The sequence below is a fragment of the Chrysemys picta genome, chromosome 22 (genome assembly GCF_011386835.1).
Source record: "Chrysemys picta bellii isolate R12L10 chromosome 22, ASM1138683v2, whole genome shotgun sequence".
Lineage (NCBI taxonomy): Eukaryota > Metazoa > Chordata > Testudines > Emydidae > Chrysemys > Chrysemys picta.
Genome location: NC_088812.1, coordinates 6,603,705 through 6,884,028, shown reverse-complemented (window position 1 = coordinate 6,884,028; position 280,324 = coordinate 6,603,705). Strand labels below are relative to the sequence as shown.

Below are 280,324 nucleotides of genomic sequence, written 5' to 3'. Positions count from 1 at the left end.
TTTATTTCCTATCTTTCAACCAGTTACTGATCCATGAGAGGACCTGCCCTCTTATCCCATGACAGCTTACTTTGCTTAAGCGCCTTTGGTGAGGGACTTTGTCAAAATCTTTCTGAAATTTCAAGTCCCCTGGATCAGCCTTGTCCACATATTTGTTGACCCCTCCAAGAATTCTAGTAGATTGGTGAGGCGTGATTTCCCTTTACAAAAGCCGTGTTGACTCTCCCCCAGCATGTCGTGTTTATCTTTGTGTCTGCTTATTCTGTTCTTTACTGTAGTTTCAGATGATTTGCCTGGTGCTGAAGTTAGGCTTACCCGCCTGGAATTGCCAGGATCGCCATCAGGAGCCTTTTTAAAAAAGTAGTGTCACATTAGCTTTCCTCCAGTCATCTGGTCTAGGAGCTGATTGGTAGGTCACATAGTGTAGGCACCTGCTCTGCAATTTCATGTTTGAGTTCTGGGGTGAGCGTGGCCTGAAGGACAGTGCATGGTACTGGAGAGCTGGATTCAGTCTCATGGCTCTGCCACTGACTGTTTGGGTGACTTTGGGCAAGCGTCTTAATCCTGCTCTGTGCCTCAGTTTCCCCATTTGTATAATGACACTGAGCTTTGTAAAGTGCTTTGAGTTCTACTGGGGAAAAGCTCCCCGGATTAGCATGTCTCCGACCCTGGCTCAGCTCTGCAAATGTCTCCATGGTACAGGTGCCAAGCTGAGAGCCCCATGGTGGGTGCCGTGTGCTGCACAGACACACGGTGACGGTCCCTGCCCCAAGGAATGTAGGCGCTAGAATTATGATCCCCATTTGGCAGCTTGGGGAAACTGAGGCACAGAGTCATTGAGTGACTCACCCAGGAAATGGAGATGTGGGAAAAGGATGATCCACTTTGCACAAAGGCGGCACTAGCTGTGCCAATCCCCTCTCATCCACACCTGGGCATTAGTCCCTAGAGCCAGGCCTGAGGCCCCCCCCAGGTACTTAACTGCCACTGCTTCCTGGGGGATGGCGAACACTAGCTGGGCTGCCCCTGTGAAAATGGCCTTTGGTGGGCATCTCTCCTGCTCCCCAGTGTCCCCTTGAGCTTCTGCCAGTGCCAAGTCCCCTCACCTTCTCTCCCTGCCACGGGGCAGGCACACAGTGGGCAGGGCTGCCTGCCAATGCCTGGTGTGTTCTGGGCATGGTGCCCTCCATGCTCTGGCTGTGCCCAATACACACCCCAGCCACTGGGAGGGTGCTGTGCTGCTGGGGTGTTGCCCCACACTACCCTGGCCATACCCCATCCCCATACACACCCCAGCCTGGCACAGGAGGCACTGTGGTTCTGCCCGTAATGCCCTGTCCCCATACACACCCCAGCCTGGCACAGGAGGCGCTGTGGTTCTGCCCGTAATGCCCTGTCCCCATACACATCCCAGCCTGGCACCAGAGGGCACTGTGATGCTGGGGTGCTGCACCCTATAACTCACATGGTCTGGGTCAGCTTTTAGGGGGTCCCTGTGGGCTAACAGGAGCTCTGGCTGCCTGGAAGAACCTGCCCCGCCCTGACGCTCTGTTCCCTGGGGCCCCGCCGGGCCGAGCACCGGGGCTGGAATGTGCCGCCACCCGCGACCCGAATGCTGGTGTTCATGGTGCGTGTAAACAGCGGGATCAGCCCCGGCCTGGGAAACTGACACGCCTCAGCCTCGATGGGGCTTTCTGTGTGTCAGGGCCTGAACACTGGGGCCCATCCTAAACCTGTGGCCAGGCATAGAGTCTCCTGCAGGCTGCAGCCGTTAGGGTGCTCGCCTGGGCCTCAGGACGCCTGGGTCCAATCCTGGCTCTGCCACAGACGCCCTGGCCTCCAGGGGGTGCTGTGAGGCCAATGGGGGTGATTGGCCAGAGCGAGACAAGATTCAGGCTAGATGTGAAGGTTACGGGATGATTTCAGCCCAGGCTGTAAATACCGGGAGGGGGGGGGGACACGGGACGGGGGGACAAACCCTGGCTAATGGGCTCTGTGGTCCAGCAGAGGAACGTCGAACACCAGGCAATGGCTGGAAGTTGAAGCTAGACCAGTTCAGACTGGAAATGAGGCGCAAATGTTTATCGGTGGCAGTGATTAATCAAGGACAACTGACCCAGGGGCATGGTGGGGGCTTCGCCGTCCCTGGCACGTTTTACAGCAAGCTGTTTTCCTGGTGAGCGTTGGGGGGCAGGGCTCTGGCCTGGGTTATCCCGGAGGTCAGCGGAGATGGGCTGGGGACTGAGGGATGAATCAAGCTCTGCTCTAGCTCAGGCCACGGAAGGGATGCTGGGCAGGGGGCCGGACGAGATGCGAGGGACAGTCCCATCCGGCTTCGGGATCTGTGGAAAGCCCCGAAAGCGGCTGCACTGTTCTGGCTGTTCCTTAGAGCCGGGGAACCGAACATGGGGCAGATCTGGGCCCCGGCTCCTAACCCTCCTCAGGACTGAAGGTAAGCGAGGGGCTGGGGCTAGGACTTGCCAGATGTGGGGTCAATGCCCAGGTCTGCCACTGACTTCCTGGGTGACCGTGGGCATCTCTCTAGGCCTCAGCTCCCTGCCCATAAAATGGGGATGATCCTGCCTGCCTCTCTCTCAGTCGGGGTCTGGGCAGCGCCCGGCACAATGGGGGGCCCTGATCTCAGCTGGGATCTGTGCAGCACCTGGCACAACAGGGCCCTGAGCTCGGTCGGGGTCCGGGCAGCGCCCGGCACAATGGGGGCCCCGATCTCACTACTATATTTTGCTGATGGTGAAATGCAGGAGGCTGGAGAACAGCTGTTTCTACGAATGCAGCGCCTCGCTGATCTCTGCCGGCTGGGCAGGGGTTAGCTGGTCAGAGAGGGGAATTGATTCCAGCAAGGGGCTGGCTCATGTCTCAGGGAAGAGACCCACCAGGGGATCATCTCCCTTCTCCCACTGGCCACACATGGCCAGCACCAGCCTCTCCCTGTGTTATTACGGCTCCATCGTGTTGACCTGGTCCCCTCGGTGGCTGTGAGCCCGGTTGGGCAGTTCCACCCAGGGCCAACGAGAGCGGGGGGAAGCTGGTACAAATTACCGGGGCCTGGTGGTCCGGAAGGGGGCCCGGGGCCCGGCTTCCCCCCCCTCTCGTTGGCCCTGTTTAGCCGGTCCACCCTTGCTTCCACCACATTGTTCTCCTCATTCAGCTCCTTGATGACTTTGAAGGGCCCGTCCCAGGCAGCTTGCAGCTTAGTCTTCCTCACTGGGACGAGAACCCTCTCCTGGTCCCCAGTGCCATAGGCTGAGCGGTTGTACCAGACTTTCTGCCTCCCTTGGGCCCTGGCTAGGTTCTCCCTGGCTGGACCCATGAGCTCAGCGAGCGTTTCCCGGAAGGTCAGTACATATTCCACCACTGATTCTCCATCAGGGGAGGCCTTCCCCTCAGATCCGTCCCGCACCAAGTCCAGGGCCACCTTCTGAAAAGGCTCCTCTATGAGAGGCAGGTGACCCAAGGTTGCTTTACCTTTGTCCGGGCCTTTTAAACCTCTGGACAAGGCAGCCCTGGCTGGCAGCTGTCCCGCCCTGGCTGCGGTTCCCCGCACTCAGCTGGGGTCTCTGATCCCCCTGGGCTCAGCTTGGCCCCTGCTGTCCCAGTGAGGGCAGGCAGCGAGCCCACTGCTTTGCTCACAGCATCAGAGCCAGCATGAGGCACCTCCCCGAGTGCAGGGGGGCGGGAAATATCTCTCTGTCCCACTCAGCTCCAGGGCTCTGGTTAGAGACAGGCAGGTATCCTTCCTGGGTCTGACCTCGGAGCATTCAGCATCCCCTTCCACACCATGCACTTCCTGCAGCGAGTCCGCCTGGGCAGGGCTCCTGGGGAAGCCCGAGGGCCCTGCCCCCCAACCCCGCAGTCAGACGTGACTCTCAGCCAGCCAGTAAAACAGAAGGTTTATTAGTCGACAGGAACACAGAATAGAACAGAACTTCTTAGCACAGAAATCAGTGACTTTCAGCCAAGTCCATCTTGGGGAGTCCTGGGCCAGAAGCCCTGGACTCCCCCTCTTCCAGTCCCCCCAAGCAGACTTCCAGCTCCCAGGGACCCGACCTCCGACACCCACGTTCCTCTTCCTCCTTGTCTTTGTCTCGCTTCCCGGGCAAGGAGTCACCTGGTCGTCACCTGGTTGCATCCCCCTCCTGGGGCTCAGGTTACGAAGGGCACCGGTAATAGCACGTGTGCAGACAGCTGGAGCAGCCCCACCTGCCCCAGAGGTCTCAGTCAAAGTCACACACCCCTATTCCCACCACCGAGGTATTGGTGCAGCACACAGGGAAACTGAGGCACAGGCCGTATTCATGCCAAACAGTTAAACTGACATAGGCTCAAGGGAAAATCCCCATTTGGTCACACTGACATCTCCGGATGTTCTTTTTTGCTGCCCTGTCACAATGAGTTACTTCTCACCTTTCTCCTCCTCTGGCCCAGGGGAGAAGGACTGGGTCACCCCTGTCACAATTCGCTACCGTTTGGTAAGCTCTATTTTAAATGTGGACACAAATAAAAAGATATTTTTCAAAATCTGAACACTTTATGGTGGTAACAAGGCCTACAAACAAGAACAACTCACCGCACATTGCAACGTTTTCAAAAACGAGCATCTAAGCGTGTTTTCAGATAGGGTTATTAACGTGTATTTTTGTCTTTGCTGAAATGTACGGCACAGTTAAACTTCTCGGTTACCCATTTCCCTTCCAGCTGCATAATTCCAAGAAAACCAAAATATTTCTCAGAAGACCCATTCGGCCGATGGTCACCTCCTCCTTAGACAAGACTTTTCATAGACTCATAGACTCATAGACTTTAAGGTCAGAAGGAACCAATTATGATCATCTGGTCTGACCCCCTGCATGCTGCAGGCCACAAAATCGTCCCTACCCCTTCCCTGGACTCTGCTGTTGAAGTCCCCAATCCTGGGGTTTAGTGACTTCAATTGGCAGAGACCCTCCTGCTAGTGATCCCTGCCCCATGCTGCGGAGGAAGGCGAAAAACCTCCAGGGCTCAGCCAATCTACCCTGGAGGAAAATTCCTTCCCGACCCCAAATATGGCGATCAGTAAGACCCCGAGCATTTAGGCAAGAGTCTCCAGCCTGACCCCTGTTAGCCATTATATTATTTACCTACCATTGCTTGGTATTCTTTGGCTACTATGTTTGGATTCTTCTCTAGCAACACCCTTCAGTTAGCCACCTGCTCAGGAATCAGCCCTTGGAGCACCACGTGAACTGGAACTGGCAGCCTACCAACACGTCTTTCTCGAGAAGCAGTAACTTGTTCTCCCTTCTCCCTCCTTATCCCTGGCAGCTCATCTCCACTCTCTTCAAAGGTCATCTCCACCCAAGGAACCACTCCCTCGGGCCAGTGCCGCTCTGCAACTCTGGTTCGAGGATACAACGCCATGGCCTTCGCACGTGAGTTGAGAAGTCTCGTGGGTACTCTTCCTTTGATGACATCAGTCAATACATTGGCTGGCTGGATCCCATTAGGTAGGCTTGCCCTAGACGTTGGCTCTACAAGCACTCGAAATCCATTGGTATTTCCTGGTACCCAGCAGCATTAGTCAAGGATCTTCCCTCTCCAGGGAGGAATAATTGTTTTCTGTCTTCCGGCCACTTGAACACTTCCAATCTGCCCCGAAGGGCCCAGGGAATGGTTCTGTCTCTGCTCAAGCCAGTATTCTGCTCAGCACAACATTCTTCTTAGAGTGCCCATGGCGTTCATCCTCCTGGTTCCGTCTCCTGGCAACAGTGATTTCAACTCCCCAATGATATTCATCCCTAGCATCTCTGGGACTCCATCTCCCATATGACTTTCTTCAAATACTTTGTCTCTCAGGATGAAGAGGCATTTTCATGGCACTGTCTGACCACATACTCTGTGTCTTCTTCGAGGCCTCCCCCCACTGGGATGGCCAGTCCATTCGCTGCTGTTAGACGTACAAACCATCTGCTGGCTCCTTGTGCTTCAAATATTTTTGAAAATGCAGTTCAGTGATTGTGGTGACTTCTGAGTGGGTATCAAACCAACAGCTGGGCTTCACCCCGGCGACAAGTACGTCAGCAGTTAGTCTCCAAACACTCGCTCACAGACATCGCTAGATACACTGGCACTGTCCAAGTTCCTTTCAGCTCTGCAGGCCGATTGATGTTCCACCAGGGACAGGCCTAGGAATCCTTCTGCCACTCTTTGGCCTTCTACTGTAGATGGGCCACGTATGCCTGGTGCCCCTTTGGCTCCCTCCGAGTGCCTGGGACTCTGGTCTCCTTCTCATTGGACATTCTCGACTAGTCTGCCCTGGCCTTTCACAAGTATAGCAAATGTACCTTCCCAGCTCTTCCTGCAGAGGGGATCTTCAGGATCCTGGGATACTGTGGCATTGGCGTACAAGGGGAGATTTTACCTTTCATCACCTGTCACCCCCTTCAGCATCTCCCGCTGTTGGCCTGTTTTCTGGACAGCTTCATTTAAACTTTCCAGCATTAACTGTGTTTGGGGCAGGGCCTTTTCCCTGGTAGCTGCATTCCCTAGACCGCCACTTCCTGAACGGGGGTTAGGCTTGTCCGTCTCTGCCACAGGAACTTCCTCTTCTTCAGACCACATAATAGCAGCCTGCATAAGTTCATGGAACTTCTTTCTGGGCTCTTCTTTAAACCTCCTCTTCATTTCACGGCCGAGGGAGTCGTCCCGGAGCCCCACCAGTAACTGCTCTTTTTAGGTCCATATCTGCATCCAGAACGCGTTGTGGGTCCTGATGCTCCACATGGCCCATTCTCTCCCGGTGGTCGTATGTGTAGGCCCGAATGGACCCCCCTGGATTCTGTGTCCGCTCATAGAATTCCTTGAGCCTGGTTCCAATGAGCACTTTGTGTCCCCACTTCTAAGAGAAGCTGAAATATCTTCCCTCCATCTATCTTGTCAGCTGTTGCCATGAACTTCACTGTGGATCTGGCCTGGCCTTTGAGGTGCTCTTCCACAAAATCCATGTGATCTTCTCCGGGTCCGCTCAGAGCTGCCTTTACTGACTTAATCCATTCTTTTGGTGTGATGTCTCCTGGCTTTGCTGGGAAGCCGCTGAACTCAGATAGCTTCCAGTCTCATGGAACATAATGGTAGGAGGCTTCGTCACTGCAGCATCATGCTGGTCTGTCACCGCCTTGGCCAACGATAAAACCTCTCTGCTCAGCTCTAGCTCGTCATAATGCCTGAGCTCAGTCCAATGATTTGCGCTGAAGTTCAGCAAACTGGGCCCGTAGTTCTTCAATTCCAGCCATTGTAGGGTTTTGAGCCAGACCTGAACAGTGCTACCAGAACTCAACCAATAAACCAAAATCCTACGGCTAGGATCCTCTTCGTGATGCCAATTATGTAAGCGGGGGAATGGTCCTGCTATTGTGGGGAACTTTCCTGGCTTCTGCACTGCCCCGGTGGAATTGGATAGCGAAAGGATCCGAGTCCTCGCTCCAACTCCTTTGACCCGGAGTTGTAAGAGACAACAGCCTGTGACCCAATAATGTCCCTTTGACTGGAGAGGTGTTAACAGGCGTTTTAACATGGAATGGTCTCTTACAATATGTGGTAACGGCTTATGATAAACAGATCTATTCCGCCTTGTATTTAGTTAACAGACTCTGACTAACTGGTGACAATCCGGCGTGGGAAGTTTGCACAGTGCGATTGGCACTCGTTTCTCCCGTTAGCGCGGTTCTCTTTTTCCTGTCCCTGCGCTGGCAGGCTGGGGCGAGTTCAGCACATGGATCCAGGACTGTGGCCTTGCGCAGCCCGAAGTTCTGCAGCCACCGCTCCTCATCCTACCCCTGCATTCCGATGCGATCTCACCGGCGGGCGCTTGTTTCTCGGGCCCATGGCTGGAGCTCCCCCATCTGCAGCTGCTCCGTGAATGCCACCACCAAGTGTGAATTGGTTGCCGTTCTGTGCTGCAGCGATACGGTCTGCACGGAATTGACATGTTCCCCGCGTCTACTCTTGGGGCGCCGCAAATACTGCAGGGTCGTCCCCCATGGCCTCGCAACGCTCATAATGATAGCGCAGAGCCATGCGAGCGCCAGGCTTCTTCAGACACGGCAGACAGCAAGGAGGGCCACGCGGGTCTGTGGGGTTTAGGGAAAAGGTGCGAAAATTCTGGGACACGGATACAATTATGGGACGGTGAACATTGCATTATGGGAAGTTGACCCAATGCTCCCAGACACCCCCGTGCGACCCCTTTGGGCCCCACTGTGCATTGCCAAAACTTCCCAAAATACAGGGCGGTGGGTGGTGGTGAGTTGCACAATGGGCTGCCTACCTATGGTGCACCGCACGCTGAATCCATACAAGGAGTGAGTACGCTCACCACCGACCCAAGCGACGTATTAACTGCAGCGACTGTTGAGGTAACTTGAGTGTTCATTATGTTGTGAAGGCTAAAACTATAACTGGGTTAAAAAAAGAAAGCCAATGCGGTCTTGGGATGCATTAGGCGAGGTATATCTAGTAGGGATAAGGAGGTGCTGCTTCCGTTGTACAAGGCGCTGGTGAGACCTCATTTGGAGTACTGTGTGCAGTTCTGGTCTCCCATGTTTAAAAAAGATGAACTCAAATTGGAACGGGTGCAGAGAAGGGCCACTAGGATGATCAGAGGAATGGAAAACCTGTCGTATGAAAAGAGACTAGAGGAGCTCGGGTTGTTTAGTCTGACAAAACGAAGGCTGAGGGGGGATATGATTGCTCTCTTTAAATATATCAGAGGGATAAATACAAGGGAGGGAGAGGAATTATTCCAGCTTAGTACTAATGTGGACACGAGAACGAATGGATATAAACTGGCCGTGGGGAAGTTTAGGCTTGAAATTAGACGAAGGTTTCTGACCGTCAGAGGGGTGAAATATTGGAACGGCCTTCCGAGGGAAACGGTGGGGGCGAGGGACCTGTCTGGTTTTAAGATTAAGTTAGATAAGTTTATGGAGGGAATGGTTTAATGGTAAAGCATATTAGCTGAGGAATACCGAGCAATGGCAGGTAAATAGTATAATGGCTAACAAGGGTCAGGCTGGAGACTCTTGCCTACATGCTCGGGGTCTTACTGATCGCCATATTTGGGGCCGGGAAGGAATTTTCCTCCAGGGTAGATTGGCTGAGGCCCTGGAGGTTTTTCGCCTTCCTCCGCAGCATGGGGCAGGGATCGCTAGCAGGAGGGTTCTCTGCCAATTGAAGTCACTAAAACACAGGATTTGGAGACTTCATCAGCAGAGTCAAGGGAAGGGTAGGGACGGTTTTGTGGCCTGCAGCATGCAGGGGGTCAGACCTGATGATCATAATGGTCCCTTCTGACCTTAAAGTCTATGAGAATCCGATAGGTCCATCAATGGCTATTAGCCAATATGGCCAGGGATGCAACCCCATGCTCTAGGGGTCCCTAGCCTCAGACTGTCAGAAGCTGGGACTGGATGACAGGGGATGGATCACTCAAAGATTCCCTGTTCTGTTCATTCCCTCTGAAGCATCTGGTATTGGCCACTGGAGGTAGACAGGATACTGGGCTAGATGGACCATTGGGTTGACCCACTTATGTTCAGTAAAAGTTACAGTAGATTTTTACCTTTGAAAGGGATTTAATCTGAGATAGTGTACGGCCCTTAGTGAATATTTGGGAAGCAAGCTCTACGCACAAGCAGTGACGTGGAAAAGCCCTGAGGGCTGGATTGAGAGGCGAAAGAACAGTTGAGGAAGGCAATCCCCCACTAGTGGATCAAATGAAAATGGAGACGTTTTGACACCAGGCCAGGAAATCAGTCAGATTGGAAGTCACATGAGCTAAGAGAATAAACTTGCGCTAGAAAAAGAAAAAGGGAAATTTTGATTGAAAGATTCTAAATTAAAACTCAGTAAAAACACAGGCAGTGAGTGCAGTACTAGGAACACAGATGGCATTGCTAAAACGACCAGCAACTATTTACTTTGAAATATGTTGTGTGATGATCTATTCAAACAGAAATTAAATAGCGCCGCGACATCCATCTGCCCAGCGTGAACGAAGTTCAATGATGAAGCGTGATGAGGAATAAAAAGAACATTTTAAAAAGTCAACAATTGGAAGGAGCAAAGCTATCTTTAGAAGGGATGCCAGGCAAAGGAGCTCACTTCAGGGAATCACGGCCGCAGATAAGACAAATGTGGGACTTGCCAGAAGACTTTTTGCGGACAGGAGCTGAGAAGAGATGCTGTTAAGTACTCAGAATGTGTGACGCATAGTGTTTGGGGGGCGTATGGGGACAGACTTTGTCCATCCCCATCCCCCCGGCCCCTGCATTTGCCCCCTTTCCACCCCCATAAACAGCAGGCAGCAGGTTTGAATCCCAAGTGAGGGCAGAGCAAGGGCAGTGGGTTCAACAGATGTTACTGAACATGCTCAGTAGCAACCCAGCAGTACAATCTGCCAAGTAGCAGTTTTGGACACGGCACCTGCGCTTGAAGGAGAGGGCCAGGGCCGGGGCCAGAATGGACTTCACCCCAAAGAGAAGCTGGAATAGCAATGCATGCTGGGAAAGCAGGGAGAGGGGCGGCTGGGCAGCCCTGCACATCCCTGCCCATCTGCCAGGCCATGATTTCCCCACAGGGCACATCTGGACTTGGGTGCCACCCAGCTGAGGGCCCCTCTGCACCCCCCCCCACAGGGCACATCTGGCTGGGCATTGCTGCATCCCTGCCAGGCCACCCCTCCCCCCATGGCTGGGAGCAGAGTCCTCAGGTCAACCTGATCACCCCTAGTCCCGTCCCCCATGCCAGGATTCCCTGGGAGGGGGATTGTAGCACCAGCAGTGACCATGAGTGGGGGGGGAGGCTGCTCAGACCCTAAGGGGGGGGCCTGGCTTGGGTTGCATTCCCCCTCCCTCTTACCCCACCCCTGTCCTCCTTGAAGAACAAAACCAGACTCATAGTTGTTTTGATTCCATGTAAACAGGAGGAGACAGGATACAAGGGGGGGTGGGGGCTGGTACTTAACGCCCCCCCTGGGGCAGGAGCTGGGCACCGCCCAGCAACAGCCGCGCCCCAGCCAGCACACGCGTGCCCTTACACAACACGCTTACACAACTGCAGTCACGTGCCGGTTACAATCCCTCAGCCCCCCACAACCACACCTCCTCCACACCCGCAAACGGCCCCTGCTGTGCAGAGCCACAACTGCACACACGTGTGCTGCTGCCCAGTGCACAAGCGTGTGCTGCTGCCCAACACGCCCCCCGCTGCGCGGCTCCACACCCACATACGCGTGTACTGCTATCGAACCCCCCACCCCGCTGCACAGCTCCACACCCGCACAGCCATATGCTGCTGCCCAAGACGGCCCCCGCTTTGCGGCGCCACACCTGCACACGTGTGTGTCACTGCGCAACATGCCCCCTGCTGTGGAGTTCCACACCCGCACACATGTGCTGCTGCCTAACATGCTCGCCCAATGGCGTGTGCTCTAATCATTCCGTGTCGCCCCCCCCATGACACTCCCCCAGCACGGTCAGGGAGAAGCAGGTACAATCACGGAGGTCCTCACAACCGCACACACTAACGGCACACACACACACGTGTGTGCCCTTACACAACATGCGCGTGCTCAAAGTCACACACTTGCTACAACTCACACTGTCACAGAGGCTGTTACAATCATTCATCCCCTCACAACCACACACTCCTACACTTTGCTGCCCACACAAACACACACACACAGCCTGGCCCAGGAGACAGACCCCCCTCCCCACACACCCCCAGTTCTGCCTCAGCACCCGAACGCCGCCCATGGCTGGATTAACGTGTGTCCCCTGCCCAGAGACTTCGAGCTGGCCAGGCATGTTGTTATGCCCTCTCTCCCCTGCACAGCTGGCTGAGGATTTAGGATGTGCATCTGATTGTGATTGTGAGCATGTGTGCGCGTGTGGTGGGTGGGGTGTATGTTGGCAGGGAAAGGAGTGTGTGTGCATGTGTACAGCAGTGTGTGTGTGTGCGTGTGTATGTGTACAGCAGTGTGTGTGCGTGTGTACAGCAGTGTGTGTGTGTGTGTGTACAGAAGTGTGTGTGCGTGTGTACAGCAGTGTGTGTGTACAGAAGTGTGTGTGCGTGTGCACAGCAGTGTGTGTGTGTGTGTGTGTAAAGTGTGTGTGCGTGTGCGTGTGTACAGCAGTGTGTGTGTGTGTGTGTGTGTGTGTGTGTGCGCGTGCGTGCGGTTGTGGTGGTAGCCGGTTGTTACATTCCCGGCGCGGCGGTTGCACTCGTCTGCGAATGTTGCAGATTTCCTGGCTCACTGTTGCTCAACTCCCCGCTCCCTGCCCCCCTCTTCACTGTTTGCAGTAGGAGACGGACAGGTGGGCACGACCCCCTGGCACCTGTTGGGCGGTGACCCCCTTGGTTGCGAACGCCTGTCCTGGGCTGTTTTCCCATCGGTGTGGGAGGAAAGGCACCAGCGTAACCTTCCCCACAAGCTAACAGCCTTCTTTGGGGGCAGCCGCCAGGGGTCTTTGGAAGGAGTTCAGGGGTTGTGGCGGAGGTGCTGGGAGGGTGGTAAGGAAGCCCGGGTTGCTGGCAGGCGGGGGGGGGGAATATGGAAGGAGGGCCGGGGCGCTGGAGACGGGGGAGGGAGGAAGGAGGCCCGGGATGCTGGCGGGGGGTGAGGGGGGAGAAGGAGGCCTGAGGCATGGGGGAGGGGAAGAGGCCATGGGGGGGAAGGAGGCCAGTGGTGCTGAGGGGGGAGGCCCAGGGCACGGGGGGGGGAAGGCCTGGGGCCATGCGGGGGGGGAGGCCTGGGGCGCTGGGGAGACCCAGGGCCATGTAGTCAATGAATGTAGGCAGTTGTGTCCTGTGGGAATCGGAACGGAGCTAAAATGCCTCCCACGCCGGGGCAGGCGACCAAGGTCACAGTAGGTCTGGGCCCAGTCCCAGGGCCTGCAGCGACTCACCCCACGCCTCTCTCCAGGCACAGGGCTCGAGGCTGCAGGAGCGGCTGAGCAGCGTTCACAGCCGCTGGCTCTCCCCAGAGGGATCTGCTGCTCCCCGGGGCTCCCCCTAGCCCCCCATGTAGACAGATGGGAGCTAGGACCCCTGGGTTCACATCCTGGCTCTGCCACCCCCAGGCGACCTTGGGCAAGTCCCTGCCTCCCTCGGTCCATCTGCTCTGCACAGACTGGGGGAGCTGGGGTCCCCGGGCATGCCAGGTTCCCCAAGGCACTGCTCCCACAATCCCTTGGGCCAAGTCAGTCCCCACCTAGGACCACCTTTGAAATGCAAAACCCCCGGCATGCCCCAGACAAGCGGGCCGCAACCCCCAGGCAACGCCGCAACCCCCCTTCGACAGCCGCTTGCCGTATCTAGACTAGAGAGAGGACGCACATGATACGATTCAGAGGAGTAGCTGTGTTAGTCTGTATCAGAAAAAACGAGGAGTCCTCGTGGCACCTTAGAGACTCGCACATTTATGCCCAAATACATTTGATAGATAAGATTGAACATCATTTTAGGCTGCGGCCGTGGGGCACTGCAGCCCCTGGAGCTGGCCACAGACACCGGAGCATTTGCCAGCCCCATGTAGTGTGAGAACCGGGCAAGTCTCTAGACCCATGAAAAAAAAAAAAGTCCCAAACTGGCAGATTAAACGATTTTTCTGGCAACTGGTAAATCCATAAAAAACCCGGCCAGGCTGGTCCAATACTGGCCAGGTGGGAATCCTCCCCGCCCCCCCACTCTGCAGCATATGGACCGGTCGCCCCCTTTCTGGGCCTGATCCCCAGCTGTGATGCTGGCTTAGGGGTGGAAGCAGCAGTGGGTGGGGGAGGGGCACGGCGGGTTCCTGGGGCCAGCAGGGATTTTCGGATAGGGGTGGGGGGAGCAGGCTGGTCTGCCACATTATCTGGGGTTGGGGGCCTGGGAGGCCAGGCCGGCTCCTTCCAGCCTCCCACACCTGTCTAGGAAAGTAATGGGGTGGGGGGCAGGAACAGAGTCTGGGGGAGAGCCAGGCCCAGCCGGAATTAACTGGATGGGTCTGGGATTTGGGGGTAGGGGGCTGATTTCAATGGGGGTGTCCCATTGCATGGGGGGGAGGGATAAATTAACTGCCTTGAGGCTGGGGAGGGGGTCGCTCAGTCTGAGCTAAGGATTATGGGGGGCTGGCTTGGGTGACCCCCCCCCAATGTCCCATGGGGAGCTCACTCGGGAAACACCTCATCGGTACCAGAGTGGGAACCTCCTAAAATGCCCCAGCCCCACAGTGAGTGAGACTGGGGGGTGGGGGGGGGGAGAGTCCCACAGGGCTGGGGGGATTTGTGTGTTCAGGGTTGGGGGGGCATTTGCAGGGGCACATGGGGAGCGGGTGGATCAGGGACTGTGGTGTCCGTCCACACTGGCCTGCGACTTGCCCAATGTGTGGGCAGTTGGGGGGACAGTGGCCTTGTGCCACAAGGGGATGGGGGGTGTTTGTGCACAAAGGGGTCTCTGCTGCCGTAGCTGGGGTGTGTGTGTACTGGACGAGTGTCGTGGGCTTTCTGCCCAGAGCTCCCCCCACAACCGCCCCTCTGCAGATACACCCCAGCCAAGCCCCTCCCTCAACACCCTCAGCCTTCACTCCCCCCAAATCTTCTCTCCCACCTCCCACAAGCCCCTTGCTGTGTCCCAGCGCCCCCTGCTGGTCACAAAATGAACTCCGCACAGAGAGCTCCCAGGCCGGCCTCTCCCCCAGGACTTGGATTTGGGGCCACAGGAGGGGCCCCCGGACTTTGGCTGCTCGCTCCCGGAACAGTCCCAGGCCCCTATGCTGCCAGAACCCAGGGGCTTTAGTAGCCTCGCTCCTGCCGCACAGGTGAGATGCAGCTGCCTCTGGGGTGGAGCTGGGGGCAGTTTACCAGCCTCACACTGACGGGGGCAGGAGAATCTATGGCTGGGGCTCCAGATCCTGCTAGGGGTGACGGGGACAACCCCCGTCCTGGGGGACGGCAGCCAATCAGAACTGCTGCCTGTGAGCAGGCGGACAGCCTGGCTGGGGCAATGACAGCGCCTCCTGATGGGGGCTCTGAACAGTCCAGCCCCCTCCCCAGCTGCTTCCCCCAGCCCTACCCTTAAGTGACCCCACCCACCTTCTCCCTGCCACCCTGCCAACAGCTGGCAAACCTGTGTTGCCCTGGTCCCAAGGATCAGACACTGCCCCTCAGCCAGGGGGGAGGGCAGCCCCCCACATGGCCCAGACGTTCCCCCCGGGAATAGTCTTGCTCAGGAACAGCACGGGGACCTGGGCAGGCCAAGCAGGGCATAGATGCTCCCGCCCCCTCCGGCCAGGGCTCCCCCCGAGCCTCCCTGCTTCCCACCGCTTGTCCCATTTCCTGGTCTCAGCTGCCCTTGGCAGAATGGGATGTTTGTTCCTGTTGGCACAGACACAACCTGCGTCCTTGTCCATCCCCCGCCCTCTGGGTCGCTGCCTCTCATGCTGGGAGCGGAGTGGGGTCTAGTGGTTAGAGCAGGGGGTTGGGAGCCAGGACTCCTGGGTTCTAGTCACTGGCTCTGGGAGGGGAGGGGGTCCAGGCCAGACTCCTAGGTCCCGTTCCAACCCTGCTGCTGTCCCCGTGGGACCTGGGCATGAGGACGAAGCCTGAGGCGCTGCACGTGGATTTGTTGATGCTGCCCAGGGTACGCGGGGCCTGAGACGCTGGGGTGAGAGAAAACCTCCACCCAGCCGCACTTAGTGCCTCGGGAGCAGCCAGTCTGGGCCCTGCGTCCCCTTGAAAATCCCAACACTCGGCCTCTGATTCCACTTCACACTGTGCTGCGGCAGCGGGGCCCCCTCGGACCCAGCGGCTCCAGCCCAGCTCCCTTTGGACCGTTAACTGGCGAGACGGGACTCTAGTGCCAAGGGACTGAACGACTGAGGGCAGGAGCTGTATAGCCTGAGACCCCTCAACCCAGCCCCGCAGCCTCCTGCAGCCCCCAGCCCTGTCTGCGTCCCCGCCAGGTTGGTCATAGAGGGAAGGCGGTGGCCACCCCTTAGACTTAGTCCAAGTCTCCACTGACTAAGGTAAGTGGCCAGAGCATTCATGTCTTGGCTGAGTGGCCCTTCGCTGGCTGTGATTATTATCCCCATCAGTCAGACAGACGGCACCCGTAGAGACGAACTTATCGGCCTTAACTGCTGGTAGGTCGTGAGGGTGTCTGCTGAAACGGAGAGGCGCTCGCCGGATCTCGCACGGGTCTGATAGGGAGACGCCTAAATTGGCTGGCTTCGGCTCTGGCTTGCAAGGTGAAGCTCCGATTCATTACCATTTCCATGAGAAGCCGCACTCTAGACGTACAGGGAATCGGCAGCAGTCGCTTGGGGGAGTCAGCCCCAGATGACAGACACACTCTATACAACTGACGGGTCCACCTGAATGGCACCAACTTTCTTGCCCTTCTTGAAGGGTGGATAGTTCACAGGATCTCTACTGAGTCCTTCCATCCGAACAACCGCCTGGCCAATCAACCCCCCCCCCCATCTGTGCTGGGAATTGTCCAGTCCAGCCAGGCGTCACCCCCTTAGACATCCAACATACCAGCCCCATCCCACCGCCTCCCGTATCGCCTTGATCCAGAAGCCAGCGGGAGCCTTCTTGCGAGCAGAGGCAGATGGTTTATGAACCCCTGTCCGCGCTCTGCCCCGGTGAATATCGTGCACCAATCTGGGAGAGAAGTCGGCACACACATCTCGGTGATTTGGAGCCGAGCTCACGCACCTGTATCGTTAGTGGTTGTCTCAGCCGCTCGTTAGCGTGTAATTTGTGTGTGTTGGCTCATACGCTCGCCCCCCAAACGTCGATGTGCTGCTGTTACCCGTAGTGCATGGAGGGCTACGATGGAGGAACACGACCTGTGCACGCAAGGCTGACAATGGTTCCCATGGGACCGATAAACTGCCTGCCTCCAGCAGAAAACACGGACCCCTGCAGCTCCTGCTGGCGTGACACGGTTGTCTTCGTGACATCCTTTTCCTGTCCATGCGCTCATGTCCAGTGCTGCCGGCCCAGCGCCAATCGCGGCAGATTGGGGGAACCAGCTACGGCCTTGCAGAGCGGCAGCAGGTCTGGGATGGAGAGGCAGGTGACTGCGGGCGGCGATGAAGACGGGGTGCAGACCACCGGAGGGTGAACTGCCACACCGGGCGGCCCTCAATGATGCAGTGGAACAGACATCAGCATGTGATGCATATGAAATTCAGGGGAGGGATAGCTCAGTGGTTTGAGCATTGGCCTGCTAAACCCAGGGTTGTGAGTTCAATCCTTGAGGGAGCCACTTAGGGATCTGGGGCAAAATCAGTACTTGGGCCTGCTAGTGAAGGCAAGGGGCTGGACTCAATGATCTTTCAAGGTCCCTTCCAGTTCTAGGAGATAGGATATCTCCCTTAATTTAATTTAATTTATGAAAGCAGCAGCTCTGCTGGTGCCCCTCACTCCTGACCCACAGCCCCCAGCTATCCCAGCCCTGGGCTGCCTCTCCTCCCAGCTCTGCTAGTGCCCCTCACTCCTGACCTGCAGCACCCAGCTCTCCCCACAGTTTTTATAGTGGGGGTGCTAAGAGTATTTTAACCGAACTGTAAATCCTGTATATAATGGAAACCACTTAAAGCCAGAGTTCCAGCCCCTATGATCCCAGCCCAATGAGGGGCACACTTAGTGCTGTGAAAGGCAATGAACAGATACCCCCCTTTAGCCCAGAGGGGGCAGCCACCGGTGCAGACGCCTGTCCAGCAGGAACTTGGCTGAGGCCCATGTCCAGCGGCAGCAGCGTCCAGCCCCTGCCATCCCGGCTGGACCGGAACCAGCGACACATCCTGGCCTGGGACATGGAGTCCGTGTGCCAAGTCCTGGGGTCGCCTTCTGGGAAGAGTGAAACCCATGGAGCGCAGCCTGGAGGTGGGGTGGGGAGGTATCGTGCCAGGTCGACACCAGGGATCTAAGGGGCTGCAGCAGGCAAAGGAGGGGGCACTGGAGTTGGGCGAGAGGCAGCCTGTGGCAGCGCAATGCTGCCAGCTCCAAGCCCCAGAGGCAGGGCTCCCTTCCCCTGCTCGCCCATCTCCTAGGCGAGAGGGCTGCAGCCCGGCTCAGTGCCTGGGGCAGGAACCCTGGGACAGGCTCCAGCTGGCCTCATGCCCCTGACCTTGCCTAGGGTTTAGGTGTTTATATGGTCAGCAGCCCCCATGCCAGGCAGGGCAAAGGGGCCCACAGGGGTCTTCGTCGGCAGGGCCAGAGCCTTGCGACGCCAGCTGAAGCTGGGGGAGGGGGGTTAGAAGAGGATTAGCCCAGGTGGAGCTGGGCCAAGGCAGCAGGACTCACCCACCGGCTTGGTGGGAACACCCTGGGGGATCATTTTACCACCCCTGGGCACGGCTCTGGCTCTACCCCTCAGCTTAAATCCAGAACTACAGCACCACCCTGGGGTCAACACTGACTGCCAGGGGAGAGCCCCCCCCCGCTGAGCCCTCCACTCCCTGCAGCACAGCGCCCCCTAGTGCTGCACTGGGGTCAGCACTGCCAGGGGAGAGCAGCCCCTGCTGAAGCACCACCACCTGGTGTCTCCTATCCAAGCACTGGCCTACTGTTAGCCTGACCGCTGACTCCAGGGAAGGCCGAAGTCGCACAGCGGAGCAGCCACTGAAGGGATACATGTCCAAACTCCCCGGAGAAAACCAGGCCCAGGGCAGCTGTACGAGTGGCTCTGAGTGCAGACTCCGGGGCGAGGCAGCTCGGGGTCTGCTCTCTTCCACTGACAAGGAACCTGCTGCTGACACCGAGGAGGCCCCGGCATTGGTGGGGGCCGGCATTGAGGGGGCAGGAACCGCCAGCCGGGAAGGACGCTCAGCCTCGCCTCGGAGCCTGAGGCAGGGGTGTGTGCGATGGCTGAGCTGGGCCCGCCTGTTGTGCCCCCTGGGAAGGATGCTCTGATCTGACCCTTGCAGAGGGAACTGCGAGTGGGGGGGACGGGGGCTTTGGTACTGCCTCCCATTGTGCCCACTGCCCAGCCCCACAGCACGACCAGCCCCCCCAGTGCCCACCCCCTGCCCCACAGCTGTAGGCAAGCTCCTGGCTGCCCCTGACCCAGCTCCAGACACGGCCCCCACAGACATGCGGCTGGTTGGCTAGAGTTGATATATGTTTATGTTAAAGATGCTTTACAGGTAAAATACAAAAATAGGACCTGGGAGGATGGGGGTCTGCCCCTCGTCAGCAGCTCCCAGGGGACCAGGGTTCAGCGTAGGGGGTCACAGCTCACTTCCATCACAGCATGAGGGGGGGCGCAGGGGCCTTGCTCTCTGGGACTCCTGACCCTGACCAAGCCCTGCTCAGCAGGGGGGGGGGGGGGTCACTCTCCATGCTGGGGGCCTGGAGCCCCTCGCAATGAAACCACCCCCTCCAAGTCCCTTGCTTTGCCCACTCCTCTGTGAGCCGGGGTCCAGGCCCAAGCACCAGGGCTGGGCTTAGTGTCGTGGATACAGTAGGTGCCGGAGGGCTGGAGAGTGACTGAAGAAGCTAGGGGACAGGGAGCAATCCTGGGGCTCCCAGCTTGCACCCCAAGACAAGTGCCAGGAGGGGATATAAATATTACAGCACGTGGCGCTTTACAAACATTGCGCATCCTCACGCCCGCCCTGCGAGGTAGGTCAGTCCGATCCAGAGTGAACAGATAAGACAAGACAGAGAGGGGAGGGGACATGCCCAAGGGTGAGAGGTGGCGGCAGAGCTGAGAACAGAACCACGAGTCCTGTCTCTCCCGCCCCTGCTCTAATGCATAGGGGCCCCCCCACCTCCCAGAGCCAGGGGGAGAATCCAGGAGTCCGGATCCAGCCACTAGACCCTACGGCTTCTTTAAGAGAAGGATCTCAAAAAACTCCAAGCCCGCCCAAGGGGACCCCAGCCCTGCAACAGTGTGTGTCAGCTCACCGCCCCCCCCTCAGAATAAGGGGTGAAGAGGAGGTGTTAGGCCTAACCCCACATGGGGCACTGCGGAGGGGGATGTGGGGGACAGTGTTACGACAGGCTCAGACTGGTGAAGGAAACACCCCCCCCCCCCCCAACGGGCTCCGGGAGCAGTTAATCATCATAAAGTGTAAACGCTAGGAGAGATGATTAACCCACCCGCCTGCCTTATGGATGGGACACTAGGGCCAGCGCTGGGGCCTGGCACTGTGGCCTCCAGCAGCATGTGGGGGAAAAAGGGAGGAGGGTGCCCCCCGACAGCAGACTAGGAGGTGACAATCTCTTTACACAGGAAGCCAGAGCAGCGTGAAGCAGGTAGGGGAGCCTGGCTGAGTCCAGGGAGGTGGGGGGAAGCCCAGATCAGCTGGAAAGCCCACAAGACCCATTGGTGTATACAACCTGAAGGGCCTGGTGCACCTGCCCCCCCAGGGGGGGGGGGGGAAAGAGTCAATTCAAACCCCCCCCAGGGAATGGAGAGTGGAAGTGGGGTGGGTGGGAGGGGAGGGAAGGTGGGCTGTGAATAGAACAGGCCCCTGACTGGCACAGGGCTTCTGCGTGGCCTGATCGTTCAGGGTGGTTTTTAGCAGGAGGTAGGAGAGGAGGCAGCGGATGGATTTAACCCTCTGACCACCCCCCAGGGCTGCGATGCTCCGGGGGCAGCAGTAAGGGTGGGGGCTGCCTGAGAGCTAAGGGACATGCCCCTGTCCAACTCACCCGCCGCCTGCAAGCCAGGAGCAGAGACCAGCTGCTGTGAATGTGGGGTGTGAACAGCACAGCCAGGGGAGCGCAGGGCTCCAGCCTCAGGAACAGATGCGTGACAAGAGCCGCCCAGTTATTCCTGAGCTGCTCCAGGGGAATGCTGCTGCGCCCTGTGGGTCTGGGCTGGAGCAGGGACCCACCCCCTGGCAGGGCAGAAGCAGACCCCAGCCTGGGCCCCGGGGCTATTCCACTGTGGTAGGTGGGGCAGGGCCTTTCTGGCAGCAGGTAAGCGGAGGTGGGGTCCCAGGGCAATGGCGCTCAGCTGTGACAGAGCCTGAATGCACCAGACAGCTTCTGCCAGCAGGGGGCGCAGTGGGGGACAGGAACTCTGGCCAGGGGGGAGCTCCCAGCTACCCCAGCCAGGCCTCTGCCAGCAGGGGGCATTGCAGGCTGTTGATTCCTTTCTCTGGGGCAGGGGGGGGGTAACAAGGGGAGCAGGATGAGGGGATGGGAGTGAGCTGTCTCCCCTCGAGTTAGCAGCAGCTCCCAGTCTCATGCTGCCTTTGAGGGGAACAAGGGATCCTGGCATTGCTCGGGGCTGCAGCCTCACACGCTGCCCGCCCCTGCCAGCCCCTCGCTGCCCAGGGCTCCATCGCGGGAGGAGGAAGGATTAAAGCAGGTGAAGGGAGAGGGCAGTACAGTACCAACAGAGCAGCAGGGCGGGGGGCTGGAGTGAGCTCGGGAGGAGTGAGCAGGCTGTTGCGGGCACTCTGCCAACCGCAGCCCGCCCGGGGCGGCCTCGCTCCCGTTAGTGGTTAGATGGGTGCTGACAGGCAGCGGGGTGGGTGTACCATAAGGGCATGGGGGCGTCTGCTGGCAAACACCCACACGTGGAACACAGGCACCGGGGTTAGTTTCAAGGCACCGGGGTTACTGCCCCGGGGGAGGCTGCGCCCAGGCAGAGGTACAGTCGAGGGACGCCCCAGCAGCGGCCAGGAGGTTACCCTGATGACTGAAGAGGGGTGCCAGGACACACCCTGCTCCACCCCAAGGAGCAGTGCAGCTGGCCCCCCTCACTCCCCTACTGCCCCCCAGGACTGGGGAGGGAGCACCCCAAGGGCCTGGCCAGTCCCCACCTCCCTGCAGCCTTCGCCAGGGGCACACAATGGCTCAGCTTATTGCTTGATAATGCCCAGCAGCTGTCCCCTCCGCCGCCTCTAGTACTGGGGGGAGAGAGGAGAAGAGCCCAGAGCCCGGCTCCCATGTGGCTCCAGGTACAGTCAGGAAGGGCTGGCCATAGAGAAGTGCACCCAGGGCCCTAGGTGAAGGGGAGGGGCGAGGAGCCGGAGCTGGAGTTTTTGCCACAGCAGTGCTGGAGCCAGGCACAGAGCCAGACCCGTGGTGTATCCCTTACCCCCTGGTCCACATGAGGGCAGCAACCCAGCACTCCCTTGCCCAACCCAAGGGCACAGCAGATCCAGGGTGGGCAGAGCAGGGCAGTCCCGCAGAGTCTTAGTAGCGCCCAACCTTGGCATCGCCAATGGCACCCCACACGTCAAAGACGAACTCGTCGGGGAAGGCGAAGTCACCCAACCGCTCATCCAGCGCCTCCGCGAACTCATCCGGGTTCCGCTTGTCCTTCCCCAGCTCTACCATGGTGGCAGCTACAGAGAGCAGAGATGGGCATGAGGGGGAAGTGAGGAGCATTCACTGCCATGTTACCTGGGGCAGGACGTGCCAGCTCTAGTGCTATCCCACTGCTCCCACCAACAGTGCCAATGCTTCGCGCATCACGACAGCACTGCCATGCCATTGCCAGGAGCAATGGACGCCCTGAGCCCCAGCACTGCCAGCGCCAACACGCTGCTCTTGCCCACAGCCCTGGCCGAGGAGGCATGGCAGCTGGGAGGTCTGTGAGCTGAAGGGCTGATTCGCTCTCTCTGTGCCCAGCCCTGCTTCCCAGAACACACTGACAAGCCTGTCTCTGCCACTGCCACAGTAACCCGGGAAATGCTGCTGTGTGCCCTGGGAAAGCCCTGCTCACCTCTCAGAGAGGGGAGACTTCTCCCCTCACACTAAATGCTGCACACGAGGGATGTAGGCCTCTGGGCCACTAACAGCAGGGCTTGCACTTAACTGCTGGGGAGCGTCCAGCTACTCCAGTCCCAGCCCCTCCCAGCAGGGGTTGCTGCAGGAGGCGGGGCAGGAGCGCTGGCTGTGGGGGAGCTCCCAACAGGGGGCACTGTAGGGAACAGGGGAGGAGCGCTGGCTGTGGGGGAGCTCCCAGCTACATCGGCCTGGGCCTCTCCCAGCAGGGGGAGCTCCCACGCTGCCCAGCAAGGATTCCTACGCTGGCTGACCATGACACAGCCCTTCCCCCAACACCCCGATGCTTTGGGCACCGAGCCCCGGGGTGACTTGGGAGCTGCTCGGTAGGAGACTCACCCAGCTCCGTGTCGCGGATGCCCATGTAGCTCTCCAGCAGGTCGTCCACCTTCTCAATTGCCCTCTCCTCAAACGCAGACAGCTGGGGGGCAGGAGAGCTGCTGAGCAGGAGACGGAGGCAAAAATATAGCCCCCCTCCCACTCACCGCCTGGCCAAGAACCATGGGAAAAGAGGGGCCCCCCCTCTTCCAACGCTCCCCATTCCTTGGCAGAGGTGTGGGTGTTGGGGGCCAGGGCTGGGATAGCAGGGGGCTGCAGGTGAGGATTGAGGGGCATCGTCAGGGCTGTGGGAGAAGACTGGGAAGCAGGTGCAGTACAAGGATCGTAGTGGGGGGAGTGGCCCCATATGGAGGACCTGTCCCCTCCCCAATCTTGGGACAGCTGGGACCTCAGCTCCCCTCTCATTCCCTCTGGGAAGAGGTCAGGGCCCAAGCGAACATTCAAAGGGCTCCCGAGGGCTGTCAGGGGAAGCTCCCCAGGGCTGGCACCTACCTGCTCCTCCACGGTGGCCGGTCCCTTGGCCCGTAGCCGTAGGGTCCCTCTGCCAGTGCCCAGCTGGGAGCTACTGTTGTGCTTGCCCCCTGCGGCCCGCTGGCTGATCATATCTGAAACACAGCAAGGGACGACCCAGTGAGACCACGCCAGAGGTGGGGCAGTCACATGCTGGCCTCGCAGCCCAGAATCCCAGCAGCCAGCCCAGGGCACCGGTGCAGCCAAATTAACAGCCACACTCCAGCAGGAAGTGGGGCCAGATATCAGACACCACCACCTGGGCACAACGGGCAGGGTGTGCTTGGGAGGCAGCCAGGGCCGGGGTAGTGCGTGTTGTGCTGATGCCTCAATCCCAACTCAGTGTGTGTGGATAGCTGGGGGCTGGGATTGAGGGGCACCAGCGGAGCTGGGGGAAGGGAGCCCAGGGCTGGAATAGCTGGGAGTTGGGATTGGGGGGTCCAGCAGCAGAGCTGTGCAGGGAGCCCAGGGCTGGGACGGCCGGGGGCTATGCACAGGGGCCAGCAGCAGAGCTGCGTGGGGAGCCCGGGGGCTGGGACGGCCGGGGGCTATGCACAGGGGCCAGCAGCAGAGCTGTGCAGGGAGCCCAGGGCTGGGACGGCCGGGGGCTATGCACAGGGGCCAGCAGCAGAGCTGCGCAGGGAGCCCGGGGGCTGGGACGGCCGGGGTCTATGCACAGGGGCCAGCAGCAGAGCTGCGCAGGGAGCCCAGGGCTGGGCTGGCCGGGGGCTATGCACAGGGGCCAGCAGCAGAGCTGCGTGGGGAGCCCGGGGGCTGGGACGGCCGGGGGCTATGCACAGGGGCCAGCAGCAGAGCTGCGTGGGGAGCCCGGGGGCTGGGAGGGCCGGGGGCTATGCACAGGGGCCAGCAGCAGAGCTGCGCAGGGAGCCCGGGGGCTGGGACGGCCGGGGTCTATGCACAGGGGCCAGCAGCAGAGCTGCGCAGGGAGCCCGGGGGCTGGGACGGCCGGGGTCTATGCACAGGGGCCAGCAGCAGAGCTGCGCAGGGAGCCCAGGGCTGGGCTGGCCGGGGGCTATGCACAGGGGCCAGCAGCAGAGCTGCGTGGGGAGCCCGGGGGCTGGGACGGCAAGGTGAAGATGCTGCATGTTGGGACTCAGGGCTGTTTGTAGTAACATCCATCCCAGGAAGCTGCGGGCTGCCTTCCCCTCCGCAGCTGGTTCCCACAGACTGGGGCTTGGACACATGGGACTCGACTGCATCAGTCTGACAACACGGGACAGCAAAGGCACATGGAGATCAGCGTGTGGGACCAGAGAAGGGGTCCCTGGCAGTCACGCGCAGGGCCCAAGGCAATGGGCGCAGTGCGAGAACCTCCGTTAGCCGAGGCAGCGCAGCCCGTGGAAGGTCAGGTCTCCATACTCCACAGCAGAGGGATGTGCCGGCTCTGGCAGGACTGAGTATCTGGGGTCCCGCTGACCTGCTCCTCTGCCTGGATCTTCCTACCTCCCCATGCACATTTCTCTTGCTCCTGCTCTGCCGTCGGCAGTGAATGAGTTTGAGCTCACAGAGTCCCTGGCTGGATCCGTGCTGGGAGGGAACGGGCAGAAATCGGGGATCGCTCAACCTCAGCAGCTCTATTTGGAGTGCAGGACGCTGGGCGCTGGCAGCGCCGAGTGGTTCCTGCCCTCCGCGGGTTTCTCGCCGTCCAGTGTTATCTTCAATGCACTGGTCCAGGCGCTCCCTGTACCTCTAACCCCCCGGGATTGGATCTAACGGCCGGGAAGGTTTCATAGCAGCACAGAACTAAGTTAAGGACGTGTTCCACCTCGGCTTCGAAAAACCAAGTCCCTCCCACATAGAGGTATGTGAACTGCCTTCAGAGGGCAGCTTTCAAAATGCAGTTGGTACGGCCCTGCCGTCAAGGGCAGCTGATTAAAACAGGAGAGAGAGTTTAGTAGAAGCAGAGAGAGGCAGGACTCTCTCCCTGGCTCTGGGTGCAAGCCTCATGAAACCTCCAGGCCTCTCTGTCCGGTGGGGCGGTCTAGTTCTTGCCAACAGCATTGCGGGATCCCACAAGCTCCTCTTTCCTCCAGTACGTAACCGGTTTCTTCCTGCCCTTGGGCAGCCTGGAATCCCCAGAGAAGCCGTGGTCCATCCTGCAGCAGCTCCCACGCCTGCAGGGACCTCTGTTCCCAATGCACTTCCGGAGCGGCCAGCGTTTTCCTGGACAGCCCTGTCCCCTCGAGCTGATACAGGGCACTGGGCACTCTGTTTCCTCTCCCCACGAGGGACAGAGCCGCTTCAGCATCATCCCATTAAAACCCTCACGGGACAACCAACCCAGCTGCTGTGTTTCCAAAATACACTCCTTCTCAGGCCAGTTACAACAGCAGCTGCCTGTGATGCGCCTCTCCAGCCAGTCGTTACTGTGTGCCGGGGGCACAGAGCCATGAAGATCCAGCCCCACTGACGTTTCCCACAGTCCCACGGCATAAAAATAATCTGGGAAAATCTCATCTGATCAGCCACTTTCCTGCTTCTGGCGTACGGGGGAGGGGGGCCCGAGCCCATTCCCTAAAACGCCCACGCCAGACACAGATGGCAGCAGGAGTATGGTATAAATGCCTAGGCACAGGCTGTGTGTTGCTCAGTCCCTGCCAGAGGGGGCACTGGAGCATGGCGGGCTGCTTTACTTTTCCTACCCGCCCCCTGGATCCATTGCTTCGTGCTAGCCATGGTCTCCTCTCTGCCCCTCAATGACATTCCCACAGCCCAACTGCTGTGCCAAGGAGGTGCCCAAGGGCGGTGGGGCAGCCTGGGGGCCCCCGCTTTCTTGCTTGTTAGAACTGTCTGGAAGCGGAGGCCATGCAGCTGGGGTGCCGGCCATGGGAGCAGAGATCCTATGTGCGGAGCACAGATGCTGGGGCAGGTGCAGGGCAAGAATTATCCAAGAGGGGCTCCACTCGCAGGGTGCTGGAGGTCCCATCTTGTCCTAGGCACTTCAGAGTCTGCTTCACTTGCAGTTTGTCCTTCAGAAATGGGATGAGAGGCCCTGGATGTGTCGAGCCAGAGGGCGAGGGACGGCAGCGGGGGGGGGGGGGGGGGGGGAAGGAAGATGGGGACACATGCAGCAACAGGGCTTCCCGCACTTCACTGCCCCATCCCAATACAGCAGGCTGTACACGCCGCTGCAGGAGCCCCTGTTTATTTCTGCATGCCATTCCAGGTCATGCTGCCCTCACACTCCCCAGGGGCTGCCTGCACACAGCTGTCCAGGCAAAGCTTTCCGAGGCAGCAGGTGCTATGCCACTTTTCCACCTCCCCACGCCCTTCAGGCAGAGGGGACAGTAAACGTGGAGCAGGGGAAGGCCTGAACTCCTCATCCAAACCTCAGCAAGGGCTGGCTCCTGCTACCCGGTTCGCCGCTGCTGCGGCCAATGGCCAGCCCGATGAGTCTGCCAAAGCCAGCAGCAGTGAGACCAGTAACTATTGCAGTGTCCTCGTTAGACGGCGGCGACAAACGAGCTCCCGTGTCAGGCTGCCTGCAGACTCAGGCAGATGTCCCTGCTAGCGGGTAGGCTCGACAGCCGTGGCTGTGAAGAAACCCTTCAAGAGACTTTGGTTTTCCCCTCCCCCATTGCCCCCCCCCCCTTTTTTTTTTAAGTTCTGCAGCAGATTCAAGCCCAGACGACTCTGTGGGTGCACTGCTGCCAGGACGCACGGGGGAAAAGCTGGTTATTCACCCTCCCACGTCCAGGCGAGGGGAGCAAGCTGAGGCAGACGCGCCCCTGCTCTAGGGCTGATGTATTGCTCATTCAGTGCGGAAGGCAGAATGCCACGTTCAGTTCTGGCCCAGGGCATTCATTTTGGAGTCACTTCTTCCCTTGATCTACAGATCTCCCGCTGGCGTCACTGGGAGGGACGGGGACAGTCTGGCCTCTGTGGCAACTGCACCGTTGGGGATTGTATATTCAGTACTTGATTGCCATGTTCAGCGAGAAACGCTCTGCCCGGTGCTTCTCTCCTGTCCCCATCCTCCGCTCTCTGCTTCTCTCCCTCTTCTTCCCCCAACCCCCAAGTCCCACTCCGCCTCCACCGCGGAAAGTTAGCGCGGAGACAAATGCCAGGGCTGGCAGTTGCAGACGACACCACCGGGAGACTGAGGAGTGAGCACTCCCCTGCACCCTGTTAGCCGTAGTCTCAGGCTGTCAGCAGAGGCAGCCAGCAGTCACATGAGAGCTAGAACCCCCTTTGGGGGGGGGTTTAAGAGGAGGGAAGCAGATACTGTGGACAATGTGTCCAAGGGTCACAAGTCTCTCAAGAGGACCAGATACAGACCGGGGGCCATATGCAACTCCTCCTAGGACTCTACCTCCAAGAGGGGATCCCGTGGCCCTGCAGGGGCGTGGATCCCTTAGCACCAGGGACACTAGAGGATACAGGCTCCCCCGACTGCTTGTAAGGTGGCTAGCACTGCTCTGCCTGGTGCATTGGGGTACAGGAGTTTCATGGGGGCACGCACTGCTTGGGTATTGACAGTCCTCATGCACCTGTTCCCCAGCTCTCTGGCGCTGGCTCTAGCAGCTGCTCCCTGCCCCTCCAAGCACACACCAGGGTCTGTCTGCTACGGAAAACGCTGCTTCCCTCCCCAGGTTCCAAGGAGGACTCCTTGGAGCAGCAGCAGCTGGGCTCGAGGAGCCATGACACCCTGCCCGCTCCCAGTGTGGTTAGCACAGTACGGGCTGCGGGAGAGGGAAATGCCCTGGACTCAGACACAAATAGCCTCCAGCCACATCAACATGTTTGGGCTGGAGCCGCAATCAGAGGATGGCGTGGCAGGCAGGCACCCCACCCTGCCGCGTGTGTGCCTCATGCACCGACGCCAGGCCAAAGCCCGCAGGCAGGCTCCCAACCGATCACAAACCACGAGACCTCCAGCCCCCAGCTACACGAGGGCGAGAGATGGTGCAAAAAGCGATTGGCCCAGAGCCTGCATAACCCCTTGGGTCCCCACACAGCCACTGTCCCAGCAGCCCCAGGCACTGAGCAGCGGGCTGGCCGCAGCAGCCACTGTTCTGCTGGGTGGATGCTGAATGCCATTAACATCCCTGGGAAGCCCGGCTACCATACACCCGCAGGGCAGGGTGATAGGGAGGGGCCATCATCATCATGTTCCTATCACGCCTCTGGCGTTTAGGGCTGTGACGAAGCGCCTCCACTCCTGTCTGTTTCTGGCAAGTCTTTCGGCGGTTCCCCAGTTGTGCCCCGGGTTTCTCAGCTCGGCTGCCACAGCTCTTCGCCAGGTTGTTTTCGGGCGGCCTCGTTTTCGCTGGCCTTCAGGTGTCCATCTGATTGCTACTCCGGTGATGGAATCCGTTCCCATCCGAAGCACATGACCGATCCATCTCCAACCCCTCCTGGCAATGATGGTGCTCAGATACTCTTGGCTGCACTGTGTCAATAGATCTTGGTTGGAGATTGTTCTGGGCCAAAAGATACGGAGGATTTTTCCCTTTTGGGGCTATCGTGGGGGGGGCTATTCAGACCCCACCCCCCATACATACATACACCCCCCCCCCCTATTCAGGGGTGAAAATAACACAAAAGACTTACCAATACGGGGCCCGGCTCCAGGCCCCCGGAAGGGGCAGGGCCCTTGGGCGGAAGGGGCGGGGCTGGGGATCAGTCTCCAACAGCCAGCTCATCTGTACTGCCTGGCTCGTGCCGCCTGGGGCTCCGGTAGTGATTTAAAAGGGCCCGGGGCTCCGGATGCTGCCGCGGTAGCAGGGGCCGGGAGCCCTGGGCTCTTTTAAATAGACGGGCCCCAGGGCAGCTGCCCCTTTTACGTCCTCCCTGGTGGTAGGAGCCTATTGGCAGGGCCACCAACAGGGGGCGGAGGGCAAGGGGCAGCACATTGGCTGCATATGGGCTGGTACCAGCGACCACTTCTTACCGGTACACCGTACCAGCCCACTTTCACCCCTGCATCTATTCCCCCCCAACATACAGAGAGAATCACTGATCCAGAAGCCATGGGAAGAGCGGTCACTGGCCCCCAGGTCAGCCTGCCTCAGCCCCCCCCGTTAGAGCCCTCACAGGGCAGGGAACAGCACTGAGAAAGACTAGCCTGGCCCCAGCACAGAAGCCCAGTTGTTCTGCCTCTAACGGGAACGTGGGCTTGGCTCGTAGTGGGGATGGAGCTCAGGTGTTCCTGGCACTGGCATTTCTGAGGCTGTCATCCCCCGCACTCCCCCCAAAGCTGGGGGGGGGGGTGGCGGTGTTAAACTGGGAATGCAGAGGCACTGCCCTGCCTTTCCAGGAAAGCTTGGCTCCTTTCAGACAGGGAGGAGCTGTTTGCCCCACATGGGGAGGCTGGGGTTCTGGCCTCTGCCCTAGAGCTTGCAGCCAAGAGAAAGAACAGCCTTTCCAGTCATGCCACAGCATAGCAGCGGGCAGGACAGGGCGCAGGGGCGGGGAGAGCAGGGCATGTCTGCACCAAGACTCCAGCGCTGGCAAAGCACGGAGACCACAGGAGCCGCAGAAGGTCACATGACCAACATCGACTAGTAAGTGCAAGACTGGAATAGCAGGGGCACTGGCAGAGCTGTGGGGGGGGAGGGGCCACGGCTGGAGAAACAGGGGGTCTCTGAGTCAGGGGATATTGGCAGAGCTCTGTGTGAGGATGTTGAGGTGCACCAGCAGGGCTGGGGGGGGGGGGGGGGGGGGGAGCCCAGGGCATCTGCGGATGGGGGCTGAGGGGCACCAGCAGAGCTGAGGAGCAGCAGCAGGGCTGGAGAAGCAGGGGGGGCTGTGGGTGGGGGCTGAGGGTAGCGCCAGAGCTGTGTGCGGGGAGAAGGTGGGAGGTGCTGCAAAGAGGACTGAGGGGTGTGGGCACAGCCACGCGGCCTGTACATTAGTCTCACTCAAGAGCATTGAGGGAATGCTGTGATTAGGGTCTCCCCAGCTGGGGCAGGGCGCTGGCCCCTCCCTAGATCACAGGGAAGGTCCTGAACACTCTCAATGGGGGAAGATAACAGCCACTTAGCCCGGGAGCTAGAAATAGCCAGCGGGAGAGATTAACACAAGAGGCTGCTCCAGGTTGCCCATAGAGGGGAAGAACCGAAGCTAGCTGGCCTAGAGCTGTTCCCCAGAAGCCAGCACTTTCCTTATCAGCAGCTCTCCCAGCGATCCGTCCAGCACTGCACACTCCAGGCTTGAGCGCCAGGGCTGGCGCAGAGCCCAGCGGGTGGATGCCTCTGCGGCGGGTTTCTACAAGAGGTGGGAACTGAACAGGGCCAGCACACGATGAACCAGTCCCCCACCTCCCTGCTTCGATCAGAGGACAAGAGGCTGCTTGTGCAAAGAGCTGGTGATCTGGGTCCTCGGCAGGAGCCTATGAGCTGAGCCATGGCCCTGCAGCAGGAAACAGCTGCCCAGAGCAGTAAGGGGGACGCGGCACGAGTAGAAGGGCGCCCCCAGGGAGAAAGACCCGTCACTGATGCTGCACAGTCCCGCGGACCAGGCTGATGGAACACAGAACATTCCTGCCCCCCCTGGAATCAAGCACGACCCGCAAACAGGTTGGAACACCCATGTTGGGGTGCACCCACTGCTGGATGCTACCAGCTCTGCCCAGGCCCTCCCAAGTTCCGTCTCCCTCTGGCAGCTCCAGAGGTGAAAAGACCATCTACTCTTGGCAGCTAGCAGAGCTCTCCCTGCGCGCTAGCAGCCGGCATTCTGAGGGAACAGCGTGGAGCTTTTCTGTCCGCGGCCCTGGTCAGAGGGTCCAGCGCACCCTGGAAGGCAGGGCAGGTTATGAGGCTGGATTGACCCACCAGTGAGTTGTGGGTCCAGGCAGCAGAGCACAGGGCTGGCAGGACCGAGCTAAGCTTAGCATTCTCAGGTTTGCCTGCCACCCAACTGGCAGGTGGCTTCGCCAAAGCAGAGCCAGCGAGCATTGGCACCTGGTCTCTCTCCACCACGGACAAGCAGAAGAGCCTAACGTTCGTACACACAGCCAGCACCATGGAGCTGTCACTAATTAGCATGGAACGAACTGCAGGGAATGAGCAGCGGCACGGATGCTTGTGCCAAGGCTCCCAAGGTGCCAGAGATGAACATAGGCAGCTGGTAGAGGGAGGGGAGAAGGAAGTTACCAGATTCCAGGAACCAGGGACGTGTGCGCGGGCTGAGAAGCATAAGCCAAGGAGGAAATAACTTCAAGTGGAAAATGATCTTCCTTCCCAGATCAGAGGCCAGTGAGTCACTTAAGGAGGAAGGAATTCGTGGTGGCAGGCTGGCCTTGCGGATGAATGAACTGAGACACCAGCAGCAGGGAACGCGATGCGACTGGGAGCCAGGACTCCTGGGTTCTATCCCTTGCTCAGGGAGGGAGCGCCACCTAGTGGTTAAGGTTGGCAAACCAGGACTCCTGGGTTCTACTTCCGCACTGCTGCTGCCTCGCTGTGTGATCTGGGGCAATGTGAGGGTAGCAACACTGCCCCAACCCGGGGCTTAGTGCAGCGTTCGAAGAAATGCTACCAGCAGCCAAGGAATCTGGATTTGAGGACTCTGAGAAGGCTGCACACACAGCAGAGGGCGAGGATGCACCGTGATCAGAGGCAGTCTGCCCGGAACAGAGCTGGAATCCCCATCCCTGGGGTACGGTTGGGAGCCACTGACAAGGCCACTGCTGGATAACAAGCACAGGGGCTGGAACAGTCCAGCCCGGAACCAAGTTGTCTCCCCCGGCCTTCAGCACCATCCTGGGGACCTCACTTTCCCCCAGGCTCCACTCAAAGCCCTGCAGAAAGCCCTGCGCTTTGAGGGATCGGTAGGGAGAACTCCTTCACCTTGCCAGCTGCTGGGTCAACCCCAGGCCTGTCTGCTTAGTGACATTTAGGACCGCGAGCACAGACCCCTTCCCTCAAGCCACCATAGAGATTGGGGGGGAGGGGGGGAGGAGAGGGAAGAGACAAGCAAGGCAGAGCCAGCCCCTCCCACTTGTCCTGTGAGCAGCCTCCTCTCATCACTGAGTACACAGGGGGTCATTTGCAGATACCTTGGCAGGGCCACCTAACCCCAAGTCCAAGCAGAGATGGGGCAGCTTTACAGGCCAGCTGCCTCAAGGCCCACATGCAGGCTCAGCTGCTACCGGAATCTCCAGATCCCACTTGCCTTCCACTGCAGAAGCCTCCTTTTCCCTCTCCCAGTACGAGGAAGGCTTCCCTGCAGTAACACGGCTGGTAAAGCCCTAACCTGAAATTAAGCAACAGAACTGCCCCACCTCTCAGCCAACCCTGTGGTTACACCGCACAGGTCAGAGGGCTAGGAGCTGCAGTGAGGTTGCAGTGCCACCTGCTGGCCACCACGCCGCAGGACAAGTCAGCAAACCCCACGCTCAGCACCTCAAGCAGCGGGTCTCACCCTTTTCTTGGCTCAGGACCCATTTGTAAGTGTCGATGGCCTGTGGTGACTCAGCACATTAGCCGGGGTGGCCCTGAAGGAGGTTGCAAAGCCCACCTTGCATTCACCTGGCAGCAGCGGCACCAGAGAGGCGAGCCCTGCCAGACCCACGGGACCAGAGCCACCTTGCGGGCCTCAAACATTCCGGCGACCCACAGATTGGGAAACCCTGACGCAAAGCCCCTCCCCATCTCCCATTTAATGGCTGAGTAGGACAGAAGATAATGGCTCTTCGTGCCCACAGCAGCCAGCAGGGCCTTTGGGCTAAGACGAAAGGCGCTCTCAGATAAGCACCCAATGCGGCTTCTCACTGAAGGAGAAAGGACAGAACGTGCAAAACAAAGCCCAGCGTGTTCTCTGCTGGACTGATTGCCCTGGAGGCTGAAGGTCTCAGCAGGGCCAATGGCAAACATACCGCCCCCTGCTGCCATGCCCCTCCCCCCCGCCCAGGAACAAGCCCCTCTAGAGAGATGGAGGAGCTCAGTCTCTGTGGCCTGTTTGATACTTTCTGCTGTGGCTGCCAACAAGGGGAGCCAGTTACTTAGCCAGGGACTCCTGCCCTACTATGACCTGGACTGAGACCCACCAAGCTCGTTTTACACGTCAGGTGGAACCAGCTTGTGACCACAGGGACTGGTGACAGGCCTCATGCTCCAACCATCCTGAGCCTGCCAGTGACCTCATCTGCCCAGGGCAGTGCGTGGGGCTCACTCACCGAATGCCTTCCGGGGCTCTGTTAGCTTCAGCGTGAAGGTGCGGCCTTTGGGCAGATCCTTGAGCATCTTGGCAACCTCATAGTGCCGGCAGCCGATGAGGCTCTGCCCATTGATGGACTCAATCATGTCGCCCACATTGATGACCTGGATCCGGTCTATGACGCTCCCTTCCTTGATCCTCTGCAAGCAAGAGACAGGACGGTTGGCTCACAGCACAGATGGCAGGTCCTGGGGCAGTTTCCTCCCCGCAGCGCCCAGATAAGAGAGTCTGAACAGCAGCACTTTCTCTGCTCTAACACCATTCAGCTCAGGGTTGTGCACAACCCTTTGTATTCAGCAAAGCTGCCCAGAACCCCACAAGACAGGTCAATTGAGACTGAAGCACAGACACATCTCCAGGGTCACAGAGCGAGTCAGCAGAGCAGGGAACAGAACCCAGGACCCCCGGCTCCCATCAGGCCACGGGGCCTTCCCTTTGCAGTTAGTCTCATGCACATATTTTTGCCCAGCCGAAGCTTGGTCCTTCCTTAGCACGTTAATGGTGACTTATGTACCAGGGATCAGGATTTGATCACATTTATAAAATACAAACAGAATGAAATCCAGATCAGGGAGATAAATACTCGGTGCTTTAGAAGGGCCGGTTTCACAAAGCTGAAAAGAATGATAAGCCACATCAGCAGAGAGGAAGACTGGGTGTGTTTAAGAACATTACTAGATGGCCAAAAAGCCACAATCGAGGGAAAAGACTGTATTGGTTAGAAAATGACCTGCTTTGGTGGGGAAGAGAAGGCAGCTATAAAAAAATAAAGAAATAATGTAACAAATGGAAGAAAGGAGAAAAGAAAGGGAATATAAGTCAGAAGTTAGGAACCGCAGAAAACTGAAAATGGAAAAAAAGAGAGACACAAGGAGACTATCGCCAGCAGAGTTAAGGACAAGAAGGAGTTTTCTTTAGTGTATTAGGAACAAAAATAATTCTCAATGATATTGGTCTATTACTAGATGGAAATGATAGAATTATCAATAGTAATGCAGCACACACACAAGAGAACAAATATTTATGTTCTGTATTTGGGGAAAAACAGATGATGTATTCATATCATAGGATAACACTCTTTCCCCTGCACTAGTATCTCAGGAGAATGTGAAAACAGCAGCTACTAAAGTCAGACATTTTAAAATCAGCAGGTCCAGATAACTTGCATCCAAAAGTTTTAAAAGAGCTGCTGAGACGCTCGCTGCACTGTTAATGTTGATTTTCAATAAGTCTTGGAAGACCAGCAAAATTTCAGAAGACTGGGTAAAGGGTGACATGGGTAGTTATATGCCCGTCAGTCTGACATCGATCCCGGGCAAGACAATGAAGCAGTTGATATTGAATTTGCTTAATAAAGAATTAAAGGAAGACAATATAATTAATGCCAATCAACGTGGGTTTATGGAAAATAGACCCAGTCAAACTATCTTGGTTTTTTAAATGAGATTACAAGTTTGGTCGATAAAGGTAATAGTGTTGACATAATATACTGAGCTGCCTACGGTATCTGACTTGGTACCGCATGACATTTTGATTTAAAAACTAGAATGACAAAATTAATATGGTGCACTTTAAACGGGCTAAAAGCTGGCTAATTGATAGGTCTCAAAATGCAAGTGTACATGGGGAATCATCATCGAACAGGTGTGTCTCTGGTATGGTCCCACAGGGATCAGTTCTTGCCCCTATATTGTTTAATGTTTTTATTAGTGACCTGGAAGAAAACAAATCATCACTGACAAAGTTTGCAGAGGACACAAAAAATGGGGAATGGCAAATAATGAAGAGGAGAGGTCATTATCACAGAGTGATCTGGATCACTTGGTAAACTGGGCTCAAGCAAACACTGTGTTTTAATGTGGCGAAATGAATATATTTAGGAACCAAAAAAAAAAAAAAAAAAAAAAAAAAATGTAGGCCATACTTACACAATGGGGGACTCTCTTAGGAAACAGTGACTCTGAAAAAGATTTGGGGGTCAAGGTGGATAATCAACTAAACATGACCTCCCAGTGCAAAATTGTGGCCAAAAGGGCTAACGCGCTCCTGCGATGCATAAACAAGGGAATCTTGAGGAGGAGTAGAGAGATTATTTTACTTCTCTATTTAGCACTGGCCTGACCCCTCCCTGCTGGAATCCTGGGTCCAGCTCTGCTGCCCACAATTCAAGAAGGAAGTCGAAAAGTTGGAGGGGGGGGCAGGGAAGAGCTGCGACAATGATTAGAGGATTAGAAAACCTGCCTTATAGCGACAGACTCAAGGAGCTCAATCTATTTGCTTAACAAAGATAAGCTTAATGGGTGACTCAATTACAGTCTGTAAATTACCTACGTGGGGACAAATATTTGGTCATGGGCTCTTCAGTGTAGCAGCGAAAGGTCTAACACCACGCAATAGCTGGAAGTTGAAATTAGACAAAATTCAGACTGGAAACAAAGGTTACATTTTTAACAGTAAGTGTATTTAACCTTTGGAATAATTTATTAAGGATCCTGGTGGATTCTCCATCACCGAACATTTTAAAGTCAATACTGGACGTTTCTCTAAAGGATCTGCTCTGGGGATTATTTCGGGGCAGTTCTCTGGCCTGTTATACACAGGAGGACAGACTAGATCACAATGGTCCCGTCTGGCCTTGGAAAAGACGGTTACTCACCGTTGTAACTGTTGTTCTTCGAGATGTGTTGCTCATATCCATTCCATTAGGTGTGTGCGCGCCGCGTGCACGATCGTCGGAAGATTTTCTACCCTAGCAACACCGGCGGGTCGGCTGTGGAGCCCCCTAGAGTGGCGCCTTCATGGCGCTGAATATATACCCCAGCCGACCCGGCGCCCCCTCAGTTCCTTCTTGCCGGCTACTCCGACAGTGGGGACGGGGGGCGGGTTTGGAATGGATATGAGCAACACATCTCGAAGAACAACAGTTACAACGGTGAGTAACCGTCTTTTCTTCTTCGAGTGCTTGCTCATATCCATTCCATTAGGTGACTCCCAAGCCCAACTTAGGTGGAGGGGTCGGAGTGAGACATTGCTGTGTGCAAAACCGCTGATCCGAAGGCAGCATCGTCCCTGGACTGCTGCACTAGTGCATAGTGCTCTGTAAACGTGTGGACTGATGACCAAACCGCAGCTCTACAAATGTCCTGGATCGGAACTTGCGCCAGGAAAGCCGTCGAGGAAGCTTGGGCCCTCGTGGAGTGAGCGGTGAGGTGCGGTGCTGAGACACCTGCCAGGTCATAGCAAGTCCGGATGCAAGACGTAATCCAGGAGGATAGGCGTTGTGAGGAGACCGGTGAGCCTTTCATTCGGTCGGCCACTGCAACGAAGAGTTGCGTCGTCTTTCTAAAGTGCCTTGTGCGGTCAATATAGAAGGCCAGTGCCCTGCGTACGTCCAGAGAATGCAAACGTTGATCCTGGCGAGTGGCATGTGGTTTAGGATGAAAGACCGGGAGAAATATATCCTGGTTGATATGAAAAGGGGAAACCACCTTAGGGAGAAAGGCAGGATGTGGACGAAGCTGCACTTTATCCTTGTGGAAAACTGTGTAAGGGGGCTCGGATGTAAGCGCCCTGAGTTCAGAAACGCGCCTTGCTGAGGTGATGGCTACGAGGAAGGCTGTCTTCCAGGATAGGTACAGAAGTGAACAGGTGGCCAGTGGCTCGAATGGAGGACCTGTGAGCTTGGAAAGAACCAGGTTGAGGTCCCACGTCGGAACGGGCTGACGTTGCTGTGGGTACATCCGGTCTAAGCCCTTGAGGAATCTAACGACCATCGGGTTAGAGAATACCGAAGACGCGAGTTCCCCTGGGTGAAAGGCCGATATAGCGGCCAGGTGAACTCTAATTGAAGATATCGCCAACCCTTGCTGTTTTAGGGAGAGGAGATATTCCAATACGAGAGGGATAGGTGCCTGTAACGGGAACGTGGCTCGTTGTTCGCACCAACAGGAGAACCGCTTCCACTTGGCCAAGTATGTGGTCCGTGTTGAGGGCTTCCTACTGCTCAGCAGAATCTGTTGGACAGAGTGCGAGCACTGCTGCTCTGCCTGGGTGAACCATGGAGCAGCCACGCCGTGAGGTGGAGTGATTGCAGGTCGGGGTGACGCAGGCGACCGTGGTCCTGAGAGATGAGATCCGGGCATAATGGAAGCGGGATCGGTGTCTGAACCGAGAGTTCCAACAGCGTGGTGTACCAATGTTGTCTCGGCCACGCTGGGGCGATCAGAATCACCTGTGCCTGGTCTCTGCGCAATTTGAGCAGTACCTTGTGGACCAGAGGAAATGGAGGGAAGGCATAAAACAGGTGGTCTTTCCAGGGAAGGAGAAACGCATCCGAGAGGGAGCCCGGAGCTCGACCTTGCAGGGAGCAGAACACGTGGCACTTCCTGTTGTCTCGAGATGCAAACAGGTCTATCTGGGGAAACCCCCACTTCTGGAAGACGGAATGTATGATGTCCGGACGGATAGACCACTCGTGCGTCTGGAAGGACCTGCTGAGTCGGTCCGCTAAAGTGTTCTGGACTCCAGGGAGGAACGATGCCGTGAGATGGATTGAGTGGGCGATGCAGAAGTCCCACAGGCGAATGGCCTCTTGGCATAGAATTGACGAACGTGCTCCTCCTTGCTTGTTGATGTAAAACATGGCCGTGGTGTTGTCGATGAGAACTAACACACATCGGCCACGTAGGAGGTTGAGAAATGCCTGGCACGCCAGGCGCACCGCCATCAGTTCCCGAACATTGATGTGCAGGGCTATCTGGGATGCAGTCCACAGGCCCTGGGTATGGTGTTCGTCGAGATGGGCTCCCCAACCCAGAGATGAAGCGTCCGTGACTAGGTGCAGAGAGGGTTGTGGGGCGTGAAATGGCATCCCCTCGCAAACCACGTTGCGATCTAGCCACCAGGTGAGGGAGGTCAGGACCGAGTTCGGTACCGTGACCACCATGTTCAGGCTGTCCCGATGTGGGCGGTATATTGATGACACCCAGGTTTGAAGTGGGCGAAGCCGAAGTCTGGCATGCCTGGTTACGTACGTGCAGGAAGCCATGTGACCCAGCAGGGTAAGGCACGACCTCACCGTGGTAGTTGGGAAGGCCTTGAGTCCTTGAATGAGGCTCGTGATGGTGCAAAAGCGGTTGTCTGGCAGGATGGCTTGTGCACGTCTGGAGTCTAGGACTGCGCCGATGAATTCTATTCTCTGGGTAGGTTCTAGAGTGGATTTGTCCTTGTTGAGTAGGATGCCCAACTCGTTGAATGTGTTCACTATTAAGTGGACGTGAGCTCGAACTTGCTCTTTGGTGCAACCGCGTACCAGCCAGTCGTCTAGGTACGGGAACACCTGTATCCCTTGCCGACGAAGGTACGCTGCCACGACAGCCATACATTTCGTGAACACCCTTGGGGCCGAAGATAGGCCGAAGGGAAGGACTGCAAATTGGTAGTGCACCTTGCTTACCACGAATCGCAGGAAGCGTCTGTGAGGCGGGTAGATTGCAATATGAAAGTATGCGTCTTTCATGTCGAGGGCGGCGAACCAGTCTCCAGGATCGAGGGAAGGGATAATGGCCCCCAAAGAGACCATGCGGAACTTCAACTTTACTACGAATTTGTTGAGTCCGCGCAAGTCCAAGATGGGTCGCAGACCTCCTTTGGACTTGGGAATGAGGAAGTAACGGGAATAGAATCCCCTGCCCCTTAACTCCACTGGAACCTCCTCTATGGCCCCCATAGCAAGGAGCGTGGAAACTTCGTGTATAAGAAGTTGCTCGTGAGAAGGGTCCCTGAAGAGGGACGGGGAAGGGGGGGAGGAGGGGGGGATTGAAGAAAACTGGATAGCATATCCCCTGTCCACCGTGCGAAGAACCCAACGGTCCGAGGTTATAAGGGACCAGGCACGGTGGAAATGGGAAAGGCGATCCCGAAAGGAGGGGGCTGGATCCTGGGGGATGACTGGGGCGCCGTCCTCGACCGCACCTTCAAAAGTTCTGCCTGGGGCCTGAAGGTGGTCTAGGTGGCCCCTGGTTCTGACCGGGTTGAGGGCCGGTCCACCTTCGTCTACCACCTCGCCCTCGCCTCCGGGCCGAGTCCTGTCTCTGACGAGGCGGGGGGGGTAGAAGCGCTGAGGCTGAGGCCTAAATGGCCTGCGCTGAGGGCCCACAACATGCATCCCCAAGGAACGCATGATCGTCCTGGAGTCCTTGAGGCTCTGCAGGCGAGAGTCCGTCTTTTCAGAAAACAACCCTTGACCTTCGAAGGGTAAATCCTGCAGGGTTTGCTGCAGTTCCTGAGGCAGACCCGAGACCTGGAGCCAGGAGATCCTCCGCATAGCGATACCTGAGGCCAGGGTTCTCGCAGCAGAGTCCGCTATGTCTAAGGAGGCCTGTAAGGAGGTCCGAGCCACCTTCTTACCCTCCTCTACCAGGGCTCCAAACTCCTCTCTGGACTCTTGGGGAACCAACTCCTTAAACTTCCCCATAGAGTTCCAGGAGTTAAAGCTATAGCGGCTCAAGAGCGCCTGCTGGTTAGCCGCTCTAAGTTGCAGCCCTCCGGCTGAGTAAACTTTACGGCCGAATAAATCGAGGCGCTTAGCCTCCTTTGATTTGGGCGCTGCGGCCTGCTGACCGTGGCGCTCCCTTGCGTTCACTGATGCCACCACCAGTGAACACGGCTGGGGGTGGGTATACAAGTACCCGTAGTCTTTAGACGGGACAAAGTATTTCCTTTCCACCCCTCTCGCTGTGGGCGGGATAGAGGCAGGAGTCTGCCATATCGTAGAAGCATTGGCCTGTATCGTGCGGATCAGGGGTAACGCCACCCTCGATGGGGCATCCGCTCCGAGAATATTCACGATCGGGTCGTGCACCTCCACTATCTCCTCCGCCTGCAGGTCCATGTTACGGGCCATCCTGCGCAGAAGATCCTGGTGAGCCCGAAGATCTATTGGAGGTGGGCCTGTGCACGATGTGCCCGCCACTGCCTCATCCGGAGAAGAAGAGGAAGATGCCTCCGGTGGAACAGGATCCAAGGGCTGGTCCTGTTCTCCCTGTTCCTGGGCCGGAGCATCACCTGCGCCTGGGTCCAGGGCGTCAGGTGGTGCGGACACAGAAGCCTCCATGCCCCCTGGCGGAGGCCGAGAAATGGTGGACTCCGGGGCCCTTCTGACGGAGTGACCGGAGCGAGAGGTCGAAGCAATTGGAGCCCCTTGCGCCTGATGGTACGCCCACGGGGTCCAAAACGACCAGTGAGATGGGCCATGAGAATGGTCCTCTGTCGTGTCCTGCCAATGTCCCAAGTCCTGTTCCTCGGCTTGCCCCTGAGGGGGGTATGCCGATCTCGAGAGGTCCTCCGAGGAGCGGGACACCGATCTCGATGGCCACGGCGGTGCCGAGAGCGTCGAGACGATTCCCGTGGGCTGCGGTGCCGCACGGTGCCGGTCCGGAGATGATCTATCTCTACGCGGTGCCGGCGATCGGTGCCGGGACCGCGACCGGTGCCGATGACCTCGTCGGTGCCGGGAGTCGGATCTGGACCTCGACGAGGACCTGGAGTATGCCCGGTGCCGGGAGCGGCCTCTCGACGTCGAGCGTCGACCGTAGCGGTGCCGAGAACTACGTCTCGACGTTGATCGGTGCCGACGATCATAGCGGTGCCGAGACGTAGAGCGGTGCCGCGAAGAAGATCTTGGCCGCGAGTACGACCGGTGCCGAGGCGATATTCGGTGCCGGGACTGCGAGCGGCGTGGGGACCTGCTTCGGGACCTGGATCGGTGCCGAGGTTCCAGCCCTTGTGATGGAGGGCGCATCAAGGCAGGTTTCCCCCTCGACTGGACCGGGCGAGTCAACGGTGCCGTCGGTGCCGGTGGTTGGGGCGGTGCCGGCTCCGTGAGAGCTATTAAGTCTCTCGCCGCCGCGAAGGTCTCTGGAGTCGACGGGAGGCACTGTATCACCGCCGGCCTCGGTGGAGACGCTATCTGCACCGGACTCAACGGCTTCGGCGCCGGAGTCGACGGTGCTGGAGGCACCTGTTTCCGGTGCTCCACCGGTGGACGCGGCTCTACCCCCGGCACTGGGGGAGCCGGCGTCTTCGGCACGGAGGTCCCCGTCTTATGGGCTTTTTTATGCCCCGGGGATAATGACCGGCGCCGAGGCACTTGCTGTACTTGCGGTGCCGACGAGGTCCGGTGCCGGGGAGGCTTGTCCGACGCCACTCGCGTGGTCGTCATAGCCGGTGCCGCCGGGGCACTGCGCACCGAGGCGCTAGGTGCCGGGGCCTGACTTGTAGATGGAGCGTCCGGACTAAGTGCCGCCTCCATCAGGAGTTGCCGGAGCCGAAAGTCCCGCTCCTTCTTGGTCCTTGGTCTGAAGGCCTTACAGATCTTGCACTTATCTGTTTGATGGGACTCTCCCAGGCACTTCAGACAGGAGTCGTGCGGGTCGCTCGTGGGCATAGGCTTAGCGCAGGAGGCGCACTGCTTGAAGCCGGGAGCGTTGGGCATGAGCCCGGCCCCGCGGCCTTGGGAGAAAGGGGGGAGACGACCCCCCTAACCCCCTGAACTACAATAACAACTAAAACAACTTTAAACTATTTACTATAAACACTAGAACTACAACTATAACTATAACTGCGAATGACTAACTAAGCTAGGGAGAGTGGAGAACAGCTAAGCAGCGCTCCACAGTTCCAACGACCGTCAGGGGCGGTAAGAAGGAACTGAGGGGGCGCCGGGTCGGCTGGGGTATATATTCAGCGCCATGAAGGCGCCACTCTAGGGGGCTCCACAGCCGACCCGCCGGTGTTGCTAGGGTAGAAAATCTTCCGACGATCGTGCACGCGGCGCGCACACACCTAATGGAATGGATATGAGCAAGCACTCGAAGAAGAATCATACATCTCTTCAGAAGGGCCTAGGAACCCAAGGCCTCCCACTAACAAAATGGCACCATGAGACAAAAGATCATGGCATTAGGAGGCATGATGATGGACAGCCCTTCTGGTTTTACCAGCTGGAGCTGCTGCAGAGTCTACACATCTTGTGTATTAACTCAATAATATTGAATTAGGCTCCCTTGTACCCGTCCCCCTGAAGGATCCCAGAGCACTTGAGACTCTGTTTATACACGAGTCCCTTCAACCACTGCTGAAATGCAGCCACCTATTGGGTGGAACATGGCAGCTGCTTAACAGCCATGCTTCAGTGATTTAGACTCTGGGATTAGAGCTTCTTAGGGAATGTCATTAGCTGAAGAATTAGCGAATGCACCACAGTACCAGGGGATCTTTTGTAAGATTCCAAAGAGGATTTGTGTTCTAATAACACAACCCTGCTCTGTTCTTTCAAACAGATCCACTAGTTTGGGCCTCTCTCATTTACTTGGGGGTTTAGAGTCTGATCAGGGATGTCACTATCACTGTGCTATGGGGGCACAGAGGGGTCTCTTAGTCTGAGGGAACTGCTGCAGCTCCTAGCACCTGGGGAAACCATCCAGGACACAGAGCATGTGAGAAAGTGACAAGGCAGGAGAAAGGACCAGGGCAGCCTCAGGTAGGAAGGGATGGGTGCGCTGATCCCCTAGCTCCCCCAAAGGAGAACGACTCCAAGTGAGGTTAGGATCAGAGCAGGGGACGGGAAGTAGGAAAAGCTGTAAGCTGAGTAAGAGAGGCAGTTAGAGGCCAAAAGCATCCTTTAAAAATTGGAAGTTAAATCCTACTGAAGAAAACTGAAAGAAAAAAGTTATCAGGTCAAGTATAAAAGTAGAATTAAGGCCAAAAATGAATTTGAAGAGCAACTAGCAAAAGACACAAAAACTAACAGCAAAAATTTTTTTAAGTACATCAGAAGCAGGAAGCCTGCCAAACAATCAGTGGGGCCACTGGACGATCGAGGTGCTAAAGGCACACTCAAAGAAGACACAGCCATTGCAGAGAAGCTAAATGAATTCTTTGCATCAGTCTACACTGCAGAGAACGTGAGGGAGATTCCCACTCCTGAACCATTCTTTGTAAGGGACAAATCTGAGGACCTGTCCCAGACTGAGGTGTCAATAGAAGAGCTATTGGAACAAATTAAACACCAGGACCAGATGGGATTCATCCAGGAGTTCTAAAGGAACTCAAATATGAAATGGCAGAACTAACTGTGATATGTAACCTGCCACTTAAATCAGCCTCTGGACCAGATAATTGGAGGACAGCTAATGAGACATCAATTTTTGAAAAAGGCTCCAGCGGCGATCCTAGCAATTAGAGGCCAGTAAGCTGGACTTCACAACCAGGCAAACTGGTTGAAAACAGACACAGATGAACACGATACATGAGGGAACAGTCAACGTGGCTTTTGTAAAGGAAAAAATCATGCTTCACCAATCTATTAGAATTCTTTGAGGGGGTCAATAAGCATGTGGACCACAGTGATCCAGTTGATCTTTTAGAAAGCCTTTGACAAGGTCCACACCAAAGGCTCTTAAGCAAAAGTAGCCATGAGATAAGAGGGAAGGTCCCCTCATGGATCAGTAACTGGTTAAAAGATAGGAAACAAAGGGTAGAAATAAATGGCCATTTTTCACAATGGAGAAAGGTAAATAGCAGGGTCCCCCAAGGATCTGTACTGTTCAACATTCATAAATGATCTGGAAAAAGGACTGAACAGTGAGGTGGCAAAATTTGCAGATTACTCAAGATCGTGATAATATTTTAAGTCCAAAGCTGACTGTGAAGAGTTACAAAGGGATCTCACAAAACTGGGTGACTGGGCAACAAAATGGCAGATGAAATTCAATGTTGATAAATGCAAAGTAATGCACATTGCAAAACATAATTCCAACTATACATACAAAATGTTGGGGTCTAAATTAGCTGTTACCACTCAAGAAAGAGATCTTGGCGTCATCATGGATAGTTCTCTGAAAACATCTGCTCAATGTGCAGCGGCAGTCAAAAAAGCTAAAAAGAATGTTAGGAGCCATTAGGAAAGGGACAGAAAACAAGACAGGAAATATCATAATGCAACTATATAAATCCACGGTATTCCCACACCTTGAATACTGGGCGCATTTATGGTTGCCCCATCTCAAAGAAGATATTAGAATTGGGAAAGGTACAGAGAAGGGCAACAAACATTATTGGGGGATAGCACAGCTTCTATACGAGGAGAGATTAAAAAGACTGGGACTGTTCAGAAAAGAGACAACTAAGGGAGGATATGATAGAGGTCTATAAAATCATGAACAGTGTGGAGAAAGTGAACTGGGAAGTGTTATTTACCCCTTCTCATAACACAAGAACGAGGTGTCACCCAATGAAATTAATAGGCAGCTTGTTTAAAACAAAGTTAACACACAGTCAACCTGTGGAACTCGTTGCCAGGGGATGCCACGAAGGCCAAAATTATACAGGGTTCAAAAAAAGAACTCGATAAGTTCATGGAGGATAGGTCCATCTATGGCTATTAGCCAAGATGGTCAGGGATGCAACCCCATGCTCTGGGTGTCCCTAACCCTCTGACTGCCAGAAGCTGGGACTGGACGATGAAATGGATCACTTGGAATTGCCCTGTTCTGTTTGTGCCCTCTGAAGCATCTGGCACCAGCCACAGTTGGAAGACAGGATACTGGGCTAGATGGACCAGTGGTCTGGTCCAGTAGGACTGTTCACATGGCTCAGACAGAGTCTCTGGGACTAGGAGCTCCATGTGATCAAGTTTGCTGCTGGGGTTTCTACTCCCCCAGTAAGACCCATAGCATGGCTCGTGCTCAGGGGCTCACACTGCAGCTCTCTGGGGATGGACAGACAGATAAGAAGGGAAGGAGCAAGACAAGATGCCACAGTGTGTGTCTGGGAGGAGCACGCCTCCTCTAAAACTGTGCACCCCACTCACAGCACAATTAGCCAGTGACAGGGCCTCCTGGGCTCTAGGATGGTGTGAGCAGAGCTCAGTCATCTGTACCTTAATGAATGCGTAGCCAGCTCCATTGTCAGTGATGGTCAGGCCCAGGGCCTCCTCGGACTTGAAGACCTCCACCTCCTTCCTCTGGCCCTTTGTGTGTGCAAAGATGAAGTCCTCCAGACCGATCTGGCCACCCAACAGCTTGTCCATGTCCACTTTGTGGGTGTTTAAGGTGCAGAACATCACCTGGGAGGTGGGAAGAGAGATACAGAGTGAGGAACCCCTGGACCACAGCTTCCCCCACTGCCCCTCAGCATCTCTGCTGAGAAGGCCCCATATTACCTCACCCACCTTGTCTCCCTAAATCATAGAATATCCGGGTTGGAAGGGACCTCAGAAGGTTATCTAGTGCAGCCCCCTGCTCAAAGCAGGACCAATCCCCAGACAGATTTTTTGCTCCAGATCCCTAAATGGCCCCCACAAGGATTGAACTCACAACCCTGGGTTTAGCAGGCCAATGCTCAAACCACTATGTCAGCATTCTAGCACCAGCTCCACTGGGCTCAGCCCAGTTGGGCATAGACCTCAGGGGGCATGTAGCCACTGAGCCCAGAGTCACTGACTGGCAAAAAGCCAAGGGCACAGCACAGCCTGACACAGGGTGCTGGTCCACGAAGCCAGAGAAGGCACCAACGCCAAGGGCCCACCCCACTGGCTGGCTAGGCGCTGCCATGCAGAAGGGAATCCTCTCCGAGCTCCCCACCCTGCAGCCTGGGTGCTCAGCGCCTACCTCAACTGGCGGGATCTTGAAAGCCTCTGCAATTTTGCTGTACAGCTCCTTGACATTGGTGAAGCCCTCGATCCTGCCAGTGGGACTGCCATGGGCCAGCTGAGTGTGGAACACCAGTCGAGGGCGGAGGCTGGCAGGAGGTGGTGGCAGGCCGGGCTGCAGGGCTGCCACGCTGCCGCCACTGCCCACCTCCACCCCACCCAAGCTGCCACGGATGGGCTCAGCCTCCTCATTCTCCACCAGCGGAGGGGCCTTCTTCCGGCGGCCTAGTCCGAGCGGCATGAGGGAGGAGTGGCCAGACAGCAGGGAGTATCAGTCACCCACGGGAGAGACCTGCAGGAAGCAAAGGGGAAAGACTGTAGGAAACCGGCAGTGGAATCAACGACAAAAGCCAAGCGGTACTAGGGTGTCCAGGAATGGGTCATGGGCCATCCCCCTCTAGGACATCAGCTCTAATCCAGCCTTAGGACAGAGGGCGCGAATCTGGGGAATGGGACATGCAGCATTCCTCCTCTAGGAATCAGCTCCAATCCAGCCCCAGCTCGGGGAGCCTGACAGGTAGGGGAGTCACACTTGTGGCGCGACAAGGCCTATTTTAATTCTGATTCATCTGTACAGCTTTAGCCACTTTTAACATTAACCAGAATAACGTAAAAAGGAGTGACAGCTTTGGAAACTTCCTGCCCCTTGCCTGCCTCCCCCAAGTCCTACTGTACAGCCCCAGATCAGTGCTCTCCTGCTAGGAGACAGCAGTCAAGTGGCAGCTCCTGCCAGACCCCATACATAGCTCTAAGTTATGGAGAGAGAAGCAGTCATGGGTATTTCTAGCCTGCTTTGGAAACACATTTAGTACAAAGCTCTCTAATGAGTAAGCATCTAGTGATCTCAGGGCTTGGCAGTGGCCCTGCATCTCCCCTCCACTAGCCGACACAGGGGAAGCAGCATGTCTGATACCAAAGCCCCTCCAGTGGTGCAGGGCTGTTCACACGATTCCTACTGCTGCAGCAGATGAAGTCGTGGGGTATGGGCAGAGAATGAAAAGTACACTCCCCCCCCCCCGCCCCCCCGAGTCCTGCCCCTCAGGACTGAGCTGCTGTGGAGGCAGGAAACACCCACCGGGCCTGACCCCTGAAGGATTTAAAAAAACAAAACAAAAAACAGTGTAGTTGCCACCTGGAAACAAAGTAAAACCCACAGGCCCTGCTGGCGAGCAGAGACTCTGACAGAGTACTGCAGAGAGCCAACCACAGGGAAATGCCAGCCCTACTGCCTCCCAGACAAAGGAAAATCCACGCCAGGCCCACAGAGCTACACACATACTGACCCTTCCACTCCAAGAACACTCCCAGGGGAAGTAGGATTCCAGGGGGGCTCAGCAGGATTGATGATCCTGGTGCTGCTGGCTAGGAGTGCCCTAACCCCTGAAGCAAGGACATGGAGGAGGAAGGGGCAGCCTCAGCGGGAGTCCTTCCAGCCCGGGAGCCTCCGACGTCTCTGTTCTGGAATGAGGGTGGAGCGCACCCTGGCAGGCTGATTCAGAGCAGAGAAACCGGCTACAGGGCGTTCCTCAAAGGGTGTAATGGCAGAGGAACTCAGCCAACCTTGTCAGTGATTACTCCATGCCGTGAACCTGCTCAGTCCAATGGATCCCCAGCATCACCCAGGGCAGAAAGATGCCTCCAGAACTACCACCCACCATCCCCCTCACCCAGCCCAGAACCCACAGCTCCTAACGGCACTCCCCAAGAGAGGATTCAGCTCGTGCCGTAGAACTTCTCCACATCCATGTTCTCTCCCTACCTGCCCAACTCACTCAGGATCCTCCTTATATCCTATTCTGTGCCAACATCGGTCTTTCCCCCTACTCCCTCCCTTCCCGCTCTCCTCCTCTTCCTTCTGCTTACTAGTTTCACCTCCAGCTCTATGCTTCCTGTCTCACTGTGTCGCTCACTGACACAGAGCCAGAACTTACCCTCGCCCTCTTTGCCCATTTTAAACCTTGTTTCATGGGACATGGTTCTTCACTTCCTGGTGCTAAACAGCCATTTAGCACCACACCCCTTTGGGGATCTTGAGACACAGCTGAGACCTCCTGCTCAGACAAATTCAGACTCCGCACTAAACGCCTGTCTTATTATGGCCAGGCCTACCATAACTAACTCACTCATACTATTCTAAAGAGCAGCAAACAAAAAATGCAGGAGGCCAAGTTCTTACAGGACCCAAGTGGCCAGATAAATTGACCACCTATTTTAACGTTTCAACTTCAGAGTATTACTCACATAAAATCAATTTAGGGCTGCTACCTCTTTATGCCGAACTTTTGCACCTGCCAGAACTGGCAGATCACTTATTTGTCTAACACACAACCTACAGTTGTGGGGCAGGCAGGATAATACTGCCAGTATCTGCTCCACAACTTCCTTGTACAGCTATTCCTGTCTTTGCATTTAGGGAGGAACTAAATTTCTGTTTGCAGCTATCTTGACCAGCTTTTGAAATGCTAATACCATAAAAACATTATATAGACACTTGTTTTGTTTGTGTGCATATAGAGTGAGCAGCTGAACAACTGTTATGCTCCACCACAGAAGTGGCTACATTTTCAGCAGAGGGTGAAGCTATTCCCTTCTAGATTGCAGGGCGTTTGCTAAGGAAATACAGAATTGCTAAGGAGGATTTGGAACTTTAGGGCAAAGTTGTTTAAAAAAAACAAAAAAGGATTCACAATTCAGATGAATAAGGAAATTTGATGGCTGGAAATGCTCAGGGGGCTTTCCCCAGCTGCTGGGTCTGAGGCCATCTGCTGCCAAATGGAAGGAGATAACAAATGGTGCTGCCCATTAAAGTGGCAGCAGTTTCCTGCCCCAGGAACTTGTGACCCCTCTGTGGTGACAGAGCTGGGTGTGGGGCCTGGAGACATCGGAAGGGAGAAAAAAAAACAAGGATTTTCAAATTGCCCAGTAAAAGTAGGGCACTGTGTGCATGTTTGTATGTCCTGACTGATCTTGTGGCTAAAGCATAGACATGAGACTCAGGAGATCTCAGTTCAGATTCCCAGTTCCACCCTAACTCACTAACATGCTGAGCAAGTCACTTTCCCCTCACATACATCCCCCCAAAAGGTGCCTCCGTTTCCCCCCTTTGAAATTGGAGAGCAATACTTCCCTACTTCTCATGTGAGGCTTAGTTCAGCACCACCTAGCAATTCTGGCATTTGAAGGGCAAAAATGACAGTTTCGTTCATGGCTATAGAGGGAATTCTGTGCACTCAGTGACTGGGCACTGCTGCTCAGTCACGCATATCAAACAAAACCTCACCCCCCCCCTAAACTGCAAGTGCTGCAAACACCAGCAGTCCCTAATGCCTTCTTGTGGCAGTGAGAGAAAACTAATCCCCTGGCTGACAAGAGATTATAACGTGATCCGGCAGAGCCAGAACAGCAGACACGGGGAAGGAGCAGCACCCGCTGCCTTCAGTGAACATACCTACCCAAGCATTCCCTACCATTCTTTGGGAGCCTGAATGACCATGGGGTGGGATTTGATTTGGGGGATAATTAATTCAGTGGTTTACCACCTGTAGCAGAGAGGCTGCTATGTGTTTCCCCAACTCCTCAGACAGTAGAGGTTGTTGACCTCATTTGAGGGATGATCAACACTGGGAATGATTATTCCTTTTGTTTTGTAGCATTTGCGTGTCTTCACGGTGCTGCCCTCATGCCTCACGTCACACTCAGCGGAGAAACAAACACCTAAAAGGGTGATGTTAATTCCTGTTGGTACACTATGCGCCAGAGACTCCTCTGGAGAACTCTAACCACCTGCCTTCATTAGATGGGACAAGGTAAAGGGAGGACCAGGCTAAAAGATACTAAATAGACAAATAAACAAGAGGAATTTTCAGTAGATTTTGCACAGCAAACTTTGAACTTAAGTCAGGACCTTTTGGTCTTTCACATGGGGGGGGGGGGAACTAAACCAAACCCAAACCTAATTTACAGGGTGCTGCCCGACCCCCTGTTCTGCATAGGCATTTGGAGATTCCACGCTGCCCATGTCGATATTAGAATCTCTGATCAGCAGAACTCAAAGTGCTTCAGACAGACATCAATTAATCCTCACTCACCCCACCAGGCTCCTGAGTCTCTTTATCCCTATTTTCCAGATAGGTAAATCGAGTACAAACAAGACTTTCTGGTCACACAGGAAGTTGGTGATGGCACTGGGAACGTAACCAGGAGGCCTGGCACCCAGTTTCCTGCTTTAACTGTTGACCCTGGTCTCCAAGGACAGCCCATCACCTCAAACATGCATTGTAGCCGACACAAGACTGCAGTGCTGGGACCCCTATGCATTTGCACAAGGGGAGGGAGCCTTATGCGGTGGCTATTATACTATTCCCAGTCCCACTACTTCGGAGCCACACGTACCATGAGCCTCCGCCCCTCCCCAAGGCCCTCTGTGGCATAAACCCCACAGGGGGCACCCCCATCCTTCTGTGCCACCAATACACCACACATACCCCCCCTCAAGGGCACAGTAACGACACCCCCCCCCAGAGCTTGAGCCCCCTCAAACACACTCCAGCTGGAACCCCATTCCCAGCAACAGCATCCCCTTCTCAAAGCAGGAGCAAGGGGACCTCCCCTCAAAGCTGAGGCCACCCTTCTCCTCCCACAGAGCTGGGCCCTCCCATTTCCAACCCCCCACCCTAGGGCACCGCCCTTCACTCCCACCCCCCCTCAGAGCTGGACCCTCCCCCTCCCATCCCCCACCATAGGGCACCTTCCCCACTCCCTCAGAGCTGGACCCTCCCCCACCCTAGGGCACCTTCCCCACTCCCTGCCCCCCACCCCCTCAGAGCTGGACCCTCCCCCACCCTAGGGCACCTTCCCCACTCCCTGCCCCCCACCCCCTCAGAGCTGGACCCTCCCCCACCCTAGGGCACCTTCCCCACTCCCTGCCCCCCACCCCCTCAGAGCTGGACCCTCCCCCACCCTAGGGCACCTTCCCCACTCCCTGCCCCCCACCCCCTCAGAGCTGGACCCTCCCCCACCCTAGGGCACCTTCCCCACTCCCTGCCCCCCACCCCCTCAGAGCTGGACCCTCCCCCACCCTAGGGCACCTTCCCCACTCCCTGCCCCCCACCCCCTCAGAGCTGGACCCTCCCCCACCCTAGGGCACCGCCCTTCACTCCCATCCCCCCTCAGAGCTAGACTCCCCCGCTCTAGGGCACCTTCCTCCCCTGCCGGCCTGACTCACCCCGTCCGCCTCCCCACAGCGCCAGTCCCGTCCCTCCACCAAACTCCGGCCGGGCGCAGCCGGGGCCTATCGCTCGGGGAGGGAGGGCAGGCAGGCGCATCGCCGCGCCCATTAGCCAATCACAGCACCTCGCGCCGACCCGCTGGCCAATCACAGCTCGCTCTGCTGGCCGGGGAGGGGAGCTGGGCGGGCAGACTTCGGAACCATAGCGCAATGGAAGCGTCCAATCCAAACAGCAGGGGAGATACCATCCCAGGAGATGGGGGGAGGGGGGAAGAAGCGGAACGAAGGGAGATACCACCCAGAAGCCCTAGGGAGAGTGGGAGATACCATTCAGAGGTGGACTAGCAAGATACCATTGAAGAAGGAGGGGAGCTGGCAGGAAATGCCTACTAACCAGTTCTGCCCCGGCTGCTTCCCCTGGCCAATCACAAGCAAGAAGGTTGAAAATAGCCAATCAGAAATTAGCAGGCAAAGGTATCGGTGGAGTACCTGTACCAGGTGTATTGTCCCCTCTCCCCGCAAAATGATCAGGGTCCCCAGCCCAGCATGCTGACCAATTCTGTCTCATTGCTTCCTTGTTTGCAGTGTTGTAGCCATGTTGGTCCCAGGATGGGAGGGACAGGGGTGGGTGAAGTAATATTTTTACTTGACCAACTTCTGTTGGAAGAAGCGAGTTTTCAAGTTTCCACAGCGCTCTTCCTTCGGGTTATTGCTTCCCTGTACTTTTGCCTGTCTGTGTCCATCTATCTGATGTTTGGCTCTTTGGGGCAGGGACTGAGTGTTCAGTGGGTGTACAGCACATAGCACAATGGGGTCCTAGTCTGTGGGCAGGGGCTCCTAGTCAAAGATCCCCTGAGCCAATGGCTCATCCGGCTGATGCAGTTAAGGCATGTAAGTTTCATAGGCAACAGTACACAAGGGAGCGATTTGGCTAGGCCCATGTTCACCTGCCTTTGCCTGCCTAACCTGATGGAATAGGTACCCATTTTGTGGCTGGGTGAACTGGAGGCTCCTAGGCACTACTCTAATACACACGAACAATTGTACTGTTTGCAAGCTAGTAAGGGAGGTGTGCATTTGACATTCCCTGTTTAGTAGCTAGTGCCTTTTGTTCCACCAGATATGAGAAACAGGTGGGATGCAGTTATTCAGGGTTGTGACATGTACAGTTTTGCATTTCAAATCTTACCATGATGCGTACTTTTAATACCTGACACTTTTTAATAATGAAGTTTAGCTTTTAGTGGATTTTCTGTGCTTGAATGCTGAGTGGTTGTTTGCTCCAACATTCTTTCCCCTCCTGTTTTTTCACCTTAGCTTTACTCCACACCTGCACCTCTTCTCTCCTGCCCTCACCCCCCCCTTCCCATCCAGCTGATCCCCTCCTAGCTAAACCCACCCAAAATAAAAACTACTCATGGAACTGATATGTTTGCTGTTCTCACATAGTTCACTCTGCTTGTTATACTGCTTCCTCCACCCACTGTATGTGGTTTGTCTGTTTACAGTGTAAGCTCTGCAAGGTAGATACCATCACCTACTGTTTGCACAGTGCCTAGCCCAGTAGGTGATGGTTCTCAATTGGCCCTTAAGCACTATCATAATAAAATAAACACAGAAAGCCCGGTGCTTCCCTATTTTGTACCATTGACTGGCTGAGCTAGGGGGTTGCTGGGAGCCTGAGGACCATATCTAATCTGGGTGAAATGGACCATATTACAGCCACCTTAATTCTTCAAATATAGGTGGAATCTGATACAATAGTCCCCCAGTTGCAATGCTCTTATGATGCATTAGGCTAGCATGCATTGTATGCTGGTTCAGGTAGTTTCCATGGGTGTGCAAGCCTGGTAATGGCACATGAGCCTTATTAACAGGGGACAATTCTTATGGGTCAGTTGTTTATAAAATGCTTGTGGTGTGCTAGACAGCAGCAAATTGTATCTTCTGCTCTCTGACCCTTCACCCAAGAACTTATGCCAGGGAGCCCCTGGAATATACAGCACACTAAAACATTTACACATACACATCTACAGAAAGTATGAGTTGGTGAATCCCTACATTGTGAAACTCTCTATTGTAGATGACGAGGCCACACTCAACGGAATGGGACTGGTCATCGCCCAGGCATTATCCGAGTACAACAGGCAGTACAAAGATAAGGAAGAGGAGCACCAGAGTGGCTTTTTCTCAGCCTTAACCAATATGGTGGGCAGCATGTTCATAGCCGATGCCGATGAGAAAATCTCCGTCCAAACGAATGAGGCAATTCTTCTGGCCCTCTACGAAGCCGTTCACTTAAACTGGAACGACAGGATTTGGGTTTGTATCATTTCGTTGCAAAAAGTTTCCACTCATGAAGGAAGGCTGAGGGGAGAGACGATTGAAGCCCAGCTTAATACAGGCTCCTTGATTGACAGCCTTAACATATGGAAGCTTGGGACATGGACATCAGATTGTGACATGGAATCCCCCATAAAAACCATGGCCTGAGGGGTGGAGTGAACGAGCTCTGAACACTTTAAAAAAAAAAAAAAGGATTTGTGCTGCCCCTAACATCCCTGTCTCTCTCCCCCATTTGTCACCCTAGCAGGGAGTAGGGTTTTGTTTTCTAGCTGTACAGGGTACAAATGAGGTCATACTGCTGTGCTAGAGCAAGTTCTCAAACATATTCATGGAAGAGTTGTAGGTCACACCGCTTCCTTTTAAAGTACAGCCAGTCACTTCTGTACAAGGAACACTTTGACACAAGGGGCCAGTCTAGCTATATCCAGCAGGGGTTGCTGCACTGTAGGAAGAAATATAAGCGGCTACTAGGGCCTACAACTGAGGAGGAGGACCAGAACTAGCAGCTATTGAGGAAAGGCACCAGACAGTGCTAACATCAAGCATCCAGTAAAGAGCAGGTGATGACAGAGCAAGGCCGACTATTGAAAGAGAAGCCCACAAGGCTGTTAAGAGAGCAAAAAATGGTGGATCTTGACAGGAAAAGAAGAGGGGAGAAACTGCCAGCTGAGATACATAAATACCCCCCTACTCTTACTTTTCCAGTGCTGTAAGGGAGACAGGGATACTGGATATTGCAAACAGGAATGGAAGAGGAAGTTCTGCATAACACTCTCTCTAATAAAATGATAGTAGTAGTAGTAAAGTACAACCAATTCCCCTTTGACACCTGATTTTTTCACATGAAGCTCACGTGCTCTTTTACAAGTCCATTAGAGAAGGGGTTCTCAACCTTTTTCTGAGCCCCCCCACCCTTGATATGCTATAAAAACTCCAGGGCCCAGCAGAGGTAGGGAGCTTAGGTCAAAAAGTTTGAAAACAGCTTAGGGTGTAGGGGGAGTAGTTCAGGGCTGTATGCTGACAGTGGGTAGCTCAAGGTGCAGGGAGAGGGTACCTGGGACTGTGTGCACACATGGGGTGTCTATGGGTGCAAGAATGGGGGTGGCTAGGGACTGGGAGTAGGCAGGGGGCAGCTCAGAGGGCAGGGAGGGCGTAGCCTCAGGCTGTAGGGAGAAGGGTATTAGGGGCTATGTGCTGGGAGGGCTCCCCTGCGGTCCCTGTTCCCAGAGGGGTCTGCCAGCCCCTGAGCTGGGTCTCCCTACCCAGGGGGCACTTACTGGCTGCCTCTGTGGGAGCAAAGGGGGTGGGGAGCGGAGATGCAGCTTCAAAGCAGGGCAGCAGAGGAGGGAACACTGTCTGCTCCATGGCACCAGCTACAGCTGTCACACCGTGCCCCGACCAAGGGGTGAGGAGAGGAAATGGGAAGGTATGGAGCTGCCCCTGGGACTGCCCTGCTCTTGTGCTGCAGGGTTTTTTTTGTGTTTGTGTGTGGTGGGGGGGGGGGAGGAGAAGAGAGAAGGAGATGAGGGGAAATACCCTCCATGTTCCCAACTCTGCCCAGGGCCTCAGGGTTTCTGCCCACAGGGACCAGGGCTTTAGCCCCCCAGGGGAGTGTTTACGTAATACAAGTAAGGCTACAATTTAGTCACAGAATCTGACTTCCAGCTACGTCTGTGACTTCAGCCTACACTGGTCAGGAGCTGGGAGCTGCAGGGTACTCCTGTCACCTCTAGTGGTCCCTGGAGGGCCAAGCTGCCACAGTACGATCCTGTAGTGCCCCTGCATGTGGCTCCTAGCCCCTGCACTGCTGACCACTTCAGGCAGTATGGGGAGCCCCAGCTCCCCATTTTGTCAGGGATATTTTTAGTAAGAGTCACAGACAACTCACAACTTCCATTTATTTTTCTTTACCAGTGACCTGTCTATGACTTTTACTAAAAATATTCCTGATAAAATCTTAGCCTTAAATAGAAGCAAGGTCAGTAAAAGGTAGTAGAAACAGGCAGGAGGGGAGTAGTTTTAAATAGCAGTAGCATTGTGATGGAGCACTTTGGCTGTAGCCCTTCGCTTTTTAAGCCACCACAAGTATTTAAGACATCCACTTTGAAATGGCATCCTTCTTGGGGGGAGAGGACAAGAGAAGAGATGGTGGTAACTTGCCACCACTCAGACAACTGAAGCAGCATGGTGCTAGCATATGGGAGCTCTCCCATAGAAAAAAAGGTATAGAACACCCTCCCAAAGTACATTTGTGACTCAAGCCAGGAGGCGGCCTAGAATGCATGGACTAGTTTGACAAGAATTCCTAGCTTCCGCCCCAGCCCTGGCTCTAAGCTTTATTGTGCAAGTTATGTGTGCCATGATTCTAATGAAGCCATGTGTACACGAAGATTTTGCACCACCCTTGGTTCCAGAGTAGTGCAGCTGTTCCATGGGTGGTAATACTGAAAGCAGCATAAGGAAAGTAGACAGCAGTAGAGGGTAAAGACCTAGGCCCCAGCCCAATGAGCACGGGGTGGTTGTACCAGTAATTCCACCATATGCTAGCTCAACCAAGAAAAGCGCTAGTGCTAATACACTCTGCAAAAGCTGGGTGGTTATTGACTAAACCAATATTCAACAAGAGTTAATCCTAACAGCATTTTCCCAATTCACTGAAGTTTAATGACATGTTTTAATAAGTCCTTCATTCCAGATACCCAATCCTGCCCCCAGACATGCCTAGATCTTTTCCTTCAGTTAAGGAGACTTTAATTGTGATACAGCTCTTTGACAGTCTGTCATCATGGCAGTAACATTCCAAGTTAAGTTTCCAGTGCATTCCAGGTTCATGCTTCCCCATTGGATTAAGAGAGCATGTTCTCTCACAACCCCCTCATGAATCTTTATCAATGTACTTAATCCTATAAAATACAAGATGCTTTACTGCATTACACACACATCAACTTTACACAAATGTATACAAAAAATATATAATATATACAGGAAGTGCCACAGTGTTCCTGTATCAGGAACAAAAACCCTTTTTATCAAAGGATATCTCTGGTGGTGCTACCAATTCAGAGGATCACAGTCCTTTGAAAAAAGTCCAGAGTCCATTAGTGTACTGAATAAGTCTTTAACATAAGTCTTGACACTGACTCTGCATGCAGGATGATGAATAAGAGACTCAACATCCTGTTTAGATACAGTGTACCTGGAATGAGAAATGGCTGCCCCCTGTTTGTTCAACCCATGACCAGGAACCAGGCTGAGAGACCTTAAAATGTCTGTGCGAGGGGGAAGACTTTCATAGAGGGAATGATTCAGAGTATTATACTTAAGATCCATTTTCCTTCGCATATTTTTTCTAGACCAGACCTTGTTAACATTGGTAGGTAGGTTTAAAACTCATCATACATTGGCTAAAGGCTTACTCATTCAAGCTCACATTCTGAAAGACATTAGGACTTCTGATGTTTCCAGAGTAATAGATTAAGGTCAAACAAAGGGTGCCTTCCTTAAGAAAACCCTTAGCAAGACATTGACAACTTACAGGAACTAAAAATAGTTAAGAACATTTAAGAGAGTGTCCCAGCAGGAAAGTCCTTCAGTGTAGGAAGTGACAAGGGACACAACACAGTACAACAGCAAAGGCAAGATGTTGGAGATTGTTTTACTTGCAAGTCCAGTTTTAGATTTTTGTTTCACCCTTTCCAATGGAGGAACTACAGGTCTGCACGAGATGAAATGAAACAGATGCCCAGTCTATGGGTAACCAGTTAAGGGAAGGCAGCACATTGAGCACTAGGGTGGAAACTGGTCACCAGAAGAAAGGTTTGACCATGAGATGTTCTTCAGATTCCTCCCACAAGCAGCTGCTCATTGATGTAAATACTTCAAGTGATGATCTGGGACTAGAGTCACTGAAAAGTGAATGCACAATTTTGAAGAGGATACTCGTGGGGGGGGAAAAATACTTAGTGTGAAAGTCAACAACCTCCACTAATGAGAAACCCTGAAGTCCTGGTTATGGTCCAAAAACCTTTTGCTTTGGAAAAGTGTCCTTATTTCAGTTCTCCGTGAGCAGCCTTGCTATATTGGAAGGATCTGCTCTAGGACACTTTTGGAAGCCTGTGGAATTCTGTCTGGAAACTTTACTTCAAATTCTATAATAAGGTCCCCTCGCTGGTCTGGATTCTTGGGATATGGGAGGCCCTCTCCAGGGATTCGCCGCTTTATCCCAGGTTTAATGATATCTTTAAATACCATTGGAATGGTTCTGCCATCCAGCGTTGGCACATTCACTGTGCAACCACACAGGGCCTAAGTATAAAAACAGGGCAATTAGAACACTGTCTGCATACACAATCTCTAGCAGATTTCCCAAACACCCACAGAGATTTTCACTGTGATTCTCATTTCATCTGTTTATTCTAGTTAGGCTCTTCTGAATCCTGCTGAGTTAATCTAATAAATAAATATATGAAGATATACCTATCTCCTAGAGCTGGAAGGGACCCAGAGAGGTCATCAAGTCCAGCCCCCTGCCTTCACTAGCAGGACCAAGTACTGATTTTCCCCAGATCCCCAAGTGGCCCCCTCAAGGATTGAACTCACAACCCTGGGTTTAGCAGGCCAATGCTCAAACCACTGACCTACCCCCCCCCCCATATTAATCTGATACAGACACCAGATTAATAGCACTAGAAATTGTACTAATATACCACAACAAACAGTTGTGCAACCCTTCCTGCTGATCCATCAATGTGGGTCAGTTTGGATGTTGAAAGTTCACCTTCTCAAGAAAGTAGTTTGCCTCTAATCTGCCATCGCTAATGGTGGCTTATGACAAGGAAGTATCCTGAGGCTAACAACTTATTTTATACAGACCAGAGAGCAGTTAGACAGGTGACCTATTATGGATTCAAGCCAGATACTGAACAAAGTGTAGGGGAGAGAGAAGATCTCAGTATTCCCATTTGTTACTCCCACTATCTAAAACTCAAACCAAGCCACCCACTAGAGTCCCATACTGAATCGGGCACCTTTGCTTACCTCACGGAGGCTGATCTTAGCTGGGAAAATAATATCAGACCCATCTCTCTTAAAGACATTGTGTGGCTTGTCCTTTAAAACAAAGACAATGTCAGCTGGAATGTTGTTTGCTGTTTGGTCTCCCTCTTTGGGAAAAGTAATCTTTGTTCCTTCTTTCCACCCTCGTTTGACTTCAATGGTCAGAATCTTGTCCTCATTCCGTGTGGTCTTGCCATCTGTATTGAGTCGTTTGTGAGAGATTTTCATTTTCTTGGTGCAGCCAGTGTATATCTCCTCCAACGAAACCCTCAGATCATGAATGACAGGAGGGTCTTGTTTTTTGCGTATACTTTCATGGCCCGACCGGGAGCGAGGGAAGCCCATGTTACTAAAGCCCCCCATCTGAAAAGTGGAGAAAGGGTCATCAACATCCATGTCTTCATCTCCATTCCTTTGTACAAAAAAGGTATCAAATGGGTTCCTCCCACCAAAAAACTCTGCAAACATAGCATGAGGATCTCCATGAAAGGTGTAGCTGAACGAGTTACCACCATTGGCACATCCACCACTGCTGGGACCACCTCCCTTTAGTCCTGAAAAACAGAGTAAATATAATCCAGTAGTTAGTCATAAAGCTTGAGTTTACTAGGTTCTTATCAAGAGTCCAATCCCCCATGGCTTTGTTAACTGCAAGACTCTCCCCCACCCTAAGACCTCTGAAAAGAGATTTTTATTTATGACTAAGGTTGAGATGCATCACCAAAAAGAGGTTTGCTGTCATCTTAAAATGGTGTCAAGATTCAAACCTCCCTAGTCAGAAATTAGAGCCATGTTTAAGAGCTCTCATCTCCCTCAATTACTGAGTCTCCTAAAGTAGTAACTTATTCAGAGCAATTTATTTTTTACAATTGACCCAACTGTACCCCTTAATATGGCAGCAAACCTAGCTGGCCTATAAACGTCCCATCTCTATCTACAGAGAGTGATTTACAATCACTACAGGCAAAAATAATTTAATCTGAAGTGCTTGGAGACAGCAAGTTATATTCTTCCTACTTCAATGAAACACTGTTACTGAGGCAAGTTTCATAACCTAACATACACAAGCAAACAAATGGACTAGCATCTTCTAGTGACAAGCAAAGCCATTCTCTAGCCATGTCTCCGCCTCTCCTAGAAAAGCAGCCTATCAGTATACTACGTTTGCGCCACAGCTCAGAGAGAGCCGAGAAGCGATAAGGCATCAGCTCTTAAGGGGAAATCACTAAGAATTTACAGGAAATGCAAGATATAAAACACAGGAAACTAGCAACTGAAAAGCAGATCAAACTCCACTTTTGGGAAGTAGTTTAAGGACAGTTATTTCCAGCTAAGAGCATTGTAGATATCAACTCAATTGTTTGAAACAAATCCTTCTCTTCTTCCAGTTTCAGCTGAATACAAATATTGAGAGTTGAGTTAGCCAAGCTAGCAGTGTTTGAGAAAGTACAAAACAAGCTCCCTTGCTTGAGTCATCTAAAATGTATGAGACTGCACCCTAGAAAAAACAATCTGGACTAATGTTAAATTAGAAATTTGATGCAGAAGTTTAATTCCTTAATCTGGAGGAAATCAAGCAGGCACAATGCCTCCAGGCTTTGCACATGGACTTCAGAGCAGGTTTCCCAAAGAGTCTGACACTGGTGTTTTATTAATAGTTTTAACTTGCTATGTTATTAATGTAACAAGACGCTCTCCAAGATAATAAAGACACTGGCCAATTCCCAAATCCACTTACAGACAATAGGAACTAGTCCTACTTTCTTTCATAACAATCCCTGTACCAGATCTCCCTGTTCCTAGGAGTCTCCTCTAGTTTGTTGACAGTCATTTTCACAGCCACTTAGCCACCCCATGCCATTGACAGCATCTACCAGCTGAACTGTCAAATTGTGTCCCTTCCTGTACACACACAAGCCCAGGATTCAGTACTGTTCCCTGAAAGTCAACTAGATGCACCCCTCTCCAGACTTACAGACAAAACCAAATAATTTCAGGAGCAAGGGTAGAGAATAAAAATAAGAAAGTCCAGCTACTAGTGAATACTCTACTTCTCTGTCACTCCCAGGGTTGCCCCAAGAGAGCCTCTCCCCATTATCCCGTGTGTACAGGGGATACAAGGTGCAGAGGGATACCCAGTTCCCTCTCCAGAAAGTTCAGGTGTGCCCCATTAGAGCATAATAGCCCTCTTCCCCAAACTCAGTACTGCACCTCACTTCAGGGAAAGCACTTACACAGGATACCCATCACCATGACACCCAAAACCACCCCATACAGGTGGCCTAGTACAGAGCTGCATCAGAATTTCCTTCTCCCCATGGATATACTGTCTTCCCCAGCTCTCCTCCAAAGAGTTTCTCCTTTCCCCACAATAGAGGCTCTGCCCCCCAAACCTTGACACCTCATTCCCCCTTCTTACCAACCCACCCCATCCTTAACTAACCACCACTGTCTTGGGTTAAGTGAGCCACACCCTTTACTTTAGCCTAAAAGCAGTACCCTTCTTCCCCCAGAGCCCCAGCTTTTCAGGATTCACCCTTCTATCTCCCCCACAGCACCCCCCCCCCCCACTTGCATCAAGTCATCACCCTCCACCACACCATAACTCTTCAGGGGCAGCCCCCCTGACACTCAGCTATCCCCACTCCCCCAACCCTCTTCCCCACTTCACCCCTCCTGCTCCACACAGCCCCTTGCCCAACCCCCCCCAAAGCTTTGCTGCAATCTGCCTTCAGCGCCTCATCTTTGTACCCCCACCCCCTTGCCACCCTCCTCAGCGCCCCCTCACACCTACACCCTCCAGCCCCTTGCCACCCCCTCCAGCCCCTTACACCCCCACCCCTTGCCACGCCCAGCACCCCTCCCCACCCCCTTGCCACCCTCCTCAGCACCCCCTCCCACCTACACCCTCCAGCCCCTTGCCACCCTCCTCAGCGCCCCCACCCCTTGCCACCCTCCTCAGCGCCCCCTCCCGCCTACACCGTCCAGCCCCTTACCACCCCCTCCAGCCCCTTGCCACCCCTCCCGCCTACACCCTCCAGCCCCTTGCCACCCCCCCCACCCGCTTGCACCCCCACCCCTTGCCACTCCCAGTACCCCTCCCCCACACCCTCCAGCCCCTTCCCCCCCTCATCCTCCCGCCCCTCCCCCACATGCTACAACCCCCCCTCACCTTCCTCGCCGAACTTGTCGAAGACCTCCCGCTTCTTGGGGTCGCTGAGCACGTCGTAGGCCTCGGCGACCTCCTTGAAGCGCTCCTCGGCGTCGGGGTCCTTGTTCTTGTCGGGGTGGTAGCGCAGCGCCTGCTTGCGGTAGGCCTTCTTGATGTCGTCGTCCGAGGCGCCGCGGGCCAGGCCCAGCGTGCGATAATAGTCCTTGCCCATGGCGGCTAACTGCGACACTCAGACACTGTCCGTGGCGCTCTTCACTCCACCGCCGCAGCCGCCGCCTCCCCCCATTTATACGGCGGGTGGCGGAACCTTCCAGAGCTCGCCACCGCTCTCCAGAACCTTCCTCCGCCCCGGCCCCCGCCTCCGCCAATCAGAGCGCGAGGCCTGCCGCTCTCCGCCTGTAGGGACGGGGGGCTGCGTCACGTGACCGCACACAGCCCCTCCCCTCCCCTCCCCTCCCCTAGCGCTTAACCGTCGCTGAGGCCACGCCCCTCTCCTGCCAGCAACCGTCGGGTGGGGAGGGGGGGGACAGAGGCGGGCGCTGTGCGACCAACGGTCGCAGCCCATCAGGGTCCTCCCCGCGGGGCCGGGCTCGCGCTGACAGGACCAATGATTGCCACCTCTCCGAGCGTTCTCGCCACGCCCCCTCCTCGGGCGGGGCTGAGTGCGCGCTGAAGTCTTAAACGTCAATGCCGCTGACTACGCCCACTCGCGAAAGCCACGCCCCTCATGTCACCCTGGTCGGGGAGGGGTCCCTCTCGTAGGGGCAGAGCCAGGCTCCCGGAAGGAGCAGCCTGCAGCCCCTCCCCCCCAGCGCACCCATCACCCGGGTCCCACAGTCCCCCCTCCTCCCCCAGCGCACCCATCATCCTGGGTGCCACAGCCCCCCTTCCCCACCAAGAGCACCCATTGCCCTAGGTCTCACAGCCCCCCCCCCAGCGCACCCATCACCCTGGGTGCCACAGCTCCCCCCCAGGGCACCCATCACCCGGGTCTCACAGCCCCCCCCAGCGCACCCATCACCCTGGGTGCCACAGCCCCCCTTCCCCACCAAGAGCACCCATTGCCCTAGGTCTCACAGCCCCCCCCCCCAGCGCACCCATCACCCTGGGTGCCACAGCTCCCCCCCAGGGCACCCATCACCCGGGTCTCACAGCCCCCCCCAGCGCACCCATCACCCTGGGTGCCACAGCCCCCCTTCCCCACCAAGAGCACCCATTGCCCTAGGTCTCACAGCCCCCCCCCCAGCGCACCCATCACCCTGGGTGCCACAGCTCCCCCCCAGGGCACCCATCACCCGGGTCTCACAGCCCCCCCCAGCGCACCCATCACCCTGGGTGCCACAGCCCCCCTTCCCCACCAAGAGCACCCATTGCCCTAGGTCTCACAGCCCCCCCCCGGGCACCCATCACCCGGGTCCCACAGCCCCCCCCAGCGCACCCATCACCCTGGGTGCCACAGCCCCCCCCCCGGGCACCCATCAACCGGGTCCCACAGCCCCCCCCAGCGCACCCATCAACCGGGTCCCACAGCCCCCCTTCCCCACCAAGAGAACCCATCACCCCAGGTCCCACAGCACCCCCCCCTCCAAGGGCATCCATTGCCCTAGGCCACACTGCCCCCCAAGGACACCCGTCACCCTGGTTTCAAAGCCTCCAACCACCCCCCACCAAGGGCATCCGTGGCTGGATCCTGTGTGTTTTAAGGTTATAAAAGGACTCACGGAGGGGATAGACAGGCACAGGATGTTTGGGAAGGGGAAGGCCAAGGTTAGAGTAACCGAGCTTGGCAGAATGCTCCATGTTACATCATACTAGCCAGAAGGGTCTTAGAGGGGCTTATAGGACTCTGAACTCAGCCCAAAGGGTGCTGCAGAGCAGTGAGGAAACTGAGGCAGGGAAATGCATGCAGGGCTTGTGATTTTGATATGGATCTGTGTATTTCTCAAGTGATTAAGTGAAGACAATGCTGCATACAACCCCTGTGCAAAGTCTGAATGTGCGTTTCATGCTTTATGCCTGGCACCTGCCCCCGGAGAGAGTTACACGGTGAGCCGGTAGGCTCACGCCTTCAGCTGGAGTTCTGCAAGATGGTGTGTTCAAGCCCCAGGAGGTGAGTCCGAGGGGTATGGACTAAGCTCTCGGGACAGGGTGGTAGACAGAGGGTCTGTGCACCAAGAGTACGCCTAGGGACTGCAAGCCAGGGTCACTGCCTGGACTCTGTTCAGACCCCAGAGACTTAAAACACATAAGTTCCAGCAGCTGGATCCCCCCTCCCCAGCAGTCCAGTGAGTAGCCAAAAGGGAACCTCTGACAATTCCTTTGAGAGGGTAGAAGATAGATCAGCTACTGTGGCCCAAACAGACATTGGCCTCTCTGCAAAGATTGCCAGCAAAGGGCCAGTTAGTACCAGTTGTGATGGGAGGGGACTCTACCCGCTCGGAAATGGAAGGAGACCCCCAAACAAGGGCCACTGAAGGGCCATCGGAAGGGAACAATTTATGGCCCCTGCATAGGGCTGCCATGGCACCTCCGTCCCTCACATTTCCACAGATCCATTTGTCTCAAAATTTTTCTAGACATAAGTCCTGATCATTTTCATGCACTTTTTGCTTCGTGATCCCCTCACCCCCCTCTTGACCGTTGGCTGATACCAAATAAGCAACAGGAGAGCTGGCAAAGACTAAACCAAATGTGGGAGGCAGCATGGCCTGTCAAGTGGAGCAGGGGATCGGGAGCAGAACTCCTGGGTTCTGCTGCTGATTGGAAGGGATCATGGTGGTCTAGTGGTTAGAAAACCAGGATTTTGGGAGTATGCTTCATGGTTAGAGTAGGGTTACCATATTTTGAGTGTCCAAAAGGAGGACGCTCCACGGGGCCCCGCCCCCAGCCCCGCCCACGCCCCAACTCCACCCCTTCCCCAAAGTCCCCGCCCCAACTCCGCCCCCTCCCCTTGATTCGCGGGAAGCCTGAAGCAGGCAGCAGGTAAGTGTGTGGGGGGGGAGGCACAGCCCAGTCTGCCCCCCCCCCCAACCGAGCAGCTCCTTCCGGCCCCAGCCCCCGGCCCAGTACCCCCAGCCCTGCACCGCCAGGCCCGGCCCGGCCCTGCACCCCGGGCCAGCACCGCCGGCCCCGGCCTGGCCCGGCCCCGCACCCCGGGCCAGCCCCCGGCCGAGCACCCCCAGCCCAGCACCGCCGGCCCCGGCCCGGCCCCCGGCCCAGCACCCCCGGCCCAGCACCCCCAGCCCAGCACTGCTGGCCCCGGCCCCCAGTCCAGCACTGCCAGCCCCGGGCCAGCCCCCGGCCGAGCGCCCCCGGCCCAGCACCGCCAGCCCCGGCCCGGCCCCCAGCCCAGCACCTCCCTATTTTCCCGGACATGTTCGGCTTTTTGGGATTTCCCCCCGGACGGGGATTTGAGTCCCAAAAAGCCAGACATATCCAGGAAAATCTGGATGTATGGTAACCCTAAGTTAGAGCAGGGGACTGGGAACCAAGACTTTTCCCAGTTGGGCTGCTGGCTTGCTGTGTGACCTGGGGCAATCCGTATCACCTCTGCCTCAGTTTGCTTGGCCATAAAATGGGTGTAAATGTGGCAAGAAAGGTGGGTGAGGTTTGTGTAATGTGTCAAGCACACTGTGATCCTCTGATGAAAGGCCATGTGTCATGGCCTAGTTGTGTGCTGGCTAACCAGCCGGACGTGTGGGGTAAAACAGGTGTTAGCCCACTTCACTAGTGGTAACACTGGTAATTCCTGGCTCTTATCGAGCTTCTCATCAGCAGAGCTCAAAGCATTTGACAAAGGCCTTCAGCATTATGAAGGGGCATTGCAAGGTGCTGCAGTCCCTCTGGCTCGGGCAGATTTGGACAGGCTTTTCAGACTGCAATGATCTCTTTGGGACAGAAAGCATGGCCCAGAATCTGAGCTCAGTTACACCAGGGCAGAGCCATTCATTTGCACCAGAGTAACTGAGCTCCGAATCTGGCCCCCTGTTTTTGTACTTAAGTGGCTACCACATCCTCTGTCCTGCAATACAGGAGCTGACCTGCCTCAGAGTGGGGAAGGAGGAGCTGGTTGGCAGAAAATGTTTAGAAATACAGGTTCTGCTGCTAAAAGATGACGCACAGTGATTTCATCTCCAGCTTTCCAGGATGGAGAAAGCCTGCCAGGAAGGATTTGGTCTGGTCTCAGGTTACTGCAGGAAGAGCTGGAGGAGTGGCAGGCAGGGAAACAGACCATTTGGGCCTAAAGAGGGTAACTCATGCAAGAGCAGTCTGGTTATTGTGGGGAATGAATTGCTTGCACGTGCCCTGGCCTAGGGAAGCACTGGTTGATCACCAGGACAGCAGGTGAGGAGAAGGGGCCATGCTTGCTCTGGGAATGGCATGTTCAATGCAAGATTAGAGATTCATAAATTCCAAGCCCAGAAAGGACCATTATGGTCATTTAGTCTGACCTCCTGTATCGTACAGGCCAGAGAACTTCCCTGGGTTTATTTCTCTTTGAACTAGAGCAGATCTTTGAGAAAAACATCCCAAGCTGGAGGCATGTAGGTAAGTATAGCGGTCAGTAGGTTTCCAGTATAGGGTGATGTTTATGTGACCGTCGCTTATTAGCACCGTAGTGTCCGGGAAGTGGATCTCTTGTGTGGACTGGTCCAGGCTGAGGTTGATGGTGGGGTGGAAATTGTTGAAATCCTGGTGGAATTCCTCAAGGACCTCCTTCCCATGGGTCCAGATGATGAAGATGTCATCAATGTAGCGCAAGTTGAGTAGGGGCGTTAGGGGAAGCCTCAGGGATGATCCCTCACTCTCACAGCTACACTTACCTACATGCCTCCAGCTTTCATCCAGACCACATCACACGATCCATTGTCTACAGCCAAGCTCTAAGATACAACCGCATTTGCTCCAATCCGTCAGACAGAGACAAACATCTACAGGAGCTCTATCAAGCGTTCTTAAAACTACAGTGCCTACCTGGTGAAGTGAAGACACAGATTGATAGAGCCAGAAGGGTACCCAGAAGTCACCTACTACAGGACAGGCCCAACAAAGAAAGTAACAGAACGCCACTAGCCGTCACCTACAGCCCCAACTAAAACCTCTCCAGCACATCATCAAGGATTTACAACCTCTCCTGAAGAACGATCCCTCACTCTCACAGATCTTGGGAGGCAGGACAGTCCTCGCTTACAGACAGCCCCCCAACCTGAAGCAAATACTCACCAGCAACTACATACCACACAACAAAAACACTAATCCAGGAACCAAACCCTGCAACAAACCCTGGTGCCAACCAGTACTGGATTTACCATGGCGCCACTGACGACGGGCCCACGGTCCAAAGGGGCCCTGGCCCAGCCCGCTCTTCTCCTCCCTCCCCACTCTCTCCTTTGGGGGCAGAAGCTTGATGCTGCCGGCTCTGGGGCTCCTGCTGCAGTAGGGCAGGGCTCTGCTGGCAGCCAAGCTCCTCCCCCACCTCTTCCCCTGGCGTGCTACCTTCCCTCCCCTCCTCCTCTCCCTGCCGCCGATCAGCTGTTTGCCGGCAGGAGGAAGGGGGAAGAACAGTGCCCCTGCAGTGAGCACCACCATGACCCCAGCCCACACCCCCAGGCCTCTGCCCACCTGACCCCTGCACCCCCTCACACCCCCCAGCAACCTCTCACACACGCCCAGCCCCCTGCCCTGACTCCTGCACACCCCTCATGCCCCCATCCCCCTGCCCTGACTCCTGCACGCCCCCAGGCCCCTGCCCTGACCCCTGCACCACCTTCACACCTCCCCAGCCCTGACTCCTGCACCCCCACGCATACCCACCCCCCCACACACACCATGCCCTGACTCCTGCACCCCCCAGATCCCTACCCCCATCCTGAGCACCAAATGGGAGCTCCTGCACCCCCCCATTCCCACCTGCACCTGCCCCAGGTAAGCGCTCCACACCCCAACCTCCTGCCCCAACCCTGAGCCCCCTCCCTCACCCTAGCTCCTGGACAGACCCCGCTCCCCAATGTTTTTTACAAGATCATTAAGTGGTCCATCGAGACCCTCTGTGATTGTCAAGTGGTCTGTGGAAAAACAAGTTAGACTACAAGAACAATCAAGGTACCTCACTTTATTTTCATTTACTTGCTATTACTTATAGGAGGAGGCTGAAGAAAAAAAATGAAAAATGGGGACGGGGGGGAGATAAGAGAGAATGTTATTTTTCTTGGCTGGGTCCCAAGGAGGGGCCCCAAAAATGAAGCTGAGCACAGAGCCGGGGGCCCCACTAACTCTAAATTCACCACTGACGGTCACGTCATCTGGGCTGAGGATACGGCCCTGGCCTTGGCCCTGGCCCACCCACTACTTGCTTACCATGCTCCCCACCCCCACTTAAGGCTTAGCCCTCTCACTTTTAAAAATGAGTCACTACAAAACCTAGTTTTCCCCTGCTGATATTCACACCTTCTTGTCAACTGTTTGAAATGCACCACCTTGTTTACATTGGCCTCATTAGCACTACAAAAGTGATTTCCACCCCTTCTTGTCAACTGTTGAGCATAGCCCACTTCCACCTTAATTGAATTGGCTCGTTAGCACTGACCTCCCACTTGGTAAGGCAACTCCCATCTTTTCATATGCTGTGTATTTATACCTCCCTACTGCATGTTCCACTCCATGCATCTGATGAAATGGGCTTTAGCCTACAAAAGCTTATGCCCAAATAAATTTGTTAGTCTGTATGGTGCCACAAGGACACCTCGTTGTTTTTTTCTGAGATTTAGGGACACCTGAAGCATGGGGTTGCGTACCTGACCATCTTGGTCATCGATGAACCTACCCTCCAGGAACTTATTTAATTCTTTTTTGAACCCAGTTATGGCCTTCATGATATCCCGATAGCATGCTTCACATGCTAACTGTGCATTGTGTGAAGAATGTTTGTTTTCAATCTGCTGCCTAGTAAGGTTGTTCTAGGTTCTACACCTGGCTCTGGGACAGGAGTCCTGGGTTCTATCTTTGGCTGTAGACAGGGCCGCCTGGGGGCGGGGGGGGGGTAAGTGGGGCAATTTGCCCAAGGCCCCAGGCCCCGCAGGGGCCCCCACGAGAATATAGTATTCTATAGTATTGCAACTTTTTTTTTTTATGGAAGGGGCCCCCAAAATTGCTTTGCCCCAGGCCCCCTGAATCCTCTGGGCGGCCCTGGCTGTAGAACGGGGTATATCTGATGGTTAGAGCAAGAAACTGGTCATCTCTACAGCTCGAGTTAAAGAGATCAGATACCATAGTGATGGGCATGGTATAAGAACTGAGGAGAGGAAAGAATTGGTGAGTGACGTGTTGAGGTGGGTAATTTTGACCTCATTGCTCTGGTAGTTGGAAAGCACAGAGAGGATCTTTGGGTTGCAGGCACCTGGCCTGCAGACCCAGACATCTCTGCCTTCCCAGGGCGATCCCTGCAGTGGGTTGTAGATTTTTTTTCCTCGTCTCTTTGCAATGCACAAGCTTGGCTGTCATGCACCCAAGGTTTTCAGCATCTCGCATGTGGGTGCAGAACTGCCTGCTGCATCTCCAGAGGGTGTGGGCTGTATGCACCAGGGCTTGCAATCTTTCACCAGCATTAAAGTCGCTTTGAACAGAATAAAGAAGAACAGGAGGACTTGTGGCACCTTAGAGACTAACAAATTTATTAGAGCATATGCATCCGAAGAAGTGGGCTGTAGTCCACGAAAGCTTATGCTCTAATAAATTTGTTAGTCTCTAAGGTGCCACAAGTCCTCCTGTTCTTCTTTTTGCGGATACAGACTAACACGGCTGCTACTCTGAAACTTTTGAACAGAATGTGACTGGGGAGCAAAATGCAGAAATGTGGTTGGGGGGGAGGGGAAGGGAAGGAAGGTGAAGCCGCAGCAGCTTGGTTAAACAAAACACATTTTTAAAAGTGAAACTGAAACAGAGACAGAGACTAGAACTCATGGGGTGAGAAAGTGATCCTTAGCAAACTATAATATTGTCAGCATGTAGTTCCGGGTAGTCTCTCTGTCCTTGGTCACTTTATCTGACTGACTCCCCCCCCTGCTGCTCTAACCCCTAGACACCACTTCCATCCCAAAGCTGGAAATGGAACCCATGAGTCCGGACTTCCAGCCGCCTGTTCTAATTGGGCCTGGTCTGCACTAACCCCCCAATTCGAACTAAGGTACGCAACTTCAGCTACGTGAATAACGTAGCTGAAGTCGACGTACCTTAGTTGGAACTTACCGCGGTCCAGACGCGGCAGGCAGGCTCCCCCGTCGACTCCGCGTACTCCTCGCGCCGAGCAGGATTACCGGACTCGACGGGGAGCACTTCTGGGTTCGATTTATCGCGTCCAGACAAGACGCGATAAATCGAACCCAGAAGTTTGATTGCCTGCCGCCGAACCAGCGCGTAAGTATAGACAAGCCCTTGGACACCCTGCCCTACTATTAGGCTGTAAATCCCAGCCTCACCATCTCTGTTTGTTTGATACAAATGTTACAGTGAAACAAACAGACATGTGGCTGGGCACATGTCTGAAAACAGTTCTCTGGTGCCTTGGGCGGTTGCCTCCATTGTCTGCAGCAGTTTCATACATAAAGGGATTTGATCACTCCTTCTGTTGAGCCTTACCAAGCTTGGCCACCCATTGGCTTCAAGGAGATCTGTGACTGTCTTTGGATCCCCTTAGCACTGTCCAGTGTAACCGTCTCAATCAGTTCTTGCTCCTGTTAACCTTATGGAGCCAGCCCAGCTAGGGAGAGTGAGACAGATGCTACTCCAAAGCAACAGATTTGTTAACCAAGGCCCAGACCCTCAATGGGAGTTGGGCCCCTAAATCCCTTTGAGAATCTGGGCCTCAGGATTTGCCTACGTGGGGGATTTATTCTGGAATAAGACAGTGTGTCTATAGCGATCGCTATTCAGCAACAGCTGGCCATGTGGACACTCTCATTCTGGGATTATTGAGTCTGCAATAGAGAAGAATGAGGGGGGATTTGATAGCAGCCTTCAACTACCTGAAGGGGGATTCCAAAGAGGATGGATCTAGGCTGTTCTTAGCGGTGGCAGATGACAGAACAAGGAGTAATGGTCTCAAGTTGCAGTGGGGGAGGTCTAGGTTGGATATTAGGAAACACTTTCACTAGGAGGGTGGTGAAGCACTGGAATGGGTTACCTAAGGAGATGGCGGAATCTCCATCCTTAGAGGTTTTGAAGGCTGGCTTGACAAAGCCCTGGCTGGGATGATTTAGTTGGTGTTGGTCCTACTTTGAGCAGGGGATTGGACTAAATGACCTCCTGATGTCTCTTGCAACTCTAATATTCTATGATTCTGCAATAGCTTTTCCCATCCATTTCCCCAGGCAGACAAACCCTTAACTGCAATCTTTGTGTGAAAATCCCTGTGGACAACAGGACGCTAGAGGGGTCACTAAGAGCACAATCTGAAGACAACAGCGCTGCATGTTATTAAATCATGACGGGATCTGCTCCAGTTCATCCAGGAATTACTCCGGGGCAAGTCTCTGGCCTGTGTTATACAGGAGGTCAGACTAGATGATCACACTAGGCCCCTCTGGCCTTGAAATCGATGAACCCCAAGGATTTGCATTCCTGGCAAAGATGCAGACTAGCCCAGCTTGACTCTCAGATCCCAGAGTTAGTTTATGAGGTCAGAAATGGAAGTTGGCCCTGAAAATTGGAGCCACTGAGGCAATAAACGCGGAACCCCTCGAGGGCAGCTTTAGAGTCACTGTGCAAGGCAGGGCTGTGCTGTCGCCTTGCAGATTTGAATCTAAAGGCGGGAGTGTGACAATGCGGTTCTGGCGGAACCCAACTGAGAGCGCCAACTCAGGACACATTGCTAAAATAGGGCAGTTACAGCCCAAGGCCGGGGTTTTTCCACCTCTAAGGCAAACCAAACCAGCCAGACTAAGACTTCGGTCTCACCCCACTGGCTAACCGCAAGTCTCACAAGCAATCTCCTTAGACACTCCAGTTTCCCAGTATCACCACCAGTGCCACACGTTATGGGGACAAATGGTTATAAAAACCAATACCCCAGTAAAAGAAAAAGGTTCTCCTGATCCCAAAGGACCAAGCCCCAGACCCAGGTCAATATACAAGTCAGACCTTACCCACAAATCACGCTACTGCCAATCCTTTAGAATCTAAAATCTAAAGGTTTATTCATAAAAGGAAAAAGATAGAGATGAGAGTTAGAATTGGTTAAATGGAATCAATTACATACAGTAATGGCAAAGTTCTTGGTTCAGGCTTGCAGCAGCGATGGAATAAACTGCAGGTTCAAATCAAGTCTCTGGAATACATCCCCAGCTGGGATGGGTCATTCAGTCCTTTGTTCAGAGCTTCAGTTTGTAGCAAAGTCCCTCCAGAGGTAAGAAGCAGGATTGAAGACAAGATGGAGATCAGGCATCAGCCTTATATAGTCTTTTCCAGGTGTAAGAACACTCTTTGTTCCTACTGTGGAAAATTACAACAAAATGGAGTCTGGAGTCACATGGGCCAGTCCCTGCATACTTTGCTGAGGTACAAGGCGTGTCTGCCTTCTCTCAATGGGTCCATTGTATAGCTGATGGTCCTTAATGGGCCATCAAGCAGGCTAGGCAGAGCTAATCTCAGCTTGTCTGGGATGTCACCCAGAAGCATAGCATAAGTTTGCCATACAGACAGTATAGAGCCAATATTCATAACTTCGACTACAAAACTGATACATACCTATAGACAGCATAATCATAACCAGTAAACCATAACCTTGTCCTAGACACCCCATTTGACCCCCTTTATACAAGATGTGGGTGCCACTACAGGACCTTGGTTGCAACAATGATCTATATGGTCCCAGTTTATGTCAATAACGTCACACCCCCAACGCAAAATTGATGCAGGAAGGGATGACACAAACATCACTGACTGCATCCCAAGAGCTCCCCATCCTGGGTTCTGTCTCACTACAGCTAGTGTTGGGTTAGAAGCCGTGCCAGTGTATAACAGAAATGGTTTATCAAAATCATGTTCAACCACATGATTGAACCTCTTTACAAACTCAAGGTAACACTTAGTTAGAACAATAGTGGATTGGATCTGCTCTGGCAGCATGGTTCCTGTATGTGCCATGTGATCTTGCCAAGAGCTAAAGAAAACTGCTACTTTATCCATACAAGCTCGGGCAAATGTTTGGAACCCAATTAACATCGAATAAATGCAGATATTAATGTTCTTCATAGTCCAGGAATCTTGGCATTTAGCCATGAAAGCAATATGGTAGTGTGCCTCAGTCTTCCTTTTCATACAGCACATTAGGTCTGGAATGTCTTTTCCCCTGTGAAAAGTTCCCATATTGTTTATAGGCATTACCTGTGAAACCCCAGTGTAACAAGGCCTTTTAACATAATGTGTGTTTTCATGTATTCCTTTTAACATGTTCAAGGGATTCTCCAAAATATTAGGCACATTGTTAATTACAAAATTTAGTAATAACAACAAGTTCATTGCAAGTGTCCATCTACAGTCATGTTTGTCATGCCACACCTTTGGCTCAATACCATTGGAGTTTGGGCATTTTAGGGTTAACCTGTGGCTTCCCTTTGCAAAATTCAGTGTTCTCTTTCCTCCTTGTCCTGCAGGATCAAACCCCGATTTCTCTTGCTTAACAGAATTCACTGGCTGATGGGGTGGGCCCTCTGTGCTAACAGCTATTAGCAAGTCCTTCCTTTCCCAGCCAGGCAAGTAATTTGCACTACCCCAGACCAGAGCCAGTCCACCAGTTTTCATATTCGTAACTGCTATCATCTCCAAGGCTGGACTCTGTCTTAAAGAGATACCACACAAATCCAAAGAGTCTGCGGGTGAGAGTTTGCTTGCTCTCCCCCGCATGCTCAAGCATTTAGCCATAAAACTGCTCTGCTCTGACACATCAGTAACCAAATCTGTCCTCAAACCCTGAAGCACAAACTGCTCATTTAAAGAATCAGAAAGGAGACATTCCTGTTCCAACACCATTGTCTCCCCAACAAGTTGGTCCCACACAGCCACTTGGTTATAGGGATGCCTCAGTTCCTTAACAACTTTTACTTCCTCTGAGACCTTCTCAAAGCTACCCACACTGGATCTTTTAAAAGGAAAGTCAGAGGATCCATTCACAACAGACATTTTTTGGCTGCTAGGAACTGAAACTTCCTTGATTAAATCACTCTCACACCCTTCAGTTGCAGGGAACTGCTTGCACCGAGTACCATGAGGATTCCTTTCTCCAGGAGCTTTTCTAAGCAGCAATTCACCCCTCACAGAAATTCTGCCCTTACCCTCTTCACCTAGGGCTTGCTCTAAAGGCACACTTTCCTGAGCAACAACAGACTCTGTCTGGGTCTTACTTACATTCAGGATCACCTTTGGCCCATCAGGCAGATCTCTACACAATCCCCTTTCAGGCGAACCCATAGACTTCCTAGATAAAAGGTTAGAAATACTTCCCTTCTCTCTGCCACACACCAGCTTAGGAATTTTTTCCTTTTTGCTACAAGTTGTTAAACTGTCCGTAGGTAACACAACCAAATTACCTTTCTGCTCTCCTTGTGCCCTGGCTAGGGTATCACCCTGATCAGACAGAGTTGTTACACCCTTCTCCAACCACACATGAGCAACAGGCCCAATACAAGCATCAGAATTGTCTGGTCTCTGGGATTTTGCTAAGACACTAACTGGATGCAACCCAGTTACGGTGCCATTCTCCCCAGCAGATGCAAACTTAGGACCATTCCCTTCCTGGGCTTTAGTTGAATCCAGAACCAACTCTGAGACAACTAAATTACTCTCAACCATCACAGGCCGAAAGGCACCTTCTGTCTGCTCCACAGACAAAAAAGAGTTGGAGACGCATTTTCCTTTACTAGACATACAGTTTGGGATTTCATTTCCCTTGTCCCAGCACACCGGGCTGTTCACAGACAACTGCTTGGAGATTGGGGTAGCTTCCTCCATAGGCAAGTCAATACCCCTGACAGACACAGGCACATTTCCTCCACTGTCACTATTCTTCGCACAGGAAACAGATAAGGTATAGGGACACTCATCTTCCATTCTCCTTGCCTTCCCAAACTGCTGACTAGATAAAGCCATCAGCTCACAAGACTGCCTAGGCTCATCCAAAATCTCCTTGTTCTCCTCTCCCTTCGCTTGATCTAATTCCAGATTTACTTCTGAGACATTAGATAGATATTCAGAAACTTCATTCACAGCCAAACAGCTACTTTCCAAAGACAAACTTTTGGAGAAACCCTCCATAGGCACAACCTTAGGATCAATCCTCTCTTGTGCCTGGTTTGTATTAACTTGACTAACCATAGCTTTAATATCATTTCCAATCATAATATCCTTAGGGATTATGTCTTTTACTCCCACAACCATGGTGCCCTCCAATCCCTTCCATTTCAGGTGGATTTTAGCCAAAGGCACCCTGACAAAATACTTAGATAAGGCTACAACAGTTACATCTTCACCTGGCAAATAATCTTCCTTCCTGACAAGACTTGCTTTAACCAGAGTAATATCTGCTGCGGTGTCCCTCCATGCCATACACCTCACTCCATTCACTTCTGCACTGCTAATAAACTCTGCATTATTTCCCCCATATTTAGCTCTAATATGAGTTTTAAGGTCAAATTCTTCCGAGACCACAGAAACAGCATTTGCACACAGGGCACCAATGCTGGGCTCTGTGTGGCTTGCCTGTGAGTTTACAACAACAGGGTTAGCATTGGCCGTGGCATTTGGGGTTGCTGGTTTTGGGCCGCCCTTCAGTGTCGGGCAGTCTGGTCTCATGTGGCCCAGCATACCACAGTGATAGCATGTAACCTGTTCCGTTCTGGGATGTGAGTTCCTACCCCCCGGGCTCCCTTGAACTCCTTTAGAAGAGTCAGGTTTAATTTTAAATCCTTCCCTCCTCTTGAACTGGGGAGAATGGTGATCAGTTTTCCCTGGGGTTTTACACCTTTCTCGAGCCCTGTTTTGGGTATGGGCATCCGCAATCTCTGCTGCCCGTAGGACTGACTCAGGGTCCCTGTCACACACAGCTGCTCTCACATTGTCCGGCACAATGTCTAAGAACTGTTCCAAAGTTATTAAATCCAGCAGTTTTTCAAAACTCCCCTGAACCTTGGCTCCCATAACCCACTTTTTAACAAAACCCATCAGCTTATGAGCACATTCTACAAAAGTACAATCCTTAGACATTTTAAACTCTCTAAACTTAACTCTGTAAGATTCAGGAGTAACCTTGAACCGCCTTAACACAGAATCCTTAAACCGCTCATAATCTAAGGCTTCTTGTTCCCCCAAGTCATTAAATACCTCCCTGGCTTTTCCAGTCAGTCTGGTCAGCAGGACAGGCATTCGCTGACCCTCAGGGATCTGGTACAGATTGCAGAGGCGTTCAAAGGTAGACAAAAACTCCTCTATATCCTCAGTATCATTGTAAATGGGACACATCCTTTCCCAGTTTTTCTCATGGTGGGGGGGAAGTGGAGTACCAGGTGGGGATGACTTTCTCCGCTCTTCCATTACTTGGAGCTGAAGTCTGGCCGTCTCCTGTTCCATCTTGTGAGTCTCCTGTTCCATCCTGTGAGTCTCCTGCTCAGCAGCGAGCAGCTCTAGACGTCCCTTACGAGCTCTCTCTTCTCTCTCATCAGCCTCCTTCTTTCTTTGATCAGCCTCTTTCTCTCTCTCAGCAGCCTCTTTCTCTCTCTCTCTTTCTAACTCTGCTATTTTTTGCTTCTCCAGCAATCGAAGCTCTGCTAGCTTCTGTTCATGCTCAAATTGCAGTTTACTTGTCACCCTTTGCATCCTAATTTTTTCTGCATCTTCTGCAGCCTCAGGTAAGGGCTGTGCTCTTGCCCCCTGATCACTGGCTATTAACAGATTTCTCAGTTCTTCCTTTGTAGCTTTCTTTCTAAAGCATATCCTCTTTTCTGAACACAAATTTTCCAGGGCTTTTTTGCCAAGTCCCTCATATGCTCTTTGCTCAGCCATTGCAGCAGCTCTTTAACCAACAAAACTCTCAATCCCAAAATTCAAATTTGGATAGCGTGGGGTTCTGACCCAAAGCTTAATTGACCTGGTTCTGTGGATCCAAGCACGACTACGCCACTGTGACAATGCGGTTCTGGCGGAACCCAACTGAGAGCGCCAACTCAGGACACATTGCTAAAATAGGGCAGTTACAGCCCAAGGCCGGGGTTTTTCCACCTCTAAGGCAAACCAAACCAGCCAGACTAAGACTTCGGTCTCACCCCACTGGCTAACCGCAAGTCTCACAAGCAATCTCCTTAGACACTCCAGTTTCCCAGTATCACCACCAGTGCCACACGTTATGGGGACAAATGGTTATAAAAACCAATACCCCAGTAAAAGAAAAAGGTTCTCCTGATCCCAAAGGACCAAGCCCCAGACCCAGGTCAATATACAAGTCAGACCTTACCCACAAATCACGCTACTGCCAATCCTTTAGAATCTAAAATCTAAAGGTTTATTCATAAAAGGAAAAAGATAGAGATGAGAGTTAGAATTGGTTAAATGGAATCAATTACATACAGTAATGGCAAAGTTCTTGGTTCAGGCTTGCAGCAGCGATGGAATAAACTGCAGGTTCAAATCAAGTCTCTGGAATACATCCCCAGCTGGGATGGGTCATTCAGTCCTTTGTTCAGAGCTTCAGTTTGTAGCAAAGTCCCTCCAGAGGTAAGAAGCAGGATTGAAGACAAGATGGAGATCAGGCATCAGCCTTATATAGTCTTTTCCAGGTGTAAGAACACTCTTTGTTCCTACTGTGGAAAATTACAACAAAATGGAGTCTGGAGTCACATGGGCCAGTCCCTGCATACTTTGCTGAGGTACAAGGCGTGTCTGCCTTCTCTCAATGGGTCCATTGTATAGCTGATGGTCCTTAATGGGCCATCAAGCAGGCTAGGCAGAGCTAATCTCAGCTTGTCTGGGATGTCACCCAGAAGCATAGCATAAGTTTGCCATACAGACAGTATAGAGCCAATATTCATAACTTCGACTACAAAACTGATACATACCTATAGACAGCATAATCATAACCAGTAAACCATAACCTTGTCCTAGACACCCCATTTGACCCCCTTTATACAAGATGTGGGTGCCACTACAGGACCTTGGTTGCAACAATGATCTATATGGTCCCAGTTTATGTCAATAACGTCACAGGGAGATCCACTAGCAGCGTTAGCTTGGCTGCATATCCTGGTCTGGATTACTGGTCAGCTAGTCACACGGGTGACTGAAGGTGACAGAACACTCCCTCTCCTTTTCTCCACTACACTGTAGCCACTGGCGCTGCCTTGTCTCTCTACTGAGAGTCAGGACTTGTGGGTTCTATTCCTGGCTCTGGAAGGGGAGTGTGGTTTAGTGGTTAAAGCAGGGGGGCGTCTCAGGAGTCCTGGGTTCTACCCCTGGCCCTAGAAGGGAGTACAGACGCTCCCTGACTTACGCAAGCGTTCTGTTCCGGAACGCCTTGCATAACTCAAATTTTGTGTACGCTGGAAACATATCTCTGACCATTACGCCCCCCCCAACCCTCCTATTTCTAGCTTACGGAACTTTTTCCATAAGCTCAGATTTGCATATGTCGGGTTTCCGTAACTTGGGGAGCGTCTGTCTACTGGTTAAAGCAAGAAATGGGAAAACCCTGCAGCTGTTTTTTATGCCCAGTTTAGGAGGAGCATGTGTTAGTTTACAGGGGAAAAGTAGCCAAGGCTGGTGGCTCTGTCAGTCACTCCCTGCATGACTTTAGGGAAGACATGTCGCCACTCTGTGAAGTTTCCCCATGGGGACGTTTCCCCATGAATACAACTGGGGTGTTTGTGAAGCTGACTAAATGATTGAAAGGCCATTACGGAGCCTTGTCGGTAAGGGGTTATTAAAGAGCTACGTATTATTCCATTGTAATCCCATTGTGTGGCATGAGTCACCGAGGTGCAGTCTCAGGAGTGCCGCATCAGCTGAACTAGACAGACATTTTGCAGCTCACTAGGTCAGCAATTCATTAATAAAAACTGTAGGGCAAGATAATCCCAGGAAGGTGCTGACTTTCCGACGCTATTGCTGCAGAGAGAAAAACACATTCGCTCAGGCAGAGGAGAACATTAGCTCCTCCTCTAAGTCGCCACCAAACAGTCATGTTGAAAATCTAAGCTTGACAGAATTGGATTTCTATATAATTTAGATGGAAAATATTGATGTTTAACCGTAAGCATTTTTTTTAGATTTTTATCAATTAATGTTCACAGTTGTGAGAAATGATGGGCAGGTCAGACAATTATTGAATGTCAGTAGACACAGATTCAAAAAGTGAAAGTTGTATAGATGGTTAAAACACAAATTGTCACCATCGCATGTCAATATATACAAAGACAATAGTCTTAAGTCAACAAATAATACCTGCTTTTGCTAGTCATTTATAACAAGCCTAATTCAGAAGAATAAATCGCTGGCTTTTGCCTCTAATAAATTCTCAAGCAGCCTTTGTCTTACTTTGCCCCTCTGCCAATTTCAGTTATTAACAATGGAAATATTTTTTGTAGGTTTGTGTGTCTGGTAAAATTGCCATTTACCAACAAAAATCGAATCCTCCCAAGGCTCTGACTATAAAGAATATAGAGATTTTCATATCATGCTATGATCTGAGGCACGAAAGGGGGTAGGCCAGGTCTGGGATGGGGACAAACCTCTTATGGCTGTTGTGAATAAAGGCATCTGATAGGCAGTAGGAGGCGCTGGGCTGCTGGAAACCTCACATCCTGCCATCCTGTTTATATTTAACTCCCAAGAGTTGGGTTGTTAAACATTGTTTTTGCTGATTTCCAACAAGCCCATTTCTGTCCCACCACCCTCAATTTCCCCCAGTGGTTTCAAAGGGATAGAGAAGTCTTCACTGCTTGTGGTGTTGCTGTGCACTTTTAAACAGCTGTTGTGGCCCTAACCAAGAGGTGGCTGCATTTTGGTGACTGCTGCAAAGCATCCTGGGAGAGAGAAGAGCATATGCCTTGTTTTTTCCAGCTGTCACAGGATGGAGTTTTGAAGTTCAGCAGCAAAGAGCAAGCACCCAAACTGCAGACCATGGATTTAAAAATCAACAGACACATCTTTAGAAAGACAGTAAATGTAAGACCCACGCATATGTCATTGCATTCTTCTGCCTCTCTCCTCTCCTCCTCCACCTCCCCAAAACATCTGAGTTGTTCATAGGATCTCAGCCAGACGCTGAGCAAGTGAAATTCCTTAGAGGTTAGTGTAGAACTGGATTGGGTAACCCCCCCGCTGGCTCATTGCCTTCCAGATGTTCCTGCAATGAGCTGAACTGGCTCAGCAGCCCCCGCCCTCTCCGTGACAGCCCCCAACAAGCTGGAGTTAGCTAAAGCTTGGGGGGCCTGGGCAGGCGAGGATAGGAGCATGAATAACCAGCAAGTTCAGTCCTGCACATGGGACCACATGCATTTCTGGGATGCTCCAAACACAGGATTAGACCTTTGCTGCAGGCCCAAGGCAGGAGAGGGAGGCAACACTTGGCCAAGCACGAACACCTGGCACAGCTGCAGCAGGGACACAGGGCTGGTAATGGAGGTGGCCCAGTCCTGCCTTCTTTTAGGGGTTGGATTTGGGCCAAGGTTAACCAGGTAGGGCTCCCACTGGGTCCTCTGAACCTTTCCTTCCACTACTGGGGCTCCCACTGGCCGGAGGGATGCTGGGATCCTTGCCCACTTCCGCTAAACTTCCAGCTCTGGCTGTACTGGGGTGACTCTCACATGGTAATTCCCCCCAGACACACCCAGCCCAGCACCCATATGAGTCACCGGGCTGCCGTGATGCATTTCTTTCAGGGTGGATTTGATTTAAATCACTAGTCAGGAAGACTCGATTTAATCATGGTTTTCTACATAAATGTGCATTCTTGTTGGTTGTTATAATCTTAATACATATTCTTCACAGCTTAGAGATAGATGTAGGTTTCATTTTTAGAAAGTACACACTATACATTTTTAAGTGACTTATTTTCAAAACTTTTCAGATGAGTTTTACAGCTATATCAGAAAATGACTGTTTGGTTATTTCATTTACCAAAGGTAACTGAAGCAGATATTTATGAAGTCATTGGGAGGTGAACTATCTCCAATTCAACAGGTTAATCATTAATATTTGGAGGATTTTCTTGCCATGCTATATTAGGAGGAGAACATCACCAGACAGACATTTAAATTGTTTTATTTAACTAAAACAACGTTATGTATTCTGGATATTTTTTCTCCAACAGCAAACATATAATATTTTAATAAAACAAGCATATGAATTTTTGAATTTAGTTAAACATTCAAGTTTTTTAAAATCAGGTTTGTTTTTGTTAGAATTGTAAAAATAAAACAAAAATTAAATCAACTATGTCAGCCAGGTCAACATGAGAAACTCAAAATATTGGCTTCTGCAGCTAACTCAGTCACCTTCACCTTTATTTTCCTGTTTGTTCATAATCTGGAAAAGAAAAACAAGCTTTCCTGCTTTTTCAGGTGCCAAACGATTTCTCAATTTGGAATGAATTAGTCCAAAGGAAGAAAATGTTCTTTCTACACCGGCAGAAGAAGTTATTGCTGTTAAAAGTGAGATTATCACTTCAACAGTCTCTGAATCCAAGTGCTTAAGTGATTTCCACCAGTTTACTGGTGTGACTTTCTTTAAAAATAATCAGCAAACATTTCTTAAATGGTTCTTATTCCCAAACTGGGTCTCTTTTACAGTCTGCTGCCATTATAGGTTTGCTCTTCTAGTGAGAAAATGGTATGGTAGATCTCAAATCAATGAAGGCTACACTCAGAAAGACCTCCTGACTTCTGGAATTTGCTGTTCAAAACAGTTTCACTTTTGTTTCTACTGCCTGTTCCTCCTTTCTCACATTTATCTCCAGACTTCTTCTCCTTGTCCAGATCTCTTCCGCCCCCAACAATCTTCTATTCATTGAACTTTTTGAAACTTTGCACTTTTGTAGAGAGGTAAGGGACTGACGCTGTGTACACAAATTTGCAGAGGACAATAGGGTTGAGGTCTGTTATTTCTCACCTCCATATATTAATTTATTTATTTTAAAAAGTTTTTGCTGTTAACAAGCATGTTATCTCTGGAGACACAAATCCACAGTTTGCGAACTGTTAAACTAAGCATCTCTAATGGTATTTTCTAGACTGATCACTGAGTCCCTGTGCGTAGATAGAAAGATTAACCTAAATTATCTATACAGAAGCCCCTGAAACCCCGTAAAATTGGGTCCCTAATCCATGAACTATTGGAATTTATTTACAAAATTTTTCTTACAGATTACATGAATATATCGTCTCATACTATAGAATTTATAATCCCTATTCCATGATGAGATATCTTTGAGCTATAATGTATCTATCTTTAAATAGCTTTTTTCCTCAAACAGCATTTTATCCAAAAAATCCGATTTAAATTAAAAAAAATCAGATTTTTATCCACCCTGATTTCTTTGCCTGTCTCTGCTTCCTCTGCACCTTACCCACCCGCTGTCCCCATCAGGTAGCTGAGTCTCAGGGTGTCCCTACAGCAGGCTACGCCCTGCGAGAGCACAGCTCAGCAGGTGACTTAGTGCTGGCTCAGACAATAGCAGGAAGGACCAAGTTCCTGGTTCCCAGAATCCTGCCAATGCCCTCCTGGCCCCCTTCCCTTCCCTCCCCACCCCAAACCCTGCCAATGCCCTCCCGGTCCCCTCCCCCAAACCCTGCCAATGCCCTCCCAGCCCCCTCCCCACCCTCCCCCAAACCCGGCCAATGCCCTCCCGGCCCCCTCCCCACCCTACCCCAAACCCTGCCAATGCCCTCCCAGCCCCCTTCCCTCCCCACCCCAAACCCTGCCAATACCCTCCCGGCCCCCTCCCCCAAACCCTGCCAATGCCCTCCCGGCCCCCTCCCCACCCTACCCCAAACCCTGCCAATGCCCTCCCGGCCCCCTTCCCTTCCCTCCCCACCCCAAACCCTGCCAATACCCTCCCGTCCCCCTCCCCCAAACCCTGCCAATGCCCTCCCAGCCCCCTCCCCTCCCCAAACCCTGCCAATGCCCTCCCGGCCCCCTTCCCTCCCCCATCCCCTGCCAATGCCCTCCCGGCCCCCTCCCCTCCCCAAACCCTGCCAATGCCCTCCCGGCCCCCTCCCCCAAACCCTGCCAATGCCCTCCCGGCCCCCTCCCCCAAACCCTCCCAATGCCCTCCCAGCCCCCTCCCCACCCTACCCCAAACCCTGCCAATGCCCTCCCGGCCCTTACAGGCCCTTCCCTGCTAATGCCTTTCTGACCCGCATCCCACGGTGCTGCTACGGGGCCCCTTGGGCCATAGGACCCAGGAAAACGACCCCCTGGGGCTGGGGCCAGGCGGGGTGAGGCCAGGCCACCCCCAGGAACGGACAGGGGCTGGTCCAAGACCACGTGGGGGAGTAGCGACCCCTTCCCTGTAATTGACTCCGAGCCTGTGTCTCGATAGGCTCCAGGCGGGCAAAGCTCTGAGGGGATTGGCGCGCAGATCCGTCATTCCCGCCCACCTCGCTGGCTTGCGATTGGCCGGAGCCTCGTCACGCGTTTCAGTTTCCATGGGGACGCTTGGGGCGGGAAGTCGAGCCCCCCCCAAGCTCTGATTGTCTGGCTCTCTGCGGCCTGGCTTCTAGGATTGGCCGCTCCGACTGGTCGGACCCCGCCCCCCAGGTGAGACTGGGGGCGCGTCACGTGAGTGGAGCGGGTGCCAGGCGGCAGCGGCGGTAGGAGCGCGAGGAACTATGAAGCACTATGAGGTGAGGAGGCGGCCGTGGCCCCGCAACGCTCGACCGCAGGGGCCACCTTCTGCGGGCCTTCACTCAGCCCGACAGCCAGAGAACCGGCCCCTTAGCGCTCCGCCCTGAGAGGCGGTGGGCGCCCAATGCGCATGCGCCAGGCCATGCTAGAAGGCGCTAATGCGCATGCGTGGGATGAGCGGGCGGGGAGCGCATGCGTAAGGCGCGAAGACCGTGACGGGGAGGCGAGAGGGCGCATGCGCTTAGCTGACCTAGGGACGAGCTGGCGTTTGCACATGCGCTTAGCGAATGGTGTGGGTGGGAGGGGTGAGAGCACGCATGCGCACATGGTGGAAAAGGGGCAGGTGGGCATGCGCTGGATGGATGTATTTATATCGCAGGGAAGGGGGGGGGGGGCGCTGGCTAGGGGGGCAGCCCCCCCCTTGCCCTTCCCAGGCTGCTTGCCCTTGATTGTTGCAGTTGCTACCAGCTTCCATGCACGTGCCCCGCTCTGCACGTCCCTTCCCCCAGCAGTGGCATCCCCAGAGTCACAGGTTCCTGCTGGCTGCACCGCTCCTTGAGCCTGTTTTCAGTCACGGCCCAGCTAACTCACTAACAAGGCACGTGCATCTCTCAGAACCATCCTCGGCCTGTGGCAGAAGTTAGTGCTGGCTTGACAGCACTGGGCGCCCCTGACCCCTAAGCAGGGGCAGCGCTGGCAGCCTCCGCGTTTCCCCAGTATCTTCCCTGACCAGCGTAGAGGGGGATTCGGGCTCTGTGGCTGTTTCAGGCCTTGGGGACACATCAGATGGTAACTCGCCATCTCTGTTGGGCTGGATTCCTGCTTACGTTCCCTTGAACCATCCAGTGTCTCAACCCGGTGCCCTACTTCCCCCCCCGCCCTCTTCAAATAAAAAGTGGGTCTTTCCTCAGGAAGAGGAGCAGGTTTCTGTAAACTACCTGAGCTACTCCCGTAAAGAGAGGCTGCTGAAATCAGCTCGGACAGCTATGGGGAGAGGAGGTCACAGCAATCCTTGCACCTGTCTTGTAAACAGATATATATACCCAGATATGCAGGGCTATTAATATTGGCTATAAGTACAGCTCCCACAGCAAGCTCAGCAGTTTGTCAAACGCTTCACATGGCAAACTGTCCCACCAGAATATTGAGTGTAAGGCATGAAGTAGGGGAAGATTTAATAACCCCCACATCTGCTCTTTTGAGCTGGGAGGAGAATCTGGAGTGCGGCAGGCCATCCTGCAAACTGAACATTGTACTCCTGACCCTTCCCGTCCTGAAGGACAGATGTGTGTGCACAGACATGCTCTTCCTGATTCGCTGACCAGGGCAGAGCTGGTTACCTCATGCAGGTCAGCTAATGTCATCTGTGGTCTTAACACCCTCTCTTTACCTCTATTGGCAATGGCAGCTGAACCTTTTATGCGCATTTAATGATCCCTGGCAGTTGTACTAATAAGGATACAAGTATTTGAAAGCTGTAGGCACACCTAGAGGTGAGATGACAACCATATGGTGAAAATTAAAAGTTACATACAGAGGTGTGGGATTTGTGCTGCTCCTAGCAGTCTGGGCTGCTATCTGCATGCATATCAGAGAGGACAAAGGTCTCCTGCATCAGACCTGTGTGGACAGTTCTTTCTTTGCTTGTCTTATTGCCTTATCACAGCTCTGTGCCCTTTGGGTCACCTCCCTGAGCATAGAAAAGGGAAGATCTATCCGTTCCCCAAAGCCTGGGGTTCTGGGATTTCCCTGGCAAGGAGGACTCCCCCAAAAGACAGCTGTATTTTCAATTCAGAAAACAGGTACCTGTGCATCACTTTCGGCCTACCCCATGGAACTAGTTCAGGAATCCTGGCTTGTGTCCTCAGACTCTAGATTGTCTCAGTGGGATTGCTACTAAACACCTTTTTATGTGGCTCCCAGCCTATGTTAATGGGCATCACGGAGCCCAGCAAACATGGAAGGGAAGTGCAGGGACCTTTGGCACATGGAGTCTATCACAGCTCTTCCAATGGAAGGATTCCACACCAAGGGAGAAGTAGCTTGAGGCGCCCTCTCTGTCGCTGTATCTCACGTATTTGTCAGTCTCTAGTTTCTAAGCCCTGATTTTCCTCCCACCACAGAGGAGTTGGGAGAAAACTTGGAAAGCTGGTTGGATTGGGTGTGCCGTGTGATCTGACTAATTGGACCAGGGCCTCTAAAGATAACATGCAAGCTCCCCGTTGCTTTGCAGCCCTGAAAATGCTTGTCACTGTTCTAGTCTAGTGAGTCTTGTACTCCCACTCACTGGGAGAACAAGGGACTCTCCCACCTGCATGTTACAGCTAGCAGAACATTCAGTAGGGGAGTGATAATGGAATATGGAGTCTTGTGCTCCTAGGTGACTGGTTTAAATCCAGCCCTGGTTGGTAGTGACTGAAAAAATCTTATTTACCGTCTTACCGGCTTTCAGTGACCCGTGTGTGAAACAAATTTGTTGGGTTACAGTCCAGTTCCCACTAGTCAAGCATCCATGTCACTGACCCCCATACGGACACTAACTGGTGCCTTAGCTGACAGCCTCAACAGGGACAGCAATGACCCATAGATTCCAAGATCTGAAGGGGCCACTGTGATCCTCTAATCTGCTCTCCTGTAGAACACAGGCCAGAGAAAGTCCCCAAAATAATTCAAATCAGCTGCAGAAAACTGACTTCCCGTCTCGTCTCAAAGGCTGAGGATGTTTCCAGGAGAGGGAAGCTTACACTGCCAGTCCTGTTCAGAACATATTTACAGTAGCACAAAACGTGCTTCATTAATAATTGTGGTTTTAAAAACCTCAAGGTTCCTTTACTCTTGGTCTTAGTCAGCACATGGCTGTGGCTGGGAGGATCAGGGAAACCCACAGAAGCCAGTTAGCTAATGAAACCTCTGAAACACCAGCTCAAACTAACTTTTTTGTAAGAGAGGCAAACTTTGAGCTTCCCTGAGAATGCGGAACTTGCAAGGTTATTGTGAGCTCTTTGGAGCTTTTAGTTCTGTGTTTGTGTAGCACCTAGTACAAAGGGGTCCTGGTCCGGGAGGACTAAGGTTGCGTGGTCCTGCCACAGTATAAATAATGTGTGGTTGCTTTGAGCTGAGGGGATGTGTGGAGAGGGAGAAGAGCTCTCAGAAATGGTCCGTTTGTGAGGACTTGCACTGGGTAATCAGTAAAACAATCTGTATCACTGGTTACTGATGAAATTCTTGAAATATATTGAATCTTGCTTCCTTCTTCAAGGTGACCCTTCGGCACATCTCACTCACGCTGCCTGTGTATAAATGGCGTAAAGGGATCCCGCCGGCTAGCTTAGATTTTGCAATAAGCGTTCTTTCTCTCTCCTGTTATTGCTAAGAGTGGAGCAATATATAGAGGTGTGGTAATTGCTCCATAATTAAAGTTGCAGCTGACTTTGCATTTTTGGCCTTGCCATTAAAATCTGCCAAGTAACTTACTGTATGGGGCCAATGTGACTTTAAGTATAACTTTTCTACCAGACTGGCAGTGAATTGGATGGGATTTCTGTGATAAGGAGGTGCTCAGAGTTCAAAAACTCTTAATGTTTTTGTGCCACTTTGTAGCAAAAAGCAGGAGAGAAATAATTTGGCTTGCTGGAGTCTCCTCAGTGAGACCTAGTGACCAAATCAATTGAGTTGATTTAAAATCTACTTTCAAGGGATTAGTAAGCTCTTACTCTTGAGTGTGCAGCTTTCTATAGATAGCTCGTCGCCAACTTTGGTCCAGATCATTCAGTGCCTGCTGGAGAAGACTTAAGCTTTTCATTTTCTTAAAATGTCTCTAGCCCTTTTTCATGCCAAGGCAACTCAAAATGTAACCTAATCGCTAAGGGAAGACTTGTCAATGGAAACGAGGATTTCCCACCCAAAGGCACTCATGATGGGGAGACTTCCCATCTTGGCCAGGGGTGTGTGTGTGTGTGTGTGTGTGTGAGAACTGGGCGTGTGGGGTGGCTTGTCAGGCCTGCAGGAAGGGAGATGGCCCATTGAGCCTTGGGAGGGTTGTTATGCATGCACACTTGAGCTTTAGTTGACTCTATAGCCCCCTTGTGAGCCTTCTGATGGGAGACTCCTCTTCATGCTGGATCGCCTGCTAGGATCAGCTGGGCCTATCTCACCTAATCAAGAGAGACCAAAGTGCCTGTGATGGCAGCAAATTGGTCTCCTGAGGACTGAAGTGCTTTGGTCTAACTGAAATCACTGGGCTCAGTATTGAGGTATCTGGGTGAAATGGAATAGCCTATGCTCTCCAGGTCAGACTGGATGATTTAATGGTCCCTTCTGGCCCGAAACTATGAAAATCTGCCTGGTCTGTGCCTTTAGAAGACAAGCTCTTCAGGACAGGGAGGCTGTCAGTTGGGCACATCAGACCCACTGCCCAGTTGGATCTAGCTCCAGGGAATTATAGTGGTGAAGCTGCCTACGTGACCTTTACCAGCTAACATTTCAAGTCTTCTGGAGCTAACAATCAATGCATTATCTCCCACTTCTGCATACTAATGTACTGCTGGCTTCACCTCTTTGAGACAGTGTAAAGTAATGGCTGTTGTGGTAAGACTGTCAAAGCATATGGGAGTCAAGTAGTGGGGGGAGGAGCAAGAGGGGAATCGGAATGATGTGACTTCCTTCCACCTCTAGCTGGTCATGAGGCGTTAACCTTGGAAGTATCCAATCTCATTTGAAAGCTGATGGTCTGGGGATCTCAGCTTGCAAACAACATAAAGCACTTGTTACTAGGCCTGAATGTAGCAATGTATATAGAGGGCCAAAAATTAGGTAGGACCGCACACTTCCAGGAGGACAGCATATCCAGTATATAATGAGCTGTGGTAACAGATACTGACCTCCACAGTCTTTGGAGTCATTAGTTAGATAGCTAAGTTTAAACTCCCCAGCATGCCAAAGTCCAGTGCTTGGGTACTGGGAATCTTGGCACTTCCTGCAAGAACTTTCTTTGCTGAGCAGCCTGGGAATTAAAGTCCTGGTGAATCACAGTGAGCAAACAACTGTCAAACAGTGTCACTTTAACAACAACTGATGGCCCCTTTGCCTTTGTATTCCTCAAACAACCCCTCCCCTAATGCAAGGTTCAGGGTGCATGGAAAGAGTTTTAAAAATCTTTTAAAGAAAGAAAAACTGTTTAAGACGCCAAAGTATTAAGTGTGGAATTGGGTGTCTAACTCTACTCCAGATGAAAGAAGCAAAGGGTCTTCCAAACATTGACTCTATTCTCTCTTTGCTGCTTTGCGGTGTGTAAAGGCCTGGAAGGTCAGGAGGTTTTGTGTTGGGGTTGGATTTTTTTTTTTTTGAATACTCTATTACCTTTGAAATGTTGGGTACGTCTGTCTGGTCTCTCCTGGTTTTGCTTGAGGACTCACTGGTAGTCCCAGAAATGGGGAGCTTGAAGATTCCTGTGTGAGGGTTTTAAGAGACCAACAGTCAGAATAAAAATCACTGCCCCGATTAGTCAGTTGGGATTCTCTTTTTTGGTCTGTGTAGTGTCTTCATCTGCCCAGTTCCCCACTTCTTAGTACCCGACCTAACTTGTAATATTAAAACCCGACAGAGCCTCTCTACATCCCAGAGAAACAAAGGGAACACACATTTCCCCCCCTCTTCTCTGGTCACCTTGACAAATGCTCTGGAGGAGGCAATTTTAATCTTTTCTGTGGCTAGAACATACTAATAATTCTGGGATTTCTCGATGGAAGTGCTGCTTGGTAGCCTCTCCCTAGCTACTCCTGCTAATGCTGCCGAAGGATTAACCTGCTTGTGGGTTGTAGCATTTGCCTCAGCAATACAACTTCAAAAGCCGGTGCAATGCCACTGCTCATGGAGAGCCGCTGATGAGGCTAGAACTAATGTGGTAAGTGGCCCTAGGAATGCAGTAGAGTGATGAAACATTTAAAGACAAACTCACAACTGGTATTATTTCTCCCAGAAGCTTCAACCAGCGTCTCTGTCCTATTGTTAGTGTAGCCAGTTAGAAACTGTGCAGACCAGTGTGGAATTTGAGATCAGGCACCAGACTGGGAGTCAGGAGACTGGCTTTGCCACTGACTCCTCATGTACCAGTCACTTCACTGTCTCCTTGCCTCCATTTACCCATCTGTTAAATGGGGATAACAATACCGATCTTTGTAAAGTGTGCTGCGATCCCAAGATGTAAAGCCCCTCTAAGTGCCAAATATTAATAGAATTTGGTTGGAGTTTTTGGGGTGGGATTGTCAAAAACTCCTGCTCTAAAAACTAACTCTTAAATCCCGCACTCCTCCTGTATCCAAAAAATTGATAAGCTCCTCAGGGAGAGGAGCAATGCACAATGGATGGGATCCCACCTGGGCAAACACAGGGTTTTGAGTTGAATTGTGATTCCCCAGGTGCTTCTTGGAAATCTACAAGGAGCAGGGTGCTTGTGAATATCAGTGCCCCGTTCATGGGTGCATATCGGTCTGATGGAGCAGGTCAAACGTGGTGCCCACAGCCAAACACGTTTGGTTGGCCTGGCTTACATCTCTTTGGCGGGTGCTATTCTTTTAATGCCATTGCCCCACAGCAAATAAAGATCAAGTGAGGTCCTTTTCTGTGGTTGCCCTCAGTGCTCTGCTCCTGTCCATGCTTCATCTCTAACCCTTTTGCCGACACTGGTACTGCAGGCAGAGGAGGTGGGTGCCTTGTGAATCAACCTGCCGGCAGGGGGTTGGTAAACTTCAGGTGCTTGTTCCTAGCAGAGAGGCCTTGAATTTGGCAAATCAAAGGGACACACTCTCAACTGTTTTTTTTTTAAATAGGGACTGTAAACAGAAAGGTCTTTTCCTCGTTGGCATTACTTCCCCCTGGAACAGTTAATTAAATTGCACTTGTCACTAGTCTGTTTCCTTTGCATTTCTTGCTGCTCAGACAACAAAAGTGATTTCAATCAGTTTGTGCAGTGCATATGGTCCCTTTCACCTTCAGGTGGTTAGTAGCAACGGCTGGGTTGCAAACACCACCGGTGATGCGCATTCTTAAAACAAAAAGAACGAGGAGTACCTGTGGCACCTTAGGGTACGTCTATACTTACCCGCTGGTTCGGCGGCAAGCAATCGATCTTCTGGGATTGATTTATCGCGTCTTGTCTAGATGCGATAAATCGATCCGCGAAAGGAGTAGGTGGAGTCGACAGGGGAGCCTGCCTGCCGCGTGTGGACCCGCGGTAAGTACCTTTAAGTTCGAACTAAGATACTTCGACTTCAGCTACGTTATTCACGTAGCTGAAGTTGCGTATCTTAGTTCGAACTGGGGGCTTAGTGTGGACCAGCCCTAAGAGACTAACAAATTAAAAACTATTTCCCCATGCTAATTTTCCCCCTACTGTTCCACCTTCTTGTCAACTGTTGGAAATGGGCCATCCTGATTATCACTACAAAAGTTTTTTTTCTCCTGCTGATAATATCCCACCTTAATTGTTAGAGTTGGTATGGCAACACCCATTTTTTTCATGTTCTCTGTGTGTGTATATATATATATCTTCCTACTGTATGTTCCCCTCCATGCATGTGATGAAGTGGGTTTTAGCCCACGAAAGCTTATGCCCAAATAAATTTGTTAGTCTCAAAGGCAGGGGTGGGCAAAACTACGGCGGCCCGCGGGCCCATCCTGCCCAGCCCCTGAGTTCCTGGCCCAGGAGGCTCGCCCCTGGCCCCTCCCTTGCTGTCCCTCCTCCCCCGCAGCCTCAGCTCGCTCACTCCGCTGCCGGTGCAGTGCTCTGGGGTGCAGTGCTCTGGGCGGCGGGGCTGTGAGCTCCTGGGGCCTGACCCGGTCTCTGTGCTGCATGGTGGCGGCGGCGGCGCAGCTGTAGCACCGCCAGCCACTGGTGCTCCAGGCAGCTTGGTAAGGGGGCACGGAGCAGGGAGGGTTGGATAGGGGGCAGGGAAGTTTGGGGTGGTGGTCAGGGGGCAGGATAGGGGTCGGGGCGGTTGGGGGGTGGAATAAGGGGTTGAATGGGGGCAGGAGTCCAGGGGGGGGCAGTCAGGAAAGAGGGGGGGTTCGATGGGGCAGTCAGGGGACAGGGAGAAGGGGTGTGTGAATGGGGCAAGGGTCCTGGGGGGGGGGCACCACCCTCTCCCCTAACCGGCCCTCCATACAATTTCTGAAACCCGATGCCACCATCAGGGCAAAAAGTTTGCGCGCCCCTGCTCTAAGGTGCCACAAGTACTCCTCCTTCTTTTTGCTGATACAGACTAACACGACCGCCACTCTGAAACCATTCTTAAAACAGTTATTTGCACTTTAAAAGAAAATGTTTCCATGTTTCTGTAAGTTATATAAAAGCTTGTTGTTATCATTGGCTGTTTCATAAGTGCTCCAGGCCAGGGATTGTCTCTCGCTTGTGTCTGTAGTGTGCCTACCACAGTGCGGGTCTTATGTACTACAGCACCAACCAAGAATATCTCTACCTTGATGTGATGGGAAGGTTAGTGTGTAATTACTTCTCAGATCCAGATGAGGGTGTTGGAGTCCCTTTAGCACTTGGTCATCCATGTGGACGCAAGAGGGTGCTGTTGGCTGTTTGATGCCAATCAGATGTGTTTTGATTTATTCTGTTTTCAGTTAAGTCCTATCCTAACCTATTCTGGTTTTCATACCCCCTGAAGCAGCTGCTGGCTGGTGAAATTGACAACTGACTGGCTGAGCGCATGTGCCTATCGGGAATACATCCCGCCCGAAAGCCTGTTACATGTTAACCTGCTGCTCTCTCCCATCTGAGACCCCCCACTTCTGCAAGTGTCCTTGAGCCAGTCCTCTCCTGTCAGCAGAGTCCAGTTGGAGAGGCAGGCACCCTTTTCTCTTGCCTTGCCATGGTGCCCACTGAAATCATCCTGAGCATCGGTGGTCCAGCGGTGGCAGGTGCTAGCCGAGAACTTTGGAGAGCCCGTTTCATTTCCTTGCTCTGCTGCTGACTTTCTGCATGACCTTGGACAAGTCACTTAGTCTCTCTGTGTCTCAGTTCCCCATCTGTATAATGGGGATGATGGCACTGCCCTGCCTCACAGAGGGACTGTGAGGATAAATAAATTAAAGATTGTGAGATGCTGGGGTACCATGGTAACAGGGGCCACATAAGATGTCTCCTCACCCCTTGCTTACCATGGACTTCAGGACTCTTTCCACAATCAGTTATGTGATTGCTCAGAAAGACCCTCTTGCCAGAAAATGTCTCTGGCTAAGGCTTGTGCTGGGGTTTCCATCATTGCTGCCCTCTGCAGAGTCGTGTAACCGTGCTTTGCTCCCAAGCTCTGCCAAGACGAACACCTGTTGCTTGCTATAAATTGAGAGCCCACACTGCTATTAAATAAACGTCAGAAAGCGCAGTCTAAAAGAGCGGCCACTGCCACGTCACTTCATGCAAAATCAAGCTCTGCTGTCAGTTGCAATAACCACACGGCAATTTAAGGGGTTGGATTAATGACTTATTGGGAGCCAGATATATATAGGGCTGGGAGCACATTGGGTGCTGAACTCTGGCCTGTGGTCCTGTAAACTTTGCACACGATGTTTTGTGCAGCTAGAAAGATACAGTGCAACTCTGAGGGCCAAATTCTGCTTGCTTAATCTGGGGTAACTGCTGGGGATGATGGAGTTGCACCAGATTTTGCAGGGTGTACATGAGAGGAGAGTCTGGCTCTAAAAAATAAGAAGCTAAGACAGTACAGGACAGGACTTCAGAGGCAAGGAGACTGAGGCCTTGGCTACGCTTGCGAGTTACAGCGCTGTAACACCTCCCCCAGCGCTTTAACTCGCTCCCCGTCCACACTGGCAGGGCACTTGCAGCGCTGTATCTCCCTGGGTACACCGCTGCAGGTACTCCACCTCCCCGAGAGGAATAACAGCTGCAGCGGAGTGGCTACGACTCACGGGTGTGAATGTGGCCAATCCTCTCCATTGTTGTGACCGGCTGCAGGAATGCGGAAGTGCCGGTTTCAAAGCTCCTACCACAGAGAAAAAGCAAACAGTTTGCAGCTTGCTTTGAGTGAGTGAATGAATGAGCAGAGGTCCGGGAGTTCGGAACTTGCAAAATAGAGAGCTGACATGCTCCAAAAAGCACTCTCTCTCCCCCCACACTCCCTTTCACAATCCACTCCCCCCCTAGTTTTGAAAAGCACGTTGCAGCCACATGAATGCTGGGATAGCTGCCCATAATGCACCGCTCCCAACACAGCTGCAAATGTTGCAAGTGTGGCCACACCACTGCGCTGGCAGCTGTCAGTGTGGACAGACTGCAGCGCTTTCCCTTGCTCAGCTGTACAAAGACAGGTTTACCTCACAGCTCTGTACAGCTGCAAGTGTAGCCAAGGCTTTAGTGACAATGATTGCGAAATGCTCAGGGAGGTTAGAGAGACCACAAAAGCAGAAAGTGTAGTAATAATGGGTGACTTCAACGAGCCTCATATTGACTGGGTAAATGTCCCCTTCAAGCATGATGCAGAGAGAAAATTTCTAGACACCATGAATGATGGCTTCCTGGAGCAGCTAGTCCTGGGAACCCACAAGAGGAGAGGTAATTCTTGATTTAGTCTTAGACCAGATCCTGTGATCCACTTAAGCGGCTATATCTGAACCGCTTGGTAATTGTAACCATAAAGTGGTTAAATCGAACATCCCTGTCGTGGGGATGATACCAAAAAATCCCACTCCGGTAACATTTAACTAGGGTTACCATATTTCAGCAAGCAAAAAAGAGGACGGGAGGAGCCCCGCCCTAGCTCCGCCCCTGCCCCTCCCACTTCCCGCCCCCCCAGAACCCCCAACCCTCCCCCCGTTCCTTGTCCCCTGACTGCCCCCTCCTGGGACCCCTGCCCCTAACTGCCCCCCAGGACTCCACTCCCTATCTAAGCCTCCCTGCCTCTTGTCCCCTGACTGCCCCAACCCTTATCCACACCCCCACCCCCAGACAGACCCCTGGGACTCCCACGCCCCATCCAACCACTCCCCACCCCCTGACAGCCCCCCCCAGAACTCCCAACCCATCTAAACCCCTCTGCTCCCTGTCTCCTGACTGCTCCGATCCCTCTCCCCACTCCTGCCCCCTGACAGCTCCCCCCCAGAACTCTCAGCCCCCCACCCCGCTCCTTGTCCCCTGACTGCCCCCTCCTGGGACCCTTGCTCCTAACTGCCCTCCAGAACCCCACCCCCTACCTAAGACTCCCTGTTCCTTGTCCCCTAACTGCCCCCTCCTAAGACCCCCCCCAACTGCCCCCCAGGACCCTACCCCCTACCTGTACCCTGACTGCCCAAAACTTTCTCCACTCCCCCCAAAAAGCCCCCCCCCTGTTTCTTGACTGCCCCCTCCTGAACCTCCCTGCCCCTTCTCCTGCCCCCTGGCCCCCTTACCCTGCTGCTCAGAACAGGGTGTTGGGCTCTGTGCGAGCCGGACACGTGGCTGAGCTCCCCAGCACAACAAAACCCGGTCCCTGGCCCGGACCGGGCTGCAGGGGAGAGCTGCCCTTGTATCAGCACAAAGTGCTCTCGCTCCCGTTTTGCTACGCTGCATGGCAGAAACCGCTCCCAGTTGCAAAAGGGGAGGGCTGCACTTTGTGCTGAGACACTTGCTCAGAATGCAGGGGGGAGGTCCTCTACAGCTGCTCCGGAGTCCAGCCCGGGACTTTCCTGCAGCCCTCCCAGCCGCTCGCTCTGCTCTGCCGGGGGAGGGGAGAAATCCCGGACATTGTGAGTGCTTTACAAATTCCCCCCGGACGCTATTTTTAGCACAAAAAGGAGGACATGTCCGGGTAAATCCGGACGAATGGTAACCCTAATTTAACTTTAAAAAGGGGAACTACAAAGAATGAGGATGCTTGTTAGAAATTCAAAGGAGCTGTCACAAGGGTTAAATGCCTGCAAGCGGTATGGGACTACTTAAAAACACCATAATAGAGGCTCAGACTAACGGTATACCCCAAATAACAAAAGACTAAGAGGACCAAAAAAATGCCATCATGGCTAAACAGCGGAGTATTGAAGGCTGTTAGAGGCTATGGGTCTGTCTAACTGCAATTAAAAACCTGCGGCTGGTTCATGCCAACTGACTCACGCTCATGGGGCTTGGGCTAAGGGGCTGTTTAATTGCAGAGTAGATGTTTAGGCTCGGGCTGCAGCCTCTTCTCTAGGACCCTGCAAAGTGGGAAAATCCCAGAGCTCTGGGCAGCCTGAGCCCGGAAGTCTACACCACAAACAGCTCCATGAGCCTGAACCCTATGTGCGCGAGTCTGCTGGCACAGGCCAGCCGTGAGTGTCTAACTGCAGTGTAGACTTGCCCAGAAAGGCACCTTTTAAAACTTGGAACTCAGATCCTGGTGAGGATAATGGGAAGGAGCATAAACTCTGGCAGGGTATGTGTAAAAGTAGAAGAAGACGGGAAGAAAGAATTTGAGAAGCAACTTGCTAAAGATGCAAAAACTGACAGTAAGAATTTTTGTAAGAAACAGAAGCCTGCCAAAAAGGCAGTGGGGTAAGGTGACCAGATGTCCCGGTTTTATAGAGACAGTCCTGATTTTTGGGTCTTTTTCTTATATAGGCTCCTATTATCTCCCAACCCCATCTTGATTTTTCACACATGCTGTCTGGTCACCCTACAGTGGGGCCACTAGATGACCAAGGTTTTAAACGAGCATTCAGGGAATACAAAGCTAAATGAATTCTTTGCATTGGTCTTCACCACAGAGGATGCAGGGGAGATCTCCACATCAGAGCTCTCCTTTTTGGGCGACAGATCTGAAGTGCTGTCCCCACATTGGTGAGTCAATAGCAGAGGTTTTAGGACAAATTGATAAATAGTAATAAAAGTCACCAGGACCCAATGGTATTCACCCAAGAGTTCTGAAGGAACTCAAATGCAGAATTGCGAACTACTAACTGTAGAATGTAAAACCTATCACTGGAACACGCCTCTGTACCAAATGACTGGAAGGGAGCTAATGTAAGGCTGATTTTTAAAAAGGGCTCAAAAGGTGATCCTGATAATTATCGGCCGGTAAACCTGGCTAATTGGTAGAAACTATAGTAAACAACAGAATTCTCAGATGCATAGATGAACACGATTTGTTGGGGGAGTCAACGCAACTTTTGTAAAGGGAAGTGATGACTCACCTGTCTATTAGAATTCTTTGAGGGAGTCAACAAGCATGTGGATAAGGCTGATCCAGGGGATATAATGTACTTGGATTTTAAGAAAGCCTTTGACAAAGTGCCTCTCCAAAGGCTCCTAAGGAAACTAAGTAGTCATGGAATAAGAGGGACGGTCCTGTCATGGATCAGTAACTGGTTAAAAGATAGGAAATGATGGGTAGAAATAAATGGGTCAGTTTTCATAATGGAGAGAGGTTAACAGCAGGGTTCTCCAAGGATCTGTACTGGGGCCCATGCTGGTCAACATATTCATTAATGATCTAGAAAAGGCAGTGAATAGTGAAGAGGCAAAGTTTGCACATGATACAAAATTATTCAAGACAGTTAAGTCCAAAGTTGAGTGCGAATCGTTACAAAAGACTTGATCAATGTCAAAACTGGGAGTAGAACCCCGCAGTCTTGACCCCCCCTCCTGTACTTTAGTCCGAAGCTCATCCCTTCCTTGTGCCCTTAGCAACCAGGGTGGATTTGATTTAAATCACTAGTCAGGAAGACTCGATTTAATCATGGGTTTCTACATAAAAGTGCATTCTTGTTGGTTGTTATAACCTTAATACATATTCTTCACAACTCAGAGATAGATGTAGGTTTCATTTTTAGAAGGCACACACTATGCATTTTTAAACAGTGATTTATTTTCAAAACCTTTCAGATGAGTTTTACAGCTATATCAGAAAAGGACTGATTGTTTGGTTATTTCATTTACCAAAGGTAATCGAAGCAGATATTTATGAAGTCATTGGGAGGTGAACTATCTCCAATTCATCATTAATATTTGGAGGATTTTCTTGCCATGCTATATTAGGAGGAGAACATCACCAGACAGACATTTAAATTGTTTTATTTAACTAAAACAACAACGTTATATATTCTGGATTTTTTCTTCAACAGCAAATATATACACCTCTACCCCGATATAACGCTGTCCTCGGGAGCCAAAAAGAATCGTACCGCGTTATAGGTGAAACTGTGTTCTATCGAACTTGCTTTGATCCGCTGGAGTGCACAGCCCCCCCCCCCCCCCCCCCCGGAGCACTGCTTTACCGCGTTATATCTGAATTCATGTTATATCGGGTCGCGTTATATCGGGTCGCGTTATATCGGGGTAGAGGTGTAATATTTTAACAAAACAAGCATATGTCCCTCACTTCCCACATTTATCTCCAGACTTCTCCTCCTTGTCCAGATCTATTCCGCCCCCAACAATCTTCTGTTCATTGAACTTTTTTAAACTTTGCACTTTTGGAGTGACGTAAGGGATTGACTCTGTGTAACAAATTTGCAGAGGGACAATAGGGTTGAGGTCTGTTATTTCTCGCCTCTGTATATTTATTTATTTATTTAAAAATATTTTTGCTGTTAACAAGCATGTTACCTCTGGAGACACAAATCCACAGTTGGAGAACTGCAAAACTAAGCATCTCTGATGGTATCTTCTAGACTGAGCACTGAGTCCCATTGCGTAGATAGAAAGATTAACCTAAATCCTCTATACAGAAGCCCCTGGAACCCCATAAAATTGGGTCCCTAATCCATGAACTATTGGAACTTATTTACAAAACTTTTCTTAAACATTACATGAATATATTGTCTCATACTATAGAATTAGAATTTATAATCCCTATTCCATGATGAGATATCTTTGAGCTATAATGTATCTTAATTAAAACTATCTTTAGATAGTTTTTTTTCTCAAAAAGCATTTTATCAACAAAATCCAATTTAAATTAAAAAAAATTGGATTTTTTGTTTTGTTTTTTTAAATCATAGTTTCTGACAGGGTGGATAAAAATCAACCTGCCTAACCGTCAAAAGACAGGCTAATGGGCTAGATGCAGCATTGGCCCGACCCAGCAGGGCTGTTCTTCTATCTATGTTCTTTTATAAAGATAATTCCAGCACAAGTCTTTTCTGTATCGGGTCTTTTCTCACAAACCCCTTCCTCACTCCCCTGGCTGATGATTCTACTGCTACGTCTAAAAATAACTTTCTTTTCTCCTGTTTTAATGGACGAGTTTTCAGAACGAACGTGGGTGTCTATAGCTCTTCCTCCTTCTACCCTGCTGCTATTTCAAACGCACCCACAGGGGATGGGAAAATAACTCTCACTGCCAGTATATGTCTGGGATAAGTGCCATCCACCTGCCAAGATATAGATCACTGCAAGTCCCCAAACACCTCCAGCGTGCTGTAAATCTGACCCCTTGATCTGATCCCAAGTACCAAGTTTGTCCAGGCTGCGTGTGTGTAATGTGGGCCAGATTCTGCTGTCACTTATACAGGTGTAAATGCAGTCTAATCCTGCAGGCTCCGGTGGATTTGCAACGATGTCACTGAGATCCGAGGGTGGTCGGCGCTTTCCACATGTGGGCTGAGCACAGGGGGAGGAGAAGCAAATTTGAGTCAGAGTGAAAAATGCTATCGTGGGCCCTGAGCGAATGGAATGCAGCACTGTGCTGCTCGTAACACTTCACAAGGTGGAACAGATTACAGGGTGATGTCTGCCTTGGAAACAGTCCCCGGGCCTTTGCTGCCAGCGCCCCTCTGCGCAGGGGAGGGGATTTCTGAGGTTCAGAAGTTCAAGGAGCAGCTGATGGCCATGCACAGACTGAGGCTGTTTACGTTCCCAATTAGCAGGAGTTAAGGGATAAAGTTCCCACATTCCAGTGCTGTATGTGGTTACCCTTGAAGGGGGGAAGGGGCTGAGTCTGCCCCAGAAGAGGTCTCCGGTCTCTGAGCTCACCCTGTACAGAGGGAGTGGCCCCTGCTGCAGCTCTCTGCCTTGTGGGCTGTGACTGGCTCTCACAGACAAGGATTTTTGGTGTGTGTCACTTCCCTGCTTTCTGCTCCATGCCCTTTGGGGCTTGTGGATTTTGCAATGCGCGTCCCATTGGCATTAGCAAAGGCTAGTAGGAAAGGGCTGAAGTCCAGTGGCCCTTCCTTTAGTGCTTTGAAGGCTGCAGCGCCCACTGTTTGCTGGCATCAGGCCTGTACTAACATGGCCATGTTGTAGGAGCTTTCTTATAAACAGCTCCGCTACGTCCACCTGGCAGCGTTCTTCTGATGAGTCGCTTAACAGAGATCTGCAAGTGGGGATGGTTGGGAGGGAGTTGGGCTCGTGCCTTTGAAAGTTTAAGTGGGAAAAATAACTTGTTAGATAGTCTCCTCCCCCCTCCCCCCAAATATCATGACAATCTAGCCTTCTCTTCCTGTCTTATGCTGCAGTCCTCACAGAGGACCAGAGAGCTAACCTGGGAGCTTTCTCAGCCCTTCATTGAACAGGTTGGGGTTTTGGATGAAGGTACCAAACAGTTACCAAAGAACGTTACTTCCCACGGTTTGTTAGGCTTTCAGGTTAAATTGCTGTTGCGCAAAACCAACATTTTCAGTGGGCTGAATGCAAATCACTTCTCAGTGCTCAGGTTTCACGTCCTTGGTGCTTGTGATGTAGTCCTCTGTCAAGTTCTCCATCCATTGGGTCTTCCAGGAAAAGCTGGTAGATTAGACCCAAACTTCTATTGTTAATTTAACACCCTGTTTTTTCCTTTTAAAGAAGCCATGTACCCCCAGTCCTTACTTTTCCATCCTCCTTTTCGATAATGTACAGGATTCGTTGTCTTCTACAACTTTTGTTCTCTCCCCTCATTTGATCTGATCTTTCTGGGGTCCCTGCTAGTGGAGGAAAATATTAGGGTTTGCACCCTCACATTCAGCCTTCAGAGTTCTCCCTGTATCTGCTCTTCAGTTTGGAGCATGGTCTTTGTAGCCCCTTAAAACCAGATTCTTACGGGACAGGTGCAACCAGTGATAAAATGAATCGAATGGTGGAAGGATCTGTGCAAGGGAGGCTTTGGCATTAGAGGCTAGGGAATCGAGCATTGCATGACTCCACTGCTATCCAGGAACCTAGAGAAGGCTGATTGCGGTGTAAGTCCCTTTTAGGGTACTGGCCTCTGAACAACTCAAGGACTGCTGTGACTGCTTCTGGAGGGGCGCCTTGACCAGCCCCCCTTGCTGCCAGGAGGGGTGACATGGATGATGGCGCTTCCAAGGCAGGGAGAGCTGGAGACTCCTCCAGAGGGGATCTGGCCTCCACTTAATTTATCAAAAAGTGTCTCCTGAACCCAGCACTTTATATAGATTGGTCATAGCGTCTCTGGTTGGTTCCCGCTGCTAAGGTCTGCCCGCTGCTACAGCTAGTGAGGTGACTCTGAGCGGCAGCACTAAAGCGACAGTGGCTGGCTGTCTCTCTCCTCGTTAGAACACTCTTTCTGGTAGCTGTCAAGGATGTCCTAGAAACAGCAGCTCCACAGGTGCTCTGCAGTCAGCCTGCCAAAGCAGGGCTTACCCGGTGCTGGGTTTCCCATGGATGGGGCCCCTTCCATTCTGGGGTCGCCAGTTCAGTGGAACTGCCTCTGGGACCCTCTGCTCTAGCAGATCAGGGTAAATGAGGCTTTGAGATGCAGCTTCCTGATGGCCAAACAGCCCCATGCACGGGCACTGAGTGTGCACCACGCTCCCTAACCTAAGGGGACATGGGGTGCTAAAAGGGGTCGGGGCGAAGTGGTGTTTCAGCGGGGAGAATCTCCTGCCCTTTGGTAGCTATACCTTGTACTGACCCCCACTAGCTGCTGACGTTACAATCCTCCAGCAGAAGGGTTCCTTCGTTGTCCAGCCCATGGTACCCAGCAAAGGGAATGCTGCTCCTTTAGGAGAACTTCCCCTGTGTGGATGAGACTGTCCCTATATTAAAGCCCCCACATGCACTGGCCAAGTCCCTGCACCTTTCACCAGTACGGAGACGGCTCATGCTCCTTACAGGAATATGATCAGCTCATGTCCTCGTTCAGTGTCGACTAGAAGAGAGCCTGGTAAATGGGGAAATAGAACTCCCTCCCCATCCCGGCTGTGTCCTGGGCCTTGGGGAATAGCCCCAGTTCAGCAATTGGCGTAGCTGACCCTTAAGCACAGACAAGAGCATGCTGAGCTTTGCGTCTGATTCTGAGACTACACATGGACTCTGGGTTCTGCTCCCAGCGTACACTGAGCCGCAGCTGCCTGACGCTTTACCACATGCCGCGCCCTCCACTGCTGGCCAGTCTTCCCCGAATAAACACGGTTGAGGCAGCCCACAGCTTCCTGAGGGCTTTGGCTCTCTGCCCTGCAGCACGCACTGTTCCAGACGCTGTGTGCCGAGCCTATGATCCCCCTGCAACCAGTGTCCGTACGAATGCCCCGGCCTCTCCCCAACCATCCCTGGATTCTGTCCTTCCCTAAGAATCTCCTTCGCTGGGTCCTGGGAGGATTAGTATTCAACATACTGAGCATGCTGGCTGGGCCCAGCAGCCAATCTCTCTCAGAAGCCCACATACCAGACGCTCCCTTCTAAAGCATGTGCCAGTTCTGCTGTCTCCATCCTGGTAGGGTTACCATATTTTCAGTGTCCAAAAGGAGGACACTCCACGGGGCCCCGCCCCAGCCCCGCCCACGCCCCCAACTCCACCCCTTCCCCAAAGTCCCCGCCCCAACTCCGCCCCCTCCCCTGTTCCTGCGAACATTTGATTCGTGGGAAGCCTGAAGCAGGTAAGGTGGGGGGGGAGGAGGCGCGGCCCAGTCTGGCCCCCCCGGCGTCTCCAGCTTGGGTCGGCTCGGGCCCTGGGGTGCCAGCCCCGGGCCAGCCCCCGGCCGAGCACCCCCGGCCCGCCCAGCACTGCCGGTCCCTGGCCCGGCCCCCGGCTCTGCACCGCCGGCCCGGCCTCCGGCCCCCGGCTCGGCCCGGCCTCCGGCCCCTGGCTCAGCACCGCCGGCCCGACCCCCGGCCCCCGGCTCGGCACCCCCGGCCCGCCCAGCACTGCCGGTCCCCGGCCCGGCCCTCAGCTCGGCCCGGCCCAGCCCTCGGCTCAGCACCGCCGGCCCGGCCCCCGGCCCCCCCGGCCCAGCCCCCCCCGGCTCGGCGCCCCCAGCTTGGCACCGCCGGCCCGCATGTCCTGATTTTCCCGGACATGTCCGGCTTTTTGGGATTTCCCCCCGGACGGGGATTTGGAGCCCAAAAAGTCGGACATGTCCGGGAAAATCTGTACGTATGGTAACCCTACATCCTGGGGAGCAGCAATGTTTCCAGTGGTTAGAGCCAGGGGTGTATGTGTGGGAGATCTGGGTTCTGTTTGTGGCCTCGCCCTGACGGACTGTGAGACCGTGGGTATGGCATTTTGTGCCTCAGTTTCCCCCTCTGTGAAATGAGGATAATGATACTGACCCACCTTTGAGATTCTCAGATGAAAAATGCTGCCTAGGTGAAAATTCCTGTCTTCACTTGTGGGGCAGCTGGCTCCGCCCCAGACACCTGTTTGTCCTTCCTAGTCACCAGCCTGGACTTCGGCGTCTGAGTCATCGTGTCAGCTATGGAAAACCGCAGTCCATCTGTACAGTAATGGCCTGTGCCACTTACACCAGAACAGCTTCACCCTACCCCCGCCGATGGCCTCTTCAGCAATGACAGCAAACGGAGTTTTAGGCCCTGGGGTCATGATGTGTCTGATTATTGGCAAGTGAATAATTGCTTGTGTCCCTCTGGTGTTAAGAGGCCAACGCAGGTGGCTTGATTTCAGATGGTGCCTGCTTGCTTTCTGATCCGCTCCAAGCGGGCTCTGTGACCGGGGAACTCTAGGGAGAAGTTGTGCAAAAAAAGAAATAACTACAGGTGCCCAATTGATCCTGCTAGCAACATTTTAGCCCGTCTCATTGTTAGGGATACGTACCCTGCACACGTGCCTGTGGCTTTTCATCACATGCTGTTGCCTCTGTCTTCTGCTAGACCTGTTTCGAGGTTCTTGCAAGGAGTCCAGGCTCAGGGTAAACTTCTCAGTACCCGGATTGGTGAGCCCAATCTATGCAGCGTAACCCAGCCTGACTGTGTTACAGTTAGCCGCTTTTCCTCTGTAGCACGGAGTTATTTTAGCAGGGATGTCCCTTACCTTTCTGTGCCCAATGGGCTGCTCCACTGTCCCTCTGCTTTGCTCTTGAAACGAGCATGGTTTCTCTCCAGCTCCGTCTACAGTGGAGAGCCTTTTCTGTCCCACGGGGATCCCATAGGGGGCCTGCAGGGTCGTGGTGGTTTGAGATCGATTTCTCTGATTCCAACCACGTGCTGATCCAAGACCCCCTTCTGGTGTAAGTCCCCCAGTCTGTCCCTCACGTCCAGTGTCTGCTGTTTGCGTGTTCAGATATTGACTGGCTCAGCAGTCTCTCTCCTGCTGCTTCCCCTGCACGAGATTCCTGTTGTTTCCAGGGTTTAGAGGCATATGATAAACCACCCTAGCCTCTAGAGCCCAGCTTCTATTAATACACCTGCTTGGACTCAGTCCTTCCAATCTGCTGAGAGTGCAGAACACGCGCTCCCTGCCCCCTGCAAGCAGCCATGGGCCGCATCCTTACAGAGCGACAGCTTCACGGAGACCCATCAGGAAGGAGAGAGGCTTTCTCCCCTTCTGTTTGTGGATGTGGCTGGGAAGGGGGTTCTGAGGGTGGGTGTGGGTACGCAGGGGAAGGAAAGGATGAGTTACAGACACATTTGCTCACGTGCACCTCTGTGCCGTTTTGATCTGATTTTTGTGTAGCTTTCCCCTTGAATTTAAAGCCTTTCCAGTCCATGCATCAGGGCCCCTGAAGCACAGACTTGTGTGCTGACAGGTTTCAGAGTAGCAGCCGTGCTAGTCTGTATCCGCAAAAAGAAGAACAGGAGTACTTGTGGCACCTTAGAGACTAACAAATTTATTAGAGCATAAGCTTTCATGGACTACAGCCCACTTCTTCGGATGCATATAGAATGGAACAGGTATCTCCTCAATATATGCTCTAATAAATTTGTTAGTCTCTAGGGTGCCACAAGTACTCCTGTTCTTCTTTTTGCAGACTTGTGTGCGTTATCTTTGAGACAACGAGTTGTTCACACGTTGGGGAGCTCCTGGGTGCATGTGACACAGTCCCTGTCCCTTTCTTTCTCCGTTTGTCTGGGGGCAGTTTTCGGGAATCCACAAGCTCAGGAATTTGTCACCTTCTCCACTGCTTCAGTGCAAAGTGAAAATAATCCCAAGTGTCCCTCGCAGTTCTCCGGGGAGAGCCGCAGGAAATGGCACTCTCTGCCCTCTGAATTCTGCAGATACCCAGAACTCCCCCCGACGGCTGGGAGAGCGCTGACTGAACACCCCCGCAGCTGTGAACTTTGAACTGTTTCATAACAATTAATGGTTCAGAATGGCAATGAACAGAAGCAGCAGGAGACGGAGAGAAACTGTCTGCTAGTTTTTGTAATCCTGTCATCTTTGCACAGGCACTTAAGGCCTGTTTTTTTCCTGCAAGTCTGGTCGAAGTCAGGGGGAGCTGAGGCAGATTCAGAACGACTGCAAATCAGGCCCTAAAACCTTTACACCCAAGTACATTGGCTTATTCTTATTTGTGTCTATAGCACAATGGAGCCCTGATCTCAGCTGGAGCCTTTAGGCTCCAGCTGAGATCAGGGCTCCATTGTGCTAAACCATGTACAGCCACTGAGGCCAGGTCTACGCTATGAACTTACATCGGTGTAACTATGTCACTCAGGGGTGTGAAAAATCCACACCCCGAGCAATGCAGTTATACTGACCTAACCCATAGTGTAGACAGCACCCCGTTGTCACAGCTACCGCTTCTCACGGAGCTCGATTAACTATGACAGGAGAAGCTCTCTCACATTGGCGTGGTAGCATCTCCACTGACGCGCAACAGTGGCCCAGCAGCACTGGTGCAGCGTTTTAAATGTAGACCTGCCCATAATAAGACACCTCCTCTTCCCAGCTAATCTATAGACCAGGCAGACAGAGGGAGGGAAAACAGGCCCAGAGATTGGAAGCGACTGGCCCATGGTTACGGAGCAGGTTGGTGACAGAGCAAGGAGTAGAACCCAGGTCTCCTTGATGGCTGACTTCAGACCGCGGTTGTAGTACTTTCCCCAGGGGAGAATCGATAACGTGACCTCTGCTCCGGGCTTCCTGCTGCGTTCACTGCTGATGATGCCTTTTTTGGTTCAAGGCTGTTGGGAATCCTTCCTGCAGCTACCAAAGGTAGAAGGTCCTGTACTAACCCATCGCTGTGTTCCAAGGAGACCTGCCTAGATTTTCCCTATTCACTGCCACCTCCTTAAGTCCCTGAGAGATGATCTGCAAGTTTCCCAGCTACTCCAACAGAATGATTGAAACTTAACGGCTGGACAAAACCCAAGATCTGAAAGCTCCCGCCCATCCTGGAGCCCCAGTTCCCATGCTGCGTGCTCTGAACTCAAACCAGGCCTTCTGCAGCTCCTTTTAAAAATGCAGTGTTAATTCAAGTGTGAACCGCCCACAGACTTCTCACTCTTCTGTGCAAGCCAGTTCTAACTTTTAGCCAGTTCTCAGAAGTTTGCCTAATTGCCTGGGGAGATGGTGGGGCATGTTTCATATGATAACGGCATTTCGTTTTTGCTCTCCGAAGAGCAGTCCCTGTTCTGTTGCTCACAGACTGTGTGTTGCAATATTGTAGGCATCTGTGCTCCTAGCAGGCAAGTCTCAGACTGGCTGGCTAATTGATGCACAACGTCATATCCCGCACCCTTAAGAGTAGGGAACAAGTACTACTTCTTTTGGGGAAAAATCCCTAACCGGGCTTAGCTTTAGGAAAATGCCTTTTTGCTTAAGCCAAGGGTCAGCGTCACCTCTGTTAGCAGCACCAGAGCCCTAGTGGAGATGGATTGTCAGCTGGTTTGGGTGTGTTTTAAACACCATCTCTTCTAACTCTGCTCAGAGGAAGTCTAAGGTGCTTAGTGATGAAATGTCAGTGGCAGCCCATCCCTGCAACAGTGGTATTGCTATAATATTTCCCTGGTGGAGTCGAGGCTCTAATCTGTCAGTACAAAGCTTCCAATGCTTTGATTTGTTGAAGGTCTGGGTGGGAGGCTGCATTAAGAACAGGTGGGGAGAGAATAGGGAAATCAGGAGAATGCAGTTACAGTGAAAAAATATACTGCATTTAAAATGTAGTGAGAAGAATGAGCCAATGGTCCTTCAAGCAGAAGATCTCCCCAAAGCCAGGGCCAAGCTTGTCATGTGTGCACCTGGGAATTCAGGAACTGCTGGACTGAGACAGACCTGGAGTCCATCTAGTCCTGGGTCACGTCTCTGAAGTTGGCCAGTGCTAGCTGTCTATACTGTACCTACTGTAATGCCATTTCCTGGTGACGAGGATGGAGATGTCTGTGAATGCAATGAGCAGCTTTTGTCTTCAAGTGGGAGGTTTTATCTTAGCCACTGTAGTTTCAAAGACAAATCTTATAAATGCCTAGCTGTGTATTTTAAACCTGCTGGCCCCTTTGTCTCAATTATATCCTGCAGCAGAGAGTTCCACAGATGAATTATGCATGTTATTCTTTTAAGTAGCAGAGGGAAATCCATCAGTCTGTGGGGCTTATTCAAGCGAAACCATTACCGAGCACCATAGGGGAGATGACCAGGGCCGCCCAGAGGATTCAGGGGACCTGGGGTCGTCGGCAGCAGGGGTCCTTCCGCTGCAGGTCTTTGGGGCACTTCGGCGGCAGGGGTCCCGGAGCGAGTGTAGGACCCGCCGCCAAACTGCCATCGAATACCCGGAGCGGAAGGAGCCCTCGCGGCTGAACTGCCGCCCGCAGCGGAAGAAACTCCAGGTCTTCGGCAGCGGGTCCTTCACTTGCTGAAGGACATGCCGCCGAAGACCCGCCGAAAACTCTCGTGGGGGCCCCTGTGGGGCCTGGGGCAAATTGCCCCACTTGCTCCCCCTCCCCCCTGGCGGCCCTGGAGATGACTGGTTAGTTCCTATCTGTATAGCACTTAGCACGATAGATTCTCTTTCCAGATTGGGCCCTCTAGGCATTGCTGTAATACTGACAGATAGATCTCACAGGAACGCAAACTCTTGCTGCTGTGAGATTAGCACCCGATCAGCTCCTGGGTGCTTGTGAGTATTTCAGGACAGAGAGACTTTCACCAGGCTGGGTATGTTGTAGCCTGCAGTGGCCCATTTAACAACTGCAAAGTCTGAATGTGACTAACAATCCGGGTGAATGAGTGTGTGTGTGGGGGGGGGGGGGCGTTTATCCCCGGGGTAATGGCAGTGCCTTTAAAAAGCTCCCTGGTAGGAGCTGCTTGCTTGTGAGCAGCTAGGCTCAGTTTTATATTTAGCTGGATACCGTAGTGATTCACCTCCCTGTGCTATCAGGTTACGCCTGGGAATCGGCCTGCAGAGCAGACCTCTGCTCGCCGGGCTGGGTCCCTTCATGGGGCGGCCCCTGGAATCCTCCCAGAGCAAGGGGAGATCTCGCTGAGCCTTGGAGAAGCAGCTCCCTTAGGAATCCACTCACTGGGACAGCCAGGACAAAGCTGCAGGGTCGAGTCCCAAGCTCCACACGCTTCCTGGGGTTTGCTTGTAAAACTCGTGGAGAGGCATGGACACGAACGTGGTGCCCCTGGAGGGGGGCCAGCCCCTCCTGATGGGTCTGAACGGCATCGAGTTCAAGCGTTACCCCAAGGCCACGAAATCTAAAAAGGCTGTTCTTTTCTTTGAGGTGGAGATCCTGGATGCCAAGACCAGGGACAAGCTGTGCTTCCTGGATAAGGTAGGCCCCTGCCCTGTGCCCTGGGGGCGGGGAGGGGGGTGGCTGCTGTGGTTATTGTAAAGATGCCCCCTGGGCCCTGAGTCATTTCTCAGTGGGGGTGGGGTTGTCCCTTCCAGAGTGAAGCACGTTCTCCCCTCCCTTAAAACCATCCTGAAACTCCCAGGTTCAGAGACCTTCCTCTGCCTCCCGGCTACAGCCCCAAGGCATGTGGTCATGAGCGATGGGTGCCAGAGCGTGACACCGTGCAGCCAGGTCTCAGCCTTTGGCTTCTGAGCAGGGAGGTTTGGCCACCTCGTCCCAGCAGAAGGAAGATCCTTTGGTGCACCAAGGCCCTTGTCTTTGTCCCCTTATGTGCCTTGAGAGGTGGGTGCTGCCTCTGCTCAGGGCTGGGAGCCCCACTGCCTTGCTGAGCAAGGGCTGGGGTTTTCGGTGTGTTCAGAGCGAGCCAGCAGGGGTAGGGACGGTCTTTCAAGCGAGCCAGCAGGGGTAGGGCGGAGGGCTCAGGGGACTGACCGTGGGGGATACAGACGGTTTGAGCCCTTTGCAGGCTGGCAGTCGTTACGCACCTTGGTTGAATTTGCTGGGTCTGGGCCGAGTGCCTAGCAGACAGGCACCAGCATCCCAAAGAGCTGCCAATGGGAGTGGCCCTCGCTGGCAGCCTTAGCAGAGAGGGAGGGGATGTTGGCGTGGGAACAAGCTCCACTCTGCCTGCTGCCCTGGTGCTGCCCAGGCTGTGAGTACACACAGGCTTTCAGGGCTGTAAATCCAGCATCTTTCGTCAGCCTTAACGTAACACAAAATACTCCCATCTGGTGCAGGCTCAGATGCAGGGAGCCCCAGCCGTGTGGCTCTGGCACCTTGGCCACATCCGGGGCTGAATTCTCATTCTGAAGAGGAGTAAATACATTCCTGGCCTGCCTGACTTTGCATGCAGTTCAGGCCTGACCTGTTTACACACACGTGGGTTAATTTGCACTGAGCTGGCGGTGTGTGTTGGGGGTTTTCTTAGAAAGAGAACAAAACACAAACTCTCGGTTTCTTTAGTTTAACAAGTGCCTGCAGTCTGAGGTGCTTGGTGGAGTTACAGCGGCCACACAGAATGTAGCCTAGCCTCGTGCAGTGTGGCCGTTTGTGCTGATTCCACCTGCAACGTGCCGTCCTTCAACCACTTTATCAAATGAGATGGGGAGCCAGCGGGATCTGATGGCTAGAACCTGGGAGGGAGACTGGGGTTCTAACCTGAGCTCTGCCAAAGACTTGCTGTGTGATTTTGGGCTAGTCCCTTCCCCACTGTGTGCCTCGGTATCCCCCCCATAAGATGGGGATAATGCTACTCGCTCGCCTCCATAAAGTACCTTGGTCTGTGCAAAGGTCAGTTCCTCGGAGCAGGGAAGCGCCTTCCTGGGTGGTTTGTACACCTAGCACAATGGGGGCCTTGTTCCTGATTGTAGCCCCTGGGTGCTGGTGCAACACGAACAGCAGTAACGATGGCAGGCACGTGTTTTTAGCAGGGGTTCGCCACGGAACCAGGCTCCCGGGGAAGGGGGGGATTCTCTGTCTCTTGGTGCCTTCGAGACAGGCTGCCTTTCTGGACGATGCTTTAGCCAGACCAGTTCCTGGGCTCAGTGCAGGGTGACTGGCTGCCAGTCTGTGGCCTGTGATAGGCAGGAGGTCACATGAGAGGATCCTGTGGCCTTTTTTGGGCCACCTGCCAGGAGGGCGTATGGAGTCTCCTCTCCAGCCCAGCTACTAGAAAGAGGTAACTGGCTGTGTGGTCCATACAGAGGGCTGGGTCCGTGAGACACTCCTCTACCCAAGAACTGCCACCTCACACAGCACGCCTAGGAAGGAGGCCCAAAGGTGCCGTCCACTGCACTTGTGCTGTTGTTCCCTTCCCAGCCTGTGGATGCCCACACGAGCTGCTGCGGCAGCAGCCCAGGTGTAAATACCTCTTCTGCCCCATCACCAGATGCAAAGAGGCTGCAGCGTTTAACCAGACATGCCAGAGCTAAACTTACTGCCATTCCTGTGTGTCCTTCGTAGCAGTTGGTGGCAGCTGCCCAGCATCAGAGACCAGCTCTCCCAGATCCTGTGAGACTCACTTCTGTCGTGTTTCCCCCCGCCCCCCATTCTGAGCTGATCCCTTTCCCTCTGGAGACCAATCTTTCTGTCCTGCCACTGCAGAGCTTCTCTGTTTCTGCTGCCCACCTAGGTGCTTCCCATTTCAAGCCCCACTTCTCTGCTGGCACCCTGACGGGTGTTATCCCATCAATCAATCAATACGGATTGATATCACTGGTGCTTGCCCTTACCAAGCTGAATCCCAAAGCAGGGAGCAGCCTCGTCCATGCCCCCAAATCCTAGCTGAATGGACTGACTGCCAGAGCGTCAGCGACGGCTTGGAGTTCCCCAGGGGCTGCCCCTGTGACACCTGCAGTTGCACTGACAGCCGCTGCTGGGGGAGAGATTTTCCCCTGCCTCGGGGAGGGAAGGGCTTCGGTCAGAACTAGAGCCATCCTGCTGGCCGTGCTGACTGAATGTGTCACCTTGATGGGGTGTCTCCTGGTTGCTGGCTGCCATCTGGGGATCACCAGACACAGCCAGCACCACGAACCTGTGACTCCGTTAGCGTCGCTGCTTTGAAGCGAGCGTCCCCTCGTGTTTTGCAGCATCTTCTCTGCTCAAGCAAAGGAGAGATTAGTTCATGAGCTCGAGCGCTCTCCTGCCTTTGATGTCAGGTGCTTTGGCTAGCTATTGGGGAGGGCTAAAGAGGAAAGATTCCCCCTAAACTCAGCAGGCTTTGAAGTGCAGCAGTGCTGAGGTCAGCAACTGTGCACACAGCACCGTAGGGCCCCCATGCCAACTCTCTCTGGGCCCAATCCTGTGGGCAAACTGGCATTGGTGGTTTAACTTTGTGCCTGGGTGGGTATGATGCCCCTCTGAATAAACCTGGTGTTAGTTGTAAATCCGTTCAGACTGGCAAGGAGGAAGTGGGTAAACTAAATATAGAGACGTGATTAAAATAATCCTGCGATGGGAGTGATCAGAACTCCTTCGTGTGCCCAAGAGGCCACCAGGGGCATTCAGCAGCAAGGCCTAAATCTCTTCCCTCTGCTGAGCTCTGGGCTGGGCGGTGGCCCTTGGGAATTCACTGCTCCCTTCGCAGGTCACCCACCAAAGCTGGGAAGCGCTGAGTTTCAGACCTCGCTCTGTCATGCCTGCATATGTGGCAACATAGCAGGGCTCAACAGTCCAAGATCTCCTGTACCATGCAGGGCACCACACCTTGCAGAGGCGCAGTGCCTGGAATCCCAAACTTGGCTTTTTGTGGGTCCTCTAAAGTGCAGTTTTAAAAAGCGCCCCACAAAGGGAAATGGGCAGGACCCCTTTTCTCTGCTGCTTTCAATGAAAGGGTGTCTCTGTTCGGTTGAATTATGGGTTAAAAGATTCAGATCTCATCCACTCTGGGAGACTCTGGCTTACTGGGGGTCTGTGGGCGTTGTGACAACCCAAGTACCAAGGAAGTGAAATCTGCTTAATGGAGAGGGGAATTAATTCCGAGACTATTTAAAACTCTTTGGCTTTGTGGATACCTCTTCAGTGGAGTCACTTAGGAGAAATAAAATCTCTTCCTCAAAGATTCAGCAGCCCTGGCTCTTAAGATTAATTGATATTAAGGCCAGCAGGGAGCATTCGATCATTTAGTCTGACTCCCTGTATAACACAGGCCAGGGAATGTCGTCCAGTTCTCTTCATAGGACTGGTCCACACTAACCCCCCCAGTTCGAACTAAGATACGCAACTTCAGCTACGTGAATAACGTAGCTGAAGTCGAAGTACCTTAGTTCGAACTACAAGGTACTTACCGCGGGTCCACACGCGGCAGGCAGGCTCCCCCGTCGACTCCGCTTACTCCTCTCGCGGAGCAGGAGTACCGGCGTCGACGGCGAGCACTTCCGGGATCGATTTATCGTGTCTAGACAAGACGCGATGAAGATCGATTGCTCACCGCCGAACCCGGAGGTAAGCATAGACGTACCCATAGTGAGCTCAGTCAATTTGTGTCTGACTAAAGCATCGTCCAGAAAGGCCTTCAGTTCTGATCTGAAGAGATGGAGCATCCACCACTCCCCTTGGGAGTTTCTTCCAATGGCTCCCCCGCCCCTAGTGTTTAAAGTAAAATGGTGCCCCCTTTCTAATATGGGTTTGTCTGGCTACAGCTTCCAGCTGTGGGGTCTTGTTCTGTCCTAGGCCGTTAACTGGGACTTGCCGCAAAAGCAGACTTGCTTCACCTCATGTTTAGCCCGTCAGATACTGCCACCTTCCGAAGTGTCAGGCTGCTAGGGAGGGTGGGGGTCTCCCATGGATTACTGTTTTCACTTGGCATGTGGGTGCCCTGGATGTGACCCTGGCTGTACGGTTTGGGGGGGAGGGTGGCGTCTTGCCATCTTTTGCAAAGGAGCCTAGTGGTTCCTCCGCTTCCCAGCATCTCTGTGAGCAGCACAGACTTGAAGCAGCCCGGCACTGGAAACTAAGACAGGGGAGGACGGCGTCTGAAACTTTCTCCAGCCCGCCCTGGACTTTCCACAGGGCATCGTGAAGTAGCAATAGTGATCCAGCAGGAACATCCTGATGCTGTGAAGCCATCAGCCGCCTCCAGAGAGAGAACTCCAAGCAGGTCCCTGCCAGCAATAATGATCAGCCCTCCTGCGAGGAGCCGATCTCCATGTTACAGTGGAAGAACCGAGGCACACAGAGGAGGTCGCACAATGAGTCAGTGGTAGAGCTAGAGAAAGAACCCAGGAGTCCTGATGCCCCCCCAGTCCACTGCTCTCTAACCACTAGCTAACCTTGCCCTCAAAGGAACTGAGGAGTAAATCTTAGTGTTATTTAAAAGGGAGGCTCTGCTCTGAAAATTGGCTGTAAAAATGGCCTTTCCGTACTGCACAGCGCTGTTCCCTGTGTGTGTGTATCGGACGGAGTCAGAGCTCCTGCCAAAAATAAGTTCTGGTTGCTTCTTGCTCCTCTTACCCCTGGAGAGTCAACACAGCTGCGGGAGAGGCAGCTGAAGTCTATGTCTTGTGCATCGTCACCAGCACTGTTCCAATCATTCACGCCTGGACAAACCGCTAATGCGTTGGCGTGGGCGTTGCCGAGGGCAGTCGCAATGACGACTAGTGATGCATGAGAAGGAAAGAACCAGCTTGATTCTCTGATCCCAGGAGGCAGGGGCTAAAGCCATCTTGTGCTGTGAGCCTGTTGGACCTAGAGTCGCTGAGAGATGGCGGCTGTGCGGCTGCATGGGGGCCATCTTGCAGAGTCCCTTTTCAAAGCAGAACTGTCCTTTCTGTGGGTGTCAATCTCTTACTGACCTCAACGGCGGTCCTGCCCACAGAACTAGGGCAGGAGAGAGCCTTATAGCGGAGCACTCTGGCTCAGTCCTCCAGCCAGTGCCCCGTTTACTTGATTTCTTTTTTGCACTGTGCCATGTGATTGAAAAGGCGTTAAGGAACCCAAGAGCTCCCACAGCACATTCTGCCTTGCGCTGAATGTGGCTTTATTTTACTTGTCCTGATCGTTGTGTGCCCCCTTTGGCTGGATACACAGAAGTCAATCTCAGGCAGCCGTGTGGCCTAGGTACAAAGGGCAGGGCACTGCCACCATCTCACTCTGTACCTGCTTCCCCTCCCTGTGTCTGTGTCCCAGTCGGTGACATGTGGCTGCTGACACTGCCCCACCCAGCTCCCAAGGGTGCTGCAAGGACTGATTGACTAATCCCCGGTTGCAGACGGGGTGCGCTGCAGACGTGCTGAGCGTCCTTGTTCATGTGAGGAGGATCTCTGATGCTTAGTCACTTTGCTGACTTGTAAATTTCATTAGCCTGGCCGAGTCTAATCCCACATAAACTTTCAGCCAGGCTGGGCTCTCGCCATGGTCGCAGGATGTAAACCCCTGGCCCACGCTCTGGAGTACTCGCAACACAGTCCCGCGAGGGCCAGAATGACTCCTCCTGGCCCCGCAACGAAACGCACAAGTCCAGTTCTGCTCTGAGCAGCTTCTGTTTGTTTGGGTTCCTTTGATTTACACTGGCTGGCTGAGAGCTTTCTCAGGCGGGAGCCAGGTCTCCCCACTGTGGGAGTGGCCGTCCGCTGTTGTAGACACCCTACACCCGCACCTGCTTGGGTTAGCTGGGTTTGCAGTGGGCACAACCTCCTTAAATGAAAGTGTCTGGTCTGGCGGTGATTCACAGAACACCCTTCAGCCCAGCACTGTCAGCATTTTGGGATCCGCCCAGGGAGGACACTGGGACTGAAGGTGGGAGGGGTCCTAGAGGAACAGAAGGTTCCCAGGAGCTGTGTATGAGAGCTGTCCCTCTCAGTGAGGGAAACGGATGAACCAGCGCGAGGTGCAGCAGAGTGGTCTGTGACCAGCTTCACCCAACTGCTGATGTGCACAGTAATACGCAGCACTGCCTCGCATCCGACCCACTGGGGAGCGGGACGTGGACTCCATGCCTGCCAGGATCAGGCCCAGACCTAGCGTGGGAGAACAGCCCTTCCCTTTGAAACCATTTTCCTAACTCGGAGTCTTGCAAACCCTGAGAGCAGCTGTGCTTCGACCGATGTACAATGACTATCAGAGCAATGGCCCGGTTAGTCCGGTATCCCAGCTGCTTCAGAGAATGGAGCAGGAAACACCCCAGTGGAATTACTTGCCCTTGAAAGAGCTTCCTTCCTGAGCCCTGTGAGTTGGTGCTGACAGCTATTAGATGTGTTATGGTAGCAGCGAGAGGCTTCTTGTATTAATTTACACGGAATAAAGGGGCCCAAAGAATCAAAGGTGTTAACATGACCTGTTATTGTCCAGCATTAAACAATGTTAAACAAGGGGTGGGATTTGGCAGAGACTTCAGCCTGCATAGTACCCTGGCAAACCCACCATTAACAATCCTTTTAACGTTGTATTAAAGATAGAGAAAAGAAGGAAAAACAGTTAAAGCATTTGAAATGTAAAGTAGTAAGCCAGGCGTTCATTTCAACAGCATCCCTTGTTCCCTTCCCCTTTAGCGGGACAGTTTTTAGGAGGAAAAACCCTCTGGTCTGACAGTCACTTAGTTGGTATCAAAATGGTGATAACTGTCCTTTGTGGGGAAAAGAGAAGAAGTGAGTTAAGAATGGGCTGGAGCAGCTGGTGAAGGCCGATTTCATTTCCTTTACACCAAAACAAGACAAACCCACAAAAGGGGAGAGAAAAGAATAGCAAAGAGAGAAAATGCAGCTTCGGTCTCTGGGGTTGGCTCTCACTTGTCGCGTCACTGCTGGAGACACACGGGCCCATCACACGCTCTGATTAGCCACTCAGAGACCTGGCAAACTTGTACCAGCATCAGGCAGTTCAGGGCATTGTGTTTAGTTGCCTCTCTCTGGTCACAGACTCATAGTTGTGTTGCAGAATAAGCAGTTGTGGCCAGCTAAGCCAGACTTTTATTAGACAGAAGGCAAAAGAAGTAAGAGGGGAAAGAGAAGAAATAAGGTGGGGAGGGGGGACAAAGGGTCACAGCCCAGGTGGTATTTGGGATTCAGCCAGAGCTAGTGGAATTGGCGATGTCGTCTGGCTCCTTCTCTCTGGCGTGGTCTAGTCAGGACATCTCTCAGGATCCGGAGTCTCAGGAGATGGTGCAGGTGACAGCTCACTCAATAGCCAAATTTTTCTCCCCAAAATCTTTCTTTGAGGACCCCAAAGGGAGTGGTGGGTGGAATAGCCCAGCCCCTCATTATTTTGTCCACCGGTTAGACCTGGTTTGTTCACTGAATTCTGGTCCACCACTTTTTGTGTTTCCCAGGCTGATCTTAACTGTCCTTGAGTTACCTCGGGAGGCCTTTTTGTTTGGATAACTCAGTGTCTCTCTTTTTTTGCACCTTTTCCCATCAGCATATATTGTTGTAGGTTATTGTGACATCTTATGAACTTTTTGCTCCCTTTTAGAGAGGAGCTCCCAGTTAGGCCCAATTATTACAAAAGGCCCCAGCTGAGATCAGGGCCCCATTGTGCTGGGGAGAGAGTCCCTGCCCCAAAGAGCTTCCAGTCTAAGTAAACAAGCTAGGTTGGGTGAGGAGGAAACGAGCACGGAGCGGGTAAGTGACTGCCCAAGGTCATATGGCAGGTCAGCGGCAGAGCTGGAAATAGAACCCAGGTGGCCTGTGTCCCCACCCTGGTCACTACCACGCGCTGCCTGTACCACGCTGCAGCTGGAGGAGAGCTTGTGTATCTGTTTTCTATATACAGAAGCTCAAAGCATCAGGGCACTCCCCAGCCATATCAGACCCTCCCCTGGGGAGCAGTTTGCTGCTGAGCCGTGCCTGGCTGCTGCCACTGGGATCCCTCTAGGGTTTTATTGCTTGCTTTGGATTGGCGGCCAGGTCGAGCTCTTTCCGGCTTGCGCACCATGGTCCAAACTGTTAACCACATTCCGACCGCGGAATCTCTATTCCTGGGGCAGTGCGAGGCCCAGGGAGAGCTCGGCTCGACCTGCGAAGCTTGCTGGCACGGGCAGCAAAGAGAGCAAACTATGAAACTGAGCCCGTTGTATCGGCACGCTCCAGGGGCAAACACAGGGACCCCAGTGCTGCGCTGTCCCTTTGGTCAGAGCCCTGAGGGTCGAGCAGAACCTTGGCAGAGTTCACGGAGTCTCCTCCCAGACCCCAGGTGTAAGGTTATGGGGGCTGGGAAGTCTGTGGCCACGCTCCTGCTGATGTCCGTGATAGAGGATCGGGCCCTCACTCTGTGCCCCTGGGTCTGTGGTCACTGCTGTCTGCTTCTCTGCAGGTGGAGCCCAATGCCACCATCGCCGAGATCAAGAACCTCTTCACCAAGTCCCGTACGTATGGCGTGAGCTTGCTTGTGTCGGCCCTCCCCCCCCTCTTCATCAGACTCCCACCCTCTGCTCACTGCCCCCTCCGAGTGCCGACCTCCATGGCAGTTGAGGGTGCTTAGTGCCCTGCAACACTGGGCCTTTGCACCCAAGCTGCCTGGCATGTCCCAGGCGCTAGAGCAGAGCCAGGGCTCAGCTGCAATGGGCGTACGGAGGGGGCCCTTTCTCGAGGCAGCTGAGTACAGACAGACCTTGTGGTTCTCCTGACCTCGCCCCTCGCCAGTGCTGTCTAGTGTCGGCCCACTGGGCCCCAGGCCTGGCCTGTGCGGCGGTGGAGCAGGCTGTGCTGTACGCCCCACGAGCGCAGGAAGGTATCGAGTATTCGGAATAGGAAGGGGAAGAAAAAACAGGTTCTCACGGGAAGCCGCCACTTCTCCTGAAAAAACTTGTTTAGTCAAAAATCCAATTTTCCGCCGACAGCCAGTTCATGAGGGCAGACTTTGACCAGCTTTCTAGTGGGTGGTGAGAAACATCTGCAGCCTGCAGCGTTCGTAGCATCCTCTGGCATTTCGGTGCTTGGCCAATGGGCTTGGAGACCCATCAACAGCGGGAGCCACCAAGGCAGGAGCGAGCCTGTCGCCTTCTGCCCTTAGCAAGGTGCCTAAGGCCCAGCTCAGCCTTGTGAGTCTCCACGGGGGTGGACTTGTCTCCATAACAGCAGCGTGGTTTGGTGCTGATCAGTTGGCACAGTCAGGGATTTTGGAGCCACAGGGGTGAGGCCATTGTCTCTGCTTTTCTCTCCGCAGATCCCCAGTGGTACCCAGCCCGACAGTCCCTCCGCCTTGACCCCAGTAAGTTAGAGCGCCATGTGGGTTCTGACAGCTGTCGCTGCGTCTGTTCCCAGGCGCGCCTCTCTGCTGCTGCTGATCGGGTGCCCCATGGGTGGGGAAAGCGCCTGAGGGGAACACGAGCCACAGGGGCCTGTGGGGCAGGTGCTGACGCTGTTTCGAAGGGCGAGAGATCTGATCCACCACCAAAGGACTAGGGCTCTAGGAAGACCCAGATTTCTGGGGAAGGGCCCTGTGGGCTTCCCAGCTTGTACACGGGGGAGAGCGAACCTCCGGGATCACAGTGCTGTGCCCTGCAGCAGGGGCGGTGGTTCATTCTCCACATGGCTTTCATGGGGGTGTCACTGTGCTGCAGCGAACAGGAGAGCGCGGCCGTGTTTCAGGGGGCTGGGGTCACTCGGGCACATTGCCATGGAACCAATGCCAGGGTAGCAGATTGCATCGGCATCCCAGTTGGCGCGGCCCCCCCTCCCTTTGCCCTCTCTGAGTCTCCGCTCTCCTTCCAGAGGGGAAGTCCCTGAAGGATGAGGACGTGTTACAGAACCTGCCGGTGGGCACCACGGCCACACTGTACTTCCGGGACCTGGGTGCGCAGATCAGCTGGGTGACGGTGAGCAGTGGCAAAGGTCTTCCTGAGAAAGCCCCCCCTGCCCATAGCACCCCCCTGTGCTCACAGGGCGCTTTGCCTTTCAGGTCTTCCTCACCGAGTACGCTGGGCCCCTGCTTATCTACCTGCTCTTCTACTTCCGAGTGCCCTTCATCTACGGCCCCAAGTATGACTTCACCTCCAGCAAGCACTCGGTCGTGCAGTGAGTACCCGTGACTGCGTCTGCTTAGCCCGCACTGGGGCTATGCCCTGGGATCTGGGTCTTCTCCTGAGCTGTTGGGGGCAAAGACCCTGTAGAAAACCTGAGCCCTAGGACAACAAACAGATGGGATGTGGATCCCGCTCCTGGAGGGGCCCTGCCTCCCGGGCCAGGCCTGCAGCCCCCGGGTTGGCCTCCTCTCCAGAGCGGGATGAGTGGGGAAGAGAAAATCTCACCCCTACAGGGACCCGGTGCTGGTCGGATTCCCTGCTGGCCTCTTCAGGCAGTCTGGGACCTGGCCGTCATGGCAGCCACTGGATATTCAGAGCATGGACAGGCCACGGAGAGGGACTGGGGACTGCCGAGTGCTCTGAGCTGTTGCACCGGAAACCCAGTTGATTCCTGGCAGGAGGGAACAGTTTAAGATCCCCAGAGCATCTCCTTGTGGCTCATCAAGGGAGCTCTGCTTTAGACTCCAGCATGGCCCCCATCTAGCCCTGCTGGCGAGGAGCCTTCGGGGGAGCTGGCAGGTGCTCTCTGTTGGGACGCAGGGGACTTGCCTGCTCAGAAAAATTCCCTAGTGGGGAATGTACTCCCAGCCCGTATCCCGGGGGCATTGGTACCCACTTGCACCTTTGTGCCTTCCCTTCCAGCCTGGCCTGCATCTGCCACTCGTTCCACTACATCAAGCGCCTGCTGGAGACCATCTTTGTCCATCGGTTCTCACACGGGACGATGCCCTTGCGCAACATCTTCAAGGTGAGCGGGGTGGAGGGGCAGCACCGGGCAGACAGCAGGGCCTGGGGGCAGGTGAAGTGAAGTGAGGTTCGGGGGCTGGGGCAGCGGCTGCCCGGGGGATCCCTTTGACTCGTCTCGTTAGTGGAGCCTGTATTAAAAGAGCATTTCCTGATTTGTCTCTAGAATTGCACATACTACTGGGGCTTTGCAGCCTGGATGGCGTATTACATCAACCACCCGCTGTACACCCCGCCAAGTAAGTGACCCCTCGCCACTGCCTTGCTGCTCTCTGTGCCCTAGAGGGTGCTGTGCGATTCCAGCCCTTCTCTCTGACTGACGCTGTCCTTCCTTTTCCACTGCCTTGCTTCAGCGCCTTCTCGTCCCCCTCCATGAAAGATGTGCAGGTATCCCACAATGCACAGCGGCTGCTGCACAACACTCCGTTTTCTCACAAGGCAGTGTGTCTGCATGGCAGGTGGAAACACTGGGATTCTACCCACCGTGCACCATTCTTTTGCTGATACAACCATGTGGTCACAAGGCACCAGCACAAGCAGTCGAGTGTGACCACATGCCGCAGAGATAGTTGTGTCGCAGCACTGTGCCGGCAGACCTGTCCCTGGCCCAGCGTCTTAGCATAGCCAAGGTCTTAGAGACATGGGGCAAGTCCAGGCTTCAGGCTTGTCTGGCTTGTGTCTCTGCAGGACGTAGTGGTGACTTGGAGGTGCGGGTTGGGAGCACTGTCAGCCCTGAATGAAGGGGGCTGCATTGTTAACACAGGGGTTTTCTCCCAAATATGCTAATTAAATAGTTGAGTTACAGCAAACACAGCCCAAGCCGGGATAAATGGCTGGGAGCTGAACTCAGCCTGGGAATAGGGTGCAAACGTTTAACCAGGGGGGTGACTGTCCCTTGGAACGACTCGCTCAGCGGCACGTGGAGACTTCAAATCGTGGACAAGTTTCTCAAAGCTCCGCTGTAGCTCGGTCACGAGTTCTGGGCCAGGTGCTGGTGCAGGGGGAGGGTCTCTGGCCTGGGCTAGGCAGGGGTCAGTCTGAATGGGCAGAACGGTTCCTCCTGCCCTGAAATCTGAGACGTCAGTTTTAAACAAGTGGGCGAAAAATTGTTTCCCTCTCAGTCTCGTTTCCTTGGCATCTCTAGTCGTAAACTCCCTCACTCCCCAGCCGTCCCCAGAGCCCCCCTGGGGATCAGATCTGACAAGCTGCAGCCAGTGTTTTGTTTAATTAAAGGCCTTTTGTCCCTTCCTGCATCGTAAAGGGTTAAAAACCCAAATGAACAAGCCCACTCTCTCCTGCTTCACATGTCACCTTCCATCGAACCTTCCTCCACTCCTGCAGCAGCCCGTGACCTCGATTCCTTCCCTTCATCTCCATGCGCTGATATGAGTGTGGTCCAGCCGCCCCACGGCGTCTTGTACCGTACCCCCTGCCCAGCGACTTCACCCCCCTTTCCTCGTTCATGTCCATTACTCTAGCTGGCTCTAACCCTGGAAGAAGTGCCCCCCCCCCAGGACTGCACTGCCCTCACCCTTAGAGAGGAGGGGTGAGCAGGGAAGGTCGCCACGCTGCCCAGCTCTGGATATGCACTGGCCCTAGGGGTGTTCATCTGGTATCTTTCATGGGCACTTAACAGATCCACCCCACCCTTGCTATGAATTTTTGTTTCTTTCCGAGCCATTATTGCAGTAGGGCCTACGAACACCAAAGCCGCGCGCTCCCCCTGCTGACCATGTGCTAGCATGTTCCCTACGCAGACACCAGGCTCTGACCCTGTAAACCCACCCCTAGCGCCCCGTGAGATGAGTGTTCTTCCCCCCGCCCCCCGTGCCAGGCTAACCTCTGCCCTTCCCCTCCCCCGCAGCCTACGGAGACGAGCAGGTCAAGCTGGCGCTCATTATATTCCTGGTAAGAACTGCCCGTGGCAGGGAGGGGAGCAGGGAAGGAGGCTGCTCAGATGGGCTTGGGCAGGAGTGCCAAGGGGGGTACTCCGGGGGGTGTGCCCACTGGAGATGGGCGTGTGTGCAAAGGTGGGGGGTGCCAGAGTGTGGGGCTGGGGAGAGGGAGGGATGAGGGTGCCAGGAGGATGGGTGGTGGGTGGCACAGCTCTGCGCTGCCACTGCAAGTGTGCTGCCAGCCAATGCCCTTCCAGGCCCACGCCCCTCTGAGCTGATGGGGGATCCTGCCACTGCAAGGGGGGTTGAACCCCCAGCCAGGGGGAGGGAAGGGGGTTGCTGGGACCCAGGGCACTGATCGCTCCCCTGCTTCCTCCCCAGTTCTGCCAGCTGGGGAACTTCTCCATTCACATCGCTCTGCGGAACCTGCGGCCGGCGGGTGAGTGGGGGCGGGGCCCCGCTGGCCCTCCAGGGCTTCAGTTGCTCAGGGGTGACCGGGCAAGGATGGTCAGTCCGAGGGCAGCCCGAGGGTGGGGGCAGGGCCTGCTTGTATCCCTGGCTGAAGTATGGGGATTGGGAGCGCGCTCGGGGTCCGGGGCATAGTCTGAGTGAGAATCTATCCCCCCCCATGCCCCTGGCTCCCGTTCACAGAGGGTTCTCCTCCTTGCTCTCCGTCCTCCCACCTCTCCAGAGTCTTGCTAATGCTTAATGTAAGAAACACAGGAGAAAACCCCCTCTCTTCCTCAGACCCCCTATAAGCATCCTAGGGGGCAGAGACGGGCAGCGATAGACAAGTGTCTCGCTAAACCCCCACGGCTTTCCCGGGTTGCGGAGGACACCTGCGTTCCCAGTGCAGACGCCTCCGTCTGGGTGCTGGTGGCTCCAGTGACTGGTTCATAGCAGTGTCTGGAACGGCCTGGCTGGCAGATCCTCGGTCTCCAGGCACAACCACCATGGAGGCCTCAGCCTCTCTGGGCAGGACGTGGCACCCTGACTGAGATGTGGCTGTCCCAGATGGGTGTAGTCCCAGCAGCCGGGGAGGGGGTGGGGGAACTTTCTGAATGAGTCCTGGCCAGCCTGGCACCCTGCCTCTTTACTGCCCCATCAGCCCCACGTGTCAGATCAGCCCCGATGATGCCCAGTGCAGCAGGGCAGGGATGGGGGAACATGCCGTTGCCTCAGGCTCCAGTGGGCTGCAGGAAGCACTGGCCTGTGTGTGAGTGGAGATCTGCCGCACCACACCGGGGAGCTGCAGCAGCATCTCCCAGAACGGTGTCTGACAGGGCTGTCTCCCCAGTTCCCGCCGAAAGCTGATCCCACTCCCCGGGGGGGTCTCATTGCTCATGCGAAATAAATCATGCTGGATTTCTGCTTCTCTCCCTCCCAGGCTCCAAGACTAGGAAGATCCCATACCCCACCAAGAACCCCTTCACGTGGCTCTTCCTGCTAGTGTCATGTCCTAATTATACCTACGAGGTGAGCCCCGCCCCACCCGTCCCCCCGCCAGCAGCAAACTGGCGGGTTCCCTGAGCCAAGGGCTGCCTGGCACCAGCCCGCCCTGGTCCACAGATCTTGTTCCTGGTCTCCATGAGCGGCAGCTGCCTCCCTGAGACAGGCAGCTAGAGAGTGACCTTCTATCTGCCTCCTGCTTGGTGTTAATTAATAACGAGCTTGTGTTCCTCATCCACATGGGGGCCCCAGACTCCACAAACTGTCTGTGTATGATCTCCGCTCTATTGGAACATCACTGTTCATCCCAGAAATGCAACCGTCTCTGGGGTGGAACTCAGCAGCGGCTTAACAGCCACACAGCTGAACCCGTTAGGGCAGGAAGCCAAGGAGAATGCCCTTGTCTAACTGAAACTGCAGGGGGAATTCAGAAGGTGGCAAGACTTGAATTTGACTGGGAAACCGGGAGTTAACGGCCCTGCTTTTGGGAAAAGTGTGTGTGATAAGAAATAGCTGGGACCTCGCACCCCTAGTGCTATGCTAAGACATTGGGGTCAGCCCTGACTGAGAAGGGAGAGTGCCCCCTACTCATCTTCCCACCCCACTCCCTGCCAGACGGCCCCCCCTAGTGCTACACCGGGGTCAGCCCTGACTGAGAAGGGAGAGCGCCCCCAGCTGAGCTCCCCGCTCTGCTCCCTGCAGGACGGCGCCCCCTCGCACTGTACTGGGGTCAGCGCTGACAGAGAGCAGAGCGCCCCCTGCTGAACTCCCCGCTCCACGGCCTGCAGGACGGCGTCCCTATTAAATCAGCAGCAGCCATTAGCAATCCCCTGTGCTCTGCCTGGCCCAGCCCTGCATAGCTCCTGGAGTTAATGAGGCGACATGGCAACAAATGCCCAGCTTGGCACCACCAACAAAGCCACGGGCCTGAAGCCAGCTCCAACTCGGCAGTGTTGGTGATGCTCACAAGGGGTTTGGGTGTTCAGGGGCTGTATCTTCAGCTAGCCCTGGGCTCCCGAGAGCGCGTCCCTTTGCTGGAGTGCCACTCACCCACCAGGAAGGGACCTTTCCCTGCCCAGGCTGGCAGCCGTCTCGTGTGTGCCCAGTCACCCCTTCCTCCAACTCAACTGCTGCCAGGGCTGGGGACTCCCCCTGATCTCCCTCCCGACTGCCCTGATCCCTGGTGTAGGTGCGGGGGTGAAAGCTCCCCCTGCCAGTCCCATCATCCCCAGCACCCTTATTCCTGCCCTAGCGTCTCCCTCCCCATAGGGGGCACAGATTTCCCTTGGGAACTGGCCCCTTTGACTCCACTTTCCTTCCCTGGGCATTAGGTCACCCTTCCAGGGGGGCACCCGCACCCCCAGTGCTGGACAGCCCCTCCCCATGAGGGTCTGAGATTGCTCAACTCTCAGGGGCTGGGCGGGCCTGGCCTCCCTGCCATTTGAGTCCACGTCAAGGAAGGCACGACAGGCTCCTCACAGAGCTGGGCCTGTGCCCATTCGGAGGGAGCCCTTCCCCGGCTGGGCCGGAGTCCCTGCCTCCCACTGCCACGTACGCTCTGGGCATGCGGCTTGGGGCTCTATGGGTTAATAATGCGTGGTGGCTGGGGGCATTGCTCTGTGTCACAGGGTCTGCACAACAGCCCAGGTCTAGCAGGGGGTTGCAGGTCAGGATAGAGGGGCCCTGGCAGAGCTGGGCAGTGGAGGGAACCCAGGGTTGGGGTTGAGGGGCACTGGCAGAGCTGGGGGAGGGAAGCCCAGGGCAGGAGCAGCAGGTGGGCACTGGAATGGGGTTGCCTAGCTGGTGACGTCCTGCTTGGCCGAGGCAGCAGGCTGAGGTGCCCTGCTGGAGCCCAGGATGTGCCTGTCACAGGCCCCGGGCAGAGGCCAGTCGATCTTCCCACGGTCATTTTCCCTGCCCATGAAGGCGTCAGAGCTGGGGCCTGACAGGGGACCTTCGCGTGGAGGCGAGTGCAGGGGAGTCTTTGCGGCCGTGTCACCATGCCCCTCCCCCATGTGCACAGCTCAATTGTCTTCCACCCCCCCCCCCCACCCCCTCACTCCGGCTCAGGTACAATAAAAGCCCCAACATGGGCTGCTGAACTGGGCGCCCCTAGTGGGTGGGTAGATCTGCTGTTGTGCCGCAAATGGCTCCGTGAACTGGAATGAGCGCCCCCTGTCTGTGAGTGAGCGCCACTCGCCAGGCCTGGCCTCCCCTGTGCCATGCGGGGGCGGGTTCTGCCCAGCCCCTGGCTTCCCCAGCGCTAACTGCAGCTGCTTCTCTTCCAGGTGGGCTCCTGGATCGGCTTCGCCATCATGACTCAGTGTCTCCCAGGTGAGTGCGGTGTGGGGGAAGGAGCCAGGGCACAGGGACGCCACATTGTCTCCCCACAACATCTGGGGGGCATGGGCCAGGCGGGTCTTGCCCTCTTGCTGCCAGGGCCACCTAGCCCTGTTCTGGGGGAACAATAACCCCCTACATGGCCAGCGATATGGCTCCCAGCATGTCACAGAGATCATCTCCCTCTCACAGGGGGAAACCGAGGCACAGGTAGGCCAAGGCACCTGCCTGAGTCGTTGTCGTAGACGGGGAATAGAATCCAGGAATCCTGACTCCCAGCCCTGCCCACTTGACCACACTCAAGGAGTTTGGTGGGTGTCAGCCCAGTTCCTGGCTGGGTTCACAGCCCACCTCCCCAGGCTCCCTGCACTCGAGGCTCGTCCTGGTGCCCAGCACTGAGGGACCCGCCCCGCTCTGCAGGGAGTAGGCGAAGCAAAGACTGCAGCATGAGCTGCCCTGCAGCCGAGGTGTGAGCTGCTTTCCCTGGCATCCGCTGGCTGCCTTTTCTCGGGAGTGGCACCGCCCAGGGGCCTCCAGCCTATCAGGCGGGAGCCCCCTGCTGCTTCCTCGGCGAAATGCAGGTACCTCATCTTGTGCAACACCTGGTTCTTGGTCCCCTTGGAGGGAGGGGGAGGGGAGCCAATGGTGGGGGCTGGCCCAAGGGGGCAGCTCTCATTTTAGGCCCGAGCCGAACCAGATCCAGGCCCAAGTGAGTCGAGTCCTTTTTCCAACCTGACGCTACGCCCTGAACCTGAGTCAGTGTCGCTGCCTCCTCCAGCCGGGAGCGGGAGAGGTTGGCTCTCAGCTGGGCCCAGGGCACTTGGCACCATGACTGTGAACCTGGGTCCTGCCAGCCGTTACTGCAGTGTGAGAGGTGCTGTGACTCGTGGGTGCCCGCACAGCACAGCGAGGAGCAGGCCCCAGGGCACGCAGTCATGCCAACCCCCGTGGCAAGAGGAGAGCTGACCCGCAAGGTCCTATTTACCTACCCAACCCCTGGGGGGGGGGCAAGGGAGTGCCCCCCCCCTAAATTCCTCACCGCTTTCCTCTCTGCCCACAGTGGCCCTGTTCTCTCTGGTCGGCTTCATCCAAATGACCATCTGGGCGAAGGGGAAGCACCGCAGCTACCTGAAGGAGTTCCGGGACTACCCACCCCTGCGCTCGCCTATCGTCCCCTTCCTGCTCTGAGCCGCGGGGGCTGCTGGGGCTTCGTGTATCTGTGCAGTCCAGGGAGGAGCCCACCCCCCACATCTGGCCAGCTGGCACAGGGCTCGGGGGAAGCTGCCCAAACTCACCCAACTCCTCCCTGCTGGGTTTCTGCAGCTGCCCCTGTGCTCCCTTGGGGGGGTGTCCCCACCACCCCCAGGGAAGCCAACACCCAGCCCTGCTCAGAGTCGATGCTCTCCTCCCGCTGCGCCATGCACCCAGATCTACAGCCCTGCCTAACTGGAAATGAACCCAGGGAGAAGCTGGAGCTGCCTCGGGCTGGATGCAGCCACTCAGAGCTGTGGCCTGGAGGGAAGGACCCTGGCCCCAGGCACCTGCCATCGCAGCCTGATCCCAGAGGGGCTGAGCGCTCGTGCCCACGGTGGAGCTGGTGGGAGTGGCAGGTGCTCAGCCCCACCGGAGACCAGGTACCAGCTCAGGATCAGAGGTGCCTCATTTCCGGCTCCTGAGCAGGAAGAGAACTCCTTTCCTGGGTCACATCTCCGTGGCAGGGCCTCAGGGGGCGAGTCCTGGGCTGGGGCATGGGCCCTGTTCAGCACCCCTCTCCTTCGCAAGCTGCCCAGGGGCGAGTCCTGGGCTGGGGCACGGGCCCTGTTCAGCACCCCTCTCCTTCGCAAGCTGCCCAGGGGCGAGTCCTGGGCTGGGGCATGGGCCCTGTTCAGCACCCCTCTCCTTCGCAAGCTGCCCAGGGGCGAGTCCTGGGCTGGGGCATGGGCCCTGTTCAGCACCTCTCTCCTTCGCAAGCTGCCCAGGGGCTGCTGCAAGACACAGCTGGGCTCTGGCTTCTGCCCTGCACCCCACGCTGAGGCTGGCAGGGTCTGGTCAGGCCCCCAGCCCCAGGCTGCCTTTCCCATGTGCCCTGCTGGCCCAGCTCTTAAGGGCATCCGAGCCCGAGCAGGCCCCATGGGCAGCGAGTTTGCAGATGAGTGTTTAGAATGGTGCTGGCACAAGTGGGAGTCGGGACTGAGGCATGTTGGGGGAGGGGGGGTGAGCCAGGAGTGGGGTGATGAGAGAAAGGGGAAGGGCACTAGCCCTGTGTAGGGAAAGCCAGGGGCAGCAGGTCAGGATTGGGGGGCACTGGCAGGGCTGAGGGGGCAGGGCTACGTGGGGGAGCTCAGTGGGCAGCTGTTTGACTCAAGCCAGCGCCATTAATTGTAAGCACAGTAAAGGTTTTTCTTTTGTACCATTCTTCTGTTCCGTACTTCCCCGGGCCGCTGAGCGGCCGCCCTGGCCCATCATCCCAGGCTGGAGCTCAAGCCTGGCTGTGCCGGGAGGGCAGGGGGCAGAGCAGGCTGTTCTAATAAAGACGGGGGGTGAGGCCCTTCCGGGGCCCAGCCCAGCTCCCTCCTTCACGGGCTCCTTGGCAGCTTCTGTGTCCTTTGCTCTTACTCCATGTGACTGTGGGGAGAGAGGGGTGGCCCTAACTTCCCTGCCCTGGGGGCTTGGTGCATGTTGGACAAGGCCTAGGCCCCGTGGGGAGGGCTGGGCTAGGTCATCCATCACTGGAAGGAGTCCTGGGGAAGGCTCTGGGGTCCCAAGGAGAGAAACCAAGGGGGCAGGGAGGGCAGAGACTGGCCATGGGCCAGGCTCTCCTCTCTGAATGGCTATCCCTAGAGCTCGGAGTCTCCCAGGGGGGCTATGCCTAGGACAGGGGCCGCCCTGGGTGCCACCACACCTTTCACTGCAGCATGAACACATCACTGCCCCCGTGCCCAGGATTCCCTGCCGCTGAGCCAGGCTCGCTTCCTTGGGCCGCTGTTTTGTCTCTCCATGGTTCTGATTTGGGCAGCTGAAATAGTGTCTTAGCTCCAGCTGCACCCCCCCCCCCGGAGCAGCAACCGCTACCCAAGTAGGACTGAGAACGGCCCTGCCCCAGCACAGGAGCTGCAGTGAGCCTCTGCCCAAGCGTGTCCAGGATCGTTCTCCCTGTCCAGCCACGTCTCACTGCCCCCCCCCACCTCAACAGAGGGGATCAGCTGGGCTCCAGGTGTGTGGGGTGCTCTTTGCATAGCCACTCTTCCGTCACTGAATGGCAGGCACTGCACCCCACCTAAGGGCTGGTGCCATCTATTGCCCCCTGCCATACAGCACAGCTGGGGAGGGGCAGCTCTGGTTTCTTTGTACACAGCAGCGACTCGTGCCCATTGCCCTAGCCACGCTGCACTTGGGCTGAAGCAGAACTAGCTCTGCCCTCTGCTGCTGGCAGACGTCTCTCCAGCGGGTGTGGACGCGAGCAAGAAAACAGCCCCATGGGCAGGTGCAGCACACCCTAGATTCTCCAGCAGCTGCCCCCAAAGGGCAGGGGTGTGACAAATCCTTCCCCCCCCATAGCTGTGCCAACCTAACCCCCGTTGTGGACACAGCTAGTGTGACTAGCACTTGGCGAGATGGGTGCTGTAAAACCCTTCCCTGGCTGTAGCGCGTGTCGCCGTTACAGGGCCGAAGCTATGCCATGGCCTCAGCCCAAAAGCTCCCCCGACGGACAGCAGCGAGCACGAGCAGGTTCCCTGCAAGGAGAAGGGGCAGCGGGTAGATTCCCAGCACTGGCTGCCAGGGCAGGAACGGAGCCAACCGCCCGTGGGAGCTGGAACTCTCAGCGCGTCTGGCGCTGTCTGAGCCCAGCGGAGCTCGGCCGTGCTGAGGGCCAGAACTCGGCAGCCATAGGGTGTCGCAACCGCACACGCTCCAACCCTGGGAGGGAGCCGAGCATCACCCCGCTCACAGACGGGGGAGAAGGTGGGGGTAGCCCAGGGACACCTGGCTCTAGTCACTAGACCCTATCCCCCTCCCAGAGCAGGACCACCACCCAGGAGCAGTGTTCCCTCTAATATTTTACATCCATGTGTGGAATGAATTGTTATGTGCACCAATATAGAGGTGATTGGTGCACATGACAAAATTCATGTGGGGGTGGGGCCAAGAGGTTCGGACTGTGGGAGGGAGCTCAGGGCTGGGGCAGAGAGTTGGGGTGTGCAGGCTCTGAGGTGGGGCCAGGGATGAGGGGTTTGGAGTGGGCTTAGGGCTGGGGTGAGGGCTCCGGCTGGGGGTGCAGGGTCTGGGGTGGAGCCAGGGATGAGAGGTTTGGAGTGGGCTCAGGGTTGAGGCAGAGGGTTGGGGTAGAGGGGGGTGTGGGCTCTGGGATAGAGCCGGGGATGAAAGGCTTGGAGTGAGCTCAGGGCTGAGGTGTGCAGGCTCTGGGGTGGAGCCAGGGATGAGGGGTTTGGGGTGCAGGCTACCCCCAGGATGTGGTGGGCAGAGAGGACTCCACCCAGCTCTTTCTTGCTGCAGCAGCCCAGGGTGAGGCGCCTCTCCCCAACTGCAGCAGCTCCGGCAGGGCTGGGTTGGGCAGGGCCGAGGGAGGGGCACCTCCCCCGGCCACAGCAAGTTCGGGGCAGGTCTGCGCTGGAGCCGGCAGGGAGGGGCACCTCTTCCCACAGCAGCCCTGAGCAGGGCTTAATAGGGAGCTGCACGGCCACGCAGCTTAATGGGAACTTAGCCCAGGAGTCCTGACTCCTGCTCTAACCACTAGGAAATGCCACCGCTCACTGCTCCCCATAACTTCAGGTCCAAGTCTGAAGAAGCTCCGAAGTCGGTCCAGTAAGAGCAATTACCTCACTCACGCTGGCTCCCCATCGTGCCCAGCACCTGCAGTGATGGGGCATTACAGCCTCAGTGCAGTACACGCTCATGCCCTGCCCACCCCACTCCAGTCACCAAGCGCGATCCAGACGCAGACGAGCCATTATTTATTCCCTTACATACAACACAAGGAGAGGATTTCTCCAACCCCTCAGGTGGATGGGGACACAGGGCTTTGCTTTGCTCTAGCCGCCGCCTTCTGCTCCAGCCTCTTCTTCCTCACCAGCAAGCGCCGCTCCCGCTCAAACTCCTTCATACGCATCACGTAGCTGGGGCGAGAGGAGACATCAGTCACGGGGGTCCACCTGCATCTCCAGCAGGAGCAACCCCCCCCCCAGCATGCTGCACCCCACCACTCTGCATTAGGTACAGGCCGAGCTCAGAGCTGTTGGACTGTCCCACTTTCCTGGAGGGGGGGCTCACTGAAATTAAATTCACTGCTTTGAACCAATCGTTAGGCTATCTGGCCCCTCCCCACAGCTTCCCCCTCCAGATCCCTCCTCCACTCCACAATCCCCACGGTGACACAGCCGGGCCAGCCCCATAACCACGTTCCACCTAGTACCCCTCCCTTCACTCTGGGGTCTGCTCGGCCCAGGGCTTGACCCTCTGTGGGAAGGGCCCTACACGTGTTTCATCACCATCCTGCAGGGTTAGCCGCACCAGTGGGGCCCGGGGCTCAGCCAATGGCCCAGAACACTGCTTTCTGAGATGCCTTCTGCAAAGTAAGGGGGGGGGGCGCGCGTTTATTTCTGTGCTAAGTGCCCGCCGTAGCTGGTTACTGGGGACCATCAGCACATTCTTAGGCTTAAATACCCTATGTGGGAAGGGCAGGTGCCAATCACACCGAGCTCCGGCAGCACCTTTCATCAGTAGACCTCAAAGCACCGTGCAAAGGAGGCCAGTTGCCCCAGGTCACCCAGCACACCGGTGGCAGAGCTGGGAATAGAACCCTGGTCTCCTTTGTGCTCTCTCCACTAGGCCATGCTGCCCCTCTCTACCCCTAGGGCTGCCACCCCCAGCTCTGTGGCCCTAGGAGCGGAGTAGCCTGTGAATGGTGCCAGGAGCCCCCCAGCACAGGCAGCCTCGTACTCAAGGTGCTGGCAGTAATCCCAGTCGTGCTTCTCGTCGTCGCAGGCCAGGAAGTTGGGGAAGCTGTCGCGCTTGCACTTCAACAGCTTGATCAGGTAGTGGGCGCAGTAGTCGCGCATCTCCAGGGGCAGGTTAGCGTCATTCATCTGCTGCTGCGTCGCTACCATCACTGTGGGGGACACAGAGGAGGGGCAGAGGTGAGGCTGGGAGCAGGACGTGGGCGTGGCACACCAGGAACTGAACCTGGGACCTCCAGAGATAAAAGCACTAGTGGCCCTCTACCTCCTGGGCAAAGAGCCAGGCTCCGTTGCGGGGCCGTAACGACCGCAGCGAATGTGGATCGGGCACTGAGTGGGACTCTGAACACCCTATACATGAGCCCTTCTGATGAAGCTCCATGGAGAAACTGAGGCACAGGAAGCAACTTGTCCAAGGTCACAGAGGGAGAGCTAGGAATACAAGTCAGAAGGTTTTGGCTCCAAGCTCTCTCTCTCTCTCCATTTCAATTACATGTGTTATTATTTACACTTGTCTCAGGATCTATACCTCTACACAGGACAGGGGTTCGACTGCCCTCTACTATGTCATGATCTTGGGTTTACACAGTTCCTTTCAACGCAGAGCACTGACTGACCCTCGTATAGACAGTTCAGACACTCTCAGAATCATAGAAGATTAGGGTTGGAAGAGACCTCAGGAGGTCATCCCCTTGCTCAAAGCAGGACCAACCCCAACTAAATCATCCCAGCCAGGGCTTTGTCAAGCCAGGCCTTAAAAACCTCTAAGGATGGAGATTCCACCACCTCCCTAGGTAACCCATTCCAGTGCTTCATCACCTGCCTAGTGAAATAGTGTTTCCTAATATCCAACCTGGACCTCCCCCACTGCAACTTGAGACCATTACTCCTTGTTCTATCATCTGCCACCACTGAGAACAGCTGAGCTCCATCCTCTTTGGAATCCCCCTTTCAGGTAGTTGAAAGCAGCTCACAAATCCCCCCTCATTCTTCTCTTCTGGAGACTAAACAATCCCAGTTCCTTCAGCCTCTCCTCATAAATCATGTGCCTCAGCCCCCGACTCATCCAGTGTTGAAACATGGCCACCTCTGGGGTGGGACAAGGCAGCTGTTAAACACCCACACAGAACAAGGGGTGAAGGAGAATCAGCTGAATCTATAGGCTCAATGGCACCAGCCTCCACCACAGCATTTTGCAAGGAAAGAACCATGTGGGAGGCTCCTGCCCCAAACATAAGGCCCTAAATTGGTGACATCGGCTCCCTTCTCTTGTTCCCCATGTTCAGGGCCAGTGCAGGCCTGTCCCCCATAGGCTATTCCCAGCTTCAACGCATCAAGCAGTGGGCTCTCAGCCTGGGGGTGGGAGGGGGGGGGGGAAGGAGGGCGGGGGCAAAGCAGGGTTTGGGGTGGAGGCTGACAGCTCACAACCCCCCATGTAATAACCTCATGACCCCCTGAGGGATCAGGACCCTCAGTTTGAGAACCCCTGTCTTAGAAGCCCCAGCCTTGACCAGGCCCCCAACACACCAGGCGCTGCGCAGAAAGAGCAGAGACAGTCTCTGCCCCACAGAGCTTCCATTGATGTGAACTCCCCACCCCCGGGTCCCTGAACCAACCCATGGGGTCCCTGATTCACCCCCCTCGCCACTCCCCCCGGGGTCCCTGAACCTCCCACTCCCCCTGGCTCAACCCACGCCCCTCCCCCTGGGGTCCCTGAACCTCCCCCCCCCCCCGGCTCAACCCACGCCCCTCCCCCTGGGGTCCCTGAACCTCCCCCCCCGCCCCCCGGCTCAACCCGCGCCCCTCCCCCTGGGGTCCCTGAACCTCCCCCCCCCCCGGCTCAACCCGCGCCCCTCCCCCCGGGGTCCCTGAACCTCCCCCCCCCCCCGGCTCAACCCGCGCCCCTCCCCCTGGGGTCCCTGAACCTCCCCCCCCCCCCGGCTCAACCCGCGCCCCTCCCCCTGGGGTCCCTGAACCTCCCCCCCCCCCCCGGCTCAACCCGCGCCCCTCCCCCTGGGGTCCCTGAACCTCCCCCCCCCCCCCCCGGCTCAACCCGCGCCCCTCCCCCTGGGGTCCCTGAACCTCCCCCCCCCCCGGCTCAACCCGCGCCCCTCCCCCTGGGGTCCCTGAACCTCCCCCCCCCCCGGCTCAACCCGCGCCCCTCCCCCTGGGGTCCCTGAACCTCCCCCCCCCCCCCCGGCTCAACCCGCGCCCCTCCCCCAAGGGTCCCTGAACCCCCCCCCGGCTCAACCCGCGCCCCTCCCCCAAGGGTCCCTGAACCCCCCCCGGCGCTCCCCAGTCCCCTGGGGTCCCTGAACCCCCCCCCCCGGCGCTCCCCAGTCCCCTGGGGGAGGCAAAGCCCCGAAGCTCCCGGGGAGTCTCTGAGATTGAGGAGCCCGGCGGGGTGGGGGGGTGGAGGAATCTGAGCCCCGGGGGGCGGGGCCAGGGTAAAGGGGCGGGGCCTGGCCCGGGCTCACCCCGCTCCTTGCGCTCCGGGAAGCCCAGGTGCGCGTCGAAGGTCGGCATGCGGAGCGGGTCCGGCTCCACCTCCGCGTCGATCAGGTAGCGCCGGACCAGGTGCGCCCCCATCGCCGCCTCGGTCACCTCGGGGCCGCGCCGCCTCGGAAGCACTTCCCCCCCCCGGAACCGGATGTGAAGGGCTGGCTCGGCCCCCCCAGGACCATAGAGCTCACAGGGCAGTTCCTAGATAGGCCAGAAACCAGCAATCCTCCTGCCTATGTCATCGTGGGGGCGGGGCCTCTGTTCGCCCCGCCTCTTTCCTGGGCTCTCTGGTCATCAGTTCAAACTCTACTGCCCTGGCCTCAGGTGACCAACCATGTGACCGAACCTTTACATTCCCCGGGAATTTAAAAAATCCCCTTCCTGTTTGCTCAGCCAGGCGTGGCGTGGAGTGCTATAGGCGAATCTTTCCAGGTGACCATGCCTCCACGCGCCAAGCGAGCCCCAGCATGGAGCAGTGGCGAGTTGCTGGACCTCATCAGCATTTGGGGGGAGGAAGCTGTCCAGTCCCAGCTGCGCTCCAGCCATAGGAATTACGATACCTTTGGGAAGGTATCAAAGGGGCCATGACCGGGACGCCCTGCAGTGCAGGATTAAAGTCAAGGAGCTGCGGAGTGCCTACCGCAAAGTCTGCGACGCAAACGGCCGCTCGGGTGCTCCCCCCGCGACTTGCCGATTCTACAAAGAGCTGGATGCGATACTTGGGGTTAACCCCACCTCCACTCCGGGCACCACCATGGACACTTCAGAGCCGGTGGTGGGGGGGAGGAGGAGGAAAACAGGAGTGATGGTGGTGGGCCAGATGGAGACACCCTGGAATCCCTGGAGCCATGCAGCCAGGAGCTCTTCTCAAGCCAGGAGGAAGGTAGCCAGTCGCAGCGGCCGGTACTTGGTGGAGGACATACAGAAGAACAGGTTCCTGGTAAGCGTTTTTTTTTTTTCAGGAAGGAATTTTTTCGGTGCGGGCTCTTTGGGAGAGGACAGTTAGGCAGGCATGCCTAGATGCGGAATAGTGCGTTGATGTGGTTTATCACATCGCAGTAATCGACCTCGGTAATCTCCTCGAATGTCTCATCCAGAATGTGTGCGTTTGCGCAGGTTTATCGGAAGAGCCACCATGATCCTTGTCCCAGCCAAGCTAACGTGTCCGCGCCACTGTGCCGCGAGGGGCGGGGGGACCATTGCTGCACACAGGCAAGCTGCATATGGGCCAGGGCGGAAGCCACATTGCAGTAGAAGACCCTCCCTTGCTTCCCAGGTCACCCTCAGCAGCGAGATATCGTCCAGGACGAACTCCTGTGGAAAATGTTGGGACAGTGTTCAGTGTAGGTGCCCCCTGAAGCTGTTGGCTCTCCCCAAGGCACAGAAACCCAGAGAACAGTGCAGCCCTGAAACAATCAGTCCCCCTTACTCACCATTTTGAGGCTCCCGTGGGATATGTGTGCTCTGTTTCAGACGGGAAAATTATGCTATTGTGTAGACCCTGTGTGTTTTCTACTCCTTAAGTGCCGGGGGAATCATTACTCTGTCTGGTATAAACAGTGCTGCCTCTGTTAAATGTTGCATTTTGCCTGTACAGCTGCATCAACCTTGAGACCTCAGCCGTCCCTCTTATCGCCTGCTCAGAGACTGCAAAGACTCAGGAAGAGACCGCGAAAAAGCAAAGAAGACATGCTGCAAGAAGTGATGCGGCAATCTATTAAAGAGAATGAGAAAGCACAGGACTGGATGGAGAGAGAAAGCAGGATCCGCCAGGAAAACGCAGCGCACCGGCAGCAAAGCACTGATAGGCTCATAAGCATCCTAGAGCGCCAAGCAGACGCTCTCCAGGAGCTGGTAGCCATGCAGAAAGAGGAGCAGTACCGCAAACGCCACCCCCCCCCCCCCACAGCCCTTGTCCCAAAACTTTCCGTTGTGCCCCACTGTCACCTCCAACCCACTTTCCCCAACTTCCGTGTTCTTCACGCCACCCGCTGCCTCCAACACCAGTATCTTCACCACCCAGCCCTGAAAACCACGACCCTTACCCTCTGCACTCAACCCCCATCACCATGCGGTATAGCTGTCCTGAAGCGCAGCAGTCACTGCACAGCACACCAGACAGGACATACACGAATCTGTGATTGTTCTGTTCCCCACTCCACCCCCTTGTTTCTTTTCAATAAATAATTTTTTTTTCTTTTCAATAAATGGATTCTTTGGCTTTGAAAACATTCTTTATTATTGCATAAAGTAAAAGACTCCTTAGCCCAGGAAATAAACAGGCACTGCAAGTCTGCTTGTCTGCTAAGCAGACACTGATTCCTAAAGATTGGAACTACTGCACTTCACTCCTGTGCAGGGCACCAGATATCACTGCTGGTTTTCAGCCTCAAATTGCTCCCTCAAGGCATCCCTAATCCTTGCAGCCCCGCGCTGGGCCCCTGTAATAGCCCTGCTCTCTGGCTGTGCAAATTCAGCCTCCAGGTGTTGAACCTCAGAGGTCCATGCCTGAGTGAAGCTTTCACCCTTCTCTTCACAAATATTATGGAGGGCACAGCACGCGGATATAACCACAGGGATGCTGTTTTCGGCCAAGTCCAGCTTCCCATACAGAGATCGCCAGCGGCCCTTTAAACGGCCAAAGGCACACTCCACAGTCATTCGGCACCAGCTCAGTCTGTAGTTGAACCGTTCCTTGCTGCTGTCAAGGCTCCCTGTGTAGGGTTTCATGAGCCACGGCATTAACGGGTAAGCGGGATCTCCAAGGATCACAATGGGCATTTCAACTTCCCCTACCGTGATCTTCCGCTCTGGGAAAAAAGTCCCGGCCTGCATCTTCCTGAACAGCCATGTGTTCCGAAAGATGTGTGCATCATGCACCTTTCCGGGCCAGCCTGTGTTAATGTCAATGAAACGCCCACGGTGATCCACAAGCACCTGGAGAACCATAGAGAAATACCCCTTCCGATTAACGTACTCGGATCCTAGGTGGGGTGATGCCAGAATAGGAATGTGCGTCCCATCTATCGCCCCTCCCATTTGTGCAAAGCCATCCACTATTTGCTGCATGTTACCCAAAGTCACGGTTCTTCTGAGTAGGATACAATTAATGGCCTTGCAAACTTCCATCAACACTATTCCAACAGTCGACTTTCCCACTCCAAACTGGTTTGCAACCCACTGGTAGCTGTCTGGAGTTGCCAGCTTCCAGATTGCAATAGCCACCCGCTTCTCCACTGGCAGGGCAGCTCTCAATCTCGTGTCCTTGCGCCGCAGGGTGGGGGCGAGCTCCTCACACAGTCCCATGAAAGTGGCTTTTCTCATCCGAAAGTTCTGCAGCCACTGCTCGTCATCCCAAACTTCCATGCCGATGTAATCCCACCACTCGGTGCTTGTTTCCCGAGCCCAAAAGCGGCGTTCCACGGTGCTGAGCATGTCCGTGAATGCCACAAGCAATTTTGTGTCGTACGCGTTACGCGTCTTGATAGCATTGTCGGATTCCTCACCCTCACTCTCACTGTCACTTTGGATCTTAAGGAATAGTTCGACAGCCAAACGTGAGGTGCTGGCGAGACTCGTCAGCATACGCCTCAGCAGTTCGGACTCCATTTCCCGCAGACAGATCGCGCTGCACAGAAAGCGTTGAAAAATGGCGCCAAAGGTGGACGGAAACAAAGGGATTTCTGGGATGCGAAGCGATGCATCACGGGGCATTGGGACAGGACCCAGAATCCCCCGCACCCACGCCCCCTTCCCACAACCCACGGCGCCAGAATGGGAAGAGGTGCTCTGTGGGATAGCTGCCCATAATGCACCGCTCCCAATAGCACTGCAATTGCCGCAAATGTGGCCATGCCAGTGCGCTGGGCAGCTGTCAGTGTGGACAGACTGCAGCGCTTTCCCTACTCAGCTGCACAAAGTCAGGTTTAACTCACAGCGCTGTACATCTGCAAGTGTAGCCAAGGCCTGAGTAAAGCATTTGGTCAGCTTCTTGAGAAATGAGTGTGCAAATTAAGTGCTCAATCAAGAAACACTTAATTGACAATGGATTTTGGGAGACGCCAATCCACATCTGAGCTTTCCTGGAAACATTCAAACTAACATGTAAACAGTGGCATCGGCCTGCAAATTGAGTCATGCATGGACATGTGCCTTGCCCATGTGACTCCAAACTCCATTTTGCTGTAATTTTCCACAGTAAGAACAAAGAGGTGTTCTTACACCTGGAAGAGACTATAAAAGGCTTATGCCTCATCTCCATCTGGTCTTCAATCCTGCTTCTTACCTCTGGAGAGACTTTGCTACAAACAGAAGCTCTAAACAAAGGACTAATGACCCATCCCAGCTGTGGATGTATTCCAGAGACTTGATTTTGAACCTGCAGTTTATTCTATCTCTGCTGCAAGCCTGAACCAAGAACTTTGCCATTACTGTATGTAATTGATTCCATTTAACCAATTCTAGCTCTCATCTCTATCTTTTTCCTTTTATGAATAAACCTTTAGATTTTAGATTCTAAAGGATTGGCAACAGCGTGATTTGTGGGTAAGATCTAATTTGTATATTGGTCTGGGCCTTGGTCCTTTGGGATCGAGAGAATCTTTTTTTTCTTTTACTGGGGTATTGGTTTTCATAACCATTCATCCCCATAACGAGTGGCACTGGTGGTGATACTGGGAAACTGGAGTGTCTAACGGAATTGCTTGTGTGACTTGTGGTTCGCCAGTGGGGTGAGACCAAAGTCGTCTTTGTCTGGGGGGTTTGGTTTGCCTTAGAGGTGGAAAAACCCCAGCCTAGGGCTGTAACTGCCCTGTTTTAAGCAATTTGTCCTGAATTGGGACTTTCAGTTAGGTCCCACCAGAACCAGCATCGTTACAGTGGCGTAGTCGTGCCAGGATCCACAGAATCAGGTCAATTAAGCTTTGGGTCAGAACCCCACGCTATCCAAATTTGAATTTTGGGATTGAGAGTTTGGTTGGTTAAAGAGCAGTTGCAATGGGTGAGCAAAGAGCATATGAGGGCCTTGACAAAAAAGCCCTGGAAGATTTGTGTTCAGAAAAGGGGATAAGCATTAGAAAGAAAGCTACAAATCAAGAACTGAGAGATCTGTTAATGGCCAGTGATCAGGGGGCAAAAGTGCAGCCTTTACCTGATGATATAGAAGCTGCAGAAACAGTTAGAATGCAAAAGGCAGCAAATCAACTGCAACTTGAGCGTGAACGGAATCTAGCCGATCTTCGATTGCTGGAAAAGCAAAAGATAGCTGATATTGAGAAGGAGGCTCGTAAGGAGCGTATGGAACTGCTGGCTGTTGAGGAGAAAGCTCGACAGATGGAACAGGAGATGGCCAAACTTCAGGTCCAAGTAATGCAAGAGCGGAGAAAGTCATCGCCACCGGGTACTCCACTTCCCCACCGCCACGAGAAAAACTGGGAAAGGATGTGTCTCATCTACAACAATACTGAGGATATAGAGGAGTTTTTGTCTACCTTTGAATGCCTCTGCAATCTGTACCAGATCCCCGAGGGTCAGCGAATGCCCGTCCTGCTAACCAGACTAACTGGAAAAGCCGGGGAGGAATTTAATGAATTGGGGAACAAGAAGCCTTGGATTATGAGCGGTTTAAAGATTCTGTATTAAGACGGTTCAAGGTGACTCCTGATTCTTACAGAGTTAAATTTAGAAAGTTTAAGATGTCTAAGGATTGTACTTTTGTAGAATGTGCTCATAAGCTGATGGGTTTTGTTAAAAGTGGGTTGTGGGAGCCAAGGCACATGGGAGTTTTGAAAAACTGCTGGATTTAATAACTTTGGAACAGATCTTAGACATTGTGCCTGACCATGTGAGAGCAGCTGTGTGTGATAGGGACCCTGAATCAGTCCTATGGGCTGCAGAGGTTGCAGATGCCCATACCCAAAACAGGATTTGGGAAGGGTATAAACCCCAGGAGAAAATTAATCACCATTCTCCCCAGTTCAAGAGGAGGGAAGGATTTAGAAGTAAACCTGGCCCTGACTCTTATAGAGGAGCTCACGGGGACCCAGAGGGTAGAAACTCTCACCCCAAGAATAAACAGGTTACATGCTATCACTGTGGTGTGCTGGGCCACATGAGACCAGACTGCCCGACACTGAAGGGCAGCCCAAAACGAGTAACCCCAAATGCCACGGTAAATGCCAACTCCCCTACTCTGAGCACCCAGGCTGAACCATGCTACAACAGCTCCGCCTTGAGTCCAGGTGCGAGCACAGCAGTGGCTAATGCCAACCCCATCGTCTCTAGTAGTATGGGGGGAGGTGATGAGCTCACCAGGCCTGAGGCATGGCGAGGGAGTGAGAGGTTTATTAAGGAGGCAAAGGTCAATGGTGCTGAACGCACGGGATGGCGAGATACTGTCTCTGATGTGACTATAGTTAAGGGACATCTGGTGAAGCCAGAGGACATGTTGCCAGGGGGGTAGGTGATGGTAGTGGCACTATCTGAGTATTCTGGAAACCCGCCGATGGCTAGAATCCATCTTGAGTGGGATGAAGGCTGTTGTCCGAGATTTAATTCTGGCTGATGTTTTGATAGGAAATAACATACTGAAGGTGCCTGGCTGAGTTCATGTGGTAACCAGGTCACGAAGAGAGTTTGGGGCTGTGGCAGTGATGGGGACGGCAAACAGACAGGATGGCTCAGGCACGGGTTTGTCTGAAGTATCAGAGATGGTTCTGAATTCGAATGAAACCCAGAAGGAATTCATTATGGCCCAGCAGAGGGATGTGTCACTAGAGAGAGCCAGGAATGATGCTCAGAGTCAGGTCCCAGCTAGTGAAGAGAGAGGCAGGACGGGCTGTTGCACAGGGAGCCTCCTAGGGGAAGGAAGAATTCCCAAGCAGCAGTTCGCAAACTGCTTTGATTTGTTGAAGTTGACGCATGATGATCCATTTGCAGGACATCTGGGTATAGGCAAAACATGCGACAGGCTAGAGCAAAATTTCTCCTGGCCTCACCTCTTCAGGTCAGTGAGAGAGTATTGCAGGAGCTTTTAAGTGTGCCAGAAGCATAAGGGGTTAAGGGGGCCTAGCAAGGTGCCTCTCCAATCTCTGCCCATTATTGGGGAAGCTTTTGCCAGAGTGTCTGTGGATATTGTGGGACCACTCCCCAAACCTTCAAGGAATGGGAAGAAATACATCCTTGTTCTGGTAGATTTTGCAACTGGATATCCTGAGGCTGTAGCATTGGCTAATACTGAGGCGGAGACAGTGGCAACGGCCTTGTTCTCTATTTTTATCAGGGTGGGTTTTCCCAAAGAAATATTGTCTGACCGTGGATCTAATTTTCTGTCTGTGGTTTTCAAGCAGTTGTGGGAGTTAGGTGGGGCACCTGACAGCCACTCCCTACCACCCCCAGACTAATGGTCTGGTGGAAAGGTTCAATGGAACCCTGAAGTCAATGTTGAAAATGTATGTGGACAGACGCCAGAATGACTGGGATGTTATGCTGCCGTATCTATTATATGCATACAGGAGTGTGCCCCAAGAGTCTACAACAGGGGTCGGCAACCTTTCAGAAGTGGTGTGCCGAGTCTTCATTTATTCACTCTCATTTAAGGTTTCGCCTGCCAGTAATACATTTTAACATTTTTAGAAGGTCTCTTTCTATAAGTCTATAATATAGAACTAAACTATTGTTGTATGTAAAGTAAATAAGGTTTTTAAAATGTTTAAGAAGCTTCATTTAAAATTAAACTAAAATACAGAGCCCCCCGGACTGGTGGCCGGGACCTGGGCAGTGCGAGTGCCACTGAAAATCAGCTCGTGTGCCGCCTTTGGCACGCGTGCCATAGGTTGCCTACCCCTGAGCTAAACAATTGACCCATTGAGAGAAGGCAGACACACCTCAGTAAGGCATGAAGGGACCTGCCTATGGACAGAACTCTAAGGTTTTTCTATGCAGTGTGCTGGATAGCGTGTCCTTGGGACAAGGAAAGCAAAGACCACACGGCAAGAGACTATAAAAGGTTGACGCCTCATCGCCATCTTGTCTTCAATCCTGCTTCTAACCTCTGGAGGGACTTTGCTACAAACTGAAGCTCTGAACAAAGGACTGAATGACCCATCCCAGCTGGGGATGTTCCAGAGACTTGATTTGAACCTAGTTTATTCCATCATTGCTACAAGCCTGAACCAAGAACTTTGCCATTACTGTATGTAATTGATTCCATTTAACCAATTCTAGCTCTCATCTCTATCTTTTTCCTTTTATGAATAAACCTTTAGCTTTTAGATTCTAAAGGATTGGCAACAGCGTGATTTGTGGGTAAGATCTGATTTGTATATTGACCTGGGTCTGGGGCTTGGTCCTTTGGGATTGGGAGAACCTTTTTTCTTTTACTGGGGTGTTGGTTCTCATAACCATTCACTCCCATAACGAGTGGCACTGGTGGTGATACTGGGAAATTGGAGTGTCTAAGGGAATTTCTTGGGTGACTTGTGGTTAGCCAGTGGGGTGAGACCAAAGTTCTCTCTGTCTGGCTGGTTTGGTTTGCCTTAGAGGTGGAAAAACCCCAGCCTTGGGCTGTAACTGCCCTGTTTGAGCAATTTGTCCTGAATTGGCACTCTCAGTTGGGTCCCACCAGAACCAGCATCGTTACAGAGGACCAAAAAAGTGCCACCGTGGCTGAACATAAAAAAAAGAACAATTAGAGGCAAAAAGGTAACCTTTAAAAAGTGGAAGTTAAATCCTAGTGAGGACAATAGAAAGGAGCATAAACTCTACATAACATAAGATGGCAATATTGGGTCAGACCAAATCTCCCTCGCATTCTCTGCAGTGAAGACCGATGCAAAGAATTCATTTAGTTTCTCCGCAATGGCCTTATCATCCTTGAGTGCTCCTTTAGCATCTCAATCAGCCAGGGGCTCCACTGGTGGGTTAGCAGCTTCCTGCTTCTGATGTACTTTTAAAAAAAATTGGTGTTATTTTTTGGCCAGCTGTTCTTCAAATTCTTTTTTGGACTTCCTAATTATATTTTTACACTTCCCTTGCCAGAACGAACAGAATGTTGCGAATCATTAAGAAAGGGATGGATAATAAGACAGAAAATATCATATTGCCTCTATGTAAATCCGTGGTATGCCTACATCTTGAATACGGCATGCAGATGTGGTCACCCCATCTCAAAAAAGATATATTGGAATTGGAAAAGGTACAGAAAAGGGCAACAAAAATGATTAGGGGTATGGAATGACTACCGTATGATGAAAGATTAACAAGACTGGGACTTTTCAGCTTGGAAAAGTGGCAACTAAGAAAGGATATGATAGAGGTCTATAAAATCATGAGTGGTATAGAGAAAGTAAATAAGGAAGTGTTATTTACACCTTCTCATAATACAAGAACTAGGGGCCACCAAATGAAATTAATAGATAGCAGGTTTAAAACAAACACAAGAAAGTATTTTTTCACGCAACGCACTGTCAACCTCTGGAACTCCTTGCCAGAGGGTGTTGTGAAGGCCAATACTATAACGGGGTTCAAAAGGGAGCTAGATAGATTCATGGAGGATAGGTCCATCAATGGCTATTAGCCAGGATGGGCAGGAATGGTGTCCCTAGCCTCTGTTTGTCAGAAGCTGGGATTGGGTGACAGGGCATGGATCACTTGATGATAACCTGTCCATTCCCTTTGGGGCACCTGCCATTGGCCACTGTCAGAGGACAGGATACTGGGCTTGATGGACCTTTGGTCTGACCCAGTCTGGCCGTTCTTATGTACTTGAAGCAGGATGTTTGGTTTGAAGCGTGTCAGAGATTCCCCTGGGGATAACAAGCCTGGTACATATCAATTTCTTTGTTAAATTGATGAACTCATATGAGCTTCCAGCGTCCAGCGAGCATAACTGGACACTGCAAGAGGGAGGTTCCTAGGGTTGTATCTGGGACTGGAGATGTTGGCTAGTGCCATGCGGCTGGCCAAAAGTGCTCACTCATGTAGCTGGGAGCAACTTACAGGCCAGAGGCTGTGCGTGAACAGCCTGGGAATGGGGGTTCTCACAGCAGAGCAGGGTGAGGCTGGCTCCCAGAGTTGAGGATTGGAGTGACCTAGCAAATCACCGGTCCAGATAACACCAGGGAAATGTCACAACCTAATAACTAATGTACAGCACCTAGCACAATGGGGCCCTGGGCGCTACTGTAACACATCTAATAAATAACATATGGGGCCTAGAACTACAGGGCCCTGGGCACTATCGTAATACAGCTAATAAATAACATACGGGTTCTAGCACTGTGGGGTTTTGGGCTGGACACTGTTTGTGGAAAAATGCCTCTTCGTGCATTGAAACGCAGCCATCTCGGATCCATTACTGTGGCTACCACACAGCGCCCTCTAGTGCCATGCTTCAGCATTGGCATCTGGGTTCACTAGACAGAACCTCACCCCCATTAAGTCATCTGTGTTGCCCCCTTCCCAGCACCCCGCCTGTCCCTGGGAGATTGTAGATCTTTAGACCCAGCCTTGTGGGATCTGATGAGCTCTCAGTCCAAGATGGGGGTGGCTACAGGCCTTTTACCAGTTTGCATCCCCTCCCCCCCCCGCACCCCAATCCTGCTGAGAATATCCCAATGCCCACACCTCAGGCCTGGTTTCCAATGAGCTGCACTTGTTTTGCAAAACAGGCGTTTACGCAAACCAGGGTCTCCCCTCCACTGGAGCATGGTGGCTGCAGCTGGTGTGGTTTCTATTCTGGTCCTTGTGGGTGTGTTTGGCACCTGCCAGGGGCTCTCAGAGAGGAACCTTTAAAACTCAAAGCCGGTGAGGATGTGGTAATATTTGAAGCTTTGTAATATAGTTTGGGAGAAAGAATTTTACCCAGAGGACTGGAAGAAAGGTGTGATCTGTAAATTACCAAAGAAAGGCAACTACTTGGTGTGTTTCAGAGTAGCAGCCGTGTTAGTCTGTATCCGCAAAACGAACGAGGAGTACTTGTGGCACCTTAGAGACTAACACATTTATTTGAGCATAAGCTTTCGTGGGCTACAGCCCACTTCATCAGATGCATGCAGTGGAAAATACAGTAGGAAGATATATATATATATATATTTGTGTATATATATAATCTTTGTGTGTGTGTGTGTATATATATATAGACATATATATATATATATATACACACACACACAAAGAGAACATGAAACAACGGGTGTTACCATACACATTATAAGGAGAGTGATCAGTTAAGGTGAGCTACTATCAGCAGGAGAGAAAAAAAACTGTTTGTAGTGGTAATGAAAATGGCCCATTTCCAGCAATTGACAAGAAGATGTGAGGAACTGTAGGGGGGAAAAATAAGCACAGGGAAATAGTTTTACTTAGTGTGTGATAACTGGCCAGAAATATCATTATTTTCAGTACTTGGAAAAGTGTTTGGTAGTGTACTGTTGGACAAAATGAAATTGGTCATAGATGAAAAACTGTAATGAGAGTGCAGGTTTTAGAGCCCAAAGATTTGCCCTGACACAATTTAGAAAGGGCTTGCTTGGCAGAGAAAATTAGTCTTGAGTTTCACAGAGTGCATCAACATTTTTGACTGCATTCATACAGAGTTGCAATGGAAGATCTTGCAACAATATGGCTTCCTAGAAAGATAGTATCACTAGTTACGATGCTGTACAAAGGATAAAATGCTGTGTAAGGACAGAAAGTGGGGAGACTGAGCTGATTATCATAGCTGGAACGCAGCACGGTCGCATCTCTTCACCCCTTCTTTTCTGCGTGATGATAGATTACGTGATGCGAAAGTGAAACGCAGCATCAAAGGAAGCTACAGGAGTTATGTCAAGCAGAGGAAAACTTCAAGATCTCGATTTTGTTCCATTGGACACAGATGATGATGCTATAGAATAGAACAGGGTTCAGCAACCTTTCAGAAGCGGTGTGCTGAGTCTTCATTTATTCACTCTAATTTAAGGTTTTGCGTGCCAGTAATACATTTTAATGTTTTTAGAAGGTCTCTTTCTATAAGTCTATAATATATAACTAAACTATTGTTGTATGTAAAGTAAATAAGGATTTTAAAATGTTAAAGAAGCTTCATTTAAAATTAAATTAAAATGCAGAGCTCCCTGGACCGGTGGCCAGGACCCAGGCAGTGTGAGTGCCACTGAAAATCAGCTCACACGTTGCTTACTCCTGGAATAGATCCTCACCAAAGTCAAACATGAGGCCGCCAAAGTAGGATTAAGAATTAGCCAAAAGAAAACAAAAGTTGTGTTAGTTGAAAGAGGAACCAGCAATGATGGGGCATCTGTGATTGACAGTGAAGAATATGACATGGCTAACAAGTTTGTATATCTTGGAAGCACAATCAGTGTTGATGGCCAAGGAGGTGGAAGTAACATCTAGAAAGGGAAGCGGAGCTGTTCTGAGACTGGCAAATATATGGGAAAATAAGGAGATTGACACAAGACCCGAGATGAAGATGTACAATATTGCTGTGATATCCACAGTGGGATATGCCTCTGGCACTTGGGAAATATGGGATGCCCCCAGTAGGAAACAACACATTCCAGCAGAGACGCTTGCAGAGAATAGTTGGCATCCACAGGCTGGAAAAAGTAACAAACATTGATGTGTCACAAAGGCCTGGCCAACAGCTGTAAAGCCAATGATTTGAGGAAGAAGGCTGACGTGGTTTGGGCCCGTTGCATGGATGCCAAAGAAATGTGTTCTTAGACGAGCCTTTGACTGGATCCCACTTGGTAGAAGATGACAAAGAGGACAACAGCGGCCATATAAGAAATCCCTGCAGCCCAAGCATCACAGAGTGGGACTCCCCTTCAGTCACTCTGTTTTCTGGCACCTAAAGGGCAAGGCTGTGGGCTGGGTTCCTCTTCTGCTAATCGAGCCCACAGCTGGGAGTCGGGCGTGGTACGTATGGTAACATGGGCAGTGACCCGTGGTGGGGCTGGGGGAGGAAGGAAGTTACATGCATGCGAAAATCACAGAGCTCCTGACAGAGCCAGGCTGTTGCTGGTTCCCTTAGACGTCCTTCGAGTCCATCCGCGGGGGATCGGCATGGCTCATCTGACCGACTACGGGAACTGGATGGGTCATTTGCAGTCAAAGGGCAAGAAGCCGGCGGAGCGCAGAGGTAAATGGCCAGTGATCTGAGTGGGGGACTGGCTACCAGGCCTTCCAGGGGCTGTCAGCTTGATAGATCTTAGCTATTCGGATGGGAGGCCTCAGAGGAAAACCCAGGCTGCTGCCGGGAGCATGGTGGGGAAATTAGTAGGGGCTCTCTCCCTTGCTAGTCTGTGCTACCCCGATGTCCTGGCATAGTGCTAGGTGATGCTGTGTTGCAGGGTGGGTGCTTGCCCACCCCGTCAGGGCTGGCCCCAATGCCCCAGCGTGGTGCTAGAGGGTGCAGGGCTGCCTTTCCCACAAGTTGTACACCCAAAGTCTTGACCACATGTGGTTGTTAAAGATCCTCTGGCCCCTTCCATAAGAGTCAGGGTGTTACCCGTTGTGTCCTGGCCAAATTCCAGCCCAGGCAATTCCCACTGTCCCTCCAAAGCCCCATTGTGGTTTCAACTGAGAACTGGATTAGTCCTTCCCACCCTGCATAGCTGTTAAATAGCCCCCAGTGCTCCCACCCCAGAGATGGCTGCATCTCAGTGCTGGGTGAGGATCCCTGTATTAACAGTCTCTATGCCACTCCCCAGAGGGAGCATCATCTCAGCTCTGGGTGAGAGAACCTTGTATAAACAGCTTGTGTCCCACCCCAGAGGTGGCTGCATCTCAGTGCTGGATGAAGGATCTCTGTGTGTAAACAGCCCTACACCCCACCCCAGAGCTGGCTGCATCTCAGTGCTGGGTGAAGGATCCCTGTATAAACAGCCTCTATGCCACGCCCCAGAGGCAGCATCATCTCTGCGCTGGGTGAGAGAGCCTTGTATAAACAACCCTGTGTCCCACCCCAGAGGTGGCTGCATCTCAGGCATGAGTGAGGTGATAGATCAATAGAAATACACCCAGAGCCCATGAAGTGCCTTGGGATGAAAGGGAGAGTCAAGAGACTGTATCAGTGTGTGTGTGTGTGTGAGTGGGCATGCTCCCTCCCTGGGTGAAGCAGCCCCCTCCTCCGGCTGAGCCAGCTCGTCTGCTGCCCAAAAAGAGCCCCCACCCTCCCTCTTCCTTCCCACCCAAGGGAGGGTTTGTGACCAGCCAGCCTCTCTTCCCATGGCTAGCTCCCTCCTGTGGAGATCTCCCGTTCCCGCCATGCTGGCCCAGCCTGTCCCGGTGAGACTGAGTGGCTCTGTAATCTCCAGGTGTGGCCGCTGAGTCTGACAATGATGACGACTACGAGAACGTGTCCCTGGAGGACTGTCCCAAGCCCCCACCCCTGCCACGTGGGAAGAAGGCGAAGGCGGCCGCACCGAACCGGAAGGACAAAGGAGGAGCAGGTACCAGGGAGCCCCAGCTGCCCCGCTCCGCAGGGATCACTCCTGCCCCACTGCTCAGAGGCTGGGGAGGGGGTGTCAGCGCAGAACTCAGCATCCAGCTCTGAGGCACCTTTGGGTCCATGGGAGCTGGTGAATCTGGGCCTGGCTTGGCTGCTCACAAACTGGCCTGGCTGGGAATGGCTGGGCAAGCCCACAATGGGTGGTGGTAGCACAGAATGAGGAGGCTGGTTAAATGGAGAGGATGCCCGGGCCTGTGGCTCACATGCGGGCAGGTGGATTCAGTTCCTGACCCCTGGGTACTGCCCAGGTCCCTGCCCACAGATGCAGAGATTCAGGCACCCGTCTCTGTTAGGCGCCACCAGCCAGACTCACCCTTCTCTCTCCTCTCCAGGTCCGGCAGCGACACCAGGCAGACCCCCCAAAACTGGTGAGAAACGTTCCAGCTTTTTGCTGGGGAGCAAGTGAGGCCTGGGTACAGAGCAGCCCCCCCCCCCCCCGTCCAGCTGCTGGTCCACGCAGCTGAGAGCTCGTCACGTACGGGCAGCATCGGGGAACAGAACTCGTGACCTTCTGTTCCCACGACTGCTGGTCTAACGCAGCTGTGACATGTCCCAGCCAGCAGGGGGCAGCGCTACATACCCGAGCTGCTTTGACACGTCCCAGCTGTGCAGCCCCCCATCCCCCCCATTTCCAGGGCATCACAGGCTTTACCTCCCCGCCCGCAGCACCCCCCGTTTCTCACTACGGCACTGGAAGGAACATCCTCCACCCCAGAGTTCGGGGCTGCCCCTCCCGCACACAAACCCCCATCCCCGCGCTGGGAGCTCGCACGATATAATCCCTCCTGTTTCCTTTCAGACCTGGCCATTTCAGTGATCTCGGGGAACCCGGTCCTTAGGCCTTCCAAGTTCGGTGAGGACTCGGAGCTCTGCTCGGCTTGCGGCAGAATGCCCCCTGCTCTCCCCACCCCGGCCCAGGGCCAGGGGCAGCGAATTGTATGGGCCTGTGGTGCCCGGGCTCCACCAATATTCAGGGCCCGGGGCCCGGCTCCACCAATGTTTGGGGCCGGGTCTCTCTCCCAGCCCTGCCTGCCACCCCCACGTGCCTCCCCCGGCCCCCACTTGCTGCCCCTGAGCCTGCCCTTCTGCCTCAGACCCTTTCATTTTCCAGCGGGACCCTCCACCAGCACAGGGGGCCCCCTGCCTGCAGTCACTGCTCCTGCCCCACGCAGGGCAAGGGGCAGCCCCACCCCCAACCCCAGTGAGGCTACAGTGAGGGGCAGCAGTAGGGGAGGAGGAGTAGGGGAGCCCCCCCCCCGCAGCACCCACCAGAGGGGAGGTGAGGGGGCTTCCTGTACCTGAGAGGGGCCCTAGGAGCATGGGCAGTGACAGTGGTGTGAGGGGAGTGTGGTGCAGGGGGAAAGTGGGGACGGGCCCCTCCCCCAGAGCTCACTGCTGCCGGCAGGGAGAGGGCTGGGGGGAATCCTCCTCTCTGGCCCTTGCCCGGGGGAAGCTGTCTGCACCCCAAACTCCTCATCCCCAGCCCCATCCCAGAGCCCTCACCCCCTGCACCCCAACCCTCTGCTCCAGCCCTGAGCCCCTCCCACACCCCAAACCCCTCATCCCCAGCCCCACATGCCAACCCTCTGTCCTAGCCCTGAGCCCCCTCCCACACCCCAAACCCCTCATCCCCAGCCCCACATGCCAACCCTCTGTCCTAGCCCTGAGCCCCCTCCCACACCCCAAACCCCTCATCCACAGCTCTCACCCCTGCACCCCAGACCTCTGCCTGAGCCCCTCCCACACCCCAAACCCCTCACCACCAGCCCCACCCCGGAGCCCTCACATTTTTCATTATTTTAAAAAATATACAGTAACTCCTCACTTAACATTATAGTTATGTTCCTGAAAAATGCTACTTTAAGTGAAACAATGTTAAGTGAACCCACTTTCCCCATAAGAATTAATGCAAATGGGGGATTAGGTTCCAGGGATTTTTTTTTTTTTGCCAGACAGAAGACTATAACATATATATAATACACACACACACACAGAGTATAAGTTTTAAACAAACAATTTAATACTGTACACAGCGATGATGATTGTGAAACTTGGTTGAGGTGGTGGAGTCAGAGGGTGGGATATTTCCCAGGGAATGCCTTACTGCTAAATGATGAACTAGCACTCGGCTGAGCCCTCAAAGGTTAACCCATTGTTGTTAATACAGCTCACACTCTACAAGGCAGCACAAATGGGGGCAAGGCATGGCAGAGAGAGACAGAGACACACATCCTGTGTGTGAGAGACTTTGAGACAGCAGCTGCTGCCAGCAAGCTCCCTCCATTCTGAGTCCTGTCGTGTCCCCCCTGTTCTGTGGAGATGGGGGGACCCTCTTCCCATCCTCTTCCCTCCCCCGCACAGCAAGCAGGAGGTTCAGGAGAGCAGCTCCAAGGCAGAGGGCAGGAACAGCACACGGCCGGTGGGGAAGGACACCTGAACTGCCCAGAAACTGATAGTCTGCTGGGCGGCAGCCGCACAGGGAACTTAGGGAAGCTGATAGGGGGGCTGTCGGTCCACCCTGGTTCCAAGCCCCCACCACTAGCGCTCCAATGGGCTGCTCTTTCTGCAAGCAGTGGACAAAGCAGGTGGCTGTCAAACAACATTATAAGGGAACATTGCACAACTTTAAATGAGCATGTTCTCTCATCATTGATCAGCAATGAAACAACAAAACAACATTAACTGGGATGACTTTAAGTGAGGAGTTACTGTATATTGGCTTACAAGGCAGGGGTGTGTGTGTGGGGGGGGCGGGACTTGGACCTGTTCTGGGCACCACCAAAAATTATACAAACCTGCCACCCCTGCCCAGGGCAGGATCCGTCCCTCCAGTCTGTTCCCTGGGGCTATCAATCCCGGCTAGTCGATCCCTTGGGGGCCCAGTTGCTTCCTGGGGTAGCTGAGCGCTGGTTGGTGGGGAGATGCGGGGTCCCAGCAGGAGCACCCCAGTAGGGGCCCAGAGTGGCCCAGAGCAGCAAGCCAGGGTGGGTGGGGAGGGTGAAGCCCAGGAAGGTAGGGGCTGTGTGCGCCCTCCGCAGCCCAGGATGGAGAGTAGGATTTCGTGGCAGAGCTGGCAGATTTAACGCGCTTTGTCCCCCACGCCCAGGGCTGGACATGTCGTCCCCAGCTGTGGCAGCTGCCTTCCAGCCACCGGGAGGAGGTGAGTAGAGTCTGCCAGGGCAATTCCATTTCCTCTCCCTGGATTCCCCCTGGCCTGTCAACCGCCCAGGGAACTCTCCTTCCAGCTGGGCCCTAGGCTACACAACTCTCCAATGGCCGCAGCACTCCACCCCAGAGGTGGCTGCATTGAAGTGCTGGGAGAAGCGATCCCTGTATGGACACAGCTGGGCAGAGGGAGCTGGGGGTCCGGCTTCTTGCTCTTGCCAAATGGAGGTGCTCTCTGTGGAGTTACCCGGCTATCTGGTGGGATGCCCCGTAAACCTCTCCTTTCCATAACCCCATTTGTACCAGCAGGTACCTCCTGCCGACATTTCCCAGTCACCCACTGGAGGGAGAGTCCTTCACTGTAATCCGCCCTACTCAGCCCTCCCTGCTTAGCTTCCCCCTGTCCTGATACCCTCTCCCTTCAGAGAGCTAACTGCTGCTGTTCCCCATAGATCTTCCCCTCCCTAAACCCGCCTCACGGAGAGGCTGCCCTGGAAGGTCTCTGCTGATCACCTACATCCTGCTGGGGGTTTGCTTCCTCATGTGCAGCGTGTTCCTCATCCTGGCCCTCATGAAACGTGAGTGTGGGGCGGTCCCGGGTGTGTCAGGACAGCTGCAAGTGGGGTCACGCGGGCTGGGCTCTCCGTGCCAGGAACAATTCCTCACGGGGACGGGGCTGCTCAGGAATTTTCCATTGAGACTCTGGGCCAGAAAATTGCGGGTTTGATTCAACAAAATTTCATGAAAAGGGGTCGGTTTCCACAGACATTTTTTGCCGTTTTGAAAGAAAAACCAAACACCGGAAAGAAGAAATATTGTGATTCAGAAATGCTGCCATGGTGCCTCAAAGGAGCTGAGTTCAGTTACCACGTGTCTCCATTCTCCTCTCTGGGCTTGGCTCCTAAAATGGAATACACCTCCCAGAATGCACCCCTGCCAGGGATTCCCATGATGCACCGCCTCCAAGAGGGGAGACTGCAGTGCATCATGCGAGAGAGAGACCTCATGCTCCTAGTCACTGCTCTAGGGAAAGCTCCCTGGTTGGACCATTAACATCTCACGTGGTGTGTGATGGTCTCCCCTCCTGGAGAGGGCAGGCAGTGCATCATGGGGCCCAGTGGTGGTGCATCATGGGAGATGAAGTCTGGGTGGGGAGACGAGTCCCTACTGGGGAGGAGGGCATGAGGCATCCAAACTACAACTCCCATGAGGTGCCAGGGCAGAATTTCCAAATCAAAGTTTTTCGGTATTTGGAGTTCCACCATAGGAAGAAAAAAGGACTTAAAAAACAAACAAACCAATTTTAGTCAACAATTAAGGGTTTGTGTGTGTGTGTGTGTGTGTGTTTGTAAAAAAGTCTGTGGGACAAGTCTGGCATTTTCCAGCAAGCTCTGTCCACAGGCAAGGCCACCCGGACTTGGGCTTCACCAGGTCTGAAGGGGGTGGGGGATGAATCTCCAGCAACTCTGCATCTCGGGAGCGGAGGCTTTGCCCCTGGAGCGAGAATTCGTACCCCAGAAGTGTTAGGCTGTGATTCTGCTCTCACTGGCCCTGATGAAAATCAGATGTCACTAGGGTTACCATATTTTGTGCCTCCAAATGGAGGACACTCCATGCCCCCCGGCCCCGCCCCCAGCCCCGCCCAACCCCGCCCCCTCCCCAAAGTCTCCGCCCCCTCCCCTGCTTCCCGCGAATATTTGATTCGCGGGAAGCCTGAAGCAGGTAAGGGGGGTGTGGGGGGAGGAGGCGCGGCCCAGGCTGGCCCCCCGGCGTTTCCAGCCTGGGTCGGCTTGGGCCCTGGGGTGCCGGCCCCGGCCGACCACCCCCGGCCCGCCCAGCACTGCCGGCCCCCGGCGGCCCGGCGCACCCCCCGGCTGACCCGGCTCCCCGCGGGCCCGGCTGACCCGGCTCCCTGCCGGCCCGGCTCCCCGCGGGCCCGGCCGACCCGGCTCCCCGCTGGCCCGGCTCCCCGCGGGCCCGGCTGACCCGGCTCCCAGCCGGCCCGGCCGACCCGGCTCCCCGCCGGCCCGGCTCCCCGCGGGCCGGCTCTCCGCCGGCCCGGCTGACCTCCCGATTTTCCCGGACATGCCCGGCTTTTGGGGATTTCCCCCCGGACGGGGATTTGAGCCCCCAAAAGCCGGACATGTCCGGGAAAATCCGGACGTATGGTAACCCTAGATGTCACTCCGCTGAAATCAGTGGAATAGCGGTGCCCGGAGTGTGATTGGAATCCGGCCCAGAGGGCAGGATGAGTCCTTGCTCCAAATCGAAGAACCCGAACCTGCAAGGGAAGCACTCAGTAGAGCCAGACCCTCAAGGATCAGCACCCAGGCTAAGCAGCAGAAGAGCAAAGTGCAGCAGAAGGAGCTGTAACAGCAAGGGAGTAACTCTGGATTTACTCCACTCAGCACCTGATCTATAAACGTGAGGAATCATCACCTAAGAGTAAGGGGATGATGTTAATAGTGCTGCCAACCCTCACTGTATTTGGCGTTTTTCCTTAAAGCCCCAGCTCCCGGAGTCCTGGGATGATGGGAGACACTTAGCTCATTTCAAAACAAACCAATAAATGCTTAGCCCTCATGGCTGGGAAAGGAATAGCTGGAGAACACAATCCCTAAGGCAGGGCCGGCTCCAGGGTTTTGGCCGCCCCAAGCAACCAAAACAAAAAAAACAAACAAACAAACAAAAAAAGCCGCGATCGTGATCTACGGCGGCAATTCCGCAGGAGGTCCTTCGCTCCCAGGCGAAGCGAGGGACCGTCTGCTGAATTGCCGCTGAATACCTGGATGTGCTGCCCCACTCTGGAGTGGCCGCCCCAAGCACCTGCTTGACAAGCTGGTGCCTGGAGCCGGCCCTGCCCTAAGGGGTCTTGTGCATTAGACCCTTTCCCCCTACTCTGCGTCTCTCTTGGCTACTTAGATCATTAGCTCTTCAGGGCAGGGACTGTCTACTCCGTGTTTGTGCAGTGCCCAGCCCAACAGGGCGCCGATCTTGGCTGGTCCTACGCACTGCCTTTGTACACGCGATTACTAATAGCTCAAGAGACCAGAGGGCAAACAAGAAGAATCCCCAAAATAATTTTTAAAAGATTAACAGGGTTTTTTTTTGGGAGGGGGGGCATGATTCATAACTTTTTGAACACCTGGCATTGGAAAATCTGTCACTGACAGCACTAAGCGACTCCCCTTCCTCCCCATCAAACCGATTCCCCTAGCCCGGGAAGTAACCAAGTCATTGGGGGCTGGAGCAGTTTCTAGTGTAAAGCATGCCCCGGCAGATCACAGCTCTGCTGTTTGCTCTTTGTTCATCTCCCAGGCCCACAGCTGCAGCAGGAGTCAGAGGACCTGAATTTCCACCTTCCCCAGAGGGCAGCTAATGGTAAGTAAATACTCCCAAGCTAGACCTGCATGCTTGTCTCTGGGTCAGCATAGATGCTGGCTGGCTGGGGGCGCTGTAGCTGATCATTTTATTACAGTGATTTGTTTAGCAGCCTGCAATACCAGGCCAGATTCTGATATGTTACAGCCATGTAAATCTGGAATAACTCCATTGACTGGCGTGATGGAGATCAGAATCTAGTGCAGGGTCAGAAGGCCCTGTCTAAAGGCTATAGCTGTAATTAGCACCGGGTGAGGTTTGGGCTTTTAATGTAAGTTACAAAAAAACGTGAAGTCTGAGTTTTGAAATTCTCACTGGGTTTCCAAAAGACACAGACGGGTGGGTTTTTTGTTTCCGTGTTAGTAGTTTTCCCGTCAAGGTGTTTGTCTCTCAGAGGTTTTTTAGAAACTAAACACACCCACACTTTCCAAAGCCAAAAAGTTTTGATTTTCAAAAAAAAGTGTCATTGGGGAGCTACCGTGGCCAGTCAGACGGGAGAGAGTAAGAGACACCATTGGGGGGGGGCATGATTCATAACTTTTTGAACACCTGGCATTGGAAAATCTGTCACTGACAGCACTGAGCGACTCCCCTTCCTCCCCATCAAACCGATTCCCCTAGCACGGAGGGGAAGGGACACATGGGCATGTTCACACCAGACCTCAAGTAGCCAAAAATGTCAGTGTTTCCTCAAGTTTTCTACTTTTTAAGGCTAATTTTCATTAAAGAATCAAATGAAAACCTGTAACCGGCTCTAGCTGCTATGAGTGCCATCAGCCGTAGTAAATAGCTCTGTATCCCAATTCTCCCCATCCTAGACCCAAACGCCTGACTCTCTTACGCACCGCCCATAAGCCAGCAATAACCTTCCCTCCAACGGCACCATTTGATCACAAACCTCTACATAACTCCTGCTACTCTGAGAGAGATCAGACTCAGTTTGTATCCCTGTGACCGGGGTCCTAGTGCGGAGCCAGTTGTGGTCACTCAATTAGGGTGAACTGCAAAGAATGGGGCAGCCAAACCCCCAAAAGTTGGTGGATATTCCAATACTTAGATTGACCAACCCAGCATAAAACAGCTTCTTTATTACCTCATATGTGTAACCCTTCTGCCAGGTGTTGCCAGCAGCAACAAGGGTCCAGTTCAGTATCTAGGAGTTCCTTTTCAACAATATAACACAAAACTGACTCGAACTCCTTGGACAATTACACATCACCCCCTGGGTGCCTCTAAGAGGCAATACTTCCCCTCTCGCAAGCACAGAGTCTGAGTGTAGCAAAATCTTAATAAAAGGAGGGAATTAACTCAGCATTAATTGGGGAAAACACCACAACTAGGGTTCATAAACACAAGCCATGAGCAAAAGACCCACCCCCAAGTAAGTTGGGCAGTGTCCTTTCCCCTCAGGGTCTTAAGTCCAGCAACCCAAAAGTCCCTTTAACGTGCCTGTCCCTTCTCCGTACCCCACTCACAGTTGCTGTCTTTGGCCAGTGCAGCCCCAGAGTTCAGAGGTTCATCCGCAGAGTTCACCTCCCACCCTGTGTGGAAGGTGGGGGAGAAGAGGTGGGGCAAGAAGGCACCTTACATACTGCACTACTTAGGCACGTGCTCATCACCCCAATAGCCGATTGCCACGCCTCTGCAGGGCTCTGCTCTGACCTTCTCCACCAGCTTCTCTGCTGGCCTCTTGGCACGCCTCTCCACCAGCTGCCCTGCTGACCACGCCTCTCCACCAGCCACCCTGCTGCCTGCTTGCTGTCCCTCTCTGCCAGCCGCCCTGCTAGCCGCTCGCCACGGCTCTCTGCCAACTGCTCTGCTGGCCACGCCACTCCGCCAGCCTCCCTGTTCGCCACTTGCCACGCTTCTCTGTCAGCCTGCCTGCTGGCCACTTGTTGTGCCTCTCTACACTTCTCCGCCAGGCACCCTATTGGTTGCTTGCCGCACCTCTCTGCCAGCCACCCACCATGCCTTTCCACCAGCTGTCCTGCTGGTCACTCATTATGATATCTTCAGCCCTCTCACCCTTCTTAACACAGCCCTGAGCTACTAGTGGGAGAGCCTCACAGCTGGTGCATACTGGGTAGTCTCTTACAACAGAGATGCTGTCCCAAAGAAGGTCTAATACTTAGACCTAGGAATCAATGATTACAGCTCTGCAGCATATCATGGAGAGAGAAAGGATCAAATGGTATCCAAGGTCCCACCAAAGCCATCTGTCACCACCTTCTCCCACCTCATTGGACTCTGGAACCCATGTTCCATGCCTAGTGAGTGACATTCCGTTGAGGGTGAATCCCTCCATTGGGGTGTGCTAGGTACAGTTCTGCTGCCCTTGGTTCACACAACAGGAATAACAACGCTTTATTACTCCTGCCCCAATAACAAGGAGACTGGGGAGCCGACACCAGCCACAAGTGATCATTTGGGCAAGCAATCCCATCATTCCAAGCACCTAGGCAGGGTGGGTGTGTCCATGCAAACAAGATTGGCTTTTGAAGTCTTTTTCCACAGCTCACCACTAGATGTCAGGGGAGAGCTTATTCAGACTCTGTTTACATCTGTAAATACATAAAAACACAAACAGTATCTCCCCACCTGTCTTTGAGGGTTATTTATTTTGCAGGCTGTTTAACCCTTTCTAGTCATGCATCACAATCCCCATGGCACCTTACCCAGCATGCCTTGCCAGCCTCTAACTCCCATGTATCTCTCTAGACTAGAACTCTCAGAATCCCTCTACTCCGGGCAGCAACCAGGAATGGGGCGGAGCTGGACCTGAAGCCTCTCTTAAAGGGCCAGCATACCATGAGCTGTTCCCATTTGCAGTAGATTTGCTGGTCATTTGTAGCTGGGAGCTGCAAATCAATCCTTACGCTGATTCCCATGGCATTTAGGGTTACCACCTGTCTGGTTTTTACCCGCACAATCTGGTTTTTGGCTTCTGTGTCAGGGGGCTATTAAGGGTTGTCAGGTGACTGATTTTCAGGACCTGGCAACCCTAAATGGCAAACCAAAAGCCTGGTTATGGCAGGGTGCAGGGGCGGCTCCAGGCGCCAGGGCAGCAAGTGCATGCCTGGGGCGGCCTGCCGGTCGCTGTGAGGGTGGCAGTCACGCTGCCTTCGGCGGCATGACTGTGGGAGGTCCCCCAGTCCCGCGGCAAATCGGTGGCAATTTGGCGGCGGGACCGGCGGACTTCCCGCAGGCATGCCGCCGCAGGCTGCCATGCTTGGGGCGGCAAAATACATAGATCCGCCCCTGGCAGGGTCGGGGGAGGCGCCGGGTCATTAACCCTCATGAGCCCCTGCTCAGCCAGCACCAGCCCCTCCTCATCTGGGGCAGTCTCCTATCTGCAGGTGGGAGGACCCAGCAAGCGACAGGGGGCGGGGGAGGGAGAGGAGCGAGTTATGGGGGTGGGGCCTTGGAGAAGAGGCGTGGCAGGGGCGGTGCCATGGGGGTTCAGTTACCAGCAATTAGAAAGGTGGCAACCCTAATGGCATCCCTCAGGCTTTTGACTGGCTGATGTGGGGTCCCAGTATGAAAACGGCCACATTGGGAACTCACACGGATCCGGCCACGCACCAGCTGCCAGTCAGCAACAAATCCCTCCATTACCAACTTATTCCTCTCCGTGGAGACAGACCATCCACTAGCGTTACAGGTGGGCTCCCCTGTACAGCTGTCACCCTGTTACAGGTGGGCTCCACATGGTCACTCAGGACACCATCCTGGTTGTGGCGACCTTTTCCCTTTCCTGATCCCAAGGGCGTTTCTGTTTGCAGTATCCCAGAACCTGGTGGATTGGGAGAAGATCCGAGCAGAGGTTGCGGCACTGCAGAAAACAGTAGGTGAGAGAATCACAGAGATACTTCTAACTCTCATCAGTAGTAAGAGTGAGGGGCTGTGAGGTCGGGGTTGTGGGCTCTGTATCCACCTGGGGCTGTGGACTTGGGTAAGTGTTTTATTAGGTGTATTATGGTAGCTCCTTGGAGCCCAGTCATGGCTCATGACCCCAGTGCGCTAGGTGCTGTACATAATTAGGTGTTTTGCAGTTGCGCCAAGGAGCCCCAGCCTGTAGAAACACAGACCAAAATGCTTCCAGCCTAAGCAAGTCATGTCTCTGGACCCAGGTGGCCATGGCATGAAGAGTCTGTAGCCACTCAGGGCTCTGTGGCTGTTCCCAGCCTGCCCAGCTGGGGCTCTCAGAACACTGCAGGGATGATGCAGAGAAGGTCTTTGACTTTCTCTGCTTGGGCGATGCAGGAGCCAGCCCAGATGCACAGAAGCCCGCCCTAGCCCCGCCCCAATCCACTCCCTCCCACTTCCCACCCCCTGAATGCCCCCTCAGAACCCCAACCCCCCCTGCTTCTTGTCCCTGACTGCCCCCTGCTGAGAACCCCCCACCCTAACTGCCCCCCTAGAACACTACCTGTCCCCTGACTGCCCTGACCCTTATCCACTCGCATGGGTGGCAGGGTTGTAGAAATTTTGGTGGTGCCCAGAACCCTCCCCACCTGCCTAAGGCTCTGGGAGGGGGGTTGGGTGGGGGGAGGAGGTCTGGGGTGCAGGTCCTGGGCTGGGGATTAGGGTGCAGGAGGGGTGCAGGGTGCAGGTTCTGGGATAGAGTTTGGGTGCTGGGTGCAGGCTCTGGGCTGGGGCAGGGGGTGGGTGTGCAGGAGGGGGTGAGGGGTGCAGGCTCTGGGATGGAGTTTGGGGGTGGGAGGAGGTGCAAAGGGAAGGGGTGCAGGCTTTGGGAGGGAGTTTGAGGGCAGGAGGGGGTGTGTGGGAAGAGGGGAGGGGGTTTGGGAGGGAGTTTGGGGATAGGAGGGGATGCAGGGGTGAGGGCTGTGGGTCTGAGGATGGGGGTTCATGATGCTGGAGGGGGCTCAGGGATGGAGCAGAGGATTAGTGTGTGGGGGGATGAGGGCTGGGGCTGAGGGGCTTGAGGCGTTGGAGAGGCTCAGGGCTAGGGTGGAAGGGCAGGGTAAGGGCAGCCTGTCTTCCCATTAGTGGATGGGGGACGCTAGGACCCGGGGGCAGCAGACAGCAGTTGCTGCTGGCTCTGGCAGTACAAGCAGACAAGGGAGAGGCAGGCAGAGAGGGGGAGTCCACGGGGGGGGACAACACGCAGAGGGGGGGGTGGCAGGTGAAGGCTGGGGACCCATTCAACACTCCCCCGCTCCCTGACTGCCCCCCCGGACTCCCCTTACCATTCTGGCTCCACGTGTTTGCCAAACATGCTGCCCGGTGGGTCGGTTTGTGTGTTACACAGGGCTGCAGACAGAGGGAGGGGGGAGCAGGGGAGGGCTCTGGCTGCTGGAGGCCAATGGGAGCAGGTCAATCGGCCCAGCCGCCCAATCAGCAGCCGCACTCTGCATGGAAGGGTGGGAGGGAGGCGAGGGAGAAAAAACCCCTGGACATTTTAACCTTGTTACCAATTCCTCTCGGACGGCTATTTAGAGACGCAAAAGCCGGACATGTCTGGGGAAATATGAACGGATGGTAACCCTACCTAAAGGGACCGATCCTGTGTCACACCGGGCCACACTGGTGGTGTGAAGGGGGTGGAAATTGCCCCTGCCCTAGGCAGGGGGGAATCCCAGGTTAGTGTGGAGCTGGCATCAGAGCCCTGCCCCCTCCTGGCTTTCAGCCCCTGGTGTAAGGGACGGATCAGGGGCTTGGCTGGAGTGCGCTGCACCATGGGTATTCCCTGCTTCCCAGAGGAGGCAGAGAGTGAGTTAGAGCAGCCCGGAGGCTGCTCTGACTGTCGCCAGGGGCCCAGGTTCCAGGCATTGCAGAGACTTCGAGCAGGGCCCGTGGCGTCTGTAATTGGCCCAATGTTGGGGACCGTGTAGGAAGCTCTGAGATGACCATGCTGCGCTTTGGCTGCTAACCTCCTTTCCTCCACCAATCCAGACGCTGTCCATCTTTCGGTGTCTGGGGAGCTGGCCGCTGTGAAGGAGTCTCACAGTAAAATGCAAGAGCAGATCACGGCGTTACAGAAAACAGTAGGTGAGGAGCACAGTGCCAGCTGCCGGGCCCACGCTAGGGCTGCAATCAGAGGGAGGTGGCAGCAGACACTGGCCCGCAGGGCCAGATGCTCAAGGGAGCTCTCAGCACATGGCAGCTCCCATTGCGGGATTCTCTGTTGTTCTCAGTGGGACCTGCGGGGTGGGGGATTCTTTGAGCCAACCCCAGGCCCACCGAGGCTGCTGGCTACAGCCATCCCCTGTGGATCTGTCTCCATATGTCTACACTCGTCCTGGGAGGGAGCCTCGCACCCGGGTCGACAGAGCGGGGCTAGCAGGGCTCGCTCTGGCATGCTAAAAAGAGCCGTATGGCTATTGCTTTGGCGCCGCGGCTGGGGCTGCACTCGGGTCCCTAGGCCCTGGAGGGGAATGGGGTTAGAACAGGGGGCTGGGAGTCAGGACTCCTGGGTCCTTTTCTTGGCTCTGCCAGATTCCCTGCCTGGCCCTGAACTGGGTTATTCTGGGTTTTGCTTCCTAGATTCTGTCTGCGGCCATTGCCCATGGGGCTGGGCCTGGTTCCAGAGAACCTGTTACTACTTTTCAGAGTCTACCAAAATCTGGCGTGAGGCCAAGCAGTTCTGTTTGGATTATGGGGCACAGCTGGTGATCATTAACACCAAAGAGGAGCAGGTAAAGCCTCCTGCCACCCTCCTGGCGTACCCCGACCAGGCCAGGGAATCGCACAGCTACCCAGCAACAGCTGCAGGTTTACCCTGGGAATTCCTAGCGGGTGGGACCCAGGGGACCAGGGAGCAGGTGAGACCGACTGGGCCTGGCTCTTAAAACACGGCTCTTTTAAGAGTCACCAGGTTTTTCCAAAACCACATGCGGGCTTGGGTCTCAAAGGGAGCCCGGCACTCTGCAAACCAGCACACGCAACGTGCCGCGTGTTAATCAACCCACCGTGAGCGCGGAGGCCACCCCGGGTTAATATTCCCAGCAGAGGAATATTGATGCCTGAGCATGCCAGAACAAAAGCCTAAATAGCGCGGCAAAAACCTGCGAGAACCGGAAAATACAAGCGGGGGCAGGGTTTGAACTGGAGAGTTGTAAGAACAGGCTGGACTCCCCATGGAGTTTTTGCCAGTTCTGTTGGGAGGGGCATTGCCGGGATGTTTTCAAGCGATCAGCCAGACAAACCTTCAGTGGCTCTGCCCTGAACCCCTGTATCTTCCCCCAATGCCAGTTCATGTTTCCTCCCTGCATCCATCCCTTCCTCTCCAGGAGCTCAGGCCCCACACCCCTCCTTCAGGCCTCCTATTGCTTGGATTGAGAGCTGGACTGAGACCACACCCACTCATTCTACCCACCAGCCAGGAACAGCCCTCAGTTCCTGCTGGATTTGAGGTGGGGATACATCTATGGCATTTAAGGTCCCCCCCCCCAGCATATCACACTCTTCAATGTTGCTATCCTGCTAGCACCCTCAGGGGCAGAGCTATTATTCAGTTGGGGGAACTGAGGCATAGAGAGATGCAGGGACTTGACCAGGGCCATGCAGGGAGTCAATAGCAGAGCTGGGACTTGAACCTGTGTCTCCTGAGTCCCAGGCCAGCACCTTGCCCACCAGGCCATCCTTCCTGGCATTGGCAAAGCATGTGGCCTATCCCCCACTCATTCACCCCCTTACTCTGTTCTTGTCTATTGCAGGTGTTCTTGGTGAAGAACCGCCCAAAGTCCCGGGCGTACTGGCTGGGGCTGAGTGACAAGAAAGTGGAAAATCAATGGCTCTGGGTGGATGGCTCCCCTCTGAAACTCAGGTACGTGGGGTGAAAGGCTCCATGCCCCCCTGCACCACCCCTTGCTCCCCGCTGTGCTCTCCATGGGGCTTTGCTCTTCTTCACAGCTTCTGGAGCAGCGGGGAGCCCAATGACTCCGGCGACGAGGACTGCGGCACCATGACGCTCGATGGGCGCTGGAACGACATAAACTGCTACATGACCGACTACTGGATCTGCGAAAAGCCTTGGCTCTGCTAGAGCCTGGCTCGACCGCCGGCTCACGCCCTTCCTGAGCCACGGGCTGACCAGCGGGACCAGGCCCTGCCTCCTCCAGATCGCCCGTGGGACAGTCACCCCAAGCTGTGTTCTCTTGGTGATGCTCCCCGTCGCACAGCTCTTTCTGGGGGCTAGGAGTTGTTCTGAATCCCTGGGGAGGGGGGGCTGGAGCACAGCAGATGTGAGTTCTCTTCCCTGCTTCATCCTGGGACCTTGGACAACTCCCTTCCCCGTGCCTCAGTTTCTCCTTGGAAGGGCTCAGGCTGTATCACTTCTGAATTTTGGATGATTGTATGTCACAGTACCACAACATGACTGGGTCATGGAATGCCTACGTGTGTGTGGATGCCCCAGGAGGTAGCAGGGTCGGCATGTCTCTGCCAGGCCAGATACAATGGGGACGGACCAGCATGCAAGATTACGTTAAACACCGTGGGACAATGAGTTTCCTCTGCCTGGGAGATGCCGCTTTCTGCTCTTGTCCAAGGTGAGGGAGGCTTGGAAGTCATGGAAAGTTACCAAAAGGCAGAACAAAAGAAGCAGGAGTTTAGAAAGGGACACCTGGGGGGAGCTTTCTCGGGGACAGAGCCACCTTGCACCAGATTAAGGGCTGGTCTACACTAGAAAATCAGACTGACCCACCTACATGGGTGAATAATCCACCCCCTGAGCAATGTAGTTAAGGTGACCTAACACCCAGTGTGGAGAGCTCGGTTGGTGGAATAATTCTTCCGTTGACTTCGCGCTACCCATCTCGGGGAGGTTGATTTCCACTAGCGATGGGATAGGGCCTCCCGGTGCTGTACTATGTGGCTGCCCAGAAACTGGTCCATTGTTGAACCTTTCTTCCTCTACTATGTGATCACTGGCTTTTAGCAATAAACCTGACTGATCTTGATTGTTTGGTCTCTTGAATATACTTCATAACGAGCCAAAGCGCGGGCAAGCAACTGACTATACTATTGAGCGTCTGCTTTTAGGCTGTTTTATACGTGTCTTGCTCGTTTTTGCCAATGAACTCACACGGAAAAATGATCAAAGGCAAAAACACCGTATCACCCGTGTGGGAACGCTTTTCTCAAAGCGATCGCTCCATATCTGACCTTTCCATACTTGTCCTCAAAGGCAAACGGCACAACGCCTTCAACAGGCGAGTCTGCTAGACACCAAAAGCCATGGACTTACCAGGGACACTGGTTTTATGGCTCCTTACAACAGTTCGTAACACACCATGTTGCCCACCTCAAACCCTTTATGCATTACACTCATTTCCAGTGACCGCCTCCACCACGCATGACCCCTTCTGCTTAACAATCTGTGCCAATTTGTCTGTCTCCTTCCCCAGAGCTGAAGAAGAGCTCAGAGTTGCACGAAAACTTGTACCAGAAGTTGGTCCAGTCAAAGATATTACCTCGCCCCCCCTTGTTTCTCGTTGCTTTGTGTGAGTTGTGCTCTCCTGGGCTTCAGGGCCGGCTTTAGGCCGATTCAGCCGATTCGGCTGAATTGGGCCCCGCGCCAAGAGGGCCCCGTGCCGCAGCTCTCCACCCCGCCCCCAGCTCCCTTCCCCCTCCTCCCCTCCCCTGCTCGCTCCGCCCCCTGCTCCTCCCCCGCCCCTGCTTCCGGCGAATCAGAGGTTCGTGGGAAGTCTGAAAAGAAGCAGGGGCGGGCAGGCAGCACTAGATAACCCGGGGTGGTGGGGGGCGCGAGGAGGGCTCCAGGGAGGCACGGCCTAGTCCGGCCCCGGTTCTGGCCAAGTGCGCTGGCCTGCGGCGCGGCTCCGGCCCAACCCGCAGCGTGGCTCCGGCCCCTCCGGCCTGGCCCCCGCAGCGCAGCTCCAGCCTGGCCCCCGTGGCGCGGCTCGGCTCCGGCCGCCAAGGGGCTCTGGGCCGGACCCAAGCCCGGCGAACACGGCCGGAGTGCAGCTCGATTCCTGGGAACCCATCATTCAAACCTTGCTCCAAGGGTGTAGGGTGAATGGGGCAGGACGGGGGAGGGGGAGCCACGCTCCAGGGTGGGGAGGTGAGTGGGGGAGCTATGCTCCAGGGGTCAGAGGACAGGGGAGGAGGAGCCGTGCTCTGGGGGTCGGGGGGGGTGAGTGGGGCAGAACAGGGCAGGGAGAGCTGAGCTCCAGGGGTGGGGGGTGATTGGGATAGGATAGGGGAGGTGAAGCCATGCTCCAGGGGTCAAGAGGTGAGTTGGGCAGGACGGGGGAGAGGGAGCCTTGCCCCCTGGTTGGGAGTGAGAGGGGCAGGATGGGGAAGGTGGACCTGCGCTCTGGGGTTGGGGGTGAGTGGGAAGGACAGGGCAGGGGAACCCATGCTCCGGGGATTGGGGGATGAGTGGGGCAGGATGAGGGAGGGGGACCCATGCTCTGGGGGTCGGGGGCTGAGTGGGGTAGGGCCTAGGAGGGGGAACTGCACTCTGGGGTTGGGGGTGAGTGGGGCAGGATGGGGGAGGGGGAGCCACACTCTGGGGGTTGGGGGCTGAGTGGGGCAGGATGGGGCAGGACGAGGGAGGGAAACCCACGCTCCGATGGTCGGGGAGTGAGTGGGGCAGGATGGGGGAGGGGGAGCCGCGGTCGGGGGTGAGTGCGAAGGACAGGGCAGGGGAACTCGTGCTCTGGGGGTCGGGGGCTGAGTGGGGCAGGATGGGGGAGGGGGAGCCACGCTCTGGGGGTTGGGGGCTGAGTGGGGCAGGATGGGGCAGGACGAGGGAGGGAAACCCACGTTCCGATGGTCGGGCAGTGAGTGGGGCAGGATGGGGGAGGGGGAGCCGCGGTCGGGGGTGAGTGCGAAGGACAGGGCAGGGGAACTCGTGCTCTGGGGGTCGGGGGCTGAGTGGGGTAGGGTGGGGGAGGGGGAGCTGCATTCTGGGGTTGGGGGTGAGTGGGGCAGGCTGGGGGAGGGGAAGCTGCAGTCAGGAGGTGAGTGGGACAGGATGAGGGAGGGGAAGTTGCGGTCAGGGAGTGACTGGGGCAGGACGGGGGAGCCGCCAGTACCCCGCTCCCCCGTTCCCATATGCGTCTCCAGGTTTCAGCAGCTTCTGCTCGTCCTGCCCCCAGTGGTGGTGGCTGCTTATTGCGATGAACTGGGCTGTCAGTGGCTAGTCAGCGCTGCTGGCCGGACACTGCCAGGTTCCCTTTGCGACCGGCCTTTCCGGTTGAAAACCAGACACCTGGCAACCCTTATTCAGACCGAGGCTCTTTAATGCGTCTCCTGCGTCTCTTTGCAACACGTGATATAAAACACGGTGTGATCGAATTGTGCCCTTCTGCCAGCTGGAGTCGGCAGCCACCAGGGCCGGGTTTAATATCCACAGCCTACACCCAGTAATCTGGGAAAATCAATCTCCACGAGTGCCTGTAAGAGGCAACGCTTCCCCTTTCACAAGCACCGAATCTGTGCGTGGCAGAGAAATCATTTAATAAAAATGGGGAAGGAACCCGGCATTAATTGGGGGAAACCCACAACCGTGATTCGAACACATCTGACCATGAGCAAAACTCCCACCCCAGAGGACATTGGGCCGTGTCCTTTGCCTCCATTTTTCACTGTGGTGTGAAAGTCCGACAAACAAATGTCCCTTTAACATGCATTCCCCTCTCCGTCCGCCACACCCCACTCACAGCTGCTGTCCTTGGTCTGTGAAGACCCAGAGTCCAGTGGTGCCTTCACGTGAGTTCACACTGGGGAGGACACATCGAGCAACGCCTTCACTGCCTGCTGCTGTGTGTCGTTCCCTCCGCTGCTGTTGTTCGTGTCACCGGTCACCGCACTGCGCCATCCTCTGCTCCGTCGCCTCTGGCCCTGTGCCGTCCCCTTCTGCTGTCTCCTGCCTACTGTGACCTCAGCGGGAGAACCTCACCGCCAGTGCAGGCCGAGCCGCCTCTTCCACAGAAATGCTGTCCCGCAGCAGATCTAAGCAGCCCTTGGACCTGATGGAGTCTAGGTACCTCTATCTTTAAACTGAACTGGCCTGGCCCGGCCTGGCCCTTCTCCCTCCCCACTGGGCTCCGGCATCCGAACCCCGTGCATTGTGAGCTCAGTTCGGCTGAGGGAGACCCCGTCAGTCAGGGCCGGCTAAGCACAGTTCTGCTGCCCGTTCCTCCCACCATCAGGATAACAACATTTCAATCCCTGAGTCCTAAAGTGATTTTTAACCCAGCACCCGCCAAAACGGATCACGTGGGCAACGCAGCTCTGTCTGCTGGATACCCAGGCCGAGCAGGTGTATCTGTGTAAAGACCGTCTGGCCCTGAAACCTCCTCCCCACCCCATGCAGCTCATCACACGCTGCTTCAGACCTTGCTTCCATAATTATTAACCAATCTAAGCTATTAACTTACCGGGATGCTTTTACTATGTAATTAACCAATTGTAGTTGATAAAACAGTGATACTTGGTCAGTCACTGTGTTGTGAGAATACATATATGTATAAAACGGACGTACTGTTTAAATATGATCACAGAGTCCTATAGTAAATGAAACAATGAATTCACCCTACTGTGACTCTCTTGGTCAATGCTGATTGCTAATTTGGCTTTTGAACCCCTGAGGTCTGAGTATCGCTGCTTCAAGTCCAGGGTTTGATCCTGACAACCCACCCGGTTATGTTATCTTTAAAACTAGCCTGGGGAGAACAGAGCTGCTCTGGGACGATGGACCAGATGGGACCTAGCAGGGCTCTTCCCTCTTTGAAGGCGTGACTCACTCAGGGTCACCACCGCCCTGCGCAGGAGGCAGGGTGTTGGGCGGTGCTCTGACATTGCCCACGCAGGCGGCACCACGGGAGCACCTGAGTCACTGCGTGTATAAGACACCCCCTTATGGGGCAGGAAGCCCAGCGGGAGCTAACAGCAGAGCACACGGGGCACCCACCCAGCCCGCTACCCTTGGCCCCAAAGGGGAAGACGCCTGCACGACTGAGAGATCTGAGGGGACCCAGAGCAGATGCCCAGCCCACCTGGGGAACCTCAGCAGGACCAGGATGACCCAGGAACACGGGCTGGGGTCTGTCCCCTCTCCGTGGTGAGACAAACCAGCTCCTTTGCTGGCTAATGAGGAACCTGCTGCTCTGTGTGTTGCTTGTTTCCTGTGCATGGCAGTCAGTTTCCTTCCCTTTTTGCTCCTTTGTGGTGTTGGAAGAAAGTTCAAAAAGCAGTTTAGTTTTTCCTCTTTTCAAAAACAGATCAGAAATGGGGGGTCTCACCTAGCCTGCCATCCCTGGAAGCCCCGGAGGTGACTGGGGAGCTGGCAGGACTGACAGCGTCACACCGTGTGCAGGGGAAAATTCACTGCCTGGCAGGCGACGTGATTATTTTCCTCCAAAGGTTTGGAAACTACTTGACCCAACGTCTGCTCCCATTTACACCCGTGTGACTCCTGAGTCGCACTGTTGCCTTCAGTCTAGATTTACACGGGTGTAACTGGGAGCAGAGTTTGGTCCTTTGGCTTCATCCTTTTCATGTTTGCGGATGTCCATTTAACTCAAATGCCTGAGACGCAGTGGGGAGAAAAGCTCTTTTAGCTGAAGATGCTACACACAGATCCCTGCGCCTTTAATTATTGTCAGGCTTGATCGAAATTGTGTCCCATTCAGTGCTGGGGGTGGAGGTGGGGTAAGATCTAGGGTGTGGTCAGGACAGGGTTATCAGAGCCATTTCCCCCCTTTCCAGATCGCCACTCTCACGAACCGGCAGCTGGTGATCCCCACCCTGATCATCATGGCTATCAAACTGCTCCTGATGACCTTGGTCCTCCTCTACCGTGAGTATCCACCATGACCTGGGCCCCCTACCCCCACCAGATGAGATCTGGTGTGTGCTAGGCACCTTCTGAGACAGCATGGACTAGTAGAGAAAGTACGGGACCAAGCCTTAGGCGACCAGTGTTCTATTCCAGCTATGTGACCTTGGGCAAGTCATAGCAATGCCCCGTGCCTCAGTTTCCCCATCTATAAAATGTGGCTTATGAGCCTGACCCCCTTCGCAAAGTGCTTTGTGTGCTTTACTGATGAGAAGGGGGGAGGCATTATTATTATTAGGGTTTGAGATTCCCCCCCTCCCCAAATCCTGCTCATCCCTGCACGGAGAAGGTGAGAGCCCCAATGGGCCGGGGGAGCCCCACCCAACTACAGAGATGACAGACCAGACTGAGAAGCTGTCAACCCACCCACTGGGAGAGTCGTGTGATGTCCCTGAGGCTCCCACGGGGGCTCTGCTCAGTTTCTTAGATGGGATGTTTAGATTATTAGACCTGCGGTACTTTTCACAATGAACATCAGCGGGGGATCAACTGGGAGTTTAAGACTATTTGGAAAACAATTTTAGAATAACATTCAGTGCTGTGGTTTAAAAGAAAAAAAACCTGTTAAAACTCACAACTTAGCAGCATTCAGTGTTTAAAAAAAACCAATTCTAGGAGGGATACAAGTTAAGAATGTTGAAACGGGAAGATGTTCTGCTTAGTTACCACTTGGGCAAGGCGGTGTGCTATGGAATACTTGCAAGATTTCACTGTAATGTTTTACAATAGATAGCAGCGCAATGCTGATTCCATTGATATTGTTGAGCAATTCACGCTGATTTTATTTCAGCCCACATCTTAATCGTTTTGAATACAAGCTCACAATTTTCAGCTCAGTTGGTCTGAACATGCAGAGCTTTAAAATTGCTAAACTCTAAACTGTATATTAACTACAATTTTATAAACCTGCATGTCAGAGAACTGTGTGCCACTACTACTAGACAGTGGCACAAGGCAATTCAGTGTGAATCACAAAAATGTAGGACTGGAAGGGACATCAACAAGTCATCTAGTCAAACCCCTGCACTGAGGCAGGACTGAATAATAACAACTAGACCATCCTTGACAGGTGTTTGTCTAACCTCTTAAAAAACTCCAGTGACTGCTATTCCATAACCTCTCTAGGTAATTTGTCCAGTGCTTAACTACCTTTATAGTTAGGAAGTTTTTCCTAATGTCTAACCTAAATCTCCCTTGCTACAATTTAAGCCCATTGCTTCTTTTTCATGCTGAGTGGGACGGGGGTGAGTCCAGGCAGTGGGATTTGGGGGAGGGAGGTCGAGGGAATCGGTGGGTGTGTGGGGATGGATGGGGGAAGCAGGATGGAGGAACTGAGGGGGACAGGACTGGGATGGGGGGGAGTAGGGTAGGGGCTGAGGGGAGCATGAATGGAACAGGGTAGAGAGAGCTGTGTAGAGTGGGGTGGGGTGGGGCGGGGCAGGGGAGACAATGGGGCTGTTCTGGGGAGGGTTGCGGGGTTGGAGAGAGGGACAGGGTCTGGAGAGGATGAGACAGAGGGGAGCAGTACTGGAATGGTGGGAAGTTGAGGGGGTGGGACAGCAGGGGGAGCGATGGGGGTGGGATGATGGGGGAGGCTGAAGAAGAGATTTGGGGTAGGGCAAGGCTGAGGGCAGTGGGTTGGGGGGAGCAGGGGGACTGTGGGGGAGGCTGTTGGAACGGGGGCAGGGACAGAGGGCAGTGGGTGCGGGGTGGGAGGTACAGGGGGAACTGCGGGGGAGGCTGAGGGAACAGGGTCAGGGTGGGGGTTGAGGGCAGTGGGGCTGAGGGGAGCCAGGTGAGCCCAGCAGTGCTTACCTGGAGCGGCTCCCAGGAAGCATCCAGCAGGCAGGTCCCTCCCAGTCCCTCTGGCTCCTTCCTATGGTTGGGTCGGGTCAAAGGGAGGGGGGCAGGGGCGGCGGGTGGGGGGGGTGTCTCTCTGCCCGAGTCTACAAGCCCTGCCCCGCTGCAGGACGCAGGGGAGCGAGACCTCCTCGCTGCCTCTCTGTGTGCCGGGGCAGGGGCAGGGCTGCGCTCTGCAGGCTCCGGGCGGCCGGGCGGCGGGCCCCGTGGGCTGACACCACCACACTGGGAGCTCTAAGCTGCGCGATGCCCCAGGGAGGAAAGGTGAGTGGCACCAGCGGCGCCGGCTTGCCGCGGTTCCCCCAGCGCGGCTGCCCTGTCAGCGCTTTTGGGTCTTTAAATAGCCGTCCGGGGGGAAATCCTGGACATTTTTAGCTTTTTACAAATTCCCCCCGGACGGCTATTTAAAGACCCAAAAGCTGGACATGTCCGGGAAACCTGGACATATGGTAACCCTAGGAGGGATGAGCCCCTCGTCGGCACCTGGTGGGGCAGGGATCGGCCCCCTGTCGGCACGTGAGATGAGGTAGATCGGCTCCTCATCGGCGCATGTGTGGGAGGGAATCGGCCCCGCTTCACCACGTGGGGTAGGGCCATCGGCCCCTCATGGCACGTGGGGCAGAGGGATCAGCCCCTCGTCGGCATGTGGGAGAGGGGATTGGCCCCTCGTCGGCGAGTAACGGGGGAGGGGCTCACAGCTGTGTTGTCTCCTGCAGGCGCTCCCCGGTGCCAGTCGGGCTGGGACCAGAACCAAGGGAGGTGCTACCTTTTCTCCCGGACTAACCAGTCCTGGGAGGCAGCGAGACACTCCTGCTTAGCCCAGAATGCTGATCTGGTGGTGATCAACGACCCAGAGGAACAGGTATGAGGCCTCGGCCCAACCCATCCCTGGGGTGTAATGACCCCTGGGCAGAGGGCCGGCATGAGGCTTCGGCGCTGTTTGGACCTGACGGGAAGAAAGGAAGGGTGGGAGTTCCCAGTGCAGGGCTGGAGCAGGACTCCAGCAGTGATAAGGCCTAGCCCTGGCTCCCACACAGGGGTGAATTTTGCCTGGATGGGGCAGGAGGGGCTTGGGGAAGCTGCACAGAGAAGGGACCACGTGGAGCAAACAGTGGGGAGGTTTGAGGAGGGCTCAGAAAGCAGAGCTGCTTGGCAGATAAGAGAGGTGGTTACCCGGCAGGGTTGTCAGACTCCCTGAGGTGCTAGGAACACGAAACTATCTTGCCAGACTGCAGAGCCCATAGGTTACTGCTGGGAGAGAAGAGCCAGGACTCGACTGTAGTGCCACAGGTGATGACTTTAATTTTTCCAGGTGGGTGCTCCACCCCCCTCGGCCCCGCCTCCACTCCACCCCTTCCCCCGCCTATTCTCGCCCCCGCCCCTTCCCCCAAGACCCCACCCTTGTCCTGCCTCATCCCACCCCTGCTCCGCCCCCTCCCCCAAGCACCTCCTACCGGCTGTGGAACAGCTGATCGGTGGCGGGGTGGCCAAACAACTGATGGGTGGGTGGCTGGTGGGACCTGAGAGCCCCAGGGCACCCACAGAGTCAGTATCTATGGTAGTGAATGTATTTCCTTTGGTTAGTGCTTTCCAGCACCAGGAATGGGCCAGCACCGTGGCTGGTGCACTGCAGCCGTCATCGGCGCGATCCCGGTTGACGTCAGCTGGGGATCTAGCCCAAAGTTCCTGCAACAGGAACTTGGTGACAATTCTGCTGAGGCCTGAACCAGACCAGGTCCTGGCTGGCTCTGCTGGGCATATGGGAGGGAAAAGCAGGAACAACTTAGGTTAGTCCCTGCAGCCAGCAGCCCTGGCTCTGATACCCACAGGGATGAGGAAGCCCGTCTAGGGGCAGGTTTTTTACAGTCACTTTCAAAGTGGAACAGCCCTTATGAAAGAGGAACTCGGACGGCGCATTCGTAACCCTCACCCTTATCTCCTGCTGGATCCTATCGTAATAACTGGCCTGACAATTTACCCTCACTGTGAACGCAGAGCTGTAAAAGTGTGAGCGTTCCTGAGATGGCACAATGACCGAGAGTAACCAGGGTTGATGGGAAAAGGTCCCAAACGGGAGTTAGTCCAAATGAAAGAACCTCCTGCTGTAACTCAAGGACTGGGTTCAGATCACGCCTGGCAACCAAGAAACGTGTGGAACCAGAAAGGAGTGAATCCAGTCTTGGAGATTAAACCTACTTGGTGGCCAAAGGAACAAGGGGATGGGCTGTTCCACCCATCACTCCCTTTTGGGGCCCTGAAAGAGACATTGGGGAGAAAAATAGACTCTGGAACGAGCTTCACCATCATGGCTCCTCCCTCCCCCACATCTTCTGGGACCCCAGACCTTGGTCATCCTGAGCCTGAGACATCCTGACCAGACGGGGCCAGAGAGAGGGACCCAGATGATGTCACCTCTACCGGCTCAAGCTAATCCCAACCACCACCTGGGATGAAACAGGTCGGACTGTAACAACAGCAGCCGCTCCAGCCTGTCTCAGCAGCAGGATGGTTGTTACCAGCTCTGACACCATCTAAGAGACAGTGCCAGGTTTACAATGGCACCGGGCCCACACTTAGAAGGGGCCATGGCACCCGGACTGTGGCCCTGCTGTCACGGAGTCACAGGTCATGCCCTCTCTTGGCCCTGTGCAGTCCCTGGGGGGATCCCCCTTCAGTGTGACAGCCCTTCTCAGGGGTCCACTTTCTCTTGGGGGTTAAGCCCCTCCACCTTCTGGAATCGCATTTCTCTGAGCCTTAGCACGTGGGTGCCCTCAGGGAGTCTATTTGCCCTGGACCCCCAGGGCCTCCACTCCTAGAGGGAATAATGCAACCCTGTTCTCTAGACCGGAGCCACTCTCAGGCTCCTAAAACAGGAGGCTTTATTGAGCATCTGAACACAGCACAGGAAACTCTCAGGGCCTTGGGCCTGGCCTCCCTCAGCTCAGCACATTCAAGTCTCCCCTGCATCCAGGTGGGCTCTGCCTGCTCCCCCTCTCCAGCCCAGAGCCCCCCTGCTTCCCAGCTGGGCATCCGATATCACCTCCCCCAAGCCCCACCTCTGTCCATTGTCTTCTCTCCAGGTAAACAGGGTCGCCTGGGCCTCCTCTCCTCTCCTCTCCTGTCCTCTGGCTGGAACCGGCTGGTCAGGTCACCGGGGTCCTCTCTTCACAGCCCATTGTCTTCCCACTGGCCAGAACCAGCTGGACTCCTGAGCTGGGTCTCCCGGTGACCACAACCCCAGGTCACCAGTTGCTGGGGTGTCCATTCTCCGGTCCTCTGTAACAACAAACTCCATCTCCCATCACCTCATTAAACCAGTAAAACCCAGGGAAACTGAGTCCCACCCCCTCTGCCTGCAAATCATTGGAAAAAAAAAAAAGGAAAAACCAAGAACCCACCCCCTACTTCATCACACCTGCCCCCTGTGTTCCACCCACATTTTGCGCCAATGCCCCACCCCTACCCGGCCTCTCACTGTGGCCCTGCCTGCCACTCACTCCTCTCCGCTCCCTCCCAACTGTGCGAGCGGTGGGCGGGGCCTTGGAGGGGAAGAGGTTGAGCAGGGGTGGGGCCTTGTGGCAAAGCGTGGGTGGGGCGGGGGACGGGGGCCACAGTACAGGTGCCAGGGCTCACAAATGATTAATTTGGCCCTGCTAAGAGTCCGTCACACAAGGGGAGCGGATTCCTTCTATAAAAAAAAAAAAAAAAAAAAAAAAATCTGTATCTCAAAGGGGACGGGACCAAGGGAGGCTGGTGGACTGAAAGCCTGGCTTAGTGCTTTACAGTTCAAAGGCTTTCCCTTGTTTTTCCGTCTTCCCTTTGTCTTTGATCAAAGGTTAAAAGGGTTTTTAAGGGAACTGAGCAGGCCGGGTTAGCGCTGTTTAATGTCGGCCAACGACTGGGTTCTGGTAACATCTTAGGCCCGTATATTCCAGCTAAATTAATACACCAGGCCCTCCTGGACTCCCTGTGCATTACCTTCCCCAGCTGAGATGTGCCCAAGTTTGACTGCAGGGTTGGGATCTGTTTGGTGGGGTGTGTGGGTGATCTATGCCACAGCCCCCACTGCAGGACCCAATACCCCCCCCCCCTTCCAACATCCCCAAGGCTTGGGGCCTCCTTTCCCCACCCCAGGCTGAGACCATCGCCAACCCCTGATCCTCCTACTGTCTCTCCATCCCCCCCACCCTCCACTGGAAGGAGAGGAGAATCGGGCTCCTTGCCTCCTCCTCTGACATCTGCAGCACCGAGCGCACTCGCTGATGGGCCGAGTGCCCAGGCCATCCCTTGGGGTTAGTTCCTGCCACGGGAGACGCCTCAGGATCTGGCTTCAGTTCTAACCACCCCATTCTCTGTGTCATCCTCTCTAGAATTACGTGGCTATTAAAGCCGGTTCCATTCGTCACTGGATCGGCTTCACCGACCAAGGGACTGAAGGCGTCTGGCGCTGGGTGGACAATACTCCTGTGGGATTTACGTAAGCATGGGGCAATCCTCTGCTCTCCCCTTCCTGCCCCTGGCCTTCCCCAGCTCCCCCTGCAGGCGCTTTCTACCTCAGGAGCTGCAAGGCTGAGGCCAGGGATGGATCCACTTGGGTTTGATTTAATGCGCTGAGGACTGAACGACTCGAGGATTTATCGGTCCCCGGAGGTCACTGTTTGCAATCTGGCCCAAGTATCTAGTGACCAAATGGCATTGCTGGTGGGTGACCGCTGTATGAAACGAGCTTGCCGGGTCTCAGCCCAGTTCCCAGTGGGAAAAGCATCCACAGATCACACTGGGTGCTCGTTGGCTATCACAGCCAATGAACCGAGGACGGAATGGGTCCCAGGGACAGAGTGTCCCTCTCAGCCTACAAAGGGGTCTCTCCAAGGCTGGTCTGGGCTGAGACATTGTGGTGAGGGGAAGCTTGTGCTGCCATGGTGTGTGTGGGTAGCAGCCTCTACCCCTGCACCAGGGCCTTCAACAGCGCAGCCCTCCCCCACTTACTCCATTAGCTGGTAGTAGGTTCTTATCCTCTAGTGGTCCAATCATGACACCTGCCCTGTGAGCAGGTAATGCTGACTCTGGCCCCACATTCATGTGGATACTTCAGAATAAGAGATCTGCCTCCTCTAGGGGGAATGTCACAAACCCTTGAGACTGGGGTGCAAATGGTTAACCCCGACACGCCCCATGCAGAGAGTATTCAGCATCATGGGCAGCCATATTGGTCCCTCTACTTGCTTTAATCCTCCCTAGCTCTGGATTAAAATAATGGAATGGGAGTGACGGGTTTAGTCACAGAAACCTCCTTGGGACTGTCACCTGATGTGCTGAACTCATTTTCTCTGTAAGGTTGGGCCTCCAGAACCCTGCATTGTTCAGCCAGACATGCCAGTCTGCTCCAACACAGGCCCAGGGTCTGAACCACATGCCACAAAGATGCAGACTTAATTGAAAACATCTTAAGAAGAGACCCTGTCTCCAGCACCCAGACACCCAGCTCCCAATGGGATCCAAACCCCAGATGAATCTGTTTTACTCTGTATAAAGCTTATACAGGGTAAATTCATAAATTGTCCGCTTTTATAACTCTGATAGAGAGATATGCACAGCTGTTTGCTTCCTCAGGTATGATTAATAAGCAAAAGTGATTTTCTTAAGCATAAAAAATAGGATTTAAGTGGTTCCAAGTAATAACAGACAGAACACAGTAAGTCACCAAGCAAAATAAAACAAAACACGCAAGTCTAAGACTAAGACATTAAGAAACTGAATGGAGATAAAATCTCACCCTCAGAGATGTTCCAATAAGCTTCTTTCACAGACTGGACTCCTTCCTAGTCTAGGCCCAATCCTTTCCCCTGGTACAGTTCTTGTTAGCTCCAGCTCAGGTGGTAACTAGGAGATTTCTCGTGACTGGAAACTCCTTTATTCTGTTCCACTCCCTTATTTAGCTTTGGCACATGGCAGGATTTTTTTGTCTCTCTGGGACCCCAGCCCTCCTTCTAAATGAGAAAGTCCCAGGTTTAAGATGGATTCCAGTACCAGGTGACAGGGTCACATGTCCTGTGAGACCCCAAGCCTTCATTCTGCCTGGCCTGACTCACAGGAAGGGTTGCAAGTAAACAGAGCCATTTACAACCAATTGTCCTAATTGATGGGAGCCATCAAGGTTCCAAACCACCATTAATGGCCCACACTTTGCATAATTACAATAGGACCTCAGAGTTACATGTCATATTTCTAGTTTCAGGTACAAGAATGATACATTTATACAAATAGGATGACCACACTCAGTAGGTTATAAGCTTTGTAATGATACCTTACAAGAGACCTTTTGCATGAAGCATATTCCAGTTATATTATATTCACTCATTAGCATATTTTCATTAAATCATATGGAGTGCAACATCACAATGGGCCTAATACTCCATTGCTTAAGGGGCCTTTAAACTGCTCTGGCAGAATCAAGGGATTTTGAAGGAGATTTAATCTCCTCCCCCACCCTTGCCAGGATATAAGCAGCATAAAGGGGCTGGAGAAGAGCTGGCACAACAGCCCCTGGTGCAGGGGTGGGGCTGCAGCCCTTCTGGGCTCTGGCTGTTCTAAGCTTCCCAGAAGCTCACCAGGGCCTGAGCATAAGTTAAGAACCCTGAGGCTGCTCTAGGTTACACTGAGGGTGGGGCCCAGCTTACGGGGAGTGTATCTCCTCTGGGACGGGGAGTCGGCGGGCTAAGGGCTCATCTCTCTCTTCTTGTTCAGGTACTGGAATGAAGGGGAGCCCAATAACCAGCTCTCGCACGAAAACAGTTACGAGAACTGCGCCCACCTGTTGGACACCAGCCTGTGGAACGACGGACCCTGTAAGAGAAACTACAGGTGGATCTGTGAAAGGGCCACCACTGTGTAAACAGCCCCCTCATCCCCCGGCTCTGAACACAGGCTGAAATTCATCCCCCCGCCATGAGGCCTGGGCACGGCTCACGGCCTGCGCATTAGCCCGTTGTGCTCTTGTGCTGACCCGTTGCCCAGGGCTGAATCTCACACACATCCTTGCTCTGCCCGAGGTATCCCGGCCCCTCTCTCCATTTGCTGCTCCCAGTGAAAACACCTTCCCCGCTGCATTTTCCGGTGCCTGGGTCGGGCCCCCTGTGACGTTCCCCTCTGCTGTTATCTGGACCGGTGATCTGGTAGGTCACTCCAGTCCTTGAATCTGGGAGCCAGCCTTACCCTGCTCTGCTGTAAGAATCCCCACTCCTGGGCTGTTCACGCACAGCCTCCAGCATGTAAGCTGCTTGGATTGATCAACCAAATGACAGTAGCCAATATCTCCAATCCCAGACACAACCCTAGGAACCTCCCTCTTGCAGTGTCCAGTTATGCTCGCTGGAGGCTGCCAGCTTATACAAGTTCATCAATTTAACAAAAATTGATATGTACCCGGCTTGTTATCCCCAGGGGAGTCTCTGACATGCTTCAAACCAAACACACTGCTTCAGGTAGAATAAACAAACAGATTTATTAGCTACGAAGATAGATTTTAAGTGATTATAAGTCAAAGCACAACAAGCCGGATTTGGTCAAATGAAACAAAAGCAAAACACATTCTAAGCTGATCTTAACACTTCCAGTGCCCTTACAAACTTAGATGCTTCTCAACATAGGCTGGCTGGTTGCCATTTAGCCAGGCTCTCCCCTTTGATCAGCGCTTCAGTCGCTTGGTGGTGATGTCTGTAGATGGAGGTGGAAGAGAGAGGAAGAGCATGACAAAGTCTCTCCCTTGTATCATGTGCTTTCTTCCCTCTTGGCTTTGCCTTCCCCTCCCGCCCCCCCAGAGTCAGATGAACATTACCTCATCACAGTCCCAAACTAACGAAAGGAAGGGGGGGTGACTCACTCAAGGGTCCAACAGATTCTTTGAGGTTGCCTAGGCCAGTGTCCTTTGTTCCTGTGAGGCTGGGCTGGGTTGAGCTGAATAAATTTGACCCTGGTGAAAGGTTGGGTTCTGCTGGAGTGTTCAACCAGGCTCCAGTCCCTAATGACTGTATTGGACCGACTGTAACAAACTCGGTGCCTCCTGCTGCTGAGAAAGGGGCCCCATTTCAGTGTCACAGCCAGGCCCCAAATCCTGGTGTGTACGGTCTGTACACAGACACGCCAGGCTGAGCTGCACACACCCGCGGCTCTGGCTAGCTTCTGGCAGCTTCGGACACACAGAACATGGTGAGTGTCACTCAAGACTCCCAAACTAAAGCAGGGGTGGGCAAACATTTTTGGCCCAAGGGCCACATCAGGGAATAGAAATTGTATGGCGGGCCATGAGTGCTCACAAAATTGGGGTTGGGGTGTGGGAGGGGGTGAGGGCTCTGGTTGGGGCTGCAGGCTCTCGGGTGGGGCTGGTGATGAAGAGTTTGGGGTATAGGAGGATGCTCTGGGCTGGGATAGAAGGTTTCAGAGGATCAGGACTGGGGCAAGTGTGCAGGAAGGGGTGCAGGCTCTGGGGTAGGGCTGGGGATGAGAGGTTTGGGTTGCAGGAGTGTGCTCCAGGCTGGGATCGAGGGGTTTGGAGAACGGGAGGTGGATCAGGGCTGAGGCCGTGGGGAGAGGCTGAGGGGTGCAGGCACCAAGCGGCGCTTACTTCAAGTGACTCCCGGAAACAGTGGCATGCCCCTTCTCCGGCTCCTACACAGAGGTGCGGCCAGACGGCTCTGCATGCTGCCCCATCCTCAGGCACCACCACTGAAGCTCCCATTGGAGTACTGGAGGGGCCATTGGAGCATGTAGAAGCCGGAGTGGGGCCATGCTGCAGCTTCCGGGAGCTGTGTGGTGCAGCCCACGACCCAGCCGGACTGGGGCCGAGCTGTGTGGTGCAGACTCCAACCCCGCTCCCCAGCAGGAGCTCGTGGGCCAGCTTAAAACGGGCCAGCTTTAAACGGGCAGTAGTTTGCCCACCCCTGATTTAAAGGGATGCGACCCAGTTCCCATACACCACGGAGAGTTTTGTTTCCAGTGTCCAGGGATCTGGCCAAAGCGAAACATGACAGAGATGACATCAGGGCCGAGACCTACAAGATCCTGGATAACGCACAGAAAGGGAACAGTGAGATGCACGCCAGCCTCAGCTCGCTCTTCACGGCAGGGGGACCGTTTTCTGTTCTGTGTCTGTACAGTGCCTGGCACAATGGGGCCTGATTCGGGGGGGGCAGCAGCTACAGTAATACAGATAATAACTGAATAATTCTCCTCCCTTCACGAACATTGGGGGCCTCCATATTCATTGAAGCCATAGGGAGTGGGGGGTCTGTAGGGGGCGCTCTTCCCTTGCAGTGAGTGCTGACTACAATCACCCAGCACGATCCTAGGGGGCGCTCTTCCCTCAGAGTTATATGAAGGATTGTGCTGTAAGAGTCCATTTAATGTTTCCAGCTGCTGTGACAAAGCTCCGAGCCTGTATTGGTGGGTCCCACACTTCCAGGTGGATTCAGAAGCCTCAGAAGCTCGCTAAGGCCCTCAACCTGACCTCCCTTTCCCAGTTTAGCAGCAAAGGTCACCACTTATTGAGCTACTTTCATCACAGGCCAACATGGGAGGTGGGAAGGTGGAATACTCACAATCTCTGTTGCTCCTTAGAGCTCAGTAGGTGCCATTTGGCCTCCTGCCTGGGCCAAGGTCTACTTCCCCTCTCAAAGGGATCTCTGTAGAGCATGGCAGGAAGGGGGGATATGGGGGGGGAGGTATAGCTCAGTGGTTTGAGCATTGGCTTGCTAAACCCAGGGTTGTGAGTTCAATCCTTGAGGGGGCCCACTTAAGGAACAGAGGTAAAAAAATCTGTCTGGGGATTGGTCCTGCTTTGAGCAGGGGGTTGGACTAGATGACCTCCTGAGGTCCCTTCCAACCCTGATATTCTATGATTCTAAGGGGGGAACCTGGGCCTGCCCTCTACTCCAGGTTCCAGCCCAGGGACCCTAATGGTAGCAGCTGTTGGCAGCTTTCTCTTCCCCACTGACGCTGCTTATTCCCTGGGCTACTTCCCCATAGTTCCCTTTTCCAAGCTTCACCCTTACCTCAGGATTCAGCAATGCAATGCTCCACTTCTCTGGCTCCTTCCACCTTGGCTTCTCTGGAAAAGAAGTGGAAAGGAGAGCTTTTAAGCAGTATGAGTGGGACTTGAATTGGTTCCAGCTGTCTCCCTTAGCCTAACAGCCTTAACTGACCCTTTGCCAGTTAATTGAGGTCAGGTGCTAGCATTAGCCTAATGACCTTAAATGGTTAAATTGGCATCAGGTGTCTTGATTGGCCTGGAGTCACCTTTGTTTGGCTATCCAGGGAACAGGGACCTGCTCATTCTGAGGCTGATCTCATAGACTTTAAGGTCAGAAGGGACCATTATGATCATCTGGTCTGACCCCGTGCATGCTGCAGGCCACAAAACCCTTCCCTGGACTCTGCCGTTGAAGTCCCCAATCCTGTGTTTTAGTGACTTCAATCGGCAGAGACCCTCCTGCTAGTGATCCCTGCCCCATGCTGCGGAGGAAGGCGAAAAACCTCCAGAGGTTCAGCCAATTTACCCTGGAGGAAAATTCCTTCCCGACCCCAAATATGGCGATCAGTAAGACCCCGAGCATGTAGGCAAGAGTCTCTAGTCTGACCCCTGTTGGCTTTCAAAGCTCCATTTCTGACAGCTGGCTGCTTATCTGCTCCAGGACAAAAGAACCATTACTGAGGAATGCGGCTTGCTTTGAGTGAGAGAGAGAGAGGTGGGGGGAGGGAGGTCTGCTGCTGTCTGAACTTACAAGTTCACTGACATGCTCTCAGCCCCCCCAAAAACCACTCTCTTCCCCCACATACACACAACACACTCCCTGTCGCACTCCACCCCACTCCCCACATTTGAAAAGCATGTTGCAGCCACTTGCATGCTGCGATAGCTATCAAAATGCACTGCTCTTTGTGGCGTTGCAAGAGCTTCTAATGTGGCCATGCCAGTGCGCTTCCAGCTGAGTGTGTAAGCACTCGACAGCGTTTTCCCTGCTGCGGTCTCCGAAGGCTGGTTTAAGTCCCAGCGCTCTACAACTGCAAGTGTAGCCATGCCCTTAATGGGGAGCTCACAGATCCTGTTGTAACTGATGCATTTTTTAAAATGTTACATTGAGGGCTTCTTAGCTGGATAGAACCATACAGAGTCCAGGTTTTTTTTTTTTTCAACTCTTTTAAGGATCAGAAAATCTACTTTTTCATTTCTTTCAACTGCATTTTGAGGGAGGTCTTTCTTGGACTGAATGAATGAAAGATTATTATTCAATCTCCAGATTGGTATGTAACAGCTCAGCCATCCAGGTCATCTCCCTCCAAAGGAGATTACTATATCTGATTAGATTATTTGGAAAAGAAAAAAAATATCCCCCTTCAGCCAAAATTCAGGAACATAGGAATTGCTATACTGGATCAGGTCTGTGGTCCATCTAGTCCAGTATTCTGTCTTGGTCAGTGGCCAGCACCAGCTTTTTCAGAGGAAGGTGCTTAAACAGATGAATCTCAAGTAGGAAGGTTATTTTACCTCTCTATTTGGCACTGGTGCAACCACCACTGGAATACTGTTTCCTGAATTGTGGGCACCAGAGCTGGAAAGATGTTGATAATCTGAAGAAGGTTCAGAGAAGAGCCACAAGAATGATTAAAGGATTACAAAATAATGCCTTCTAGCGATAGACTTAAGGAGCTCAAGCTATTTAGCTTAACAAAGAGAAGATTAAAGAGTGACTTGATTACAAATATCTACATGGGGAACAAATATTTAATAATGAGCTCTTCATTCTAGCAGGAAAAGGTGTAACAATGCAATTGCTGGACATTCAAACTAAAAATAAGGCATAAAGTTTTAACAAGGAGAATAATTAACCATTGGAACAACACACCCAGGGATGTGGTGGATTCTCCATCAGTGACAATTTTTAAATCAAGACTGGATGTTTTTCTAAAAGATAATCTATGAATTATTTTGGGGAAGTTCTATGGCCTGTTTTATACAAGAGATCAGACTAGATCATCATAATGGTCCCTTCTGGTCTTGGAATCTATGAAACCTTGCATTAGGCAGATGTGCAATAATCTGTCACCCACGAAGGCCTCACCTTAACCGCAAAAGGAGAGTGGTTTAACCCCAAAGTATATAGTTTCATATCCCTTGCAAAACTTTCTTTAAGCATTAACCATAACTCTGGATATTTTTGTTATTTATGTAAATGATCGATCCTTCTTTGAACCTTGCAAGATACTTTGCCTAAATGGAATCCTGTAGCAAGGAGTTCCACAGTCTAACTAGGTGCTGTGTGAAAAAGTATTTCCTTTTCTTAGTTCTGAATTTTCCTCCTTTCAATTTCATTGACTGTCCCCTTGATCTTGCGTCACGAGACAGGAAAAAAGAGATACTCACAATCTCCCTTCATTCTTTTTTCATGTCCCCTCTTACTTGCATTTTTCTAAGGTAAACAACTCCTATCTCTTCAATCTCTCTTCATGTAACAGTTTTTCCATGCCCCTAATAAATAACATCTTTTTTTTCCCCTGAACCTTCTCTAATACTTAAATATCCTTTTTGAGAGGCGATCAGTAGAACAGATAGTATTACAGTAGGCTGGACCATCGATTTATATAACAATTGACTTTGTTGTTGTGATAAACAGAGAAAAATGAATCGGGCTTTCTGCTTTTTGATGTTGACCTTCTTTGTGGTATACTCCTCAGATGAGAAGGAGGAGAGGCAGCAACAGCTTGGGTCTTTTGGTTTGGGTAGGAGGAGGCCACTGAAGAGGATGAGCTCTGATAAATACAAGGAAGATCTGCAGGCAGTGGTTTTAGGAAGCGACAAAGAAGGGAACCTTCCCTATCTGATTTGGATGGTGCCCTTGGACAGGAGATTTCTTGATCAACCTCTGAAAAGAACAAGCCATTCAAGTATTTCCATCTCAAATTTAAGAGACAGGCCATTGAGGATCAATGAACTTGCCCTTAGGTGGCCATCAGGGGGAAAAACAGTAGTTTTGGAGAGATAAAGAGTAGGAACTCCCTTGGATTGCAGGTGCTGGTCCTAAGGATCACCACTGGAAACAGGGTATTGTCTCACCAGTACATTTAAAGCATTTTCTCCATATGTCATTAGCCATCTGAGAAATTTTCCACATCCCACTGGGGTAGGAGGCGGCCTGTGTGTGTTTAAAAAAAAAAAAGCTCTCCTGGGCCTCTACGAAGAGGCCATACTTCCAGACTTCAGTAAGTAGGAAAGCTGCTATAGAGAGCAGTCTTTTGAAGTGCAGCTGAGCCTCTGTTGTGCTGAAGCACAAGAAGAAAATGCCACTGGATCAAGGATTTTCCCCCAGGCTGCTCTTAGAATCCCTTCTAAAGAGTTCCATATTTTTTTTTTAGGAATTATGGGAAGGAGAGAAGAAATAAAAAAAACCTACAAAAGAGGCTCTCAGAAACAGCACTGAGAGAAAATTGCGGTTTTCTAGCACAGGGACATTCAGCTGAAGACTCACAAGGAAACAATACAAATATGACAGCAAGATCAGCTGGAAAGCATAAGACAAAAAATAATTGAAAAGGTCTGCATGAAGTGGTTTCTGGATGCAAGACAGGTACTCAGCATTCATGACCAGACCAGTATGAGAAGTTCCCTGTAATCGTGAGAGAAGTGAGGTTCTGGAACATCCTTCAATAGGCGTAGAGGTAGCATATAACCTAACTGGTTTTAATATGGATCTTGATAAACTTATGAACAGGAATTTATGACAGGGTTGCCTCCGATAGCGACGGACTGAACTCTATGACCCAGGAGTTCCATTCCAGTCCTATGCTTCCAACAGATTCTGGAACATTTGCAAAGTGGATCTGGTAAGCTGGAAGTCCTTCAGTGGATAGAGCTGTTAACTACAAAGCTAACATAGCGATAGATAATTAAGGATTAAAATTTTACAGGAAAACTATGTCATTTTCCTACTGTACATGTATTTGGGTGGATTTTCAACTCTTTATAATAATCTTTTAGAACCAGATATTCTAAAACAGCAGATATGTTCTATATACTTATATGATCTTTTATAACATATATTCCATTAATGTAGTCTAACTGAGCTGACACCAGAACAGTCATGAGGAAGGAACAAATTGGCAAATAGACAAAATTATTAAAAGCTCACAAAAAATTATGCAAAATTCGTACAAAAAAATCTTATTACACACTGTGTAATTCTGATTATATAATCAAACATTAATATTAATATTTGTGATGACTGGCAATCTACCTACAGTGAACGGCTTGATAAAACAGCCTCCACAATTATATATGCCTGCTGAGGAAGTTACTTCTCTTATGAATAAATATCTTATAAATATGGAAAGGGTTACTTAGTAGTTACTGTGAGTTTTTGAATTGCCTAGGTACATTCCTATTCATGGTGTGGTAATGTACAAAGGCCCTGAAGAAGAATCTTCTGTTAGTAAATACCTATACAGCAGATACCAAATCTAGTGATAACTATATTATACTAAAGAACAAAGCTCCTTACCCTCAGGACACAAAATATGTTCATTAATCTTAATATTTTAACCTGCATTACTAGATCTCCCTAGGGAACATCTAAACATTATATTAAAAGTGAGAGCACACTTTCCAGTTCACATGAAGAAATTAAAAGCCACTTAAAGATGGCTCAAGTATCGTTTCACAACACTTAAGTGAAGTATCCATTAAAAATTTTAATAGTAGAAAAGAGTTATGGTTAATAAAACTACTCTCATGCCTAGGAAGAATATTGTAATATGACAAATAACGAAATGTAAAATTTTAATGTGTATGTATGTAAAGGAAAAAGTATTAATGGCTATTCCCAGCTTATCTTTTAAATTAGATCATATACTTCTATTTCAGCAATTTTTTTGTATCAGTCTGACATATGTACTATGCACTATAAATCTTCATATAGTTTGACAAATGGTTCATTGCAAACCTATTGATGTGATCACTAAGAGGACAGGATGGGAGAACAATCTGCAGTCAAGTTTAAACTGATTCACAACAAAACAAAACTAAACACCACATACTGGAGGCCTGTCAGGACGGCCCCTTTTTCTCTTTCCTTTGACTTCTGTTTCTTCAAGCTCACTGCCAGCATCTGAATGTGCAGTAGTTTCATTTGTTGAATCCTGTAACACTGGCAAATGCCTTCCACTCTTTTGGGATTGTCCTGCTGGCCGGTTGCCCTCCCCAGCGGCTACTGCTGCTGTGGGAGGACCCTGCTGGTATGACCCTCAGAGGGGAGTGCGAGGCCCCACTTTTGCCATCATTTCTGGGGCCTCCCCTGGCCGGGTTGCTGCTGCCCTTGCTGCTGGGGAGCTGTTACTGCTGCTGGAGCTGAGGAGGGAGTAGAGGAGGCCTTGTTTGGGGGAGGGGGTTTGTTACATCCTTGCTTCTGTGGTGGTAGGTGCCTTTGCTGTGGGGAGCTGGGGGAGTGGCCTGGAGCCCTCCCCCTAGTCCACCCGCTCCCCTACTGCCACCACCACTGCCCCCTTCACCTTTCCACCTGGCTTCTGGCTCTGTTCTCTGCTCCCTGGCCCAGCAGTTTGCTCTGCCCGTCTAACCATCCAGAGAACATAGCGGCAGCAAAGGGGCATTTGTATTTCAGACGCCCATGGGTGCTCGTTTCCTTTCCCCTCCCTTGGTTTTGTCCTCCCTCCCCTGCTGCATTTGGCCGGTGGGCCCCCTTTTCCTCTGCCTCATCCACTGTCCTGTTTTTGCAGCTCTTTGCCCCCTTTCCCTTTGCTGCCTGCCCCGTCCGTCCCCCTTCTACTGCCCTGTTTGTTCTGGTTTGCCCTGCTTTGTTTTCTGGTCCTTGATTGCTTTGTTTGTCCCATGGTGCAGGCGTGGTTGCCAGCCCCATTTCTCCCTCTTTTGGTTTGGTTGTTTTTGAACCCACCCTGTTCTTTTTTCCATGCCTGAGGCATATCTGATTTAGCCCTCCCCTGCATTCCGCCCCCTTGCTTCTTGCCCTCCCTCCAGGTCAGCCCTTATTGCCTGCGTGCCCACGTTCTGCTGTTAGCGTTTGAGATTCCCCCCTTCCCCCCCCCCCCCGCTTTTTTCATTGTTTCCTTCACTGATGCACACTTTCCCATGATGTTTTAGTTTTTCCCTTCCTTTCCTTAGTGCAGCCGGGGGAGCCGGTTTCTTTTTCATCTTGTGCTGGAATTGTGTTCCTTGTCTTCTTTTGTCCCTTTCTGTTGGCGCCCCTCCACCCTGCTTTCAGCCTAGCGGGTGGGGTGTGGTAGCCGTTCTCCCCCCCTCTCCCTCCCCCCCTTTCCATTTCCCTGCCCTAGTGGCCGTCCCCTTCCCTCCCTTTCTGTGGTGGGTGATTCAGGGGGTGGGACTTGCCTGGACGCCCCTGCAGTTCCCTTCCAGTCCCCCTCCCCATACCCTCCCTTGCAATGGCCGCCTCGACTGCCGCTGCCGGGCTGCCTGCCGTCGCTGCCATTGAGGTGCCGTCAGGAACGGATAGGGGCTCCCGAGACTCCGCCGTTGCTGCTGCCGTGACCTCAGCTGCCTCCACTTCTGAGACCGTTCCCTTGGCTGGTGGGAAGGGCCGGGGGATGAAAAAGGGCAAGGGCCCTGCCCGGAAGGTGAAACCCCTGGTGACAGTGGTTCCTCCTCCCGCTGCGGCCCTGTTAACAGCCACAGCTCCCCTTTCTCCCTTGCCCGTTGTTCCCTCCACCAGCTCTGGGGGTGCCGCTCCCTCAGCCCCCAGGGCGTATGCCTAGGTTGCTGCGACCCCTCCACTCGCCACCTCGCCATCTGCTCCAGCCGCCTCCCGGAATGCCATTCCCGGTGGCCGGGGCCCCTTTCCCACCCTCACCAGGGAGCACGGGGTGCGTTGCCTCCTGGTGCCGGCCCCACCCCATGTAGAAACCTACATGCGGGTGTTGGCATGGGTGGTGGGGCCCACGGCTGTGGTGGCGGCCTCAAAGATGTTTGGGAAGGTGGTGTTCTTCCTGGCGTCAGAGGCCGCTGCCCAGGAGGCGGTGGAGAGGGGCTTGGCGGTGGGGGGCATTCATGTCCCCCTCGAGCCTTTGGAGGACCTGGGGGTACGGGTGGTTTTCTCCTCTGTTCCTCTCTTCCTCCCCAATGCCACCCTTCTGCCATTCCTCTCCACCCTGGGGAGGCCCCTGTCCGTCCTCAGCCCCCTTTCATTGGGCTGTAAGGTCTCCGCCCTCTGCCACGTTCTGTCATGCCACCGGTAGGTGCAGGTTCAAGTTCCTCCAGCGGCATGTGGCGGGGAGGCTCTGGAGGGGTCCTTTCTCGTGCCCCATTGAGGGGCCCAGTACCGGGTTTATTATTGTTCGGGGGTGGCCTGGTGCTTTCTCTGCCAGGCGACAGTGCACGTCCGCAGGGACTGCCCCCTGGCCCGGCTTGGAGGGGCATCTGGGACCCCTGATACGCGGAAGGGCGTCAGCTCTATTATTGCCGGCGGCCCTGATCGCCCGGTCCCTGGGGTCACCCCTCCTCCATCTGTGACCGTTGTCAACTCCGCTCGGGTCTCAGGGGAGGCCCCACCAGCGTGCTCAGATGAGCGTGCGGGCCCCGCTGCTGAGGTGGGTAGTAGACCGGGGCCCGCAGAGGTGAGGGTGGCAGGGCCGGTAGCAGGACTCGAGCGGGGCTTGCCTCAGGGGGAGTCTGTCCCTTTCCCTGTTGTCCTGCCCTTGTCTTCCCCTACCCTCCCGTCATTGCCCTCGCTCCCAGGCCCTGACCCAGCTGGCCAGCCCCCCTCTTCGGGGAGCTGGGAGCTTGTGCGGGGGAGATGCCGCAAGCGGGGAGCTTGGGCCCAGCACCCCCCCACCCCCCATTGGCGATGGGGAAGGGAGCCCCCGTAAAACTATGAAGGGGGTTGCTGGTGCTGGGCCTTCCGTTGACTCCCCTGCTGACGTTTATCGTTTGGAGTCGGCCGAGGTCGCTGCAGCTGAGGGGGCGGGTAGTACCACCTCTCCTATGGAGTCCCTCCCTGAGGGGGTTATGAACGGTGCCCCCGCTGCTCCGTTGCCATCTGTGCCCCCTGTAGGCGCCGTAATGGCTACTGCCCCGGCTGCTGTTGAAGGGGAACCTGTAGAGGCGGGTGGGGACTTTGCCTCTATTTTTGCTGAGATCGAGGCCCTGGGCTTGACCCCAACCACTGAGGGAGTGGATGACCCCTGTTCGAAGGGCTTGGTAAGGGTGATTGCTCTCTGGTGCCCCCCGCCTTTCCTCCGCCTCAGGTGGTTGTCCCCGTTTTGGTCCCTGCAAAGCCCTGACCACCTGCCCGGCCGTGATTGGTAATCTGGCTGATGCCGCCGTGCCCATTGTGGCGACGGCCCACACCGAGCGGCCAGGCTCTGAGCCCATGGGTGCCCTACCCCATGAGATAGGGCCGCAGCTCTCGCCTCCGCCCAGGGCTGTAATCGTGGGTGCCTCGTTTAGTGGGACATCTGAGCCTAGCGCTGTGGAGGCGCCCCACTCCCTTGCTGCCCCTTTAACTACCGTGTCGGGTCATGAGGCTCCGTGCCCCGGAAGCTATGCCACTCAGGCCCTAGATTTTGTCCCCGCTCCCTGCCCCGACCCTGCTCCCGTCCTAGATCTGTGTCCTGTCCCTTTCTCTGACCCTGTTCCAGCCCTTGTTCCTGTCCTTAACCTCTTTTACCTCCTCTCTCCTGTTGCTGCCACCCCTGGGGTTGCCTCATTTTCTTTTTATGGAGGCCCCCGGGAGGCGGTTTTTGTTTTTCCCTCTTCTGGCCCATCAGGGGCTACAGTTCTCCCTCCGCCACTGTCCCAAGGGCCGAGTGTTGTGTCGGGTGGCGTAGTGCCGGAGGGTCGGACACCACGGCGTGGCTCTGATCCCTGCGTGTCCGTCTCGCTGGGCCACGGGGCTGGCAGGGGGGTCCAATCAGGGGACGTCCCGGGGTCCGTGACCCCGGTCCCTGCCACGCAGAGGAGCGAGATGCGCTCTTTCTTGGAGGACACTCGTGGCTCCACGAATAGAGTGCATCTTGCTCTTCAGCACTGGGGCGATTTCCATCTTGTTCTCCAGAACGTGAGGGCCATTATGGGGAAGGGCAAAGGGACCGGGAAGCGGGATGCTGCGGCTTACCAGCGGGCCCGCGGCTTCCGTGATGCCCTGCTGGCTTTCAGGGTTGGTCACGGTTTGCTGCGGGGTCCGATGGGAGCCACTAGCACCCCAGACCGTGAGGATCATCCCCAGCCCTCCTTATGTCGCCGTCCATCTTTGCCACTTTGAACATCCGCGGCTGTAGGTCGAGTCTCCGCAGGTGCCAGGTGCTCTCCTTCCTTCGGGAGGGGGGGTACTCGCTTATTTTCCTGCAGGAGACCCATGCGGATCCAGCCGCCGAAGCGAGCTGGCGGCTGGAGTGGGGGGACAGGGTCTACTTTAGCCACCTTTCGGCCAGTCAGGACAGGGTGGCGACCCTGTTCTCCCTACACCTACAGCCCAAGGTACTGGGGATTCCCGAGGTCGTGCCGGGTCGCCTGCTGCACCTCCGGGTTCGGATGGAGGGGCTAACGTTGCATCTTGTCAATGTCTATGCCCCAGCGTCCGGCCCGGTGAGAGCGTGCTTCTTTCAGCAGGTGTCCGCCTTCCTCGGTACTTTGGATCCTCGCGAGTGCCTGGTCCTGGGCGGAGACTTCAACTGCACCCTCGAGGAGCCGGACCGCACGGGGATCGAGCCGAGCCCGGCCGCTGCAGATGTCCTCAGGGAGATGATACTCCGGGGGGAGGGATAGCTCAGTGGTTTGAGCATTGGCCTGCTAAACCCAGGGTTGTGAGTTCAATCCTTGAGGGGGCCACTTGGGGATCTGGGGCAAAATCAGTACTTGGTCCTGCTAGTGAAGGCAGGGGGCTGGACTCGATGACCTTTCAAGGTCCCTTCCAGTTCTAGGAGATGGGATATCTCCCTGGTGGACGTCTGGTGTGACCACCACCTGGACGATGACACTACGTTCACTTTTGTCCGGGTGGAGGAACAACGGTCGAGCCACTCCTGGTTGGATCGCATCTATTTCTCTCGTTGTCATCTTTCGCAGGCCCACTCCTCCAGCATTTGGCCGGCCCTGTTCTCGGACCACCATTTGGTGGCCGTGACGGCCTCCCTTTCTTCAGAGAGGCCGGGGCTGGCCTATTGGCATTTCAACAACAGCCTGCTGGAGGATGTGGGATATGTGGCATCCTTCCGGGAGTTTTGGCTGGCCTGGCGGGAACAGAGGCATGCCTTTCCCTCAGCGCGGCGGTGGTGGGTTGTGGGGAAGGTGCGCGCCCGGCTCTTCTGTCGTAGCCACACCCGGGGCACCAGCTGGCGGAGAGATGTGGTGATAGAGCAGCTGGAGCGGGAGGTATTGGAGCTGGAGAGGCGTCTGGCCGCCAGACCCGGAGATCCACCCCTCTGTGGAGCATACCGGGAGAAGTGGGAGGAGCTCCGGGCCCTCGATGATCTTCAGGCCCGGGGTGCCTGCGGGAGAGGGATCACGGCTTCCACTTCTTCTACGTCCTGGAGAAGAAGAGGGGGGTGAAAAAGCACATCCTCGTCCTTTTGGCAGAGGACGGCGCCCCCCTCACGGGTCCGGTGGAGATGTGCGAGAGGGCCAGGGCCTTCTACGCTGGCCTTTTCTCCCCAGATCCAACCGACGCCGATGCCTGCGGAGTGCTTTAGGACGGACTCCCGACGGTCAGCACGGGCGACTGGGACCAGCTGGAGTTGCCTCTCACTCTGGCCGAGTTCTCGGAAGCTCTCCGTCTCATGCCCACCAATAAATCTCCGGGCATGGACGGGTTGACCGTGGAGTTCTACTGCGTGTTCTGGGACATCCTTGGCCTGGACCTTGCCACCGTCTGGGCCGAGTCCTTAGAGAGCGGGGTCCTCCCTCTTTCGTGCAGGCGAGCAGTGCTCGCCTTATTGCTGAAGAAGGGGGACCTCCGTGATCTTCGGAATTGGCGTCCCGTCTCGCTCCTCAGCACGGACTATAAGGTCGTGGCAAAGGCCATCTCGCTGCGGCTACGGTCCATGCTGGCAGACGTGGTCCATCCAGACCAGACCTACACCGTCCCGGGCCGTACCATCTTTGACAATCTTTATCTGGTCCGGGATCTCTTGGAGCTTGGGTGTAGGGGTGGTCTGTCGTTCGCCCTCCTGTCCCTGGATCAGGAGAAGGCATTCAACTGGATGGACCACTGGTATCTCCTGGGGACTCTGCGGGCATTCGGCTTTGGACCCCGGTTTGTGGGGTTTCTCCAGGTGCTGTACCCCTCCACGGAGTGTCTGGTCAAGCTCAACTGGACCCTGACCACACCTGTCAGCTTCGGGCGAGGGGCGCATCAAGGCTGCCCGCTGTCGGGTCAGCTGTACATTCTGGCCCTTGAGCCCTTCCTTCATCTCCTTCGCATGAGGTTGACGGGGTTGGTGCTCCATGAGCCGGAGCTGTGGCTGGTCCTGGCAGCGTACGCCGATGACGTGCTCCTCGTGGTCCAGGATCCGGATGACCTGGTGCGGGTAGAGGCTTGTTAAGCTGTTTATTCGGCGGCCTCCTCCGCCTGGGTCAACTGGGTCAAGAGCTCTGGCCTGGTGGTCGGGGCCGGGTGGCATCAAGCCATCTGGTGGAGCGTGGGTCCGCTGCTCTATCTTGGCATTTATTTTTCTGCCACGCATCCGTCTCCGCCGGAGAACTGGCACTGTTTAGAGGGCAGGGTGACTGGGTGCTTGCGGAGCTGGACAGGACTGCTCCAGTGCCTCTCCCTCCAGGGGAGAGCACTGGTGCTCAACCAACTGGTCCTGTCCAGGCTCTGGCACCAACTCAACACCCTATGCCCGCCCCCGGGGTTCCTGGCCATCTCCAGAGGTTGGTTCTGTTTTTTTTTTTTTTTTTTTTTTTTTGGCCGGGACTGCACTGGGTCTCTGCAGGGGTTCTCCATCTCCCCCTGGAGGAGGGCGGACAGGGCCTGACATGCATGTGCCCGCAGGTCCATGTCTTCCACCTCCAGGCTCTGCAGAGACTCCTTTATAGTGCAGGTGGCTCAGCGTGGATCACGTTGGCGCACACCTTCCTAAGCCACCTGCGAGGGCTCCGATACGACCGGCAGCTCTTTTTTCTCCATCCGAGAGGTCTTCCGCGAGCCCTCTCGGAGCTGCCGGTCTTCTACCAGGACCTTCTCCGGACCTGGAAGCTTTTCTCGGCGACCAGGTCCACTGTGGCCACCGAGGGCGCGGATCTCCTCGCGGAGCCCCTGCTGCACGATCCCAATCTCCGTGTGCAGGTGGCGGAGTCACCCTCGGTGAGCCGGAGGTTGGTCCTGGCGGAAACCACCAGGGTCGGAGACCTCCTGGACTACACCAGGGGGGACTGGGTGGATCCCCGTGCGCTTGGCCGGCGCATGGGGCTCTTCACCCTCGCGACCGCTCTGCCTGTACTCCAGGAGGTGGGCGCTGCATTGTCGCCTCCTGCTCTCAGCTTCCTGTGGTGGGCCCTGCAGGAGGGCGCTCCCCGCCCACCCCTCACCCCGGGCCCTCCGGAGCTTTTTATCGGGCCCCTGTTCCGTGAGCCCCCCCCGGCTCCCCTGCTCCCATAATCCGAGCCGGCTGCACGCTCTGCAGCCGGTCCGGTTTCGAACCGCGCCCAGGGACCATCTGTACACGCTCGTGCTCCACACGTTGCATCTCCTCACCCTCGTGTCCCGCCCCGACACCAAATGGCGGGACTATCTGCTACCTGTGGAGGGTGAGGAGCCCCAGTGGGCCAGCCTTTATTCCACCTTAGTTCCAAGGCCCGCCGGGGACATTGGTTGGCGGCTCCTTCACGGAGCCGTGAGCATGGGCATGTACCTGGCGCGGTTCACCCCTATTCCCGAGGCCTGCCCATTCTGCGGCGTGAGGGAGACCCTGGCGCACGCTTACCTCGAGTGCGCCAGGTTGCAGCCCCTGTTCCGGCTCCTCCAGAACCTCCTGTTGAGGTTCTGGCTGCACTTTTCCCCACACTTGTTCATTTATGCACACCCTGTCCGTGGCCCCACTAAGTCACGAGACCTCCTCGTCAACCTCTTCCTGGCCCTGGCCAAACTTACCATCTATAATACCAGGGAGAGGATGTTGGACGAGGGGGTGCTCTGCGACTGTGGGGCCTACTTCCGTACCTCCTTGGTCTCACGTCTCCGGGCGGAGTTCCGCTGGACAGCGTCCGCTGGCTCCCTTGCCACCTTCGAGGAGCAGTGGGCGCTGTCCGGGGTTCTCTGCTCGGTGTCCCCATCCGGTTCCCTGATTTTGAACCTTTGACCGTCACCTCGCTCCCTGTTTTTTTTATTAGTTGTCCCAAGTAATCATTTGGTGCTGGGTCCAGTGGTCCCTCCCGCTAGGCTGGGGGAGGGGCCTTTAGTAGTGGGCGGGTGAGCCCGCCCACTTCCCGGTTCGCCAATACCGACCAGGTCCTTTGTGGCCACCGAGGGCGCGGACCTCCTCGCGGAGCCCCTGCTACACAATCTCCATCTTCGTGTGCAGGTGGCAGAGTCCTCCTTGGTGCGCCGGAGTTTGGTCCTGGTGGGAGTCACAAAGATCGGAGACCTCCTGGACTATGACCTGGGGGGCTGGGTGGATCCCCAGGCGCTTGGTCGTCACATGGGGATCTCCACCCTTACGACCCCCCGGCGCGTACTCCAGGAGGTGGAGGCAGCCCTGTCTCCCGCGGCTCGTTTTTTCCTCGAGTGGGTCCTGCGAGAGGGTGCGCCTCGCCCGCTCCTCACTCCAGGCCCTCTGGATCTTTCCATCGGCCTCCTGCCCCATGAGCCTTCCTGGCCTCCCCCCCACATACCTTCAGCCGGCTGCATGTTATGCAGCCAGTTCGTTTCAAACCACGCCAAGGGACCATTTGTAAGCACTCGTGCTGCACACGCTTCATTACCCCACCCTCGTGTCCCGCCCAGACACCAAGTGGCGGGATCTTCTACTAGCAGTGGAGGGTGGGGAACCCTGGTGGGCCAGTTTCTATTCCACCTTAGTCCTGAGGCCCGCCGGGGATATCAGTTGGCAGCTCCTTCACGGGGCGGTGAGCACGGGCGTGTACTTGGCACGGTTCACCCCTCTCCTGGACATGTGCCCCTTCTGTGGCGTGAGGGAGACCCTGGCGTGAGGGAGACCTCTTATTGAGGTTCTGGCTGACTTTTCCCCACACTTATTTCTTTATGCACACCCAATCCAAGGCCTCACGAAGTCGCGGGACCACCACATCAACCTCCTCCTAGCCATGGCCAAGGTGGCCATTCGTAACACCAGGGAGAGGAAGTTGGCAGGGGGGGGGGGCTGCAACTGTGGGGCCGTTTTTCCTTCTTTCATCTGTAACCAGAGTCAGGATGAGCTCTACCCTGACATCTGGTGGTGAATTATGGCGAGTGTGGAAAAGAACTCCAGGGGCTGATCTTATTTGCATAGCCACACCCACTCGCCTGGCATGAAACTGAAAGTGGTTACTTTGGCTGGTGTGGGATCCCCAGTTTCTCTGTTATTGGGGCAGGAAGAATAAAGTTTTGTTACCTTGATTCTGTGAATCAAGGCCAGTGGAACTGTTGTATGACAGAAGGGCTGAGTGAGTCCTTCACCATTACCTAAGTAGCACTTGCTTGACAAGGGGCATGGGTTACACAACACAGTGAAGAGAGAGAAGATAGGGGCTGGAGTACTTGTGGCATCTTAGAGACTAACAAGCTTATTAGAGCATAAGCTTTTATGGGCTATTGCCCACTCTGAAGAAATGGGCAGTAGCCTACAAAAGCTTATGCTCTAATAAATTTGTTAGTCTCTAAGGTGCCACAAGTACTCCTGTTCTTTTTGCAGATATAGACTAACACAACTGCTACTCTGAAAGATGGGGACAGGTATCTGTACCTGATGGTACAGGGGGCCCCCCCCTGAGGGCTTGAAACACCAATTGCACTACTGCCTCTCTCCACTGTGGAATGTCAGAGCTAACTTTGATTCTATTAGGAGTCTAGTTACAGACTGCTGAGCTGAATTCACTTTGGGCCAATGGTGCACTAGCACTGGGGCTCTCCTACTATGAGCTGAAATCACAGAAGAGCTGAAGTTATTAAGAGCTGAGATGACTGAGACTGTGTTAACTAGTGGGGGAGCCTGAAGCTATATTGCTAAGCAGCTGGTGGAGCAATTTGTGGGGACGACTGGAGGAGCAGTGAGCGGTGCGGAGCCTTGTGGGGCTGGTTGGAGTGGCCCAAGGAACAGTGAGCGGAGCTGTTTGCGGGGACGGCTGGAGCGGCTCACAGATTGGTGAGCGGAGCAGCTCGTGGGACGGCAGGAAGTGGACTGGCTCGTGGTGAAGGCTGCGGTGAAACCCCACGGAGAAACGGCCGGCCTCGGATCATGTAAGGTGCCTTTTAACACCCTGCGTGGCCTCCCCCTTTTACTCTGGGGCTGCACTGACCAGGGACAGAGACTTTGGAGTTTGTTGGACTTTTGGGACTTTGGGTGGTTGCTGGACCCAAGAGACTTTGGGGGTGTTGGACTTTGGGGACTCTGGGTGATTTTTGGGTTGCTGGATTCAAGAACCAAAGGGAAAGGACACAGCCCAATTTGCTGGGGTGGGTTTTTTGCTCATGGTTTGTGTTATGAATCCTGTTTGTGGTGTTTTTCCAATTTAATGCTGATGTCGTTTACCTCATGTTATTAAACATTTTCTGCTACACTCAGACTCCGTGCTTACGAGAGGGGAAGTATTGCCTCTTAGAGGCACCCAGGGGGTGGTATGTAATTGTCCCAGGTCACTGGGTGGGGGCTCGAGCCGGTTTTGCATTGCGTTATTGAAACGGAACCCCTAGATACAGAACCTGGCCCTTGTTGCTGCCAACTTAGATGGGCAGAAGGGTTACACATCCATTCACGTATCCTGGCAGAGTTCCTCTGGGCAGCGTCCACCAGCTCTCTCGATGTCTTCGAGGAGCAGTGGGCGCTGTCCGGGGTTCTCTGCTCAGTGTCCCATTCTGGCTCCTTAGTTTTGGCCCTTTGACCCACACACCTGTTCCTGTTGTTGCCTTTGTTGTCCCCCGAACTCAGTTGAGTTCCAGGTTTACTAGCCCCTCCTTAGGCTGGAGGAGGGGCTTTCAGCAGTGGGTGAGATAGCCCACGTCCCGATACTCAAAAGGACTCTCTTATATCCTTCTGGCCTGAGTCCGTCACACTGCTTATTAAGCAAAGTCTGTCATATCTACCTATCCATCTCTCTTCTCATTAGCTTAGTGTCTACAAACCTGCTGGCAAGCTCAGAGTAAATAGTGATTTGTTCCATCGGGAAATGACTCCGAATATCCTCCACATTTGGAAGAAGCATAAATGGGTGAATAACATTCTCCCAGTGACCTTTCAGCTGAGCACTTGCTGAAATGCTTTCCAGGGGCAGGGCCTGCTTGAAGGAAGCTCCCGCGGTACCTGGCAGCTGCTGAAGGCATTCGCTGGGTTTATCCAAGGTGGGGAGCCCCTCCTGCCCATACCTCCCTAGTCACGCGCTGGCTCTGCTGTGTTCTCTCCGACAGGCACTTCCCGGTGCCAGCCTGGCTGGGAGCAGTACCGAAGAAGGTGCTACCTTTTCTCCTTGACTGCCCAGCACTGACAGGCAGCCAGCAGCTCCTGTTTGAGCCAGACTGCCAATCTGGTGGTGATCAACGATCAAACGGAGCAGGTACGACCTCCCGACTTCCCCCATTGGGTAAAATGCACCCATGCAGAGGGCCGCCATGTGGCCTAGCTTATGCTCCAGTTCTAACCACCCAATCCTCTGTCATCCGCTCTAGAATTACTTGGCCATTAAAGCTGGTTCCTTTCGTCACTAGATCGGCTTCACCAACCAAGAGCCTAAAGGCGTCTGGCAGTGGGTGGACAACACTCCTGTGGGATTTACGTAAGCATGGGGCGATCCTCTGCTCTCCCCTTCCTGCCCCTGGCCTTCCCCAGCTCCCCCTGCTCCTGCAGGCGCTTTCCACCTCAGTAGCTCCGAGGCTGAGGCCTGGCACAGCACCACTCGGGTTTGATTTCATGTCCTGACGCCTGCCCGACTGGTGGCCCAGTGGATAGAGCCCTGCTCTGGGACTCAGTAGTGCTGGCTTCCATTCCCGACTGTGCTGCTGGCCTGCTGGGTGGACTTGGGCAAGTCACTGCCCCGCTCTGGGACTCAAGTTCCCCTTATGAAAAATGGCCAAATGATGCTTTTGTAAAGCGCTTTTCTCTCCTCTGAGGAAAGGTACTATGTCAATGCTACGCATTATTGAGACAAAGGAGCAGCTCCATTAACTGGTAGTAGGTTATCTGCTAGTGGCCCAGTGACGAGGCTTGCTCTGATAGCAGGTGACACTTTCCCCAGCCCTGCGTTCATTTGGATAATTCAAAATAAAAAATCTGTCTGTTGCAGGGGGGGAGGATTTAATGAACCCTTGAGTTTTGGGGTGCAAATGCCCCAAACCCCCCTTCAGGGAGAGGGCAGCCTGTGTTCCTTGGAGGCCATGTTGTTCCCTCCATTTTTCTGACTCCCCTTTATGCAGCTCCGGTCCCATCAAGGGGCCATAAAGGGAATGTAATCTCCCACACGCACACTTGCCCAGGCTCAAGGGCCTGGAGAAGAGCAGAAAAGCCCCATACGTAGGGGTGAGGCTGGAGCATGGCTGGGCTTTGGCTATTTTTGGCTGCCCACAATGCCACAGGGGCCTGAGCATAAGTTAGACCAACCCTGAGGCTGCTCTAGGTTATGCTGAGGGGGGGACCCGGTTACCAGGCAGCACATAGATGGGAGCATCTCAGCCAGAACCGGTGGCCCAGTGGCTTGAGGGATCTTCTCTTCCTTCCCTTTCAGGTTTTGGGCCACAGGGGAGCCCAATAACATGTACAGTTTTCACGTTAGAGATGAGGACTGCACCCACCTGCACGAGAATGGCCGGTGGAACGACGAGCCCTGCAACTTGCACTACAGGTGGATCTGCGAAAAAGCTACTTCTGTCTAAATGGCCGGAGTCCCGCCCTTGCTCTGAGCACCGGCTGAAATGTACCTGGCCCACGAGGCCTGTGAACTGTTCCAGCCCCATACCAGTCCATTAGGGATACCAGCTTTCTAATCGCACAAAACTGAACCCCCTTGCCCTGCCCTGCCCCAGCCCTGAGGTCCCGCTCACACAATCCCCCCTCCCTCCACTGCTCGCTCTCCCCCACCCTCACTCACTTTCACCGGGCTGGGGCAGGGGGCTGGAGGGGGGGAGGGCTCCAGGCTGTGGCCAAAGGGGTTGGGGTGGGGGAGTGGGTGGAGGCTTCGGTTGGAGGTGCGGGCTCTGGGGTGGGACCAGGGATGAGTGATTTGGGGTGCAGGAGTGGGATCAGGGCTAGGACAGGGGGCTGGGGTGCAGGAAGTGGTGTGGGCTCTGGGAGGAAGTCTGGGGTGTGAGCTTCGGCCAAGCAGTGCTTGCCTCAGGCGGCTCCCAGAAGTGGCCAGCATGTCTGGTCCCTAGGCAAAGGGCAGTAGCAGATTTACCTTGGTGCCATGGCACCGGGCCCACACTCGGCCCCCCGCTCTCTCCTGTGGGGGGCAGAAGCTTGGTGCTCCTGCCACTGGCAGTAGGGCAGCCAAGCTCCCCCTCCCCTGCCTCTTCTCACAGCTTGCTCCATTCCTGCCCTCCCCCTCCCTGACGCCGATTAGCTGTTTGCCGGCAGGAGGGCGGGCCGCAGCATGCTCACCTGGGGAGAGGAGGCAGAGAAGAGGCGGGGTGGGGCCTTGGGGAAGGGGGTACCTACTCTGACTGCAGAGCTGCACAGCCAGGCTGAAAAAAGAAGGTGCTGCTCATCTCCCGGGACTTTGCAGCTGGACACCCCCTTCTGCGTCCTAGTGCTGGTTGAGCTCCCTTCTGTGTGCTGGGAGCCATCCTTCATCTTGTACAACAGTGAGTGCCCGCGGTGGGCAGGGCTGGCTCTAGGTTTTTTGCTACCCCAAGCAAAAAAAAATTTGTGGCTGCCCCCCCAACCCAGCCCTGGGCTCCCCCCTGTACCTCCCTGCTGCCCCAGCCCTGGGTTCTCCCCCTGCCCCCCCCCACACACCCTGCTGCCCCAGCGCTGGGCTCCCTCGTTTTCCCCCCTACCACTGACCTCCCCCCACCCTCCTGCCGCCCCAGCCCTGGGTCACTGGTAACTCGCTCCCAGGGCGGGTCATTCAGCAGGAATTTTAGATGTGCACAGAACACAGACAGGATTGGTTCCCATATGGTTCCAGAACTGCCGTAAAGTGGAACAATTTTCAGCTTGTGTGATTGGAGGATATCTGGATGCATATTATAAGACTGTCCTACATAAATGAAGAAACCTTGAGGTGCCTTTATTATTCTCTTGTTCCACTCTTTGTTTCTATGGGGAATTTGCCAATGCAACATCACGGTCTTCCTTTTAAACAAATAAAACCAAAAAAAAAGGCAATGGCTGTTGAAAATAGCAATTCCAGTCCTAATAACCACTGGGAAGCATTTCTTGCTCAATTTTATCCTACTTTTTCTATAGCAAGTTACAGTGGATCAGTATATTTGATTTGGGGGAAATGAAGTAACAGCTGCCCAAATTGAGCTTGAGCACTCCTGAATTTGGAGGTGTTCAAATCCGGAAGGCAGGTGCTAGATTCCCTTTCTGAATATTAGCTATATCTGGAAAGGAAAAGTCAATTTCTGTTTCCGTGACTCAGAAATGGAAATCCTCCTACGTGCCTGGTACTGTATCTAAAGCTGCCCAGGTCCAGAGCCTCCCCTCCCTTCCTTTTCATTTTAAATTCTAGTGGGATCCACGTACCTCCCTTGCTAGGCTTCAGATAGAGAGGGGCACTGTCCATTTAGTCCACCCAATTCCTTCTTTGGGGGCTGCAAGGTGAGGTCCCACCAGTATCCCTAATCCAGTATGGGGATGTCTTCTGAAGGGGATATCTGGAGCAAAGCCTTCTACTCCTTGGGCACACTTGTTCCCTATTCACAGTGCCACCCCTTTCGACTCACAGCAAGCGAGCATGGCTCAGCTACCTCACTCCCTCCCCCTCCCCCTTCCTCTTGATAGCTGCCAAGGGATTGCTGGGAAATGTAGTTCTTTCCCTGCTCCAGGGCTGGCTCTATAGGCAGGGAGCTAGGCAAGGAACTACAGCTCCCAGGGTCCCGTGGGTTCTCAGCTCCCATGCTGGATCCCCAGCTGCTCCATGGCTCCGCTTCTGCAGGGTTGTGTGAGGGGAGGGGAAAAAAAAAAAGGATGGCCCAAATGCCGCCCCCTGCAAATGTGCTGCCCCGAGCACCTTCTTGTTTTGCAGGTGCCTAGAGCCGGCCCTGGTGGTGGGGCAGGAAGGGCAGGGGGACAGAGGCAGTGGGGAAGGAAGGGGGTGGGATGGGGAGGAGATGGAGTGATGGGGAAGGGGCATAGGATGGGGCAGAGAAGGGGATAGGGGAAGCAGGGACAGGGAGAAAGAGGCAGTGGGGAAGGAAGGGGGTGGGAGGGGGAGGAGATGGAGTGGTGGGGAAGGGGCACGGGATGGGGAAGAGAAGGGGATAGGTCAGGGATTGGCAACCTGCGGTACGCGGCCCGCTAGGGTAAGCCCCCTGGCAGGCTGGGCTGGTTTGTTTACCTGCCCATCCACAGGTTCGGCCAATCGCAGCTCCCACTGGGTGCGATTCGCCGCTCCAGGCCAATGGGGGCTGCAGGATGAGGGATGTGCTGGCTGTGGCTTCTTGCAGCCCCCCATTGGCCTGGAGCGGCAAACCACGGCCAGTGGGAGCCGCAATCGGCTGAACCTGTGGACATGGCAAGTAAACAAACTGGCCCGGCCTGCCAGGGGCTTACCCCGGTGGGCCGTGTGCCGAAGGTTGCCAATCCCTGGGATAGGGGAAATGGGGGTCCAGCATGCGGATCCACTTGGCAGCAGCTGGGGCTCCCCTGTTAAGCAGGCCCATCAAACCCTCACCCTGACAAGCCCCATCTCCCCTGCATCTGTACCACCCCGATGAGCCCCCTCCCCATTGAGCCCCTACCACCTACACCTGACCCCACCCAAATGAACCCTGTAGATAAATCTCTATATTAAGCATCTTCTCATAACTTTCATATGACTTTGTATTATGCCTCTGCATATAACCCTGTATTAAGCTATTTTCATACAACTTTGTATCAAGTCCTTTGATATAGGAACTTTGTATCAGATCCCTATGTGGAAAAACTTATAGAAAACTTTGTGTTAAGCCTTGGTATAATGTTATAGCCCCTAAGGATAGTTAAAGTAGAAGAAAAATGTCTTTTTGCTAGGAGTAGAATAAGATCTCCCCACCCCCTTAATCAATTGCTGTGTTGAATGAATGAGGTGTGAATGAGGAAGGTGTGGAAGGCAGCACCTCCAGACAGCTAGTTGGAGCAGGGATGGAAGCCAGACCCAAGGACAATAAAACCTGTCAAGTAGGCTCACTAAAGAAGAGCAGACATATTGACGGCCTTGGGGTTAGAAGCAAGCACCTTCTCTTGGAAACACCCTCTTTGAACAGCATTGGGACAACACCCAGAAGGAAGCAGCACTAAGGACCAACGGACACAGACACGGATTTTGAAGTTGGTACAGATTTGCATGAGAGGGAAGCTGCCATAAATGTGAGGTGTCTTGCAGAGGACCCCGGGTCTCGTCTTGTCAACATGGGAGCATCGATCCGGATCGGCAGAAGCCCGGCTCCACCCCTCCCCCATCTAACTCATCTGGCCAGTGAAGCTAAGGGGAGCAACTAGTTGGTAACAACAACAAGGCAGAGTGTGTTTGTGTGCGTGTATGTGAGTGCATGAGTGTAATATATCATATGCATATGATACAGTGTTGATTGATGGGCCTCAGTCTTCCTCTGCTGTAAAATGGGGATAGCAACGCAAACCTCCCCCATGTGACAATCTGATGGTGAGGGTCAGACAAGGGACAATGTTATAAGACACACAAAACCCTATCCTGGTTCCCTGAGCAACACACACTAGCACTAGTGGCTAGTCTATATATGCATCTACTACTACTACTAGCTAGAGGAGTTACTCCTTTAGCTCGAGTGCTAGAAGCTTGTGCTATTAGTTCTGAAAACCTTGGGTTCAAACCTCTCTGGTGAGCCTTGGGTTCCCTGAGGCACATCCTTGTCCTACTGAAGTCAATGGGACCAGAAACTGGCTGTCAGGGTGGTGGCTAGGAAGAGGGACATGGGCCAATTGCTGGTCTCTAGGTCTTGGCCAGTGAAGGGAACTCCAGCCCCAAGGATCCAGCTAGGGCAGAGGCTGAGCTCTTTGGCCTGAGTATAAAACGATGAGCCGCTTCAGCTGTAGTCGACGGCACCTGCATCTGCCCGTGGCTCTGTCGGCCACAGCACCAGCAAATTCAAACGCAGCCGTCCTGCCATTAGCCTCGCTGTGCAGGGGCTGCGCTTACGGCAGCTCCAATAAAAGGGGTCAGGAGCCCTGGAGAGAGAGCTCAGAACCGGAGTGCTGGCTCTTAGCTGGGGGGGCAGAACGGGGCGGGGGGGTCTGTCTGTTAGACTTACCCCAGCCCTGATGATGTAGGACAATTCCTTCATGGCCAAAGAGCTGTCCCAGCTTCTCCTGGTGTCCCAGGAAGCACAGCCTCTGGAGAGAGGAACTTCACCTCCCTGCCTTCCAGAAACAGAGCTACAGCCCTGAGGGAACAGAGCTAACCAGGACCCCTGCCTCAAACTGAATATCTGGCAGCTGGGAAGGAGAAATCCTCTTTGTGCATGTGACAAGGCTGCTGTCAGCCACTTCCCCATCCAGGTGCCCACTTCCTCCCTTCAGAGACTGCCTCAAAGGGCAAATATTTAACCATCTGCCAGGGCGGGCTGCAGAGACATGTTTTATGTTCCGCTGCCCCTCAGCAGGGGGGTGCTGCAGTGAGCAGCAGGAATCCCTGCTGCCCTGAGGCCGGCTTCAAGACAAGTGCCCTCCAGATGCGAGAAGCACCATACGCAGGCCGTTAGCACTTGGTTCAAAGCCCCTCCCCATCGCCTGGAGAATTAGCTGAGATCAGCATTCTCACTTCCTTCACCCCTGTAGAGAGGATCAGTGTTGGGCCTGCTGCACCCTCAGCAAGGGGGCGCCGGGAGGCAAAAAGGACCATCTAAGCCGTGCAAGGGCCCAGTGACCGCTGGGTGGGAGGTGGTGGTCGGCGGGAAGTTAGTGCCCAGCTGGTTTAAGGATACCGGTGTGCAGCCAGGGTGGTCAAGCTGCCCCACTGCCCTCTGCATAACACAGGTCAGCACCTGCATCCGCTGCGGACTCCTGCAGGATCTGGGGTTTGAATCTTAGGTACAGGGATACCCGTAAATTGGGAAGCAGGTGGGAGGCGGGTGAGGCATGTGGAAGGCTCACAGCCTGTGAGCCCAGGACAAACCTGCCCAGGGAGCCGCTCCAGCTCCACTCAGGGCCGTCTCACACAGAGGGAGGGTGCGGGGATTGGGCCAGGGTATGATCTCCTGTGGCCACCGCTTCACCCCACTACAAACCACTGGTCTCTGACTGGCATCCCAAGCCAAAACAGGCCAGCGCCTGGCTTCTGACCCGGGCTCTGGCACCGAGCTGCCAGCCCCAGGTTGATCCCAGCAGAGGGGTGTGGTGCCCATTAATTTCCGTTTGGGAAGCCCTGGGTGACGCTCTGTGGCAGGGAGGCAACGTCTAACTCCTGAATTCAAACTAGTCTAGACAAAGCCCTGCAGGGATCAGTCCTGCCCCAGCCCCAGAGGGCTGGATTAGATGGGACCGGCGGGCCCTGTGATTCATTCCAAACCACCCAGCCCCCTTCGCAGGCAGGGGCCAGAAGCAGACTGCCAAGGCTTTTCGGGGTGCAGGGTTTGATGGGGTGTCCATTAGAGCTTTGTTTGCAAAGCCACATGGACCCCGGGCACCCGCCGCCGAGCCCTGCCCAGCCCCCTGCCCCAGAGATGGATCAGGGAGCGACCCCCCAGCAAGATGGGATTGCGGGGTCGCCAGAAAGCTCTCCCAGGAGCGGCGATTCGGAGCAATCCACTGCCCAGTGCCCCCGGTGCCTCTCCATCGGCAGTTTAAAACCCGCCTCTCTGCCGTCCCTAGGTGCCGGGGCTTTCCCAGCCGGCTCGGGGCAGCTCTGCCTGCAGACTATGCAGCAATGCAGCGACTGCAACCCCCCCCCATTTGCAACCCCGGGCTGCCTGCATTCGCGCCGCTCGCTCGCCACACGCCAGGGGCTGTGCCTGCCCCTTCAAATCCGCCGCCCGCCAGCACCTTGGCCAGGCAAGTTGCTGAGCTCTTGCGTTTCGCAGGAAGCACAGGGAAGAAAGCACCGCTTGGGTGCCGAGCCAAACGCGCTCCCAGGGAAGGGAAGCATCGAGCTTCCAGGCAGAGCCGCTGCCTCGTGTTCTGCAGCCAGCGCTGCCTAGACCCCTGAGTCCAGGGCTGCAAAGGGGTGTGTGTGTGTGTGTGTGTGTGGCGTGTGCAAGGGGGGGCACGTGCAATGATGGGGTGGCATCTCTGCAGATTTTGCAAAGAAAATATTTGCAACTTCCTCCCCTGTGGGATTTTTTTTTTTTTTTTGCTCGTTTCCTGACACGCCTGGTTTCAAACGAGGCTAAAACCAACGGGGGAATATTTCCCCCCCCGGCTGAAGATCAAATGTGATCATCAGAAAGGAAGGAAAACTGGGGGAAATCCGGCCGTTCCCCACCCCAACCACGGGATGTGCCCCCAGGGGACACCGCCCAGCTTCCAGCTCAACAACGAGCCACAGTTTCAACTGGAAAATTGCAGAGTGCAATGGGGGGAGGGGGGGGAGGGTCCACCAACCCCACCTGACAAGCACAGGCTAGGCTGCAAACACCTCACCTGGCCCCCAGCACCGCGACCCCCGGAACACACACGGGGGGCTGTCAGGGTACCCCTCCCGCACACACCGCCCTGCTGGAGCTCAGGCCGGCTCTGCCACCCCCCCGTTCCTTGTCACCCTGTTGGGGTTACTAGGCCTGCCTGAGCCAAAGTTCTTCCATGTTTAAACTCTGTCCTTCCATGTTTAACTCTAATCGACTTCAAAAACCAAGGACAGGTATTGGAATGTGTAAACAGCCAGTTAGCAATTACGACCTTGCTCATACCAGGTACCAAACGATAATGATGAGGTTTGCATGTTCCTAGCTGGGGAAGGGGTAATAAACTAAGGGTAAACAGAACCAAATAATTGTTTAGAGTGTTACTAACAAGCTAGATTTATAGCCTTGGCCCTGCCTCGCCTCTTCCCACCCCCACCCCACCCCTTCCTGCCCCCCCTCCTCCCCCTCCCCCCTCCTGCAGGCCGCTGAACAGCTGGTCATGGCAGGCAGGAGGCGCTGGGAGGGATGGGGAGGAGCTGATTGGCGGGGCTGCTGGTGGGTGCTGAGCACCCGCGCTATTTTTTTTCCATGGGTGCTCCCCCAAGGCAGCTGGGGAGGCTTGATCCAAAATCATCCCGCTCAGTGCTGAGGGGTTGGGGTTAAGAGCCAGGGTGTGGCCAAGACAGGATTATCAGAGCCATTTTCCCCCTTTCCAGATCCCACCACTCATGAACTGGCCACCTGTGAGCCTCACCCTGGTCATCATGGCCACCAAATTGCATCCAACAGTCCTGGGCCTCCTCGTCCATGAGGGTCCAGTATGAACCAGGATCTTGAGATGTTCTGGTGAAGGGCTGAGGACTTCATGAGACCAGACCGCCTTTGCAACGTGATCTGAAAAGCTAGAGATTATTATGGGGTGCAGGGATCTGAGGTGACATCCCCTCCTCCCCAAATCCTGTTCTTTCCTGCCCCAAAGAAGCAAGAGCCCTCCCCCATTTGTCTAGAGACCAGATGGGCCATGGAGAGTCCCCCCCACACACAATGGGATTCCTGCCCCAATCCCAACTACAGCAACAACAATAATACACCAAACTGAGGTGCTGCTTGTTGAACCGTGACGTCCCTGAGGCTGACACTGGGGGTCTGCTCAGTTACACCGGTGGTCCCCAGCCCCACACCCGACAGGAGCCTAATGGCTAAGATCAGGGCCGGGCAGTATCCTAAATTGCATTTTGGTATTGTACCTAAACATTGCATTTCAATGGGGGATTCAACTTCCTTTGTAGGAACAGACTCCTGAAACTCTGACCAGTCCACATTAGTGGTCAATAGCAGCCCGGCTGAGACTGTTCCCTGAAGGCCAGACTGGGAACGCACTGGGGTGAGAATCCCTGGCACTAAAGGGTTAATTGGCTTCCCCCCATTCAGAATGGGGCCCCTGGTGCACACAGAGCCCTGAGCGCAGGCTCCGGGGGTACTGGCAGCATCCCCGCTGGGGTCCACAAGGGTGGGGCTTGGCCCTGGGTTTCCTGCCCTGGTGCCTCCATCTCAGGGAACGAATCACAAATGTCGCTCGCTCAGGATGGATCCGGTGTGGTGGGGATCCCAGACTGCCATGGCCACCCAGGGCTGGGATTCTCCAGCCCCATCTCAGCTTCCCGCTGCTGTTCTCCTCCCCCGCATCCTCCACACTCCGCCAACCCTCGCTTCTGAAGGAGCTGTGAGTGGGACCCTGGGAGGAAGTGGAGACAGAGCTCCCCGGGCACAGAACTCGCTGGAGGGGCAGCTGTGGGGATTTCTGAGCGAGGAACCTAGCTGCTGCTGTTAGTTCCTGCCCTGTCCAGTGGAACAGGACCCCGATTAACTAAACAAGATCACAGTGAGAACAGACATGCCTGAGAGCAGTGTTTGCTCCCCCTAACGGGAACAAACCCAGCAAGGCCTCCGATTTTGCCTTGGGCCAAAAGGGTAACAACAGTAATACCAACAAACGGACACCTGGGAGTAAGCTGAATTGTTACCATTGGCTTTGAGCACGAATTGATCAGTCCGCATCTGCTCCAGCTCCTCGGACATCTCTGCGTCTAGAAAATGGGGTAACCTGGCTGGCATCTGACTTAAAGGACCAATAAGGGGACAAGATACTTTCAAATCTTGGGGGGGGGAGGCTTTTGTTTGTGTTCTTTGTTTGGGAGAGTGTTCGTTCTCGGGACTGAGAGGGACCAGACATCAATCCAGGTTCTCCACATCTTTCTAAACAAGTCTCTCCTATTTCAAACTTGTAAGTAAATAGCCAGGCAAGGCGTGTTAGTTTTCCTTTGTTTTCTCAACTTGTAAATGTACCTTTTACTAGAGTGTTTATCTTTGTTTGCTGTACTTTGAACCTGAGACTAGAGGGGAGTCCTCTGAGCTCTTTAAGTTTGATTACCCTGTAAGGTTAATTTCCATACTGATTTTACAGAGATGATTTTTACCTTTTTCTTTAATTAAAAGCTTTCTTTTTAGAACCTGATTGATTTTTCCTTGTTTTAAGATCCAAGGGGTTTGGATCTTGATTCACCAGGAGTTGGTGGGAGGAAGGAGGGGGGATGGTTAATTTCTCCCTGTTGTAGATCCCAGGGGGGTTGGAACTGTATTCACCAGGAGTTGGTGGGAGGAAGGAGGGGGAATGGTTAATTTCTCCTTGTTTTAAAATCCAAGGGGTTTGGATCTGTATTCACCAGGGAATTGGTGAAGGTTTTTTCAAGGCTTCCCAGGGAGGGAAAAATTGAAATGGTGGCAGCGGAACCAGAGCTAAGCTGGTAGTTAAGCTTAGAAGTTTTCATGCAGGCCCCTACATTTGTACCCTAAAGTTCAAAGTGGGGATCCAGCCTTGACATGGTGGTAGAGCGGTGGGATCATTTTAAACCCAAAAGCCAGTGAGATTTTTTTTCCTTCTAGCTGCTTGGAAAGCCGAGCTGGAGGTAGATAGATGCATATCTTATCTCTCCTTGCCTGAAGGCAGAGGTGTTAAGTTTTTTTTAACAAGGTCCTTTGTTAAGAGAAGGGTTCAATGGGCAAACAAAGGTAAAGGGAATTTACAAGCTGAATTGTTTTTTTTTCTTTTTACATCCTCGGGAGTAGCTAGTTAGAAAGTCTCTGTTAACTCAGCAGCAGCCAGAGCTGAGAGCTTCCCAGTTTCAGTCAACTGCAGAGGGGGTGACCCAGCACAAGAAAACAGGAAAATGACTACAAAAGAAGAAAAAGCCAAAGAGGAGGCCCACAAGAGAGCTATGGAGCTGAAAGAAAAAGAGATAGAGCTGAGAGACAGAGAAGAGAAAGCCAAAGAGGGGGCCCACAAGAGAGAGATGGAGCTAAAAGAAAGAGAAGAAAAAGCCAAAGAGGAGGCCCACAAGAGAACTATGGAGCTGAAAGAAAAAGAGATGGAGGAGAGAGAAAAAGAAAGGAAGCATGAACTGGAAGTAGCAAAGGCTAAGCAGGATGCACCAGCCAATGCTAACAACCCCCCTCCAGGTACCACTTCCCATCCCAGAAAATTCCCCACCTACAAGGTAGGCGATGATACTGAGGCCTTCTTAGAAAATTTTGAAAGGGCCTGCCTTGGATACAGCATCGCTGCAGACCAGTACATGGTAGAGCTGAGGCCGCAGCTCAGTGGACCCTTAGCAGAGGTGGCGGCTGAAATGCCTAAGGAACACATGAACAGTTATGAACTTTTTAAAAACAAGGCCAGACTCAGAATGGGGCTAACACCCGAGCATGCCCGTCGGCGGTTCAGAGCCCTAAAGTGGAAACCCGATGTGTCATTTACCCGTCATGCCTACCACATTGACAAAAATTGTGATGCCTGGGTATCAGGAGCAAATGTTAAATCTCTGAAAGATCTGCTTTCCCTAGTAAAAATGGAGCAGTTTTTAGAGGGTGTTCCTGAGGAAATAGAAAGTTACATCCTAGATAGGAAGCCCAAAACTGTAACTGAGGCGGGGGAGATTGGAGCCAAATGGGTGGAGGTGGCAGAAAAGAAAAAAACTAGTAGCAGTTGGAGCGAATATCAGAAGGGGCAAGCCGAAACAAAACCTTACCACTGGGGACAACCCAAGGCCCCACCCACATCCCAAGAGAAACCCCAGACGCCTTCTCACCCCACCACACCAGTCTCCACCAACCAACATCGTCCCGGTGATACCTTAGCAGGGCGATGTTTTAAATGTAATGAACTGGGACATATAAAGGCTCACTGCCCCAAGAACCCCAACCGATTACAGTTCATTACACCCCAATCACACCAAAGATCCCCAAACCCAGATGCCTCTCTCATACCCTCGGAGCGAAGGGAAACCTTGAGAGTGGGCGGAAAGAAGGTTACCGCTTGGAGGGACACTGGGGCTCAAGTGTCAACTATCCACCAATCCCTAGTGGACCCCAAACTCATCAACCCGGAGGCTACAGTGACAATTCAACCCTTTGTGTCACAGTCTGTAACCTTGCCTACAGCCACGTTGCATGTCCAGTACAAGGGCTGGTCAGGAATGTGGACTTTTGCAGTCTATGACAATTATCCCATTCCCATGCTGCTGGGGGAAGATTTGGCCAACCATGTGAAGGTAGCCAAGAGGGTGGGAATAGTCACCCGCAGCCAGGCTAAGCAAGCTTTCACCCCCATCCCTGTTCCTGAGCCTTCCACCAGGGCCCCGTCTGTGTTACCAGAGACCCAAACAATGGTGGTGGAACCGGATCCCCTGCCAACGACTGCAACAGCCGCAGTGGATCCAATCCCAGAGACCCAGCCAAAGCCAGTCCCAGAACCGGAACTGGCAACGCAACCAGCACCAGAACCATTGCGAGCCCTGAGTCCAGCGCTTGCAAACCCGTCTACAACTCCAATGCCAGAGGGCACCAGCGAGCCTGACCTGGCAGAAACAGCAGATAACCCTACCCAAGAGGCTCAGCCAGAGCCTGAGATACCACATAGTGCACCAGCGGACAGTGGATCACAGTCAATGGAAACAGCCCCAGCACCTGCATCGCTTCCAGAGGGACCAAGCCCCAGTCCACAGTCCATGGAGGAACTGATGTCTCCAGCATCAAGGGAACAGTTCCAGGCCGAGCAGGAAGCAGATGACAGCCTTCAGAAAGCTTGGGCGGTAGCGCGGAGCACCCCACCGCCTCTCAGCTCTTCTAACCGATCCCGGTTTGTTGTAGAACAAGGACTTTTATACAAGGAGACTCTTTCTGGTGGGCACCAGGAAGACTGGCATCCTCAAAGACAGTTGGTAGTTCCCACTAAGTATCGGGTAAAGCTCTTGGGCTTAGCCCATGATCATCCCAGTGGCCATTCTGGGGTGAACAGAACCAAAGACCGGTTGGGGAAGTCCTTCCACTGGGAGGGAATGGGCAAGGACGTTGCTAAATATGTCTGGTCTTGTGAGGTGTGCCAACGAGTGGGAAAGCCCCAAGACCAGGTTAAAGCCCCTCTCCAGCCACTACCCATAATTGAGGTCCCATTTCAGCGCGTAGCTGTGGATATTCTGGGTCCTTTCCCAAAGAAGACACCCAGAGGAAAGCAGTATGTACTGACTTTCATGGATTTTGCTACCCGGTGGCCGGAAGCAGTACCCTTAAGCAACACCAGGGCTAAAAGTGTGTGCCAGGCATTAACAGACATTTTTGCCAGGGTAGGTTGGCCCTCCGACATCCTTACAGATTCGGGAACTAATTTCCTGGCAGGGACCATGGAAAACCTGTGGGAAGCTCATGGGGTGAATCACTTGGTTGCCACCCCTTACCACCATGAAACCAATGGCCTGGTGGAGAGGTTTAATGGAACTTTGGGGGCCATGATACGTAAATTCGTAAATGAACACTCCAATGATTGGGAGCTAGTGTTGCAGCAGTTGCTTTTTGCCTACAGGGCTGTACCACATCCCAGTTTAGGGTTTTCACCATTTGAACTTGTGTATGGCCACGAGGTTAAGGGGCCATTACAGTTGGTGAAGCAGCAATGGGAGGGGTTTACGCCTTCTCCAGGAACTAACGTTCTAGACTTTGTAAGCAACCTACAAAGCACCCTCCGACACTCTTTAGCCCTTGCTAAAGAAAACCTAAAGAATGCTCAGGAAGAGCAAAAGGCCTGGTATGATAAACATTCCAGAGAACGGTCCTTCAAAGTAGGAGACCAAGTCATGGTCTTAAAGGCGCTCCAGGCCCATAAAATGGAAGCATCGTGGGAAGGATCATTCACGGTCCAGGAGCGCCTAGGAGCTGTTAACTATCTCATAGCCTCCCCCACCTCCAACATAAAGCCTAAGGTATATCATGTTAATTCTCTTAAGCCCTTTTATTCCAGAGAATTAAACGTTTGCCAGTTTACAGCCCAGGAAACAGATGACACAGAGTGGCCTGAAGGTGTCTACTACGAAGGAAAAAAGGATGGTGGCGTGGAAGAGGTGAACCTCTCCACGACCCTTGGACGTCTGCAGCGACAGCAGATCAAGGAGCTGTGCACAAGCTTTGCACCAATTTTCTCAGCCACTCCAGGATGGACCGAACGGGCATACCACTCCATTGACACAGGTAATGCTCACCCTATTAGAACCCCACCCTACCGGGAGTCACCTCATGCCAAAACTGCTATACAAAGGGAGATCCAGGACATGCTACAGATGGGTATAATCCACCCCTCTAATAGTGCTTGGGCATCTCCAGTGGTTCTAGTTCCCAAACCAGATGGGGAAATACGCTTTTGCGTGGACTACCGTAAGCTAAATGCTGTAACTCATCCTGACAACTATCCAATGCCACGCACAGATGAGCTATTGGAGAAATTGGGACATGCCCAATTCATCTCTACTTTGGACTTAACCAAGGGGTACTGGCAAGTACCACTGGATGAACCCGCTAAGGAAAGGTCAGCCTTCGTCACCCAGGCAGGGGTGTATGAATTCAATGTACTCCCTTTTGGGTTGCGAAATGCACCCGCCACCTTCCAAAGACTTGTAGATGGTCTCCTAGCGGGATTGGGAGAATCTGCAGTTGCCTACCTTGATGATGTGGCCATTTTTTCTGATTCATGGGCAGAGCACCTGGAGCACCTGGAAAAAGTTTTTGAGCGCATCCAGCAGGCAGGACTAACTGTTAAGGCTAAAAAGTGTCAAATAGGCCAAAACAGAGTGACTTACCTGGGGCACCAGATGGGTCAAGGAACTATAAATCCCCTACAGGCCAAAGTGGATGCTATCCAAAAGTGGCCGGTTCCAAAGTCTAAGAAACAGGTCCAATCCTTCTTAGGCTTGGCTAGATATTATAGGCGATTTGTACCCCACTACAGCCAAATCGCCGCCCCGCTGACAGACCTAACCAGAAAGAAACAGCCAAATGCAGTTCAGTGGACTGATGAGTGTCAAAAGGCCTTTAACCAGCTTAAGGCAACACTCATGTCTGACCCTGTGCTAAGGGCCCCAGACTTTGACAAACCGTTCCTAGTAACCACAGATGCGTCCGAGCGAGGCGTGGGAGCAGTTTTAATGCAGGAAGGACCGGATCAAGAGTTCCATCCTGTCGTGTTTCTCAGTAAGAAACTGTCTGAGAGGGAAAGCCATTGGTCAATCAGCGAAAAGGAATGCTATGCCATTGTATATGCGCTGGAAAAGTTACGCCCATATGTTTGGGGACGGCGTTTCCAACTACAAACAGACCATGCTGCGCTACAGTGGCTTCATACCGCCAAGGGAAATAACAAAAAACTTCTTCGGTGGAGTTTAGCTCTCCAAGATTTTGATTTTGAAATACAACACATTTTGGGAGCTTCTAACAAAGTGGCTGATGCACTCTCCCGGGAAAGTTTCCCAGAGTTAACTGGTTAACAATTGTTCTTGGAATGAAACATATTGTTAGTTTTTATATAATCAGTAGTATGTCTAAAGGTACATGTGTCTTATTAACTCTGTTTTCTCCTAGAACTCCAGGAAGAAATCACAGCCAGTGTGGAACCGAACGTCCAACACTATATGTGATTTGGGGGGCGTGTCATAACTATAAAGGGAAGGGTAACAGCTGTCCTGTGTACAGTACTATAAAATCCCTCCTGGCCAGAGACTCCAAAATCCTTTTCCCTGTAAAGGGTTAAGAAGCTCAGGTAACCTGGCTGGCATCTGACCTAAAGGACCAATAAGGGGACAAGATACTTTCAAATCTTGTGGGGGGAAGGCTTTTGTTTGTGTTCTTTGTTTGGGAGAGTGTTCGTTCTCGGGACTGAGAGGGACCAGACATCAATCCAGGTTCTCCACATCTTTCTAAACAAGTCTCTCCTATTTCAAACTTGTAAGTAAATAGCCAGGCAAGGCGTGTTAGTTTTCCTTTGTTTTCTCAACTTGTAAATGCACCTTTTACTAGAGTGTTTATCTTTGTTTGCTGTACTTTGAACCTGAGACTAGAGGGGAGTCCTCTGAGCTCTTTAAGTTTGATTACCCTGTAAGGTTAATTTCCATACTGATTTTACAGAGATGATTTTTACCTTTTTCTTTAATTAAAAGCTTTCTTTTTAGAACCTGATTGATTTTTCCTTGTTTTAAGATCCAAGGGGTTTGGATCTTGATTCACCAGGAGTTGGTGGGAGGAAGGAGGGGGGATGGTTAATTTCTCCCTGTTGTAGATCCCAGGGGGGTTGGAACTGTGTTCACCAGGAGTTGGTGGGAGGAAGGAGGGGGAATGGTTAATTTCTCCTTGTTTTAAAATCCAAGGGGTTTGGATCTGTATTCACCAGGGAATTGGTGAAGGTTTTTTCAAGGCTTCCCAGGGAGGGAAAAATTGAAATGGTGGCAGCGGAACCAGAGCTAAGCTGGTAGTTAAGCTTAGAAGTTTTCATGCAGGCCCCTACATTTGTACCCTAAAGTTCAAAGTGGGGATCCAGCCTTGACAGGGAGGCAACCTAGTGACAGAGGATGTGGAAAAAGCTAATGTACTCAATGCTTTTTTTGCCTCTGTCTTCACAAACAAGGTCAGCTCCCAGACTACTGCACTGGACAGCACAGCATGGGGAGGAGGTGAGCAGCCCTCTGTGGAGAAAGTAGTGATTCAGAACTACTTAGAAGAGCTGGACGAGCACAAGTCCATGAGGCCGGATGCGCTCCATCCGAGGGTGCTAAAGGAGTTGTCGCATATGATTGCAGAGCCATTGGCCATTATCTTTGAAAACTCATGGCGATCGGGGGAGGTCCCGGATGACTGGAAAAAGGCTAATTAGTGCCCATCTTTAAAAAAGGTAAGAAGGAGGATCCGGAGAACTACAGGCCAGTCAGCCTCACCTCAGTCCCTGGAAAAATCCTGGAGCAGGTCCTCAAGGAATCAATTCTGAAGCACTTAGAGGAGAGGAAAGTGATCAGGAACAGTCAGCATGGATTCACCAAGGACAAGTCATGCCTGACTAACCTAATTGCCTTCTCTGATGGTCCCCAGCCTGTAACAATGCATGGGATTCTTCTGTCCTCAGTGCAGGACTCTGCTCTTGTACTTGTTGAACCTCATCAGACTTCTTTTGTCCCAATCCTTCAATCTATATAGGTCACTCTGGACCCTATCCCTACCCGCCAACATATCTACCTCTCCCCTCAGATTAGTGTCATCTGCGAACTTGCTGAGGGTGCAGGGAAGGGCTTAAGTTGGCAGCCTTGGGCTTGGCCGCCCTGACCAGAGGAGGGGAAGGGCTTGGCGTTGTGGTGGGCCCAGGGAGGGTGGGGGAGGTGCTTGGTCTTCCCAGAGAGGAAAGGATCGGGGAGGGAGGGTGTCATGGTGGACCGTGCCTGGGGGGGAGAGGATCGGGGTGGGAGGATCGTGGTGTGCCCTGCCCAGGGATGAGGGTGCTCTGGCCTGCTCCAGACATTATTGACATCGGTGCATGTGGCAGCCACCCTTCGTCCAGGCTGTGAGACAATCGTTCAGAGAGCAGGGAGCTGAACGGTGCCTCTCACTGAGGCATTAACTCTGAGCCCTGCCAGCCCTCCCCGGCAGGGGGTTTTTTGGGGTGGGGGCAGGAGGATAAGAGCCCAGCATGCCTGCCCCTCCCATACCCACACAGACACCCAGGCTGCCAAGGTAAATATGGGGAGGGCCCCACTGCCAGCTCTGTGGGAGAAAAGGGACGCTGCTGCTGCTGCTCCTGGGGATTGGAAAGGGGGGCCCACGACCCTGCCCCATGTGTCTGGGGCAGGAGGAGGGGGGTGTAGTAAAGTGGTCTTTAGAGTTTCCACAGAGTTTTCCAGAATATTATGGGATGGAATCTTTCCCTACTCTGCCTTGAATTTCTAGCTCACAGCCTGTGCTATCCTGTACCACTTACTTCCTGTTTTAGTCAGTGGGTTTCCCTTCCCCCCACAATACCTCCCCCCTCCGCTCCCCCCTGCGTGGGAAGTCACGCACACTCACATACACACAGGCGCCAACTTCCTCAGTCCTTGGTAGGGTGCTCAACCTCCACTCTACCCCTTCCCCCAAACGCCCACCCCCACCCCACCTCTTCCCCCCCCGGCTCTGCCCCAGGACCCGCCTCCATTCCACCTCTTCCCCCAAATGCTCACTGCACCTCTTCCCGCTCCCACTCTGCCCCTTCCCACCCCTCTCTGCCCCTCCCCCAGTGCCTCCTGCATGCCACTGAACAGCTGATGGCAGTGCACAGGAGGCACTGGGAGAGAGGGGGAGGTGCTGATCCACGGGGCTTACAGTGGGTTCTGAGCACCCATGGAGTTGGCACCTATGCACACACACACTCTGTGAGAATGCGGTTAAGTGAAGCAGCGAGTTCCCAGCAGGCACACTTGAGCACTTATTTTATTTACACTGAGCGGTAAAGACTAACAGATTTATTTGCTTTTGTGGGTAAAAAACCTCACTTCTTCAGATGCATCATAAGGTTCACATCCCTGTGGGTCATGGATGAAACTAGTTTTAAAGCCTCATGGAGACGCAGTGCACCTCGATGTGCTCTTCTTATTGCCCTGGTGTCTGGCTGCCGGGCAATCTGCCTCCACTCCCCAACGCGCCGGAAACTTTTCTCCCTTTGTTTCACAGATATTATGGAGCACACCACAAGCAGCAACAACAATGGGAATATTGCTTTCGCTGAGGTCTAACCTAGTAAGTAAACTACGTCAGCGGGCTTTTAAATGTTGAAAGACACATTCCACCACCATTGTGTACTTGCTCAGCCTATGGTTGAACTGCTCCTTACTGCTGTCCAGGCTGCCTGTGTACGGCTTCATGAGCCATGGGAGCAAGGAGTAGCCTGGGTCTCCAAGGACAACGCTTGGCATTTCAACATAAGTGCATCATGGGAGGCTGATGCCATGTTCCCATAACCACCTGCACAAATGTTTTCATCCCATGAGGCATTGCGAGCCCAACCCAACATTCCAATCGGCTCCATGCACTCTGGGTAGCTATCCCACAGTGCATCGCTCCGTGAGTATATGCAAGCCCTGCTAGTGAGGATGCGCTCCGCTGACAAAATGTGCCTAGAGGGGACATGCATCCTATCGCAGGCCGCCCCTTCTCCCACCAAGCCAGGAGACCCTGGCTCCACAACCAAGGGAAGAACAGCAGGTAAGAGCAGAGATGGGAGAATCCACATGCAGTCAGGGCTGTCCTTAGGCATATGCAGCATACGCAACTGCGTAGGGCACCCGAAAATTTGGGGCACCCCTGGGTCATAGTGTCCACACACACACCCCGGCTCTTCTTATCCCTGTTCTGAGCCTTCCTGCAGGCTCCCACCACAGCCTGGTGAGTCTTCCTCCAGAGAGGATCTAGTAACTTAAAAGTGAAAAACCTTCCAGCCTGCCAGACCTATTAGCACAACATTGAAACTGTTAAAGAGCCATTCAAGGGGTAATGAAGCCATTTAACAGGCATTTGTCAACCCCCAGGTATATACGGTCAGTTTCTGAATTTACTGACAAAAACAGTTGTGCATGACTGTAATATTTACTCAGAACATGTTAGTCTAAAGGACCTTAGTTTAAAATTTACTTTAAAAATATTTCATTAGTGTGAGGCTGATGATAAAATCACATCTCTAAAAAATCCTTGCGTAGATTTTTAAATGCACAATCTGTGTATTCATCATTAGCCTTAAACGCTTGGATCTCCAGACATATATTTTTTAAATAAATCCTTCAAAGGACCCCCCTTATCTAAAATACACATTTTAATTTTAATGACTATAGAATAAAAAACTTGCTTTCGAAGTCTTCCTGTCCTTTCTGTCCATCCCTTTCTCCCTTCACCCCCCTGTTGAAGACAGCCCTTAAAGGGACAACACCCCTTTCCTGCCAGATAGCTGGACAAATGAGTTTCCCTTTCTTTACTTCTAACTATTTGATGAACTAGTTTTAAGAGACCCCTGTAGCAAAATCAGTACCTTAGTAAGCTATAAAATCCTTTGTTATGCCTAAAATCTTTGGAAACACATTTTTTAAAGTTGGTGAAATTTCATAAACATGTCTGTTATGGAGATCACACAAAGTAAATTAGTGTTCCTTGTTTCTAAAAGCAATGAGCATTGTTATGAACACACTAAACCTCTGTGACTGATTCATTTAAAATAATGTGTTTGTTTCAGTGAGTTAAATATGTAGTAATCTGGAATGGTTACTTTATGAAGGCTTAAGAGTACATTTAAAATATAAAATCTGTTTAGAAATACTGATTAAGAAAATGTAAAGCAGAGAAGCGCTGCATCACGTATTCCATAATATTTAATGTTGTATTCAGCAGGAGAGCTGACCTGCCCTTACTACAAAGTTTTTGCAGTTAAATCTCAAACTTCAGGGCATATCAAAAAAACCATGACTGACATTTTTTATTCCCAAGTTTAGTGCTTTTAATTAGGTATCTTCTGCATGTCCAGTCTTCACCATCTGGCATGCAGTGGAAAACATGCTCCATTTTCTTTAGAAAGAAATTGCAGAAAAGTGATTTTTTCAAATGTCATTTCCTTCATTTGGGTTCAGGGATTTGGCTGGAAGCGGGTGATCAGGGAGCGGGAGGGAAGAGAGGAGGGAAACTGTGGGGAGAGGGCGGGGCCTGGGCAGAGTTGGGTTGGGGCCTGGGGCAAAGCTGGGGCCAGGGCCGGCGCGCTCGGCCTGAACCGGGGCCGGTGCCCCGGGACTGGAGCCGGGCCGGAGCCGCTGGGGCTGGGCTCCAGAGTCGCCGGGGCCGGGGGTGCTCGGCTGGCCCTGCTCAGCCAGGGCCGGGGTCCTGGGGCCCTAGCCGAGCTGGGCCGGAGGGGCCGGGGCCAGAGGGGCCAGGGGTGCTTGGCCGGAACCAGGGCCGGTGCCCCGGGGCCCGAGCCGGGCCGGGCCGGAGCTGCTGGGGCCAGGTCGGAGCCGCTTGGCCGGGCTGGGGCCAGAGGGAGCCGCTCGGCCAGGGCCGGACTGGTCTGCTCCGTGCCTCCCCGGAGCCCTCCTCCTCGCGTTCCCCTCTGCCCCAGTTTATCTGCTGCTGCCGGCCTGCCCCTGCTTGTTTTCAGACTTCCTGCGAACATCTGATTCACGGGAAGCAGGGGAGAGCGTTCAGGGGAGGGGAGAAGGGGGAAGTGATCTTGGGGAGGGGTGGACAGCTGCGGAGCCCTTTTAGGCGCGGGGCCCGATTCAGCCGAATCAGTTGAATCTAGGGTTACCATATTTCAGCAAGCAAAAAAGAGGACGGGAGGAGCCCCACCCTAGCCCCGCCCCTGCCCCTCCCACTTCCCGCCCCCCCCCCAGAACTCCCAACCCTCCCCCCGTTCCTTGTCCCCTGACTGCCCCCTCCTGTGACCCCTGCCCCTAACTGCCCCCCAGGACTCCACTCCCTATCTAAGCCTCCCTGCCTCTTGTCCCCTGACTGCCCCAACCCTTATCCACACCCCCACCCCCAGACAGACCCCTGGGACTCCCACGCCCCATCCAACCACTCCCCACCCCCTGACAGCCCCCCCCAGAACTCCCAACCCATCTAAACCCCTCTGCTCCCTGTCCCCTGACTGCTCCGATCCCTCTCCGCACTCCTGCCCCCTGACAGCCCCCCCCAGAACTCCCAACCCATCTAAACCCCTCTGCTCCCTGTCCCCTGACTGCTCCGATCCCTCTCCCCACTCCTGCCCCCTGACAGCTCCCCCCCAGAACTCTCAGCCCCCCCCCCCGCTCCTTGTCCCCTGACTGCCCCCTCCTGGGACCCCTGCTCCTAACTGCCCTCCAGAACCCCACCCCCTACCTAAGACTCCCTGTTCCTTGTCCCCTAACTGCCCCCTCCTAAGACCCCCCCCAACTGCCCCCCAGGACTGTATCCTGACTGCCCAAAACTTTCTCCACTCCCCCCAAAAAGCCCCCCCCCGTTTCTTGACTGCCCCCTCCAGAACCTCCCTGTCCCTTCTCCTGCCCCCCCTTACCCTGCTGCTCAGAACAGGGTGTTGGGCTCTGTGCGAGCCGAGCCGGATACGTGGCTGCGCTCCCCAGCACAACAAAACCCGGTCCCTGGCCCTGCACAGGGCTGCCGGACCGGGCTGCAGGAGGAGGAGCTGCCGGCCGGCTCAGAATGCAGGGAGGAGGAAGCTGCTCCGGAGTCCAGCCCGGGACTTCCCTGCAGCCCTCCCAGCCGCTCGCTCTGCTCTGCCGGGGGAGGGGGGAAATCCCGGACATTGTGAGTGCTTTACAAATTCCCCCCGGACGCTATTTTTAGCACGAAAAGGAGGACATGTCCGGGTAAATCCGGACGAATGGTAACCTTAGTTGAATCGGCCTAAAGCCAGCCCTGCCCATGACAGCAGGTAAGAGCGGGTCGGGTACCGCACACCCAGAGCGCTGCAGTGTCCTTAGGCAGGGGCCATATTCACAGAGCCGAATGTGCCGGCGCGGCGCATTCTGTGTGAGGAAGAGGGTACGGGGGTCTCTGCAGGGAACTGTGACTCTCCAGCGCCGCGAGGCAGGCCGAGCGGCTCGGTATCCTTTGCTGCCTCATCCCTCCCCCACCATGGCTGCGAGTGGCACCAGCTTAATAATACTGTGTAGGGCCCCATAAATCCTAAGGATGCCCCTGAATGCTGTGTCACGTTCTAGCTGGGGTGGGAGGTCCCCCAGTTGGGGTGTGGGGCTGCGGAATCTCCCTTTAGTGCAAGGGGTGGGGGCTGGGACCTGCGAATGGGCCCTGCCACTCGCCCTGTGAGAGCAGAGCCCATAAGGATGGATGGAGGGGCTGCCTGTGCCCCATGTCTCCGCCTGTAGCTTCTAGTTTCACGTGTGTCTTAGGTTTCCTGTGGAGCACCCAAACCTGCTGTGGTTTGGCCTGTGCTCTGTGCCTGTAATGGCTGTGCCACAGCCCTCCAGTGCCCCTTCACCTGGCCCTATGACCTCTGCCTGTAGCCCCTCAGTGCCCCTCTGCCTACAGCCCCTCTGCCTGTGCCCCTGGTCTGTACCTACAGCCCCTCTGCCTGTGCTGTGCCTGTGCCCACACTCTGCCTGTGACCCACCCTCCTGCCTGCACCTAGTCACTTTCTACATAGTGTTATTGGCAAGAAGCCCAGAGTCGTTACCCCCTCCTGCCTGCCTGGCCTTGCTCAGAGAGGCCTCAGGCCCCCAGGGTAGGCACCCTTGTGTGGGTCCCAGGGGGCCTCTGCCTCCCAATTGCTAAACAGCAGGACAAGTATCTCAGTCCCGTAGTATGCATCTGAAGAAGTGGGCTGTAGTCCACAAAAGCTTATGCTCTAATAAATTTGTTAGTCTCTAAGGTGCCACAAGTACTTCTGTTCTCTTTGCGGATACAGACTAACATGGCTGCTACTCTGAAATCAGTCCCCTAGATAATACTTAGTCCTGCCTCAGTGAAGGGGACTGAACTAGATGACCTAGCGAGGTCCCTTCCAGCCCTGCATTTCTGTGATTCACATGGGCATAACTTCTGAGTCCAATTCAGCTGTAAGCCAAAAAAGGCCCTGTAGCAGTGAGGGCGCTTTCCACTTACATCACAATTATCACACGAGCATCTCAAAGGCCATTAACCTGGGCGCCCAGCCCACGTGTGAAGTAGATATTATCATTTGCATTTTTCAGCAGGATAAACTGAGGTATAAAGAGATGAAGTGCCACACAGAGCTAGGAACAGAACCCAGGCCCCCCTCCTCTAACCACTAGACCCACTCCCCTCCCAGAACTGAGAACAGAACCCAGGAGTCCTGACTCCCAGCTTCCCCCTGCTTTAACCACTAGACCCAACTCCCCTTCCAGAACAGAGAACAGAACCCAGAAATTCTGACTCTTAGCTCCCCCCCACTCTAACCATTAGACCTCACTCCCATCCCAAAACAGAACCCAGAAGTCCTGACTCCCAGCTCCCCCCCTGCTCTAACCACTAGACCCCACTCCCATTCCAGAACAGAACCTAGGGGTCCTGACTCCCAGCCCTCCTGCCACTGTTTTTGCCAGTGGGTGCTTTTGAAGAGGTCTGTGTGTTGGGGGGGCACTCTGCCAGTTTTGAAGGGAGGATGTTTTCAGCATATTTATACACTTCTTTCATATTCCAGTTATTGAATGTGTCTCTCATTGGTATCTTTACTATTTTAATAATGATTCAGTTGTTATGAACTACATAATTACATGATCATGAATTACAGTATATTAAAATCATTGCAATCACCTACAAGCTGTCTTCACTAATGTCCCAGTTTAAAGACATAATGTTTCACTGTAGCTTTCTGGATGAAACTGTCAGCAATCTTATTTACATCTAGTTCCCTGGTATTGGCTTGATGCATGTTAAAGACAGCTACATTACTCAGTTACGTCTGTCGCATTGATGACTGGAGATAATTTTTAAGTCTTCTGTAGCTGGAGAATGAGTTCAGGATGATTCAGGCCCAGTGAGAAGGATTCAATTTGCAGTACTCTGGAAACATAGCGCTTCCAGAGTACTGCCAGTGACTCCAAGATCTATTTCTTGATGGGTAACAGCTAATTTATGCAGTATCATTTTGTATGGATAGTTGGGATTGTATTTTGTCATGTGCATTACTTTGCATTTAACATGGAATTTTATCTGCCATTTTGTTGCCACGTCACCCAGTTTTGTGAGATCCCTTTGTAACTCTTTGCAGTCTGTTTTGGATTTTACTAGCTTGAGTAATTTTGTATCACCTGCAAACTTTGCCACCGCACTGTTTACTGCCTTTTGCAGATCATTGATGAATATGGGCTTGGCTACACTTGCGAGTTAGTGAGCAATAAAGGAGCTCCGGGCACATTAGCTCACTCCCCGTCCACACTGGCAAGGCACGTAGGGTATGTCTACACTACGAGAGTAGTTTGATTGTACTTAAATCGAATATGTAGAATCGATATTACAAAGTCGAACGTGTGTATCCACACTAAGGACAGTAATTCGACTTTGTGAGTCCACACTAACGGGGCAAGCGTCGACATTGGAAACAGTGCACTGTGGGTAGCTATCCCACAGTTCCCGCAGTCCCCGCTGCCCATTGGAATTCTGGGTCGAGCCCCCAATGCCTGCTGGGGAAAAAAATGTGTTGAGGGTGGTTTTGGGTAACTGTCGTCATCCAACCGTCACTTCCACCCTCCCTCCCTGAAAGCGCCGGCGGGCAATCAGTTCGCGCACTTTTCTGGTGAGTGACAGCGCGGACGCCACAGCACTGCAAGCATGGAGCCCGCTGTGACCATCGCTGCAGTTATGGCCGTTGTCAACACCTCGCACCTTATCAGCCACCTTTTCCAGAGGCAGATGCTGAGAAATCGGGCGAGGAGGCTACGGCAGCGCAGTGAGGACATGAAGTCTGAGGGTGGCACAGACCTCTCACAAAGCACGGGACCCCGCGCCGTGAACATCATGGTGGCAATGGGTCATGTTGATGCTGTGGAACGGTGATTCTGTGCCCGGGAAACAAGCACGGACTGGTGGGACCGCATAGTGCTGCAGGTCTGGGATGAATCACAGTGGCTGCGAAACTTTCCTGGAACTTTGTGAGTTGCTGTCCCCTGCCCTGAAGTGCAAGGACACCCGGATGCGAGCAGCCCTGTCTGTCCAGAAGCGAGTGACCATAGCCCTCTGGAAGCTTGCAACGCCAGACAGCTACCAGTCAGTCGCGAATCACTTTGGCGTCGGCAAATCTACCGTGGGGGTTGCTGTGAAGCAAGTAGCCAACGCAATCGTTGAGCTACTGCTGTCAAAGGTAGTGACCCTTGGAAACGTCCAGGTCATCATAGATGGCTTCGCCGCGATGGGATTCCCAAACTGCGGTGGGGCTATAGATGGAACTCACATCCCTATCCTGGGACCGGACCACCAGGCCAGCCAGTACATTAACCGAAAGGGCTACTTTTCAATGGTGCTGCAAGCACTGGTGGACCATAGGGGACGTTTTACAAACATCAACGTAGGATGGCCGGGCAAGGTTCATGACGCTCGTGTTTTCAGGAACTCTGGTCTGTTTAGACGGCTGCAGGAAGGTATTTACTTCCTGGACCAGAAAATAACTATTGGGGATGTGGAGATGCCTATAGTGATCCTCGGGGACCCAGCCTACCCACTAATGCCCTGGCTCATGAAGCCCTATACAGGCGCCCTGGACACTGAAAAAGAACTCTTCAACTACCATCTGAGCAAGTGCAGAATGGTGGTGGAGTGTGCTTTTGGACGTTTCAAGGGGAGATGGAGAAGCTTACTGACTCGCTCTGATCTCAGCGAAACCAATATCCCCATTGTTATTGCAGCTTGCTGTGTGCTCCATAATCTCTGTGAGAGCAAGGGGGAGACCTTTATGGCGGGGTGGGAGGTTGAGGAAAATAGCCTGGCTTCTGATTACGCACAGCCAGGCGATTAGAAGAGACCAGCGGGACGCGCTGTGCATCCGGGAGGCTTTGAAAGCCAGGCTCCTCAGTGAGCAGGGTAACCTGTGACTATTAAGTTTGTTTAAAGAGAAGCTGAACCTGCCCCCGTTTCTTTACCCACTTACTGTTGACTATCCTCTCCAGCTACATACCCCATTCACCCCGTCCCCCCCATTCCAACACACGTTTAAAAATAAAATAAATGGAACTTTGTTAATGAACACCGTTTTCTTTATTACGGATTTCGCGGTAAAGGGTTGAAACTGGGATGCAGACTGTGGTGGGGAGCGGGTGTAGTGATGGAAAGAACGGTTCTAAACTCGAGGAATGACAGGCTCCTGCTCCTAGAGCGGTCCGCAGTGGTGGACTGGTTGTTTCAACGGAGCCTGCCACCCCTCCTTTTCGGGACTCTGTGTGTGAGGGCTATGTGACTTTGTGGCGGGGGGAGGACGGTTACAGATCCCCTGCTGCGTGACTCTGTGATCCAGGATAAGGACCGCAGCATAAGATCTCTATCCGCCCTCCCCCGCCACAAAGTCACATGCCCCCCCCCAACAGAACATGAAAACCACCTCCCAGACTGACCAGGGTGCCTAGTGACTGCAATGTGTGTGTGACCTTCTACTGAACCTGCCCCCGTGTCTGTACCCTGGTAAAGGTGACTGTCCTCTCCAATTACCAACCCCCTTCCCCCCCTTCAAACACACTCTCCCCTAAAAGAACATGATGGAAACAGTAATTAACAGAAAAGTATCTTTTATTAACAACTACACAGTTAGGGGATGAACCTGGGATGGGGGCTTGGGTGAGGCAGGAAGGAAAGGACTTATCAAATTTTTGGGAATGAGAGCCTTCTGGTACTTGAGCAGTCTGCAGGGGTGGAGTGACAGTTTTCACGGCCCCTGCCGCCCCTCCTTCTTGGGACTTTGGGTGAGGGCGGTATGGGAGTTTGTGGTGGGGGAGGGCGGTTAGAGATAGACTGCAGCGGGGCTCTGTCCTCCTGCCTCAGGTCCTGCAGAACATCCACAAGGCACCGGAGCGTGTCCGTTTGCTCCCTCATTAGTCCAAGCAGCGTTTGAGTTGCCTGCTGGTCTTCCTGCCGCCACCTCTCCTCCCTTTCGCTGTATGCTCGCTGCTATTGTGACATGGTCTCCCTCCACTGGGTCTGCTGGGCCGCATCGGCTCGGGAGCAGCCCATAAGTTCTGAGAACATGTCGTCCCGTGTCCTTTTCTTTCTCCACCTAATCTGCGCCAGCCTCTGCAAGGGGGATGCCAGGGTAGGTCGGGAGACAGTCGCAGCTGTGGGATGGGAAAAAGGGAGTGAATTCCTCACAAAGATAATTTTTTGTGAACAATGAACATAGTCTTTCTCTGTGAACAAGACCATCCACAGCACCTATCACATGCGCACTCAGGACAAGGTCGAATTTTCAGCCTTCGCATTCAGTGCCTGAGGTCTTGCAGTGGAGATCAGACAAGCGGGGCAGGACAGCGGAATTCGGGTAGCAGGCTGACATGGTAAGCCGTAGATTTTGGCTGCTTAAAACTTAAATTATAGCAGTGCCCTCCTTTCACGTTCAAAGCAATGCTCCTATCGTTGGCCAGTTCCTGCTGCCGGCAATCCGGCAAGCATGAACTCTGCCCCTGTCCCACCCCCTCGCGGCTGTCCCCGGGAAAGATCCCTGTATGCTGCCCCTCTCCCGCCTCCACCGCATGGCTGTAAACCGCCGGTGACAGTTCTGTAAAGGAACAGGCAAGCAGTCCCAATAGTAACATTCCCCTAATTCTAAGCAGGTCACAGTGAGTGACATCACTCTGCTGAGAATTTCTGAGACCGAGAAAGAACGCATGCTGCGTGAAAGCCAGCAAAAACCAGGGCCGTATGCTGCCATGCTCTGCAAGGCAATGATCCCAGAGTACTTGATGATAGCCTGGCGAGGAAAAGTTTCCTACCAGGGAGGACACAATAAGGCCGCTCTCCCCAGGAACCTCATGCAAAGGCTTTCCAATTACCTCCAGGAGAGCTTCGTGGAGATGTCCCATGAGGATTTCAGCTCTATCCCCGGACATATAGACCTTCTTTTCCAGTAGCTGCACTGGCAAGGACTAAAAAGTAGAGCACCTAGGGCAAACTAATCATGATAAACCGGACATTGTTAGATTCTTTTGCAATAGTTGCACTGCCAAGGACTAAAACGTTAAGCGCCATGGGCAAACAAATCATGAAAAACCCATTGTTAATATTCCTCTTCTGTTCAAAATAAATGTTTACATGTTTAAAACACTTACCGACTGATCCTTCCCCTGATTCAGGGTCTGGGTTAACGCCTGGGGACGATTGATAGGGGATCTCTGTGAGGGTGATGAAGAGATCCTGGCTGTCTGGGAAATCAGCGTTGTAAGCGCTGTCGACTGCCTCTTTCTCCTCCTCACCTTCCTCATCTTCCCCGTCCACTAACATCTCCGAGGAAGTGGCCGTCAACAATATCCCATCCTCAGAGTCCACGGTCAGTGGTGGGGTAGTGGTGGCGGCCGCGCCTAGAATGGAATGCAGTGCCTCGTAGAAACGGCATGTCTGGGGCTGGGATCCGGAGCGTCCGTTTGACTCTTTGGTCTTCTGGTACGCTTGTCTCAGCTCCTTGATTTTCACGCAGCACTGCGTTGCATCCTGGCTGTACCCTCTCTCTGTCATGGCTTTTGAGATCTTCTCGTAGATCTTTGCATTCCGTCTTTTTGATCGCAGCTCCGAAAGCATGGACTCATCGCCCCACACAGCGATCAGATCCAAGACTTCCCGATCAGTCCATGCTGGGGCCCTCTTTCTATTCTGAGATTGCATGGTCACCTCTGCTGGAGAACTCTGCATCGTTGCCAGTGCTGCTGAGCTCGCTACCATGTCCAAACAGGAAATGAGATTCAAACTGCCCAGACAGGAAAAGGAATTCAAATTTTCCCAGGGCTTTTCCTGTGTGGATGGTCAGAGCATCCGAGCTCGGACTGCTGTCCAGAGCGTCAACAGAGTGGTGCACTGTGGGATAGCTCCCGGAGCTATTAGCGTCGATTTCCATCCACACCTACCCTAATTTGACATGGCCATGTCGAATTTAGCGCTACTTCCCTCGTTGGGGAGGAGTACAGAAATCGAATTTAAGAGACCTCTATGTCGAACTAAATAGCTTCGTTGTGTGGACAGGTGCAGGGTTAATTCGATTTAACGCTGCTAAATTCGACATAACCTCCTAGTGTAGACCAGGCCGTAGAGCGCTCTGAGTCCACAGCTACAGCGCTGCTGGTACTCCACCTCGGCGAGTGGAATCATGTTTGCTGCGTCCCCGCTGGAGCACCGCAGGGCCAGTGTGGACGACCTGTCCTGTTCATGCGCTCTGATCGGCCTCCAGAAGTGTCCCACAATGCCTGTTCTAGCCACTCTGGTCATCACTTTGAACTCTACTGCCCTGCCCTCAGCAGTGGCATAGCCAGGTTCTAAGTGCAGGGGTAGCAAACATAAAAAAAGGCGCCCCCCTTGGCTCCTCCTCCGGCCGCTCCACGCCCCCCCCCCGCTGGCTCCTCCAGCCGCGCTGCGTCCCCCCCCCCTTGGAGGGGCTCGGTCCGGAGGGAGGGGTCCGGGCATGGCCCGGCCCAGCCCAGCCCGGCCAAGGAAGTTTTTAGGGTGCGGTCGGAGAGGGGAGAAGAGGTGAGAAAGTTTCACGCGCCCCCAGGCGGGACTCACTAACTGCCGAGCGACCTCGGAGGAAGCCATGACACCGTGCCGGGCAGCCGCCGTGGGAGGGGGAGGGGAGAGGCACATGGGAAGCTCCAGGTGGGTTGGAGTCTCGGACGTGATGTGCGCGGGGAGCGGACAGTTGGTCCCTGACCCTCCCCCCCCCCCAGACACCCCGCTCATTGGCTCATTAGGTCCGCGCATACCTGGCTGCCCAGGTGCCTCTGATGAGCGACCTCCTCCTCCCCCACAGCGCCAGGGAGCCAGGAGCCGGCTCCCCATGGGGAACGGAGTCTGTCCCCGTGGCTCGGGCAGGGAGCTTCCAGCTCGTCTCCTCCTGGACTGGGAGCAAGTGCCGGGCTCACCGTCCCTCCTCCCCAGCAGGGGCTCAGGCAGAACGGGCTGGCGGCGAGGGCTATCTGGGGCTGGCGGCTCCCCCCAGCGGAGCAGCAGGCACAGCCTTCGGGGGGGCCGGAGGGCTCCTCATGGCGGAGGTGGGGGGAGAGCCCCACGGCTCTGGCCACGTTCCGCGCTGGGGGCACCTCCCCCAGCGTGGCCAGAAGGGAGGGAGAGCCCTGCCTTGGCTGCGTGCAGTCTGGTGGGGCGCATGGAGGAGGGTGTGGTGAGGGCACCGCTGGACATGGGAGAGGGCCCACAGGGGGAATCTTCCCTCCCTCGTGTCGCCCCACCGTTACCTCCCCGAGCCATTGCCCTTGCTCCCTGACCCGACCCCTGCTAGCCAGCCCACAGGGGATGCCATGGAGGGCTGGGCCTTAGTCCAGGGGAAGCGGGGCAAGTGGAAGTCTCGAGCTCCGCTCCTGCTGTCGGATGCAGAGGCCCCCCGGAAGACCAGAAAGGGGAGCACCGACACCGAGCCTTCTGCCTTGCCCCCTGGCGTATCCCATCCAATAGTGCCAGCTGGGGAAGACGTGGCAGCACCGGAGAGAAGCGCTGCCTCTCCATTGGAGTCCCTTCCCACGGAGGCCCCCAATGGAGCCCCTCCTGCCCCCTTACCATGTGAAATCCCTGCGAGCCCTGAGGCGCTGGCAGGAAGAACCCTGGTGTGGGGGAAGGTAATCTCCATGCCATCTACGAGGCGATCGAGGTCCTGGGTCTGACTCCGGTCACCCAGGGGGAGGACGATCCTCTGCCACTGGGCCTTGATTTGGGTGAGCTCACCCCAGCCCCCCTTTCCCCGCGCTCCGTCCCCCTAACCGCTGCTTCCACTCCCGCCTCCGAGGAGCCCCTGGACTCTTCCACCAGCCCGGCTGCAGGTGGCACCCCGCAAATGGCCGCCGAGCCTCTTGAGGCGATGGCCAGTGCCATGCGGCTGGGACCTGGGTCACCAGGGGAATCCCTCGTGGCTGCGGGGCAGCCGACCTCCTTCCAGGGTGGGGGCCCCATCGCTGATTCACCACCTAAGGATGCTCTGGCCACACCACCTGCCTTAGAGCATGAGCCCGGCATCACTGAGGGCCCCTCTCCCATCCCACAGACCTCTGAACTCAGCCGAAAGGTGCCACTCCCAAGTGGCTCGGCTGCTGGGGTCTCCAATCCCACTATCACCCCTCTCCCTGCCACTACCCCTGACCCCTGCCCTGCCCCTACCCCTGACCCCAGCTTTGCCCCTGATGCTGACCCCGCCCCATCCCCTCCACCTCCCGTGTAGCTATTGCTGCCCCTGGGGCCATGTCCTTCCCCTTCCCAGAGGATGACACCCAGAGAGCGGCCTTCATGTTCCCGTGTCCCGATCCGCTAGGGGCTGCTATCTTTCCTCCACTGCCCCCAATTGATCAGGGGTTTGAGGTGGGCTACTTGGCACCAGCCCATCGGGGGTCCGCCCCCTGCCTGCTTGTCTTGGTGGGCCATGGGGCTTTGATAGGGGCTCCACAGGAAGCAAGCCAGAGACCAGTGACCCCTCCCCCCATACGTTGCGAGAGCAGTGCCAGACCGCCCTCCTGTCCCTGGACCAGGAGAAGGCGTTCGACAGGAAGGACGATGGGTATCTCCTGAGCATTCTGCGGGCGTTCGGCTTCAGACCCCAATTTGTGCGTTTTCTCCAGGGTCTGGTTAGGCTCAACTGGACCCTGACCGAACCGGTCAGCTTCGGGTGAGGAGTACGGCGCGGTTCCCCCTCTCAGGCCAGCTGTACGCTCTGGCAATTGAGCCCTTCCTCTGTCTCCTCTGCAGGAAGTTGACGGGGTTGGTGCTGTGAGAGCTGGAGCTGTGGCTGGTCCTGTCGGCGTACGCCAATAACGTGCTTCTTGTGGTCCAGGACCCAGGCGACCTGGTGCAGGTGGAGGCTTGTCAGGCCATCTACTTGGCAGCCTCCTCTGCCCGGGCCAACTGGGTCAAGAGCTCTGGCCTGGTGGTCGGGGACGGGTGGCAGGCGAGCTCCCTCCCACCTGCGCTTCAGGCCACTTTTCTACCATGCGTACGTCTCTGCCAGAGAACTGGAATGGTTTAGAGAGCAGGGTGACAGATCGGCTCCGGAAATGGACAGGACTACTCCGGTGCTTCTCCCTTCGAGGGAGGGCACCGGTACTCAATCAACTGGTCCTGTCTATGCTCTGTTACTGGCTCAAGACCCTGATACCGGCACCGTACTTCAGGGGGTGAGGGCCGCTTTACTGCCCGCTGCTCGGGGCTACCTTGACCAGTCCTGCAAGAGGGCACGTCCTGCCCCATGGACCCCACTGGCCCCTTCACCGTGAGCTGGCTGCATGATTTGCAGCTGGTTCATTTTCAGACCGCACTGAGGAAACATCTATACACACTCATTCTCCACACCCTTCACTTCCTCACCCTCACGTCCCGCCCCGAGACAAAGTGGCAGGACCTCCTGCCATCTCTGGAGGCTGAGGAACCCCAGTGGGCCAGGCTATATTTCACCCTGGTCCCGAGGCCCGCTGGGGATATCAGTTGGCAGCTCCTTCACGGGGCCGTGAGCATGGGCGTGTACTTGACAGGGTTCACCCCTGTCCCGGACACGTGCCCTTCTGCGGCATGAGGGAGACCCTGGCGCACGTTTACCTAGAGTGTGCCAGGTTGCAGCCCCTATTCTGGCTCTTCTTGGACATCCTGTTACGTTTTTGGTTGCACTTTTCCCCTCACCTTCTCATCTACGCCCTCCCTATCCGTGACCCCACAAAGTCACGGGATCTCCTGGTCAACCTCCTCCTGGCCTTGGCTAAAATGGCCATCTATAAAACCAGGGAGAGGAGGTTGGCTGACGGGATCTCCTGTGACTGTGGGGCCTATTTCCGATCCTCCGTCCGTTCACACCTTTGGGCAGAGTTCCTCTGGACGGCGTCCACTGGCTCCTTGATGCCTTTGAGGAGCAGTGAGCGCTGTCCGGGGTTCTCTGCTCGGTGTCCCCGTCAGGTTCCTTTCATTTGACCCTTTGACTGCACTCCTCACCCTGCTATCTCATTAGTTGTCCCCCAGAATCACTTGGCTTCCAGGTCCCATGGATCATCCCCTTAGGCTCTGCCCACCCACTTCCTGGATCCCAATAGGATCTCTCTCCTGCTGCCCTCTGGCCAGGCTGTATCAGAGGAATAAGGGGGAAGATCCTCTCATGGATCAGTAACTGGTTAAAAGATAGAAAGCAAAGGGTAAGTATAAATGGTCAGTTCTCAGAATGGAGAGAGGTAAATAGTGGTCTCTCCCCGGGGTCTGTACTGGGCCCAGTCCTATTCAACATATTCATAAATGATCTGGAAAAAGGGGTAAACAGTGAGGTGGCAAAATTTGAAGATGATACAAAACAACTCAAGATAATTAAGTCCAAAGCAGACTGCAAAGAGTTACAAAGGGATCTCACAAAACTGTTGACCGGGCAACAAAATGGCAGATGAAATTCAATGTTGATAAATGCAAAGTAATGCACATTGGAAAACAGAATCCCAACTATACATGTACAATGATGGGATCTAAATTAGCTGTTAGCACCCAAGAAAGAGATCTTGGAGTCATTGTGGAGAGTTCTCTGAAAACATCCACTCAATGTGCAGCGGCAGTCAAAAACGAATAGAATGTTGGGAATCCTTAAGAAAGAGATAGATAATAATAAGATAGAAAATATCATATTGCCTTTATATAAATCGATAGTATGCCCACATCTTGAATATTGCATGCAGAGGTGGTCGTCCCATCTCAAAAAAGATATATTGGAATTGGAAAAGGTATAGAAATGGTTACAAAAATGATTAGGGGTATGGAACAGCTTCCATATGAGGGGGGACCCGAAAAAAAAATTTCACCGGGGCCCGAACCCGCTCTTGGCGGCTCTGCGTATAAAAGCAAAACACATTATAAGCTGATCTTAACGCTTTCAATGTCCTTACAAACTTAGATGCTTCTCACCACAGGCTGGCTGGTTGCCCTTCAGCCAGGCTCTCCCCTTTGATCAGTGGTTCAGTTGCTTGGTGGTGGTGGTGTCTGTAGATGTAGGTGGAGGAGAGAGAGCCTAGCAAAACGTCTCTCCCTTTTATCATGTCCTTTCTTTCCTCTTGGCTTTGCCCCCCCCTTCAGAGTCAGGTGAGCATTACCTCATCGCAGTCCCAAACTGCCCAAAGGAGGGGGGTGACCCCTCCAGGGTCTAACAGATTCTTTTGTTGATGCCTAAGCCAGTGTCCATTGTTTCTGTGAGTCTGGGCTGGGTTTGTCCCATACCTGCCCTGATGAGGTGTGAACTGCCTCTCTGGTCTTGGAGAGCTTTTGTATGGGTTTGCTTTAAGCCATGAGGATACATTTCCAGCCTCATAACTATAAACATGAAATTATAACCTATAACCTTACTATAACATCACTGTAACAATTACGATAACATCTCTATAACAACAGTGCTCAGTGCATTATGAGCCTTTGGAAAACACCCAACATGACAAACTTTGTATTGGATACCACACAATCATTTTATAAAGATGAACATGGGGGTGTAGGGTGTTTCCCCGAGGTACAGAGCGTCACAGCCCCACATGATGAAGTTGTCCCAAATTTCCAGGAACAAGGAACAAAATGTCAAGTTCCTAACAGTTCAGGACGGAGATGCGTCACTGAAGCAGGAGACCCCTCACGACTACTCCTGTTGCTATGCAGCCAACACATTATCTCTTGATCATGGCTATGCCTAGATGTGCAATTTTGACAGAGGATTTCAGGTTCCATTTCTCAGGACAGAGGGGGCTGTGAGGTCCAGTGAGAAAGGAAGGAGTTGATGTCAAGATAAAGCAGAAGACGCAGGCTATTCTGAGAAGAAAGCCTTTTCCTGTTTTCAGTTCCAACTGATGGGATCTTATGACACAACAGGGCCCCTTATCTGCTTGGTTTCCTTTTTAATTTCTCACTAACAAGGTTGCTGCAAGGCTCCGAATTCCAAAACTCGTCCTCTTCTGATAGGCCCTGAGCCTCCATGGGGAGCTGGAGCCTTGTAGTCTCATCAGGTACACGGGACAAACTCAGTGGATTATGGAGCCATGACTCTACAACTAAAAACTAACCTAGGGACAGATTCTGTGGCAGGAATGTGACGCTCTGTACCTTGGGGGAACCCCCAGCACCCCCATGTTCATCCTTGTAAAATAATTGTGTGGCATCCAATGCAAAGTTTGTCCTGTCCCATGTCTTCGGAAGACTCATGATGCTGAAATCCCTGCAGGTCAAGCATCACAGAGTGGGAATCACCTTCAGTCACTGTTTTCTGGCACCTAAAGGGCAAGGCTGTGGGTACGTATGGTAATGTGGGCAGTGACCCGAGGCGGGGCTGGAGGAGGAAGGAAGATACATGCATGCGAAAACCACAGAGCTCCTGACAGATCCAGGCTGTCACTGGTCCCCACAGACGTCCTTCAGGTCCATCCGCGGGAGATCGGCATGGCTCACCTGAACGACTATGGGAACGGGATGGTTCATTTGCAGTCAAAGGGTAAGAAGCCAGCGGAGCGCAGAGGTAAATGGCCAGTGATCTGAGTGGGGGCCTGGCTACCAGGCCTTCTGGGAGCTGTCGGCTTGACAGATCTCACGTGCTAGCTACTCAGATCGGATGGGAGGCCTCAGAGGAAAACCCAGGCTGCTGCCGGGAGCATGGGGAAATTAATAGGGGCTCTCTCCCCTGCTAGTCTGTGCTACCCCGATGTCCCGGCGTAGTGCTAGGTGATGCTGTGTTGCAGGGTGGGTGCTCGCCCACCCCGTCAGGGCTGGCCCCAATGCCCCAGCGTGGTGCTAGAGGGTGCAGGGCTGCCTTTCCCACAAGTTGTACACCCAAAGTCTTGACCACGTGTGGTTGTTAAAGTGTCCTGGCCAAATTCCAGCCCAGGCAATTCCGACAGTCCCCCCCAAAAGCCCCATTGTGGTTTCAACGGAGAACTGGATTCATCCTTCCCATCCTGCATAGCTGTTAAATAGCCCCCAGTGCCCCCACCCCAAAGATGGCTGCATCTCAGTGCTGGGTGAAGAATCCCTGTATTACCAGCCCCTGAGTCCTACCCCAGATGTGGCTGCATCTCAGTGCTGGATGAATGATCTCCGTGTGTAAACAGCCCTACACCCCACCCCAGAGACGACTGCATCTCAGGTTGAAGGATCCCTGTATTAACAATCTTTATGCCATGCCCCAGAGGCAGCATCATCTCAGCTCTGGGTGAGAGAGCCTTGTATAAACAGCCCTGTGTCCCACCCCAGAGGTGGCTGCATCTCAGGCATGGGTGAGGTGATAGATCAATAGAAATATACCCAGAGCCCATGAAGTGCCTTGGGATGACAGGGAGAGTCAAGAGACTGTATCAGTGTGTGTGTGGGCATGCTCCCTCCCTGGGTGAAGCAGCCCCCTCCTCCGGCTGAGCCAGCTCGTTTGCTGCCCAAAAAGAGCCCCCACCCTCCCTCTTCCTCCCCATCTAAGGGAGGATTTGTGACCAGCCAGCCTCTCTTCCCATGGCTAGCTCCCTCCCATGGAGCTCTCCCATTCCCACCACGCTGGCCCAGCCTGTCCTGGTGAGACCGAGGGGGATGTGTCCCTGAGTGGCTCTGTAATCTACAGGCATGGCTTCTGAGTCCGACAATGAGGACGACTACGAGAACGTGTCCATGGAGAACTGTCCCATGCCCCTGTCCCTGCCATACAGGAACAATATGAAGGCGGCCGCACCGAACCGGAAGGACGAAGGAGGAGAAGGTACCAGGGAGCCCCAGCTGCCCCGCTATAGTCTCTGTATAATCCCTCCTGTTTCCTTTCAGACCTGGCCATTTCAGTGATCTCGGGGGACCCGGTCCTTAGGCCTTCCAAGCTCCGTGAGGACTCGGAGTTCTGCTCGGCTTCCGGCAGAACACCCCCTGCTCCCCCCACCCTGGCCCAGAGCAGGACCCGTCCCTCCAGTCTGTTCCCCGGGGGTATCAATCCCGGCTAGTCGATCCCTTGGGGCCCGGTTGCTTCCTTTGTCCCCTACGCCCAGGGCTGGACCTGTCGTCCGCAGCCATGGCAGCTGCCTTCCAGCCCCCGGGAGGAGGTGAGTAGAGTCTGCCAGGGCAGGGGGGCGCCCTCATGCTACCCTGGCTCGGGGCACAGGGTGCGTGTGACAGGAGCCTGAAGCTGCATAGAGCCAGCCCGGGTCTGGACTTGCAGGGGAGAGTGAAGGAAAATTCAGGCTGCTCCTGGGTTGGGGGCTCAGTAAGGGTCTCTCTTCCCTCCCAGTCAGAGCTGACCCCCAATGTGGCACTAGGGGGTGCTGTGCTGCAGGGAGTGGAACAGGGGGCTCAGTAGGGGGTGCTCTCCCCTCACTGTCAATACTGACCCCCATTGCCACAGTGCATTGCTAGGGGGCTCTCTCCCTGCAGTCAGTGCTGGTTCCAGTGCCATAGGGGGTGCTGTGCTGCAGGGAGTGGGACAGGGGGCTCAGTAGGGGGCGCTCTCCCCTCACTGTCAATGCTGACCCCCAGTGCCACAGTGCAGTGCTAGGGGGCTCTCTCCCCGCAGTCAGTGCTGGCTCCAGTGCCATAGGGGGTGCTGTGCTCTCTTTTAGGCAAGGCCCCATACAATCAGACGATTACGCCTCAACACAGCCAATTAGCAAAGCTTCTCGGGCCGTTTTGGGGAGAGTCGCGGTGCTCACCCCAGTGTCCTGCCCATTGCAGGGGAATTCCATTTCCTCTCCCTGGATTCCCCCTGTCCTGTCAACTGCCCAGGGAATTCTCCTTCCAGCTGGGCCGTATGCTACTCAACTCTCCAATGGCCGCAGCACTCCACCCCAGAGGGGGCTGCATTGAAGTGCTGGGAGAAGCGATCCCTGTATGGACACAGCTGGGCAGAGGGAGCTGGGGATTCGGCTTCTTGCTCTTGCCAAATGGAGCTGCTCTCTGTGGAGTTACCCGGCTATCTGGTGGGATGCCCCATAAACCTCTCCTTTCCATAACCCCATTTGTACCAGCAGGTACCTCCTGCCGACATTTCCCAGTCACCCACTGGAGGGAGAGTCCTTCGCTATAACCAGGGCTGGCCTTACCATGAGGCGAACTGAGGCGGCTGTCTCAGGTGCCAGACTGAGTGGGGGGAGAGGGGCATTAGGACCCAGAGTGTAGAAAATTGTGTCTGCTGCTGGTGCATATGTATTCTCTCTGCTCTAGATGCAGAGATGGTGGAGGGCCGTGCTGGGGGAAGGAGGGCACAAGAGACATAGGCAGGCAGGAGAAAATATGAGAGGGAAGAACAGAAAGCAGCGGGAGCTGCAGGGATAGAGAGGAGGAGGAGGAGCCTCTTATGTACCTCTCCAGCACCCCCAGGAGCTGGACTGATTAACACCAGCTTCTCAGGGAGCTTCCTGTTTCCTGCTGCTTCCCTGAACCCACTTGAGGAGAACTAGGGTTACCATTCGTCCGGATTCCCCTGGACATGTCTGGATTTTTGAGCTAAAAATAGCGTCCGGGGGGAATTTGTAAATGTCCGGACTCCCCCCCGCCATGCAGAGCGTGCGCGGCTAAGAGGGCAGCCGGATGGTGCCACTTACATGGGGCTCCGACAGCCAGAGAGACCCCTCCTCCTCACCCCTGCAGCAGAGATCACTCCCTCCCTCCCTCCCTGCATTCGCAGATCGCCACCGGCAGTCTGGAGCTCCTCCCCCGCTCCTCCTCCCCCGCTCTCCAGCGTGCCGGGATGAGCGGCTCAGGCAGTTCCTGAGCTCACAGAGACATTAGGTGAACCGAAGGCCAACAACAAGGGGGCCAGGGGGTCAGGGAAGGGGCAGGGAGGTTCTGGATGGGGCAGTCAAGAGACGGGGGGGGTCGGAAGTTCGGGGGGGGGCTTTCTGGGGGTGTGGATAAGGTTTTGGGTAGTCAGGGTACAGGTAGTGGGTAGGGTCCTGGGGGGCAGTTAGGGTGGGAGGTCTTAGGAAGGGGCAGTTAGGGGATAAGGCACAGGGAGGCTTAGGTAGGGGGTGGGGTTCTGGAGGGCAGTTAGGGGCAGGGGTCCCAGGAGGGGGCAGTCAGGGGACAAGGAGTGGGGGGGAGGGCTGGGGGTTCTGAGGGGGGCTGGAAGTGGGTGGGGCAGGGGCGGGGCTAGGGCAGGACGGGGGCGGGGCTAGGGCCTCTTTTTTGCTTGCTGAAATATGATAACCCTAGGAGAACAGGTTTCAGAGTAGCAGCATCCGAAGAAGGGGGCTGTAGCCCACGAAAGCTTATGCTCTAATAAATTTGTTAGTCTCTAAGGTGCCACAAGTACTCCTGTTCTTTTTGAGGAGACCAGGCAGTCAACTGAAGTAGTAGGAGCTTTTAGGCCCTTAAGATGCTGACATCTTCCCTCCCTCAGGCCCTGCTACCACCCTGCTTATTTGTCCCCTTCAACTGAGTGTTGAGAGCCACTATAGCTTGCACAGAACAGCAGTCATGAGTGAAAGAAGAAAACGCCCCCCTGGGGCAGCATTGAGGAGGAAAGAAAGCAAAGGACGCTTTTTTATCTAAGCAGGAAGGAGCTCTCCTGAGATACATAGACACAAATGTTCACAGTGAGCCTTCCGGCCCCAGTGAAGATGTGAGTGGTGAGGAGATGCCTGATCTTCCAGTTAGTCAGAGTGCAGGTGACCTGGAAGCTACTGCAGCATCCATATCTCCCTCTCAAATGGATGTAACCATGCCCATTCCTGAAGAAAAGTGTAGATCAGAGAAGAGTGTGGTGGAGGCGCAAGAAACAGCTGCTGCTGAGTTTAGTTCCTTAAGTCTTGTCCAGGGGTAGGCAACCTATGACACGCGTGCCGAAGGTGGCACGTGAGCTGATTTTCAGTGGCACTCACACTGCCCGGGTCCTGGCCACTGGTCCGGGGGGGCTCTGCATTTTAATTTAATTTTAAATGAAGCTTCTTAAACATTTTAATAACCTTGTTTACTTTACATACAACAATAGTTTAGTTATATATTATAGACTTATAGAAAGAGACCTTCTAAAAATGTTAAAATGTACTACTGGCATGCGAAACCTTAAATTAGAATGAATAAATGAAGACTTGGCACACCACTTCTGAAAGGTTGCCGACCCCTGGTCTAGATGATCCAGGACTGTGGACCCACTTGAGCAGTAGCCTGAGAGACTTCCTTGTACTGCATGGGCCGCAGCAAGTGAAAAACTTCATGTTCCCCAAAGGCAATGAAAATAGAAGTTTCCATCCAACGCATTACTGGCGTGAAATCCCCAAGGGTGACAAAGTGGAGAGGCCATGGCTTCTGTACTGAAAAACCCAGAATGCTGCATACTGTTTTTGTTTCAAACTCTTCCAGTCTAATGTTCCAGCCACATTGGGTTCTACGGGAACAAAGGACTGGAAAAATTTGGCTAGAAATCTGGCATGCCATGAGAAGGCAGCAAATCACCAGAGAGCATTCCACAGGTGGAAAGAGCTTGAGATGAGGCTAAGGTTAAAGGCCACCACAGATGATCAGCATCAAGAGAAGATTGCATCAGAGTCTCTTTACTAGCAAAATGTTCTGAAAAGGCTGATTGCCATTGTGAGAATGCTTGCTACCCAAAACCTAGCACTGCATGGCACTTCAGATCAGCTGTATGTGCCAAACAATGGAAACTTCCTTAAAATTGTGGAGCTGATGGCTGAGTTTGATGCTGTACTCCAGGAGCATCTAAGAAGAGTCACCACCCAAGAAATTTACACACACCTCAACCTTGGAAAAACAATCCAAAATGAGATCATACAGTTACTGGCCACAAAAGTCAAACAGAAGATTGTGACAGATCTGATGTCAGCAAGATATTACTCTGTTATTCTGGACTGCACACCTGACATCAGCCATACGGAACAAATGACTTGAATGGTGCGTTTCGTAATAACAACAGAATCTAGTGAAAATGTCCCTGCAATGGTGACTGTCAGAGAGCATTTTCTAGAATTTATTGACATTGATGATACTACAGGAGCTGGTATGACAAATGTGCTTCTTAAAAAGCTGAAAGATACGGAAATTGCGATAGCTGACATGAGAAGTCAGGGCTATGATAATGGTGCCAACATGAGAGGAAAGAACAGAGGAGTGTAGACACGGATCCCAGAGTTAAACCCTCAAACTTTTTTTGTCCCATGCAGTTCTCATACATTAAACTTGGTGGTCAGTGATGCAGCATCAGCTTCTAGTGAGGCTGCTGAATTTTTTAATGTAATTCAAAGCATTTACGTATTTTTCTCTGCATCAACTCATCGATGGCAAATTTTGAAGCAACTTCTGGGAACATCCTCTCTGACACTGAAACCACTGAATGCCACACAATGGGAAAGTCGAGTGGAGGCGATAAAGCCTATCAAACACCAAATTGGGAAGATAGATGATGCCATAGTTGTCATTATGGAGGATAATACTATGACAGGAACTGTTCATGGGAAAACAGTGGCAGAGGGAAATGGAATCACCAGAAACATACATAACTTCAAATTTCTGTGTGGCTTAGTGTTGTGTCATGACATACTGTTTGAAATAAATGTTGTAAGCCAGAGACTCCAAGGTGTTGACCTTGATATATCTGGAGCAATGGAACAACTGGACAAAGCAAAGTCATACCTACAGTCTTACCGGTCAGATGAGGAATTTCAAAACATTCTAAAGAGTGCACAGAAGTTGGCAGAGGAACTTCACACTGAAGCTATTTTTCCACCCATTCAAGAATAAAAGAGTCACCAAAGAAGAAGACATTTTGATTACGAGGCACGGGATAATCCCATAAGAGACCCCAAACAACAATTCAAAGTTGAATTCTTTAACCAACTGCGAGATTGTGCAATACAGTCCTTTGAAGAAAGTTTCATGCAGCTCAAGGAACACAGCAGTATATTTGGGATGTTGTATGATATTCCAAAACTCCTCACTATACCTGAAGAAGACCTACACCAGCGATGCAGGGCACTAGAGACAGTGTTGACACATGATGACGTGCGCGATATTGATGCAAGTGATTTAGGTGATGAACTGAAAGCCCTTTCAAGATACATTTCAGCCAAATCAACTCCAAAGGCTGTTCTGGAATATATGTGCACAAATAAGATGACCACCATCTTTCCAAATGCTTTTGTTGCTCTGCGCATACTTCTAACACTTCCTGTAACAGTTGCCAGTGGAGAACGCAGCTTCTCCAAGCTGAAGTTAATAAAAACACATCTACGCTCCACAATGACACAGGAGAGGCTGGTCGGCCTTGCAACCATCTCAGTAGAGCATGAGCTGGCCCAGACTGTGGACCTTCAGGAAGCAGTTCAAATCTTTGCAACCAAGAAAGCACGGAAAGCACCCACTTTGATTATTCAAACAGATAAAAATGCCAGTGTTTACTATGCAGACAAAAAAAGTTACATTTGCTGTTCAGACATTTTAAAGTTAAGTGTTACTTAAAATTTTTGAACAAGGCATTTTAAGTTGTTAGTTCTCCTTTATTGGGGTAGGTAGCAGAGCGGTACCATGAGAGGAGTAGAACAGGAAGAAGACAGAATTGAGACCTTTCAAAGTTTTGGTCCAAGCGAGGAGGCATGGGGGCGTCATTTGAGCTCCCCACCTTAGGTGCCAAAATGTTGTGGGCCGGCCCTGCTATAACCCGCCCTACCCAGCCCTCCCTGCTTAGCTTCCCCCCATCCTGATACCCTCTCCCTTCAGAGAGCTAACTGCTGCTGTTCCCCATAGATCTTCCCCTCCCTAAACCTGCCTCACGGAGAGGCTGCCCTGGAAGGTCTCTGCTGATCACCTACGTCCTGCTGGGGGTTTGCTTCCTCATGTGCAGCGTGTCCCTCGTCCTGGTCCTCATGAAACGTGAGTGTGGGGCGGTCCCGGGTGCGTCAGGAAAGCTGCAAGTGGGGTCATGCGGGCTGGGCTCGCCGTGCCTCATGTCTATGCATTAGCTGTGAAGCCTCAACATTATTAGGCTTCTTAACACAAAGTGTGTTCTTGTTGAACCAAACAGCATAATCAGAAGGGTTTCTATTATGCACCACTCTTAACATGTTCAAGGGCTTTTCCAAAAGACCCTGCACATTGTACATGTTTACAGTTCTTGGTGTCACCAACAAGTAAGTTACAATCATTAGCAATAACATTAACATCAGTTCTATCACAAGTACATTTACAATCATTTTTGTCACGTCAAGTCTTTGGTTTAGACAATTCATTCTTTAGATCAGCTTGTTCCATATCCCTTTTGAACCTTTGCAGCTTTTTCTTGACCTCAGGGTCTTCCTTAACATAGGCTGTCAATGTAACCACTTCCTTGGGGTTTTGGTATTTTAGGGTTAACCAGTGATGAGCTGCCAAAATCTTAACAACCGGTTCCTTCCTCACCCCACGAGGGGTCGTGGCCTGCCCCTGCCCCCCAGGATTCCTGCCCCATCCAACCCCCCATGTTCCTTGATGCCCCCCTGCCCGGGACCCCTGTCCCATCCACCCCCGGCGTTCCTTGATGCCCCCACCCTCTGGGACTCCTGTCCCATCCACCCCCCTTCCCGGTCCCCTGATTGCCCCCCACCACCCCGTCCAACCCCTCCTCTTATTCCTGATGGCCCCCCGGGATCCCTGCCCCATCCAATCACACCTTCTCTCTGTCCCGACTGCCCCTGGAACTCCTGCCCCTGACTGCCTCCCACCATCCCATCCAACCCCTGCTCCTTCCTGACTGTCCCCCCGGGATCCTTGCCCCCATTCAATGCCCCTGTTCCCCGCCCTCGTACCGCCCCGACCCCTATCCACCACCCTCCCGAACTCCCCTGCCCTCTATCCAACACCCCCTCCCTGCTCCCTGCCCCCTTACCATGCCGCCTGGAGGTGGCTGGCGGCGCTACAGCCACATCGCTCAGCTGAAGCTGGGCCACGCTGTCGCCACGCAGCGCCTGGAGCACCGAGTCAGGCCGAGCTCGCAGCCCACTGCCCAGAGCATGCACCAGCGATGGGGAGAGCTGAAGCTGCGGGGGAGGGGGAACAGCCAGGGACTAACCTCCCCGACCAGGAGCTCAGGGGCCGGGCAGGAGGGTCTCGTGGGCCACCGTAGTGGGTGCCCGCCCCCGAGAGCCAGAGAGACCTGCCGTGGGGTGAGGTGGGGAGTCCTGGTGGTGCTTACCTGGGGGCGGCTCCCGGGAAGCATCCGGTAGGTCCCTCTGGCTCCTGGGGTGGGGTAGCGTAGCTGGGGAGGAGCAGAGAGTTACCTGCCGCGGCACGGGCGACCCTCCTCGTGCCCCCCAGCTCACCTCCGCTCCATCTCCGCCTCCCTGGGCCTGATCGCGAAGCTGCCGCTTGTTTCTCAGCCCTCCCAGGCATCCCACGTGAACAGCTGATTCGCGGGAAGTGGGGGTGGGGGAGGAGAAGCGGGGAGTGTTCATGGGAGGAGGAGGAGGCAGAGGTGGAGCGGAGGTGAGCTGGGGCTGGGGATGGGGCGGGGAGCTGCTGGAGCTCCACGGAGCACCCACGGAGCCACTTTAAATTTAAAAGCCCTTTTAGAACCGGTTAAAAACCAGTTCCCACGAACCAGTGCGAACCAGCTCCAGCTCACCACTGGGGTTAACCTGTCAGTCAGGTAATTTGCATCAACACAGACACTCGCCTGTTTTTAGATCTTCAACCTTTACCAATTCCAAGGCTGGACTCTGTCTTAAAGAGATACCATCCATTTTCACTAGCATGTTAGACTCAAGGTTCTTTTGTCCTTCCATTACCTACCTCTGCTTCCACGTGGAATCAGATGTCAAGTCCACTAAGAGACTACAAGTCATATCCAAAATATCTAGAGATGAGAGTTTGCCTGCTCTCCCCTGTATCCTTGTCACCCAGTAACCAGTAACCCAATCTTTCCTCAGTACCTGAGTCACAGACTGCTTCCTTAAAGAATCAACATGATGATATTCATCTTCCAACAACGTTGTCTCCCCAACAAGCTGGTTAAGCTTATAGGCCTGTTTAAATTCCCTAACAATTTTTATTTCATTTGAAATCTTTTCAATGCTTTAGAAAGACCCACTGTGGATAGCTAAGTCAGTGGATCGATACACCTCAGAAAGACTCTGGCAGTTAAGAACTGGAACAAGTGTTCCAGACAAACTGTTGCTTTCTCTATACATTGACTCACCCTGAGTTAACTTAATCAAAATACTTCTACCACCACCCGTTGCCGCAAACTGCTTCCACAAACTACCCTGAAGATTTTTCTCTTCAGAAATTTTTCTAAGCAACAACCCACTTTTCACAGGATTTCTGCCCTTACCCTTTTCACCTAGGGCTTGCTCTAAAGGAACATTTTCCTCAGCAACAACAGACTTTCTGGGTTTCACTTAAATCCAGAATCACCTCTGTTCCATCAGGAGATTTTTCACAAACTCCCTTTCAGGTAAACTGCTAGACTTCATAGTGACAAGATTAGAAGGATTCTGTTCCTTGTTACAAGTTTTCAAACTGTCAGTAGGTAACATAGTTAAATCACCTTCATGCTTTCCTTGTGCCCTGGCTATGATATCACCCGGATCAGACAAGGCTGTCATATCTTTACCCAGCAACACACTAGCAACAGGCAAAATAGAAGCACCAGAATCGCTTGGTCTCTGGGAGCTATTTATGGGATTAACTGGATGCAACCTAGTTACAATGTCATCATCCCTAGTAGACACAAATTCAGGACCACTTCCTTCCTGGGCTTTAGTTGTATCCAGAATCAACTCTGGGTCAACTGATAAATTTTCAGCCATCATAGGCTGACAGGCTTCTTTGGTCTGCTTTACAGACAGAAAAGAGCTGGAGAAACATTCCCCTTTAACAGACAAACAGCTTGGGATATCCTTTCCCTTGTCCCAGCACACATGGCTGTTCACGGACAATTGTTTGGAGATTGGGGTAAATAAAATAAATAAATATATGGAGATATACCTATCTCATAGAACTGGAAGGGACCCTGAAAGGTCATTGAGTCCAGGCCCCTGCCTTCACTAGCAGGACCAAGTACTGATTTTGCCCCAGATCCCTAAGTGGCCTCCTCAAGGAGTGAACTCACATCCCTGGGTTTAGCAGGCCAATGTTCAAACCACTATCCCTCTCCACCAGGCATCTGTTTGTTGGTATTACTGTTGTTACCCTTTTGGCCCAAGACAAAATCGAAGGCCTTGCTGGGTTTGTCCCATTAGGGGGCGCAAACACTGCTCCCAGGCAGGTTTGTTCTCATTGTTAGAACTAGAAATGAAGCATTCCTCCCTGGGCCGTGACTCCAAACTGAAAACCTATCCCTACTCTGAGTCCCCCAAACCATATAAACAACAGCTGACATTTGCCCCTCTTTCTAGATGCACAGATGTCCGAGGAGCTGCAGCAGATGCGGACTGATCAATTCATGCTCAGAGCCAATGGTAACAATTCAGCTTACTCCCAGGTGTCCATTTGTTGGTATTACTGTTCTTACGCTTTTGGCCCAAGGCAAAATCTGAGGCCTTGCTGGGTTTGTTCCCGTTATGGGGAGCAAACACTGCTCCCAGGCAGGTCTGTTCTCACTGTGATCTTGTTTAGTTACCCGGGGTCCTGTTCCACTGAGCAGGACTGGAACTAACAGAAGCAGCTGGGTTCCTCGCTCAGAAATCCCCACAGCTGCCCCTCCAGCGAGCTCTTTGCCCAGGGAGCTCGGTCTCCACTTTCTCCCAGGGTCCCACTCACAGCACCTTCAGCCTTCCACCCATGCAGCTGGCAGCCGGTTTCCTAGCACCTGGGGCTGCAACCAGTGACACCCTCAGGCCGGCCCACCTCAGCTCTGACCTGCCATGCAGCCTGGTGCTTTGGGCAGTCACCTCCACTGTCTGCATCTATGTCATGGCATACAGGGGCTTGATTGCTCCTCCCGCACTTGGCACCTGTTGGCTTTAACGAGGTCTGTCATTGTCTGTGGATCCCACATGAGGGCAGTCAATAGTACCCTCCAGCATAACACTATTAGGTGTATTACGGTAGCAGCTAGGAGCCCCAATCACAGCCCAGACCGTCATTGTGCTGGGCCCTGCACAAATACAGAACAAATCTACAGTCTCTGCCCCAAAGAGCTTCCAACCTACGTATTAGACCAGGGACGAGAGGTGGAGGCAGGCAAACAGATGGGGGAGCACAAGGGAACAGGACCATACCAAGCCTCTTATTGTTTTGGTTGCACTCCAATTCACTGATTAATGATCTGAGCCTGTTGAGCCTGAGGGAAAGACTCCCATGATCTTGACTGGCGTTTGGATCAGGCTTTATTTAGCTAAGAGCCCGTCTGCAGCAGAAGTGAGGTTCTTACCCACGAAAGCTTATGCTCCCAGTACTTCTGTTAGTCTCAAAGGTGCCACAGGACCCTCTGTTGCTTGTAACAAGCTTGGTGCCTCCCGCTGCTGAGAAAGGGGCCCTGTTTCAGTGTCACAGCCAGGCCCCAAATCCCGGTGTTTATGGTCTGTACACAGACACGCCAGGCCGAGTTGCACACACCTCTGGCCCTGGCTAACTTCTGGTGGCTTTGGACACACAGAACATGGTAAGCGCCACTCGAGGCTCCCAAACTATTTAAAGGGATGGGACCCCATTCCCATACATGACGGCGTGTTGTGTTTCCAGTGTCCAGGGATCTGGCCAAAGCGAAACAAGACAGAGATGACATCAGAGCCGAGACCTACAAGATCCTGGATGCCGCACAGAAAGGTAACGGTGAGATAGAATATCAGGGTTGGAAGGGACCTCAGGAGGTTCTAGTCCAATCCCCTGCTCAAAGCAGGACCAATTCCCAACTAAATCATCCCAGCCAGGGCTTTGTCAAGCCTGACGTTAAAAACCTCGAAGGAAGGAGATTACACCAGCTCCCTAGGTAACCCATTCCAGTGTTTCACCACCCTCCAAGTGAAAAAGTTTTTCCTAATATCCAATCTAAACCTCCCCCATTACAACTTAAGACCATTACTCCTTGTTCTGTCATCAGGTACCACTGAGAACAGTCTAGATCCATCCTCTTTGGAACCCTCTTTCAGGTAGTTGAAAGCAGCTATCAAATCCCCCCTCATTCTTCTCTTCTGCAGACTAAACAATCCCAGTTCCCTCAGCCTCTCCTCATAAGTCATGTGCTCCAGACCCCTAATCATTTTTGTTGCCCTCCGCCGGACTCTTTCCAATTTTTCCACATCCTTCTTGTAGGGTGGGGCCCAAAACTGGATACAGTACTCCACATGAGGCCTCACCAATGTCGAATAGAGGGGAATGATCACGTCCCTCGATCTGCTGGTAATGCCTCTACTTATACAGCCCGAAATGCTGTTAGCCTTCTTGGCAACAAGGGCACACTGTTGACTCATAGTTTCTCGTCCACTGTAACCCCTAGGTCCTTTTCTGCAGAACTGCTTCCTAGCCATTCAGTCCCTAATCTGTAACAGTGAATGGGATTCTTCTGTCCTAAGTTCAGGACTCTGCACTTGTCCTTGTTGAACCTCATCAGATTTCTTTTGGCTCAATCCTCTAATTTGTCTAGGTCCCTCTGTATCCGATCCCTAACCTCCAGCGTATCTACCACTCCTCCCAGTTTAGTGTCATCTGCAAACTTGCTGAGAGTGCAGTCCACAACATCCTCCAGATCATTAGTGAAGATATTGAACAAAACCAGGCCCAGGATCGACCCTTGGGGCACTCCGCTTGAAACCGGCTGCCAACTAGACATGGAAACATTGATCACTACCCATTCAGCCCGATGATGTAGCCAGCTTTCTATCCACCTTATAGTTTATTCATCCAGCCCATACTTCTTTAACTTGGTGGCAAGGATACTGTGGGAGACTATCAAAAGTCAAGGAATAACACATCTACTGCTTTCCCCTCATCCACAGACCCAGTTATCTCCTCATAGAAGGCAATTAGGTTAGTCAGGCATGACTTGCCCTTAGTGAATCCATGCTGACTGTTCCTGATCACTTTCCTCTCCTCTAAGTGCTTCAGAATTGATTCCTCGAGGGCCTGCTCCATGATTTTTCCAGGGACTGAGATGAGGCTGACTGGCCTGTAGTTCCCCAGACCTCCTCCTTCTCTTTTTTAAAGATGGGCACTACATTAGCCTTTTTCCAGTCATCCGGGACCTCCCCCGATCGCCATGATTTTTGAAAGATAATGGTCAATGGCTCTGCAATCACATACGCCAACTCCTTTAGCACCCTCGGATGCAGCAGTCTGGGAGCTGATCTTGTTTGTGAAGACAGAGGCAAAAAAAGCATTGAGTACATTAGCTTTTTCCACATCATCTGTCACTAGGTTGCCTCCCTCATTCAGTAAGGGGCCCACACTTTCCTTGACTTTCTTCTTGTTGTTAACATACCTGAAGAAACCCTTCTTGTTACTCTTAACATCTCTTGCTAGCTGCAACTCCAAGTGTGATTTGGCCTTCCTGATTTCACTCTTGCATGCCTGAGCAATATTTTTATACTCCTCCCTTGTCATTTGTCCAATCTTCCACTTCTTGTAAGCTTCTTTTTTGCGTTTAAGATCAGCAAGGATTTGACTGTTAAGCCAAGCTGTTCACCTGCCATATTTACTGTTCTTTCTACACATCGGGATGTTTTTTTCCTGCAACCTCAATAAGGATTCTTTAAAATACAGCCAGCTCTCCTGGACTCCTTTCCCCCTCATGTTATTCTCCCAGGGGATCCTGCCCATCAGTTCCCTGAGGGAGTCAAAGTCTGCTTTTCTGAAGTCCAGGGTCCGTATTCTGCTGTTCTCCTTTCTTCCTTGTTTCAGGATCCTGAGATACACGCCAGCCTCGGCTCGCTCTTCATGGCAGGGGGACTGTTTTCTGTTCTGCATCTGTACAGCACCTGGCACAACGGGGCCAGATTGGAGGGGGGGGGGACTATGGCAATACAGATAACAACACTGAGGAATACTAAGCCCTTTGCGAACATTGGGGGCCTTCATATTCATTGAAGCCATAGGGAGGGGAGTCTGAAGGGGACGCTCTTCCCTCGCAGTCAGTGGTGACCGCAATCCCCCAGTGTGATCCTAGGGGGCACTCGTCCCTCTGAGTTATATGAAGGATTGTGCTGTAAGAGTCCGTTTAATGTTTCCAGCTGTGTATTAAGCAAAGTCTCTATCATATCTACCCATCCATCTCTCTCTTCTCATTAGCTAAGTGTCTAAAAATCTGCTGGCAAGCTCAGAGTAAATTGTGATTTGTTCCATCGGGAAATGACTCTGAATTTCCTCCACATTTGGAGGAAGCATAAAGTGGGTGAATAACATTCTCCTTGTGACCTTTCAGCTGAGCACTTTCCAGGGGCAGGGCCTGCTTGAAGGAAGCTCCCACGGTACCTGGCAGCTGCTGAAGGTATTCGCTGGGTTTATCCAGGGTGGGGAGCCCCTCCTCTCATACCTTCCTAGTCACGCGCTGGCTCTGCTGTGTTCTTTCTGACAGGCACTTCCCGCTGCCAGCCTGGCTGGGAGCAGTACCGAGGGAGATGCTACTTTTTCTCCACGACTGCCAAACCCTGGCAGGCAGCCAGAAGCTACTGTTTGATCCAGACTGCCAATCTGGTGGTGATCAACGATCAAACAGAGCAGGTATGACCCACCAACCCCCCCCGCCTCCATTGGGTATGTTAAGGCTGCTTCCGCACTCTGAACTTTTGGGTACAAATGTAGGGGCCTGCATGAAACTTCTAAGCTTAACTACCAGCTTAGATCTGGTCCGCTGCCACCACTCCCAATGTGCTAATTCCCTTCCCTGGGTAGCCTTGAGAGACTCTTCACCAATTCCCTGGTGAATACAGATCCAATCCCCTTGGATCTTAAAACAAGGAAAAATCAATCAGGTTCTTAAAAAGAAGGCTTTTAATTAAAGAAAGAAAGGTAAAAATCATCTCTGTAAAATCAGGATGGGAAATAACTTTACAGGGTAATCAAACTTAAAGAGCCCAGAGGACCCCCCTCTAGCCTTAGGTTCAAAGTTACACCAAACAGAGATAAACACTCTAGCAAAAAGATACATTTACAAGTTGAGAAAACAAAGATAAAAACTAACACGCCTTGCCTGGCTGTTTACTTACAAGTTTGAAATAGGAGAGACTTGTTCAGAAAGATTTGGAGAGCCTGGATTGATGTCTGGTCCCTCTTAGTCCCAAGAGCGAACAACCCCCAAAACAAAGAGCACAACAAAAAACCTTCCCCCCACCAAGATTTGAAAGTATCTTGTCCCCTTATTGGTCCTTTGGGTCAGGTGTCAGCCAGGTTACCTGAGCTTCTTAACCCTTTACAGGTAAAAGGATTTTGGAGTCACTGGCCAGGAGGGATTTTATAGTACTGTACACAGGAGGGCTGTTACCCTTCCTTTTATAGTTATGACAGGGTAAAATGCACCCATGCAGAGGCCATGAGGCCTAGCTTATGCTCCAGTTTCCTCTGTGTCATCCCCTCTCTAGAATTACTTGGCCATTAAAGCTGATTCTGTTCGTCGCTGGATCGGCTTCACAGACCAAGAGACTGAAGGCGTCTGGCGCTGGGTGGACAATACTCCTGCAGAATTTACGTAAGCATGGGGCGATCCTCTGCTCTCCCCTTCCTGCCCCCGGCCTTCCCCAGCTGCCCCTGCTCCTGCAGGCGCTTTCCACCTCAGTAGCTCCAAGGCTGATGCCAGGGATGGAGCCACTCGGGTTTGATTTCATGCCCTGAGTGCTGAATGACTCGAGGCTTTATCAGTCCCCCCTCAGGTCACTGGTTCAAATCTGGCCCAGGTCTGTAGTGACCAAATGACATTGCTGTTGGGTGCCATCTGTATGAAATGAGCTTGCCGGGTCTCAGCCCACTTCCCAATGGGAAAAGCATCCACAGATCGCACTGGGTGCTCGTTGGCCATCACAGCCAAGGGACCGAGGATGGAATGGGTCATGGGGACAAATGCCCCTCTCAGCCACAGAAGGGTCTCTCCCAGGCTGGGCTGGGCTGAGACATTGTGGTGAGGGGAAGCTTGTGCTGCCATGGGGTGTGTGGGTAGCAGCTTCTACCCCTGCATCAGGGCCTTCAACAGCACAGCCCTCCCCCACTTATGCCATTAACTGGTAGTAGGTTGTTATCATGACGCCTGCCCTGTGAGCAGGTAACGCTGTCTCTGGCCCCATGTTCATTTGGATACTTCAGAATAAAAGATCGGTCTCCTCTAGGGGAAATTTTTCAACCCCCCCCCACCCCCGCACTCCCTATGCAGAGAGTATTCAGCCTGCCATCATGGGCAGCCATATTGTTCCTTCTACTTGCTTTAATCCCCCCTAGTGCTGGATTAAAGTAATGGAATGGGTGTGATGGGTTTGGTCACAGAAACCTCCTTGGGACTGTCACCTGATGTGCTGAGACTACCTCTGAGCCCATTTTCTCTGTAAGGTTGGGCTTCCAGAACCCTGCATTGTTCAGCCAGACATGCCAGTCTGCTCCAACACAGGCCCAGGGTCTGAACCACACGCCACAAAGATGCAGACTTAACTGAAAACAGCTTAAGAAGAGCCCCTGTCTCCAGCACCCAGACATCCAGCTCCCAATGGGATCCAAACCCCAGATGAATCTATTTTACTCTGTATAAAACGTATACAGGGTAAATTCATAAATTGTCCGCCTCTATAACACTGATAGAGAGAGATATGCACAGCTGTTTGCTCCCCCAGGTATGAATTACTTACTCTGTGTTAATTAATAAGGAAAAGTGATTTTCTTAAGTATAAAAAGTAGGATTTAAGTGGTTCCAAGTAATAACAGACAGAACAAAGCAAGTTACCAAGCAAAACAAAACAAAACATGCAAGTCTAAGCCTAAGACATTAAGAAACTGAGTACAGATAAAATCTCACCCTCAGAGATGTTCCAATAAGCTTCTTTCACAGATGGGACTCCTTCCTAGTCTGGGCCCAATCCTTTCCCCTGGTACAGTTCTTGTTAGCTCCAGCTCAGGTGATAACTAGGCGATTTCTCATGACTGGAAACTCCTTTGTTCTGTTCCACTCCCTTATATAGCTTTTGCACATAGCAGGATTTTTTTGTCTCTCTGGGACCCCAGCCCTCCTTCTAAATGGAATGCACCAGGTTTAAGATGAATTCCAGTACCAGGAGACATGGTCACATGTCCTGTGAGACCCCAAGCCTTCATTCTGCCTGGCCTGACTCACAGGAAGGCTTGCAAGTAAACAGAGCCATTTACAACCAATTGTCCTAATTGATGGGAGCCATCAAGATTCCAAACCACCATTAATGGCCCACACTTTGCATAATTACAATAGAACCTCAGAGTTATATTTCATATTTCTAGTTTCAGGTACAAGAATGATACATTCAGGTACAAGACTGAGAGGGGACATGATAGCAGTTTTCAGGTATCTAAAAGGGTGTCATAAGGAGGAGGGAGAAAACTTGTTCACCTTAGCCTCTGAGGATAGGACAAGAAGCAATGGGCTTAAACTGCAGCAAGGGAGGTTTAGGTTGGACATTAGGAAAAAGTTCCTAACTGTCAGGGTGGTTAAACACTGGAATAAATTGCCTAGGGAGGTTGTGGAATCTCCATCTCTGGAGATATTTAAGAGTAGGTTAGATAAATGTCTATCAGGGATGGTCTAGACAGTATTTGGTCCTGCCATGCGGGCAGGGGACTGGACTCGATGACCTCTCGAGGTCCCTTCCAGTCCTAGAATCTATGAATCTATGAATCTATAAACTATTTATACAAATAGGATGACCACACTCAGTAGGTTATAAGCTTTGTAATGATACCTTACAAGAGACCCTTTGCATGAAGCATATTCCAGTTACATTATATTCACACTCATTAGCATATTTTCATTAAATCATATGGAGTGCAACATCACAATGGGCCCAAAACTCTGTTGCTTAAGGACTGCTCTGGCAGCATCAAGGGATTTTGAAGGAGCCTTTATCTCCTCCCCGACCCTCGCCCAGGATATAAGCAGCATAAAGGGGCTGGAGAAGAGCTGGCACAACAGCCCCTGGCGCAGGGGTGGGGCTGGAGCCCTGCTGGGCTCTGGCTGTTCTAAGCTTCCCAGAACCCCACCAGGGCCTGAGCATAAGTTAAGAACCCTGAGGCTGCTCTAGGTTACACTGAGGGTGGGGTCCAGCTTACTGGGGGTGTGTCTCCTCTGGGACAGGGAATCGGCGGGCTAAGGGCTCATCTCTCTCTTCTTGTTCAGGTACTGGAATGAAGGGGAGCCCAATAACCATCTCTCGCACGAAAACTGCGCCCACCTGTTGGACACTGGCCTGTGGAACGACGGACCCTGTAGTTTGTCTTATAGGTGGATCTGTGAAAGGGCCGCCACTGTGTAAACTGTCCTCTCTCCCCCCGGCTCAGAACACAGGCTGAAATTCATCCCCCTGCCATGAGGCCTGGGCACGGCTCCCAGCTTCCGCATCAGCCCGTTGTGCTCTTTTGCTGACCCGTTGCCCAGGGCTGAATCTCACACACATCCTTGCTCTGCCTGAGGTATCCTGGCCCCTCTCCCCATTTGATGCTCCCAGTGAAAACACCTTCCCCGCTGCATTTCCCGGTGCCTGGGTCGGGCCCCCTGTGATGTTCCCCTCTGCTGTTATCTGGACCGGTGATCTGCTAGGTCACTCCAGTCCTTGAATCTGGGAGCCAGCCTTACCCTGCTCTGCTGTAAGAATCCCCATTCCTGGGCTGTTCACGCACAGCCTCCAGCATGTAAGCTGCTTGGATTGTGCAACCAAATGACAGTCGCCAATATCTCCAATCCCAGACACAACCCTAGGAACCTCCCTCTTGCAGTGTCCAGTTATGCCCGCTGGAGGCTTATAGGAGTTCGTCAATTTAACAAAGAAATTGATATGTACCAGGCTTGTTATCCCCAGGGGAATCTCTGACACGCTTCAAACCAAACACACTGCTTCAGGTAGAATAAACAGATTTATTAGCTACGAAGAAAGATTTTAAGTGATTATAAGACAAAGTCAGATTTGGTCAAATGAAACAAAAGCCAAACACATTCTAAGCTGAGCTTAACACTTCCAGTGCCCTTACAAACTTAGATGCTTCTCAACACAGGCTGGCTGGTTGCCCTTCAGCCAGGCTCTCCCCTTTGATCAGCGCTTCAGTCGCTTGGTGGTGATGTCTGTAGATGGAGGTGGAAGAGAGAGGAAGAGCATGACAAAGTCTCTCCCTTGTATCATGTGCTTTCTTCCCTCTTGGCTTTGCCTTCCCCTCCCACCCCGCCCCCCCGGAGTCAGATGAACATTACCTCATCACAGTCCCAAACTAACGAAAGGAAGGGGGGTGACTCACTCAAGGGTCCAACAGATTCTTTGAGGTTGCCTAGGCCAGTGTCCTTTGTTCCTGTGAGGCTGGGCTGGGTTGAGCTGAATAAATATGACCCTGGTGAAAGGTTGGGTTCCTGCTGGAGTGTTCAGCCAGGCTCCAGTCCCTAATGACTGTATTGGACCGACTGTAACAAGCTTGGTGCCTCCCGCTGCTGAGAAAGGGGCCCCATTTCAGTGTCACAGCCAGGCCCCAAATCCTGGTGTGTACAGTCTGTACACAGACACGCCAGGCTGAGCTGCACACACCCGCGGCTCTGGCCAGCTTCTGGCAGCTTCAGACACACACAACATGGTGAGCGCCACTCAAGACTCCCAAACTAAAGCAGGGGTGGGCAAACTTTTTGGCACAAGGGCCACATCAGGGAATAGAAATTGTATGGCGGGCCATGAGTGCTCACAAAATTGGGGTTGGGGTGTGGGAGGGGGTGAGGGCTCTGGTTGGGGCTGCAGGCTCTCGGGTGGGGCTGGTGATGAAGAGTTTGGGGTATAGGAGGATGCTCTGGGCTCGGATAGAGGGTTTCAGAGGATCAGGACTGGGGCAAGTGTGCAGGAAGGGGTGCAGGCTCTGGGGTAGGGCTGGGGATGATAGGTTTGGGTTGCAGGAGTGTGCTCCAGGCTGGGATCGAGGGGTTTGGAGAACGGGAGGTGGATCAGGGCTGGGGGCGTGGGGAGAGGCTGAGGGGTGCAGGCACCAAGCGGCGCTTACTTCAAGTGACTCCCGGAAACAGTGGCATGCCCCTTCTCCGGCTCCTACACAGAGGTGCGGCCAGGTGGCTCTGCATGCTGCCCCATCCACAGGCACCACCACTGAAGCTCCCATTGGAGCACCAGAGGGGGCCATTGGAGCACGTAGAAGCTGGAGTGGGGCCATGCTGTGGCTTCCGGGAGCTGTGTGGTGCAGCCCACGACCCAGCCGGACTGGGGCCGAGCTGTGTGGTGCAGACTCCAACCCCGCTCCCCAGCAGGAGCTCGCGGGCCAGCTTAAAACAGGCTGGCTTTAAACGGGCAGTAGTTTGCCCACCCCTGATTTAAAGGGATGCGACCCAGTTCCCATACACCACGGAGAGTTTTGTTTCCAGTGTCCAGGGACCTGGCCAAAGCGAAACATGACAGAGAGGACATCAGGGCCGAGACCTACAAGATCCTGGATAACGTACAGAAAGGGAACAGTGAGATGCACGCCAGCCTCAGCTCGCTCTTCACGGCAGGGGGACCGTTTTCTGTTCTGCGTCTGTACAGTGCCTGGCACAATGGGGCCTGATCGGGGCGGGGGAAGGGGGGGATGGCTACGGTAATACAGATAATAACTGAATAATTCTCCTCCCTTCACGAATATTGGGGGCCTCCCTATTCATTGAAGCCATAGGGAGGGGGAGGATCCGTAGGGGGGGCTCTTCCCTCGCAGTGAGTGCTGACTGCAATCCCCCAGCGCAATCCTAGGGGGCGCTCTTCCCTCAGAGTTATATGAAGGATTGTGCTGTAAGAGTCCATTTAATGTTTCCAGCTGCTGTGACAAAGCTCCCAGCCTGTATTGGTGGGTCCCACACTTCCAGGTGGATACAGTGGCCTCAGAAGCTCGCTAAGGCCCTCAACATGACCTCCCTTTCCCAGTTTAGCGGCAAAGGTCACCACTTATTGAGCTACTTTCATCACAGGTCAGTATGGGAGGTGGGAAGGTGGAATACCCACAGTCTCTGTTGCTCCTTAGAGCTCAGAAGGTGCAGTTTGGCCTCCTGCCTGGGCCAAGGTCTACTTCCCCTCTCAAAGGGATCTCTGTAGAGTATGGTGGGAAGGGGGGAACCTGGGCCTGCCCTCTACTCCGGGCTCCGGCCCAGGGACCCCAATGGTAGCAGCTGTTGGCGGCTTTCCCTTCACCACTGACGGTGGTGGCCACTTCCCCTTGCATTTTTCCTTGTTCCGCTGCATCCATTGCAGAGGGGCCTGATCAGTCAGAAGGACAAACTGACTCCCTAGCAGGTGGTATCACAATGTTTCCAGGGCCCACTTAACGGTGAGGCATTCCCTCTCGACCACTGCATATTTCTGTTCCCTTGGGAGGAGTTTCCTACTAAGGTAGAGGATTGGGTGTTCTTCTCCGACCATCTGGGATAGTACAGCCCCTAGTCCTACTTCACTGCTTATTAAGCAAAGTCTCCATCGTATCTACCCATCTATCTCTCTCTTCTCATTAGCTAAGTGTCTAAAAACCTGCTGGCAAGCTCCGAATAGAAACAGTGATTTGTTCCATCGGGAAATGACTCCGAATATCCTCCACATTTGGAAGAAGCATAAATGGGTGAATAATATTCTTCCAGCAGGGCTGGCTCCAGCTTTTTTGCTGCCCCAAGCGGCGATGCAAAAAAAAATTAAAAAAAAAAAAAAAAAAAGATAAAGCCGCGATCGGCGGCACTTCGGCGGCAGCTCTACTGCGCTGCTTCATTCTTCAGTGGCAATTCAGCGGCGGGTCCTTCCCTCCGAGAGGGACTGAGGGACCCACCGCCGAATTGCCACCGAAGACCTGGACATGCTGCCCCTCTCCATTGGCCGCCCCAAGCACCTGCTTCCTTCGCTGGTGCCTGGAGCCGGCCCTGTCTCCCAGTGACCTTTCAGCTGAGCCCTTGCTGAAATGCTTTCCAGGGGCAGGGCCTGCTTGAAGAAAGCTCCTGCAGTACCTGGCAGCCGCTGAAGGCATTCGCTGGGTTTATCCAGGGTGGGGAGCCCTTCCTGCCCATACCTCCCTAGTCACGCGCTGGCTCTGCTGTGTTCTCTCTGGTAGGCACTCCCCGGTGCCAGCCTGGCTGGGAGCAGTACCGAGGGAGATGCTACTTTTTCTCCTCGTCTGCCCAGCGCTGGCAGGCGGCCAGAAGGTCCTGTTTGGGCCAGACTGCCAATCTGGTGGTGATCAATGATCAAACGGAGCTGGTACGACCTCCTGACTTCCCCCATTGGGTAAAATGCACCCATGCAGAGGGCCGCCACGAGGCCTAGCTTATGCTCCAGTTCTAACCACCCAATCCTCTGTGTCATCCGCTCTAGAATTACTTGGCCATTAAAGCTGGTTCTTTTCGTCACTGGATCGGCTTCACCGACCAAGAGCCTAAAGGCGTCTGGCGCTGGGTGGATAATACTCCTGCGGCATTTACGTAAGCATGGGGTGATCCTCTGCTCTTCCCTTCCTGCCCCTGGCCTTCCCCACTGCCCCTGTTTCCACCTCAGTAGCTCCGAGGCTGAGGCCTGGGACAGCACCACTCGGGTTTGATTTCATGTCCTGACGCCTGCCCGACTGGTGGCCCAGTGGTTAGAGCCCTGCTTTGGGACTCAGTAGTGCTGGCTTCCATTCCCAACTTTGCTGCTGGCCTCCTGGGTGGCCTTGGGCAAGTCACTGCCCCGCTCTGTGCCTCAGTTTCCCCTTCAGCAAAATGGCCAAATGATGCTTTTGTAAAGCGTTTTTCTCTCTTCTGATGAAAGGTACTATCTCAATGCTAGGCGTTACTGAGCCAAAGGAGCAGCTCCATTAACTGGTAGTAGGTTGTTATCCCCTAGTGGTCCAGTAACAGGGCCTGCTATGCTGTCAGGTGACACTCCGCAGCCCTGCGTTCATTTGGATAATTCAAAATAAAAAATCTGTCTGTTGTGTGTGTGTGTGGGGAATTTAATGAACCCTTGAGTTTTGGGGTGCAAATGCACCAAACCCCCTTTCAGGGAGAGGGCAGCCTGCCTTCCTTGGAGGCCATGTTGTTCTCTCCTTTTTTCTGACTCCCCTTTATGCAGCTCCGGTCCCATCAAGGGGCTATAAAGGGAACGTAATCTCCCACACGCACACTTGCCCAGGCTCAAGGGCCTGGAGAAGAGCAGAAAAGCCCCATATATAGAGGTGGGGCTGGATCATGGCTGGGCTTTGGCTAGTTTTGGCTGCCCACAACACCGCAGGGGCCTGAGCGTAGGTTATGCTGAGGGGGGACCCGGTTACCAGGCAGCACATAGATGGGAGCATCTCAGCCGGAACCGGTGGCCCAGTGGCTTGAGGGCTCTTCTCTTCCTTCCCTTTCAGGTTTTGGGCCACAGGGGAGCCCAATAACATGTACAGTTTTCACGTCAGAGATGAGGACTGTGCCCACCTGCACTAGGGCGGCCGGTGGAACGACGAACCCTGCAACTTGCACTACAGGTGGATCTGCGAAAAAGCTGCTTCTGTCTAAATGGCCGGAGTCCCGCCCTTGCTCTGAGCACCGGCTGAAATGTACCCGGCCCATGAGGCCTGTGTGACGTTATTGACTTGAACTGTGGCCGTATAGATCATTGTTGCAACCGAGGTCCTATAGTGGCTCCAAATCTTGTACAAAGGAGGTCTAGTAAAGTGTCTATGAAAAAGTTGTAATTTGCTGGTTATGATTATGCTGTCTGTACATATGTATCATTTTTGCATTTGAAGTTATGAATATTGGCTCTGTACTTGTATCTCAATGTGTTTGATTCTAAGTAGCATCAGTGAAGCATTTGGCCAGCCTATTGAGAAGAGACTCTTCAGATTAAATGCCCAATCAAGAAACACTTAACTAACAATGGACCTTGGGAGACTCCAATCCACATATGAGTTGCCCATGTGACTCCAAACTCCACCTTGCTGCTGTGATTTTCCACAGTAAGAGAAAAGGGGTGTCCTGCCACTTGGTGGAGGATATAAAAGACCCTGGAAACCCCCTCATTTTATCTTCAGTCCTGCTTCTTACTATGACAGTCAGCAGCAACCCCCCACCCCCTTAATAGCTAGCAGCCGTTATGGCAGCCAGTGGCCATTAGGGGGAAGCAGACACCTCAAGTACACAGTAGCCTAAACTTTTCAACTGTCTTCCCTTTCAAGGCCTTGAGGTAGTTAAAGCTGGTCCCAAACTGGTTTTCACTAACCAGAGAGCAGAAGCACGGGTCTGGTAACCACCAATCAAGTGTTAACACGGCAAGGGCCTTTGTCTGGATGTGTATAAAGGATCTGTAAAATGTGTGTAAGACAAAGTTTTTTGTACCAAAGTGCGAAACTCTCCTTTCTTCTGCAAAATAAAGCAACCTTTCCTTATCCCTGTCTGGCTGTTATTGGCTCTCAGCTAGGCGAACCCTATATTTCAGCAACATTACCTCTGGAGGAACTGTGCTACAAACTGAAGCTCTGAACAAAGGACTGAATAACCCATCCCAGCTGGGGATGTTCCAGAGACTTGATTTGAACCTGCAGTTTATTCCATCGCTGCTTCAAGCCTGAATCGAGAACTTTGCCATTACTGTATGTAATTGATTACTTTGACTAATTTTTACTCTCATCTATATTTCTTTCTTTTTATGAATAAACCTTTTGATTTTAGATTCTAAAGGATTGGCAACAGCGTGATTTGTGGGTAAGATCTGATTTGTATATTGGGTCTGGGGCTTGGTCCTTTGGGATCGAGAGAACCTTTTTTCTTTTACTGGGGTGTTGGTTTTCATAAGCATTCATCCCCATAAGGAGCGGTGCTGCTGGTGATACTGGGAAACTGGAGTGTCTAAGAGAATTGCTTATATGACTTCTGGTTAGCCAGTGGGGTAAAACCGAAGTCCTGTCTGTTTGGCTGGTTTGGGGTGCCTTAATAATAAAGGACACCCAGCCTTGGGTGGGACTGCCCCGCTTCAAGCAATTTGTCCTGAATTGATACTCTCCGTAGTGTCCCACCAAAGGGCATAGTGAGCAAGATCCACAGAACCAGGTCAATTAACTCCCCTGGAGGGTGCAAAGCGCCCCCCCCTGAGCCCTCCCCACTCCACCCTGGTGGCCCCCGCCCCAAGTCCACTCACTGGCTTTGCCGGGCTTGGGCCGCTGCAGCAGCTCGGCAGGGAGGAGCTGCCTTCTGGAGGCTCCTGCAGCAGATGCATGCTGGCAGAGGCCCCCGTGTGCCCCCCCCAGCTCCCTCCTCACCACGCTCTGGCTCTGGGGCTATCCCGGGAGTGTGAGCCGCTGCTGCCCCTCCTGGAGCAGGCTCAGGGCCCCGGCGGCAGCTCACATGCCCAGGAGCCACAGAGCCCAAGCATGGTGAGGGGAGAGCTGGGGGGTGCATGGGGGCCTCTGCCCGCATGCATCTGCTGCAGCCTGCAGGAGCCCCCCGGGGGGGTGCCAGGCTGCAGCCTAGACAGGAGGGGCGGGGGGCGCGGCTGCTCCCTGCTAGCGGTGCCGCTGCCTTTGCAGGGCTCCTGCCCCCTGCGCCGTGCCGGCTCCTTCATGGCTGGGGCTCACTGCTCGCAAGCCGACGCTCTGGCTCTCCGGTGCCTCCATAAGGCGGCTCCTCCCTGCCGAGCCAGGGCACCGCTTTTTGGCACCCCCAGGGCTGTCCTTAGGATTTATGGGGCCCTATGCCGTAATATTAAACTGGTGCCCCTATGCCCGACGGCAGCCTGAGCTTTCAGCCTGGCGGGGGCAGGGATGGGGACGGAGGGACAAGGCAGAAAGAATAACAAGACGCCCGTCCAGCCTCATGGTGGCAGAGAGTCACAGTTCCCCACAGAGACCCCTGCACCCTCTCCCTCACACAGACTGGACATGCAGAAGGTACCTAATAAAAAGCGCTAAACTTGGGAATAAAAAATGTCAGTCACAGGTTTTTTGATATGCCCTGAAGTTTGTCAGACATTTATTTGCAAAAACTTTGTAGTAAGGGCGAGTCAGCTCTCCTGCTGAATACAACATTACATATTATGGAATACGTGATGCAGCTCTTCTCTGCTTTACATTTTCTTAATCAGTATTTCTAAACTGATTTTATATTTTAAATGTACTCTTAAGCCTTCATAAAGTAACCATTCCAGATTACTACATATTTAACTCACTGAAACAAAGACATTATTTTAAATGAATCAGTCACAGAGGTTTAGTGTGTTCATAACAATGTTCATTGCTTTTAGAAAAAGGGAACACGAATTTACTGTGTGATACCTCCATAACAACAGACATGTTTATGAAATTTCACCAACTAATATGTTTCCAAAGATTTTAGGCATAACAAAGGATTTTAGATCTTACTAAGGTAGGGTTACCATACGTCCGTATTTCTGCGGACATGTCCGGCTTTTTAGTTGTTAATTGCCGTCCGGGAGGATTTTTTAAATATATAAAAACGTCCGGAAAATACGGATGTATGATAACCCTACCCACTGCCCCCCTCCTCTTGGGGTGTCAGCTCGCTCAGCCTGCAGATTGCAACCCCCCCGTGCTGCTCAAATCCTGCGCCCCATGGCTAGGAGTGGTGGCGTCTCTGCAGCCAGCTGCTGGCGCGGGGGACCCGCGGCCGCTTCTCCCTCCTCCGAGCATCCCCCGTGGCTTTGGCAGAGCCTCAGTCTCCCCCGTCCGTGCAAGGAGCCCCCCCGCCAGTGGTCCATGCAGCCGGGGCTGCCTCCCCCCGCGGAGCCGCTGCCCGGGGGCAGGTCCCGGCGCAGAGAAAGTTTCTCGGCGCACGGAGGCGGCTTCTGAGAGCCCGAGTTCCCCCACCCTAGGGTTACCATACGTCCGGTTTTTCCCGGACATGTCCGGCTTTTCAGCAATCAAACCCCCGTCCGGGGGGAATTGCCGAAAAGCCACACATGTCCGGGAAAATGGCCGGCACTTCCTCTCCCGCTGCGGCTCTGCTCCACTCCTCCTCTCTCAGATTTACAGAGCCAAGCTGCCCGAGCCAGCGCTACTGGCTTCGGGCAGCCCTCCCCTGCCTCCGGACCCCGAGCCCCCAGCCAGGCACTTCTCCTACCCGGCTCCAGCTGAGCTGCTCCCACGGTGCAAGGTCCGGAGGCAGGGGGGGGCTGCCCGAAGCCGGTAACGCTGGCTCCGGCAGCTTGGCTCTGTAAGTCTGAGGGGGAGGAGCCGAGCAGCTCAGCTGGAGCCGGGGAAGGGACGTGCCCAGCCAGCTCTGGGTCCTGAGGCAGGGGAGGGCTGCCCGAAGCCAGCAGCTCGGCTCTTACAGTCTGAGAGGGGAGGAGCAGCTCAGCTGGAGCCCAGGTAGGAGAAGTGGGGTCCGGAGGCGGGGCTGGGGGGTGCTGAGCGGGCCGGGGGGGCCAGAGGGTGCTCAGCCGGGGGCCGGGCCGGGGGGTGCTGAGCGGGCCGGGGGGCCGGCGGGGCTGGGGGGTGCTGAGCAGGCCGGGGGATGCTTGGCCGGGGATCCGGGGGCTGGCGGGGCCAGGGGGTGCTCGGCCGGGGATCGGGGGCTGGGCCGGGGGGTGCTGAGTGGGCCGGGGGGCCGGCAGGGCTGGGGGGTGCTGAGCGGGCCGGGGGATGCTCGGCCGGGGGTCCGGGGTCCGGTGGGGCCAGGGGGTGCTCGGCCGGGGATCGGGGGCTGGGCCGGGGGGTGCTGAGCGGGCCGGGGGGGCCGGCGGGGCTGGGGGGTGCTGAGCGGGCCGGGGGATGCTCGGCCGGGAGTCCGGGGGCCGGCGGGGCCAGGGGGTGCTCGGCCGGGGGCCGGCCCAGGCTGGAAACGCCGGGGGGGGGGCAGCCTGGGCCGCTCCTCCTACCCCCACACCCCCCCTTACCTGCTTCAGGCTTCCCGCGAATCAAATGTTCGCGGGAAGCAGGGGAGGGGGCGGAGTTGGGGCGGGGACTTTGAGGACGGGGCGGGGTTGGGGCGTGGGCGTGGGCGGGGCTGGGGGTGGGGCCGGGGTCCGGTGGAGTGTCCTCCTTTTGGAGGCTCGAAATATGGTAACCCTAAGGTGTGTGAGCCGGTGAAGGAGTCAGGGCAGGGGTTGTGGGGGTGCTCCCAGCCCCCTGCCCTACCCCAGCCCCATGCCCTGAGCGGCTCACGGCAGGAGGCTGTGGGGGTATGTGTAGGGAGAGTGTGGGGGCCCTGCCTTTGGTCTGCCCTGCCCTGATTCCACCCCCTTCCTCAAGGCCCCTCCCCACCTCTTCTCTGACCCTTCCCCTGTGCGCTCCTGCCCCACTCCTCCCCCTCTCTCCTGGAGCGACCTAAGCACCGGCAACAGCTGTTCGATGGTGGGGAAGTGCTGGGAGGGGTGGGAACGTGGCACGCTCGGGGGAGGAGGCAGAGAAGAGGCGGGAGAGGGGGGAGCTTGGCTTCCGGTGGGTGTGGAGCCTGTAGCAGGAGCACCAGGCGCCCCTGTCATTGCAGGGCCCCGTGCCAGGGCAGCCTGGGTTTTTCTGTAAATCTGCCTCTCCCTCAGGGTCTTCCTTAACATGGGCTTTCAGTTTAACCACTTCCTTGGGGTTTGGGTATTTTAGGGTAAACCTGTGACTTTTATCTGCATGATAAACGTGTCCCCTTTCTCCCTGTTCCGGAGGGTCAAAATTGGAGCTCTTTTGCTTAACAGAATCCCTTGGCCGGCTGGGTGTGTCCTTTTTGTTAGCAGCTACAGCCAAGTCTTTCTCCCCGCACTCAGTCAGTTAATTTGCATCAACACAGACTGTAGCTTCTTTATTAGTTTTTAGATCCTCAAGCATTACCAGTTCCAAGGCTGGACTCTGTCTTAAAGAGATTCCATCCATTTTCACTAGCACATTAGACTCAAGGTTCAAGGACCCGGCCTGGCCCTTCTCCCTCCGCACTGGGCTCCGGCATCCGAACCCCCTGCTTTGTGAGCTCAGTTCGGCTGAGGGAGACCCCGTCAGTCAGGGCCGGCTAAGCACAGTTCTGCTGCCCGTTCCTCCCACCATCAGGATAACAACATTTCAGTCCCTGAGTTCTAAAGTGATTTGTAACCCAGCACCCGCCAAAACGGATCACGTGGGCAACGCAGCTCTGTCTGCTGGATACCCAGGCCGAGCAGGTGTATCTATATAAAGACCGTCTGGCCCTGAAGCCTTCCCCTGCCCCCCGCAGCTCATCACTAGCTGCTTCACACCTTGCTTCCATAATTATTAACCAATCTAAGTTATTAACTTACCGGGATGCTTTTACTATGTAATTAACCAATTGTAGTGAATAAAGCAGTGATACTTGGTCAGTCACTGTGCTGTGAGAATACATATATGTATAAAATGGACATACTGTTTAAATATGATCACAGAGTCCTATAGTAAATGAAACAATGAATTCACCCTACTGTGACTCTCTTGGGTAATGCTGATTGCTAATTTGGCTTCTGAACCCCTGAGGTCTGAGTATCGTTGCCTCAGGTCCAGGGTTTGTTCCTGACAAACTGCCCGGTTATGTTATCTTTAAAACTAGCCTGGGGAGAACAGAGCTGCTCTGGGATGATGGACCTAGGGACCTCTTCCCTTTTTGAAGCTGTGACTCACTCGGGGTCACCACTGCCGGACGCAGGAGGCAGGGTGATGGGCGGTGCTCTGACATTGTCCACGCAGGCTGCACCACGGGAGCACCTGAGTCACCGTGTGTATAAGAAGTCCAGAAGGAGCTAACAGCAGAGCACACGGGCCACCCACCCAGCCTGCTACCCTTGGCCCCAGAGAGGAAGACGCCTGCACAACTGAGAGATCCGAGGGGACGCAGAGCAGATGCCCAACCTGCCTGGAGAACCTCAGTGGGACGGGGAGGACCCAGGAACATGGGCTGGGGTCTGTCCCCTCCCTGCAGTGAGACAAGCCAGCTCCTTTGCTGGCTAATGAGGAACCTGCTGCTCTGTGTGTTGCTCATTCTCTGGGGGTGGCAGTCGGGTTCCTTCCCTTTTTGCTCCTTCGTGGTGCTGGAAGAAAGTTCAAAAAGCAGTTTGGCTTTTCCTCTTTTCAAAAACAGATCAGAAATGGGGGTCTCACTTACCCTGCCATCGCTGGAAACCACAGGGGTGACTGGGGAGCTGGCAGGACTGACAGGGTCACACTGTGTGCAGGAGAGCAGAGCTTGGCCCTTTGGCTTCATGCTTTTCATTGTTGCGGGTGCGCATTAAATTCAAATGCCTGAGACGCAGCGGGGAGAAAAGCTCTTTTAGCTAAAGATGCTACACACAGATCCCTGCCCCTTTAATTATTGTCAGGCTTGATCCAAAGTGCGTCCCACTCAGTGCCGGTGGTGGTGGTGGTGGAATAAGAGCCAGCGTGTGGCCAGGACAGAATATCAGAGCCATTTCCCCCCTTTCCAGATCGCCCCCTCACGAACCGGCAGCTGGTGATCACCACCCTGATCATTATCGCCATCAAATTGCTCCTGATGATCCTGGTCGTCTTCTCCCTCCTCTACCGTGAGTATCCACCATGACCTGGGCCCCCTACCCCAGCCAGAGCTGGTCTGGTGTGTGCTAGGCACCTTCTGAGACAGCATGGACTAGTAGAGAAAGTACGGGACTAAGGTTCTATTCCAGCTGCGGGACCTTGGGCAAGTCACTTTAATGCCCCGTGCCTCAGTTTCCCCATCTGTAAAATGGGGCTTATGAGCCTGACCCCCTTCGCAAAGTGCTTTGTGTGCTTGACTGATGAGAAGGGGGAAGCATTATTATGAGGGTTTGAGATTTCCCCCCTCCCCAAATCCTGCTCATCCCTGCACGGAGGAGGTGAGAGCCCCAGTTGGCCGGGGGGGCCCCTCGCTGGGATTCCTGCCCCACCGCACTCGGCCGGCAAGGTCAGGGCTGGGGGAAGGGGTAAATGGGAGGTGCTTTCTGGGCTCCTGTTGAATGTTCCTAGTCTTCCTTTCCTTAATGTCCCACCCTGCGCACTGGGAACTGGGACAGCATCACATGGGGCATAGGGAGGGGGATGAGCAGCCAGTGGGGATGGGGTGTGGGGATGCTGCAGTGTCTCTTTCAGATTTAGGGGTGTTGGGATCAGGGGTGGTTCAGCCTGCAGATGAGATAGGGGAGAAAGATTCTGAAAAGTCTTGATCTGGTTTAGGGGTGCAGGGAGGTGGGGATCAGGCATTAGGCAGGGTTGGGGTGCTGCAGCATCACCCTCTGGGGTGCAGGGAGGTGGGGTGAGCAGCACGCTGTGGGGGTGGGAGGGTGTATCCTATCAATGGTCCTGAGACTAACACAGGCCGTGCTCAGTTTCACAGGTCGCCCCTTCTCCCACCACGCCAGGAGACCCTGGCCCCACAACCCAGGGGAGCAGAGCAAGTAAGAGCAGAGTGGGGAGAATCCAAATGCAGTGTCACGTTCTAGCTGGGGTGGGGGGGCTCCCCTTAGGTGGGGTGGGGGGCTGCGGAATCTCCCATTAGTGCAGGAGCTGGGGGCTGCGAATGGGGCCCTGCCACTCGCCCTGTGAGAGCAGAGCCCATAAGGATGGACGGAGGGGCCGCCTGTGCCCCATGTCTCCGCCTGTAGCTTCTGCTTTCACCTGTAGTTTAAGTTTCCTGTGGAGCACCCACACCTGCTGTGGTTTGGCCTGTGCTCTGTGCCTGGGGGGGAGGTATCGGCCCCTCAGAGGCACATGGCGGGGAGGGATTGTCCCTCCGTTGGCGCATGGAGGGGGTGACAGGACGGATCGGCCTTCCATCGGCATGTGGGTGGGAGGGATTGGCCTCTCAGCGGAGTGTGTGGGGGAGGGATCGGTCCCGCGTCGGCACGTGGGGAGCAGAGGCGGCTCTAGCTTTTTTGCAGCCCCAAGCACGGCAGGCAGGCTGCCTTCGGCGGCATGCCTGCGGGAGCGCCCCGGTCCCGCGGATTCGGCGGCATGCCTGCGGGAGCGCCCCGGTCCCGCGGATTCGGCGGCATGCCTGCGGGAGCGCCCCGGTCCCGCGGATTCAGCGGCATGCCTGCGGGAGCTCCCCGGTCCCGCGGATTCGGCGGCATGCCTGCGGGAGCTCCCCGGTCCTGCGGATTCAGCGGCATGCCTGCCGTTGAAGCCGCGGGATGGGCGGACTCCCGCAGGCATGCCGCTGAAGGCTGCATGGTTGCTGCCCTCGCAGGGACCGGCAGAGCACCCCCCGTGGCTTGCTGCCCCAGGCACGCTCTTGGAGCGCTGGTGCCTGGAGCTGCTGCTGGTGGGGAGGGTCAAATCAGCCCCTTGTCGGCATGTTGTGGGGAGGGATCAGCCTCCCGTCGGCATGTGGGTGGGGGGATTGGCTCCTTGTCGGCATGTGGGGAGGAGCGCTGGCACGTGGGGGGGAGATTGACTCATCGGTGGTGCGCGGGGGGGCATTGGACCCTTGTCGGCACATGTGTGTGTGGGGGGATTGGCCCCATGTCGGCCCGTGGGGGGGGGATCAGCCCTATGTCGGCCCGGGAGAGGGAGGGATTGGTCCCTCTTTGGCACATGAGGTTGGGGGAACCGCTCCTCGTCGGTGTGTGGGGGAAGGATTGGCCCGTAAGTCAGTACGAGAGGGGTTAGGGATCGGGTCCTCGTCGGCGTCTGGGTCGGGATCGGCCCCTTGTTGGTGCGTGGGGGGAGGGGCTCACAGCTGTGTTGTCTCCTGCAGGCGCTCCCCAGTGCCAGTCGGGCTGGGACCAAGACCAAGGGAGGTGCTACCTTTTCTTCCAGACTAACCAGTCCTGGGAGGCAGCGAGACACTCCTGCTTAGCCCAGAATGCTGATCTGGTGGTGATCAACGACCCAAGGGAGCAGGTACGAGGCCTCGGCCCAACCCATCCCTGGGGTGTAATGACCCCTGGGCAGAGGGCCGGCATGAGGCTTCGGCGCAGTTTGGGCCTGACGGGAAGAAAGGAAGGGTGGGAGTCCCCAGCTCAGGGCTGGAGCAGTGATAAGGCCTAGCCCTGGCTCCCACACAGGGGTGAATTTTGCCCGGCTAGGGCAGGAAGGGCTTGGGGCAGCAGCACAGAGAAGGGACGATGTGGAGCAAACGGTCGGGAGGTTTGAAGAGGGCTCGGAAAGCAGAGCTGTTCGGCAGATAAGAGAGGTGGTTACCCGGCAGGGTTGTTAGACCCCCCGGTGGGCTGGGAACACGAAACTATCTTGCCAGAGGAAGATTCCCACCAGACTGCAGAGCTCAGGAGTGTCCGCTGGGAGAGAAGAGCCAGGACTCGACTGTAGTGCCACAGGCGCTGACTTTAATTTTTTCGGGTGGGTGCTCCATCCCCCTTCAGCCCCGCCTACACCCCACCCCTTCCCCCAAGGCCCCACCCTTGCCCCACCTCTTCTCGCCCCCACTCCCCTTCCGCCAAGACCCTGCCCTTGCCCCGCCTCATCCCACACCTGCTCCGTCCCCTCCACCAAGCACCTCCTGCTGGCTGCAGAACAGCAGATCAGCGGCTGTGTGGCCAAACAACTGATGGGTGGGTGGCTGGTGGGACCTGAGAGCCCCAGGGCACCCACAGAGTCAGTATCTATGGTAGTGAATGTATTTCCTTTGGTTAGTGCTTTCCATCACCAGGAATGGGCCAGCACCGTGGCTGGTGCACTGCAGCCGTCATCAACGTGATCCTGATTGACGTCAGCTGGGGATCTGGCCCAAAGATCCTGCGACAGGAACTTGGGTGACAATTCTGATAAGGCCTGAACCAGACCAGGCTCTAGTTGGCTCTGCTGGGCGTATGGGAGGGAAAAGCAGGAACGACTTAGGTTAGTCCCTGTGGCCAGCAGCTCTGGCTCATACCCACAGGGATGAGGAAACCCGTGTAGGGGCAGGCTTTTTACAGTCACTTTCAAAGGAACAGCCCTTTGGAAAGAGGAACTCGGACGGTGCATTCATAACGCTGAGCCTTATCTCCTGCTGGACCTTGTCGTAATAACTGGCCTGACAAATTTACCCTGACTGTGAATGCAGCTGTATAAGTTTTTGAGCATTCCTGAGATGGCACAATGACCGAAAGTTACCAGGGTTGATGGGAAAAGGTCCCAAATGGGAGACAGACGGAGTTAGTTCAAACAAAAGAGCCTTCTGCTGTAACTCAAGGACTGGGTTCAGAATCACGCCTGGCAAACAAGAAACGTGTGGAACCAGAAAGGAGTGAATCCAGTCTTGGAGATTAAACCTACTTGGTGGCCACAGGAACGATGGGCTGCTCCACCCATTGCTCCCTTTTGGGACCCTGAAAGAGAAAAATAGACTACTGGAATGAACTTCACCATCATATCTCCCCCCTCCCCCACATCTTCTGGGACCCGAGACCTGTGTCATCCTGAGCCTGAAACGTCCTGACCAGACGGGGCCAGAGAGAGGGACCCAGATGATGTCACCTCTACCGGCTCCAGCTAATCCCAACCACCACCTGGGATGAAACGGGTTGGACTGTAACAACAACAGCCGCTCCAGCCCGTCTCAGCAGAAGAATGGTTGTTACCAGCTCTGACACCATCTAAGAGACAGTGCCGGGTTTCACTCAATCGTAGAACTGGAAGGAACCTTGAGAGGTCATCTAGTCCAGTCCCCTGCACTCAAGGCAGGACTAAGCATTATCTAGACCATCCCTGACAGGTGTTTGTCCGACCTACTCTTAAAAATCCATAATGATGGACATTCCACAACCTCCCTCGGCAATTTATTCCAGTGCTTAACCACCCTGACAGTTAGGAAGTTTTTCCTAATGCCCAACTTAAACCACCCTTGCTGCAATTTAAGCCATTGATTCTTGTCCTATCCTCAGAGGTTAAGAACAATAATTTTGCTCACACCTCCTTGTAACAATTTTTTTTGTACTTGAAAACTGTTCTGTCCCCTCTCAGTCTTCTCTTCTCCAGACTAAACAAACCCAATTTTTTCAGGTTCCAGAGTGGTAGCTGTGTTAGTCTGTATCAGCAAAAACAGCGAGGAGTCCTTGTGGCACCCCAGAGATCAACAAATTCATTTACAATGGCACCAATGGCACCGGGCCCACACTTAGAAGGGGCCCCGGTGCCCGGACTGTAGCCCTGCCCCCTGCATTCCCTGTACGCTTTGTGCCAATGCCCTGCCCCCACCTGGCCTCTCCCCACTGAGGCCCCGCCTGCTGCTCACACTTCTCTGCCCTCTCACAACTGTGCAAGCGGTGGGCGGGGCCTTGAAGGGGAAGGGGCTGAGCAGGGGCGGGGTCTTGCGGCAAAGCGTGGGTGGAGCAGGGGGCGGGGCCACAGTCAGCATGCCAGGGCCCACAAATGATTAATTTGGCCCTGCTAAGACCCTGTCACACAAGGGGGGCAGGTTCCTTCTAAAAACTCTATCAGATTTATTTGGGCATAAGCTTTCGTGAGTAAAAACCTCACTTCTTCGGATGCATAGAGTGAAAGTTACAGATGCAGGCATTATATACTGACACATGGAGAGCAGGGAGTTACTTCACAAGTGGAGAACCAGTGTTGACAGGGCCAATTCAATCAGGGTGGATGTAGTCCACTCCCAGTAATAGATGAGGAGGTGTCAATTCCAGGAGAGGAAAAGCTGCTTCTGTAGTGAGCCAGCCACTCCCAGTCCCTATTCAAGCCCAGATTAATGGTGTTGAATTTGCAAATTTACAATACCAGCCTTCTACACAAACTTCCACGTGGCTGGACTTTACAAAAATGAGACAAGCCATTTACAATGCACACTTCACTTCTCTACAGAGGAAAAAGGACTGTAAGCTATCTAAACTAATACCTGCCACTAGGGGCTATAACAATGGTACCCTCAACTCATCTAACAACATTGTCAATCTTTCCAACCACACGCTTAGCCCAGCAGAAGAGTCTGTCCTATCTCGGGGACTCTCTTTCTGTCCCACCATCCCCACGAACATGATACAGTTCTGCGGTGATCTGGAAGCCTACTTTCCTCGTCTCCGACTCAAGGAATATTTTCAACGCACCATTGAACAGTGCACTGACCCACAGGAACCCTCCTACCAACACTACAAGAAGAGGAACTCTGCGTGGACTCCTCCTGACGGTCGAAATGACAGACTGGACCTCTACATAGAGTGTTTCCGCAGACGTGCACAGGCTGAAATTGTGGACAAACAACATCACTTGTCCCATAACCTCAGCCGTACAGAACGCAATGCCATCCACAGCCTCAGAAACAACTCTGACATTATCATCAAAGGGGCTGACAAAGGAGGTGCTGTAGTCATAATGAACAGGTCAGATTATGAACAGGAGGCTGCCAGGCAACTCTCCAAGACCACATTCTACAGGCCACTATCCTCTGATCCCACTGAGGAATACCAAAAGAAACTACACCATCTGCTCAAGAAACTCCCAGCTACAGTACGGGAACAAATCTACATGGACACACCCCCAGAACCCCGACCAGGGGTATTCTATCTGCTACCCAAGATCCATAAACCCGGAAACCCTGGACGGCCCATCATCTCAGGCATTGGCACTCTGACAGCAGGATTATCTGGCTATTTGGACTCTCTCCTCAGACCCTATGCTACCAGCACTCCCAGCTATCTTCGAGACACCACCGACTTCCTGAGGAAACTACAATGCATTGATGTTCTTCCTGAAAACACCATCCTGGCCACCATGGATGTAGAAGCACTTTATACCAATATTCCACATGAGGATGGACTACAAGCTGTCAGGAACAGTATCCCTGATGAGGCCACAGCAAGCCTGGTGGCTGAGCTTTGTGACTTTGTCCTCATCCACAACCACTTCAGATTTGGGGACAACTTATACCTTCAAGTCAGTGGCACTGCTATAGGTACCCGCATGGCCCCACAGTATGCCAACATTTTTATGGCTGACTTAGAACAACGCTTCCTCAGCTCTCGTCCCCTAGTGCCCCTCCTCTACTTGCGCTACATTGATGACATCTTCATCATATGGACCCATGGAAAGGAGGCCCTTGAAGAATTCCACCTGGACTTCAACAATTTCCACCCCACCATCAACCTCAGCCTGGACCAGTCCACACAGGAGATCCACTTCCTGGACACTACAGTACAAATAAGTGATGGTCACATAAACACCACCCTATACCGGAAACCTACTGACCGCTATACGTACCTACATGCCTCCGGCTTCCATCCAAGACACATCACACGATCCATTGTCTACAGCCAAGCCCTAAGATACAACCGAATTTGCTCCAACCCCTCAGACAGAGACAAACACCTACAAGATCTTTATCAAGCATTCGTAAAACTACAATACCCACCTGGGGAAGTGAGGAAACAGATTGACAGAGCAAGACGGGTACCCAGAAATCACCTACTACAGGACAGGCCCAACAAGGACAATAACAGAACACCACTGGCCATCACATACAGCCCCCAACTAAAACCTCTCCAGCGCATTATCCACGATCTACAACCTATCCTGGAAAATGATCCCTCACTCTCACAGACCTTGGGAGGCAGGCCAGTCCTCGCTTACAGACAACTCCCCAACCTGAAGCAAATACTCAACTACACACCACACCACAGAAACACCAACCCAGGAACCTATCCCTGTAGCAAACCTCGTTGCCTACTCTGTCCCCATATCTACTCTGGCAACAGCATCAGAGGACCCAACCACATCAGCCACACCATCAGGGGCTCATTCACCTGCACATCCACTAATGTCATATATGCCATCATGTGCCAGCAATGCCCCTCTGCCATGTACATTGGCCAAACCGGACAGTCCCTCCGCAAAAGAATAAATGGACACAAATCGGATATCAGGAATGGTAACATACACAAGCCAGTAAGTGAACACTTCAATCTCCCTGGTCATTCTATTACAGATTTAAAAGTCACTATCATTGAACAAAAAAACTTCAGAAACAGACTTCAAAGAGAAACAGCAGAACTAAAATTCATTTGCAAATTCAACACCATTAATCTGGGCTTGAATAGGGACTGGGAGTGGCTGGCTCACTACAGAAGCAGCTTTTCCTCTCCTGGAATTAACACCTCCTCATCTATTACTGGGAGTGGACTACATCCACCCTGATTGAATTGGCCCTGTCAACACTGGTTCTCCACTTGTGAAGTAACTCCCTGCTCTCCATGTGTCAGTATATAATGCCTGCATCTGTAACTTTCACTCTATGCATCCGAAGAAGTGAGGTTTTTACTCACGAAAGCTTATGCCCAAATAAATCTGTTAGTCTTTAAGGTGCCACCAGACTCCTTGTTGTTTTTGTAGATACAGACTAACACGGCTACCCCCTGATTCTAAAAACTCTGCCGCTCAAGGGGATGGGACCAAGGGAGAGTGTCGGACTGAAAGCCTGGCTCAGTGCTTTACAGTTCAAAGGCTTTCCCTTGCTTTTCCATCTTCGCTTTGCCTTTGATCAAAGGTTAAAGGGCTTTTAAGGGAACTGAGCAGGCCGGGTTAGCGCTGTTTAATGTCGGCCAACGACTGGGTTCTGGTAACACCTTAGGCCCATATATTCCAGCTAAATTAATACAACAGGACCTCCTGGACTCCCTGTGCATTACTCTCCCCTGCTGGGTTGTGCCCAAGTTTGACTGCAGGCTTGGGATCTGTTTGGTGCGGTGTGATCTATGCCACAGCCGCCTCTGTCCCACTGCAGGACCCAATACCCTCCTCCGCATTCCAACACCATCCATCCCTGAGGCTCGGTGCCTCCTCTCCCCACCCCAGGCCGAGACCATCGCCAACCCCTGCTCCTCCGTTGACATCTCTCCATCCCCCGCACCCTTCACTGGAGGATGAGGAGACGCGGGCGCCTTGCCTCCTCCTCTGGCATATGCAGCACGGAGTGCCCAGGCCATCCCTTGGGCTAAGTTCCTGACATAGATCTGGCTTCAGTTCTAACCACCCAATTCTCTGTGTCATCCTCTCTAGAATTACGTGGCTATTAAAGCCAGTTCCATTCGTCACTGGATCGGCTTCACCGACCAAGGGACTGAAGGCGTCTGGCGCTGGGTGGACAACACTCCTGTGGGATTTACGTAAGCATGGGGTGATCCTCTGCTCTCCCCTTCCTGCCCCGGCCTTCCCCAGCTCCCCCTGCAGGCACTTTCTACCTCAGGAGCTGCAAGGCTGAGGCCAGGGATGGATCCACTCGGGTTTGATTTCATGCGCTGAGGACTGAACGACTCGAGGATTTATCGGTCCCCGCAGGTCACTGTTTGCAATCTGGCCCAGGTCTCTAGTGACCAAATGGCATTGCTGGTGGGTGACCTCTGAATGAAATGAGCTTGCCGGGTCTCAGCCCAGTTCCTAGTGGGAAAAGCATCCACAGATCGCACTGGATGCTCGTTGGCCATCACAGCCAATGAACCGAGGATAGAATGGGTCACAGGGACAGAGCGTCCCTCTCAGCCTACAGAGGGGTCTCTCCAAGGCTGGTCTGGTCTGAGACATTGTGGTGAGGGGAAACTTGTACTGCTATGGTAGCAGCCTATACCCCTGCACCAGGGCCTTCAACAGCACAGCCCTCCCCCACTTACTCCATTAACTGGTAGTAGGTTCTTATCCTCTAGTGGGCCAATCATGACGCCTGCCCTGTGAGCAGGTAATGCTGTCTCTGGCCCCACGTTCATTTGGATACTTCAGAATAAGAGATCTGCCTCCTCTAGGGGGAATGTCACAAACCCTTGAGACTGGGGTGCAAATTCCCATGCAGAGAGTATTCAGCCTGCCATCATGGGCAGCCATATTGTTCCCTCTACTTGCCTTAATCCCCCCTAGTGCTGGCCAAAGTCAATGGAATGGGCCCAATACTCCATTGCTCAAAGGCCCTTTACGCTGCTCTGGCAGCATCAAGGGATTTTGAAGGAGATTTAATCTCCACCCTCACCCAGGATATAAGGAGCATAAAGGGGCTGGAGAAGAGCTGGCACAACAGCCCCTGGCGCAGAGGTGGGGCTGGAGCCCTGCTGGGCTCTGGCTGTTCTAAGCTTCCCAGAACCCCACCAAGGGCTGAGCTTAAGTTTAATGAACCCTGAGGCTGCTCTCGGTTGCCTGAGGGTGGGGCCCAGCTTACAGGGGGTGTGTCTCCTCTGGGACAGGAAGTCGGTGGGCTAAGGTCTCTGAGGGCTCGCCTCTCTCTTCTTGTTCAGGCAGTGGAACAAAGGGGAGCCCAATAACCTGAAGGGAATCAGCGACGAGGACTGTGCCCACCTGCTGGAGAGCGGCCTGTGGAACGACGAACCCTGTAGTGTCTCTTACAGGTGGATCTGTGAAAGGGACGCCACTGTGTAAACAGTCCTCTCTCCCTGGCTCTGAACACAGGCTGAAATTCATCCCCCCGCTGCGAGCCCTGGGCACCGCTCATGGCCTGCGCATCAGCCCGTTGGGCTTGTGATGTTGCACTCCATATACTTTATAAAAAATATGTTTATAAGTGTGAATATGATGTAACTGGAATATGTTTTATAGAAAAGGTCTCTTGTAAGGTATTACAAAGCTTATAATCTACGGAGTGTGGTCCTCCTATTTGTATGAATGTATCATTCTTGTATCTGAAACTAGGAATATGAAATATAATTCTGAGGTCCTATTGTAATTATGCAAAGTGTGAACTATTAATGGTGGTTTAGAATCTTGATGGCTCCCATTGACTAGGACAATTGTTGTAAATGGCTCTGTTTATTTGCAAACATTCTGGGGTTGTGCAGGCCAGCCCTGGAAGAATGGAGACTAGGGGTCTCACAGGACATGTGAACATGTCACCTGATACTGGAATCCATCTTAAACCTGGTGCTTTTGCATTTAGAAGGAGGGGTGGGGACCCAGAGAGACAAAAGATTCCCGCCTTGTGCCAAAGCTCTAAAAGGGGGTGGAACAGATCAAAGTGGGTCCCAGTCATGAGAAAGCCCTGGCTTTCCACCTAAGATGTCTGCTGGAACTAACAAGGAGTGTACCGGGGAAAGGATTGGGCCCAGACTAGGAAGGAGTCTAGTCTGTGAAAGAAGCTTATTGGAACATCTCTGAGGTGAGATTTACCTGTAATCCGTTTCTTAATGTATTAGGCTTAGACTTGCATGTTTTGTTTTACTTAACTTACTTTGTTCTGTCTGTTATTACTTGGAGCCACTTAAATCCTACTTTTTATACTTAAGAAAATCACTTTTGTTCATTGATAAACCCGGAGTAAGTGATTAATACCTGGGGGAGCAAACAGCTGTGCATAGCTCTCTATCAGTGTTGTAGAGGGCGGACCATTTATGAGTTTACCCTGTATAATATGCTTTATACAGAGTAAAATGGATTTATTTGGGGTTTGGATCCCATTGGGACTGGTGTCTGGGTTCTGGAGATAAGTGACCTGCTGAGCAGTTTTTGGTTAAAGTCTGCAGCTTTGGGGGCATGTTTCAGACCCTGGGTCTATGTTTGCAGCAGGCTGGCATGTCTGGCTCAACAAGGCAGGGTTCTGGAGTCCCAAGCTGGCAGGGAAAATGAGCTCAGAGGTAATCTCAGCACATCAGGTGACAGTCCCAAGGGGATCTCTGTGCCTGAACCTGTCACAGAGCTCTTGTGCTGGCCCTTTGCCAGGGCTGAATCTCACCCACATCCTAGCTCTGCCTGAGGTATCCTGGCACCTCTCCCTCTTTGCTGCTTCCAGTGAAAACGCCTTCCCCCCCCCCCCACATTCCCCATTTCCTGGGTTGGGCCCTCACCGTCTCCTGGCCTCACTGAACCTCCATCACTTTTCAAATCCAACACTACAACTCCTTTCTCCCCTCCCTCATGGAGATAACGAGGCTACACCAGTGTAGGTGTCCCAAGCAGAGGAGGGTGCTGGGAGCTGTTCCCTTGCTCTGAAGGGGCTAGTGGTGTACACAAGGAGCTGGGAGCCAGGACTCGTGGGGTCTATCCTGGCTCTGGGAGAGGAGTGGAGGCTAGTGGTTAGAGCAAAGGTGGGCTCGGAGCCAGGACTCTTGGGTTCTATCCCCGGTGCTGGGAGGGAAGTGAGATCTAGTGGTTAGTGTGGAGTGGGTCTTGAGCTCCTGGTTCTCCACAGTCACCTGGGAGGACCAGTATGCACTGCAGCAGGGAGCTTAAGAAACATGGGAACTTCCCAGTCAGAGAGGTCACCAGTTGCCGCTTAAGGCCTGGCTCTTTGTCTTTGTTGTGAGAAGCAAGTGAAGGGAAGAGTGGTGCGTGAGTGAGTTGGGAAAGTGCAAAATCCAGGAGCACACCTGTGCAAGCTGCAGCAGGAAGGAGGCAGAGCCCTGTCTCAGTGCAGCGATGGAGCCCGCAGCCCCAGGGGCTCCGGTAGAGCAGCTTAATTTTGGGAACCCAGGCAGCTGGAGCTGGCAATTTGAGCAATTTCACGTGGCATCTGATTTAACAGAGAACGCACAAGGATACTGGCTAAATGCCCTGATCGTCGCCTTCGGTCCTGCTGCTATCCTACAGGCGTTACCCCTCAGTGAGGAGGAAAAGAACGAAACTTCAACGTGAGATGCCCATTTCATAGGCAGACAGAATATTATATGTGAAAGGGGGCAAATTTAACAGGAGGCACCAGGAACAAGGGGGCATCCGCTGAGACTTTTATTACGGCAGTTGCTAGTCTGCAAATGCTGCTGAGTGTCACTGTGAATACTGGGTGAGGTGCATTCACCCCTGAAGAGTGGACAAGTCTCTTGTCTCAGTTGGACTTCTGGAGCAGAGGTCACGGTGCGATGCAGGAGGGCTGAAGCCCCAGGGGTTCAGTCTCAGGAGGCGGTGCGGCTGTTGGCCTACCGTGAAGGAAGAGTGAGACCCCTTGGTGCATTGAAGGGCTTCCTCCAAGAGACGGCTCCAAAGCCTGGGGCATGGCACCGGTCCTGTGGATCTGTGGCAGCTTCCCTCTGTGCTGTCGCCAGCAGAACACTGGGTAGGAAGGATGTCTTTCCCTGGGGCACAATACAGCTACAACCGGAGTGGCCCAACCTGAAGGGATTTCAAACATGGGATGCTGAGATAAAAATTTGGCAGCAACAAAACTTGCACGTTTGGCACCGAACAATCAGCTGCCTGAACTGAGACCAGAGAACAAAGCTTGGATCAAGATCTCCCAGGCTGTTAGAACTGGTAAGAAGCCCCCAGATCCTCCCTAGTGAAGTCACCACAAGGTCTTCTCCAGAGGACTCAGTTCATCTCAGCATTTCCAATGTGACCAAGAAAGGCGCTGGGAGCTGCAGGTGCCCTGCCAGGCAGAGTGCGCCTTAGGAGAAGTGAGAACATGGGCTGGCAGACCAATCAGACCCCCTCAAAGATTTGATCTTTACACTGCTGCTCAGGGCTATTTACATGGAATTGATAAGGAGTCATGGTGGTGTAAATCATTTAAAGGAATATCAAGTTTCTTTGGAATTGCTGAGATATACATTGGGTAATAATTTAAGTTTTAACCTTTTATTATAAAGGAAGGGAGCTGTGGAGTAATTATACAGCTCCTGGTCTTCCATAGCTACCAGAGAGAAGCAGGAGCTCTTGCAGTGGGGAGCTTAATAAATATGGGAACTTCCTGCTCAGGGAGTTCTCCTGTTGCTATTTAAGACATGGCTCTTCGTGTTTGTCCTCACGCTATAGTTATAGCAGGGGGCTGGGCATTAGGACTCCTGGGTTCTATTCTCTGTTCTGTTAGGGGAGTGGAGTCTAGTGGTTACAGTAGGGGGCAGGGCCGGCTCTGGCTTTTCTGCCATCCCAAGCAAAAAAAAAAACAAAAAAAAACACCTGCGGGGTGGCCTGAGCGGCAAAGCAAAGCAAAAAAAACAAAGAAACCTGCAGGGCGGCCGGAACCAGGGTGCAGGGGGACTCCCTGTGCTGCGGACATGCAGCGGAGTGCGCGCCCAGTCGAGCGGGGGGGAGAGAGAGAAGGAGGCAGACCAGGGCTTCAGCGGGGCGCTTGCCACGCGGCCACTCCTGCTGCAGCGCCTGCCGGGAGGGCTCTGCGCCGCTCCGGTCGGCTGGGAGGGAGGGATGCGGGCTGCCCTGCTGAGTTTGCTGCAGGGCGCTCCCCTCTTCCGTGCCGCCGCCATCTACAGGGCGGCCGGAGGGTCAAACCAAAAAGGAAAAAAAAAGGGCGGCCGGAATGCCGCCCCTTGGAATCTGCCGCCCCAAGCACGAGGTTGCTTGGCTGGTGCCTGGAGCCAGCCCTGGTAGGGGGCATAGGCACCACTCTGTGGGTGCTCCAGGGCCCAAGCACCCACAGAAAAAAAATGGTGGGTGCTCAGCACCCAGGAGTCAGACCTTGAATGTGGAATGTGATGAGTTCTGTGCTGCTAACACTTTTGCCCTTGGGGCTGGGAGTTTATTTATAAACAGAGGCAGGGTGATTAAGATAACAAAAGGCTTGTCATTAAATTAAATTAAATTAAGGATCATTAGACGATCCTGAAAATATTGCCAGGCACTCCAGTTAAAAGATTGGAAACAAAGGGTAGGAATAAATGGTCCATTTTCAGAATGGAGAGAGGTAAATAGCAGTGTCCCCATGGGTCTGTATTGGAACCAGAGCTGTTGCAAAGAGTTACAAAGGGATCTCACAAAACTGGGTGACGTGGCAACAAAATGGCAGATAAAATTCCATGTTAAATGCAAAGTAATGCACATGGCAAAATATAATCCCAACTATACATACAAAATGATGCTGCATAAATTAGCAGTTACCCATCAAGAAATAGATCTTGGAGTCACTGGCAGTACTCTGGACGCGCTATGTTTCCAGAATACTGCAAATTGAATCCTTCTCACTGGGCCTGTATCATCCTGAACTCATTCTCCAGCTACAGAAGACTTAAAAATTATCTCCAGTCATCAACGGGACAGACGTAATCTTTAACATGCATCAAGCCAATACCAGGGAACTAGATGTAAATAAGATTGCTGACAGTTTCATCCAGAAAGCTACAATGAGACATTATGTCTTTAAACTGGGACATTAGTGAAGACAGCTTGTAGGTGATTGCAATGATTTTAACATACTGTAATTCATGATCATGTAATTACATCGTTCATAACAACTGAATCATTATTAAAATAGTAAAGATACCAGTGATAGACACATTCAATAACTGGAATATGAAAGAAG

The 280,324-nt window shown here is 53.8% G+C and overlaps 8 protein-coding genes and 1 long non-coding RNA gene across 16 annotated transcripts; 5 read left to right on the top strand and 4 right to left on the bottom strand.

Annotated features, from left to right (window-relative positions):
- Positions 1-19,154: 19,154 nt before the first annotated feature.
- Positions 19,155-51,917, bottom strand: GIPC1 (GIPC PDZ domain containing family member 1). 3 transcript variants are annotated; one of them, XM_024110025.3, is made up of 7 exons: positions 51,764-51,917; positions 46,499-46,831; positions 45,769-45,954; positions 33,787-33,967; positions 23,628-23,740; positions 23,136-23,217; positions 19,155-22,354 (listed from the first exon to the last, which is right to left on the bottom strand). In XM_024110025.3, exons 2-7 carry the CDS (start codon positions 46,778-46,780, stop codon positions 22,203-22,205), a joined length of 996 nt encoding a protein of 331 aa, XP_023965793.1. In that variant the 5' UTR covers positions 46,781-46,831; positions 51,764-51,917; the 3' UTR covers positions 19,155-22,202. The 3 variants fall into 3 exon arrangements, with proteins under 3 accessions (XP_023965793.1, XP_023965794.1, XP_005296134.1); XM_024110026.3 differs by lacking the exon at positions 51,764-51,917 and adding an exon at positions 50,079-50,251; XM_005296077.4 differs by lacking the exon at positions 51,764-51,917 and adding an exon at positions 47,823-48,028.
- A 4,836-nt stretch (positions 51,918-56,753) lies between these two features.
- Positions 56,754-62,984, bottom strand: DNAJB1 (DnaJ heat shock protein family (Hsp40) member B1). Its single transcript, XM_005296073.5, has 3 exons — positions 62,340-62,984; positions 59,150-59,721; positions 56,754-58,417 (listed from the first exon to the last, which is right to left on the bottom strand). The coding sequence occupies exons 1-3, from the start codon at positions 62,548-62,550 to the stop codon at positions 58,187-58,189; spliced, it is 1,014 nt and encodes a 337-aa protein (XP_005296130.1). The 5' UTR covers positions 62,551-62,984; the 3' UTR covers positions 56,754-58,186.
- Positions 62,985-84,039: 21,055 nt separating this feature from the next.
- Positions 84,040-128,460, top strand: TECR (trans-2,3-enoyl-CoA reductase). 4 transcript variants are annotated; one of them, XR_010594452.1, is made up of 14 exons: positions 84,052-84,220; positions 109,030-109,080; positions 117,907-117,958; positions 118,759-118,803; positions 119,307-119,410; positions 119,494-119,609; positions 120,260-120,365; positions 120,528-120,600; positions 122,226-122,269; positions 122,638-122,695; positions 123,644-123,732; positions 125,994-126,039; positions 127,106-127,900; positions 128,025-128,460. XR_010594452.1 is itself a non-coding variant. In XM_008173438.4 (13 exons), the coding sequence occupies exons 1-13, from the start codon at positions 84,206-84,208 to the stop codon at positions 127,231-127,233; spliced, it is 927 nt and encodes a 308-aa protein (XP_008171660.1). In that variant the 5' UTR covers positions 84,040-84,205; the 3' UTR covers positions 127,234-128,460. The 4 variants fall into 4 exon arrangements, 2 of the variants coding, with proteins under 2 accessions (XP_008171660.1, XP_065432255.1); XM_008173438.4 differs by having other exon boundaries at positions 84,040-84,220; positions 127,106-128,460; XR_010594451.1 differs by lacking the exon at positions 84,052-84,220 and having other exon boundaries at positions 108,728-109,080.
- LOC112060322 (uncharacterized) lies at positions 84,217-105,063 on the bottom strand. The gene is made up of 3 exons (XR_002889644.3): positions 104,183-105,063; positions 103,685-104,087; positions 84,217-89,668 (listed from the first exon to the last, which is right to left on the bottom strand). It is a non-coding gene; the product is annotated as an uncharacterized LOC112060322 (long non-coding RNA).
- A 2,543-nt stretch (positions 128,461-131,003) lies between the features above and the next one.
- Positions 131,004-134,724, bottom strand: NDUFB7 (NADH:ubiquinone oxidoreductase subunit B7). The gene is made up of 3 exons (XM_065576199.1): positions 134,498-134,724; positions 132,004-132,172; positions 131,004-131,180 (listed from the first exon to the last, which is right to left on the bottom strand). Exons 1-3 carry the CDS (start codon positions 134,607-134,609, stop codon positions 131,063-131,065), a joined length of 399 nt encoding a protein of 132 aa, XP_065432271.1. The 5' UTR covers positions 134,610-134,724; the 3' UTR covers positions 131,004-131,062.
- Positions 134,725-147,498: 12,774 nt separating this feature from the next.
- LOC122173486 (C-type lectin domain family 17, member A-like) lies at positions 147,499-164,505 on the top strand. 2 transcript variants are annotated; one of them, XM_065576170.1, is made up of 12 exons: positions 147,499-147,663; positions 148,841-148,975; positions 149,367-149,402; positions 149,834-149,887; positions 152,141-152,194; positions 152,652-152,777; positions 155,518-155,580; positions 159,363-159,428; positions 161,497-161,592; positions 162,088-162,239; positions 163,260-163,369; positions 163,456-164,505. In XM_065576170.1, the coding sequence occupies exons 1-12, from the start codon at positions 147,588-147,590 to the stop codon at positions 163,586-163,588; spliced, it is 1,101 nt and encodes a 366-aa protein (XP_065432242.1). In that variant the 5' UTR covers positions 147,499-147,587; the 3' UTR covers positions 163,589-164,505. The 2 variants fall into 2 exon arrangements, with proteins under 2 accessions (XP_065432242.1, XP_042704068.2); XM_042848134.2 differs by lacking the exon at positions 149,834-149,887 and having other exon boundaries at positions 147,500-147,663.
- A 3,885-nt stretch (positions 164,506-168,390) lies between these two features.
- On the top strand, positions 168,391-259,647 carry LOC101936458 (hepatic lectin). The gene is made up of 8 exons (XM_065576190.1): positions 168,391-168,634; positions 169,282-169,372; positions 171,988-172,133; positions 175,642-175,748; positions 178,019-178,119; positions 197,863-198,008; positions 257,613-257,719; positions 258,628-259,647. Exons 1-6 carry the CDS (start codon positions 168,557-168,559, stop codon positions 197,937-197,939), a joined length of 600 nt encoding a protein of 199 aa, XP_065432262.1. The 5' UTR covers positions 168,391-168,556; the 3' UTR covers positions 197,940-198,008; positions 257,613-257,719; positions 258,628-259,647.
- Positions 234,115-255,616, top strand: LOC135977094 (C-type lectin domain family 4 member G-like). The gene is made up of 8 exons (XM_065576187.1): positions 234,115-234,700; positions 235,811-235,945; positions 241,927-242,052; positions 245,553-245,615; positions 246,841-246,924; positions 249,668-249,813; positions 250,671-250,777; positions 253,433-255,616. The coding sequence occupies exons 1-8, from the start codon at positions 234,508-234,510 to the stop codon at positions 253,566-253,568; spliced, it is 990 nt and encodes a 329-aa protein (XP_065432259.1). The 5' UTR covers positions 234,115-234,507; the 3' UTR covers positions 253,569-255,616.
- Positions 259,648-262,413: 2,766 nt separating the features above from the next.
- Positions 262,414-276,337, top strand: LOC122173067 (hepatic lectin-like). Of its 2 annotated transcripts, none has more exons than XM_065576192.1 (6): positions 262,414-262,581; positions 265,629-265,727; positions 266,526-266,594; positions 267,896-268,041; positions 274,141-274,247; positions 275,361-276,337. In XM_065576192.1, exons 2-6 carry the CDS (start codon positions 265,697-265,699, stop codon positions 275,500-275,502), a joined length of 495 nt encoding a protein of 164 aa, XP_065432264.1. In that variant the 5' UTR covers positions 262,414-262,581; positions 265,629-265,696; the 3' UTR covers positions 275,503-276,337. The 2 variants fall into 2 exon arrangements, with proteins under 2 accessions (XP_065432264.1, XP_065432263.1); XM_065576191.1 differs by lacking the exon at positions 262,414-262,581 and adding an exon at positions 263,664-265,125.
- The last annotated feature ends 3,987 nt before the right edge of the window (positions 276,338-280,324 follow it).

Bases quoted from the DNA above. Each gene is read 5' to 3' on its own strand.
- LOC135977094 (XM_065576187.1), top strand. From the start codon at position 234,508: ATGGTAATGTGGGCAGTGACCCGAGGCGGGGCTGGAGGAGGAAGGAAG. The intron at 246,925-249,667 runs GTAACGGTGAGA...TCTTTCTGACAG, and splicing joins CCTGGATGCCGCACAGAAAG to GCACTTCCCGCTGCCAGCCT. The intron at 250,778-253,432 runs GTAAGCATGGGG...CTTCTTGTTCAG, and splicing joins AATACTCCTGCAGAATTTAC to GTACTGGAATGAAGGGGAGC.
- LOC122173067 (XM_065576191.1), top strand. From the start codon at position 265,098: ATGGGCTGGGGTCTGTCCCCTCCCTGCA. The intron at 265,126-265,628 runs GTGAGACAAGCC...CCCCCTTTCCAG, and splicing joins GGGTCTGTCCCCTCCCTGCA to ATCGCCCCCTCACGAACCGG. The intron at 265,728-266,525 runs GTGAGTATCCAC...GGCCGTGCTCAG, and splicing joins CGTCTTCTCCCTCCTCTACC to TTTCACAGGTCGCCCCTTCT.
- DNAJB1 (XM_005296073.5), bottom strand. From the start codon at position 62,550: ATGGGCAAGGACTATTATCGCACGCTGGGCCTGGCCCGCGGCGCCTCG. The intron at 59,722-62,339 runs GTGAGGGGGGGT...TCTGTTTTTCAG, and splicing joins CGACAAGTTCGGCGAGGAAG to GACTAAAGGGAGGTGGTCCC. The intron at 58,418-59,149 runs GTAAGCAAAGGT...TTTTATACTTAG, and splicing joins CTAAGATCAGCCTCCGTGAG to GCCCTGTGTGGTTGCACAGT.
- LOC122173486 (XM_065576170.1), top strand. From the start codon at position 147,588: ATGGCTCATCTGACCGACTACGGGAACTGGATGGGTCATTTGCAGTCA. The intron at 149,403-149,833 runs GTGAGAAACGTT...GTTTCCTTTCAG, and splicing joins AGGCAGACCCCCCAAAACTG to ACCTGGCCATTTCAGTGATC. The intron at 155,581-159,362 runs GTAAGTAAATAC...TTCTGTTTGCAG, and splicing joins TCCCCAGAGGGCAGCTAATG to TATCCCAGAACCTGGTGGAT.
- LOC101936458 (XM_065576190.1), top strand. From the start codon at position 168,557: ATGCCCAGCCCACCTGGGGAACCTCAGCAGGACCAGGATGACCCAGGA. The intron at 168,635-169,281 runs GTGAGACAAACC...CCCCCTTTCCAG, and splicing joins GGGTCTGTCCCCTCTCCGTG to ATCGCCACTCTCACGAACCG. The intron at 175,749-178,018 runs GTAAGCATGGGG...CTTCTTGTTCAG, and splicing joins AATACTCCTGTGGGATTTAC to GTACTGGAATGAAGGGGAGC.
- TECR (XM_065576183.1), top strand. From the start codon at position 108,910: ATGGACACGAACGTGGTGCCCCTGGAGGGGGGCCAGCCCCTCCTGATG. The intron at 118,804-119,306 runs GTAAGTTAGAGC...CTCTCCTTCCAG, and splicing joins GTCCCTCCGCCTTGACCCCA to AGGGGAAGTCCCTGAAGGAT. The intron at 122,270-122,637 runs GTAAGAACTGCC...CTTCCTCCCCAG, and splicing joins TGGCGCTCATTATATTCCTG to TTCTGCCAGCTGGGGAACTT.
- NDUFB7 (XM_065576199.1), bottom strand. From the start codon at position 134,609: ATGGGGGCGCACCTGGTCCGGCGCTACCTGATCGACGCGGAGGTGGAG. The intron at 132,173-134,497 runs GTGAGCCCGGGC...TGTCCCCCACAG, and splicing joins CCCGGAGCGCAAGGAGCGGG to TGATGGTAGCGACGCAGCAG. The intron at 131,181-132,003 runs GTACGAGGCTGC...CTCTCGCCCCAG, and splicing joins GATTACTGCCAGCACCTTGA to CTACGTGATGCGTATGAAGG.
- GIPC1 (XM_024110025.3), bottom strand. From the start codon at position 46,780: ATGCCGCTCGGACTAGGCCGCCGGAAGAAGGCCCCTCCGCTGGTGGAG. The intron at 45,955-46,498 runs GTAGGCGCTGAG...CCCACCTCCCAG, and splicing joins TCAAGATCCCGCCAGTTGAG to GTGATGTTCTGCACCTTAAA. The intron at 33,968-45,768 runs GTACAGATGACT...TCTTGCTTGCAG, and splicing joins CTGGCTACGCATTCATTAAG to AGGATCAAGGAAGGGAGCGT.